The 288,358-nt window shown below is 36.7% G+C and overlaps 9 protein-coding genes across 19 annotated transcripts in view; 7 read left to right on the forward strand and 2 right to left on the reverse strand.

Moving 5' to 3' along the window:
• Positions 1-3,370: 3,370 nt before the first annotated feature.
• On the forward strand, positions 3,371-21,822 carry LOC121369200 (LHFPL tetraspan subfamily member 3 protein-like). 3 transcript variants are annotated; one of them, XM_041494122.1, is made up of 4 exons: positions 3,371-4,012; positions 9,452-9,682; positions 10,584-10,602; positions 16,512-16,648. In XM_041494122.1, the coding sequence occupies exons 1-3, from the start codon at positions 3,586-3,588 to the stop codon at positions 10,586-10,588; spliced, it is 663 nt and encodes a 220-aa protein (XP_041350056.1). In that variant the 5' UTR covers positions 3,371-3,585; the 3' UTR covers positions 10,589-10,602; positions 16,512-16,648. The 3 variants fall into 3 exon arrangements, 2 of the variants coding, with proteins under 2 accessions (XP_041350056.1, XP_041350055.1); XR_005957577.1 differs by lacking the exon at positions 10,584-10,602 and adding an exon at positions 19,987-21,822 and having other exon boundaries at positions 3,372-4,012; positions 16,512-17,728; XM_041494121.1 differs by lacking the exon at positions 10,584-10,602 and having other exon boundaries at positions 3,372-4,012; positions 16,512-19,563.
• Positions 21,823-31,245: 9,423 nt separating this feature from the next.
• Positions 31,246-71,860, reverse strand: LOC121369201 (centrosomal protein of 41 kDa-like). Its single transcript, XM_041494123.1, has 12 exons — positions 71,813-71,860; positions 65,515-65,578; positions 63,607-63,654; positions 48,790-48,851; positions 47,580-47,628; positions 39,723-39,870; positions 38,545-38,684; positions 36,388-36,455; positions 36,032-36,146; positions 34,930-35,115; positions 33,719-33,822; positions 31,246-33,237 (listed from the first exon to the last, which is right to left on the reverse strand). Exons 1-11 carry the CDS (start codon positions 71,849-71,851, stop codon positions 33,719-33,721), a joined length of 1,023 nt encoding a protein of 340 aa, XP_041350057.1. The 5' UTR covers positions 71,852-71,860; the 3' UTR covers positions 31,246-33,237.
• A 2,814-nt stretch (positions 71,861-74,674) lies between these two features.
• Positions 74,675-95,880, forward strand: LOC121369202. Of its 2 annotated transcripts, XM_041494125.1 has the most exons (4): positions 74,675-76,002; positions 82,394-82,501; positions 91,755-91,937; positions 94,262-95,880. In XM_041494125.1, exons 1-3 carry the CDS (start codon positions 74,919-74,921, stop codon positions 91,910-91,912), a joined length of 1,350 nt encoding a protein of 449 aa, XP_041350059.1. In that variant the 5' UTR covers positions 74,675-74,918; the 3' UTR covers positions 91,913-91,937; positions 94,262-95,880. The 2 variants fall into 2 exon arrangements, with proteins under 2 accessions (XP_041350059.1, XP_041350058.1); XM_041494124.1 differs by having other exon boundaries at positions 91,755-95,880.
• Positions 95,881-114,954: 19,074 nt separating this feature from the next.
• Positions 114,955-152,356, forward strand: LOC121369204 (gelsolin-like protein 2). Of its 2 annotated transcripts, XM_041494126.1 has the most exons (15): positions 114,955-115,132; positions 124,579-124,625; positions 126,595-126,675; positions 128,229-128,302; positions 128,647-128,721; positions 132,391-132,462; positions 136,410-136,537; positions 137,033-137,141; positions 139,310-139,420; positions 140,799-140,885; positions 142,347-142,361; positions 148,733-148,821; positions 149,659-149,737; positions 150,628-150,723; positions 151,283-152,356. In XM_041494126.1, the coding sequence occupies exons 2-15, from the start codon at positions 124,619-124,621 to the stop codon at positions 151,376-151,378; spliced, it is 1,119 nt and encodes a 372-aa protein (XP_041350060.1). In that variant the 5' UTR covers positions 114,955-115,132; positions 124,579-124,618; the 3' UTR covers positions 151,379-152,356. The 2 variants fall into 2 exon arrangements, with proteins under 2 accessions (XP_041350060.1, XP_041350061.1); XM_041494127.1 differs by lacking the exon at positions 142,347-142,361 and having other exon boundaries at positions 114,958-115,132.
• Positions 152,357-156,707: 4,351 nt separating this feature from the next.
• LOC121369205 (gelsolin-like protein 2) lies at positions 156,708-195,099 on the reverse strand. 2 transcript variants are annotated; one of them, XM_041494130.1, is made up of 14 exons: positions 194,971-195,099; positions 187,807-187,882; positions 185,578-185,658; positions 183,267-183,340; positions 181,927-182,001; positions 179,861-179,932; positions 173,902-174,032; positions 171,547-171,655; positions 170,990-171,100; positions 169,771-169,854; positions 168,876-168,961; positions 167,940-168,012; positions 167,257-167,352; positions 156,708-161,729 (listed from the first exon to the last, which is right to left on the reverse strand). In XM_041494130.1, exons 2-14 carry the CDS (start codon positions 187,814-187,816, stop codon positions 161,634-161,636), a joined length of 1,098 nt encoding a protein of 365 aa, XP_041350064.1. In that variant the 5' UTR covers positions 187,817-187,882; positions 194,971-195,099; the 3' UTR covers positions 156,708-161,633. The 2 variants fall into 2 exon arrangements, with proteins under 2 accessions (XP_041350064.1, XP_041350062.1); XM_041494128.1 differs by having other exon boundaries at positions 194,913-195,068.
• A 2,242-nt stretch (positions 195,100-197,341) lies between these two features.
• LOC121369207 lies at positions 197,342-236,935 on the forward strand. Of its 4 annotated transcripts, XR_005957578.1 has the most exons (7): positions 200,842-201,072; positions 209,585-209,658; positions 213,750-214,081; positions 218,167-218,233; positions 225,311-225,433; positions 228,182-228,233; positions 236,760-236,935. XR_005957578.1 is itself a non-coding variant. In XM_041494132.1 (6 exons), the coding sequence occupies exons 2-5, from the start codon at positions 209,589-209,591 to the stop codon at positions 225,421-225,423; spliced, it is 582 nt and encodes a 193-aa protein (XP_041350066.1). In that variant the 5' UTR covers positions 197,342-197,478; positions 209,585-209,588; the 3' UTR covers positions 225,424-225,433; positions 228,182-229,754. The 4 variants fall into 4 exon arrangements, 3 of the variants coding, with proteins under 3 accessions (XP_041350066.1, XP_041350067.1, XP_041350065.1); XM_041494132.1 differs by lacking the exons at positions 200,842-201,072; positions 236,760-236,935 and adding an exon at positions 197,342-197,478 and having other exon boundaries at positions 228,182-229,754; XM_041494133.1 differs by lacking the exon at positions 225,311-225,433.
• An 18,861-nt stretch (positions 236,936-255,796) lies between these two features.
• On the forward strand, positions 255,797-257,321 carry LOC121368896. Its single transcript, XM_041493654.1, has 3 exons — positions 255,797-255,859; positions 256,394-256,675; positions 256,900-257,321. The coding sequence occupies exons 1-3, from the start codon at positions 255,797-255,799 to the stop codon at positions 257,113-257,115; spliced, it is 561 nt and encodes a 186-aa protein (XP_041349588.1). The 3' UTR covers positions 257,116-257,321.
• Positions 257,322-257,868: 547 nt separating this feature from the next.
• Positions 257,869-271,718, forward strand: LOC121369208. The gene is made up of 6 exons (XM_041494134.1): positions 257,869-257,912; positions 259,116-259,201; positions 261,921-262,198; positions 263,713-263,779; positions 268,300-268,398; positions 269,902-271,718. Exons 2-5 carry the CDS (start codon positions 259,120-259,122, stop codon positions 268,386-268,388), a joined length of 516 nt encoding a protein of 171 aa, XP_041350068.1. The 5' UTR covers positions 257,869-257,912; positions 259,116-259,119; the 3' UTR covers positions 268,389-268,398; positions 269,902-271,718.
• Positions 271,719-283,430: 11,712 nt separating this feature from the next.
• Positions 283,431-288,358, forward strand: part of LOC121369209 — a 41,400-nt gene continuing 36,472 nt past the window's right edge. For all 3 annotated transcript variants that reach the window (XM_041494135.1, XM_041494136.1, XM_041494137.1), the window contains exon 1: positions 283,431-284,472. In XM_041494135.1, coding sequence (XP_041350069.1) covers positions 283,518-284,472 — 955 coding nt within the window. In that variant the 5' untranslated portion in view covers positions 283,431-283,517. The remainder of the gene's footprint in view (positions 284,473-288,358) is intronic.

The following is a 288,358-nucleotide window of genomic DNA, read 5'->3' on the forward strand; positions in this document are numbered from 1 at the left end:
TACATGTCTGGACTCTAAAATTTTAGCCAAAAATGGTTAAGACTGCTCGGCCGAAAAGTTTTAAGGTGATTTTGAGCAATTGAACGGGCGCCAAAGTAAAATGCGTTAGACTACTTATAAAAAAATAAACATAAGAATTTAGAACTGGTTCCAAAACGTTTAAAAGTCTAACTAGCCCAATAAAAAAATGTTGGTACTCACGGAGGTAAAGGTTAGTAGGAGGTTGGTATAACAGGACTCATGGTGAGGTGATGGACTGTCCAGGCCTGAAGTTGGGGAGTCCTTCAATCAAGACCTTGATATTCCTGTAGATGGCTGCCGGATATATATCTCTCAGTACTATCTTGAGGATACGATGGATCGTTGTGTTGGTCATATCCGGTATCAAGAGTCCTTGCCTGTACAGTCCGTCCTGTTTTGCAGTCACGTGGATCTGGTTGCCAGTTCCTGTTGAGTGCAGTTGGTATTTCCCAATTCCGTTGGGTAGGTTTCGCCAGTTGTTCTCATTCCAGAGTCCCTTTAGTTGGCTGGTGTCTGTGAAGTCGCCGTGGATACAACCCTGCCATTTGGATGGGATGTTTTCACATGCGATAGTCCATTTGGATTGGTCGAATGTCCCCGGTTCGGAAACCGTTGACATCTTCCTCCTCTTGGACTCCCCTCCGGCTGCAGGGTCGGCAACAACATCATCATCAGTGGAAGGCGCTTGTGGGCTCGCTGGGGGGGTCCGTCACGATGACGTGTCCAGTTTCCCTCTCAGCAGGTGGGTCGTCAGGAGGGATCGCCACTGTCAGTGGAGCTGACAGCTTTGGTCCCCCCTGTTCCGCTCCTGGCGAGTGCTTCCGGTCAGAAACTGGGAGCGGCTGCGCAGAATGAACCGCCCCCGGTGGTTTAGCCACCGGGTTTGGATCACCCTGTCTCGCTCCCGTTGGTCTGATCTTCCTCTTCGGGGCAGGTGGGACCGCTCCTGGCGGTTGAGCCGCCAGGTTTGGTCCCCCCTGCGAAGTCTTAGGTCGCCGCCTCCGGTTCCTCCTCTTCGATCCTGATGAGTTGGTAGCTCCGTAACTCAAGGTTACAACAGCACTGTCTCCATTGTGTTCAATGCGGTACTTGACTAGTGGGCCAAGTACACGCAACACAGCCCCCAGGGTGGGGGGGGAGAGAAATCACCACGTTCTCGCTAGACAACTTCATTGTCTGAAGGTCGAGGTAAGAGTGCGCAAGAATCGAATGAGAATCGAATGCAAGAATCGAATGCAACTGAGAATACAAGGTACCCCACGGCAATCACACTTCGCCTTTTATAACGTTATTTGGGAGCATACAAATTCTAAATATATCGGGCGAGTCTATTTTAGTGGCCGCAGTACAGCGAACCATACCAATACGTACGGGGTGGGTTATCAGGCTTCAATTTTACATTAAACATTATTTATTTATTTATAAAATTAAAAAAAACTAAATCAGTCTTCAGTTTTACATTACAAATTATTTATTTTATAAAATAAAACATGTTTTAAGGCATTCGTAATTCACACGAAACATGTATACCCTCAGGATAATTCGGAATGTTTTCAAATTATTTTTAAATCACTGGCAGGATTCTGCAAGTAAGGTTTTGATTGGTGGACATGAGCTCCAACTGGCTGTCTTTAGATCCACATGTAATAGTGGAGCTAATTTTAATTAGATTGATCCTAGACCGACCGCGCATCAAGCGAACGCTTTACAACTGGGCTACGTCCCGACCCTACACTAAAGCGATTCGAACCATGGACGCTCAGTATGAAAGTCCAGCACTCTACCAACTGAGTTAGTAAGAAAATTTCTGCTAGCTACTAGGCCCAAAGTCTTCATTTCATTTCATTTACAGTTAGTTTCGTGCATATTTCCAATTAAGGTTCAGGCATACTGTCCTGGGCACACATCTCAGCTTTTTGGGTCGTCTGTCCATGACAGTGGGTTAGTGATTAGTGAGAAAGAAGTCGACGTGGTAGCCTTATACGTACCCACTGAGTCGTTAAACTCGCTCTGGATGGTAGCCGGTACTGGGGTGCGAACCCAGTACTTGCCAGCCTTAAGTCCGATGGTTAAACTACTACATCGCCGACGCCAGTTCTAGCTACTGGCAGTTGGAGCATTTTATATCAACACTACTAAATACTCCTCCCTCACGTCCCGGAGCTGTGGGCCACGGCCAGTTAAACTGTTACAAGTATTCTTGTGCTCAGAACACATCCATTCCCTACGTGACATAGGTTCCAAATGTAACAAATAAAATATACCATCATCAAGGAGATTCGAACCACGGATCCCATGTGTGAGAGTCCAGCGCTCTAGAACGGACAGTTATTATCGCTCTGTTCAAACGTCCGTCTTGCTCTCAAACGGCAGAGTACTCGGGCTACCAGCTGAACCAATATAGATATTCCAACTAGATACTTTGTTTTGTGGGGTATGATCCTGGGAAAATTTGGAAATAAAGATGCCCAGAGATGCGTTTTCAGGGAAATTTAGTGTTGTATATTGCGGGTGAAGACTTGTTTTGTTTTGTTGAAAAGATAATTAAAGAAAACTTTAATTTGGTATCACCTTGTTTGACATCCAGTAGCCGCGGCGATGATTTATAAATCAACGAGCTCTAGTGTTGTTGTTAAACAAAAATATACTTTTACTTTTATGTCACTCTTGTTCTAGATAATTAAAATGTAATGGTGGCACTAGTTCATCAAGATAAACGCGTCGATCGCGAGCTTGAGTTGGACGTTTATCGTGATGACCGGCCTCGGTGGCGTCGTGGCAGGCCACCGGTCTACAGGCTGGTAGGTACTGGGTTCGGATCCCAGTCGAGGCATGGGATTTTTAATCCAGATACCGACTCCAAACCCTGAGTGAGTGCTCCGCAAGACTCAATGGGTAGGTGTAAACCACTTGCACCGACCAGTGATCCATAACTGGTTCAATAAAGGCCATGGTTTGTGCTATCCTGCCTGTGGGAAGCGCAAATAAAAGATCCCTTGCTGCTAATCGGAAGAGTAGCCCATGTAGTGTCGACAGCGGGTTTCCTCTCAAAATCTGTGTGGTCCTTAACCATATGTCTGACGCCATATAACCGTAAATAAAATGTGTTGAGTGCGTTGTTAAATAAAACATTTCTTTCTTTCTTTATCGTGATGAACTATGGTCATACAGGAATCACGAATTGAGTTATTAAAAACATCCCGCCAGATTGAGTACACGCTGTTTCCATTTGCGATGCCAGCTCCTGTCGCAAATATACGATATGCAAATTTACCTGAAGCCTCAGTATCGGGACGACACCTTCTATTGACAAACCAGTCGGACCGGTCCCGGCTATTCTTAGCGCAATAGCAGGCGAGAACTCACCGCGAACAGACGACAACGCATACAAATGTAAACTTTCATTTAGGCCTCACCCTGGAAAACTTGACTTTCGAGAAACATTTCTCTCTTTTTTTGGGGTGTATACAGGTAACCCACACCTGTATCAGGTAAGCTAATTTACCTGTGTGTTTTAACGACGATTGTCGTCACAAACTGTCAAAAAATCCACAAAAACAAAACATGGATCACGAGGTGGAATATTCAACCGAACTGACGAAGATCTACCACACCAACTACGTGCGAAATTCTCGAGCTGTTTGTGTGTTGTGGGCAGTCTTCACGATCTGTTTCGCTATTCTCAATATCGTTGCCTTTATCCAACCCCAATGGATTGGAGACACAGGGGAGAGCGACCGGCCTGGGTTTTTCGGACTCTACCAGTTCTGTGTGCTGGGAGCGGTCACCAGCGATTTCACGAGTGAGTTCACGTGCACCGGGGACTTCTTGGAGTTTAACCAGATTCTCAACACCTCGTTCCAGGCGGCGTCCTTCCTCGTGGGGGCATCGGCCCTGCTCTTCATCATCTGCTGCGTCTGCCTCATCCTCTTCCTCTTCCTCAACACCGCCACAGTCCTCCGCATCTGTGGATGGCTTCAGATACTCGGAGGTAATTACTATTGTTTATTAATCATATTCTTAAACATAACATTATTGGGGGTGTCGATGGGAGGCATCTGGGTTAAGACCTCAACACTGCTATAGATCCCAGGAGGTAATTACTAGAATATTAATCCAGTTTCCCAAAATAACCACATTGGGGGTGACCATGGGAGGCATCTGGGTTAGGACCTCAACACTGCTATTGATCCCAGGAGGTAATTACTATAATATTAATCCAGTTCCCCAAAATAACCACACTGAGGGTGACCATGAGAGGCATCTGGGTTAGGACCTCAACACTGCTATTGATCCCAGGAGATAATTACTATAATATTAATCCAGTTCCCCAAAATAACTACATTGAGGGTGACCATGGGAGGCATCTGGATTGGTACTTCCGTCTCTGGATTCAAATTCTTGGAGGTAATTATATTAATTTTAATCATATTCCATCAATAACCAGATTGGTGGTTGTGGTAAGGGGTGGGTGTGGATGACGATGGGAGGTACCTGGATTGATATATCTATGTCTAAATCCTCATTCTGTTCCTCAACACTACTGCAGTCCTCCGAATCTATGGACTGCTTCTGATCCTTGGAGGTAATTATATTAATTATATTTAAAAAGTAACCTTATTGGGTTGACGATGGAAGTTAGCTGGATTGATACATCAACACTGCTATAGTCCTTCGTATCTGTGGATTGATTCAGGTCCTTGGAGGTAATATTACTAGAATATTAACCCTATTTTAAAAAAATAACCTCATTGAAGTTGACCATAAGAGGCATCTGGATTGGTACCTCCATGTCTGAGGGATGGCTTTAAATTATTGGAGGTAATGTTATCAATTTTAATTCTCTTCCAAAAAAACCTGTATTTGGGGTAACGATGGAAGCTTTTAAGGGTATCTGTACTGGTATTTATATGTCTAAATCCAGTTCCTGTTCCTCAACATCACTACAGTCAATCGTGTCTGTGGATGGCTTCAGATCATTGAATGCACTTGTATTGATTTTATTCATATCCCAAATATAACCAAATTAGAGTCACAATGAGAGGTAGCCTATCTGTATTGGTGTTTCTATGTCTAAATCCTTTTTCTATCCTTCAAGACTGCACCAGTCCATCGTAGCTGTGACTGTTTTCAGATCATTTGAGATAATAGTGTTATGTTGTTATTATTAGGACTATTCCAAAAATTACCAAACCTATGTGGAGGTACCTATCTTCATTCTGTTCCCCAACACTGCTATAGTCTTGCTTATCTATGACTGACTTAAGATCCTTAGAGGTAAATACTATTTTTAATATACGTGATAATAATAGGGATATTTCACACACAAAAAACCTATTGAGTTGGAGGTACCTTGAGTGATATTTTTGTGTCTAAATCGTATTCACCAAAACCATTAACTTGTTTGAGCTAAAAATTACATTCGCCTTTCTTTTGGTGCTCAGTATATGTTAATTTCAGTATTTTCCCAGGAAAAACTACACTTGAGTGTCAGTGGAAGGTGAAGGTACCTGGATTGTTATATATATTACATCCATCTGCATTAATCCTGTAGCCCAGTGGCACATCGCTCGATCGATCCTCGTCAGTGGGCCCATTTGGGCTATTTCTCGTTCTTGCCAGTACACCACGACTGGTATATCAAAAGCTGTGGTATGTGCTATCCTGTCCGTGAGACGGTACATATAAAATATCCTATGCTACTAATGGAAAAATGTAGCGGGTTTCCTCTCTAAGACTATTTGTCAAAATTACCTAATGTTTGTCATCCAATAGCCAATGATTAAAAATCGATGTGCTCTAGTTGTGTCTTAAACAAAACAAAACTAACATTGGGGGTGACGATTGGAAGTACAATGTATTTGGATTACCTAAAGACCAAAAGGTGTATCAGTACAATGTAAAGAAAAGCTATCAGAATAAAATATTTACTTCACTTTTACTTCACTTTTACTATAAAACCTAATACCATAGCTACATAGCCCCCCGCCCTCCGCGCGCGCGCACGCACACGCACGCACACGCACGCACACACACACACACACACACACACACACACACACTCGGAATTACGTATCCGTATTTAGTATCTCTTGAATACTTGTAACTGGAAGTGGGACGTAATGATGTATGCCTAAACAATACGTGTTAAAAAACAACAGAAGCAGCTATTTTCATTTACGCACAGCTTAAATAGTTTGTTGAATTTCCCCTTAATTTGGGGTCTGTTTGTTTTTAGTTTCCATGGACTATAAGAGTAGAATGGCTCTTATTGTTTTCGAGATGTTTAAGGATTATCTTTTTCTGGCGCACTAGCAAACAAAAGCCATTATCTTAACGATGACGTTCTCTCATCAGACGTGAATCGTGTGCAAGTCTAAGGATCAGGTCAGGGTTTATAGCGCTGCACATATTTGACTGTCTATATATTTAAGTGTCTATATAAATTAATAAATACTACTATTAAAGGGACATTCCTGAGTTTGCTGCATTGTAAGATGTTTCTGACTAATAAAATATTTCTACGATTAAACTTACATATTAAATATATTTTCTGGTGTAGAATATCGGTGTCTGTATATTCAATGTGTTTCTGGTCGTCTTAATATTTGTAAAAAGCTCAAACTGGATTTTGTCTTATTTTTGGAAATAAAATGAAATTTAACCTTGTACAAATATTAGAACGATCAGAAACACGTTTAATATACAGCCACTAATATTTTATGCAGATATGTAATTACAATCGTAAAAAAAAAATCTTTATTAGTCAATAGCATCTTAAAAGTGCAGCAAACTCAGGAATGTCCCTTTAATGAAGAGGATAATGTAACTGTCACGAACAGCAAATGAGAATTATAAGGAATAAGTGTTTAGCTAGTGTTATCACTCAAAGACAGCAGTGCTGTGAGTCACAATCACAAACTAATGTAATTTCAATTCCATTTCCGTCCTTATATGTTTCCCTATTTGAATCAGTGCCCCGCGAATGATACATCAAAGGCCTTGGTATGTTCTGTCCTGTGTGAGATGGTGAATATAAAAGATACCTTGTTGCTTTATCGGTAGGAGTTGCCTGTGTACCGGCAGCGAATTTCCTCCTTTCATCGACCAAGTATCAAAATAACCATGGTAGACACCAAATGGTCGTAGTTTAAATTGTAGTGAGGTGCCGTTTTCTAGTTTGCTATACGACAGTAGACACTTTTTTCTTTCTTTTTTACCATTCCCTGTTACAAAGGCCTACCCCCTGCCCAAGGCGTAGACACACATTTGCTTATTGCATTGTTTCTGTCATCGGTGGCGACAGTAAATGCGAACTCATGGTTTGTTCCTTTTATTACACGTGTACTATATACTTTCGTAGTCACTTTGTCACCCTCCCCCCCCCCACCCCCCCCCCCCAATTCCATAAATGGATATAAATTGTAGTACGTCTGTTCGTTTGAATAATACAAAACATAGAAACAAATATTTAAAAAAAAATCCTATTTAATAATCCTCTTTGTTTATATATTGCCATTGTTGTTGTCGTTGTTAGCTTTCATCAGTTATATTTTCTTGTTTTTCAAAAGGATAGAAATTTTAACTTCTTGCTATTGACATTTTCTCCAAAAGTGGGCCCATATATACCGTTTATAAGCACAAAATCAGTGGTTTATCGACAAATATGTATCTAATATTGAACACAATTTTGCTGTGACGTATAAGCTGTTGTGATAGTTCTGATATCCCAATACATGTAATGCTGCTTTCGGCATATTGATCACACCCAATACAAATGGTGAAAACCAAAGAATCCTGTCACGGTGTTATCGACTAACTGATTTATTTCTACAGACGACCGAATCAAACAAATAAAACGTCGTAAATCTGAAGGATAAAAAACAAACTGTTGCAATAATCAAAAATGTATCTCTGCACAGGGCAGAGTTCAAGTAGTTTTCACAAGGTCGTAACTGCTACCATATCACATAAATTACTTCCATGTGCTTTGTACGTGGACTGACACTCCCTAGGACGATAATCACCCCATTAGGTTTCCTTTGCATTAAAAACAACAAGACTTTGAGCAATATATTATTAGTTGTATAGTAATGGGTGTTAAAGCCGTTTACCCTAGCTGTTAGGCAGTGTAAACTATTAAAGGTTTTTTTTGGGGTGGGGGGGGGGGGGGGGGGTGGGGGTCTCCAGTATAAACATATTACTTATTACTGAGTACTGAGCGACAAAACCGTAACACAAGATCAGGGCCATGAATCTCCATCCAGTGCCTCGTCTATACTAGGACAGTCACTCTTGAGAAAATTGCATCTTTCTTGCACTGCCACAAAGAGGATTGCCACTACCAGACTAGTTTACTAAATCAAACCCTGTACCGGATAGACTTATCAGAATAAGTATAGTTATGATGACACGCACTCATAAATCAGTGTCATAAGAGTGATGATATCGGGTGTTCACGAAAGGTGAGCATATCCTGCCCCACCAGTGACACCCGTCCTGAGTACTGCCACCACAGTTGTCAAGTCTGTCACTTCATCGAAAACGATAAAAAAAAAAAAAAAAAAAAAAAAGTGCAAAAGTTTGACCAAAGAGATAAAAAAAAAACATACATAAGTTCAAAATATAGAATAGCATCAACCATCATTTTGGTTAGTGATACATCATATTTAGTAGATTATAGCATCCAAACGTTTTGAATGCCCTCAGTTTTGGCAAACTTAGTCGTTTTGGTCATCAAGGTGTTTGTGATAGAGCTCTCAAAATTAATTTGAATAATTTTTAAAAAAAAGGAACGTATCTTTGAATCTAGGGTCATGATACCTGCAAGCTTGTTGTATGTAGTTTCTTATATTTATTTATGTTGCTACTTTTATTGACAGTTTAAAATAATCCATAACGTTTGTTGATGGGAAGAACATTGTTGTCTTTAAACAATTTAATATGGGTTGGTTAATACCAGTGTAGTACTGTATTATATTTCAAATTTCTTTAATGGCGATGATTTTTAACTTTCTTTGAGGTAAGTAATATTTAAAACGGTACAGTACAACGCAAAGAGCCTGTCCATCTCTCCCTTTGCACCCCGCTGTACAGTGCATTTAACATATCATTTAATAAACATTCATTTCCTTTCTTTCTTGCAGCTATATTCATGGCGATTGCGTGTATCGTCTACCCGAACGGCTGGGACGACCCCCAGGTGGTGTCCATCTGTAATAGCCAGACGTACATCCTGGTCATTTGACATATCGTTTAATAAACATTCCTTTCTTTTCTTTGTTCCAGCTATATTCATGGCGATTGCGTGTATCGTGTACTCGAACGGCTGGGACGACCCCCAGGTGGTGTCCATCTGTAATAGCCAGACGTACATCCTGGTCATTTGACATATCGTTTAATAAACATTCTTTTCTTTTCTTTGTTCCAGCTATATTCATGGCGATTGCGTGTATCGTGTACCCGAACGGCTGGGACGACCCCCAGGTGGTGTCCATCTGTAATAGCCAGACGTACGGCATTGGGTCGTGTGGAATACGCTGGGCCTACATCCTGGCCATCGTCCTTATCTTCGACGCCTTCATCCTAGCAACTCTCGCCTTCATCCTGGCAGCCAAACAGGCCAAGCTGCTGCCCGAGGTGTACGGCAAGAAGGAGAAATGTAAGAATTGAGAATTTGCTCTTCAGGTTTTTTTAATACATAGTGTATAAAAGGGTTTTGTCCTGTGTTTAAATCGCACCATAACACCATCATAAACACCACTGCTACACCATCATCGTCATCGTCATCATCATTGTCAGCAGCAGTAACATCACCACTATCACCATCATCAGCGTCATTATCATCACCATCATCATCACCATTATTATTAACACAATCATTATTATCATCATCATTATCACCAATATCACCATCATCATAAAGATTGTCGTCATCATTATCATCATCATTAAATTCTATACTATAAAACAAAATGTTAAAGCAATCTATACAAAATATTCAGATTTTTACAATGTTAGAACAGTCTAACACCTGTAGGTAAGGGAAGCATTTGACTATAATCTAGCTACAGTTATGTTTACTAGTCTTAGTTTACGTTAGTAAAGTCGTACGGCTAAAATTGTTAATTTATATATTTCGGGAGGTATTGTATGCTGTTTTGCCTCGGTGGCGTAGTGGTTAAGCCATCGGACTACAGGCTGGTAGGTACAGGTTCGCAGCCCGGTACCGGCTCCAACCCAGAGCGAGTTCTTAAGGGCTCAATGGGTAGGTGTAAGGCCACTACACCCTCTTCTCTCTCACTAACTACTAACCAACTAACAATTAACCTACTGTCCTGGACAGACAGCCCAGATAGCTGAGGTGTGTGCCCAGGACAGCGTGCTTGAACCTTAATTGGATATAAGCACGAAAATAAGTTGAAATGAATGAAATGTTGTACATTTTTCCAAGAACTAGTTCAAAGACTGATACCTCAAATGTATATTTATTGTTTTATTCAAGGTATTCTTTATGGCATGTACGTAGTTCATTTTCATTTATTGGTGTAATTATCTTTCAGCTTAACCGACCAACAGAAGGTATTTTGATGTGTAACAGTAGACTAACATATTTTTATTTACAATTTTTATTTATTTTAACGTAGAGTATACGGCGTTTGGGCGGATTGCAAAACAAGATAGTTGATGTTGGTAGGTTTTACTATGAACTAGATAAAGGAGCTAAATACAAACCAAACAAACGATACGTATCTTTAGAAATTGTGAATATTAAAACGATTTTTGTCTGTGGAAATATGTTCTGTACTGTATGATCATCAAATTCTGTATCGCGTACCTTAATTAGGAAGGTTATAAATAAATAAATTTGCTTTTGATAGACGTCGGAAGCAGGGTGGTGCGGGGTGGGGTGGGGTGGGGTAAGCAGGCAAAAGACAATGAACACAGTTTAAATGGGAATTGATATATAACTGCACTGTCATCGACCCCCAACTCTGCCAATTGCCGCCATCTTCTAATGACACGGCGGTTAAATATTATTTTTGAGCCGCGAATACTCCATACCGCTTCATTCTTTGTTATGAAACTTGGCTTGACATTAAATCCTAAAAAAAACCCAAATATTGTTGCCATGATATGTACCAAAATTGAGTCACTGTAACCTTCCTGAAAAACAATATTTATGCCATGATATGTACCAAAATTGAGTCACTGTAACCTTCCTGAAAAACAATATTTATGCCATGATATGTACCAAAATTGAGTCACTGTAACCTGGCTTTCACAATCTTGCAAAGCATGTGGATGTTGGTGGTATAGAGAGTATGACGTTAATCGATTAACTTATTATTATTTGCAATCCGACCATATCGTCGTTATAGTTTGAATTATCCTCTGCACTAAACTATCAGAGGGACATTTGATTGGTACGACAAAAGATTGCGTCCAGCCAATCATATGATTCTTTATCAGTTTTAGTCAACGGATATTCTGACAGCATAATGTTTTTGTTCTGTTTTTAATTAATGTTTTTGTTTCGTTCTCTAATTAATGTTTGTGTTTTCTACTTAAGTGTTCGTCTAACATACACTCTTTTTAATTGTTCTAATTAATAACAACCAAACTGTACTAATTTGCTTTAATTGTGTATATGTTTCATTAAGCTAATACTAAAACCTCTTTGTTTTCAGTTTTAACCGTGACCTGTATAACTTAGCTAAAACAAACACTATATAATTTAGCTTATATAGAGTACATGTGTATCCAATCGTGTATCATGTGTGTATCTTAAAACACTTTGTCTAATCTGTTGCTTTTTATGTTGTTTTGTTGCATATTGTTATTGTTTATGTCTAGGCTGCATTTTCGTAACAATTGGAATATATACCACAGTATATGGTTTAAAAAACACACTATTTTTCGTTGCATCTAAAATATTGTAGTAGCGTGTTTTTTGAAGGAATACAAAAAGCTGCTTTAGAGTTCAAACGTCAGTCGTTATTCATGACAACATTGTGGTATGATGGACGAAACGTCAGTCGTTATTCATGACAACATTGTGGTATGATGGACGAAACGTCAGTCGTTATTCATGACAACATTATGGTATGATGGACGAAACGGTTGCAGATACCCAATATGGGATCCGGGTTTACAATGTCTTCAAAATATAAAACAATATTCCAAAGTCACTTTTAAAACTAATTTAGACAACAGTCAAACACATCTGAAGTTAATCTAATTAAAATTAGCTCCACTGGTTAATTACTATTGGTAGCGCAAATTTTAATCAAATTGATCTGCTAACCCGCTGAAGACAAAAGAGAAAAAGTTTTGTTTTATTTAACGACGCCGCTAGAGCACATTGATTTTTTATCTTATCATCGGCTATTGGACGTCAAACATATGGTCATTCTGACACTGTTTTTAGAGGAAACCCGCTGTCGCCACATAGGCTACTCTTTTTACGACAGGCAGCAAGGGATCTTTTATTTGCGCTTCCCACAGGCAGGATAGCACAAACCATGGCCTTTGTTGAACCAGTTATGGATCACTGGTCGGTGCAAGTGGTTTACACCTACCCATTGAGCCTTGCGGAGCACTCACTCAGGGTTTGGAGTCGGTATCTCGATTAAAAATCCCATGCCTCGACTGGGATCCGAACCCAGTACCTACCAGCCTGTAGACCGATGGCCTGCCACGACGCCACCGAGGCCGGTACAAAAGAGAAAGATAGCTCATGACAAAATAAAGGGCGTGTGATCATGTGCAATGTGTGGTTTACTCATGCATGCTTGTGCTGTCATGACTTGCCTAAAATCGATTCAAATCAATGCTATTTAAAATACGTTAAAAAAAACTACTTTCTTAAAATTTTAATAATATATACAAAACACAAAACTAAAGCCTACCACTTTATTTTTATTATTACATTGTATTATTATTATTATTATTATTATTATTTAATTATCATACTTGTTTTCTTTTATTTGTACACGTATTTGCATTATCATGTTCTTACTTTTTTTTATTTGTACTTAGATTTTGGGATGGGGATATCGTTTTTAACAAGTTTAAATGTACTTGTTATGTTATACCACATACTTATTTTTAAATGCTATTAATGTGTGTTTCAAACCCCCATCTGTTTCCTCTTTGGTAAAGTATAATTGCAACAACACTGTCAACAGAACATGCATATGTATTTCGTTTCTACATTCTAAGTATTATACGTAATCACATTCACTCGCTACATAGCTGCACACAAATGGTAAACATGTTTAACAACTATACTGTTGGGCTTATTTCAAAACCGAAAATGAAATGTCATCTCAAACATTGTTATTTTGTTCTCCAAATTCTACGCGAAATCGCGTTTGAGATTATAAAAAAATAAATGTTTTCTGGGAATCACACATATACACACCCCTGCGCGTGCTGTAACCTCATCGTGGTGCAGGGGTGTAACATTCTCTTTGAGAATGGCCAATACAGCACAAATTGAAGTTTACAGTAAAATTCGGTGTCCGTAAAATTCTGTGATATTTGTATTTGTATTTTTGCACAGTTCTTTACACTGTTTTTGTTTAAACCTTGAATTTTTATATTGATGTTGATCATCACTTTATTTATTTGTATTACCATAGTTTGACACCCAATAGCCGATGTATTTTTCGTGCTGGGGTGTCGTTAAACATTCATTCATTCATTCATATACACACGCGCGCGTGCAAAATTATGTCTAGCGTGGGTGTCTTTTTTGTTTTTCTTTTTCTCACTTATCTCCATGTTTTGAAGATGACATGCGTATCACAGCTAGTGTATGTACAAAGAAGCTGCCAGGTTAGGCAGGACATTCTATTACTGGGACATTTCTCATTGGCATCCTCGTCATAACTGCGCTAAATCCTGCGTGTTTGAGCGAGACTCGCCACGTCAGGAGTGGCCACTGAGTCAACATGGAAAGGTTAGACAGACAAAAACACCACGTACCACAGCGACATGTATTCAGTTCAAACCCAAGTTCGTATACATCGTCTACTTTCAACACAGGGTCGTAACTATAGAACGATGGGGTCAGTCCCCCCACACTTAAATAAAAGTCTACAACTCCCCCCAAAATGCACCCCTCTAAAGAATAAAAAATAACAAAAGATGCCATTGTAGTTTAGAAGTGTCCTTTTATATCTAATATTGCCTGCATCACAAGGTCGTAACTATAGAGCGATACGGCCAGTTCTAAAAAAAAAAAAAAAAAACCCACAAAAAAAACCCCACCCCAAAAACAAACAAAATAATTACAACCCCAACCCCACTTTCCACTAAAACCCCCACAAACAAATAAACAAACAAAAATCACCAAAAAACAAACGATGCCATTTTAGTTTACAAGGTCCCTTTGAACTGAACAAATCCTTGTATTGCCAATGACTGATCCAGAAAATCCATTTAGGGGGTCCCAACGAAACGTTCCCGAAGGAATTTTTCGGATTCTCGAACGTAAAATCGCAAAATGTAGGCAGGAAGGGGCTGGGGTCCCCTTAGTCCCACCACTGATTGCTGTACCCCGATTCCTTTTTACACACCCTCCCATGTTTGTTTGTGGTTTGGGCTGGCTCTGTCACATGTTTTAATGCGCATTTAAGTTTGCATTGTCTTAGCTTAAAATGTAATTAGTCATCGACTTTCATCCTTTTATAGTTTTGAAACGAATATTAGAAAATGTTGCATGCTTTACAAATATACGTTAACAACACATTAAAGCAGATGGCTGTGCCCATAATCGTAAATTCCGTCAACTATTAATTTAAGTCTCAAACTAACATACATTAAATTAATCACATGACAGACAGTTATATTCTCCTCCATCTGTGTGCACCCATTATGAATTATTTCTGTAAGCCATCTTGTTACCCACCGCCCCAAGATTCACAGTTCCTTGAGATTCTGACTAAACATGTTTATGAATGAATATTTTATTTGTGTATGTAATAAACATTTTATTTAATGTTTTACATTAGAACATAAGTGAACTGTTATAACTAAATGTAGGGTTTAGACTGGGAAGAATTTTTGTTTTTGTCAATTGTCAGATATGTTGTTTATTTCTTAAAGTATTAAAAAAAGAGTCAATTTTAAACAAAATTGTATTAGTTAAATATTATATTAAATAGTCATTTTGTATTTAAAGAAAAATAACAAGTGGTTAATTTGGCATGGGCAGGGTCAGCTCTGAACATTAAATTAAATATATATTCGGACCACTATCAAACGAGTTCACAAACATCAAAGACTTACTGGGAGATTGTCATCTTGTTTCGTTGCTCGTGTTATGTCTGTTTGTATATTGGCTCGTTGGAATTTTAGCATGTATGTTTGAACAGGAATTTTTGTCCGTGCTAGTCATTCTTTTGCCTAAGAATGTTACACTGCGGTGTTAAGTTCCTGTGTAGTTTTTTTTTTATTCTGTACATTTTGGTGCACAAAGGGCGGATAGACAATTATGAGACATTTTGTAAAACACCAGACGCCACAATAACAGTTGGTGTTGTCGTACAAATGGATTTAACTAATTGGTATCCTTTCTTACTATCAATTTAAATTATTTAAATTATTACATGTATTCTATGTTATTCCTAGAATATTATGTTTAAAAAAGTAATAATATCTGTAATGCTAGGTCAAGACTACCAGATGTCACGACAAAGTTGGCCAATTTTCTGCTCTCACGACTTCTTCGACTGTCCAGTCTGAACGCTTTTACAACTCGGTCGTCGTATAATCAATCAGTTGTTAATCTGAGCGCACCCATTGTGCATCGGGAGTTGTGGCAATTACAGCCCAATCGTCGAGTAGGCCAACATCGTTGCGACAGTTGACAGTTTGAGGCTAGCATTACTAAAACATAATCGAGAAAGTGTAAAGTAATTTCCTTTAGTTGTACATTAGAACCAACTCTAAAAACCTGTCCTTTGTTTCATCATGTCTATGTTTATTTGTATGAGATGGAGATAACCATATCAATTGCTTGTTTGATATCTATGTAAAATTATACATGCATGTATAAGCCTAGTTGTTCTGCCAAAATCAATTAAAATATCCTTTATTATGGTTGACGTAACCCAGTCGTATGCATAAAGCATTATGGGCCGAATTTAGAAAGCCTTTTTTATTTATTTTTTAACACGCGAGTAACTACGTACGTTGATAATGCTTAAATATGGACAGCAAAACCGTATTGCAATAGCAAAATCGTATCTATGCGCAAGGCAGAGTCGAATAGTAAGGCAAAGTCGTGATTGCTCCCATGGTCCATGATCAGGCGCTCATTCTTGCCACTGTGTTAAACACCTGTGTTTCAGAAAAACAGACTTCATATATACGGCCCTGTCTGTTTTTTGTAGTCATCTCGTGGTGTTTAGTTTTATGAAAAAAAAACAAAAAACAAACAAACCCAACTCTTCAATTTTCTTTTTTCCTTCTTCTTTCAGCTGAACTGAACGGGTTTGCGAGCGACACGATGTCGAAGAGATCCGGGTACCCACTGTCTGATGATCGCTATTCGGAATATTCTCACAGATCGGAAAAATCAAAAAGATCCACCCATTCTCATTCCAGTAGAATCGCTTAGAACTCATTGTAAAAACATGAAAACAAATTACAATACATTATTTACACAGGCCAACACAAGTGATACTTCTAATGGAGTAACATACAATATGTTTTACAGGTAATGCTTGTACAGGTATTGTTGGTAAAATGTGTTAAGGTAATAGTTGAACAGGTTTTGAACGTAATTTACTTTTACAGGTATTGAAGGTAACCCGTGTACATGTGTCAAAGGTAATGGGTGTACACGTATTTCATGAACATGTAATACCGATAACATTTGTACAGGTAGGATTTGCGCAGATATCACAGGTAACTCCTTGTGCATACCAAATGTGATATTTTTACAGCTACCAATTTAATATTTACACAGGTATCATAATCCCTGATATCAAGGGTAATACTTGTACAGGCAGGCGGGGATGGGGCTGGGGTGGGGCTTGATAACTGAATAAAAACAATTATTGGTAGTAGATCTTAAGGGAGGGAACTGTATTTGAGGACATCTATATTTCAAAATTTTACGGTGGAGCATATCCCCGAACCCCCTAGAAACTTTGCTTTACGCCCTCGATCTTAGTCATCCCCCCTCCCCTCCCACAATGTCTACTTGCTTCCGCCGTGTCTGACGGTTATTAAATGCAATACATTTGCAAGTATCACAGGATAAAAAATGTTGTTAGAAAGTTTACACAGATTTGTATAAATTGTTTATTATTTTTGTATTATATTATATTAAAAGGCCTGGAATTAAAATGCGGTTACAATGTGTATTTATATATTTGGAAGGTTTGTTTTTATATATAAACAAAATGCACTACTAATATATCCAGTAATAACTTGGAGGGGGGGGGGGGGGATGTAAAAATAGTTCTGCTTCGCAATAATACATATTTTTTATAATGTGATAAGCCACCTTCATAGTTGCAACCAGAAATTTTGACAGTGCCTTAATACCATCAAATTACCAACATGTCTACAATATGGATACAGCATATACACTCACTAACTAAGAGTATTTATAATGAAAGATGATCAAAGCGGAATTATATATTTTGTGTCGAGTCGTCCTTTTGAAAATATTCGAAGTATAATTAAGGTTGAAATTTATTTCTTCATGTACGTAGAAAAGTTACGCTGCTAACCATCGATGTACCTGCTCTACAGGTAAGCCCATATTCCTTGGGGTTACCACACCTATAGCAGCTAGTTGTTTACCGTCTGGCGTTGGCGCCGAGTCATTGGTAAACATTGCACAGGTGAGCTAAGGTACAAATCGGTATTTTTTTTACCACTGTCGAAGTCTCATTTACCTCCTAGGTTATCTTTTCCATAGCGTTTACGGTTTACATATAAATCGTAATAAAAAAAAATTGAAAACATTAACATTTTCACGGTCTTCAAAATAATTATATTGCTGTGTAGATACGCATTTTAAAAAATACCTCAATAAGCCAGTCCTTTTTTTCACGGATAATAATTAAAGACTTAAGAAAGGATTTTTTTTAAATTGTAGATCCGATACGTTAATATTTGTTTTGTTACAGATTGTTTGTGGAAGCAAACTTGAGCATCTGTAATAACTACATATTATTAAAAAAAAAAAAAAATTCTAGTGACCATTTTTTTTTTTTACATCATTTTTCATTAAAAACATACTGCTGATATACTACAAATTAAATAATTAGTGATTTGTTTTAGATATTCAGACAACGTCTATACATAAACAAAGAAAAGATAGTTTAGTTTAAACAAGATTTTATTTCTGTTAATATTAACAGATGGGATTGGTCAACAGGCGTAGACAATATAAAGACCTTTCTCTACATTATACAATAGAAGTAATGTACAATTTGTTAACACGGACATCTACAAACATCTATTATGGGAAAAAAAATAAGAAAGGAAAAAAAATATTTGTCATGTTTACAGAAGCTGACAAAATTATTGCATTTTGTGTTGAAAAGATGAGGGAAATGGTTGTTCATTTTCTGTTATTTTTGTCATTTTATTGTTTGTTTTCAACTAAATTATCTGAAGCCCCGTTTTAATATTTGTATGTAGCGTTTTGTTGTGTGCTTTTCCATGTATTGTGTTTTAGACAAGACATAACAAAGGAAGAGTTTTGATGAAATGTCCATAAATGTATGATGCATGCTAGATACAAATACACATGTAGGTATACACATGTACAAATAATGTAATCCAGAATACAACAATTCAGCAGCTTCTTTTTTTTCAGTTTAACTCACTATTTCATGATCCAAAAAATCAGGATCCAACAAATCTTTTTTCTAGGCAGTAAGTTCTTTCTAGACGCCGCTTAATCATCATTTGTGATTGGTCTTTACGATTTTGAAAACGTTCTCGAAGCAACCAATCCGATTTATCCTTTTTGTCATGTTGTACATATGTATATATATATGAGTAGTTTCTTTATTTAGAACCACCAATATATGAACATATCATAATTCATATGGTTTGTATATATACATGTAGTTAATATTTTGTAGATAAATATAAATTCTTACTGTTGAGATATAGATGATTGCGACTGTAAATATTTTTTTTTTTTTTTCATATCTTAAAAATCGCTTTATTACAAATTATATTTCATTTTTATTTTAATTTCTTTAAATGACCCACAAGCCAATATTTTTGTTCGTGCTGTGGTGTTGTCAAATATCCTTCTTCTTTTTTTAAAGTAAAAAAGATAATATTCTTTAATTTTTATGTCATAACGATGACGTAAGATAAATATATAGTAATATAATAAATACAAAATGTCATGTTTGTAAATGACATTATGTATTGAAGTTTGCAATGGCGAATTTATGTGATGATACATTGTATATTATGGTTTATGGCACCAAAGGATGCGTTTTGATACATTTGTTTTGACTTCTCGCAAATAAATTCAACTGTTTAAAATAGCGTTGTTTTGTTTTGTATTTATTTATGCAAAGGTGATGTTTTACAATACTAAATATAACTCAACCCTATCAGAGGCGGATCTAGGTGGGGGGGGGGACATGGGTCCGAGGCCCCCCCCCCCCTAAGTTTTGCGATAGTTATAATTTTATTATATATTAGTTTTCATTATTTTACGATCCCCCTACAAACCTCCCCCAAAGTTCCTTTGGCATTCCACCTCATGTCACTGCCCCCCCCCCCCCCCCACCCCTAAATGGATTTTATGGATCCGCCACTGCCTATGTAAGTTGAACAAATGAAATATATATTGGATGTGTTGAATCAGGTATTTGCTTTTTATTTGAAACGTACGGTAGGAACCCGTCGTAAGTAGGCCCACAGCCAACATTTGCAAAATCTGTTTCCATCCTAAGTATAATTAAGGTTGAAATTTATTTCTTCATGTACGTAGAAAAGTTACGCTGCTAACCATCGATGTACCTGCTCTACAGGTAAGCCCATATTCCTTGGGGTTACCACACCTATAGCAGCTAGTTGTTTACCGTCTGGCGTTGGCGCCGAGTCATTGGTAAACATTGCACAGGTGAGCTAAGGTACAAATCGGTATTTTTTTTTACCACTGTCGAAGTCTCATTTACCTCCTAGGTTATCTTTTCCATAGCGTTTACGGTTTACATATAAATCGTAATAAAAAAAAATTGAAAACATTAACATTTTCACGGTCTTCAAAATAATTATATTGCTGTGTAGATACGCATTTTAAAAAATACCTCAATAAGCCAGTCCTTTTTTCACGGATAATAATTAAAGACTTAAGAAAGGATTTTTTTTAAATTGTAGATCCGATACGTTAATATTTGTTTTGTTACAGATTGTTTGTGGAAGCAAACTTGAGCATCTGTAATAACTACATATTATTAAAAAAAAAAAAAAATTCTAGTGACCATTTTTTTTTTTTACATCATTTTTCATTAAAAACATACTGCTGATATACTACAAATTAAATAATTAGTGATTTGTTTTAGATATTCAGACAACGTCTATACATAAACAAAGAAAAGATAGTTTAGTTTAAACAAGATTTTATTTCTGTTAATATTAACAGATGGGATTGGTCAACAGGCGTAGACAATATAAAGACCTTTCTCTACATTATACAATAGAAGTAATGTACAATTGTTAACACGGACATCTACAAACATCTATTATGGGAAAAAAAATAAGAAAGGAAAAAAAATATTTGTCATGTTTACAGAAGCTGACAAAATTATTGCATTTTGTGTTGAAAAGATGAGGGAAATGGTTGTTCATTTTCTGTTATTTTTGTCATTTTATTGTTTGTTTTCAACTAAATTATCTGAAGCCCCGTTTTAATATTTGTATGTAGCGTTTTGTTGTGTGCTTTTCCATGTATTGTGTTTTAGACAAGACATAACAAAGGAAGAGTTTTGATGAAATGTCCATAAATGTATGATGCATGCTAGATACAAATACACATGTAGGTATACACATGTACAAATAATGTAATCCAGAATACAACAATTCAGCAGCTTCTTTTTTTTCAGTTTAACTCACTATTTCATGATCCAAAAAATCAGGATCCAACAAATCTTTTTTCTAGGCAGTAAGTTCTTTCTAGACGCCGCTTAATCATCATTTGTGATTGGTCTTTACGATTTTGAAAACGTTCTCGAAGCAACCAATCCGATTTATCCTTTTTGTCATGTTGTACATATGTATATATATATGAGTAGTTTCTTTATTTAGAACCACCAATATATGAACATATCATAATTCATATGGTTTGTATATATACATGTAGTTAATATTTTGTAGATAAATATAAATTCTTACTGTTGAGATATAGATGATTGCGACTGTAAATATATTTTTTTTTTTTTTTCATATCTTAAAAATCGCTTTATTACAAATTATATTTCATTTTTATTTTAATTTCTTTAAATGACCCACAAGCCAATATTTTTGTTCGTGCTGTGGTGTTGTCAAATATCCTTCTTCTTTTTTTAAAGTAAAAAAGATAATATTCTTTAATTTTTATGTCATAACGATGACGTAAGATAAATATATAGTAATATAATAAATACAAAATGTCATGTTTGTAAATGACATTATGTATTGAAGTTTGCAATGGCGAATTTATGTGATGATACATTGTATATTATGGTTTATGGCACCAAAGGATGCGTTTTGATACATTTGTTTTGACTTCTCGCAAATAAATTCAACTGTTTAAAATAGCGTTGTTTTGTTTTGTATTTATTTATGCAAAGGTGATGTTTTACAATACTAAATATAACTCAACCCTATCAGAGGCGGATCTAGGTGGGGGGGGGGGACATGGGTCCGAGGCCCCCCCCCCCTAAGTTTTGCGATAGTTATAATTTTATTATATATTAGTTTTCATTATTTTACGATCCCCCTACAAACCTCCCCCAAAGTTCCTTTGGCATTCCACCTCATGTCACTGCCCCCCCCCCACCCCTAAATGGATTTTATGGATCCGCCACTGCCTATGTAAGTTGAACAAATGAAATATATATTGGATGTGTTGAATCAGGTATTTGCTTTTTATTTGAAACGTACGGTAGGAACCCGTCGTAAGTAGGCCCACAGCCAACATTTGCAAAATCTGTTTCCATCCTAAGTATAATTAAGGTTGAAATTTATTTCTTCATGTACGTAGAAAAGTTACGCTGCTAACCATCGATGTACCTGCTCTACAGGTAAGCCCATATTCCTTGGGGTTACCACACCTATAGCAGCTAGTTGTTTACCGTCTGGCGTTGGCGCCGAGTCATTGGTAAACATTGCACAGGTGAGCTAAGGTACAAATCGGTATTTTTTTTACCACTGTCGAAGTCTCATTTACCTCCTAGGTTATCTTTTCCATAGCGTTTACGGTTTACATATAAATCGTAATAAAAAAAAATTGAAAACATTAACATTTTCACGGTCTTCAAAATAATTATATTGCTGTGTAGATACGCATTTTAAAAAATACCTCAATAAGCCAGTCCTTTTTTTCACGGATAATAATTAAAGACTTAAGAAAGGATTTTTTTTAAATTGTAGATCCGATACGTTAATATTTGTTTTGTTACAGATTGTTTGTGGAAGCAAACTTGAGCATCTGTAATAACTACATATTATTAAAAAAAAAAAAAAATTCTAGTGACCATTTTTTTTTTTTACATCATTTTTCATTAAAAACATACTGCTGATATACTACAAATTAAATAATTAGTGATTTGTTTTAGATATTCAGACAACGTCTATACATAAACAAAGAAAAGATAGTTTAGTTTAAACAAGATTTTATTTCTGTTAATATTAACAGATGGGATTGGTCAACAGGCGTAGACAATATAAAGACCTTTCTCTACATTATACAATAGAAGTAATGTACAATTTGTTAACACGGACATCTACAAACATCTATTATGGGAAAAAAAATAAGAAAGGAAAAAAAATATTTGTCATGTTTACAGAAGCTGACAAAATTATTGCATTTGTGTTGAAAAGATGAGGGAAATGGTTGTTCATTTTCTGTTATTTTTGTCATTTTATTGTTTGTTTTCAACTAAATTATCTGAAGCCCCGTTTTAATATTTGTATGTAGCGTTTTGTTGTGTGCTTTTCCATGTATTGTGTTTTAGACAAGACATAACAAAGGAAGAGTTTTGATGAAATGTCCATAAATGTATGATGCATGCTAGATACAAATACACATGTAGGTATACACATGTACAAATAATGTAATCCAGAATACAACAATTCAGCAGCTTCTTTTTTTTCAGTTTAACTCACTATTTCATGATCCAAAAAATCAGGATCCAACAAATCTTTTTTCTAGGCAGTAAGTTCTTTCTAGACGCCGCTTAATCATCATTTGTGATTGGTCTTTACGATTTTGAAAACGTTCTCGAAGCAACCAATCCGATTTATCCTTTTTGTCATGTTGTACATATGTATATATATATGAGTAGTTTCTTTATTTAGAACCACCAATATATGAACATATCATAATTCATATGGTTTGTATATATACATGTAGTTAATATTTTGTAGATAAATATAAATTCTTACTGTTGAGATATAGATGATTGCGACTGTAAATATTTTTTTTTTTTTTTTCATATCTTAAAAATCGCTTTATTACAAATTATATTTCATTTTTATTTTAATTTCTTTAAATGACCCACAAGCCAATATTTTTGTTCGTGCTGTGGTGTTGTCAAATATCCTTCTTCTTTTTTTAAAGTAAAAAAGATAATATTCTTTAATTTTTATGTCATAACGATGACGTAAGATAAATATATAGTAATATAATAAATACAAAATGTCATGTTTGTAAATGACATTATGTATTGAAGTTTGCAATGGCGAATTTATGTGATGATACATTGTATATTATGGTTTATGGCACCAAAGGATGCGTTTTGATACATTTGTTTTGACTTCTCGCAAATAAATTCAACTGTTTAAAATAGCGTTGTTTTGTTTTGTATTTATTTATGCAAAGGTGATGTTTTACAATACTAAATATAACTCAACCCTATCAGAGGCGGATCTAGGTGGGGGGGGGGACATGGGTCCGAGGCCCCCCCCCCCCCTAAGTTTTGCGATAGTTATAATTTTATTATATATTAGTTTTCATTATTTTACGATCCCCCTACAAACCTCCCCCAAAGTTCCTTTGGCATTCCACCTCATGTCACTGCCCCCCCCCACCCCTAAATGGATTTTATGGATCCGCCACTGCCTATGTAAGTTGAACAAATGAAATATATATTGGATGTGTTGAATCAGGTATTTGCTTTTTATTTGAAACGTACGGTAGGAACCCGTCGTAAGTAGGCCCACAGCCAACATTTGCAAAATCTGTTTCCATCTACGGTAATAAGATGGGACAAATGCAACGGACAGTAGCGTGCTCGTGATGTCTACTTATACTTATTAGAGGGACTGGAGTTTCCTGCATTGTAAGATGTTTCCGACTAATAAAATCTTTTAACGTCTAAAAATACGCATTAAATATATTTTCTTGTTTAGAATATCAGTGTCTGTATATTCAATGTGTTTCTGGTCGTCTTAATATTTGAAAGAAGTCCAAACTGGATTTTGTCTTCAAATAATTATAAAATGAAATTTAACCTAGTACAAATACTAGAACGATCAGAAACACGTTTAATATACAGCCACTAATATTTTATGCAGAAAAATATATTTGATATGTAATTAGTCGTTAAAAAGTCTCTGTTAGTCGATAACAGCTTAAAACTCGACTGTCCCTTAAAGGCATTCTATCCGTTATATTCAATCCACAAAACTGTAATGACTTCATCTGATCATTCTAGGATAAAGGAGTATGTTCTTGACAAGTAGGCCTACGCGTCTTTTGTTTTTCGTGATCCAGAATAGCGATCGTTCTGTGATGTTGGGTAGCTGATAGTTTGAAAAGGCTTGGCTCGGAACTATTAGTATTACCTCAAAGGTTCCAGGCACGTCTGTCTTGTGTCCAAGATTCAAGAGGGATAAGGGGTTTCGTTCGTAATAACTCGATTTTTATTCTCATTTCCAATTATGGTTCAATCACGCTACCACACTGAACCAAGTAGTAGAAGTTAAAATTCCAAAAGTTGTTTGTTTTTGTTTAACGAAATCACTAGAGCCATTGATATTTAATAATCGGCTATTGGACGTCAAATATTCAATAATTTTCGACTCGTAGTTTTAGAGAAAATCTGTTACATTTTTCTATTAGTAGCAAAGAATATTTTATATACATCATTCCAAAAACACAGTCACATGATAGCACATACTACGGCCTTTGATATACCAGTCGTGATGCACTGGTTGGAACGAGAAATAGCCCAATTGGCCCACCGACGGGAATCGATCCCAGACAGACCACGTATCTTGCGACCAAATACCATTGGGCTACATCCCGCCCTTAGGAGTTAAAATACCAAAAGTTAAGTTTGTTTTTGTTTAATGATACAGTAGGCCTACCACTCGGTTTTGGGATGTCAAACATTTGTTAATTTTTGACTCGTCGTCTTAGATCAAACCCGCTAAAAAAAAATATATTAGCAGCAAAGGATTTGTATGTGTACTTTTCCACAGACAGAACAACACACTCACACTGCTGTAGTTTTCCATATACTTTATATAATATGGTGTTAATCTCAAGTGTTGCAATACATGCATGGACACTCATTTGCTAACAAAATCTAAATTTACTCTTGAGCAGTTGAAAAAAAACGACGAGAGATATTCACAAGCTGAAGTTTACACTGGTTTAGGAAGGATGAGGCAGAACACGGACATGTGTCTGTTTACATGCACAGCGTTTTCCGCATGTCTAACCCAGACGTACTGGGCAATAATTGAAGACAAACATGGCGGCGAGGCAAAGACACGTTTTGCTGCTTGTACAACCGATTTGGGACTCGCTGTCTTAAGCTGGTCTCGGCTCAGGTCCAAACTGGGCTGTCCACGCCGACAGCTGTTGTAGTCTCCAGATACAGTGACATATCGCATTCTTGGTGATATGTTTAAAAGCTAGCAATGTAACAATGATAGTGTAAAAAAACCCAAATGTTTTGTTTAACATCACTAGAGCACATTGATTTATTAATCATCAGCTATTGGATGTCAAATATTTGGTAATTTTGACATATAGTAATGTTAAGAGATGAAACCTGCTACATTTTTTCCATTAGTAGCAAGGGATATTTTATATGCACCATCCCACAGCCTTTGATATAAAAGTCGTGCTGCGCTGGCAGGAACGAGAAATTGCCCAAACCGAAACCGACCACAGGCATCGGGCCGACACATTACCACTGGGCTACGTCTCACCCCACACAATGTAAAGCAAATATATTACAGAACTTTCAGAAGGAACCTCTTATTGAAACACAAAATTAATACTTCAAACGGCCTCGCTGATGTAGTGCTTATTGGCTGGTAGATATTGGGTTCGAATTCCAATACTAGCCCCCTTCCCTCCCCTCCCAGAGCGGGTATGAATGGCTCAGTAGGAAGGTGAAAAGTCACTACACCCATTTCTCTCCGACTAAGCACTAGCAAGTAACCTTTAACCCAATGTCCTGGACAGATAGCCCAGAAAACTGCTGTATGTACTCAGGACAGCATGCTTCGAACCCAATTTGATGAAAGGAAACAAAAATCACCTATACTCAATAAACCATCTGATCTTTGGCCTCACATCTTCAGACAGACATTCACAACTACCAGAGACAAAAACTAACAAAATGTCAAATTTACGAGCATCTGTAAGAGTTTAATAATTAAACTTGCTTACACAACCTATTACTATACACATATCTTACTTAGCGTAGCCAAGAATTTATAGGGATGGGGGAGAGGGTCAAACACAATTTGTGAGTTGAGCTATGGGTGGCAAGCAATCATAATAGAGAGATGTGATGGTGGTGGTGGGAGTATGGCCCACATTGCTTATGTTAGAAACCCTTCTTTTACACAAGAAATTGGAACAAAGAGGTGTCTTTCCATATTGATCATATGCAGGGTTTTTAATCCATACATATATTACAATCCCCAATTCATTTTGCACAGTATATTGTGAATCTTGAAAACAGTTTTAATTTTAAATAATCATTGATCATCAACATTATAAAAAAAACCAACATCACCACTTTTTGAGTGACATCAATGCAACTAAACCACAACCCATACACAAATGTGACAGATTATTTTATTGCAATATTTAATGAAAATAACATTGGTGATACAAATGTTGAGCGCAACATTGACGTAAACAGTATTGTAGTGTACGGTTCATAAACCACTACACAAATAACAATACGCACCAACAGTATTGTAAAAATTGTACAGATTCACATGAAAAAACATGTATGCAGATAAAATATGGACTGGTTGATTTTGGTGACACTATGTGAAAATAATTACAATAATCTATTTTGAAAACGTGTTTCTTAGGAATTAAAAAAATTGGTCTATCTGCCAAGTACTTTATTTGGTCAATGAGTATATATATATATATATATATATATATATATATATATATATATATATATATATATATACTCAACACACACACAGTGAAACTCCTCTAAACTGGACACCCTCCTGACCAAGTAACAATTCTGGTTTTAAGAGGTATCCGGTTTACAGAAGTTCTCTTCTGCACAAATATTTAAAAAGGGACCATGAAAAACGTCCGGTGTTGAGAGAATTCCGGTTAACAGAGGGTCCAGTTTTGAGAGGTTTTACTGTGTATATATATATATATATATATATATATATATATATATATATATATATATATATAGATATATTTATTTTAATTTTTAACACCAAAAGGAACCATAATATAATATACAAAATTCAGTTAAGACAAAATCAAAATGACACAACATACCGAGACAGCACCAAGTCCACAATCCCCAATGAATGAGACAAACCCTGGTCTCATGCTTATAAAACTTTAAATTGTAGACTCAGGGACTTTTAATACTGTCTTGTCCAAACAAATAGCATGCACTCTAGGTCAGGAAACTTCTCTAAAGTCTCAAGTCTGAATGTTAAGTTTTATAAGCATGGAATCAGATCTCTTTGTCAAAATTTTAGTTTTAAAAAAATCATGTCAACATGTCAAATATAAATAATACATGTACCAGTACACAAAGACAATAAGGTCTAAACACAAATGTTATGCTTGTAATATGTTATTGCAAAAAGTGATGGGGAAGTAGCAGGTGTATGGCACAAGAGACAAGCACGTTTCAGTTGGAGAGACGAGGACTGGTTTGTGGAGATGGATAGCACAAGAAGTTGAAAGATAGATGTCAGACTGGGAAGAGATTACATGGAAATCAAAGAGTTTTGACCATGTTTCATATTAGGGTCTAGACTCCATAAAGATATACAAACTAAATGCTCAAGCTTTCTGCCAGAAAATAATTTAAGGGTAAGTAATATAATGTTTGTTTTCACACAATTAGAGGTAGATTGATAGCATTACTGGGCCTTCATGTGAATTAACAGTCCCAAGTGCTCCGATTTTATTTCATTTTAACTCTTTTGTTTTTTAAAAATTATTATATCTAATTAAGGTCAAAGCATGCTGTCCTAGGCACACACGGGGTTAATGGTTAGTGAAAGAGAAGGCAGTGTAGTGACTACAATTTTCTATTCCCAAGTGGAAGATGATGCACTGATGCAAACCAAGTACCTATCAATCATAAACAGGCCTCAGAGAATTACAAATCTGCGTAAACCATTTATGGGTTACGCAAAAAACAAACTCGGGCAACCCATCCCACCCTCATGCAACCCACCACAACCATTCAAATGATGCCACAAATTCAGTGCGCGAATAAAAAAACAGGTCATGCAAAACTATACCCATGCGAGCAATACGCGAACGAAACTATCGCTCTCGCAATTTGCAGAGGCCTAATATTGTTGACCCCCCCAAAATACATTATTCCAGACTTCCCCTGGCTATGAGTCTACTTCTGATGCCACAGTCCTTCCCTGAAATGACCAATGACTTCACATACATGCCATAGGTTCACAGTACCTTACTACCAAAACACCAATTTGTTTTTTTTACAAAAATAAACTTTGAGATAAAGTATTTTTAACAGTATTATGGCTTCATGTTTATGGGAAAGGGACGAGCATCAATAGTTTCAGTGAAAGGACACTTCGTGAATGAATCAACAAACAATGACAACAATAAAACAACAGATTTGTTTCATACCTGTTATGTTTCCTTCCAACACATCTATGTGACTTAACCAACAGCTGTTACATTATATCAATTAGTTTCCTTCACAATACAAGACAAGAAGGTAAAAAGGAAATGTGACAAAAGGTTAAAATACTAGACAAATATTTTAGAAGAGATTTTAATATTAACAGTCCATGTGTTCACCACCAAATCAAAACCCACAGATGGCAATTTAGTAACACGTGGCTAAAGCTGGAACATGCAATGCTTCAATCAACATATATACACCAGAGACATAAATACTACAACCCCTCAACCTTAAATCACAGAAAATTAAGTGTTTTCCTATTAGTTTTAGCTTTGAAAGAGAAATTGTCACAAAAATTGTCATATTAATTTGATTGGCATTCCACACACGTTTTAAGCACAACAGTACCTGGTATACTGGATATTAGTTCAAATTACTGGCCAGATCAAACAACATTTTACGACATGAAGTCCTGTCACATTTCTCACCAATGGCAGAAGAGGCAGTATTTAATGTTCTGCTTAAGATAAAGATTTGTAGTGTTTTAATGATGATGATGATAACTAGTTTAACGTGCCCATATACCACTAGGGTTTCGAACACGCCCATCCCGAGTCCGACCTCCGATAAGATCAGTGGCCTGACTCGGGATGGAGGGGGGGGGGGGGGGAAATGGGCAGAATTTTGAAAATAGCACTTAGTAAAAAAAGTTAATAAATTAAAGAAAAAAAAGAAAAAGGTTACAAGCCAAAAATAAAAAAGAATTGACTGCTCGGCCGAATATTTATATAATTTGGAGCATTTTAGAAGGACAGTCCAAAATTAAATAAGAGAAAGAAGAGAGGATCGGACTATTTAATAATATTACAAAAAAGAAGTAATTTCGACATAAAATTTTGAACGCAGATCTAAACGTTTAAAGTCCGACCGATATGTCCACGCGAGTGGCCTCGTTAAGGCCGTTTGGGTGCACAGCTTAAAGGGACGAGATGGGTTGCATCCCGTCAAGAAAACCCCTAGATTGACAGTCGATAGACGTTGAAGGTGTAGTGCTGTGCTGAAATACAGATCTTGAGAAGCCGGATCCATCTGAACGAGTAGAGTATCAGACTAGGGTATAGTCCAGTCGTCATGGGTTGGTATAGTGGTGCGGACGGGCCCGACTCCGGAGGATACGAGATGGTATCACTATAAAACAATGTAAAGTCTAGAAAAAGAGTAGTAGGGGCCGACCCCGCTTCCTATTTCTTCTTAGAGTGGGGCGGTCAATCTTCCAGTGCTGCTAGGACAGGCTCGGACATGTAGAGACTAAACACGAACAACCGTGGCGTTCTACAGAATGGCCGTCATACGAGTCACGAAAAAACAAGTCAACATAGTCAGACGGAGAAAAACGTGGAGGCGAGGAATCTCGCTGAAAAAGAATCCAACCTGGTGGTGCAGACTGTCGAAACGAGAAGCGTTCCAGCGTTCAATCAGTTCTAATGGCCGCATACATCTCAGTAGAAAACTTCATTTCGCTGACAAAAACAACGAAATGAAGGACCCCAAGTCGAGCACACGAAAGCACGTGCAGTGTGCACAAGCGAAACAAACACGTCTTACCGCGTGGAGCTCCAGACTGGGAATCGTGTTTTAATGAAATGCTACATGTGTTTGATATATTGCTACCTACAAGTGATCATAACAGTGGTGAGAACTAAACATTCAAGTCTGAATTTACAAAGCCTGTTTTTGTCTTGCACATGTAACTACGTACACTTAAAATGTTTAAACCCGTGTTTCAAAAACCCAAACAAACCAGACTTTGTGAATTCAGTCCATATATATTTTGATATTACAAACTGTTCTAGTTACCTGACAAAAGACAAATGTTTGACCGACACATAAAACACAAATATTTAATACTTTTGTAAAACATAAATATAATAAATAAACAACAATCTTAAGAGTGTTTTGTTAATGATAAGTTAAATTGTGAATAAAATTCTGTTTACAAACATAGTCAAATTCATGAAGATAGCACAGATAATAAGTGAAGTACAAATAAAGTCTTGGGTATTACTGTAATGACAAAACACTTCAGTGATAATGACAAACTATCATTAAAGACTGTGCCTATGTCTGCAAGTTACATACCTGGGGCCTAATTCACAAAGGTCTCTTAGGCTGTGCTAGACAACAAAGCATCCTCTTTGCAAGTATTTTAGCACTGCGCTGCGAGATCGCAAAGTTGCGAGAGTTTAGTGAATTAGGCCCCTGGGGCCCCAATTCATAAAGCTCTCTTAGGCTCTGCTAGACAAAGCATCCTCTTTGCAAGTCTTTTAGCATTGCGCTGCGAGATCGCAAAGTTGCGAGAGTTTAGTGAATTAGGCCTCAGGGCCCTGTTTTATGGAGCAATCTTAGCTACTGTATGTACCTAAGGTGATCTTAGCACTAAGATCGCTTCATAAAGCAGGACCCTGGTATAGATAATGATGGGTGGGAGACCCAAAAACAAACCTCAAATGCCTTTAAGTATATATACATCACCCTTTTAGGGAGATATAATCTACTCTAGACTAAAAATACTGTTAGCAATAGAAAAAATTGTGTTTCAAAATATATAGTTAAATAAAAAAAATTCTAAACCCCTTTAAAAAAAAAAGCCATAAAACTAGGGCTTATTAACCATGCTCATTCTTGAATAATTACCTTGCTGCTGCATTTGTAGTCAAATACATTTGCCAAATTCATTTTGTATGTTGTATTGTAACTTTTTACCTTAACAGCAATATTGCCAGTAAAAAAGAGAGAGAGAGAGAGAGAGGGGGGTAGAGACGGAGAGAGAGAGAGAGAGAGAGAGAGAGAGAGAGAGAGAGAGAGAGAGAGAGAGAGAGAGAGAGAGAGAGAGTGAGAGTGAGAGTACCTTTTAACATGCCCCCATACCACTAAGGTTTTGGGCACACCAGTAAGAAACATCAATAATAAAAAGAAAATCTCCATGGAAAAGGCAGTAATGTCACTTTACCAAATTATACTCAGATTCCTCCGCATATCACAATATCTTACTGAGAACTGGATAAACTCTATGTCTTTAAACATCCTGTCCTGTATGAGAAAATGGCTGCACAAAGATTTTCCATAAAACCGGAATTTTTTAACTTTACAAAAATTGTTGTTGAGGGGTAAGGTAGCAATGGAGTGATTGGACAGAAAAATTATTAACAAGAATAATATATTGTCATTTGTAAGCCATTTATGTCATCAGAGATATCAAAATTCTTCTTTAGTGGTCCTACTCCCTGCAAGCAACAACATATCCTTGAATTCACCTGAATTTTCCTGAATTTTAATATTTCCCCAGACAATTCAATATGTTAAAAAGAAACCCCCCACCCCCACCCCCCAAAAAAACCCCAACCAGTAATTGAGTATTGTACAATAATGACATATTTCTAGTGGAATTGGAAAGCTCTGTCATTACTGTACAATACCCTCAACTTTTGTTATATTTCTGGTTGAATTGGAAAGCTCTAACAAAAGTTGAGGGTCTTAAATAAATTCAACCCAAAATTCACTGACCACTACTTTCTCCTGACTAAAATTCTATTTACAAATTTACACAGTTTTTCAAAATTAGATTATATATAAATTTCTTCCACCTAAACCGAATAACAATTCATCTGGCACATATTGTGCATTAACAGTAATATCATTTAATTAGTTGTATTAACAACGTGAAATAGGACAGACATCTGATCTGGTATTATACTGCACAGCACAAAGTCCCCCAAATATAACTCTGGGCAAGTCAGGCATAGATGGATTGGGCTTGAGAAGAAATGGACGTCACATGTCAACAGGACGGAAACAGGATGAAGTTGTCAAGTAGGACCTAAAACAAGAAACACAATGTACAAAAGCTGGTTTACCTGTATTAGAAGCACAGAACATAGTCTATCATTTCAACAGAGAACTGGTGTATGAAAAAACCCTGGCATAAATGCAGTGGTTACCTAACATTTGAATGGAGGTCTTTCCATTAGTAAAATAGATATATCATACCATGCATTATAAAAGTGGTTACCTATCAGTAAAATATATGTCCTGGCATATGATATAAAAGTGGTTACTCAGCAGTTGAATAGAGATCTTCCTACCAATAAAATATATGCCATAGCACCGGTTATAAAAGTGATTACCTAGCATTGAAAGAACATCTTTATATGAGTAAAATGTATGTCGCAACACCTGTCTATCAGTAATATATAGCATCTGTTATAAAAGTGATTACCTAGCATTTGAACGGATGTCTTACAGTTTGAGGACAGGTGATATTGAAAAGAAATGTCATATCATGTTATAAAAGTGATTACCTAGCATTTGAACGGCGGTCTCTCTGTGACAGACATGTCTGATACGGAGGATTTCTGTGTTGTTACACTGCATGTCCGACTTGCTGTCTGTCGAGATAACCGACCTGCAACACAAACAGTGACACTCATCAATACAATACACACACAGATACGTGACTTGCAGTCTGTCGAGATAACCGACCTGCAATACAAACAGTGACATTCATCAAGCAGCTGAAAATAACTAATATAAAAACAGATCGGATCCATATTCAGTTCATTTAGCATTAATTATAAAGTAATCTTAATTCAAATCCAATTAATACAGGATCAAGAGGTAATCAAATAAAAGAGAAGTAATTCAATTTGTACACATGATACAGCTGAAAATAATGTCATAACAGGGAAAACATTTTTCGCGATTCGCTATGCAAGTTTCAGAGATCGCTACACAATTTTAAAACATTAAACAGTAGTAGTTGCTAATCAATTTTCAATTGACTAAAAATATGGTTAATCAACATTTTGAAAACAAAATGTTCCCTGCATAAAAAATACCAAACACACAGATATGTATTAAAATTTTATTTATATTTTTACAACATCAAGAGGGAATGAAATTAAAGGGAGATCATTCAATATGTTCTTGCAACAGGTGCATCAAGACACCAGTTACTGTGTGTCACCGAGAATGAGTGAAAATAAAGTCTGTTCCGACTAATTTGTCATTCTGCTCCTACCAAAAGGAAAGTGGTATAATGAATAGAACCAAAATATTCAGTAATACATTATAAGAATATGTTTTTCTTGCAATATTGAGTTTATTGATGTATAACAGTCTCAAATTTAGCACAAAAACGGTTTGCTATGCTACACACAAATATATATAAACCGGACCCTCTGTAAACTGGAACTCCCTCAAAACCGGATCTTTTTGAGTCCCTTTTTAAATATCAGTCCAGAAAATAACCTTTTTAGACTGGTTACCCCTTAAAAACAGGCTTTTCACTTGGTCCCATGGGTGTCTGCTTTACATGGGTTTCACTGTACAATTATATAAATTACCCCAAAATGAAATTATAAAAAAGAAAAAAGAAAAAAAAAAGCATTACTCATTCAGTGCTACCCTTATCTTTTATAAAAATAAAAAATAGCAATACTGGCAACTAACATTCTGCTTATCAAGTCAGCAGGGCATCATAAATCCAATAAAAGATATTATATATACTTACTTCCAATTCGATTGTCTTTCAGTGCGTTATCTAGATACATTTCTAAACCATCGTAATCTGACTGTTCAAAGTGTTTTTTATTTGCAGGCTCAATTTCTTTTGGTTTTTCCTTTTTCTCTGTCACTGACAAAGGAGGCATGCCGGTAATTAAACTTTCAGGAAATAATCGATAGGCAACTTTTAAACCTGGAAGAAAAATAAATTCATCAGTTATTTAATATTTAAAAAGGAGTACTGGTAAGGTACATGATATGCCAATCAAAAGTAGGTTGCTATCCCAAGTTGTACTTGCATGCAAGGTTTGATGATCCTATATGAATTGTCAATGACAAACGTATATACGGACGGACGTCATACCATAATATGACCGTCAAGTTGTTTACTAATTTGGGTTATGTGTTAAACACAAGAAATCTTGAATCAACCCTGCTCTAAAAAAACCCAGGAAAAACAAAGAACTTTATCATGATAGGGAAATTTTTACGCAAAATATGTTGCCATAACTGCTGCTATCGGAAAAGTAATACCTAAATCTCACCTTTTTACTTTGTAAAGGAGAAACAAACATTTTATGATCTATTCCAGATGGTTAAATAATACAAGTATATCAGATATTGCAGCTTTAACAGTAGAATTACTGTTAACTATAACTCAGTACAAACCTCCAGGCAGTAGAAATATGTTGTCGTACTCTCGCTTGTAAATAATACAAGTATATCAGAGATTGCAGCTTTAACAGTAGAATTACTGTGAACTATAACTCAGTACAAACCTCCAGACAGTAGAAATATGTTGTCGTACTCTCGCTTGTAAATAATACAAGTATATCAGATATTGCAGCTTTAACAGTAGAATTACTGTGAACTATAACTCAGTACAAACCTCCAGACAGTAGAAATATGTTGTCGTACTCTCGCTTGTAAATAATACAAGTATATCAGAGATTGCAGCTTTAACAGTAGAATTACTGTGAACTATAACTCAGTACAAACCTCCAGACAGTAGAAATATGTTGTCGTACTCTCGCTTGTAAATAATACAAGTATATCAGAGATTGCAGCTTTAACAGTAGAATTACTGTGAACTATAACTCAGTACAAACCTCCAGACAGTAGAAATATGTTGTCGTACTCTCGCTGTATCAGGGTGGTACACACTTTAGGTGCTATCTTTTCGTCTTCATCGTATATGAGTATTATCTTTCCTGGCTGATTTTTCTGAAGCCATCATTAAGGATGAAACAGTGAAAGTTAAATTTATAAACAAAGAGGCCATTAATTTGACGGAATAGACCAAACATGGCAATGATAATTTATAAAAGAACAAAGTGAATATTTTTCTTCAATAATCTGGCAGTATCAATATATTAATGTAGAAACAAAGTTAAATTAGGTAAAAGTCTTCACTTTTCCCACCACCATTTTAGAACTAAAACACCTCTCTTTGAATCAAGGATACATATGACAGCATATCTTTTGTTTCATAATTTACAGATCTGGCTAGCATGGCAGATGGGTAGACCTTTGCTGTAAAAGATAAAAAAAAAAAATATATATATACTCTTCAAAAGAAGAAACGCAAAACCACATTGTCGTAACATTTGGAGAATTGATTTAATTATTGAATGGCGAGTCCGATAATTACCAAATGTTGCAGGATTGTTCACAATTCACTCTAGTCCATTGTGAGTAAGTGATAGGACACACCACCAAGGTCAAGGTCATCTGGAGTCAATACCGGGTGTGGCCTCTGCATGTGTTGACAACTGCCTGGCACCGCCTGCCCATTGAAGCAACCAGAGTACGGATGACGTCCCGGGGGATGGTGGCCCACTCGGCCTGCAAGGCTGCTGCCAGCTCGGGCAGGGTCTGGGGCTGTGGTTGTCGCTGTTGGAGGCGTCGGTCCAACTCGTCCCATAGATGCTCAATTGGGTTCAAATCCGGTGATATCGATGGCCAAGGAAGGACATTAATGTTGTTGTTCTGTAGGAAAGCCGTTGTGAGACGTGCTGTGTGAGGCCTGGCGTTGTCATGTTGGAACACTGCGTTGGCGTTGGCCATAACTGGAACGATGTGTGGCCGGAGGATCTGGTCAATGTAGCCCTGTGCATTCAGGTTGCCCTGCACGTGGACCAGGTCAGTTCTGCCAGTGTGTGAGATGGCTGCCCACACCATGACACTACCCCCGCCGAATCTGTCCACTTCCTGCACGCAGTTTGCCGCATAACGTTCACCACGACGCCTATACACGCGACATCTTCCATCATGACGTCGGAGCAGAAATCGGGACTCGTCACTGAACCACACCTGTCTCCATCGCAGTTGAGGCCATTGTCGATGAATCTGGCACCACTGCAGTCGGAGTCGACGGTGTTGTGGTGTTAAGATGACACCTCGAACTGGACGTCTGGCACGAATTCCTACCTCACGTAGGCGGTTCCGTACGGTCTGGTCGGATATCCTGCGCAAACCTGGTATTGCTGCGGCTGTGGAGGTGGCAGTAGTCAATCGTTCCCGAAGGTGGCGTACCCGGATGTAGCGGTCCTGCCCGGGGGTAGTGACCCGTGGTCGACCGGATCTAGGGAGGTCACGTGTTGATCCATGTTGCTGGTAACGGTCCCACAGTCTGGAGATGGTGCTTGGGGACACATGGAATGCCCTGGCAACGGCCGTTCTGGATTCGCCTGCGTCTAGTCGGCCGATGGCATTGTTTCTCTGCGGTTCACTGAGACGTGGCATGTCCTGGATTGTCAACTGCCAGATACAGAGGCCAGGCAAGCGAACACCCTGCACTTTTATACTGTCGGTGTTCATGTTGCACGTGCAGACAACGCACGTGCAGTGGTGACATGGTTTGCACGTGGCTGCGTTTTTGCGAATATTCACATTTTGGAACTTTATTGTACAGTAGCTGCGTTTTATCGAATGTAACCGTGGGAATGTGTTTGGGACATGCAATGACCTTATATTCACAAAGCATGAACCGGTAGGAAACATAAAATCGGAGTTATAACCCATTTGTACCCTTTTGCGTTTCTTTTTTTGAAGAGTATATATATAAAAGATGGTATCAAAACAAAATTTCTTTGAAACAAAACATTGTGGAAGCATTATTTTAACTATGTACCTCATAAATATCACATATTTTATTGTAATTTCACTTCTGATCACTTCTGAAACTCCAGTGGTATAGGGGCATGTACAAAGATTCCTCTCTCTCTTTCTGATACACTTTTTGGTAAACAATACTCTTTTTTAAAATTACACCATATATTTTCAAACAGTTATATGCATGCATCTACAATCATTAAACAAATCCCTATAGAAAGTCTTTCAATATTTCAATGACAGAAGCATCATCAATGCATTATTGTTTAAGAACAAGCAATTTAATACTACATTTAATTCTTAACAAGTCATGAATGGACTAGTTTTATTTTATAAAACACCAAGCACCATTGTGTGTGGCTTTTTAGATTATATTTGTTAACTTACCCCATCCCCATCAAAATAATTATAATATGCACAATGAGCAGATAACATCATTTAATTTGAAACATACTGGCAATAATACAGCACTCAGTCTAAACCTTAGGATGATATTTTAACAACATACCAGTAATAATATGGCACTGATGGTATGCATCGTTGTCACGGACGTCAAGTAGCAGATACGGACATGTATCATCTACAAATGGCTGTGAGGGTGGGGGTGGGGGTGCATTCACGTCAATCTCGCCTACACCTCGTATAACACTGAAATTTCAACATCACATAGTAATAATTAAATTTCCATTATATTTATTACAACATAATGTCATCCCATTGGTCCAGACGTTGCAACAGAAGTTTGTTCAATTCTCGATGAATGTAAAAATTATGTCAGGGAATGTCATATCTAATGATGCCACTTTATATGAGCAAGTTGTCTTATTGAGCGTTAATGTTTATGAACCAAAAGTAATTCCAAATAAAGTATGAAGTTTTAGTGTTATCAGAAAGTATCATTCAAATTTAATTATAAGTATTGTCTGTCATTTCTTTTATGCTCATCTAGGTATGAACAAAAAAAAAATCTGCAAACTTATGTGAGAACGGCTTCGCCGATTCACAGTTTGCGAATGATATTTTTTGTTCATACCCCGATGAATGTAAAAGAAATAACAGACAATCCTTAAAATACATTCACCACAGTCAATGTAATAACAATAAAAGTTAATGTCATGTAATAATACTTTAATCACAGATAAAATGACAATTTTATATATAAATGTTTTTTAATTAAGTTATGATGTAACTTGAAAACATTGTGGCCAATAAAATCTGGGTTTTACTATCATGTTAGATTTTAGTCGAGGTCCTATCAGATTCATTGCTACAAATGAGTTGACTTAAAATAACAAACCAGAAGTAACCACTGAACACTCTGAAGTGGACAGACTATGCCCACAGCTAAAACTGATGGGAAATGGCAGGTGTCTGGCACGGATGGTCAGACAAGACAAACACCTGTCGTAGTTGGAGAGACAAGGACTAGGATGTGGAGATGGACAGCGGTAGAAGTTGAAAGATAGGAGGGGCTGCCAGGGCCCCGTTTCACAAGGCGATCTTAGCCCTAAGATCACCTTAAGTGCATAGCTACATTATGCACTTAGATGATTTTAGTCCTTTCGTTTCTTTGAATGGGGCCCAAATGGGCCAAGAAATAAGATGGAATTCAAAGGACAGAAATCAAAGGGGGTAGCAGGATAAAAGAAACAAAAAAGAGAGAAGAGGAAAAAAGGAATAAGAAACCTCTGCAGTGTGGATCTGCTTGACTCTGCCCCGTCTCTGTCCCCTGCTGATGTGGGTATGTCCATCGAATTATTTGTCTGAATCTTCTGCACCTCCCGGTCAGCTGTGTCCGGTCGGTCACCCGCGGCCAGATGGTGGTCAGGAGGATCTGGACGAACACAACAAACTTTGTTTTGACAATTGCGACAGCTGAACCATCAAAGTTAAAATTAAAGTCTGCTTTGTTTAACAACACCACTAGAGCATACTGATTTATTCATCATCAGCAATTACACGTCAAACATTTGGTAATTTTCACTCGGTCTTCAGAAGGAAATCCTTGTGCTACATTTTTCCATTAGCAGCAAGAGATCTTTGATATGCACTTTCCCACAACAGGACAGCACATACCATGGCCTTTGATACACCAGTCATGGGGCACTGGTTGTGCCAGAAAAACAAAACAATCAGAGAAGTGTCCACTGATGTGGTTTGATCCTATGACACAACCACCTCGGGTGAGTTGAACCGTGAGTCACATAGATTGCATACCTTGAACTTTACACTGTGCGTACATTCCTCTTCAGCTAACACTTGCTATCATTAGCCCTTCTAATATGACTAAACATTTTAAACTCCTAGCCTAGGGTAAGTTAAATAACAATGAAGTAATTTTTTTTCTTCAGATTTAGGGCGATTTAGCCATTATTCAAATAAATTCCAAAATATCAGTAATAAGTGGAATATGAAGACTTTGTAGCTGGTGAAATATAGACAATAATACACAAGCTACAAGTTATTACCAAATTTATGTCCCGAATGTAATAATATTTATTTATCCTGAGCTTTAGCAAAGTAAACAAAGAAAGAAATCTTTTATTTAATGATGCACTGATCACATTTTAATTATGTTTATATAACGTCAGAACATTATTTCATGAGGGACATAAATTTAACCCTTATCCTGCCGCATTCTTTTTGCTAAATTTAAAGAATATTCACCTGTTCTACATTTCTAGTAATTTTATTAAAATCCATGGGCATTTTAACATGAAATTACACCCATATATACCATAATGATCCACCTACGTAATGATAGCATTTTGTAGATGGTTATTTTATTTATGTTACCATGGCAACAGCTGCAAATTTTAATATACAATTTTTTCATTAATAATTAAGAAAACATGAATAACACTACTATTTTTCTTTTAATTTAAGTGTATGCTGTGATTTATTAAGCATAGTGATTGATTTAAAGAAAATATTAAGCAGACTGCCATTTTTTTCAGAATAATAGGGTGCAATGCACATACTATCATCAACGCTTTTTTGTAAATTATGAAGATAATGTCCAACATTAACTATTATACATTTTTAGTAATATTATTAAAATCAGTTGACATTTCAGCATGAAATTACACACATATATACTAAGAATATCCATCTACGTAACGCTAACATTTTATAGTCAGTTATATTATTTATGTTACCATGGCAACAGCTGCAAATTTCAATATACCATATTTTCATTAATAATTATGAAAACTTTAATTAAAAACTAATATTTTTCTTTCAATTTAAGTCTATGCTGTGATTTATTAACCATACTGCTTGATGTAAAGAAAAAATTAAGTCGACAACCGCGGTTTGTCTGAAAAATAGGGTCAGATGCGCATTTGGCTATCATCGCATTTTTGTAAATTATTAACATAATTTCCAACATTAACTATTATACATTTCTGGTAATATTATTAAAATCAGCTGACATTTCAGCATGAAATTACACACATATATACTAAGAATATCCACCTACATAACGCTATCATTTTATAGTCAGTTATATTATTTATGTTACCATGGCAACACCTGCAAATTTCAATATACCATATTTTCATTAATAATTATGAAAACTTTAATTAAAAACTCTTCTTTTTTTTAAAATTTAAGTCTATGCTGTGATTTATTAACCATACTGCTTGATGTAAAGAAAAAATTAAGTCGACAACCGCAGTTTGTCTGAAAAATAGGGTCAGATGCGTATTCGGCTATCATCGCATTTTTGTAAATTATGAACATAATTTCCAACATTAACTATTATACATTTCTGGTAATATTATTAAAATCAGTTGACATTTCAGCATGAAATTACACATATATATACTAAGAATATCCACCTACGTAACGCTAACATTTTATAGTGAGTTATATTATTTGTGTTACCATGGCAACACCTGCAAATTTCAATATGCCATATTTTCATTAATAAGTATGAAAACTTTAATTAAAAACTTTGTGTTTTTTTTAAATTTAAGTCTATGCTGTGATTTATTAACCATACTGCTTGATGTAAAGAAAAAATTAAGTCGACAACCGCGGTTTTTCTGAAAAATAGGCTCAGATATGCATTCGGCTATGAACGCATTTTTTGTAAATTATGAACATAATTTCCAACATTAACTATTATACATTTCTGGTAATATTATTAAAATCAGTTGACATTTCAGCATAAAATTATAAACATATATACTAAGAATATCCACCTACATAACACTAACATTTTATAGTCAGTTATATTATTTATGTTACCATGGCAACAGCTGCAACTTTCAATATACCATTTTTTATTAATGATTATGAAAACTTTAATTTAAAATTAATATTTTGCTTTTAATTTAAGTCTATGGTGTGATCTATTAACCATACTACTCGATTTAGAAAAAGAATTAAGTAGACAGCCAATTTTGTTTTTGAATAATAGGGTCAAATGCACATACTACCATCAACGCATTTTTGTAACTTGTGGACATTGTGTCCAACATTACATAGACACTAAAAATATGTATACTATCTCTATTACTTTATATAGCTTTGTCAAATGACACAAGATTTAAAAAAAGGTATATGCCCTTTCACTTCCTGTCATTTTCAAATGAACATTATTAATTCTGTTACCATGGTAACCAATGCAAAAATAGGAACCGTTTCCCATATGAAATGTTTTAAATGAATTTATTTGAATACAAATCACTGTATAATGATGTAATAATAAGCTCCCAGTTGTTTACAAGAGAAGTGTGAAAATTGTGAATTATGTTACCAAGGTAACCAATGCATAACAGAAAACAAATTTCTAACAAAATATAATTTTCAAGGACTGAGAAAAAACAACAATGTATAGTGACATACTTGTACTATGCCTGTAGAAAAGATATATGAAGCTTATTAATTCTGTTACCATGGTAACCAGTTCAAAACTATATGTTACCATGGTACCCAGATCGAAACTGTTACCATGGTAACCAATGCAAACTATTGTTACCATTGTACGGTATGTAAAACTGGAAACTATTTGCTGTGTGCATACAACTTTTGGGTCATAAGGTCAAAAGTAAAGGACACCAGTAATCAATAATTTGATGGTACTTGAAAACTCCAGATCATAACTGCCGCTACTAGGTGGCTATGGGGTTAGGAATCTTTTGAAATTGGACACTGCATTTCATGTACAAACTTTAAGCAGCAGCTATCTTACTATAATCATTCATACCCTCTGGCAGAAACCCTGAACATTGACATTAGAATAATAGAAATAGTAAAAAGTATTTTATGCATTTCAGTAATTTATTGTGACACAAGATACTTGCAATAGTGCTTCACATGGTCACAATTGTAAAAAAAAAGAAGTAAAATGTCCATTCACCTACAAAATGTTTTAAACCCAAAGAAACAAACATCAACATGTGAGCCCTAATTAAATATGTACGTATACATAATGTGTATCAAGTGTTGAACACTTATGCATGATACAAAATAGATCTAAATGGTCACCCGAGTAAATTGCTGACCACAACTACCAAACACATGGAGTGTGGGGCACCCATTTTCCTTGGGGGCTTAAAATGACCAAATTTATGGTTTTGGGTTTTCCAAATAAATTTGGTTGGAAATGGTCTAGTATTTCTGAAGACATAATAGTTTAAATGCATTTGTCTATATGATAGATGGTTTAATGAATTTGTCTCCTATCTGAGGGGAGGGGGGACAGGGACACGACATTAACGAAATTCGCAAAATTTATATTTTTATGGTATTCCTGGAGACGACAATTGGCTTAATTTTCCCCTACCTGTGCCCCACCTTTAGGAGAGGGTAGAATGACCAAATTCACAAGGAAATGGGTCACGGATATGCAATTTCTATATAACTATTGTGAACTCCATCCCCACCTAGGGGACATTCAAAAGTTATATACACTGGTCATCTATTTGCCTTTATATATTATTTGAATACTATCCAGGTATAGCATTTCGGGCAAATGAGCTGGCCTAAAACCTTTTCACGATGTATTTCCATCATTTTACTCCGACACAATATTAGTTGTAATCCATGTAAAAATATGTAGTGATTCATTTGCAACCCTATATAGCTGTTCAGGGCTGTAACTAGGATTTAAACAATGAACCAATGAGCATGGAAGGTGCAAGACACCATTTTGCGGTCATTTCTGGGAGGTTACATACTTAAAACATCAGTATCAATAAACTATTTTTCTATTATTTTAACAACACCCCCCCCCCCCCCCCCCCCCAATGCATTCCTCCCACACCAGGGGCGGGACGCAGCCCAGTGGTAAAGTGCAGTTGGTTTGGGATTGATTCCCATCGGCGGGCTCACTGGGCTATTTCTCGTTACAGCCAGTGCTCCATGACTGGTATATCAAAGGCTGTGGTATGTACTATCCTGTCTTTGGGATGGTGTATATAAAAGATGCCTTGCTACTAATGGAAAAATGTAGGGGGTTTTCTCTCTAAGACTACTAGTATGTCAAAATTACCAAATGTTTGACATCCAATAGCCGATGATTAATAAATCAGTGTGCTCTAGCGGTGTCGTTAAATACAAAATAAAACACATACACCATTGCCTCTACCCGTTAGCTGAGGCCCTGCTGTTTGGCAGTATTTAGCTAATATGAATAATTGTTGTTATCCAGATTCAGGGATTTTCGTTCAACTCTGGCAGAAATCTGCCTGCAACCCCAACAAAAATGAGAGCCCGTACGCTTAGGCCTATGCCCAGGGACGTAGCTAGGATTTTTTGTTTGGGGGGGTGGGGGGGGGGGGGGCAACTGAGTAGTTAATAGTCTAAAACTCCTTAAACGGTTAAGAAGAGAATTTTCTTTAAGTTTCTATAATGCTTTCTGGATTTTTTTGCCACCCACCCCCCTCCCCGCTAGCTACGGCCCTGATGCCACTTCACTTTTTTTTCATTTTGGGCCCTGTCGCTTAGGCCCTTGGAGAGGGAGGTTAGAATGTATTTATGTGTGGCACAAAATGTAGTTGCAACTGATTAAGAACTTTTTGAGAAGTCAAAAACATGAAACGTTTATGCGTGACGCACAGTAAGTAGTCCAAGCGGACGTAGAAAATGTGCTCCCTACCGAAATAGGTCACTTGAGATGTCACACAAGTAAATCTTGAAAACATTATTATCGGAATCATGAATTTATATTTGTGCAACTTCTTCTGACATGTTTATTGAGGGAGTGAAAGAAGAAGAAATCACTGGCAGTTGGTCCCGCGAAGTATTGTATTTGGGTCAAGCGTCAATAATATAGTTCAACTAAACTTTGATATTTTTTGCGATTTTTCTTTGATATTTTTATCAACAATATAGGATCGTTTTATGATTTGTGATTATTACATCCTGAATACAACATTTTATTTGCATTAAATAATTTGTTTAACGATTTTTGAGACAAAAACAATGTTTCGGGTTGTTGCCTACACAACAGTGTCAGCTCTGCTAAAGTACGTGGAATTTTTTTCTTTTTAATTGTTATTTAAAAAATAAAAATTATCACCATATTTTTTAAATAAAAAACGTGATTACTTACTCTGAATATATTGCAAACCATTATCCTACTGTAATTTTCACATTTTATATAGGTCCATATAGTTACCGCACGATTTTTTGGGGGTGTTGCGTAACACGAAAAAAGGACCGTGTCGATGTTCTAAAAAACGGTCGATAACTGTTGCATGGAAAAAAAATTGGACCTCGCGGTGAGGGTGTGTATACCCCCGATGCATCCACACCAATTGGTACCGTACAGGCCTGATGTACTAATCATAAGCGTACGAGATCCTGTTTTGTTTTGTAGGGGTGGGAGAGGGAGAAGGGCAGGCTAATTTGTCCCTGAATTAAACGAAAATACCACCAACTAAAAAACAACATTTAATAGTTTTAGCGTTACTGCCAACCAGCTATATATAATATAGGGTTTCAAACAAAGCACTACACACTAGTATTGTGAGAGAAATGTTGGAACTACTAGTACATGATGAAAAGATTTCAGGCCAGCTCAATTTGCCTGAATGTCTCTGTCGTATTCGCCCGAAATTTAGATTTTGGTACTAATAAATTTATCAAAATACAATAGATCCAACACAACTACAGTTTACCTCATGATGATTAATTTATCTTTATAACATTTGCAGATGTGTGTGCAGGGAATGGGTCACCTATCGTTTGTAATTAATTTAAAAAAAATGAAAACAAATATATATCCACTCAGTAGTGATTAATACCAATGTGAATGTAATGTCATGTTGAAAAGGAAAAAGGAAAAACTGGCAGAAAAACAACACACAACAAAACAACGATGAACACCGAGCACATGTACGTATTCGATCATATAGTCGACGTAACTGTTCAAGCAAACATACATGTAGCTAGTTAGAATATCGTCTGCTGTAGTATAAGTAACCACGTTGTAATTATTAATAAAAACAGTTAGCAGCACATGCAAGCAATGTATACTACTGCTGTCAAATTGTATGGCGGGAAATGTGCTGTCACATGACCTGTTGTTTATAAATAGAAATAGGGAAATGGCGCTTTTCGATGACTGTTTATGCCGTAGGATTACAACTATTTGATTGTGTTTGTAACTTTTTTTAGGCATTAAAAGTGATACTTGTTCTATTTTAATGCAACTGTCATAATGTAGTTCATATATAATAGTATATTATGACAACTTTGTAGAGATAAAAGAAACTGCTACCAAAAAACAAGAAACAATAACAAACAATAGCACGCGCAATTTGACGGGTATTTTTTGTTTAAAAAAAAAACATAAGATGTACAACAACAATTTAACAAATATTTGGATATGTCATTCTAAGACTATTTATTGACATTTTCTTACTTTGTTTTTGACAAAAATGTCAACAATTAATTTAGAAAACGATTTTTAAATGAAAACAATGCAAAGTGACGTCATTGTGATGACGCTTGATGTGTATACACGTCAACGGCAGGAAACGGGTTAATAACTCATATTGAGTTTGTTATTCTGTTTATTACCTCAGTCAGCTTTTTTTATTTCTCTAAAATCTTTTTATTTTCAATATGCATACATGTATACAAAAACAATGTAAATCAATTTACACATTTTCCCAAGTACTAATTGCTATTCATTTTCACAAATAATTTTCAATTTTTTTTTTTTTTAATTTGTTAAAAAAATTTCAATAATGAATTGATTTAGAATAACAATGGAATGCACTCTTTAAAGTACTTCGTCATGTATATTTGCAAAATTGTGATGATGAACTATTTGGCTTGTATTAAGTGTCAAACCATCCAATAATATTGCATATTACACCAGTGAGAAAAAAAGAAAACAAATGTCTCTGTTATGAGCAACCTATGGGACAATAAAGAAAAAAGTATATTTTTAAGGCAACAAAAATTCAGAATTTCTTTTTTGTTTTTGTTCAATTACAGACTTCAAAGGGACCACAGAATGATATTATGCAAAGAACAAAAGATTGGTTATATGATACCGAAAGAGCAATTAAATGTTTTTACCTTCTGATCTGCTTGTCTGTTGATATTCATACTCTGCAATCTGCAATACCTGCAAATATAGTATTTTATTATTTATTATAATATACCTTTCTGTTACTCCATTTAATTTCATATTTCTGTTTTCCCATCCCATAATTCTGTTATTCCATCCTGTTTTATGTTTATGTCATACAATGTCATACTTCTGCTATCTCATGCTACAGAATTGTACATTTGTTACTCCATTCCATTTAAAAAATTTATGATAGGCATACAAACTTCCATTTTTGTAGGGGGCGGGGTGGGGGATGGGCACAGACTGATTTTTGCCTGAATTAAATGGAAATGCCCGAATCTGGATAACAATATTTATTCATATATGCAATACTGTCAAAAAGTTAAATATGGTTGCAAATGAATCACTATACATTTTTACTTGGATTATAACTAATTGTGGGTAGAATGATGGAAATACATGCATTGGTCAAAAGCTTCCAGGTTTGCTTATTTTGCCTGAATATATCTACCTTTGCTGCCCAAATTTGAGGATTTACTTCAGCTGGGGGGGGGGGGGGGGGGGGGGGGGATAGGAGGGTGCAGTTTGTCTAGTATGCTTATGATTTCATTTTTCAGTTTTTATTTTTCTATTATCCCATATTATGTCATACTTAATTTAAGTTATTCCATCACATTTCATACATCAGTAATTTTTATACACCATCACTTTTCATACTTCAGATATTCCATCAATTATTCCATCCTATTGCATACGTCAGTTATTCAATAGCATTTGATACTTTTATTATCTACTAAGTTCAGCTACAAACTACAAGTCAGCACAAACAAACTGAAAAATTACACTTGCTGTCTCATTAACTGTCATCCATGCTGATGAATAAATCATGACATTCAGACAACTTAGCACTTCGGTATTTCACAGAGTGATGTCGACTGTGAACTAAATGCTGCAACACATCAATCGATAAATGATTTGATAAAGTCTCCATATCCTTATGACATAACAGCCAACTGTTTTAAATATTGTAGCTTACAAACTATAAATATTTTACTTGAATATAACATACATGTACTTATTTTTGCAATATAATGGATTTATATAGGCTTGTTGCTGAATATACTGCTATTCATCATGGTTTAGTGATAAAAAAAAATGAAAGGTACAACACAGTACATGTATATAGAATGATATTATTTCTTTCTTAATAATTACCAGCTGAACAAATGTTGTGACTTTCATTCTCTTGAATATTTCACCCTTTCTGATCTTATAATCTGAAAAGAGAAACAATAAACATACAGAAAGATCATAAAATACTAGCGTTCTTAACAGCCCATTATCATTTGTTAAAAAAAGAAAACCTAATTTTCTATACACGATAATTAAACACTTAACATTAAATAGGAACAACGAATCAGACTAATTGTTTATAAATACCAGTCAATGAGCACCTGACTACTGCATCTCAGATGAAAGACATAACCACTAACCTATATCTGTTATGTACTTGCCGATAATTTTACATCAAGGACTGTTCTACATCATGTGATTACAGTATCACAGTTCCACATGCTGCCATATCATATTTCATATATTTCAAATGAAAAACACTGTTTGCAACATAGGAAAAACGTATGGTAAATCAGCGTCACCATTATTATTTTATTTATATTTTTTAATGACTCCATGCATGCTTCCAGCAGCATATACTGCCCTTCCGGCAAGATTTGCTACACGTTGGAAGCCCCCTTTTTTTTAATCCAAATTTAAATCAGTGTCTCTCCACTATTGAACTGTCTAATAATTAACATCGCTGAAAGCCTCCCAAAAAATTAAAACTAATTTTGCACGTAGCATGCAAATACATGTAGTTAAAATTTTGAATCAGAGTGAACATATTAGTGAGGCAGGATACTGTCTAGTCATAGATCATTCACCCATTGTACAGATTGTCACAGGATCAAACCACTTCAACAGACCCTCTGGGTTATTTCCCATTCCAACCAGTGCTCCAAACAGGCACGCTTTGTAAATTAGGCCCAGGAAGTTTCAAGTAAGTTTATTAAATTTTTTATTGCAAGGTCGTCAAATTGTCACTCTCCTAAAACTTTCAAGGCGAGTGTGGATTACTAGCCTTCCCAAATGAACATCAAGAGGAGGCAGCCTGTATGGCAGTTACAGGTTTCTTATTTCATTCTGCAGAGGTTAATTGGAGGTTAATTATCAAATATTAAAACACCTATATGTAAGAGCCACTGAATAAACAATATGTTGACACACTGTGAAATAAACATTCGTTCCTTTTCAGTGATCAATGAACAGTAATTTATACCTGTATCAGGTGAACTTAGTAATGGAGAATTCCTATATAAAATCATGTCTTTTTTATTTTCAGAAGTGCAACAAGTTGGATGAATTTTATCGAGAATAACAGTGAGATGCTGTTTATCAGGGATGAAAGTGACTTTTCCCAAAAAGGGCTGAAATAATTTTACCAAATTATGGATATGTCTTTGGCCGAGGACGCGCTGGCGTAGACATGCTGGCTTTTACTTGCATGCTTTTTCAAGTGTGATTTGCCTTTTCCGCCGTATTTCACCCTGTCATTGCACCAAGCACAAACGGCAACACCAGGTTGACCGATTTTGCGAACCCACTCGCATTCGCAAACAATACCACCATTTTGTCCAACATGACGTGACCAATGTATACGATCTGCGCATTGGTCTCAGGGCAGATGATACTTCGCGAGACAAATCTGGCCAATGGCGAATAAACAAATATGGCGGCCACAATGGGCGCAGCCATGTTAGATCTAAAGTTGGATCTAAACTCCGGAAATTTTAGGCGGAACGAATGAAAGTTAAAAAGGGACGGTTTTTAAAAAAAACATTTGGCGCAACAAAAAGGCGTCATTCCGCCGAAAGGCGGCGAACTTTCATCCCTGGTTTATTGTCTAAACCACTTTAAATACCGTAATCTATTATTGACATTATAGGACTTATTTGCCTGGCAATCTATTATTTAAATAAACAGCACCTTCTACCATGACAACGTCATACATTATTTGTTTGCTATCAGTATCAGTCAATACCACAGATGAAATAATCAATGGATGATAAAAGCATGTTTGTGCACATATATGTTAAAAAATAAAGAGAATGGTTAGTGATTAAATGATTTCAAAATCATCTGATATAATTAGGACTTTTTCCAGCAGGTAAAATAGGTAAAAATGTGTACTGATGCGTATCCTGTTTTTTTTATAGATATAATTGTTTTTTAATGTCTATAAGTTGTTTAAATGTTCCTGTTTGACTTTAAACATAATTTTCGACAAAGACACAAAGAGCGTTACATCAAAGTATTAATTGTACTTTATATATATACATTATGGCATTGTTGAAATGATTTTTAAATGACCATAACTTTGACATGTGCACTGTTAGGCTTCATGGCCCTTTGAGGGCTTGCCCTAGAATAAATCTCTGGCAAAAACCCTGAATATGTATGAGGAGTTTGTTAAAAAAAATTAACAGTACATTGAGGTGTTTTTTTAAATCATCTGATAAGTATGAGGAGTATGTTAAAAAATTAAGTGAACAATGAGTGCTTTTAAAATACTGTTCAGTATATTTATATTTACGAGGTGTATGTTAAAAAATGAGGAAAACATTGAGGGCCAAATTTACGAAGCCTATTTTTCTTAAACATAGATTGTTATGCATTTTAAAAATATGTAGTTACATGCACTTAAATCGAAAATGGACAGTGTTTTCAAAATCGTTTGATACATTTGAGGTGCATGTTAAAAAAATGAAGAAAACAACTAGCATTTTAAAAATTATCTGAAATATACGAGCCGAGGGGTACATTAAAAATGAACAGAATGATGCAGAATGAGAAAGGAAAGAAATGCGTAATGACATGATAGCATATCGGTTAATTGATGCTGGGGTTGGGTTTTTTTTTTTACATCACAGCTGAATGCATACAACAATGATAAGACTACACTACCTGTCAGTTAAATAAAAAATACTGCTACACGCTCTAGTTACTTTACCAATACATGCACAAAATGATAATCATTACTACTGGTTATCAATATTATCATTTGTTTGCCAAAACAATTTTCTTTCTTTGTTAATGGTCACAGGTTAGTGAACAGTACTTCAAACTTCACCGAAGACCATCAATATGATCAATAAATGATACATCCGGTATTCAACAGAAGAGTTTTATTAATACCACACACATTTCTTTTCACGTACCATTTACCCAGTCCCTATAAACAACAATACGGTTTAGTTCTAAGAGCCATTATACCCACCTGTTTAACATCAGAAGATAAAAATTAAATAAAGAGACCATTATGATTTGTGGGAAATATACATGTACATATATCACAAACTTTGATATACAGTGAAACCTGTCTAAACCGGATCACGCCAGGGATCTAATATTTATCTGATTTAGACAGGATCCAGCCTTTAGAGGGTCACGTTTTAGAAATTAGAAAATTCGGGACCATGAACCTTCGACAGTTTTGACAGGGTTCCGGTTTGTTCAAGGTTTACTGTATTAGCAAAAGTGTCCTCAGAAAGATGTTTAGAAAGACGTTTTATTAGTCTATCTAGTTTCTCAAATATGTATGACCATAAGAAAAGGATAAAAATGGAAGATTCATTTAAATTAAATACAACATATTGCAAAACAACGGGGCAGTGTTCTAAGTGTTGAAGCAACACTTATATAATGCTCTTAATATATCAACAAGTTTAAAAAAATATATATATATATATATATCGTGAATCAATTTAAGCCTCAACTTTATTCCTGTAATTTTTTTTATTTAAAGTAACACCAGGAGTATGCAGGGCTTTATAGACTAATTTGGGCACAACACTTTTTTTGTCTGTTCTAGCTGAGCACTCTGAGATCTCATTTGTATAGTAATGTTATTAACGGCTGGTAAGGAGTTGTAGGTATTCAGAAATGCCTTTAAAGTTATTTTAATCTAATTACAGCTTAACATTTCAGTGGTTTTGAGGTGAAAAGTTTTGATGTCATACTTATTTTCGGCACAATGTTCATCGCCTTGACTTTGTTATGCCTACTAATGTTATCATGGCTTCACAGACACTAATGGGATTTATGGTAAGGAAAATGATGGTGGGTATACCATGATCTTACAGAATAATTAACAAACAAGGCAAAGTAAGTACATGTACTTAAGGATTGCCTGTTATTTTTTTTTACATTCATTGGGGTATGAACAAACAAAAAACTGTGTGATGATTTTTTTACCCAGATAAACGTAAAACAAATACCCGGTAACACACAATCCATATAATTAAATCTGAAAGACACTAAAAGCTCATATATTATTCTGAATATTTTTTTTGGTTCTGAACAATCACACTCATTAAGACAAGAAGGAAGGAAATGTTTTATTTAACAACGCACTGAACACATGTTTATAAACGGTTATATGGCATCAGACATATGGTTGAGGCTTCATGGGCTACTCTTTTCGATTAGCAGCAAGGGATCTTTTATATGCACCATCCCACAGACAAGATAGTACATACCACGGCCTTTGTTACACTAGTTGTGGAGCACTGGCTGGAACGAGAAATAGCCCAATGGGTCCACTGGCGGGGATCGACCCTAGACCGACCGTGCATCAAGTGAATGCTTTACCACTGGGCTACGTCTAGCCCCTCAATAAAACAAAGTACCAATATAAAGTGACATCACAAGATATGATGTTCCCCGACATCATTTTTACATTCATCAAGAAATTCACGTTGCTACGGCTGGACCAATGAGATGACATTAAACTCTAGTAAATGTAATAGTCCGGGAGCCCAGAGAGATTTAATTAGCATTGCGAGTACAAAAGGTCTGAGGCCTGGAATATGTAGGTGTGGGCTGTGGGACCCCCAAACGGCCATTCTTAAGTGTCATCTCCTGTACCAATCCGAGGGGCTGCCCCTCAAAATACCCCAAATTTAAAGTTTAATTAGCATGGTTGAGTACACCAATCAAACCTACACCAAAATGTTCTCTGTTGATGTACTAATTAAGATCCACCGTTCTTAAGTGTCAGCTCCTGTACTTAGTCCACTTAAGTACGCCCCTAATTAGCACTAATTAGATGTTTAATTAGCATGGTTGAGTACATCAATGAAACTGATGCCAAAATATTCTTTAGGGTACCATGACTAAGGATCAGTGATTCTTAAGTGTCAAAAGCTGTACCGAATCCACTTAAGAACAGGTCAAAGGTCACAATCCACCCAATTTCAGGTTAATTAGCACAATCGAGTACATCAACGAAACTAACGTTAACATTTTCTCTGTTGATGTACTAATTAAGATCTACCATTCTTAAGTGTCAACTCCTGTACTTAATCCACTTAAGACTGCCACTAATTAGCGCTAATTAGAAGATTAATTAGCATGACTGAGTACATCAATGAAACTGATGCCAAAATATTCCTTAGGGTACCCCCACTAAGGTTCAATGATTTTTAAATATCAACCCCTGTACTGTATTCACTTAAGGTCAAAGGTAACAATTTGCCCAATATTAGGTTTATTAGCATTCACGAGTACATCAAAACATTAATATGTTCTCTGTTGGTATGGTAAACAAGATCCGTCATTCTTAATGTCAACTCCTGTAGTTAGTCCACTTTAAATGCAATGAGCGTGAAATGAAAATGTATGATTAATATAACTAAATAGTTTTCTATTTGATTGTAATATTATATGAATATGATTATATGACTATGTCCACATTTGAACAATGAAAGATTACATTTACTTGATTTTCTCATTGCCTTTAATTCTCAGTGTGAGTGTTACAGCAGTGATACTTTTTGTATGAACTGTTGTAATAGTTATACGTACTTGTTCCATTGTTTTCACCAGTGTCTAGTGAAATTCTGAGTGTACTATTAGTTGAGCAGTGAAAAGCCTGGTATACCAAACTTAAGATACAAGCTAGTTCACAGGGCCCATAAGTGATGGTTCTGGGTGATGTAATGGCCACTCATTTGAATAATCAATTTTGGAGAATTCTGTCCAAGCTGCAAGCCACACGATATACTTTCGATTCTGTGCCAAAACATATGAAATAAAAATGGTATTTCTCCAAAACCACAGCATGAATAAAGAATGTGAGTATATGATTATACTAAATGCAGTCGAACTCCACAACTAGGTCAAAACGAAAAGTGTGTCCCTAAATCTAAACTAAGTTATTGATGTGATCAAAATTCAACTCAAAGTTCATTTTTCTGATTAGTCACCAGACAGAAAGAAAATTATTGATCAAAACAGAACTTGAGTTCCAGTCTGGTTCCATTTCATTGCCTGCCTAAACAACGTTCACCTTTCTTAATCTTCATCCTTAGAAAGGACTGCCTCATCTTCAGATGATACTGTCATGTCTTCCTCTTCAATGCTCTCATCACCAACAATCCCGTTTTCATCTGGATGAGGGTTTCTGGCAGTTGTGTTTCTTCATGGAATATTGGTTGATAATATCCATTGTAAAAATCCCAACCATTTGATGCATTTGGATCTTGTTGGATATCAGTGAGATCGGCATTCACCCACATTTGTGCAACAAAGGATGCATGTTTCATATGAATGTTTAGCTCTGCCTCACATGGTGGAATGGCACTAGCATTTATGCCCTTCAGCTTCTCCAACGGATTCTTTGTCATTGACTTTGGTCCATAACCCTTTTCAAATATCTTGTATCGAAAGGTATTGAGTGTTGTCTTGCTTGTATCCTTTGCTTCATAGATGCTAGCAGTAAATGTTTGCAGGGTATTTTGTGTGATATGACTGCTTCAATCGCCATATCTTCAAATGCTTTTTGTACCTTTGTATTATTTTCCAGATTAGCAGATGGTCTCAACTTTCCCTTGCGAACAAATGATTCAGTGTAGTCACTACCGGTGAATGCATGGAATCCTGGTAGTGCTGCACATATCTGAGGGCCAAGTATCAAACTCAAACTTTCTGCAGTGATACAACATGATGACTGCTTTGTCAGTACCTGACGCACGGATGACTATGTCTCCTTTTACCCCAGTCTTATGAGTGTCATCAACTGCTTTTGCATGAAGGCATATCTTGGTATCCGCCTCCTCGTGGTTATTTCTAAGGTCATCGACCACATCACACTTGAGAACTCCATCTACAACTTTGAAATGATGGCATTCCCCTGGAATATCAAGGTAGAGCTGGCGGCTTCCAATTATCTGTGCATATTGCTGATCCTGCCACTCCCTTGCCAGGAACTGTGAAAGTTGGGTTTTGAATGATCAAAAACTCTCTGTTATCTGCTCCTCTTCTGCCTCACTCCATATCTTTCAAAGATGGCTGTGGGTAGTTGTCAAAGACGAGGTGTATTTGAATGATAGACAATGCCATTGTTTGAATCAGAATGTCCTCCGTAAGTTGACGGTAGACAGTGAGGTAATGTATGAAGGAGAAATTGGCCGTCTACAATGCATACACGTGTGAATTCGGGGTGGCCTTTTCCGTCTTTCACCTCTGATTCCAATAAATGGAAGGGAGAGCTTTTTTCGGTTTTTGCCATTTTTCCATCTGTGCTGCACATTGACAATGGTACAGGTGTGAGTGAATATTCAAATATGAATGGCACATCCAGATTCCGTTTGGTTGCTAGTAACACCAGGTGAACCATAAGATATCTTGTACTCTTTAAGTTAAGCTATTCTGTGGTCTTTAGCTCTTTGATTCTTCACACAATCATTTGTAAAGGACTTTATCTTCTCTTCAGATCTGTTGAGATCACTAATGCAGGACTGTAGGAATTCTCGGTGGTGTGACTGTCCATTTTCTGGAACGCTGAGCAGACTTTCCCGAATCTTGTCACTGGCAGCCTTCCCTGTGCTTATGTTGAGCAGATAACAGGGAGTTTTTGATAACAGGACCCGAACAAAGGAGACCACAGGTCAATAGTGATGCCTTGAAATCGAGATCATTCAAAACCCAACTACCACAGTTCCTGGCAAAGTTGTAGATGGAGTTCTCAAGTGGGAAGTGGTCGATGACCTTAGACATAACCACAAGGAGGCAGATACCAAGATATGCCTTCATGCAAAAGCAGTTGATGACACTCACAAGACTGGGGTAAAAGGAGATACTGACATAGCAGTCATCATGCTGTATGACTGCAGAAAGTTTGAGTCGCCACTGTGGATTGATGTTGGTACAGCTGCCAAAAATAACCACAGATATACCAATATAATCACTATTTACCAGATACTTGGCCCTCAGATATGTACAGCACTACCAGGATTCCATGCATTCACCGGTAGTGACTACACTGGAGCATTTGTTCGCAAGGGAAAGTTGAGACCATCTGCTAAGCTGGAAAAGAATACCGAGGTACAAAAAGCATTTGAAGATATGGCGATTGATGCAGAACTCAGTCATATCATACAAAATACCCTGCAAACATTTACTGCTAGCATCTATGGAACAAAGGATACAAGCAAGACAACACTCAATGCCTTTCAATACAAGATATTTGAAAAGGGTTATGGACCAAAGTCAACGACAAAAAATTCGTTGGAGAAGCTGAAGGCCATAATTGCAAGTGCCATTCCACCATGTGAAGCAGAGCTAACCATGCATATGAAAATGCATCCTTTGTTTCACAAATGTGGGTGAATGCCGATCTCACTGATACAACTGCCAGAAACCCTCATTCCAGATGAAAACGGGAACGTTGATGATGACAGCATCGAAGAGGATGACATGACAGTATCATCTGATGATGAGGTAGTCCTTTTTGAGGATGAAGATTAAGGAAGGTGAAAGTTGTTTAGGTAGGCAATGAAATGGAACCAGACTGGAACTTAAGTTCTGTTTTGATCAATAATTTTCTTTCTGTCTGGTGACTAATCAGAAAAATGAACTTTGAGTTGAATTTTGATCACATCAATAACTTAGTTTAGATTTAGGGACACACTTTTCGTTTTGACCTAGTCGTGGAGTTCGACTGCATTTAGTATAATCATATACTCACATTCTTTATTCATGCTGTGGTTTTGGAGAAATCCCATTTTTATTTCATATGTTTTGGCACAGAATCGAAAGTATATCATGTGGCTTGCAGCTTGGACAGAATTCTCCAAAATTGATTATTCAAATGAGTGGCCATTACATCACCCAGAACCATCACTTATGGGCCCTGTGAACTAGCTTGTATCTTAAGTTTGGTATACCAGGCTTTTCACTGCTCAACTAATAGTACACTCAGAATTTCACTAGACACTGGTGAAAACAATGGAACAAGTACGTATAACTATTACAACAGTTCATACAAAAAGTATCACTGCTGTAACACTCACACTGAGAATTAAAGGCAATGAGAGAACAAAGAACATATTAATGTTTTGATGTACTCGTGAATGCTAATAAACCTAATATTGGGCAAATTGTTACCTTTGACCTTAAGTGAATTCAGTACAGGGGTTGATATTTAAAAATCATTGATCCTTATAGTGGGGGTACCCTAAGGAATATTTTGGCATCAGTTTCGTTGATGTACTCAGTCATGCTAATTAATCTTCTAATTAGCGCTAATTAGTGGCAGTCTTAAGTGGATTAAGTACAGGAGTTGACACTTAAGAATGGTGGAGGATCTTAATTTGTACATCAACAGAGAAAATTTTAACGTTAGTTTCGTTGATATACTCGATCGTGCTAATTAAACCTGAAATTGGATGGATTTTGACCTTTGACCCGTTCTTAAGTGGATTTAGTACAGGTTTTGACACTTAAGAATCACTGATCCTTAGTCAGGGTATCCTAAAGAATATTTTGGCATCAGTTTTGTTGATGTACTCAACCATGCTAATTAAACTTCTAATTAGTGCTAATTAGGGGCATTCTTAAGTGGACCAAGTACAGATGACACTTAAGAATGGTAGATCTTAATTAGTACATCAACAGAGAAAATTTTAACGTTAGTTTCGTTGATGTACTCGATCGTGCTAATTAACCTGAAATTGGGTGGATTGTGACCTTTGACCCATTCTTAAGTGGATTCGGTACAGGTTTTGACACTTAAGAATCACTGATCCTTAGTCGGGGTACCCTAAAGAATATTTTGGCATCAGTTTCGTTGATGTACTCAACCATGCTAATTAAACTTCTAATTAGTGCTACCGTATATCTTCGCCTATAAGTCGAGTCCCTAATTTCAAGCCCTGAAAACGTATTTTTTTTATTGACCCGTTTATAAGTCGACCCATGAAAAACTACTTATAAATATTGAAATATTTCTTATTTTCAGCACATGAGAACAATAATATTTGAACAAAAGAAAATTATTTTACAAACTTCGGTTTTGTCGTTAAACAAACATTCAATCACGTTTTGTACATCGCAATATGATCAAACTATTCCAATCAAACTATCATTATTACATAGCATCAAAACGAAATATTCCCTTAGTAGAGAGTGAAAGCTGTTTGACTGTTACTGTATAGTACTGTACAGATGGTTTTGTGCACAGACAACAACTTTATTTATAAACACTGACAACAGATCACTACGATAAAACTGAAAGTATCACGTTTTGCCGCCATATTAATACATGTAAGGAGGATAACTCTGGAAAGTACACTGGTTTTTGTACCAAATGATGTGTGTCCCTATTGCTCTAGATAAGTGAACTGCAGAGATCAGTCTATTTTAAGGGAAAGCTTAGTAATATTCATGAAGTTAATCACCGCCAAAACATTGTTTGAACAACCATTAATGCCAGTGACCAGATTTCAAAATAAACTCAGGCAACAGGTAGTTAGTATTGTTTACATTTTTACTATTAGTTATGACTGTTAATTTAACTAAGTGGACTGTTGTCTTGGCATGTGAGTGAGATCGTACGCCTTTTCGCATAACCAAAACCGTTCTAATGCCAAAAAAAAAAAGGTTATAAAAAATAAATGTGTCAAATTAACATATTTGAGTATAAATACATGGCATACTTCAACAATAAAACTTGTAAAATAATCCCCAAAACAGTAATATTTTTTGGTGAAATTTTTTTACCCTTTTATAAGTCGACCCCCCAAGTTATAAAATAATTTTTGGGTGAAAAAAATTCGACTTATAGGCGAAGATATACGGTAATTAGGGGCGTTCTTAAGTGGACTAAGTACAGGAGCTGACACTTAAGAATGGTGGATCTTAATTAGTACATCAACAGAGAACATTTTGGTGTAGGTTTGATTGGTGTACTCAACCATGCTAATTAAACTTAAAATTTGGGGTATTTTGAGGGGCGGCCCCTCGGATTGGTACAGGAGATGACACTTAAGAATGGCCGTTTGGGGGTCCCACAGCCCACACCTACATATTCCAGGCCTCAGACCTTTTGTACTCGCAATGCTAATTAAATCTCTCTGGGCTCCCGGTTTATAACAAATTTAATTATTACTTAATAATCAGTAATTTAATAAATTATAACTAGGACAATAGTGAGGTAGAGGATGGGGGCAACAGCTTCAAATAATATTGACCTGTTTCCTGGTTAGAAAATGATTAGGTTGTGAGGTAGGAGGGTGATTAATAATTAATTAATAAATCAATGTGCTCTAATGGTGTCATTAAAAAAATAACTTTTTTTGAGATTCAGAGGCCAACAGGATCACACACACACACCCCATAGACCCTTTGGGTTGTTTCCTTAACAAGTGACCAGAGTATCATTATCAAAGGCTGCAGTGAACTGTTTACACAAGACTGCTCATATACATGTAGTCAGGTCTACCTGTACCTGACAAAATGATTCCACAAAAAACTCACGGTTGTCATGACCTTGATCTAAAATCTGATCCATTTGTAACCGATCCTCCTTGAACAGCTTAGCCCGTAAGGAAGCCTTGCTTGGAGAAAAATAAGGACTCCAGTTGTGCGAATCTGGAACACTCTTCTTCGGCATTTTTAATATAACTAAGTTTTGTTCTTTTTCATCTACCAGATGTACTCAGATTCTTAATTTTAACTTTGAGGAAATGTACAAAAATGCCAACCATATATTCTGGCAAAATTGTTTGTTAATTCTTCCACAAATACACAGCAATGAAACAAGTCTTTGCCGAGGAACTGTAAAGCGATCTCAAATGAATAATGATACATGTACATTCTGCGCAAACACAAATCTTGATTTGTATGTATACAATCATAAAGCAATTTATTTCTGATAAGTACATGTACATGCGTATTTAATCAGCTCACTTATTTTCACGGTAACCACACTTTCTTGTACATCCTGCACTACATGTACCTATATAAAAGTGGGGAAACATTGATGTTAATTAGTCTGGATTGAAATACACATAAGGGTTTTACTGGTCAGCATGCAACTCCAGCCAGCACTGACTGACTCATGAAGACAACATTACATGTATTTCATGTCAGCAGCTTTCAGAGCATTAAAGTTTAACTGCCACTTGTCAAATACAAATTCAAGTTGAATTTTGTGAGTATTTTTCGTAATAAACTTTGCCAAGAAGACAATTCAAGAACAGCATGTTTAATGGGCCAACATTTCATCAACCAAAAGTTGTTCAACCAAAAGAAATTAACTTTTGATACACATTTTAAATTCTTTTTGTCATGTTAATATATACCTCCAAATATTTCCTCTGACAACAACCCATCATCTCTGTCCATGAAAGGAAACCAACCTGCACAGCCAGGATAGCATGTTTGGACCTCAGTTGGATGCGAGCATTAAAATAATGTAGCAGCAATTATTTCCTCTCTCACGTTTGTCCATGGAGTTGTTCTTATAGACTGCTCAAACAACAATACTAATTACTACTTATTTAGAATAGCGTGACTCAGGTGGATTATGACCAAGTGTCAAATATATTGGGACTAATGATCTAATATTAATATAGAAAATGCAGAAAAACTATGAAAACCCCCAAAAGCTACTTTCACATAAACTTACTCACATATACATACATTTATACTGTAATTCAGACATGAAATTATCGCGAGTCAGCTACCCCAGACAAAATCATGACATGAAAGTATTGCGAGTCAGCTACACCAGACAAAATCATGACATGAAAGTATTGCGAGTCAGCTACCCCAGATAAAATCATGACATGAAAGTATTGCGAGTCAGCTATCCCCGACAAAATCATGACATGAAAGTATTGCGAGTCAGCTACCCCAGACAAAATCATGACATGAAAGTATTGCGAGTCAGCTACCCCAGACAAAATCATGACATGAAATTATCGCGTGTCAGCTACCCCAGACAAAATCATGACATGAAATTATCACGAGTCAGCTACCCCAGACAAAATCATGACATGAAATTATTGCGTGTCAGCTACCCCAGACAAAATCATGACATGAAATTATCACGAGTCAGCTACCCCAGACAAAATCATGACATGAAAGTATTGCGAGTCAGCTACCCCAGACAAAATCATGACATGAAAGTATTGCGAGTCAGCTACCCCAGACAAAATCATGACATGAAAGTATAGCGAGTCAGCTACCCCAGACAAAATCATGACATGAAATTATCACGAGTCAGCTACCCCAGACAAAATCATGACATGAAAGTATCACGAGTCAGCTACCCCAGACAAAATCATGACATGAAAGTATTGCGAGTCAGCTACCCCAGACAAAATCATGACATGAAATTATCGCGTGTCAGCTATCCCAGACAAAATCATGACATGAAAGTATCGCGAGTCAGCTACCCCAGACAAAATCATGACATGAAAGTATAGCGAGTCAGCTACCCCAGACAAAATCATGACATGAAATTATCACGAGTCAGCTACCCCAGACAAAATCATGACATGAAATTATCGCGTGTCAGCTACCCCAGACAAAATCATGACATGAAATTATCATGAGTCAGCTATCCCAGACAAAATCATGACATGAAATTATCATGAGTCAGCTATCCCAGACAAAATCATGACATGAAATTATCATGAGTCAGCTACCCCAGACAAAATCATGACATGAAATTATCGCGTGTCAGCTATCCCAGACAAAATCATGACATGAAAGTATTGCGAGTCAGCTACCCCAGACAAAATCATGACATGAAAGTATAGCGAGTCAGCTACCCCAGACAAAATCATGACATGAAATTATCACGAGTCAGCTACCCCAGACAAAATCATGACATGAAATTATCGCGTGTCAGCTACCCCAGACAAAATCATGACATGAAATTATCATGAGTCAGCAAAACCAGAAAAAAATCATGATATGAAATGATCACAAGTCAGCAATTTACACCAGTCGTCCAACTTTTACTTATGACCACAGAACCCCATTTGACAAAGCAATCTTAACACCAAGATCATCTTAAGTGCATAACTACCATATGCACCATATGCACTTAAGATGATCTTAGCGATAAGATCACTTCGTAAAACGGGGCCCAGATGTGTTAAACATGCATTTTGAAATTCAGTTTGTCCCCACTGGTTGTACAGGCAAGGTACAGCCATTGGATCTAGCCATGAATGACACATTCAAGGCTGATGAAAGGACAATTTACTAACTGGTATGCTGAAGTGTCAGCCAGTTTTAACAAAGAAAAACTCATCCAAGATCAGTGTTATTAAACCAATCCATGCTCGATGGATTGTGTTGACCATTGATACTGTCGCAAAGAACAAAGAAAATCTGACACATGGCTGGCAAATTACAGGACATGTTTGTAGTAATTAAGAATGTATAAATGTCTTAGAGTGACATGTTTTTAATGTAAATTTATCTATTTTAATCTGTGTGCAGTTTACATATTTGTAAATGTGACATGATATATTCACGGCAGGATATTGTCACCAGCCATATTTAGACACGTTTTTCGAAATAATTTCCTGAATTACAGTATTCGGATCATGAAGCTGACTATGATTATACATGTATTAATCTAATTCCTAATCTAATCTAATGAAACTGTTGTCTTACCTCTTTTCAGTTGTTCAACTTTCTCTATATACCTGGTCAAACTGGAACCTACAAAATACAATCAACTTTGTTAAATGTAATAACGAACGTTGATCAATATATATTTCACTAAGTCAAAAGATAAAATGAGCTGCTAGAATGGGAAAAATTATATGAAACACTTAAAGCAGAGAACAAACCAACCTGTTGACCAATCATATCTATCAACAAGTTTGATAAAAATAAATACTGTTTAACCATTTAATGGTCCACACTTAAGGCACATTATTAATACACAATATATAAAAGAAATACAGTATTAAAAATAAAAAAACAAAAATACCATCCCAATTATTAATAAAGTGACTTTTGTAAAATGCTTGTGGAAAAAACCCACTGCTCAGTCGATCTGACCCGCATAAGACCTAGCATTTGACGGATTCCACTCATTCTGTTAGTAGGTCAACATGCCGACAGCAGCTGATACTTAATGGATGCTAGATTGGACATTTTGGTCTTATCACATTTGTACATCTACTTGAATGGTACCTCGATCGGTGAGGAAATGGTATACATGCATGTTAAACTAGTTACCTACCTACCTGTGAGAAGCAGGACACAAGTTCAGTCCCGACTTTTGAAAGTGGGATATTAAAAACATGTGTTAAAATCAGAACACATTTAAAACAACAAGCTATCTTGCTACCTACACCCATTACTATAGGTGTTGTTCATTGTTTATTAAGCCTTCAAAGAGCCGTGATTATTTCATAACACTTTTTGTGGTGTCCTAATTACTGGGGAACTGCCGTCATTGTTTAAAAGGTAACCACTGGCCGACAGCAGAGGTATGATCGCATGCCGGTGTAGACAGTAGAGGTATGATTGCATGCCGGTGTAGACAGTAAAGTAAGATCGCGCGCCAGTGTAGACAGAGCTAATTACTGTTCTTGAATTTGCATCCGAAGTCCGGATTTGTGCTGGGGTGTCGTTAAACATTCATTCATTCCAAAGTCCAGAATAGAAGGCATCCAGTGTAGACAAGACTTTTTTCCCTAATAAATTAACGGTAGCTGAAAGGGACTTTAAAACTGTGCCAGAGAAACATGATTGTCAGATCATTTTTAAATTAGATATTAGAATGATTGTAAAATTACCATGCTGAAAACCAACACAACAAGACATTCATTTCATGATGGATGAAAGTTTGTTCATACCAACTGTCTTCCGTTTAAACCATGGGTGCTTGACGGGTGGTGTCGTTTTAGAATTTGTCACTAAATACATGTAGAAAGGGCTATCTGGGAATGAAAAGTTGCTTAGTCGAAGCTGAGAATACAGTTTTATGTGACAGCGTTCATAATTTACAGCCCAAGCTTTTGGAGGTAGTAAACCAACATTTTGAGTGTTTTCACCAATGCTGGTTTATGAATGAAAAAGTAGTCCCAAAGAATTAGGTTAACCTCAGTCTGTGGACCAATCACATTACAGGATTATCTGTGAAAATGGTTTGTCACAAGGTGAAGAACGGAAATGTTATTACACTGTGATCTCTCTCAAAGGTGGGTGTTTAATAGAGGATATTTCATGTTTTTTGTCAAATATGATTTATATCTCATCTCGTGAAGTTTGCAATATCATATCTCACGAGTCATATTTGACAAAAAACATGAAATGTTCTATTTATTAAATAATTTTTGGCAATTTACCTTTATTTTTAAAATGCCAGCAGCAAAATAGTTCTGGCTTTTCTTACAGTGAAGATAACACTTTCTACAGTGACGATAACACATTTTAGAATGAAATAGTGCAATTTTCAATCTAAAATGTGTTATCGTCATTGAGTGACTGATAACACTTTTATTTCACTGATATTTTAAGATATTTCACTAAATGTTATATATACTGAGGTTATGAAATTTGACTTACCTGTATCTATTGTAGATCTTATATGGCTGTACTTAGGATTTTCTGGAATTTTCCGATCAAGAGGCTAAAACAAGATAAAAGCATATTAAATATGTGTAATATTAAAAATTCTATTATATACAAAAGCATGCAGAACAAATTTATTATTATTGTACCCAGAATACGCAAAACAATGTCATTTGATTAGTGACATCATTAGAACTTAAAAGTTAAAGTCAGGGTAACACAGTAATGCAGCATGGTCTTGTGTATTTGGCAGTTAATTGTCACCAGGAATGGTGATGTCAGTTGCCCCAACAGCCTACAGGGCAATTTATCCCATGTCAGACAGATATGTCAACAAATATATTTTCAAGATCTAACTTGTTAACTGATAGGAATGTTTTATTTAACCAAGCACTCAACATATTTTATTTACGTTTATATGGTGCCAGTGTTAACTGTTAGATTACATTATCCAAACTGCATTAAATAGGTCAAGCTGACTCGGACTCCAAGCTGTTATGAAAATACACTGTCTTCCCTGATTGCCAACATCATCCCTGTCACAAGTAAGTGAAGTATTAAAACAGAAGACAATAGGTAAATAAGACAAACAAAGTAATTCAAAGCATGACTGGGGTTGTACTTCAATTGTACTATCCTGTTAATTATTTCCCGACTTACAATTCACACCTAAAATGTCTGCCACGGGACTTGTACAACCAATCAAAACACGCATTTTATTGACCTTATTTCCTGTGTATAAAACTTGAAAGTAAAAACAAAACAAAGTCTGTAGGATGTGTATTATTGTAACTGACGATGTAGAGACTTTTTGTTACTGCATTTTATAGAAAGCTAGTTCAAGTTGAATACTAAAAATATATACTTATTGATTTCTTGATATTATGCGATGACCAATATCAGGATAACATTTATTAAACAAATGTCAGTGGAGGAAACAAATTATCGTGAGCTAGAATTTAAAAATTGTGTACTATTTTTTTTTTTTTAAATCCACTAGCCCATCGGGCTGTTGGGTTTGCATTTATCACAAGCCATGTGTTAAAAAGCACTAGCCATGGGCATCGGGCTAGCGATTTGTTGAACTCTTTGTTACCAAAGTTTGTTTTTCTTCAACAACACCACTAGAGCACATTGATTTATTAATCATAAGCCATTGGATGTCAAACATTTGGTAATTTTGACATAGTCTTAAAGAGGAAACCTGCTACATCTTTCCATTAATAGTAACAAAGGATCTTTTTATGCATCATCTCAGACAGGATAGCACATACCACAGCCTTTGATATATACCAATCATGGTGCACTGGTTGGTTTATGTCGCTCCCCTCATTAGAATTTAAGTTATGGGAAGTGACTTTTTAGATTACCTTCACCTTATAAAAATAACTGTACAAAATGTGGGAGAAATCTATTGATAAATAAAGGTAGGTGATTAATTTATCATAGTTGTTAACAATGTGGTTCGGACTATAAAGTCTGAACGACATTGTTAACAACTACAATAATTTACTCTCCTAGCCTGAATTACTGTAAAGTTTTTTCCACATTTTGTTCAGACATAAATCATGCAAAAACTATTACAATAACATAGATTTCACATGCTAGATTATAACCACGTCGCCTAATCAACTTTGCTAAATCTCCTAGGACAAAACAGTTATAATTTTTCACCATATAGGCAATTTTGCTTTTTTATGGAAAACTCTTCAAGGAGGGTGGAAGTCTGAAGTATGCGATGTAATTAATCTAACATGATATACCGTAGCACATGTCATGATATTATTGTCAAATCAATCCACCCCTCTTGAAGAGTATTCCATAAAAATGTAAAATGACAGCCAGGAAAACATTTCATGTTTTGTCCTAGGATATATATCAGTGATGTCAATTTAGTTGATGTAATTATTTAATGGAGCATGTGAAATCTGTGTCATTGTAATGGGTTTTTTTCACAATCTGTGTTTGGACAAAGTGTAGGGACAATATAACCGTAATTAACGGTAGGAGAGTAATTTATAGTAGTTTTTAACAATGTAGTTCTAGCTTCAGACTTTAGTTGTTAACAATGTGGTTCAGATTTTAAGTCTTTGGCAACAATTCAGCTTTTGCAAAATTGATTTGCAACGGTATTTCAATGTCGTCACAAATCTGAGAGTGGTGAAAAGTCTGTCTGTAGGCATTTTACTCTGAACTGTCAACACTTTGTCTGATTACAGATCCCACAAAAAAGCATTTATAATCGAGTGTGGGTGAATGTTTTCCATTTAATATAAATATGCTTATTCCAATATAGAAGCTTACGAAAGTAAAGTCTTGCGAGAACTACACTAAGGAAACGGTACTTCAAAATGAGCAGACAAAAAATGTGTTTGTTGATTTTTAATTCAATTTGTATTCACTGGCATCGATATGGGGCATGGGTGTTAAGAAAACAGTTGATGCGTGGAAACTTGGCTGTACTGTCTATGAATTGAATGAAAGTGGTGAGGAAGTAGTGAGTATATATTGCAAGGTTTGTAAAGACATACATGTATATGGTGATAAGTTGCGTTATCGATGGTCTCGGAGTCACAGAACTGTCGATGCCCATATGAAACACTGGATAACAGTAACTTTATATCAACCTATACGGTGTGAAAGTCTGTCATGGTAAAGCTTTAAGATTTAAAAAAAAAAAAAAATGCATTTTTTCCTGATATGTTGATGGGTCAACAATTTTTATTTATTTTACATTTCAAAATGGACAGCCTGACTTTTTTTGCTAAAACTTGATGGATCAACAGGATTGTTTTTTGGGTATTTTTTAAATTTATTTTAATTATTTACATAAATATTTCTTACACACGTACCAGTCTTGGTCACTCTTAAAAAAATTAAGATCAATGTACAGTGAAACCCCTCTAAACCGGACATCCATGGGACCAAGTAAAATGTCTGGTTTTCAGGGGTCTGCATTTACGTAACTACCTTCTCCATTAAATAGTTCAACACGGCGATGTTTAGCTGGACGTTAAATAAATATCAAAGCTGGCAATGGGTCTTTTAATTGTTTATTTGCCAACCTTCCCTACTTAGTAGTGTGTACTGGTGTTTACAATGATAACAGTGAACCTGAGCTTGCGCATATTACGTGTTTACAGACAGGTAATCCAGCCGGAGTGATATTAGGAGCATTGACTGGTATCAGTTTAATCGTCCGGTTTTCAGGGGGAAGATTTACACTAAATTGACACACTGGGACCGAATTGTTTGTCCGGTGTTCAGTTTAGAGGGGTACAATTTAGTGTTAAAAGTCGTGTAAATTCACGGGACCATGGAAAATGTCATTTTAAGGGGATTCCGGTTTAGAGGGGGCCCAGTGTTGAGGGGTTTCACTGTACATGGAGTTGCTTTATCCTGCTGTAGTAACAAGTTCTACAGGTAACACTACATGAATAGAAATTTTATATGTCACTGTCAGTCCAATCTTATGTTCAATAAAAACCCATTAATGAATTAACTTTCTGTTACAGTGCTGTCCGGTGTATCGGCGCACCTAAGCATTCAAGGACCATTTTCTATGTGAACACTGTGAAATACTTAATAAAACGTGTCTCTCACCAATGAAGCAGTGCATAATCTGAAATACACTACAAATTGTTTTATGTCTGTAGTAAATAAACATTTTAAAATGGTGCATAAATATAGGCACCCCCTTTTATCAAAACGATTTGCATGTCCGGTGATTCGGCGCAGTAGATGTGGATCATTGACCCCGCTATTTATAGACTGCCCATGACCTCACTTTTAGCCCATAAATGCTACACTATTGTTCCAGAATTATTTTAGTACTTTTTTGTTTTGTCTTGTTAAAAATATTACTATGAAAATGAACGATCACACATGACCCATCTTATGATCAGTTTCGGAATTGTTTTCTTGAGTGGCACAGTACTGCAGATGCATACATGTTCATTGTAATGCATGGCTAAGATGCATACATGGATTTTATTTTTCTCAGGTAGATTGTGCACACATGTGGATCTTATTTCGCTTTTATTTTTTATAACAATGTGACAATTGTGAACTGGAATGACTGTCAATTAAGGTGTAAAACTTTTGTTTTGTTTGCATTTGTCTGTGTTTCCCTTTTCACTTTAAATAAAAATAACCGAACGAAAATAATTTACATTTATACCGTTTACTATAATTTTAAAAATGCGGGAAAGGTGTTTTTAAACTGGTTTTAACATTCTTAATATCAATAAGGATGACCTACGTTTATATACCCGCGTTTACATACACAAAAACAGGTGAATGATTTATTTTGAAATTATAATATAATTATTGATAATTCCAATAAAAAATTTTATTGTACCCTTAACAATAAATATGTTGATACTTGATTAACCATTGAAAAAGGAATTGAACTTTAATTTGTTAAAAACACCGACAACATGACAACTTCTAGCCCGAGTACTCTGACTGTAAGAGAGCTAGACGGACATTTGGACATAAATACACTCTCATTGCACTCAGAGACCATTTTTTGGCAATTCCCGACAACCAAAAAGTTGGCAAAGATTTCCGCTCTAATACCACAACAATCCTATGTCTGACGTCAAATACCTTTACATCGATCATTTTCGAGTTAACCGATTAAAAAAAAATCCACATATTAATCACTAATACACATACATGTAGTACAGAAAGAAATCCGACAGCACCCACATTCAGCTACCGACGCGCCGATATACCGTACACGGTTGTATTGTACCGTCATATAAATTCGAACATCATGTTTTCGAACAGCTCATTTATACGCGATTTTCCATGTGTGTACTGAACGTGTGATGTCAACAAACATCGCAGATTGACAAGAAGAAGTTGTGCATTGTTCGCTACAAAAATGATGCGTATAAAACTTCCATGTGTAATTATGGCAATTAATTTATTGAAAAATAATGTTAATGAATCGCTGTCCAAGTTTTGGGTACATACCATCATGTAACTACAAACATAGCACTTTACTGCATCGGCTACATCTGTACTCGATGTGCCGTCTGCTTTGTTTATATAAATATTGAATACGTCATTCACTGTAAAGGGAAATAAATCTGATTCTTTTAGAAAAATATGGAAGCCTGGTTAGACCATTTCTTATTAACGTCTGTGAGACTTTACAATATTCCTTTTCTGAAGGTAAGAGTTCCTTTTTCTTTTTTAGACTACTTCTCGCACTGAGAGATCCAGATCATGTCAATACACCCAAGAACATCTTTCTAGGCATATTCTGCTGTAATAAACGATCGCGTAGACATCCGTAAGGCTGCCAAAAGGTTTTCAGTCCCAGTTACAACACTGTATGACCGCTGTAGAGGGAGATTGACGTGTCATGTAGCAAATCTGAACCTCAAACCTTTTTATCTAAAAATGAGGAAGCTAAACATCTTGGTCACAGTCAAGACATGGCATACCATATATACATATTCTTGTGCTGCTACGGAACATTGTTTATTTGTAGAAACTATCACGTGTTCGAAAACATATGACGTAACTTCCTCACAATATATCCAGACACGATGTCGGAAAAACATTTCTGCTGCAACCATTAATGTGTTTAACATCTATAATTATGTCTGTTTTGTGGATTATATTGCAATGAACAGTTAAGAAAGATTATTTAGCTTCTAATTCAGAATTCATTACAGAAATTTGCAATATTTGCTTATCTGTTTGAAAACATATTATGGGAGGATATATTGAATTTTTTTTTTCTTTCTATCCCATTTTTTTTTTTTTTTTTAGATGTCATATTTTAGCATATTGTTACTGCAGTTGATCATATATGAATAATTTTGACAGCATTCATCTTTTCTTTAAAACTGCTGCTGTAGTATCTTTGCAAAATGAATTTGGCACAGCACTTAATTGCTGTAGCAAAAATTGTTCCAACTTCAAGGGCTGATAATTTAAAAATAAAATGTTTATTCTTAAGATTTGTGCTACTCCAAACAGGAAAAGTATTTTCGAATAGAACGTATATTATGAAAATAATTGCGATAAATATATTTTTTTAAATTTACTTTTACCACAAACGGGTACGTTTTGGTAAGGTGCATTGTAATTTTGGTACCGTATCATCGTATGCGTTTTTTTGACACAAGTCCTCACTACCCGAATAACAAGCACCATTCGTACTCTTTGACAAACTAATTAAAATACATTTTGTTCGCTTATAAAGTCAGTCCAGTTATAACAGAAATATTACCAAAAATAGCATATAACAAAGTATAAAAACACAACGTACATTAATCCTCCTGCTCTTCGAAGCGCTGACAGCCGACATCTTGTTTTTATTTGTAACCTAGCAGAACGTTCGTAATATTCCGTATGTTTTCGTAAATTTAACGAGCGTAATCCAAGGATGGGCAAAGGATACGGCCTAAAAGTCGGATCCAATCCATCGCCAACTTCAATAAAGATTTGATGACTAATGAGTCCTCAACATTTTCTTCTGACAATAAAAACATGCAGTGTAAAGTGATTAGATAATACCAAAGATACCAGATTGATATGAGATCTATAGTCCGTCCTATCATCCTACAAAAATGGGTGGGTTTTTTTGTGGTTTTTTGTAAATAGTTCCAGTCTTGTTTGACGTAAGAAGAATAGTAAACGTGTTTTGGAAATGATTTTTAAAAATACGGTTCAGTACAGTTCAACTTATTTTCGTCCAATTAAGGTTCAAGCTGTCCTGGACACACACCTCAGCTATCTGGGCTGTCTGTCCAGGACAGTGGGTTAGTTGTTAATGGTTAGTGAGAGAGAAGAGGGTGTAGTGGTCTTACACCTACCCGCTGAGTTGTTAAACTCGCTCTGGGTGGGAGCCGATACCTGTCTGCGAACCCTGTACCTACCAGCCTTATGAGTGGACGGATGTTTCGGTCAACAACAAAAAAGAAGATAAAAATAATAATGAAATAAAATAAAATAATAATACTAAATACAATATTGTATTAAAATCCCAACTGTATTAATGTCACAACAAAACCATTCGGAATATGGAGAAAAAAAAAATCATCTGTAGCAAACTATCAACAGACGTTCATCAGCATCAGGGCCCCGTTCCACAAAGCGATCTTAGCGCTAAGATCACCCTAAGTGCATATGTCAGCTGTGCAGTTACGGTGATCACAGGGCTAAGATCGCTTCGTGAAACGCGGCCCAGGACCATTATCGTACAGTATAGATGTAACATGACGCTCACCTAATGTCATTGTCCATTCGTCAGTTACAACCTTACAGTGTCTGAGGATCATGGGGTCGATGTAGGACACGTGTCCTCGGCACACACTTGCGGGTTTCAGCACTTGGTAGTCGTGCCTTTACTTTATTTTGAACGTCAGCATTTGCAAAGGTGCATATCTGTTTTGGCTTATCCATTGGTGTAGTTGCTTTACGTGTCATATGATGTCTGGTCCTGGAGGTGAGTATGGTTTTTAAAGATTTGTGGATTTTCTAGATTCTATTATTAGTCATTAAAATCGCTGGACATCTAATCGGAGGATCACGTAAAACACAACGACACGAACCGTCATTTTGTTTCGATATGTTCTTCTTGGTGTACATAGATCCATCTAGTAATATGTTTTGACCGCCTCTTTTACTAGTAATAATTTCCATGGTGTTGATATGACAAACTGTCCGATAAATTAAATGTTTCTCTATTTATATATTCTTCTTGTTTTTTATGAGTATGGCTTCACTGACAATGGATTAACTTTTGGCATCACTGTTTCCCTTGTGTACATATACTCAATCCTTGTCTTTTGTTATAAAGTTCTATGGCTCCATTGGTCTAATGGATAATGCTGATGCTTATTGTCTGACTATTCTTAGAAGTTAATTACTAATCATTTACAGCGTGGGATTAACTATTGGTATCAATGGGCTCTTGTCTACTTAACTAATCTTCGATTAAAACAACATATGCAACAGTTACGTTTTATGACAGCTGTTATTACAAGGTATTTTCATCAGCGAAGCCCCTGGACAGAATCTGTGATGTTATGACTGTTTTCTTTATATTCAGTTGTAGGTTTTCGGCCGATTTTGCCCTGGTTTAATAACAACACCAATAATAGTAATACTAATGATAGCAGTGATATTTTGCCCACAGTAAGCGTGTTAGAACCACCAGAATATAAGCATGTTAATACCAACCTACCAAACAAACAGTATGTCAAATTTAAGGGAATAAAGTACTGTGCAACATACATTTAAATAATAAAAAAATAAAATGAGGCCAAAACATCCTAGACTTGGACCTATCCTCGGACCGAAACGTCTACGGCCAAAACGCCCGGGCCGAAACACCCACGGCCGACATTCTACATTCGCCTTATATCCGATGGTTTAACCACTGATTTTGTGTCCAGTTTAGAAAACAATCGGCTCAGAAGTAAATAAATTCCGTAGCATGTAATGATTAATATTTTGTTGAATATATTGGTCTGTTTCTGCAATTTTGGCGTTTAGAAGATAATTTGGCAAAACTTTCAACATAGCCAGAGCTAGCCCTGTTACTGGCACCTATCAGTATGTTTTTTTTTAACAACCCTCCAGACACGATTTATAGGTTTACTGATTAAATGGGTTAAGTATGATCCTTATATGTTGAAAAGATGCATTCCCAAGCCCGTAGTAACAGTATCTCACGTGGAAGACACGAGCTCTAGATAGTGGGTGCGCACAAGCCAGCAAATCTTAACACGCTTTCTTACTTTTTGACTTCTTTAAAATAATTTTAAATAGTTCTTGAAACATTAAACATTGTTACATTATAGTTACAATTTCAAGTATATTAATTTACCAATATAATTACTACTAACAATATAAATAATTCTTATAAAAAAAGTCACAAAATACACAGAGTTTTCGTTTATCGCGCTGCAGCTCAATAAAAAGTAGACGAAGTTACTAGGGGACGAATCCACTTAGGACGAAATAGACAGTGGACGAAATGATATGATAAATCATAAAACATCGGTCATATTCGGTTCATACGCAGAATACTCTTGAGAAGTATTCGGGTGTTTCCGATTGCTTCGTGCATTTTCGGTTGTGTCATAAATATACATGAGTGACTTGAACAGGTGGCTAACATCGTTTTAGCTTTTACTACGATAATTGTACACATTTATTTTCCTGTCATCGTGGCCACGTCGACGTTGTTCAAGAAAAGAAGAAAGGAACATTCTAGAGATTAAAATACACGTACAAGTTGCTTATGTACGTACATGTCTTGTTAAAAAGAAAAGTTTGACATTTCGGATTTTATCTTGATTTTAGGTAGAACCTTGATCCAAAAGAACATACGGCTTTTATATAAATATAGTTAGTATACGTTCATCATGGCTTGTAACAGTATGTTACTTCTATGTGTCATGCTCATGGTTTGTATTACAGTGTCCCTTGGTTTGGAGAAGTACCCATTGTTTCCTGATAGATCTAAACCCCCAGGGTTAAACAACCCACAAAAATTATGGTGGGCAAAAGAGTTAACCCCAGATTTACACGTCGCAGGTCGGTTATCAGAACGTCAAATGAAGTATACCATGGAGTCGGGGTTTAAGAGTATTTTATCACTGTTCTTCTATGGCGACAATGAAGTTGGTGATTTCGGAGGAGAAAAATTACCAATCACGAAGCAGCAGCAAGATATTGCGAAATCGATAGGAATTAATTTCACGTTCGCTCTTGGACCAGATGATGACTGGTGCAGTGTTAAAGCAGTCGAAAAATTTGCACAAGTTTTGTCAACGCTGGAACATCCTGTTCTGCTGCACTGCGATCGAGGTTACACAATTACATTCGTTGCATTGATGCATTTGGCTAATTTAACTCGTCACGACAAAAATTTTGAACCAAAAATAAACAGCCAGCGATTTTACGACATATGTGCTGCTATGGGTCTGAATTTTACTCAGGATTTTATGAAAGACGTGGTTGCAGAAATAACCGGGGAACCGGTTGTCGAAAATCCAACAGCTCCTGATGCCATTCCTCCAGAATGGTTAGACTACTGGCTCGGTCATCCCGTATACAAGAACTGGTATTCCTCAGGTCAGGTTACGCCATCTCAAATTAAAGTTTTAGAATTCATCGGAATTAAGTCTATAATAAATATGCGGGCAGGTGTGAAGTTTGGCGACAAGCCCACCCAGGAAGAAGTGGCTCTTCTCAATATCAAGGCCGAGACGGGAACTTACGGAGATGAGACTCATCCGCCCCGACAGACGGTACAGAGACTGGAAGAAACGAGAATTGACCCGAGTCGTCCCAACACCTACATAGGGGAGTCATCTCCGGTGAATTATGAAGCTAAAAATCCTGAGGAGTTTGGAGATGAAATTGGTTACAACGAGGGCTTGGAACGAGAAGCTTTCAAGAAATCACCCATCAAGTACCATCACATTCCCTGGCCTTCACATCTTAGTAAGTACTTAGTTTGTGTGTATGTTTTTATTCATACATCCATCATTTCAGGGACGGAACGTAGCCCAGTGGTAAAATGCTCCAAATCCACTGAACCATCCATAAGTCAAGACACTCATTTACCATGGAGTTAATTTTAAACATTTCTTACTGTTCAAACCATATTCTGAATCTCTGAATTTCGGAATCACTGAATCACCAGTTCTTAGCTAGATTATCTGTATTTGTTTGTCAATCAGATTACTATTTACTCATCTGTCCATTCATGCATCCATCAGTTTATCCATCCATCAGGTCATTCATCAAACAAGTCATCCAGTTATCCATCCATTAGATATCTCTCCATTTATCCAGGTGTCTGTCAATCTTCCTATTTCATTCATCCATCATATCCCATCCACCCATCAGATTATCCTATCGATCCATGGATCCTTCTGATCATTCTATTAATACATCCTGATCCATCTGACATTTCTTAATCAATCCAACCTTCTGATCATTCTTCTATCCTTCAGTTCATCCAATCATCTTTACATCAATTCATCCTTCTGATCATCCATCCGATCATCCTTACATCAGTCCATCTTTCTGATCATCCTTTTATCCATCAATCCATCTGATTATCTTTACATCAATCCTTCCTTCTAATCATCCTAGCCATCAATCCATCCGATCGTCTTTACATCAATCCATCCTTGTAATCATCCTATTCATCCATCATTCTAATCATCCTTCTATTCATCCGATCATCTTTACATCAATCCATCCTTCTAATCATCCTAGCCATCAATCCATCCGATCATCTTTACATCAATCCATCCTTGTAATCATCCTATTCATCCATCATTCTAATCATCCTTCTATTCATCCGATCATCTTTACATCAATCCATCCTTGTAATCATCCTATTCATCCATCATTCTAATCATCCTTCTATTCATCCGATCATCTTTACATCAATCCATCCTTGTAATCATCCTATTCATCCATCATTCTAATCATCCTATTCATCCGATCATCTTTACATCAATCCATCCTTGTAATCATCCTATTCATCCATCATTCTAATCATCCTTCTATACATCCGATTATCTTTACATCAATCCATCATTCTAATCATCCTGCTATCCATCCATCCTTCTAATCATCCTATCCATCCGATCATCCTATCCATCCGATCATCCTTACATCAATCCATCTTTCTAATAATCCTATCCATCCATCCTTCTGATCATCCATCAATCGATGCGATCATCCTTACATCAATCCACCCATCCATCAATCCACCCATCCATCCATCCTTCTGATCATCCTTACATCAATCCATGCGGCCATCCTTACATCGATCCATCCTTCCGATCCCATCCTATCCATCAATCCATCCGATCATCCTTACATCAATCCATCTTTCCGATCATCCTTCTGTCCATCAATCCATCCGATCATCCTTACATCAATCCATCCTTCCGATCATCCTTCTGTCCATCAATCCATCCGATCATCCTTACATCAGTCCATCTTTCCGATCATCCTTCTGTCCATCAATCCATCCGATCATCCTTACATCAGTCCATAAGAAGGAATGTAGTATGTACAGTGGTATCTAATGTGCTTGCCAAATGTTGGATGTGTCGAGTTCAAAAGAGTCATAGTTTAAGATGTGCAGAAGTATTTTTATTCCTTTCCTTTCCTTTCCTCCCTCCTGCATCCCTCCCTTCTGCATCCCTCCCTCCAACCATCTGCCATTAATTGTTTCTTTCTTTAACTTATTTTCATGCTTATATCCAATTAAAATTCAAGCACGTTGTCCTGGGCACACCTCAGCTATCTGGGCTGTCTGTCCAGGACAGTGAGTTGTTAGTGGTTAGTGAAAGAGAAGAGTGTGTAGTGGCCTTACACCTACCCATTGAGTCGTTAAAACTCGCTCTGGGTGGGAGTTGCGAACTTTGTACCTACCAGCCTTATGTCCGATGACATAACCACGACACCACCAAAGCCGGTCTTTTAACCCTTAATTGGGATGGACGTAACTCACTGGTAAAGTGCTCACTTGATGCACAGTTGGTTTGGGATCGATCCCCATCGGTGGGCCCATTGGGCTATTTCTTGTTCCAGCCAGTGCACCACGACTGTTACATCAAAGGCTGTGGTATGTGTTATCCTGTCTTATGGGATAGTGCATATAGAAGATCCCTTGCTGCTAATCGAAAAGAGGAGCCCATGAAGTGGCGACAGCGGGTTTCCTTCCTCAATATCTGTGTGGTCCTTAACCAAATGTGTTGAGTTCGTTGTTAAATAAACCATTGCCTTCTTTTTTTAACCATTAATCCACCTGTCCACATAAAATCTCTTCATCAGATTGTTCAGTATACTGAGCCATTATTAGTGCTCATCCATCCATTTAAACATTGAATAGTCTTTTATGCAAGAGAGCTGCATGCATGCATGTAACTGATCTACATATATATAATATTATTATACACTTACATAAGTTCTTGTGACATGACATAAAGTACATTGTGACCTACATGCAGTTTTAAATCAGAGTATAGGTACCCTGAAGGCTGATCTACGACACCAAATCTAATCTCTGTCAAATACAAGTTTCAGCAGATACAAGTCACTGGCGGAGGAAGCATATGCCTCCCCCCCCCCTTTTTAACAGTAGTGATGGTTTTTATATATTTATATATGAGTATATATATATATATATATATATATATATATATATATATATATATATACTTTCCCTCCCTCCTTCCCTTTTGACACCTTTGGACCCTGGGCATTGGAGGCTCACAGAAATTAAAAATATAAGTGTTTCTTTGTGTGTTTTTGTTCTACTATGTTTCACATTAACAGTTCTGTTGAAGCTGCAATCTCCTCTCCCACCCCCCACCCCACTAAATATATTATAACATTTTCCTTTTAGTAATACAAATAACAAGCATACATAGTGTAACAATATACAATGTTAAACTTCATGGTAATAATCTAATCTTTGGTACTGTAGGTTTGGATTTCATCAATTTGATACTCAATATTTGGATTCCAGGGCTTCTAGATATTTTTTTTAATCCACTAACCATGGGATCAGTGATTTTGAAACTTTACTAGCCACGAATAAAAATTCAATAGCCCTACTTTACTTTTAAGTTAAAACAATTAGACTAAATACTAGTAATAATCAGATATGTCACCTAAAGAGGGAGATAGAGCTTATAAACACTAACACTGGCGTGGGGTCAGGATACTTATACATATATATGTATTTACAAAATAGACGTAACTGCAACATTTGACACAAAAAAGTCACTAGCAGTCTGGCATGGCAATAGTAGTTATTTACTAGCTCAACAATGAATATCACTAGTCATAGGAGTAGGGCTACCATAATCTAGAAGCCCTGGGATTCTGTCCTGTTGGAAAGTTTGTTTTGTATCGATTATGAATTCCTTTCACTAAAATGCAGCAACATACATTTTTCAAGGAGACTACTGAACTGGAAAGAATATAGATATACATGTACTTATATTTTCACAACATCCGAAATTTTCAAAAAAAGAAAGAAGAAAAAAGTTTTGTTTAATGACACCACTAGAGCACATTGATTAGCACATTGATTTATTAATCGACGGCTATTGAACGTCAAACATTTGGTAATTTTAATAATATTGTCTTAGAGGGAAAACTACATTTTCCCATTAGTAGCAAGGGATCTTTTATATGCACCATCCCACAGACAGGATAGCACATACCACAGCCTTTGATATACCAGTTGTCCGAAGTGTTTTAAATGTCAATATACCGGTTTTACTGTGTAAACGTTCGAGGGTACAGTGGTGCAGCGCTCGCCTACTGCGCGATCAATCTAGGATCGATCCCTGTGGGTGGACCTATTGGGCTATTTCTTGTTTCAGCCAGTGCTCCACAACTGGTGTAACAAAGGTATGTACTATCCTGTCTGTGGGATGGTACATATAAAAGATCCCTTGCTGCTAATCGAAAAAAGTAGCCCATGAAGTGGTGAGTGCACTGTTAAATAAAGCATTTCCTTCCTTCCTTTCTGTAAATTTTCTGTATGATAGTATTGATACATGTAGCTATAAGTAACAAGTATATCCCTGTTAATTGAAACAACATATGTTGCACACAGTTTGTAAGCATTCAATTCAATGCTGAAACAAACAACAAATTGCATTTGGAGTAAGTTAATTGTTTTTGTTATCTTTTGAGTAACAGCTGACATCACAATATATTTGAAATATGCCACAGCTGACATAACAATACTTTCTACATGCAGTTTGGGCTACTGTTGGAATCTCACAATACATAATGGTAAATACACTATATACCTGTGATTATTTTTAAAACTTGCAGCTACTTTTAAAATGAACATCAGTTGATGATAAAAAGAGATTATTATTATACAAGCTTGTGTGTCGTACTGATGTTACGAAACAAGTGTCAGGAATTTTGTATTGCCTGAGCGAGAGCGAGGGTAATAGGTTACATGAATCCTGACATGAGTTTCGTAAAATGTTGCTCCTCAAAATTACGTCATCACACTTGTTATAATAACAATAATAATATTACACGTATGCTTCACATGATTATTATTAACTCAGTTATGTTGAACCATGTGGATAATAATAAAAATTTATAACAGTGTGATAAAACAGTCGTTAAACATTCATTCATTCATGCAATAGATTCTGTATCAGTTGTAATATTTCAAGAAAGGAATCTGTATTTCAAGAAAGGAATCTGTATAAATAAAACTAAAGTCATCAGTAATCTGTAAATTTCCATTCATAATGCAATATATGTTGGTTACATTGATATTTTAGCTCTGGATGTGTTCTTATTTTGTTTGATGGCCATTTTTGCAGAAAAATAGCTATTGTTGCATTTCTTTGAGAAAACAGTAATTCATGCAGACCATAAAACACCAAACATGTTAACTTAAACAAAGCATCTTAAATAACATAAAATGTGTTCTCAGGGCTAGCTCTGGAACTTGCCAAATTCACCAATTGACTAATTTTATTTTAATTTGGAGAATAAATATTATGTAATAATTTTTATTTTAATAGAAACCAACTTGGTTTTTGCAACTTTTGAAGTTTAAATAGATGATTTGGCAAATATGCTTATGCTCACCCAGAGCTTGCCCTGGTTCTATTAACTAAAGAAATCTTTGAGGAAGTATTTGGAATAATTTGGGCCTTTGTATTATTGATAATACTTATATACAAAAGGTGATTCCCCACTCACTGGTGTGGTCTCTTTTGACTGAAGGAATAAAATACATAATTAATGCAAAACAAACTTCTAGAGCGGATGGAATCCAAACATTGAGTATCAAAGTTCAAACGGACGGAATCCAAATGTACCAGCACCAACAATTACCACCGTGAAGTTTTGTGCTCTTGTTATCAATATACAAGTATAAGTATGGCTAACTACTTTAATACATGACAAATGAAACCAGTGCTACAAATGTACACGTAGCAGGTGAAGGGGCAGTTGCACTCCCAGAAACAAAAATGTCTTAATTAGTTCAAAAGTGCCTTTTCGGTCTGCCTGGAGCAGACGTTCTGTTCCTGTATTTATGGCCGTGTTGGGGTGGGGTTTTTTTTAAAGCCACTAGCCCATCGGGCTACTGGTTTTGTATTTGTCACTAGCCCTGTGTTAAAAAGCACTAGCCCTGGGCATCAGGCTAGCAGATTTGTCGAACTGTTTATGCCCTGGTTACAGATTTTCAAAACTATATAAGTGCTAAACTATTGTAAAATCGCTGTAGGCTATGATATCACTACGACACTGGTCATAGGCTACAACAATAATTTTGTGATATCATAGTGCTAAGATAGCTTTAAAAATATGGGCCAGGGCTGTATATTTTTATACTGATACCTTACATATTTTAGGCTAGGTGCGTGTACATTATCATGTCAGTTAGATTATAGTGACTGTATGAACATGATACTGGAAAATGGCATGTCACAGAATAAAAACTAACATATGGACGATATATTCTAGGTGGTTATATCATAAAAATATACCATACTCAAGATAGCATATAAAATTATTATTATTTTACGTCTTTTCTTCTTTTTTCTTTTCTTAATGCTCTTTTGCAGTTCAGTATGCCTGTATCTTGTAGCCGAACCTTACAGTTCATTATCTACAAGTTGGCACCATTGTTCTTTGTAGTTTTTGGAGAGAATCAATTGAAAAATCTGAGAGCTGTGAACTTGGCATTCAGGGACATTTTGAAATATTAGTATTATCACATATATGTGTCAGTTTGTTAAAGATTTACTAATTTTGTAGCACATGGCAACAATGTGATTTTGACTTACTGTTTCTTGTTTTATCAAACCAGTGAAGGACGAGAGAGCGATAACGTTCTTTGAGGAGAACCTGAGTGAGATTGCTAAAATAGGAAAACACGGACCAGTGTTGATTCAGTGCAGAACTGGAAAACGAGCAGGTTAGTATTTTGTCTGGAATAATTCATTTTATTACATACCTATTCGATCATACTATAGTGATAAAAATATTTTGAAACTGTGTGATAAATTTATTTTATATCACACATACATGTATGTGCGAAATGGACCGGAACTTTTAAATGTGGAATTCCCGTTTTCTTTTTATTGTAGTTAGTGCCTTTTATTTACTGACGTCATATAGAAGTTACAAATGACGTCACATCGTACTTGAAACAGAGTATGATTCTTAACATTAAGTAAATCCATGAAAGGAATTTTGATCATATATTTAATAAAGTGTTGTTATGACGTTAAAAGAAGGTATGTAATAAATACAGAACTTCACATACATTGTTTTCGCTTCCTATTTATTGCACTCGTTTATTTTGCGAAAGAACATACCACCCCTTGACCACTATGCTGTCTCGTGGTATATATTCTTCCGCAAAATAAACTCATGCAATAAATAAGAAGCGAAAACAATGTATGTGAAGTTCTGTATATATTTATAAATACATCTAGATATATCTGCCCCAATCAAGTTGCTTCTTTTACACCATGAGACCAAACAGTAATTCCCAGTCTTGTACACAAAAAACCCAGCTGGCTCTGGCACTTGTCAAATGACTTGACAATGATAAAGTTTTAAAACAATTGGCCAATTTTATTTTAATGTGGTGAAATACTTTCATGTAATATTTTGTTAGAAAGCAACTGGAATTAAGCAATTTTTGAAGTTTAATTTAGTTAATTTGGCGGAATTTTCTTATCATCCAGTCCTAGTCCTGAAAGCAATATTGAACTTTGGATGCACTTTGGTTTTCCCCATGGCAGGTGGCCTCAGATTACAGTTATCTTCCCATTTGGTTGTCCAAAATCCGGAAGTTTGACCGCGCAAGTAGTCTGCTGTTTGACTGTGATTATTTCATGGCAGACAGCTATGAAGTGGCAACTGTTTGACTGAAGTGACAGGGGATAGCATGTAGTTTGTAAACATGTGTAACTTGTTGACATTGAAGACTTGTTTGTGGTAATTCCGGCCCATGCAAAAGTAGTGCTTTTTGTGTAAAATGGGTGTACTCCGGCCTGGTTTAGAGGGTGTGTCTGTTTAAACCAATATGCTGGGAGAAAGAGCTGGACAACAGGGGTTGTCCTTTTCAGGGTATGTGTCCCCCATGCAGGCAAATGTACATACAAAACTTCATGGGCCTGCTGATATTAATAAAAAATGTTATAGCCACTAAGGCTATATAGAAACATATAGCGAAATTAATTGTGGTCTGAGGCCTGATATAGTTCACACATTACACCGGTTAAATGCTTGATTCTGATGAAAGTATTATAACCAGAGAGGTGAAATTACACAGACTGATTGTGCATACCACAAGGAATATGAAAACTAATTTATTTATTTTCTAAATATTTTATTAAATTAAAAAACATTTTTTTTGAATTTATTAAAAATTAAAATTAAAATTTTCAACTTTTAAATTTCAGTATCCTCCAAAATAGCATAAAATGACCTCTGATGTTATTACAGGTTGTTGCAATATTTTTTAACAGTTTTGAGCTAATAATTTGGTAAAAAAGAGCAAAAGTTGGATTTTGTTAGTCAATATTGAGATTTTAATTTTTTTTACATATTGAATTTTAATGAGTTTTCTCAATTATTGCAATTGGACAGAAGATCTAAAATATAATGAATATATCACTACTAAATGTAATTAAACACTTTAAATAAATAGTATACAGTTTCTAACAAGATTAAGTACTCTAATAATACATTTCACCTACATTTATGTAAATTACACACTTCAGTCATTTTTCAAAAATGGTCTTTTATCCTTAGAAAATCTAATAGGCTGATATTCTATGCTGTCTGAATGTATTTATTGTGTTCAGTAATCAGATGCTGGTATACTTGTCAAGTTTATTGCAGAAAATGTGCCAAAAAGGTTAACATTGGCTTGTAATACATATGGCAGAATAATCCATAATGCATATTCAGTGGTCATTACTACAAACATCCTTCCAATCAAGAAATACTACACTGAGGTATCCCAGACACTGGCACATGACTACACTTGTTAACAGTTATCACTGGAAACTGAAAAATATGGTGCAAGTACCTCTTGGTAGGATTTATATCAGCATTTTGTGACAAAATCTTCATTTTCAAAGTTGTCGTTAACAAAAAAAATATTATGGTGTATACCTAAGTAATATCTGTAGGGCATATTCATATTAATATGCATTTATATGGACTGTTTTGCCTTTTACAAAGTGGCTACATGTCTAATACAGTAAATGAAGTAGATTAAGTAAATACAGCAGGTCAAAATTGAATATGAGGCCTATCATGTCTAATTTTCCCTGAAATTAGTGTGTAAACATTTGTTGCAAATGGCCCCAATTTTGTGACTTTCACCATCCCTCTGACACATTTCTAATAATGTATCATGAATTCAGTCACCATATCTTTACTAAGCCTCCACTTATCATACCTAAAATGCAAAATTTTACAGTTTTAGATTTTTTTGTTTTTCAAAAATTTAAATTTAAGTTTAATATTTCATTAACAATGAAGTAAAATCTAATGATTGATATCTTTTCCTTTAAATATTTCAAAATCTTTCCAAGACAACACTGTGCAGATAGAACATATGTAGAAGAAAAATAGCTGCTCATTGTATGAAGAAATTCCAAAATTTGATAAAGTTATTACATTTTGAAGTTGGTGTCCCTCAAGTTTCCATTGCTAAAATTGGCCATGGCAAGGCACTGTGGTAGGTGTTTTAACACAGCCTCTGTATACTCTCAGTTTAAAGGTGACATACCGATACTTACCGAGCATTGCTTTAATATGTATATCATTGGAATGCATTAGTGTGGGCCAGTTTTTAGGGGAAAAAATGGACTGATAGGCCTCAGATTACAGTTATCTTCCCATTTGGTTGTCCAAAATCCGGAAGTTTGACCGCGCAAGTAGTCTGCTGTTTGACTGTGATTATTTCATGGCAGACAGCTATGAAGTGGCAACTGTTTGACTGAAGTGACAGGGGATAGCATGTAGTTTGTAAACATGTGTAACTTGTTGACATTGAAGACTTGTTTGTGGTAATTCCGGCCCATGCAAAAGTAGTGCTTTTTGTGTAAAATGGGTGTACTCCGGCCTGGTTTAGAGGGTGTGTCTGTTTAAACCAATATGCTGGGAGAAAGAGCTGGACAACAGGGGTTGTCCTTTTCAGGGTATGTGTCCCCCATGCAGGCAAATGTACATACAAAACTTCATGGGCCTGCTGATATTAATAAAAATGTTATAGCCACTAAGGCTATATAGAAACATATAGCGAAATTAATTGTGGTCTGAGGCCAGGTACATGAGAGGCCATGGTATGTACTAGCTGTCTGTGGAGAAATGAATATAAAAGAGTCCTGGTTTGGAAGCAGGAACCTCATTGAGTTATTTTCTGCCCCACCCATTTCTCCATAACTGGTGAGGCATAGCCCAGTGGTAAAGCACTCGCTTGATGTGCAGTCAGTTTGGGATCGATCCCCGTCAGTGGGCCCATTGGGCTATTTCTCACTCCAGCCAGTGCACCACGACTGATACATCAAGGCTGTGGTGTGTGCTATCTAGTCTTTGGGATGGTGTATATAAAAGATCCCTTGCTGTTAATCGAAAAGAGTAGTCCATGAAGTGCCGACAGCGGGTTTCCTCCCTCAATATCTGTGTGGTCCTTAACCATATATCCAATGCTATATAACCGTAAATAAAATGTGTCTTCCCCTCTCTCTCTCTCTCTCTGTCTCTCTGTCTCTGTCTCTGTCTCTCTGTCTCTCTGTCTCTGTCTCTGTTTCTGTCTGTGTTGCTGGACCAAGTATCAAAATAGCCAAATCATCAGTTTTAAATGTGCTGAGGTATCATTGAACAAATATTCCTTTCCTTTCTTGCTAATCTCAGTAATTTATTTCTGTTTGTTTGAAACACAAAAGTCAATACACCGCTGATAAGGTCAGAGCTCAATGCACGTTTGTAAATATGCACTTGTTGATCATAAGTCAATAAATGTTGGCTATGATGCATTAGAAAGACACTGATACCTTGTCTTAGAGCAACTGTATGCAGTTTGGTGGTTACAGTCAGGGGTGGGATATAGCTCAGTGGTACAATGCTCGCTTGCTGCGCGGTCGGTCTGGGATCGATCCCCATCTGTGGGCCCATTGGGCTATTTCTCGTTCAAGCCAGTACACCACGACTGGTATATCAAAGGCCGTGGTATGTGTTATCCTTTCTGTGGCATGTGTTATCCTTTCTGTGGGATGGTGCATATAAAAGATCCCTTGCTGCTAATCGAAAAGAGTAGCCCTTGAAGTGGTGACAGCGGGTTTCCACTCAATATCTGTGTGGTCCTTAACCATATTCTGACGCCATATAACCGTAAATAACCGGAAAAAGCATTTCCTTATGATACAGTCACTACTCTGTAATAGACTACCTTGAACAAAGATTTATAGGATATTAAACAAGCTTCCATTGCGTATCATGTTTATGTCCCAAGTGAAATAATTTTTAGTAACTGAGTTGTCATGAGCTTTTGCGAGTAACAATGAAAACTATTTCACGAGGACATAAACATGATACGAAATGGTTTAATATCCTATTTATTACCCATAATCAATATTAATTTATATAACTCAATTTGTTACTGTACGGTTGTAATGCGCCAATTGACGTTCTAGTGGGACGTATCACTTAATTTGATATGTACCAAAATATGTTTAACCATATGGGTAATATGTATTGTAACCTAACAGACTCATAAAAATATGAATATGTCATCTTTTTTTAGGCATAAATATTTTTTATTATTTATATAAAAAAGAAGCTACCAATTTATTTATTTTAACCCTGAAGAGCTGAAAATTGGCTAGAAACCTCATATTGACACCAATATGAGGAAAAGAAAGATATGTTTTATTTAATTGTGCACTCAACACACTTTTATCTATGGTTTTATGGCATCAAACATATGGTCAATGACCACTCAGGTAATGAGAGAGGAAACCTGCCATTGCTCCAAGGAATACTACTTTTTGTGTGTTTCAGTAGCAGCAAGGGGTCTTTTATTTGCACTATTCCACAGACAGGATAGTACATGCCATGGCCTATTTTTACACCGGTTGTGGAATTGATCCCATGCCAATTGCGCACGAGGCAACCACTTCACCATAATACTACTATAGCCCCATTTTGTGCCTTCTTTTGCACATCAGTAATTGCATGCATTGCAGACACTGGGGAAGTGGGAACTCTATTAACGTGCCCATATCCAAAAGGTTCAGGCACACCCACCCCGGACTTGGCCTCTGACTTCGCCAGTGATCAATTCCAGGGCAGGAGGATACACTGGAGTTTTGTCAGCTCTAAGTTGATATTATACTGTAATGTTTTACAAGTATGAGTCAGCTCTAAGTTGATATGATACTGTACTGTTTTACAAGTACAAGTCAGCTCTAAGTTGATATTATACTGTAATGTTTTACAAGTATGAGTCGGCTCTAAGTTGATATTATACTGTAATGTTTTACAAGTACGAGTCAGCTCTAAGTTGATATTATACTGTACTGTTTTACAAGTACTTGTATTATGTCCCTACTTTGATGCCTCACTGACATTGAAAAAAACCCTCAGTTTAGGTCTGGCAGTCAAAAATAGTTTGTCCTCTGGGTCACGAAATGTGAGAGGATAGGTCACCCACAGGCAGGACCTACTATATTTGAGTGTGCTAGAATTTGCACTATGTGACCATGTATGTATTGGATGAAACAATAAAAAGTATTTTGGTATAAGTGGCGGTAATAGAGGTGTGTACGTTTGTTGTCCTGTCAGTGGAGTAACTATATAAACAAATATATTACCGATGTCTGAAAGGAGTAGCTGGTGTGATGGCTATCTAGTAATGATCATGTTTCACATTAAAGGGGCATACCCTAGTTTTTAAACACTAAGGCATATCTTTACTATTAGTGCCCATTTTTGATAACTGAAATCATACTTTACTTAGTTTTTATTGTTTAGATTATCCATTTCCATACATTTGAAGTGTTTTTGGTCATCCTGGTGTTTTTAATATCACAAAATACATTTCTCATATTTTTAAAAACGCACGTGCGTCTGAGAAGTAACAGTTATGGAGTCGAGTTTTTGTCTATTTTCACAGGGTATTTCACCATTTCAAAGTCATAGACTCATGTTTCACTCAATTGTAACTTTATCCAAATGTGTTACAAGTTTGTAGACTAACTAAACTTAGTGTTAATTTTCACGGGTTGAAACCTAGGGTATGTCCCTTTAAAAAGAAAGAAAAGGAATGCTGGCACATTTTAAACTATACTCAACAACAAGTGAAATGCAAATATACTACTCAAAAGAATTTAAGGGTCAAAAATTTATAACCAAATAAGTTTCAGAGTATATTAGATTGATGATGTAAACTACACCAAAAATTTAATTTATTGTTCCACATTTACAAAAACCCACAAATAAACGTCACTGTATACAAGAAAGTCACATGACATGCTGTCAAAGTTGAAGGTTGTCAAACATGGATTTTACACATTAGAACATTCGTTTAATAGTGTGTGAATCCACCCCTGACGCGAATACACTCGACACATCGTTGCCTCATGCTGTTGATCAGACGTCTGAAGAACTCTTGGGGAATGGCCTGCCACTCTGCCATAAGAAGTTGACCCAGATCATGAAGGTTGGCCGGAGGGGCATGGTTATCCCGAACTCTCCTGCCTAATTCGTCCCAGGCGTGCTCTATTGGGGCCAAGTCAGGCGAATATGCTGGCCAATCCATCCTGGCGATACCTTGTTGTCTGAGAAAGTCCGTTACCACCCTGGCGCGGTGGGGTCTGGCATTGTCATCCTGCAGAATTGCCCCGCTGCCAATCTGCTGAAGGCCTGGGAGAACCAACGGCCGGATAATCTCATTCAGATAGCGGATTCCATTCAGATTGCCATCCACCACATAGAGGGGGGTCCTGTGGTGGATAGAGATGCCGCCCCACACCACGACACTGTCACCACCGAACCGGTGACGTTGTCTAACGTTAACGTCAGCGAAGCGCTCCCCAGGACGTCTGTAGACACGAACCCGACCGTCGTTGAACTGGAGACTAAACCTGGACTCATCAGTGAACATCACTCGACCCCACTGAACACGTTGCCACCGCAGATGAAGCGTGCACCAGTGACATCTGGCCGTTCTGTGACGTGGTAGGAGTGGTGGTCGAACAGCCTGGCGACGGCAGCGTAGATTATTGGCTCTCAGACGATTGCGTATGGTTTGATCAGACACTCGAGTTCCAGCCGCAGTCCGCAGATTGTCACGTAATCGGCGTGCAGTGGTTGTGCGTTGATGTAGAGCCATATTGGTGATGTAGTGGTCCTCTCTATTTGTAGTGCTTCGGGGTCTTCCCGAACGTGGACGATTTCGAACAGAATTCGTTGCTTGGTACCGTTGCCACAGTCGGCCAACGACACTCTGACTGACACCAAGTCTCAGAGCAACATTTCTTTGCGTATTGCCATCCTGAAGCCAAGCAATAGCCCTTCCTCGATCTTCGATAGTCAGTTGCCGTCGTACCATTGTCGAATTTGGAGTGTGCACCGTACACGAACGCAAGCTCCAATTATACGGAAATTCAGCATTGGGAACATGGAATACACATGCAAAGCGTGCAAATGAAGCGCTTTGTGAAAAAGCAAGTTATGGGCACTTAGCAGACCTTTCGCTTTCGCCCTAATTTACGTGCAAATGTAAGCATGTTTTAGCCATTAGAACTAGTCGACAGTGTCAATGACAGTGGATTTTAATTCATTTATGGGTTGCTTAGACCCACTTTCGTCAAAATGGAACAATACCATGCGTGACATTATGGTCTAGCTAATATAATTGACATTCAGAAAATAATGTCGAAAATATCGTCTGACCCTTAAATTCTTTTGAGTAGTATATAGTTTAATTTATGTATTTTTCATGATAAAATTAGTTCGGTAAACTGACTGTGAAAATAGGCCAAAAATGTCGACAAGACTTATACATTTAACAGACACAAACACTGATGGGATTGAAAATGAATAGTTTAAAATAAATTAGAGAAAACTAAAATAATGTTTTGTGTTACGTTTTGTTATTCAGTTTGTTACATGTGGAGGCAGGACATAGCCCAGTGGTAAAGCACTCGCTTGATGCACGGTCGGTGTTGGATCGATACCCATTGGTGGGCCAATTGGGCTATTACTCGTTCCAGCCAGTACACCACAACTGGCATATCAAAGGCTGTGGTATGTACTACCCTGTCTGTGGGATGGTGCATATAAAAGATTCCTTGCTGCTAATCGAAAAAAAGAGTAGCCCATGAAGTGGAGACAGCAGGGTTCCTCTCTCAATATCTGTGTGGTCCTTAACCATATGTCTGATGCCATATAACTTTAAATAAAATGTGTTGAGTACGTCGTTAAATAAAACATTTCTTTCTTTCCATTGAAAATGCACCACCCAATGTTCAGTTATTAATGTAGCACATGATAGCCCTAACCCTTGTGTTAAATTTTAGGGGTATTAATTTATTGCTTAATAGAAAGTAAAGTTTGTTTTGTTTAACAAATCCACTAGAGCACATTGATTTATTAATCATCGGCTACTGGATGTCAAACATTTGGTAATTCTGACTCGTAGTCAATAGAGAAAACCCGCGACATTTTCTTAATGTAGCAAGGGATCTTTTATATGCACTTTCCCACAGACAGGAAAGCACATACCACGGCCACATTCGATCCTGCGACACAACCACCTCCAGCGAGTGCTCAACCGACTGAGCTAAATCCCGCCCCCTTATTGCTCACTAGAATACAATCAGGTATACAAAATCAGTTAAATGCACTTCAAAATGAGCAGGTGGGTAGAACGGTGACACCCCTCTGGAATGCTTTCCTTTCCTCATTACATTATTCCTACCATTGTTACATAAAGCTAGTCTATATATGTCACTGGCGTAGGATGCAGGGGGAGGGGCAGATATGTTTTTTTATATATATTTATACATGGATTTATGTGCCTCCCGTCCCCTCACTTTTTGGCACCTTCCTACACCTGTGTATGTACATATACCTAGTTTAAAACATGCTTGACAGTGTTTAAAATGTATTTATAATGATTTGTTTAATTTCCTTGACAGCGTATTTTGCTGTGGCGGCAGCTGCTGTGCAGTACAACAAGACTCTGGACTGGGCGCTGACGAGGTTGCGAGAACTTGGATTCACAGTGTCCGCGAAGAAAGAGCCGTTTATCTACCAGAGTTATGTGAAAGTGCTCTCCAACCATGACGAACTGTAAAAAGCAAACACAGTCAGACCTGTTGGTAAAGGACAGCTAATTAATGGTTTACTAAAAGTGTGTGAACTAGTCCATGTTATAAGGGAAATACCGTAGATTCTTAAATAGAGGCCACGTTTCAGAGTGTCTTGAAAAAAATAGAGGTGTGAATTTTAATTTAGTTTTTGAAAAATTTATTTAAAATAATTAATTTTGAATCCAATTAATTTTAGTGTTAAAATTATCATTCGTGAACATTTTAGGCCCTTTTTGGCCTTTTTCTGCTTACTGAATGAATTTTATCATGAAAAAAAAGAAAGAAAAGAAATCAGTTTTTTTGGTTGGTACATAATGTGTTGTATATTCAAAATATTTAAACAGTTATTGTGTTACAGTGGCTTTTATTATAAAGCATTCAGTGTATGCGGTAAAATACATACATTTTTATATGGAAGGAATATATATATATAATTACATCTCAGTACTAATCAAGGTTACTTTTATTTATAATCCTTGGTAGACCTGGGGTTGCGAACAGATTTGTAAACTTTTCCGTGGGAATATGTCTTTAAGACATGGAATCATGAAATTTACCATTAGTCTGTCATCTTGTGTAAACCTGAATTACATTTTCAAATTGTAGGGAGAGGCCTTAATATAGCCATTTTGCCTGTTGGCCAATCCCCAACCAGCATTATAAATGGGAATAAATATTGTTTAAACCATATATAATTACATATCTGAAATGCCTTTGCTAGCCAGGTGATTGTTATCAAGAGAGTCCTTTATTCTAAAACTTTTTACTAATGTCAAAATATGTACGGGTAGGCTTTTTACTAAAAAAATCTTTATTTCCCCAGAGTGTTTTGTTAATCTTAAAATTGATGGTGGGTGTGAGGTTTGTACTAACATGTTTCAAGGGAGAGGGCAGGTTTTTTTTACGGTACTGTATACTTTTACACAACTCACCATTTTTCTTCACAGGCTCAAAGCAACAACGCCAGTCCAATAGATTTGCAACCATTAAATTTTGCTCAAAACACGGTTCTTTTTTATCTGCTAAAAATGAGTCAAACGTGGCTTGGTATTCCAGTTCACAACATTTATTTCTTGCCTAAAGCATGACTGAATATTAATCCACTGATTTTACTGATAACAAATAAACACCACAGATATCAGTGGCAGATCCAGAAAATCCATTGAGGTGGGGGTGGGGCTGCCCCAGTGACATGAGGCAGAATGCCAAGGGAACTTTTGGGGAGGTTTGGAAGGTGATCGTAAATATTTTTAAAAAATTAATACTGTATATAATAAAATTATAACTGTCACAAAATTTAGGGGGGACCTGGGCCCCTGGGGCACCCAATAGATCTGCCTCTGGATATGTGGCTACATGTATATATTCATACCATTAAAGAGAAGATCGTGTCACAATTTCTGTATTGACCGCAGACTCAAAACCATATCCAACTTTGTCTTCCTTATTAAGTCCTGTTAAAGAGGTGTGCCAAATAGCCATTGAATAATGGAGTTCAGTTCATTCAGTCGTGCAGATGATGTCACTATTAAAAAAACGTGAATACTGATAAAGTATATGTCTCACATTTAATGGCAGGATGTCACTGGGTTGACGGGAAGGGATTGTTGTTTCATATCATTATACTTAATTTTTAACATTGTTTACAGGTAGTTCAACATTATGGACATATATATACATATACATATACATATACATACACATACACATACACATACACATACACATACACATACACATATACATATCTTAAGCATATGGAGAAACATTTTAGATGGCCACAACATTTTATCTTCTATTCAGCAATTATTTTTAATACTTGTAATGTATATTTTACCACCCTTTGGTTGTTTTCCTATTGACAAAAGTGTGTGGTAAATCTGTATTACTGCACACTTTTTAAACCCCACCTCTCAATAAGCCAAACTTCTTATCGCGCCATACAACGTCACTTAGGGGCAGGGCACATGTCTTGTTTCCTCTTAAACTAACTCGTTGTTTTGCATTGTTATATACACACTTTCAATGTTGTGATTGACAGGAGATAAATGTTTGTGCTGTGCATTCAGAACGCTCAGCTGTCAATCAAAAGATTATAAAAGTGTACAAATAACCATGCACACAAGTCAAAAGTTTATCAAGTAACTTTAACTTGTACAGCTCTGGGTGAGATGGGGGTGGGGTGGGGGGGAGGGTGCTATTTTTAGAACATGATTTTTAGTCCAGCTTTACGGACCTGTTATTATGTGCATGGGTTCCAAATACCAGACAATATTTTTGATTGACTGTATATTTTTATTATTCCATTTGACAATTCATGCTTTCACTTTCAGATTGTTTCTGAATGTTACACAATCACACGGATGGAGGGGAGTACCTAATTGTTGAGTGTTATTTTATTCAGAATAGGTTTTAGTACACATTCTTAGTTAAAAATGAAAGAAAATGTTGAATGTTCCTACCATTTTGATAAAATTGTTCCACTTGGCAGTTCTAGAGTTTATTTTCCGAGATGTTTTATAAATGTTATGTAGATTGTTTTAACAGCATTACCATATTTACAATTTATGCAAACATTTTTATTATTCAATTTCTTCAACTTACAACTGACCTTTTATGATGTCCATTAAACACTAATTGTTAAGGCTGTTTTTTTATGTGTGCAGTTTTTGGCATGATAGGGGTCATGAAATGCAGAAAATGGATGGATCCAAAAAACTTAATTCTGTAGTTATAAGTTGCAGTGATTGTTTACTGTGAATCCATTTTACACATCCATTTTCTGCATTTCACGTTTACAAACTTTTAACTTAATGTGGTTTCTGTGTAAACAATCGTTAAAGTTTTATACTATTATAAATTTTTGGAAATCATTTAGTAACTCAGAATCAGTGTTATGATGAAGAAAAAATATATATTCAGTCAGACCTCATTACAACGACTGTCGTTACTATATTTTTTCAACATCCAACTACTAGTTGTTTTAAATAAATGTACAGCAAATTTATTCTGTACATACACTAGAATTCACACTTTCCAACAGAGTAAATTAGGAACAAACGTACATCAGACTTCTGAGAAATTCAGAAATTTCTCTTTTCAAGATCATTACATAATCAAAAATATCTAACAGATTAAATGGAGTACCTGTTCCTGTCCCAGGACTGTTCACTGGCGAAGTCAGAGCCCAAACCTGGGATAGGCGTGCCTGAACCTTTTGGATATAGGCACGTTAATAGAGTTCCTGCTTCTTACTGTCGGTGATCAAAATTAGCAGAACACATGCAGGCATCTTAATGGCAAGGGAGATAACTCATGCCATATTTGCTATAAAGGCATATCAGTTATATGAATGCACATAGTTGTTGTAACGACGTCTGACTATACCTTTGGTCAGTAACTTTAACCATACAGTAACTGACACCATATAACCATAACTAAAATGTGTTGAGTGCATCGTTAAATAAAACATTTCCTTTCCTTAACCATACAGTGATATATCATTTTACCATTCCATACCTCACATCCTCATTTTAGATTTTAAAGGTGTGTTTATGAATATACATATAAATTACTGTAAACAGGCTTTTCTAGTAAACAGTATTGGTGTATAAATTTATATATATTAAGTAATATGATTGTGTTCATATTGTAAGTTTTTGTGTGTTCATATTTTTAAGAGTTTGATTTATTTACACATGGCCACAAAAGAAGATTGTTTTATGGTGTTAAGTATAAATGTAGATTTATTTTATTTTTCTCTGTATAGAAGAAACAAAATATTTGTCCAAATGCAATGGATATAGAGGATATATCATATTTGACAACAAACATGACATTTTCTATTTATTATATAACTTTTGGCAATTTACCTTTGTTTTAAAATGCCAGCACAAAATAGTTCCGGCTTTCTTACAGTGAAGATAAAACCTTTTACAGTAACGATAACACATTTTAGAATGAAATAGTGAAATTTTCACTCTGAAATGTGTTATCATCACTGAGCGACTGATAACACTTTTATTTCACTGATATTTTAAGATATTTTACTAAATGTTATATAATAAGAAGGTTTATTGGATTAAATATTCCCAAATTTTAAAAATATTTGTCAGATTTCTATTACATGTTTTAAATAATATTTGGATTTTTAGGCAGCTGATAGGGACGGGGAGGGGAGGGGGGTGTCCCTTGTTCCCCTATCATTAATGCCTTGTAACTATCTAATCATTCATCATACATTATTAAATCTTCCTTGCTGCAAATGGTTCACTTACTGCTGAGTACAGTCTAGATGATGTTTACAACTTGTGTCTTGAATTGCATATCTTAATTGTTACTTCTTGCTGCCCTATTGTTATTCTCTCTCCCAGAGAAAATGTTAACTGCTGTTCTGAGTACATGAACATTTACTTAATAGTACCCTACCGGAGGAGACTATATTTTTCGTCTTTGTCCTGTCTGTCTGTCTTTTTGTCTGGCCCTTATATACCTGTAGTCTTCCAGACTTTTTTGTTTCATACTGCCTCAAGATATTAAGCTGAAATTTTGTATTTAGCTTTATTATGTACTGTTACTAATTGATGGTGATGTACTCAATTTCCACAGTGTTACAGGCCTTGACCTTAATGAGATACGAAAAAAATTTGGGCCCGATATGGGACATGTATTGCTTTAGTAGTACTTTTAGAATGCTTGTTAAAGATTTTTTTAATTGTTATGGTTATTATCCAAATTGATTTTATGCAGGAAAAGGTTTTACATTATGATGTTTGAATGCTAGTTTTTTTGTTTTTACTGTATTATGCTCATAGTTAAACTGTGTTTGGTATTCTAATACAACCTACAATTTTGATTTTTTGGAAAATGGTTGATCAGTCCATTTAAAACAAACAAGTTTTTTTTTTACAACTGAAAACTTATTATTATTACATGTATTATTACTATTTATCATAATTATTATAATTATTCTTATTGTAAAAGAAGCCATACATATACAAGTACTACTAATAAGAAGCTGATTTAGTACAACAATGTACAGAGCCATTTGAATCACAGAGATTGTGTGTGGGTGGGTGGGGGGTGGGATGTTTCCACTCTTGGGTGTTACAGAGATGAAAACATCTAACTTTAAAATGTCCAACAATGCTTATTACAACATCTACAATTTAAAAACTTAACAGGACAGCATGCCACCTGCTTCAGTCACAGGGGTATAAATTAAGAAATATTTTTGTTCTGTCCTGTCAAACATAAAAAGCCCTTGTAATGGCTATGAAAAACAAACAGCACTTGTATGCACCAAACATACCATCTGCCCCCCTCCCCCATCTAAAACTGTTTCCAGATGTGCTAGGTGGCATGTTTGCACAAAGTTGTGCAGGGGAGGAGGTCTAGTTTATGGTAAGTACAGTTTTTAGGTGGGGAGTTGGATCATGTTTGCCCGGAAAATACACTAATAAAGAGAAAATTTGCTAGCAGTTGGGAGGGTTTGACCCTCCGAACCCCCTCCCCCACCACCACCACGTCATACACATCTGACCAGCTGTTAGCAGTCATTTAATATTATTCAAGATTTGTTTGTAACTAGGCTTATTCAGTATTCACTACTATATTGTTTATAGTTTTTTTAATTTACATTCACATGCAGTGCATTTAGTTCAGACATGCACCCATCTAATCCAGAAAATATTATAAATCCACATTTATTTCAGTCCCAGTTTCATAAATCCTTAAAGCAGCATCTCTGTATGGTAAAATTCTGTTCCAGTTTGACTTTCAGCTTGTTAAAGCCACATACATGTACTTTATTAGATCATAGGTCCCAGTTTTAACCATAGGTCCCAGTTTTAACCACAACTTGTAAACCAGCATATCTTTTCTATCCAAATTCAGAACTAGTTTTAACAACAATTTTTAAACCCATCATATTTTTTTCAATGAAACATGAATTTGCAATGTATATTCAGTTCCAATTTTGACCACAACTGCCTTTAACAAGTGTATTTTGTCAGTCCAGATTTAATCCCAATTTTGACAACAATTCTTAAACCAGCATATTTTGTCAGTCCAGCATAAAGGTTCAAAAATGGACAGGAAACAGATAGCAAATATCACTCAAAAATGCACAATATGCTTTTTAATAATTAATTTCACAAGCAGCTTTTGCTTACCATCCGCTTTTGACAATATTCCAGATATAACCAGAAGTCCCCGTTTTCACAAGTGATAATATAAATTATAATAGATGTGTTTGTCTCAAGTTTTCCACATACTGTTTTTAAAAAGTTACATTATAAATCTACATCAGTAGGCTCATTGAGCGGGCTCATTGGGCTATTTCAAAGGTCATGGTATGTACTACCCTGTCTGTGGGATGGTGTATATAAACAATCCCTTGCTGCTAATTTAAAAAAAGTAGCCCATGAAGTGGCGACAGCGGGTTTCCTATCTCAATATCTGTGTAGTCCTTAACCATATGTCTGACTCCATATAAGTGTAAATAAAATGTGCTGAGTGTGTCGTTAAATAAAACATTTGCTTCTTTCTTTTTTTTTGCTTCTCACTTTCAAAGATATTTGCTTCCAGATTAAAATTTGAGAAGCAAATATTTCTTGCCATTCCACAAAATTAATTTCAAGCCTTGATCATGGATTTAAATGTCATATAAATACACTTACCATATTTGCCTTCAGAAATTATTTTATTTAACTATTTTAATAATTAAAACTGGTAGATTCAGTTTTGATATTTTCCTCTTTTATCATATCTATTGGTTTGAGGTTGTGAAATTTAAAACAAAGGTCGGCTGATGAAGTCTGTTGAAATTCTATATATATATATATCTTTGTGCTATATTAATATATTTTGTGTGTTTCTAATTGTCAGGTGTTCTATTTACTGAAAAGTGCTTATGTGTATACCTCCAGTATTTGCAGTTGCTTCTTTAATCACAGGCATATCTGTATGTTTTATTTACCCTAATTACAACTGTGAATATAGTGAAACCCCTCTATATCGGACACCCTAGGGACCAAGACAAATATCCAGTTTCAAGAGGAATCCGGTTTAGAGAGGTTAAGTTCTGTCATGGTTTTTAGAAAGAAACTATGTAAGACATCTTATTTTGAGGGAATTCCGGTTTACAGAGGGTCCGGTCTTGAGAGGTTTCACTGTATATTTAAATAAAGTTTTGCATAAACCGAATTACGGTTGTGTTTTCTTCTGAAGTTAGGAAGAATTCATATTGTCCAAGACTTCATGGGTTTAGATTTCATGATGACTGGGGTGGGACGCAGCTCAGTGGTAAAGCGCTCACTTGATGTATGGTCAGTCTGGGATCGATCCCCATCAGTGGGCCCATTGGACTATTTCTCATTCCAGCCAGTGCACAACAACTGGTACACCAAAGGTTGTGGTATGTGTTATTCTGTCTATGGGACTATCCTACTAATGGAAAAAATGTAGCAGGTTTCCTCTCCAGGACTAAATGTAAAAATAACCACTGCCATTTATTTATAGTCTGTCCCACAGGGGATTCCGTTTTTTCACACTATGGAATTTACTACAAGCGATTTATTTCTGAGCTGACTGTTTTCTAAATTACACATAAAAACAGTATTTTTTGTTTATTTCCAAAACAATTTTACTTTTCTTCTTCTGCACCAAACCAAACTGAAATTATTTATAAAAAAAAAATTTGTAGGACTATAAAAATTGTGTCATAATGAAAGATAATCTGAACCTTGTCATCACTGCTAACAATATTAATATTTTTAAAATAAACAATAAATCGGTGATGGTAACAAAATGCATTTAATTTTTCATCCAAAAAGGTTTTTAAATGTGCTCCATGAAAACCGCCAATTTACGTTTGATGACTAATTAATTACAGAACTGAAATGTCCAGTATTTAATACTGCACAGGTGTTGGAAGTTGACAGAACTGGGAGGACATCTGTGTATTAATTTGATAGGAAAGTGAAAGTTTGTCTTGTTTAACGACACCACTTGAGCATATTTATTTTCTAATCACCGGCTATTGGATGTCATATATTTGGTAATTTTGACATATATAGTCTTAGAGAAGAAACCTTGCTACATTTTTCTATTAATAGCAAAGGATCTTTTATATGTACCATCCCCCAGACATAATAACACCATCCCACAGACAGGATAGCACACACCATGGCCTTTGATATACTAGTCGTGGTGCACTCACTAGAATGAGAAATAACCCAATGGGCCCACCAAAGGGGATTGATCCCAAACCGACTGCGCATCAAGCAAGCGCTTTACCACTGGGCTATGTCCCGCCGCTAATTTGATTGCAAGACAATGCATCATCTTCAGAATGGTCCTCGGGTGGAGGGTGGGGAGGCACAAGCTCTCCTCCCCGGTTCCTACCTTATGCACTTGAGGTTATCTCAGCTCTAAGATCGCTTCGTGGAACGGGGTCCATATGTATGTATGTATATATATATATACTCTTCAAAAAAAGAAACGCAAAAGGGTACAAATGAGTTATAACTCCGATTTTATGTTTCCTACCGGTTCATGCTTTGTGAATATAAGGTCATTGCGTGTCCCAAACACATTCCCACGGTTACATTCGATAAAACGCAGCTACTGTACAATAAAGTTCCAAAATGTGAATATTCGCAAAAACGCAGCCACGTGCAAACCATGTCACCACTGCACGTGCGTTGTCTGCACGTGCAACATGAACACCGACAGTATAAAAGTGCAGGGTGTTCGCTTGCCTGGCCTCTGTATCTGGCCGACAGTTGACAATCCAGGACATGCCACGTCTCAGTGAACCGCAGAGAAACAATGCCATCGGCCGACTAGACGCAGGCGAATCCAGAACGGCCGTTGCCAGGGCATTCCATGTGTCCCCAAGCACCATCTCCAGACTGTGGGACCGTTACCAGCAACATTGATCAACACGTGACCTCCCTAGATCCGGTCGACCACGGGTCACTACCCCCGGGCAGGACCGCTACATCCGGGTACGCCACCTTCGGGAACGATTGACTACTGCCACCTCCACAGCCGCAGCAATACCAGGTTTGCGCAGGATATCCGACCAGACCGTACGGAACCGCCTACGTGAGGTAGGAATTCGTGCCAGACGTCCAGTTCGAGGTGTCATCTTAACACCACAACACCGTCGACTCCGACTGCAGTGGTGCCAGATTCATCGACAATGGCCTCAACTGCGATGGAGACAGGTGTGTTTCAGTGACGAGTCCCGATTTCTGCTCCGACGCCATGATGGAAGATGTCGCGTGTATAGGCGTCGTGGTGAACGTTATGCGGCAAACTGCGTGCAGGAAGTGGACAGATTCGGCGGGGGTAGTGTCATGGTGTGGGCAGCCATCTCACACACTGGCAGAACTGACCTGGTCCACGTGCAGGGCAACCTAAATGCACAGGGCTACATTGACCAGATCCTCCGGCCACACATCGTTCCAGTTATGGCCAACGCCAACGCAGTGTTCCAACATGACAACGTCAGGCCTCACACAGCACGTCTCACAACGGCTTTCCTACAGAACAACAACATTAATGTCCTTCCTTGGCCATCGATATCACCGGATTTGAACCCAATTGAGCATCTATGGGACGAGTTGGACCGACGCCTCCGACAGCGACAACCACAGCCCCAGACCCTGCCCGAGCTGGCAGCAGCCTTGCAGGCCGAGTGGGCCACCATCCCCCGGGACGTCATCCGTACTCTGGTTGCTTCAATGGGCAGGCGGTGCCAGGCAGTTGTCAACACACGCGGAGGCCACACCCGGTATTGACTCCAGATGACCTTGACCTTGGTGGTGTGTCCTATCACTTACTCACAATGGACTAGAGTGCATTGTGAACAATCCTGCAACATTTGGTAATTATCGGACTCACCATTCAATAATTAAATCAATTCTCCAAATGTTACGACAATGTGGTTTTGCGTTTCTTCTTTTGAAGAGTATATATCTGTCTGGAACGGGGCTCAGGTTATCAGTGCAGTATCAAAGTCTTGAATAGTACTATTGTAATAGCCATGTATCATTTTAGATTTTAACGCTGCTTTCTTTTTCTTTCTTTTTTTCAATCTAAATAACCATAAACATCTATTTTATCCCATACTAGGTCCTCGTGTCACGTCACTACGTTGGCTTTGAAGGCCATATCCTCTTTCTACACTGAATGAGCCATAAGTGCGTTATTTCACGACCGAGTGAACAACTTGCGAACTCTTTTCTTAAATTTATTATTATTCACTCCACGATAACTTGGGTCACCAGTCAGCAGCTGATACTAGGATGTAATATCACTTCACACGATCCTGAGCAATCACAGGTAGACTGGAGTGTTGAGTTTCTTCTTCTTGTGTGTAAACTGACGACCAATATATGTCAAATAAAGACTTATTAACACGGTAAATACAAGATCATACACATACACTATGATGCATTAGCGTATGAGACAGGCGACAGGGGGTGGGAAGGGGTGGGGTCAGCTGCCCAGCTAGTACTGCAGCAAAACCTCAAATTCGGACAAAAATTATGGAGATATTCGGGTAAACTGTGCTAAACTGATCCACCTTTTACTGGCTATCTAGAGACCTGACCCGGGACAGACATGCTCGAAACTCTAGTGGTATATGAGCATGTAAATAAAGATTGGATTGGACACCTTTCACTACAAAAATGGGAGCCCGTACGCCTATGCTATAATGTTTAGGCACGTCAGAGAACTATATGGACATTTTCTTTCATTCTTTTCTTTTTTCTTCATTTTTTTTTAAAAAGCAAACAAGCAAACAAACAAACAAGACAAGACAAGACAAAACAAAAACAACCAACAATACATTTATCCAATAAAATAAGTGGATTGGGAATGGGCATGTGAACTCTATTAACGTGCCCATATCCTTGACGGTTCAGGCACGCCGACCACGGATCCAGCCTCTGACATAGCCAGTGGGTGGTTCCGGGGCAGGAGGGTAAGTGGATTGTGTACCATTCCAGGCAGTATACGCTTATATAAACATTTAAGATTGGAGCAGGATGTCCCTTTCCTGGCCGGAAGAGCTGGCGATAGTCGGAACGTGCGCTCATGACTGGCATGCGCTGTAACAGCTTGTTCTGAATGTGCACGTATTAAACACCCTGAAGTGAACTAAGGAGGATGTAAATAAGATTATCTTTATAACAAGAAGTTGCAAAGCAATAATTCCTCCTAGGCTTTTGAATTAAGATGTTCTCTTGAACATTTTGTGATATGTTATATTTAATTTATTTTTATTACCTAAAAATAGAAGTAGACGATGGTTAACTGCAAGGGATACCGATTCAACCGTCAACCATTTACTGGCTTCCGTGTTCCTGGTGTTCATAAGCGTACGAGACTGGCGGGGGTGGGGGGGGGGGGGGGCAAATGCTCCCCCAGTCCTGGAGAAAATCCTCAAATTCGGGCAAAAATAATAGAGAAATTCGGCCAAAATTAGCTGGCCTGAACACTTTTCACCATGTATTTTCATTATTCTACCCAAAATATTAGTTGTAATCCATGTAAAAATGCGTGGCGATTCGTTTGCAACCCTGTATAGCTGTTTGGCAGTAATGCTAATATGAATAAACGTGGTAATCCAGATTCGGTCACTTTTGTTTCATTCCGGCAAAAAAAAACCCAGCCTGTCCCCTTCAAAAATGAGAGCCCGTACGCCTTTGCTGGTGTTCGCCAGTTTTAACAATTAATCCATCAATTTTTTTTATTTGAAACAAATGTGTAAGAGATTCATAAATGTCATGACAGAAATTGGCCATTGTCAATCTCTGTTTAATCATTCTTGTCTTACCAAGAGCTATATTTTGTCCGACAATATGAATTAAAACCAGACTGCCATTGCAAACCAAAGATATACCACCACCACCACTCAATTTTGCAATTTAGACGGGACAAGGCTATATGTAGACTTACGACATCGAAATATTTTGTTTTTAAATGATGAACTTTTCAAGAATTTAATGAAAAAGATACTATTGAATTAAATATTAGTATCATGCAATAATGAAGATATTGGCGAAGTCTAATCGGAAGATGCCAGCAACTAGGGGTGACGAGTATTAGTTTTTCACATGTGGGTCATTTCATATTCTGACGCCACCGTAACTTCAGAGCTGGGAGGTTGCGGTGTCCTCCCATTTTGCCTACACTCAGTTTGCCTACAGTATGAAAAGGTGACATCCCCAATTAAACGTGGAACATTCCACGTATGGTCCCTATGTATAAGACATAACACGACAAAATAATATGACTGACACATATTTTATTATATAAAACCGATTAAAATGATTAAATTAAGCAAATATTTCGTACAAAGTGTTCACTGCCTTTTTAGCCAGTGGCTGGCAGCGTCTAAAAACTAAATGAGTTTTGCGGCGTTGCTGAAGCTGGTCCTTCAACCTCACACGGCGTGTATCAGTATCACAATACATCCTTTTGCGTGATACTGGAGCAGCTCAGTAGTCAAATTGGACCAGTGTTCTTCTGTTTTTCTCTTCAATAGCCTTCAGTTTATGAACTCATAAATGTTAGGGTGAGCTTTCCGCGATTATCCCCTTACCACCCCCAGCCCGTGTACCCGTCAAGTCGTGTACTATGTTCTGTTCTGTTCTGTTCTGTTACTAAAACAAATGGCTCCAAACACTTCAAGTGTTTAAAAATATTACAACCGGTATTACGTGTACAGGTCTGCTCAACGAACCCATTAAATACCACTAAGCGGTAAGCCTTTACGGAACTTTGTACCCCTGGTCCCCGTTCCACGAAGCGATCTTAGCAAGTAGTTAAGATAACCTTAGTGCATAAGGTAGCTATGCACTTATGGCGATCTTAGGGCTAAGATCGCTTTGTGGAATAGAGCCCAGAACTTTATTCGACATAAGCGTACAAGACCCGGGGGGGGGGGGGGGGGGGGGGGGACAACTGCCTGCCCCAGTGCTGGAGCAAATCCTCGACTTCTGGCAAAACGATAAACATATTCGGGTAACATGAACTAGCCTGAAACCTTTTCATCATCTATTTCCATCATTCTACTCAACATATTAGATGTAATCTATGTGAAAAATGCATTTTTACTTCGATTTCAACTCCATATAGCTGTTTTGCATATGCTAATATGAATAAATGTTACTATCTAGATTTGGGCTTTTTTTTTTAATTTGGACATAAAAAGAGTCTCTCCCCCCCCCCCCCCCCACCTCCCCTCCCCACCCACCCAAAAACAAATGGGAGACCGTACGCCTCGTGTGGTATTCTCTCTCTCTATATATACTCTTCAAAAAAAGAAACGCAAAAGGGTACAAATGGGTTATAACTCCGATTTTATGTTTCCTACCGGTTCATGCTTTGTGAATATAAGGTCATTGCATGTCCCAAACACATTCCCACGGTTACATTCAATAAAACGCAGCTACTGTACAATAAAGTTCCAAAATGTGAATATTCGCAAAAACGCAGCCACGTGCAAACCATGTCACCACTGCACGTGCGTTGTCTGCACGTGCAACATGAACACCGACAGTATAAAAGTGCAGGGTGTTCGCTTGCCTGGCCTCTGTATCTGGCCGACAGTTGACAATCCAGGACATGCCACGTCTCAGTGAACCGCAGAGAAACAATGCCATCGGCCGACTAGACACAGGCGAATCCAGAACGGCCGTTGCCAGGGCATTCCATGTGTCCCCAAGCACCATCTCCAGACTGTGGGACCGTTACCAGCAACATGGATCAACACGTGACCTCCCTAGATCCGGTCGACCACGGGTCACTACCCCCGGGCAGGACCGCTACATCCGGGTACGCCACCTTCGGGAACGATTGACTACTGCCACCTCCACAGCCGCAGCAATACCAGGTTTGCGCAGGATATCCGACCAGACCGTACGGAACCGCCTACGTGAGGTAGGAATTCGTGCCAGACGTCCAGTTCGAGGTGTCATCTTAACACGACAACACCGTCGACTCCGACTGCAGTGGTGCCAGATTCATCGACAATGGCCTCAACTGCGATGGAGACAGGTGTGGTTCAGTGACGAGTCCCGATTTCTGCTCCGACGTCATGATGGAAGATGTCGCGTGTATAGGCGTCGTGGTGAACGTTATGCGGCAAACTGCGTGCAGGAAGTGGACAGATTCGGCGGGGGTAGTGTCATGGTGTGGGCAGCCATCTCACACACTGGCAGAACTGACCTGGTCCACGTGCAGGGCAACCTGAATGCACAGGGCTACATTGACCAGATCCTCCGGCCACACATCGTTCCAGTTATGGCCAACGCCAACGCAGTGTTCCAACATGACAACGCCAGGCCTCACACAGCACGTCTCACAACGGCTTTCCTACAGAACAACAAAATTAATGTCCTTCCTTGGCCATCGATATCACCGGATTTGAACCCAATTGAGCATCTATGGGACGAGTTGGACCGACGCCTCCGACAGCGACAACCACAGCCCCAGACCCTGCCCGAGCTGGCAGCAGCCTTGCAGGCCGAGTGGGCCACCACCCCCCGGGACGTCATCCGTACTCTGGTTGCTTCAATGGGCAGGCGGTGCCAGGCAGTTGTCAACACACGCGGAGGCCACACCCGGTATTGACTCCAGATGACCTTGACCTTGGTGGTGTGTCCTATCACTTACTCACAATGGACTAGAGTGAATTGTGAACAATCCTGCAAAATTTGGTAATTATCGGACTCACCATTCAATAATTAAATCAATTCTTCAAATGTTACGACAATGTGGTTTTGCGTTTCTTCTTTTGAAGAGTATATATACTTTGTCAAAAAAGAAACACATAGGTGATAGGGAAAGAAGAAAAGTGTTTGATTCTACAAAATATCGGGTGGTTTTTTTGTACAATGTTGCTGAATGACCATGTTTGTTAATGTTCCTGGAATGGGACAGCATGCCCAAATGCACCCTAAAACAAATGTAACGCACGTTGTGCGACAATTACAGGAAATCGGCGTAAAATGGTCAGATTTGGGCGAAAGAAACAAAGAAATGTTTTATTTAACGACGCACTCAACACATTTTATTTATGGTTATATGGCGTCAGACATATGATTAAGGACCACACAGATTTTGAGAGGAAACCCGCTGTCGACACTACATGGGCTACTCTTTCCGATTAGCAGCAAGGGATCTTTTATTTGCGCTTCCCACAGACAGGATAGCACAAACCATGGTCTTTGTTGAACCAGTTATGGATCACTGGTCGGTGCAAGTGGTTTACATCTACTCATTGAGCCTTGCGGAGCACTCACTCAGGGTTTGGAGTCGGTATCTGGATTAAAAATCCCATGCCTCGACTGGGATCCGAACCCAGTACCTACCAGCCTGTAGACCGATGGCCTAACCACGACGACACCGAGGCCGGTAGATTTTGGCGAATGCACGTGAAACTCGGGGAAAATATTGGGGTAGTGATGGGTATTTATAGCTGCAATGCTCGCAATGATGCCTCATTTCCATTTCGACGTAGACGATTTACAAGATGCCAAGACTAAGCCTGCCGAATCGAAACATTGCAATAGGCCGCCTCCAGTTAGGTAAATCGCAGTCAGCAGTCGCACGCCACATGAACGTCCATCAGAGCACCATTTCACGTCTCTGGGACAGGTACCAGCAGTTTCAATCAGCTGAAGACCGGCCCAGAAGTTGAAGACCTCGCATAACTGCAGCACAAGATCACTACATCCAGGTTCTGCATTTGTGTCACCGAACTGCCACAGCAACGAACATTACTAGACGCATACCTGGTTTGAGAAGGGTGTCTGCACAAACCATTCGGAACCGACTTCGAGAAGCTGGTTTACGGGCTAAGCGAGAAGCTGGTTTACGGGCTAGGAGATTGTATGTTGGCCCCGTCCTGCGACGTCAACATCGACATTTACGTGTTCGCTGGTGCATGAATGTACAGGGGTGGAACTTGGGAAACTGGCAGCGAGTATGGTTCAGCGACGAGTCACGTCTCCTTCTACAGCGACGTGATGGACGACAACGTGTTTACAGACGCCGCAATGAACGTTTTGCCAACAACTGCGTCTCCCAAGTTGACAGATTGGTGGAGGGAGTGTCATGATGTGGGGAGCCATCTCATACACCGGCAGAAGTGAACTTGTGTTCGTACAAGGCAACCTCACAGCTGTACGCTACCGGGATGAAATTCTTCGCCGTCACATGCTTCCCATTTTAGATCGACAGAGAGAACTCTTTCAGCAGGACAATGCCAGGCCGCATACGGCACGTGTAACAATGGAGTTCCTACAGAATGAGAACATTAATGTGCTGCCATGACCATCAAGATCGCTGGATCTCAACCCCATTGAACATCTATGAGACGAACTGGACAGACGTATACGCCTCAGACGTTTCCGCAACTGTCACATGCACTGCAGGAAGAATGGGCTAGGATTCCACGTGCCCGAATTCAGAGACTCATTCAGTTTATGCCAAGCAGATGTCGCGCAGTGATTGCTGCAGCTGGTGGCCACAGAAGGTACTGATTTCAGCGCCCTCGTGCGACGCTGTTTGGTGACGAAAACGCCTCCACTGCCGTCAGTCCATAGCAAAAACATTGTCACATACTCATGTCAAATTTTACTATGATACGATTATAAATAACGAAATTATGCCACTTTGTATTAAAGAGATAATTCCATGAATATTTCGCCTATGCGTTTCTTTTTTGACAGAGTATATATATATATATATATATATATATATATATATATATATATATATATATATATTATACTACTCAAAAGAATTTAAGGGTCAAAAATTTATAACCAAATAAGTTTCAGAGTGTATTAGATTGATGATGTAAACTACACCAAAAATTTAATTTATTGTTCCATATTTACAAAAAACCCACAAATAAACGTCACTGTATACAAGAAAGTCACATGACATGCTGTCAAAGTTGAAGGTTGTCAAACATGGATTTTACACATTAGAACATTCGTTTAATAGTGTGTGAATCCACCCCTGGCGCTAATACACTCGACACATCGTTGCCTCATGCTGTTGATCAGACGTCTGAAGAACTCTTGGGGAGTGGCCTGCCACTCTGCCATAAGAAGTTGACCCAGATCATGAAGGTTGGCCGGAGGGGCATGGTTATCCCGAACTCTCCTGCCTAATTCGTCCCAGGCGACTCTATTGGGGCCAAGTCAGGCGAATATGCTGGCCAATCCATCCTGGCGATACCTTGTTGTCTGAGAAAGTCCGTTACCACCCTGGCGCGGTGGGGTCTGGCATTGTCATCCTGCAGAACTGCCCCGCCGCCAATCTGCTGAAGGCCTGGGAGAACCAACGGCCGGATAATCTCATTCAGATAGCGGATTTCATTCAGATTGCCATCCACCACATAGAGGGGGGTCCTGTGGTGGATAGAGATGCCGCCCCACACCACGACGCTGCCACCACCGAACCGGTGACGTTGTCTAACGTTAACGTCAGCGAAGCGCTCCCCAGGACGTCTGTAGACACGAACCCGACCGTCGTTGAACTGGAGACTAAACCTGGACTCATCAGTGAACATCACTCGACCCCACTGAACACGTTGCCACCGCAGATGAAGCGTGCACCAGTGAAGTCTGGCCGTTCTGTGACGTGGTAGGAGTGGTGGTCGAACAGCCTGGCGACGGCAGCGTAGATTATTGGCTCTCAGACGATTGCGTATGGTTTGATCAGACACTCGAGTTCCAGTCGCAGTCCGCAGATTGTCACGTAATCGGCGTGCAGTGGTTGTGCGTTGACGTAGAGCCATATTGGTGATGTAGCGGTCCTCTCTATTTGTAGTGCTTCGGAGTCTTCCCGAACGTGGACGATTTCGAACAGAATTCGTTGCTTGGTACCGTTGCCACAGTCGGCCAACGACACTCTGACTGACACCAAGTCTCAGAGCAACATTTCTTTGCGTATTGCCATCCTGAAGCCAAGCAATAGCCCTTCCTCGATCTTCGATAGTCAGTTGACGTCGTACCATTGTCGAATTTGGAGTGTGCACCGTACACGAACGCAAGCTCCAATTATACGGAAATTCAGCATTGGGAACATGGAATACACATGCAAAGCGTGCAAATGAAGCGCTTTGTGAAAAAGCAAGTTATGGGCACTTAGCAGACCTTTCGCTTTCGCCCTAATTTACGTGCAAATGTAAGCATGTTTTCGCCATTAGAACTAGTCGACAGTGTCAATGACAGTGGATTTTAATTCATTTATGGGTTGCTTAGACCCACTTTCGTCAAAATGGAACAATACCATGCGTGACATTATGGTCTAGCTAATATAATTGACATTCAGAAAATAATGTCGAAAATATCGTCTGACCCTTAAATTCTTTTGAGTAGTATATATATATATTGAGAAACGTTACGCCAAATTCGCAGACAACCGAACATTGTCTATAACACAACACGAGTTACTTCCCTTGCGTAATGCCTCGTTAAAACGAGGTAATTTCTGAAATATTAAATTAGGTGTGCTACAATAGCTTGATCTGAATGTGCACGTTAAACCCTATGACCTGACCTATGATCGCTTATGGAGGAAAGGGATGGGGGAGGGGCCGACTACTCTTTTGTGGAACGAAGGGTATTCCAAGACCAAGAGGACAGGTTTAGTGAGCCAATTTACTAGTAAATTATTATAAGCGTCTGAAATTACTTAAAGGAGGGGGCAATTAAGGCATTTGGCCTGGTATACATGTTCAACGATATATAATGCACATTATTGCTTAATATCAACAAGTATAATCGTATAGTTACTTAATAAAACGGTTAAATGTGACGGCTATTATATATAACGGGCGCAGCCATTGTGTACCATCCCGGTGTTTACGTAATACCTAACGTGCCACGTCAGGAATTAGTCTTCGAACTGAAGAAACAAAACATACCTGATTTTTGCGAATGCATCGCACTGTTCTGTAATAATAGCCATCCAGCAACAATTATATATTATTTTTCAATACAAAATAAACCACCATTGTCAAAATGTTGAAATAACTGTATTATGTTTTGTACATAAATTAATCCATGTACTGAAATAATAATCGGAGTGTTTTCTTGGTTAATTGGTCTTTTCTTTCCGTGGCCTGTACCTGTGGTTCCTGATTGGCAGATGTATATTTAGACGGTCCCCAGACACTGTGTCTAGACACACTAAAAGGACGTGCCTCTTTTATTAAGATCACGGGGTATTGTATGGTAACCGCACGGATACCCCTCAAATCGTAATGGGCATTATCAGCCGTCCTGCTTTATTACTGTAAGTAATTCTGTAAAACCCTTGATAGTAGACTTTCCCATCTAAAATCACAAAACTTACCAATTACGTCGTCCCAAAGAAAAGAAAAGTATCACTTGGGCAGTGTTCTAGCTAGGATTTTAATGGGGCAGGGCGCTAATTTAATTGTAGGACATTTTTAACGCGAAAATCTGGATATGATCGAATTTTTTATTCATAAATATCATATATGTAGGAATATCTATGCTGGTTTTAATTTACCAAACGTTTTTGGAGGGAGAGGGACAGTCAATTTCTAAACCCAAATTTATTATTCTTAAATTTGGATGTTTGATGAAAGAGTACATTCATCGCCGTATGCAATATTATTGTACTAATGTACTAAATATAGACACTATTAAAAATAATCTCGTTCCAGCCAGTGCAACACGACTGGTTTGTGCAGTTGTATGCGCTATCCTGTCTGTGGGATGGTGTATATAAACGATCCCTTGCTACTAATGGAAAACAGTAGCAGGTTTTCCTCTGAGACTAAATTTAAAAATTACTAAATGTTTGACATCCAATAGCCGATTATCGATAAATCAATATGCTCTAGTGGTGCCGTTAAATAAAATCAAACTTTAACTATTAAAATGTTTTGCAAAAGGTTAGATTACCTAAAAATCATATTCTTTTTTCTATTATATATAGTATTTATACCATTTAATATCATGCCCAAATGTAATTTAAAATAAATAAATTAAATAATTAAAAGAAATCAAGAAATGAAAAAAAAAAGAGAATGATTAGAAATAAATAAAAAGAAATAAAGAAATAAAAGAACAAACAAATTTAAAAAATGGCATAAGGATATATTTGTAACAAGTTGCTCACTGCATTTAAAAACGGCTATTATTGCATGTCACGGTCTAGATAGATTTCATTAAATAGCTTTTGCAGACATGCTTTTAACAAAACACAGTTATGCCTTCATATACCAAATAACCAGTGTTGCTAGTTTACTCTGTGCCATATTATAAAGATGCAATCAATATGTCATTGATAAGGACTACTGACATCAGTTAAAACTATATATGTATCTTGGTCTGGGTATTTGCAAAGGCAAAAATTACTTTCAAAAATTTACTTATCAAAATAAATTTCGCATTTGACGTTCTGTCAAAGTTTATCATGATGGTCTACTTTCAACTAAGTGTTTACTAGGTGGTGTGTGGTTACGTGCGTGACGGTGTGAGGATTACTTCGCATTCAAGCTTTGTAAGACTGCCTGTCCGCTCGTCTGCAGTCATATCGACTAACAATAGAAAAACAAAACTACAACATACCACGTTACTGCTGTCGGCTTTCACAACTGTGGCTAAACAATGTATTGTCAAACGTTTTTTAGTTGGGAATTCAGACTCGTAACAACACTGTACACGCTTTGATGGGAAAACAAGATTTTGTATTTTTGTTTGACAATGAATTAGGGCAGGGTGGCGATAATCAGGGGCGGTGTCGATACAAACACGGCAGGGCGGCAAAAAACGGGGGCAGGGCGCAGCGCCCCTCTATTTATTGCTAGCTAGAACACTGCTTGGGTATCGTGAATGGTCGTTTTTGCTCGAACGTACCCTACAAATAGGCCTAATAATATGCTTTTTTTCTTTGGTTTTAAAAAAAAGAAAAATACTATAATTCCGTTTCGTTCTATTGAAAGGAAATGCTTTATTTAACGACGCACTCAACACATTTTATTTACGGTTATATGGCGTCAGACATATGGTTAAGGATTTCGAGCACTATACCTTCTGCTTCAGCTTTTTGTGTCTACATAATTATTATCACGACTTCTAAGATACGTTAGGGCATGTTCTTTGTATGCATAGTTCAAACAACTCCATGTCATTCTGGCACAGAAGTTGTTCCACCAGGGTTATGGTGTCCAGGGGCTCAAGTATCTACTCGTGTTGAAAACTGACCAAAATGTCCGTCTAGCTCTCTTATTGTCAGAGTATTATTGCCAGCATGGAATCAACCACTATATTGCCAAATGCCCCTTCGACTCTGCATTGTGCGGAGATACGGCCCTGATCAAGTATTGCGGTTTTGTCGTTCACGTTCAGCCAGACAGAGCAGAATACGTTCGCTAGACTCGTGTATGTGCTTCACGTTAAACTAAATGACGACATCAGGGACCAACTACAAATAGTTCGCGAACGTTAGCGTCGCTTGCTGTCACTGAACCCGGGGCTGGATACATGCTTACATTGGATTTGATTAGACTATTAACGTTGAGCTCCAAGGCGCAAGAGCAGTAAGATCATTATCACACCATATAGGGCCTAAATATAACATACGTTTGTTATAAAAAATACGAATGAAAATGTTATTTTAGCATGTATTATTGCAAATTCATAATCTTGTTTTCGAGTTTACTGATACAAGCCTAAGACAACCGCATTTGTCGCTGGATTTAATGTCAAAATTTTACACGATTAATTCGACTGCTGTCATGAGATAAAAAAAAACGAAAAAAACACGAGAATATGTGAATGCAGTGTAAATATACCAGGTCAGCTCTGTTTAACTACGAGCTGAAGGTATTTAAACACTTGGCGTTGCTAAACCAGGTAACACTAGAACTGATACCACAATTCTAGCTCACTCTGACGCCGGTAAGCGGCTATACGTCTACTGTATATATACTGTCAACTGAATATACCAATTAGGCCTAGTCACAGGCGTCGGAAACAGATTGGGGACCACTAGCTGTCACTTTCACTCTGAAGCTGAGTCACCCTGTGTTACGACATCCACTTCCACATTACTGACATTCAATAGTAATCCAACATTGCCCACACTACATCTTTGTATAGTATACAGACATTATGATGCTAACTGTGAATTAAATTGGGTCTATAATACTAAGTGCCCTTCCTCCCTCCTTCCCTCTCTCTCTCTCTCTCTCTCTCTCTCTCTCTCTCTCTCTCTCTCTCTCTCTCTCTCTCTCTCTGTGTGTGTGTGTGTGTCTCTCTCTCTGTCTCTTTTTGTTTCTCCCTCCCTTCCCTCCCCCCCACCCCCGATATTTTGCATCATAGTCCTTCACATATATGCATGTATATCAACATTTCCCTCATAAATTAATAATTTATACAATCTGTGGCGGATCCAGAAAATCCATTTATGGGGGCCGCAATGACATGAGGCGGAATGCCAAGGGAACTTTGGGGGAGGTTTGGAGGGGGATCATAAACAAATAATAATTAATATATAATAAAATTATAACTGTCGCAACACACACACACACACACACACACACACACAGAGCTGGTTCTGCTCCCTCCACATTTTCATGTTCAGCCCCCCCCCCCACCACGCCCCCCATCCCCCGCTCTTTCACATCATCTCTTGTATCCGCCCATGCCAGTAGCACACACTATACTATTGATTAGTAATATTTACAGCGGATTTGCACAATCAATACCCATGTGTCCCAGAACTACTATTTACTGATAAGGAAAAAACGAATGTCCATCGACGTACAAATTACATCCACCCACAACGTTTAGTTTGTCATTGAATACACTGGCGACAACACTAATAGTTACAGCAAGTGACTTTCAGTTTCCTGGTTCTCAGTTTTTTAAGATGCATGTCCTAGTTATTTTTATTTTCTATCTTCCTGCTTTTATTTGCTTTGTTGACCCTGTGTATGGAGCGACACTCGATAGTTGATACTCCGATTTTGTTAGTCAGTAGCGTGTGATTGTGTTAGTCACTGGAGTGTGGCAACAATTCGTGACGTTGGTTATAGCTATTTCAAGGCTTCAACCAGGATACGTATTCTAATATAAACTTTCAGACGAAACATCAGTTCAGTAGAAGACAGAACACGCTGAGAGGTAAGTTGTGGTTTATATTCTGTCCGGTCAGTTACTAACTATAGAACGAGAGGGAGGTAGAACCTGTTGGTGTCACCATGGAGAATGCAAATTGCTATCACCAGAACAAGATACGAGTTTTAACAGCAGTGTTTGCTTAATTTTCTGGTTGAATGGGTTGCGGCCTGTTGGTGAACTATATTGTCATTCATATAGGGCAAGTTTTGTTTTGACCATAGTTACACACATATACATTGAAGGTTTTTACAAAAACGTGTTAATGTATTTGGATGGTTGTTTTCACTTTTTAGCCAGTGATGCCATATAGTATATGTCGCGATATAGACAAACCTTTGGATTTGCTCCTCCTGGCAACTGTTTTAAAGACAAATGTATAAACTATAGTGTTGATGCTGAAGTTTCACATCCACACTCGTTAAGTTTAAAACACTCTAGTTTGCGGTGGGCCCATTGGGCTATTTCTCGCTCCAACCAGTGCACCACGACTGGTATATCAAAGGCCGTGATATGTGTTATCCTGTCTGTGGGATGATGCATATAAAAGATCCCTTGCTGCTAATCGAAAAGAGTAGCCCATGAAGTGTCGACAGCGGATTTCCTCTCTCAATATCTGTATGGTCCTTAACCATATGTCCGACGCCATATAACCGTAAATAAAATGTGTTGAGTGCGTCGTTAAATAAAATACTTCCATTCTAATTTGCCTTAAAGTAGCCCACGTCATGCCATGATTCCTTGGTGTTGGAGCAACTTCATTTCTTAGTGTTGTTAGAAACTGTATGAATAATTGAATTAATTATATGGGTTGTCGTTGAAATTCATTGATTGATTCATTGACTGATTTATTGATTCAGTCATTCAAATATATTATCTACAGGATGCCAAACAAAAGTAAGTATACACAAATTCTAAAAGTACCAACTGACGCAAATATCTATTGTTGTTTTTTTGTTCTACTCTTTATAAGTAAAGATAAAAATATGGCTTGTGACCCTCCCCATTAGAAGCTGTCACCGTCATTAGAGGTTGTGACCCTGCTCCACCCTACCCCACCACTTCCGCTCTAGATGTCGTTCCTATGGGCCTGGATGAGTATATTTGTGTGTGTGTGTGTGTGTGTGTGTGTGTGTGTGTGTGTGTGTGTGTGTGTGTGTGTGATAATCAACAACGCCATCTAAACTTGATGACCGTTTCCGTTTATACTTGGACATGTAGGACCTGTGGATCTGTGTACATGTGAACTCGCTGTACACATTATATACACATGTACGTATATAACCAGAGGCGGATCGGGGGGGGGGGGCAGGGGGCCTGCTTTCAACTTATTTTCGTGCTTATATCCTTATATCCAATTAAGGTTTAAGCACGCTGTCCTGGGCACACACCTGAGCTGTCTGTCCAGAACAGTGGCTTAGTTATTAGTTGGTTAGTGGTTAGTGAGAGCAAAGAGGGTGTAGTGGTCTTACACCTACCCATTGAGTCGTTAAAACTCGCTTTGGGTTGGAGCCGGTACCAGGCTTCGTACCCAGTACCTACCAGCCTTATGTCCGATGGCTAGAGGACGGACTTGGAAGGGGCGGGGGTGGGGGTGGGGGGCTGCTGTGTGCTATGTTAGCAATATACAGTTAACTCCCTTGTTCGCTGGTTGGTTTTAATAAGATCCATGTTTCAAGGCTAATTATTTGGAATAGGAAGTAAATTCTTAAGCTTAGTGATAGCCAAGAAGTTATTTTTAAAAATGGCAATTATGTTTTCACCAGCAGTGCAAAAGGTTTAGCTGTAATGAGGCTTGGTATTCATACACCGGGGTTTTTTCCTTGTGCCAAAAGTGGGGCGTGATCAATTTTGGTAATTTTCAAAAAGCTGAGGTCAGGTCATAGGGTTTTACGTACACATTCAGAACAAGCTGTTGTAGCGCACGCCTGTCGTGGGCACAAGAGCCGGCCTTAGCCGGCGCCTCCGTCCATGACAGGAAAGGTGGGGGGAGGGGAGAGGAGGGACCGCCTGCACTGGCAGGTGCAAGGGAGCACTAGCAGCCCGATCAAATCGGTAGCAGGCGGGTGGGGGTGGTGGTGAATTTACCTTTATAAACAGGTTTGACTGTAAGGTACCTCTAAATTAAGACCATCTCATTACAAAGACCAGGTTTTCAGTTATATTTTAGGTTTAGCTATGTCATCGTGTACATAACGTCCGAAGTCTTGTTACACTGTGTTGTAATTTTAATGACATGTGTCGTAATGTTATTGACGGGTTGCCCAGAGCTATATTAGTACCACAACTGACGTAAATACATATCTACATTATCATTCTAACCACGACACTGCTCATAAACAGCACCAAAACTGTTGCGTAGAAACAGTGACGGATATTTATTTTAAAATCTGCAGTATTATTTTAAATACTTCATTGGTTATACACATACAAAACAGAATCAAAACGTTTAGCATTGTGAAGATGCTGTGGTGTCTTCCTAGGTTGCCCATAGGGCCCTTATAAAGGCCTGACCGCTTCTGGTCGTGGCATGACAACCCAGTGTCACCAAGTACAAGTTATCACCAGCAGCAAGTATTGGGGGTTTGGGTGGGGGAGGCCGATATTCTTTTGTTCAGCTTCCCCCGGGTGCATTGCAATTGTGTACTCGGAACCGGTATTCTTTTGTCCGGTTCCTTATTAGAGCACGTGCTGGGCCATTAAATGGGGGCGGGTGCATTGTTATCATTAGTCAATGCACCCTGTGTACTGATGCAGTGAGCGTGTAGTCTGTGTGTGAATCCTAGTTTTGTGTTAAGGTTGTACCTATTGTCTTAAGTCCCTATTCTAGTGAGTTCAAGCTGATTTTGTGAAATATTTAATAGCTAAACCTTTATTCAAATGAGGGGTTTTGTTTGGTTTGATAAGTGTTCAGAAATATATGTGTGATATCCGCCAACTCCCGCTTGGGTCTTGTTTGTATGGGTCTGAACATTGTCAAAAATGTACCCAAAATCATGCAGTTTGAGCACATTATGATGAAAGTAACACAAACATTTTACTAAAAATATTTTAAATGAGTCCTCTTTATAATTATAACCATTTATGTAATTTCCTTGAGACTAAAAATACCTGTATCTTTCTTTGTTTTTAAACCATAGATGAGCATTTAGGATGCCATGGGCTGGTATGCATAAATCTCAGCTGAAGATTCACAAATAACTGTGGTCTTCTACCTATAAATGTTTTAACCATAATTGAAATTATGCAGTCTTTAAAAAAAATTAGTGAACGTACTAGTAAATGTTCGACAAAAAAAAAAAAAAAAAAAAAAAAATGAAAATGAAAAAAAAGTGTGTGTGTGTGTGTGGGGGGGGGACTTCAGGCCCTTTTGCACACAAATGGATGTATAATACCTCCATTTCATGTTAGCAGACGCCAAGGTTCGTTTTATAGACATATTTGACTATTTCGCCTTTTTATTAAGGCCACCTCGCACGACAGGCTATGCTTTGTTTTTTAGACAGGTTTGACTAATTTCACCTTTTCATTAAGGCCACCTCGCCACAGAGGCTGTACTTTATCTTTTAAATATCTTTAACTGTATTTCACTTATTATTTAGGCCACCTGACCATAAATGACATGCTTCATATGTCTCTTAATGTACCTTTATAAACAGGTTTGACTGTAAGGTACCTCTAAATTAAGACCATCTCATTACAAAGACCAGGTTTTCAGTTATATTTTAGGTTTAGCTATGTCATCGTGTACGTAACGTCCGAAGTCTTGTTACACTGTGTTGTAATTTTAATGGCATGTGTCGTAATGTTATTGACGGGTTGTTTGCCCAGAGCTATATTAGTAACACAACTGACGTAAATACATATCTACATTATCATTCTAACCACGACACTGCTCATAAACAGCACCAAAACTGTTTCGTAGAAACAGTGACGGATATTTATTTTAAAATCTGCAGTATTATTTTAAATACTTCATTGGTTATACACATACAAAACAGAATCAAAACGTTTAGCATTGTGAAGACTGGCGGATATTTTTAAAAAATGAATTCAACTATCTGCATTAACAAAACTGACATTCGGAACACTTCTTTGGTTATAGACATACAAAACAGAACCAAAACGTTTAGCGTTGTGAACTGTGAAGGATATTTTTAAAAGCTGAATTCATATATTTGCATTAACAACACTGATATTCTGAACACTTCATTGGTTTTAGGCCTACACGTATAAAACAGAACCAAAACGTTTAGCGTTGTGAACTCTGAAGGATATTTTTAAAATCTGAATTCAAATATCTGTATTGGCATTATGAACACTTCATTGGTTCTACACATACAAAACAGCACCAAAATGTTTAGCATTGTGAAGACTGGTAGATATTTTAAAAGCTGAATTCAGATGCAGTCAAACCTGTCCTAGCGGTCACCTGTAATCAGCAGTCACCTGCCTTAAGCGGCCACTTTTTTCCCTCCCAAACAATTTATAATGTAAATGCACCTGTGATAAGCGGTCACCTGTCTAACGCGGCCAGCGGCCACCTAAATCGGATCCCAAATCGCTAAAATACCTGTAGTAAGCGGCCACAGTAAATGTTTACTATTATATACTGTGTATCAATTAAGAAAGTATGACTCTGGAATGCATCTAATTGCCTCTGGGCAGGCTACGCTTGACATTTACATAGATTCACTTAATATGACAATACACCGCGTGAAGTAGGAATTAAATAATTAAATGGAAAAAGAAAATAAACTTGTTGAGAACGGTTAATTTAATGCATTCCATTTGCATTATTTCTGAAGGAGACGACATGTCATAAGTTGATTTATAGTCAACTGTGAAGCACACATCCGTTGATTAGCAGTACAGACGGTAAAACAAGAAACAACAACAAATGTTTTAAAGACTATATATGTGGCAACCTGTAATCAGCGGTCACTTGCATTAAGCGGCCACTTTTATTTACTCCCTTGTGTGTCCGCTTAAGACAGGTTTGACTGTGTCTGCAGTGACATTCAGAACATTCTATTGGTTACACGCATACAAAACTGCACCAAAAACTAGTATTGTGAAATACATTGTATCTGAAGTATGCTTCTGAACCCTTCACCGCTCATAGACAGAATATTTTTAATCTGTATTCTCCAGAACGAGCTCATTTCTACAACAATCATATACACGTGCACATATTTTTTAATTATAAAATAACATTATTTTTGGACAATTCCTATCTGACAAGCAACTGTGTGCGTCAAACTATTGTCGTTGCACACGTGGTCTAAAAGAGAATAAAGTTTGTTTAAAGTTGTGTAAAGTTTGTTTTGTTTAACGATACCACTAGAGCACATTGATTTATTAATCATCGGCTATTGGATGTCAAATATTTGGTAATTTTGACATATAGTCTTAGATAGGAAACCCGCTACATTTTTCCATTAGCAGCAAGGGATCTTCTATATGCACCATCCCACAGACAGGGTTAGGGCGCACATACCACGGCCTTTGATATACCAGTCGTGGTGCACTGGGTGGAACGAGAAATAACCTGATTAAGAGAGAATAAATGTACTACCAACAATGTAAGCTATATAATTTGCCACTAGCAGTACCTCCACCACACCCCGAATGTTCGTCTTTTGCCTTTTCACACTGACATTTTGAAATCGACTCGACATATTAAAACACATTCATTTGCATACTTAGAAATCTCGAATAGCATATTAATGATGATTTGACTGTAAAACGTCGATTTTATAACCAAAACACCCCTGGCGAGCGTTAGTTACCAACTGAGCGAGATCATGCCCCACAAATCTACGTCGATGGCTAAATGTTAGTGTTTAATCAGGTATAAAAATAGCAACAGACAGTGTATTGTAGTCTATGCATGTCTGACGACACAGGTTTAGTCAGCTAAAACTACAATGACATCATGAATAGCCGTTTTTGTGTGTTAACCATTCCCACTTTTCAACAGGACGTTCGGTAACTAAACAATATTGTTTAAACGATATTGATACAAGTTAAAAAGACCTACATTCTGTTACTTTCATCCAAAGAAATAATGAATGAATGAATGAATGAATGAATGTTTAACGACACCCTAGCCCGAGTACTCTGACTGTAAGAGAGCTAGACGGACATTTGGACATAAACACGCTCTAATGAGAGCGTGTTTATGTCCAAATGTCCGTCTAGCTCTCTTACAGTCAGAGTACTCGGGCTAACGACACCCCAGCACGAAAAATACATCGGCTATTGGGTGTCAAACTATGGTAATGCAAACAAATAAAGTGATGATCAACATCAATATAAAAATTCAAGATTTAAACAAAAACACAGTGTAAAGAAGTGTGCAAAAACACAAATATCACAGATAGATACTGACTTTTACTCAAAACCACGGTGAGGTTACAGCACGCACACGGGCCAAAGAAATAAAGTGTCATACTAAACTATTCATAACGTATCCGGGTCAATTTATTAACGGTTTGTCGGGGAGAACAAACGATTTTGAAATTCAGTTTGGTACAAACCCGGATGTATTGTTTCATGTCAGAATGTGCCGACCTTTTTTTATAAATGAAAAAAATCCCGAAAAAAACTTTGTTTTTGTTTAACGACACCTCTAGAGCACATTGATTTATTAATAATCGGCTATTGGGTGTCAAACATTTGGTAATTTTGACATATAGTCTTAGAGAGGAAACCCGCTACATTTTTCTATCAGTAAAAAGGGATATTTTATATGCACCATCTCACAGACAAGATAGCACATACCATGGGCTTTGATAAAATAGCCAAATGGATCGGCTGACGGGATAAATCCCAGACTAACCGCGCATCAGGCGAGCACTTTACCGGTGCGTTACGTCCCACTCAGAAGAAAAGTGCCAATGATAGCCGAGTTTGAAATGTAATCAGCATACACCAGGATGTATTGTTTCATACGACAGTACTTGTGTTTCATTTGATCCCGGACAAGAACCTGGTAGGCCTAGCTAAGTTTCAAATGAAGTTAAAGTTTGTTTTGTTTAACGACACCACCAGTGCACACTGATTAAAAACAAATCTGCTAATGGGTGCCAAACATTTAGTACTTCTGACACGTAATCTGCTACATTGTTCTATTGTTCTATGACTAGCAAGGGATCTTTATATATATATATATATATATATATATATATATATATATATATATATATACTGTATATATACTTTACCACAGACAAGGATATTACACACCACGACTTTTGATATACCAGTCGTGGTGCACTTGTTGGGTCAAATGTAATCTGCATAAACCCGGTTTCACTGTTTCATACTTTCATACAACCACTATTTTGCCAAATGCCCATTCGACTCTGCAATGAGCATAGATACGATTTTGATGACGGTTTTGTCGCTCAAATTCGTACAGGACAATCTTTAATACACACCACTATGGCTGAACATATCCAGTCGTCATCTTTAATGATGTGTGCTATTCATGGGAGAATATATTGATGTAGACCCGAAGTGGGGTGTGTGGGTGGGCATTAGTGACCACGCCAATGTTAGTGGCCCCCTCCCAAATATAAAATCCTGGCTACGCCAATGGAAAAATATAATGAATCTTAAAGACACAACCATATTCCATTATCAAAATCGTATCTCTGCAAAAGGCAGTCGAAGATATATTAGGCAAAGTCGTCATTGGTTCCATGATACACTATCAGCATGTCGTCCTTAAGAGGACCGCCACTCTCCTAGGCGATCCGTAACAGGATGTTTCATCCCTCCTGAACCGCCTGTAGGAGGACTACCACTCCCAAAATAGAACTCGGTGACATACATATACAAAGTAGCTAACTGAAAAAAAGAACTAATATAGATTTAATTAAGCAAGCAACAAAAAATACAAAAAGTGTCGTTATAGTTTAAAAGTACCTTCAACTGTCTCCTCGGAAAAGACCCTTTATTGCAGTGCCCTGTTGTTTTGTTCTGGGTGGAAACAGGATTTTGTAAACGGAGGTGGGTCACAAATTCTAAAAAGGCAAGTGTGAGTTTGTTGAAGGCAAATTAGCCTAGCTCCAAAAGGGAATGAGATCTGCAGTTAAATCAAAGTTTGTTTTGTTTAACGACTACACTAGAGCACATTGATATTTTAATCATTGGCTATTGGATGTGAAACATTTGGTAATTCTGATTCGTAGTTAACAGAGGAAACCCGCGACATTTTTTTAATGCAGCAAGAGATCTGTTATGTGCACTTTACCACAGACAGGAAAGCACATACCACGGCCTTTAACCAGATGTGATGCGCTGGTTGGAACGAGAAAAACCCCTGTCAGTTGAATGCATCCACTGAGGTGGTTCGATCCTGCAAAGAACACGAACAAAATATTTTATCATGGAAACTACACGAATGTCATTTGAAATAAATTGGCAAAATTAACAGTCATAGGAGTTTCAAGAGACCCATTGGACCATTTCCTGTTTTGTTTAGCGACACCACTAGAAAACCCTAATTAATTTATATTCGGCTAACATTTGGTAGTAATTCTGACACGTAGTTTTTAGAGCAAACCAGAGCTACAATTTTTCATTAATAGCAAGTGTTTGTTTAAATACACTAAGACCATATGTTTGATATCCAATAGCCGATGATTAATAAATCAACGTGGTCTAGTGGTGTCGTTAAAGAAAACAAACTTTAACTTTGCTGACATAAAGCACACGTGTACACTATTGTGTGCTTTGTAGGTGGACTTCCACTCTTTTCTATTGACACACACACACACACAAACACACACACACACACCACACACACAGACACACAGACACACACGCCACACACACACGCCACACACACACACACACACACACATTAAGTGTTTACAGAATTCATTTTAAAACTTACGAGATATACTGGTTATAACGGATTTGACGTATTCGCCACCGTCGTTTATAAAAAAAAACACGAAAATGTTGCCACCCTTGCATCAAAGTGAGGAACACATTCTTACACCCGAGATGTAACTAAGCCAGGGCTTATATTGGGGTGCGCTGGGGGTGGGGTGCTATCCACATTGGGAGGGGAAAAACACAATGTCTATGTCGTGTAATTGGGCAACAATGGGGGTGGGGGGTGGGGGGTGGGGGGGGGTAGAAAAACAAATGATTGGGGTAGGCATGGCCCCATGACCCCCTCTCCGGATATGCCAGTGCCTGATAATCGCTAATCTAATTAAGCAATGTGCTGGGGTGTTATAAACAAACATTCCTTTTCTTTTTGTACTGCACATCCAGTTTATGGACCTGTCAACAGCTAGCGGTCGCAACAGCTGTCGTTTGTTTGATTTCGCCATCCTATTCTGTCGACGTCGGTAAAGCATTAATTATTACTATATGGTAGCAGTTCTGAGTTGGATACATTTTGTTACACATATTTTATTATTTTGTAGATAAAACAGCCTGAATCGCAGCAAACACACACAGAGGATAATGGCAGGTAAGTGTAGTGGATAGCTTTTTATATAGAAGACGTTTATATATGAACAGTTAATTCCGTTATGTTGCTGTGACAAATTGTAATTACTAATGTGTTGGGTACACAAGAAATGTGTACTGTGGTTATTGGAAGATGGTGAAGGGTACACCATGACAGGGAGTACATAAAGATAATGTGTTTGCCCATTGGGTCCAATGCCAAATTAACTTTCAGGATTCGTAGTAGACAACAGCACCCCCCCCCCCCCCCATATATATATATATATATATATATATATATATATAAAATAAATAAATACATTAAATAAATAAATACTGTCATGTCAATCATAAATTACTTCTTTCTTTTTGTGTTTGGCTTATATCCCCAGGCCACTATAGAGATTGTGGCACCCCCACCGCCACTCCTTCTTCAGACATTGTTCCTGCGGGTCTCGGATGCACATATGGTTGACCACCAGAATTTAAGTACATTTTTTAACAATCCCGAGAAAGTATGGTACGAAGAAAGTATGGCACATCTACCAAATGTATACTGTTATTTATTACCCCCAGCAGGCATTAATAACGGGGGAATAAAAATCACACTGAGAAATTATCATGCTAGTCTAACACACAATATTATCCTTTAGATAATCACCCAAAATTAATGTACGGTTTATTATGCTCTATATCATAATCATCCAAAATTAACGTACAGTTTATTATGCTATATATTATAATCACACAAAAGGACCATGCCCCCGATCACTCCAGAATTGACGTAAGCGGTTACCAAGGATGTTGCGCATGGCATTGCTACCAGTTTATGTAACCGTCAAAAACGCATCGACAAAATAGGCAGTTTTTTTAAGAGCTTCGATTTTTTTTTTTTTTGCTGTTGCGTCAGTTAAGATTTACTTTTAATTTTAATGCATTTAAAAATGTATATATCTTTACACCACATTTTATGAATGCTGTAAATTGTGACGATAGAAAACATGCAATATTCTTTTTAACTGATCACCATCGAACATGAAATTTTATCTCGATGTAAAATATTTATTGATCGTGACTATGGTTATACAATATAAACCAATGTTAATTCAGCTTAAATTATATTTTAATCCTGAAACTTACATGTACATATTTTGCCTTTTGTGAGTTGCTATTGAGTTTCCTAGTATTTGTTTTTTGTCAAATAAAAAGCAAAATAAATAATTTAGTATTTAATATATAACTATTTATTTCACATATTACACAACAGCTTTTCTTGTTTATTTCTTTTTAACATAAAAAAACATGTACTTCATTCATTTTTTAAATTTACTAGGTCGTTCGTTCATTCATTATTAAGAAAAAAAAGCAGTCAAAGTTAAGAGTTCAGCTGAAGTTAAACGTTTAATAAATGTCCTACATACTAATTCCGATTGTTTGCTATTCATATTGGCAATTGTAATTATAACAAATTATTTTTGATTGGATCGTAGACACCCCCCCCCCCCCTCACCCCCTACAGTGGTTCATTGTAAGTAATTATTTCCTTTGATCCCACAATTTGGTACTTGACTGTGTTTATATATATTCAGCGTATATACCACATGTACACATGCATACAAATGTTATACATGCATTTAATAAGTGTTGCATTTATCAGCATTTGTAATGATAAATTGTATTTGTAGAATACAAAAATATATTTTAGAACATCTAGTTTTAAATTGTTTCTGAGAAAGTATTTGAAAACTTCGCGCCCTTAGTCCTAGTGACTCCATACCCTGCTCCCCCAAATGTTCACTTAATTGCACTGTGCCTGCATATACTATACCTATACTTTATTATGTTTTATCCCCCCACCCCACCCACACCACACCCGTTAAAAAATGTCTGTGGCCGCCCATGTGGTTACATAATGATGTATAGAGGAAATTAATACATTAAAATAATTAATAGCATAAATAATAATCAACTGGAGTTTGTTTTGTATTTAGGTTTAATTAAAGCTAAAGAGTATGACTGGAAAGACAGTAACCTTGAAATGTTCGGGTCTGACCTTGACAGAAATGTGAAAAGTGAGTATGAACGTTCATTCGTCTTATCTTCTTGTTCAGTGCTTCCAGGGCAAGGGAAATGTTTTTTATTTTCCATTGTTTGATAATACCATCGCAAAGAAATAGGTCTTAAAAATTATTATTATAACCCATCACTCAGCACACACACACACACACACACACACACACACACACACACACACACACACACACATACAGAGATACACACATACAGAGATACACACATACAGAGATACACACGCACACACACAGATACACAGACAATGTACACACATGCATGTACTTTCAGGTACAATCCTTACAACTTCATTAAAAAAATCTTAAAAATAAATCATTTTGTGCCTACTGTAGCCACCTGGTCTTACCTCATACACGTATTATATTGTACTGTACTGTACTGTACTGTACTGTACTGTACTGTACTGTATTGTACTGTACTGTACTGTACTGTACTGTACTGTACTATATATCTGTATATATATATATATATATATATATATATATATATATATATATATATATATATATATACACACACACACACACAACAAACACACGCACGCACACATGCACGTACACACACATATATACAGTCAAACCTCGTTACAACGACCATCGTTACTACGACATTTACACCATCTGACCACAAATTGTCGAGAACGAACGTACACCAATGTTATTCTGTTCATTACACTGGAATTCACACCTTCCGACACCGACAGAGCAAATTAAGAACAAACCTGCACCCAACGTCTAAAAACACCTCTTTACAACGACATTACATAATCACAGATGCCGTAGTACGTTGGCAGTAGCCTACACACAGCCATTTGGCATCCTTGATCTTGTCGCGAGCCGACAGTGTCACATAATGTCTTGAGTTACTGATGTCGGCTAACTCTGTAGACGTGTATTACTTTTGAACATCAGCCTTTCGTCATTCAATTAAAGGATTAACATCGAGCAATCAAGTCTACTAGTTTTATAACATTTTGTAAACGAAGTAGGTACCAATCGATTAGACTGACTGTGAATGTGCTTTGATTAATAATAATATACATGTACTTAGTATTTAATAATGATCTGTGATCCATCCCCGTCGGTGTGACCATTGGGCACTTTCTCATTCCAGCCAGTGCACCACGACTGGTATATTAAATGCCTTTGTATGTGTTATCATGTCTGTGGGATGGTGCATATAAATGATCACTTGCTACTATTGACACCCATTAGACGTTGATTAATAAATCGATATAACGATAATTTCGATATAACGACAAAGTGACCCAGGGACGAACGTGGTCGTTGTAACGAGGTCTGACTGTATATGGATAACAGTCACCCGTGACCTATCTGTATATAATATACTCTCACTTTATCCATTTATCCTATATCACATCCATATCAAAACCAATTTTTTAACAAAGGTCATGCTTTGTTAATAAATATATTGGATGACCTTAATTGTAGACATACATTGTACAATAAACTGGCCAATGAAACTTTCAATGTTTAAAACAAATGTTGTATATTAAGTAATGGTTTGATTTCAGAGGATTCCGCCAAAACAGAACCAGCCTGGAAACATGCTGGAGAGAAACCTGGAATCCAGGTCTGGAGAATTGTGGTAGGTATTTCTTTTTCTTTCTTTTTAATTTAAAAAAAAAAAAATTAAATTTAAATTAAAATTAAAATGAAATTAAATTAAATTAAATTAAATTAAATTAAATTAAATCAATTAAATTAAATTCAATTAAAGTCAGTTAATATAATTTTTAAAATCTAAACAAAATAAAAATAAAAAATCAATTAAATGAATTGAAATGAATTGACTATTGAATTAATTTAATGGTAAAAATCTAGATACTGGTATATCTTCTAAACGCTGAGAACATTCGTGGAATAACTTTAATACATTTTCTAAATTAAATTCACTATTTAAGATAGCATTATAATGATTTTTTTTCTCAGAAATTTAAAGTTAGAGACTGGCCTCAGCAGGATTATGGGAAGTTTTTCAATGGAGATTCATACATTGTGTTGAACGTGAGTATTTAATTTTATTATATAGTCTACATAAATGTAACGATGTACCGGTACTAGTCTCTGATTAAGGTATATGCAACAAGTCTGTAACAATCTACCTGTAACAAAAATATTACTGTATGTGCTAGTTTTGGAGTGGCAGTCCTCTTTATGCTGGTGAATTGTTCAGTAGGATCTCATTAGAGTGACTGTCCTATGGAAGAGACGCTGGATAGATTAATGGAATCAATCACCATTTTCTAAAAGGCCACTCAACAGAGATGCGGTTTTGATCACAGAAAACATGATCTTTTATGTTCCATCCATCAGTACATACCACAGCCTTTGTTACACCAGTTGTGGAGCATTGGCTGGAACAAGAAATAGCCCAATGGGTGGATCCACTGACGGGGATCAATCCCAGACTGGCTATGTCCCACCTATTGTACAAATGCGGAGCGGAATGGATAATTTTGTCATGCTCGTATACCACAAAAGTTTCGAGCATGTCTGTCCCGGGTCCCATCTCTGGATAGCCAGGTGCCAGACCCGGGACAGAAGTGTACAAATGCACATTATCATTGCAAAAAATAAACAAGGCAAGAAAATGGCTATTCACTTTTGGAAATCAGGGCTTCCCTACAGATATTGTTTTCACGTTCTGAAGTGGCATCAGCTGCACACTGGGGCTAGGTGAGAGAGGATAGCTGGATTATCATTAGCCCGAGGATTCTGACTGTAAGAGAGCTAGACGGACGTTTAGACGGTTAGTAGCCATTACTATGAACCGTCCAAATGTCCGTCTGGCTCTCTTACAGTCTGAATACTCGAGCTAGATTATCATATGCATATGCTGTAATAGATACCCAAGATGTACTGTGAACTTGTGAAATGTGTCTGCATACATAATAACTGCACTGGCAGATGCAACTGCTGTAGATGAATTTAATAATTGTTATGCACACAGCTGTGCTCACTTAACAGGCAGTGTGCGTCACTGTCTGGAGAAATTCATACTTTGATTTAGCATAATAACTCCGTGGAGTGAGATATAAATTGATATATTAAAAATATCCACATGACATTTTTGTTTTTTCCTGCAATTTATTGAATATAAGTTATTATAACTGGGTGCCATTTATACATACAGTGTTTTGGCATATATTTTTTTTCTCAATAATTTTAAAAGAGTACATAGTTTTTGTTATTAAATTGTACCATCCAAATGATTGCCATAAACTCATCTGAAGTATAATGTGCACTGTTAATATATTTTATTGTATTTTTCTTCAGTATAGCATCTCTTAAAGGAGTGGACAATTTAGGCATTTGGCCTGATATGCATATTCAACGATATATAATGCACATTATTGCTTAATATCAACAAGTATAATCGTATAGTTAATTAATAAAACAGTTAAATGTGTCGGCTATTATATATAACGGGCACGGCATTTTGTACCATCCTAGTGAATAGGCCCTCTGGCGAGCTGGTGGTTACTTAATACCTAACGTGTCACATCAGGAATTAGTCTTCGAACTGAAGAAACAAAACATACCTGATTTTTGCGAATGCATCGCAATGTTCTGTAATAATAGCCATTCCAGTAAGCCAGCAACAATTATATATTTTTCAATACAAAATAAACCACCATTGTCAAAGTGTTGAAATAACTGTATTATGGTTTTACATAAATTAATCCATGTACTGAAATACTAATCGGAGTGTTTTCTTGGTTAATTGTCTTTCTGTGGCCTGTACCTGTGGTTCCTGATTGGCAGGTGTATATTTAGATGGTCCCCAGACACTGTGTCTAGACACACTAAAAAGACATGCCTCTTTTATTAAGATCACAGGGTATTGTGTGGTAACCGCACAGATACCCCTCCACTCGCAATGGACATTATCAGCCGCCTGCTTTATTACTGTAAGTAATTCTGTAAAACCCTTGTTTAAGTAGACTTTCCCATCTAAAATCACAAAACTGAACAATTATGTTGTCCCAAAGAAAAGAAAAGTATCACTTGGGTATTGTGAGTGGTCGTTTTTGCTTGAATGTACCCTACCAATAGGCCTAATAATATGCATTTTTCTTTGGATTTAAAAAGAAAAGAAAAATACTGTAACTCCATTTTGTTCTATTGATGCAATGTACTAGTATCTATAACAAAGATATTACTTTACTGTAACAATGTACTAGTATCTATAACAAAGATATTACTTTACTGTAACAATGTATTAGTTAAGTATCTAACAAAGATATTACTTTACTGTAACAATGTATTAGTTAAGTATCTAACAAAGATATTACTTTTACTGTAACAATGTATTAGTTAAGTATCTAACAAAGATATTACTTTTACTGTAACAATGTACTAGTATCTATAACAAAGATATTACTTTACTGTAACAATGTACTAGTATCTATAACAAAGATATTACTTTACTGTAACAATGTACTAGTATCTATAACAAAGATATTACTTTACTGTAACAATGTATTAGTTAAGTATCTAACAAAGATATTACTTGTCTAATTGAGACAAAATTGCAATAGCAATGACTTGAGGATTTCTCTAATTTGGACTATATCTTACAAACAACATATTTCCTTTTGTGCATATTTTGACCAGAAATAACATTCACCTTTAATATTTTGAAAATTGATCAATCTACTTGCGTCTAATACACCTTTGTAATATATTGGAAAAGGGCATACCATTACACATTAAAGGTTCAATATTTAGAAAATTATGCATAATCTTGTAGTCATGGTAATAAACTACAAACTTTTAGACAAAAATTAGATGGGACATACAGGGAAGTATTATAATGTGTATGTGTGTGTATATATCTTTTTTAAATCTTCCATAAAAAATATTTTACAGATGATCATATGTATAAATAGCAATGTTTAATTATGATGAATTGTTTGTAATTCAAGATAAAACTGCGGTACTGTAGACAATGGTTGAATTTTAAACCAACATCCCAGCGTTCACAGCTAACTAGTATTTGCACTGCTGCTATTAAATTATACTGTTGTATTGATTTTGTAATCTGTATACATGTACGCCAGGTGTGACAAACAATACAACATATGTTTAACATTTTACTAACACTGCTTATGGTGTCATGTTATAAAATACATGTCCACGTTAACAGGGCCAGATACCGTAATGGCATGATTTTCTGGAACATGAGTTACCTGGAACTTTAAGTGTTTTTTTCTTTTCTAATACATGTAATTTTGGGCCAAACAGAAGTTACTAGGTAAATAGTATGAACTTTTAATGTTGTGTGGCTTTTCCACATTTCTGACAGACAGAATAGCACATACCATGATCTTTGATATACCAGTTGTGGTGCACTGGCTGAAATATGGGCCCACTGATGGAAATTGATCCTAGACCAACTGCACATCAGGCGAATGCTTTACCATTGGCTACATTTTTTTCTCTCATTCCAACCAATGGACAAAGGCTGTGGTATGTGCTTTCCTGTCTGTGGGAAAGTGCATATAAAAGATCCCTTTCTGCATTAGGAACAAATGCAGCGGGTTTATTCTGATGACTATGAGTCAGAAATGTTTGACATCCAATGGCCGATGATTAATTAATCAATGTGCTCCAGTGGTGTTGTTAAATAAAACAAACTTTAGTACATCAAGTTTTAATCTTCCTTTGCAGACATACAAGGAGGAAGGCACCGAACAGCTCCTGTATGATGTGCATTTCTGGATCGGCAAACACAGCACTCAGGTGAGTACCCATATCTTATTGTCTGGCTTAAATCCATAACCTGAATCACCTAGCTCACAAGAACGTTAAAAAGGCAGGGTTTTAGGGGCCAATTGATTAGGGTCTCCACGAGTACTCGAGTACTCAGGCATGAGACGAGTCTACCAAGACTGGAGTACGCTCACAGGACTCGAGTATCCGTACAAGGAAGAGGTCTCTCATTTAATTATATTTTGTACGTCATTTTGCCATATATTTTGCTCCAGCTACATTATAGGGCAATAAGACATGGAGAGAAAAGAAGATTCGAATATGTGGAATGGAATCCATGTCCAGTGCTGGAATTAAGTTGCATAATGCTAGTTTACTTTATTCCTTAGTTTGACCAACATGTACTCGAGTCCAATATTTTGGATTCGTGGAGGCCTTACAGTTGATCCACTAATTTAGTATATTGAAACACAAACTTGTTCAAACACTTATATTCCCTCTGTCCAAAACTTCCTCTCCCCCCAAAATTATGATCGACCTGAATATAAGTTTTAATTGCAATTGCAATGACACAGATGTCTGTTCTTCTTCAATTTATATGACCGGCCTCGGTGGCGTCGTGGTTAGGCCATCGGTCTACAGGCTGGTAGGTAATGGGTTCAGATCCCAGTCGAGGCATGGGATTTTTAATCCAGATACCAACTCCAAACCCTGAGTGAGTGCTCCGCAAGGCTCAATGGGTAGGTGTAAACCACTTGCACCGACCAGTGATCCATAACTGGTTCAGCAAAGGCCATGGTTTATGCTATCCTGCCAATGGGAAGCGCAAATAAAAGGTCCCTTGCTGCTAATCAGAATGAGTAGCCCATGTAGTGGCAACAGCGGGTTTCCTCTCAAAATCTGTGTGGTCCGTAACCATATGTCTGACGCCATATAACCGTAAATAAAATGTGTTGAGTGTGTCGTTAAATAAAACATTTCTTTCTTTCTTCAATTTATGGTACTACCATTTTGGGATGTTTTGGCATAGGCATGTACAACATGTATGTATGACATATTACTGATATTGTTAAAATAATTTGACATACAACTGGAAAGATTATTTATGAAAATAATCTTAAGTTGCTTATTATTTTAGGTGGGGGTGGTGGGTGGGTGAGGAGTGTATATTCATGTACAGTAGATTCTGTCTAAACTGGATTCTACTAGGGCAACTGATAAAATGTGCTGGTATATTAGAAGGCTGGTTTGGACACATTTCTTCCAAGCTGTTGTCAAATACATGTATACAGAATATTTATATTTATTAGTAAGGACTGAACTGACAATCTTCAGTGATAAGCAAATACGGATCTATTGATACAGGCATACAGCTTGGTTGGTATTTAGCCTAATCTTCAGCAGCTGTTACAGTGTCATCCAGTAATGTTCGATAATATAGAAGAGTATTATGAATGGATGTTGTTATATTTCCATTTTAAAACTGTTCATTCACCCTTCTTTAAGGAACATAGCATTGTAAAATAACTTTGTATGATAAAACTTTGTATAGTATTTTTGGTTAAAATGTACCATTCTTTTGTTTAGAATATACATAATAGATAGAGTATTCATCTCTTAGTGTATTCATCTTTATGTTCATCTTAAAACATTCATCTCTGTGTATGTGATTCAACTTGTTTCTGGTTGATACTTACTGTGGCCTACTTATACATCTTAGAATATTCATCCCTTAGAATATTCATCTTTCAGAATACAGTATTCATCTTAGAATTTATATATATATTCATCTTAGAATATTCATCTTAAAATATTCATCTTAGAATATTCATCCCTTAGAATATTCATCTTTCAGAATACAGTATTCATCTTAGAATTTACATATATATTCATCTTAGAATATTCATCTTAAAATATTCATCTTAGAATATTCATCCCTTAGAATATTCATCTTTCAGAATACAGTATTCATCTTAGAATTTATATATATATTCATCTAAAAATATTAATCTCTTAGAATATGCATCCCTTAAAATATTCATCTTCAAATATTTATCTCTTAGAATATTCATCTTCGAATATTATCTCTTAAAATATTAATCTCTTAAAATATTCATCTTCGAATATTATCTCTTTGAATATTCATTTCTTAGAATATTCATCTCTTAGAATATTAACTTAGAACATTCATATCTGTGTATGGGATTCAAAGTTACTGTTAATGGTTGCATGAAACTTAAACCTTTCTGTTTAGAATATTCACATGTTAGGATATTCATAACTATGCACCCAATGTATGCCTTCTTGGTTGCTCAGTAGTCAAGAAGATGTCTTATGTGCCAAATTAATATACATATGATTATACACTAGATGGCTAGATATGAAAAAAAACCCTATTCTTTTGAGCATGGAACAAAGTTTTAAACAGAAATATACTACAGTGTGTTAGAGGACCAAACCTCTTTAACCAGGGTTTAAGCTAACAGATTTTATTGTTCAGCTTCATTAAAACCTGCCCCAACAGAAGTTCTACATTTAAAGATGTTATATATATACAAAAAACAACAACTATAGGATTTTTTCTAGGGAGAGTATTCCAAATTGCATTTTATAGAGTTTCCATTGTACATTGAAGTTCAGGGGGATGGGTATGCACCTCCAGCATCCTCCCCCCTCTGGATCTGCAGCTGTAACAATGTGTTTTATGCATATTGATTTTGTTTTTCAAATATATTTTATTCAGCTGTCATATATCTTTCAAATACAGTTATGTTTTATGGCAATAAATCAATATATAACCATATAACCTCACAATTTACTATGTAAATAGTGTAAAGTACCAGCTTATTTGAATACTGTTCAAACAAATTTAATGACTATGTATTTTGAATGAGTATTTTTGTGCCATTATTTTTTAACCATAAATATATTTTGTTGTTTGGACATACTGCTAAATAATAGTACTAGCAAGTGTGTGTATTCCACAAAATGAAAGCTGTCATGAAACATAAAATAAGACTAATTTGGAACTTCCAGTTTTCTGCTAACACTGATATTTAAGGCACATTTATCAATAGTATATATTATATATGGGTGATATTTATCTTTAAAGGGGTGGGACCTAAACCAGTGATAAAACACACTGCTGAGGTGAAATCAATCTAGGATCAATATCCTTGTTGTTGGGCCCATTGTACTATTTCTTGCTTCAGTCAGTGTTTCATGTCTGGTGTATTAAAGGCCACAGTAAGTCAAAAACCTTTTCCTTGAGCAAATTTGCTTCTCTTTTTGTTAGTACATTTTTTAGAGGAGTATGTCTCGACCCCCCCCCCCCCCCATAAACTTTCCTTGCCAAAGTCTAGACCCCTAGCTGTTACAATTCCTGTATACATGTCTGGTGGTATGTACTATCCTGTCTGTGGGATGGTGTAGATAAAAGATGCCTTGATGCTAACTGAAAAGAGTACTCCATTGTGTACTCCATTGTGAGGTGACAGCAGGTTTCCTCTCTCATTATCTGTGTAGTGCTTTACCATATGTATGAGACCATGGGTCTAATTCACAAAGCTCTCTTAGGCTCTGCTAGACAACAAAGCATCATCTTTGCAAGTTTTTTAGCATTGCACTGCGATATCGCAAAGTTGTGAGAGTTTGGTGAATTAGGTCCTATATAACCATAATATAAAATGTGTTGAATACTTCCTTAAATAAACCTTTTTCTTTCTTTTTTTCTTTCAGTCTTCCTTTCTTTTTCTTTATTCATTATTTCTTTTCTTGTTTTCTTTCCTTTATTCATTCATTCATTAATTTATTCATTAATTTATTCATTCATTTTTTCTTTCTTTCTTTCTTTCTTTCTTGTCTTTGTAATATCTGTAAATATTCTTCTTTTTTAAATGCATAAAAATGCTTCTGAATGTGCTGCAGTTTTATGTTTTTATTATTTTATTTAAACTACATGTATTTGTCAACTGCAGGATGAATATGGAACAGCAGCATATAAGACGGTGGAACTAGATACATTGCTTGACGATGTCCCCGTTCAACACCGTGAAGTTCAAGGTCACGAATCAGCTCTTTTCAAGAGTTACTTTCCTACAATCACGTAAGACAAACTAAACATTTATTGTCTGAATATTTGTGGGAAAAAACCAACAAAGAACTGAAGATATATATAATTGATATAGGTTTTTACTCTTTTGCTTTTGGGGAAGGATTTAGGTTTATGGTGGAGTTCTCAAATAAAGTGTAATGTATCACTGCTTCTTGAACTCTTTCAGTGTGCCTCTATCCTGTTAAGGGTCAGGCACGTCTCTCCTGCACCCAATCTCTGGCATGGCCAGTGGTTGGGTGTATCATGGAGTTGAACTGGCTAATTAAATAGAAAATGTTTTTCTTTTAATATATGGTAATTAATCTTTAAATTAATTATTATAGATACTTAGTAAGTAACACCTGGTCACATGAACAATGAACAATATTAGCATTGTGGATTTTGCCACCAAAAGTAGGTGCCAGGTTAAAATTAAGTCTGAGCTGGTACCGTCCTATATATGCACCCTTATACTGAACTGTTATAGATTTTGAAATCTGTATCTAGAATTTTGGAAGGAGGAGCAGATAGCGGATTCCGACATGTAAAACCAGAGGAGTACAAACCAAGACTCTTTCATTTCCATGGCGACAGGAAACACGTGGATGTCAAAGAGGTGAGATATTATTAGTGATATACTAGCTACAGAAGTAATGAGGCCCGTGCTTATACAACTTTTAGAGTCCACACTCAATCTTTAATGACGTCAACCACATACAGTTTGTATGGCGTTGTCATGACATTACTGTCTCAGACTGTATTAAAGTCTCGAGTCAGACTCTAAAAGCTTTAATGACGTCGACCACATACAGTTTGTATGGCGTTGTCATGACATTAGTGTCTCAGACTGTATTAAAGTCTCGAGTCAGACTCTAAAAGCTTTAATGACGTCGACCACATACAGTTTGTATGGCGTTGTCATGACATTACTGTCTCAGACTGTATTAAAGTCTCGAGTCAGACTCTAAAAGCTTTAATGACGTCGACCACATACAGTTTGTATGGCGTTGTCATTACATTACTGTCTCAGACTGTATTAAAGTCTCGAGTCAAAAGCTTTAATGACGTCGACCACACACAGTTTGTATGGCGTTGTCATGACATTACTGTCTCAGACTGTATTAAAGTCTCGAGTCTAGACTCTAAAAGCTTTAAAGACGTCGACCACATACAGTTTGTATGGCGTTTTCATGACATTACTGTCTCAGACTGTATTAAAGTCTCGAATCAGACTCTAAAAGCTTTAATGACGTCGACCACATACAGTTTGTATGGCGTTGTCATGACATTACTGTCTCAGACTGTATTAGAGTCTCGAGTCAGACTCTAAAAGCTTTAATGACGTCGACCACATACAGTTTGTATGGCGTTGTCATGACATTACTGTCTCAGACTGTATTAGAGTCTCGAGTCTGACTCTAAAAGCTTTAATGACGTCGACCACATACAGTTTGTATGGCGTTGTCATGACATTAGTGTCTCAGACTGTATTAGAGTCTCGAGTCAGACTCTAAAAGCTTTAATGACGTCGACCACATACAGTTTGTATGGCGTTGTCATGACATTAGTGTCTCTTTGTATTAAAGTCTCGAGTCAGACTCTAAAAGCTTTAATGACGTCGACCACACACAGTTTGTATGGCGTTGTCATGACATTACTGTCTCAGACTGTATTAAAGTCTCGAGTCAGACTCTAAAAGCTTTAATGACGTCGACCACATACAGTTTGTATGAAACATTGTCATGACATTACTGTCTCAGACTGTATTAAAGTCTCGAGTCAGACTCTAAAAGCTTTAATGACGTCGACCACATACAGTTTGTATGGCGTTGTCATGACATTACTGTCTCAGACTGTATTAAAGTCTCAAGTCAGACTCTAAAAGCTTTAATGACGTCGACCACATACAGTTTGTATGGCGTTGTCATGACATTACTGTCTCAGACTGTATTAATGTCTCGAGTTCAGACTCTAAAAGCTTTAAAAGCACCAGGCCAGATTTACATATTGGTTTATTTTTAACAATTGAAAAATCTTTACAACTTTAGTTTTTTAACTTTGCCAAAAAAAATTTGCATTTAGACTCTGAGTTTAAAAATGAAGTGAGATTTTGATTACGAAAAAGAGGAATAAGACAAAAATTACTTGTTTGGAATTATATTTATTTCACTTTTAACGTTGTTTGACACCCAATAGTTGATCTCCATTTTTGTACTATGGTGTCATTAAACATCCATTCATTGATCATTATTACACTTTCAGTGCGAATAAACATAAATATAATCTTTTCCACATGAAACTAAAACTAATTACATGTATACAGTTTGGCAAATACATCTGCACTTTTATCATATTCTGCGTAAAACATAATGGAGATTAAACAGGGAGGCCACTCCAAGTATATTTAACTTTAAGGAAATAGACTTAAACAAAATTAAAAGCCCATGGGTCTGAAAATGGATACATTTAAATATGGGAAATTGTGGTAAATGTCTTCCATTGTTGAAACAAGTAAACTTAAAATGGATACATTTAAATATGGGAAATTGTGGTAAATGTCTTCCATTGTTGAAACAAGTAAACTTAAAATGAACATGGATAACAAACCAGGGATGTAATTCACAAAAACCCTTAGGCTGTCTTAAGCCAAACTGATTCATTCTTGCAAGTCTTTCTGGGGTCTCAAAATTGTGAGAACTTGGGGAATTAAGCTCTGAATATTTTTTTTATAAACTTGGAATGGTCTTTAGACAGAACATCTCTTCATCTTTGTCGTGTTTGCAGGTACCACGAGCCAAAAGCCGGCTAGACAAAACTGACGTGTTTATCCTGGATCTTGGTCTGAGGATAATCCAGTGGAATGGAAGTGGTTCAAACAAGGATGAGAGATTCAGGGTAGGTTTCTCAAGGATGATTTGTAGAATTCGGTCATTGCTGACTTGTAGAGTACATTCAACATTATTATTTATATGGTGTTCAAACAAGGATGAGAGATTCAGGGTAGGTTTCTTAAGGATGATTTGTAGAATTCAGTCATTACTGACTTGTAGAGTACATTCAACATTATTATTTATATGGTGTTCAAACAAGGATGAGAGATTCAAGGTAGATTTCTCTCACTACTGACTTGTAGAGTAGACTTTTTCATTCAATTTCTCATTTATTGGGTGTTTCATACTAGGTTCATAAAGTTGATTTCACTCGATACAGGAATTTAGCTTACTGAGAGGTGGAGTTTAAAACCTGTGTGGTTAAAGTTTTACTACACACTTTTGTCAATGAGGAAAACAACAATACATTCAACATTATTACTACATATTTTGTCAATGAGGAAAACAAAGTGTGGTACTAATGATTTGAATCAATAATAAATAATCACTATATCTGCAAAGAGATTGCATGTTGTAATAATGGGAATTCTAAACTTGATATTTGATTGAAACATATTTTATTGCTTTTTAAAAAACCCAAATGGATTTGGCATGCGTTATACAGCTCACTGGCCCCTCTCTATTAATAGTTATGGTATTTCAAAAACAAAACAAAATACCCACCCCATCCAAATATATAGACAATAACTTACGAGTTACGAGGAATTACGGATTATCTGTCCTGAGTGAAACTAATGTTGTCACTCACAAGCTTTAGCGAGTGACTGACAACATTAATTTCATGAGGGACAGATAATCCGTAATTCCGAGTATCGAGTGGGTTATTGTGTTTATTACCCAAAGTGAAAATAGTTTAGAAACCTAAACTTTAAACTTCTTACATGACACAAACTATATAATAAACAAGACGTGAAAGTCTGAGGAAACTGATGACGTCACGAAAGAAAAGCAATGACATCAAAAGCTGTCTTTAAGTACACAAATCAAATGTAAGCAAGAGAGGTCACATTCGTAATGAACTGATGTTTCTAGTGGGAAGTGAATGAACTACAAAGAAATTACTTTAGAGCATGTTTAATTGTTAACAAAAACAAATTGCTTAAATGATTTCAACATAAACTGAACAGTCGAGGAACCTGATGACGTCACCAAACTAACATCATGACGTCAGCAGGGAATGATAGCTTCTATCTTTCCCTAGAGAAAGATAGAAAATATATTCACCCGCATTTCACTGTCCATATGGGTAATAAAATAATGTCTTGCAGTGAAACAAATATTTATTTATATGTATTTTTAGGAGATTTATGCAATATGTATCTACCATTACATCAGATTTATAAAATGGCACAATGAATTCCATTGTTGTTGTTTTAATGCAGGCCTCTCAGTATATGCGTGGTCTGGCTGATGAAAGAAATGGTCGCGCCAAGACTGAGGTGGTAGATGAAGATGGAACAGACTCGGATGTAAGTAACAAACAAGAAATCAAAACTAATACTACAATGGATTCAGTCTAAACCAGAGTTACTGTAAGTGGGATTGATGAAATATGCTGGTATACACAAAGTGCTGGATTACACAGATGTCACCCAAGCTTTCCAATGCAACATAAATGTAATTTAAATGTGTTTAAAACATTCCTTCCTTCCTTCCTTCCTTCCTTCCTTCCTTCCATCTTTCCTTCCTTCCTTCCCAAGCTGTTGGCACTGAATGGGACTGAAGATCTTGCTGGTTTACACAGAAATCTGAATTAAACAGCTGCTGGTTTAGACAGTCCACTGTATTTGTTGTTGTAGTATTTTGTACTGTCAAACCTGTCTAAAAAGACCACCTAAATACTCTGTGGTGTGTAATGGTAACCACAACCTTTTTGTGCATGTGGTCTTTATACAGAAGTAAAAAAATCCATACCACTTTGTTCAGAACTAATACACATGAAATGTCCTTTCTAGACAGGTGGTTCTTATATAAGGTGAACATTGATTATTAATCAGGTTTGACTGTACCTGTGTGTAAGTAAAACATATTATTCAATGTTGTATATTCTTTTTTGTGTGTGACTTATTTGTTTCTATATATTTTTTATCGCTGATAACATAATTACATATTCAGAATCCTATTCAGGAATATACATGCAGAATTAAAATTATGACAATGTAAGATGGGAATAAAAAGTTAAAATTTAATTTAATATTATTAAATATCTATTCCTAAGTGAAGATATATATAGTATCTAGACTGTTAAAAGAATTACAATTCCCTGGTGAAGATAGCTGGGTTGAAATTATAACAAAACTGATGAAATGTTAACATTCCTCAATTTGGGATATATATATATATATATATATATATATATATATATATATATATATATATATATATATATATATATATATATATGTATACGAATAGAAAATCCTTCTGTGTTGCTGGCACCTCTCCTCTAAAGTAGCAAGGGGGCTTGAGATAATATATTTTATATAGAGAAAAATTCATTCAATTCATGTTTTCATGCAGGATAGTTTGACTTCTTTTAACTTAGTTTAAAAATTTCCCTGATGAAGCCTGAACAGGTGAAAATTTGAATTAAAGAGGGGGATATATATATTAGGATTAAAGGCTTTGGCATAGCCTAAGTGGGAGGGAGTATTGGGGCCATGGTATATTACAACTCATAGACAGGGTGGTTAGCCCCCCTCAAATGCGGGTGCCCCTGCAGAATAAAATCCTGATTAGAGTTGTAAATGAAAAAACCCATTGAGATCAGTAACTGATTTTGAAATAGGTACAAATAATATTAAGAAAAACATCAAGATTTATTGATTTTTGTTTGAAAGAAATGTAGGCCAACTTAAAATATTTTAAAAAAATTTACATTATCATATTCTTTATAAAAGTATACATAATTAAAATAATTCTACCCACAGACAAGACGGATGAAGGTAAATAATTTTAATTATGTCTTAAATTCTAGTTTGGTTGCTGTTTTATATTTTTATTTGAATTTCCATCTCTCTTGCTTGTTTGTTTTGATTTGCATTGGATCCTTTTTAAACTGAGTACATGCATGCAAGTTCAGATGCAAGCAGCAAAGTTCCAATGAATATTTTGCATTTTAAGAAGAATCGGTTTTGTCAGGATTGGTTCTTTAATGTATTGTTATGCTTGCCAGTATTAGAAGGAATTATTGTGGATGTAGGCCTGTTTGAAGTTGGAAGCTTTGATTTTGAGTTTTTATGGTTCAGAAGGAGGGGAGGGGAGGAGAAGGAAGGAGGGGATGGGAGAGAGAGAGAGAGAGAGAGAGAGAGAGAGAGAGAGAGAGAGAGAGAGAGAGAGAGAGAGAGAGAGAGAGAGAGACAGACAGACAGACAGACAGACAGACATAGAGAGAGACAGAGACAGAAAGAGAGAGAGAGACAAAGAGAGAGAGGAAGGGAGGGAGGGAAGGAGGGAGAGAGAGAGAAGTACATGAGTGATGAGTGTATATACCATGTGAAATTCAGTCACATACATCAATATGATAAATTGTAAACAAAACTTCTATATAAATAATACAATTAAAATACACAACAAAACAAAATTGAACATTATATATTTATTTGGCCATATAACATGTTAAAGTGCTAGGCTAAACATTACTGCAGAATACATGAGATACAGAATAACCAATGACTGTTTAATTAAAAAGCTCAAGACAATAAAGCAAACTAACTGCTGATGTTAACAAGTGTAACATGTATTAATTAAAATGTAACAAGCAAGTTTGTATAAGCACAATGATTACTTTGAGTGCAGGTCATCTGCAGATGTATGCGAAAACCATGTTAAATGCAGTTCTATCTAGCTTATAACCCTCCAGTAATAAAGTATATACGTATATATATATATATATATATATATATATATATATATATGTGTATGTATTATGCAAGATAAAATAAAATTTTAAATGTAATTAAATTGTAAGGGCTGGGTGGGTGGGAAACAATGTGACCTAGAATACTAAGACAAAGGAATGATGTAGAGTGGGAAGACTACAGACTCCTGTGCACATGTATGGAAACTTGATCCCTACCCCTGGAGCCGATGTGTAGAGCCCAACTAAACTAGCCTCCTAATAGCCTGCCCTAATTTGTCATGGACTGTTGGACATAACACGCTTAACTGGTAGACTATATATACGTGTAATACTACCAATTAACAAGGCCGGCTCTTGTGCCCACGACAGGTGTGCACTACAACAGCTTGTTCTGAATGTGCACGTAAAACCCTATGACCTGACCTGACCAATTAACAAAAACATATACATTGTAACCTACCTACGCATACTAAACTAAGATTATATTCTATGACAACATGTAATTAATCTGTTATCACAAACACATGAAAAAGCTTTCAACCTATCAATGATGTGCATTTTAATTAACCATTTTCAGCCAGTGTACAGAAAATGACCAAATGCAACAGAGTATATACCACTTGTAATGTTTTTGGCATGTTATACGCAATATTTCACTACATTTTAGTTATACATACCGGTACATACTAGTAAATATTCACTCCCCTGCTCCCTTTTAGCCTCAACATTTTAGGTACTTTCTACACATTTGCCTGAACCAGTTGCCCGAGTTAAAGCCTGATAACTCCTGATGATCACATTATATCTACTCATTGACCTACTTCCTCCATCTTTGATCTTCTTTCAAATATCTCTAGTATGATCTGATGCATTTTCTTTTGCACTAAACCTGAAAAAGCTGATTTTGAAATAATATTTCAAATTTGTTATAGAATGTGAACATTTTTTAATAAACCTCTTTAGTCTTAGTCAGGGGGCATATCTTGGCAGTCATATCCTCCCTCAAGAAAGGATATGAACGACAGACTCAGTATGAGAGATCAGTGCTGTACTGAGTTAACAGGGAAATCCCCACTCACTACTGCAAGTAGGAGCACTTTATAACAACATTACTGCACAGTAACACACTGACATTTGGTAAAGTTAAACTTTACTTTATTTGATTTACAACACCACAAGAGCACATTAATTTATTAATCATCAGCTGTTGTATGTCAAACATTTGATAATTGTGATATATTGGTGAGTGTTCTACCAACTGAGAAAAATCCCACCCTCTGACATTTTAAAGTTTTCCTCTCTCATGTTAACACTGGCAAGCTTTAATTTACCGCACCACAACTGGACAAGAAGAAGAAGAAGGAAATGTTTTATTTAATGACACACTCAATGCATTTTATTTACGGTTATATGACGTTGGACATATGGTTAAGGACCACACAGATATTGAGGGAGGAAACCTGCTGTCGCCACTTAATGGGCTACTCTTTTCAATTGGCAGCAAGGGATCTTAAATTTATATGCACCATTCCATAGACAGGATAGCACATACCATGGTCTTTGATGTACCAGTCGTGGTGCACTGGCTGGAGTGAGAAATAGCCTAATGAGCCCACCGATAGGGATCGATCCCAAATTGACCGTGTATCAAGCGAGCACTTTACCACTGGGCACAACTGGACAAAGGCTGTGGTATGTGCTTTCCTGTCTGTGGGAAAGTGCATATAAAAGATCCCTTGCAGCATTAGAAAAATTGTAGCAGGTTTCCTCTGATGACTACGTGTCAGAATTATCAAATGTTTCACATCCAATAGCCGATGATTAATTAATCAATGTGCTCTAGTGGAGTCATTAAACAAAAGAAACTTTAAGTGTTAATTACTAGGGTTAGTCATCGACTGATGTTAGGTAGGCTCCTTTTTAGAATTCTTGTCCTCCCCATCTGAAATCTTAGATCTGCCCTTGTTAATATCCTGATAGAGGAGAATATAGTTAATGATTTTAAAACTATTTCTTAATATTTCACTCATCATGGTAGTGGTACTGATCTGAAAAGTGACGTGCAGGTTGGTTTTGTATTTTACTCATCATGGTAGTGGTAGTGATCTGAAAAGTGACGTGCAGGTTGGTTTTGTATTTGTACCGGTACATGTAGGGGGTGGGATGTGGCCCAGTGATAGAGCACTCGCTTGATGTACGGTTGGTTTGGGATTGATACCCATCGGTAGGTCCATTGGGCTATTTCTAGTTCCAGCCAGTGCACCACAAGTGGTATATCAAAGACAGTGGTATGTGCTATCATGTCTGTACATATAAAATATTGCTTTGCTATTAATGTGAAAATGGTTTCTTCTCTAAGACTATATGTCAAAATTACCAAATGTTTGACATTCAGTAGCTGATGATTAATAAATCAATGTGCTCTAGTGGTGTTGTTAAATAAAATAACTTTAACTTTAACCTTAAGATTAAGAGTCAGAATTAATATAGATTCAAGTTTTTACATCTTTTCTCACAGTTCATTTTCATATATATAAATATATATATATATATATATATATATATATATATATATATATATATATATATATATATATATATACACAATACAGTATTCATCCTGGTGTGGCTGGTATAGTGCTCTACCTCTTGGGGAGCCTGATGATCGCTTATAGTGTGAAACTTTGTAACAAAAGGTGTCACGGTATATACTTCCAAGAAATGGCTTGTTTGAAGTGAATATTACAATATTGTTGAACAATGATGTATTTTTTCTATAGGCTGGTGAACTAGTAGAAATTCTGCCAGGCTAGTAAATTTTAGTTGGTTCTGGTCATTTTCCAGTCATTTATGTAGTACATAACATTTTTATTTCATGGGAAATACACTCTAGTCTTTAGCTACAAGATTTTAAGATCAATTCCATACATACTAGACTGAATGAATTAATACGTTCAGAATATCATGAAAAACAGCTGGAAAGCTCTCACTTTTGTCACTGTTATCGTTTACATGTTTGACAATTGTTTTGCTTATCATAAATCTATGTTGGATATGCCTCAGTATTCTTGTAAAGTTTCCCCCCAATATTCCTGTATTTTGCATTTTTGCAGGATAACCCTCTAAATCTGTATTATAGGATATCACCCAGTTTTCCTGTAGGCTATCTCTCAATCTTCCTGTACAGTATTCCCCAGTATCCAGACCTCACTGCTAAAGGATTGCTATCTCTCAATCTTCCTGTACAGTATTTCCCAGTATCCAGACCTCACTGCTAAAGGATTGCTATCTCTCAATCTTCCTGTACAGTATTTCCCAGTATCCAGACCTCACTGCTAAAGGATTGCTATCTCTCAATCTTCCTGTACAGTATTTCCCAGTATCCAGACCTCACTGCTAAAGGATTGCTATCTCTCAATCTTCCTGTACAGTATTTCCCAGTATCCAGACCTCACTGCTAAAGGATTGCTATCTCTCAATCTTCCTGATTGCTATCTCTCAATCTTCCTGTACAGTATTCCCCAGTATCCAGACCTCACTGCTAAAGGATTGCTATCTCTCAATCCTCAAAGGATGCAGTATTCCCCAGTATCCAGACCTCACTGCTAAAGGATTGCTATCTCTCAATCTTCCTGTACAGTATTCCCCAGTATCCAGACCTCACTGCTAAAGGATTGCTATCTCTCAATCTTCCTGTACAGTATTCCCCAGTATCCAGACCTCACTGCTAAAGGATTGCTATCTCTCAATCTTCCTGTACAGTATTCCCCAGTATCCAGACCTCACTGCTAAAGGATTGCTATCTCTCAATCTTCCTGTACAGTATTTCCCAGTATCCAGACCTCACTGCTAAAGGATTGCTATCTCTCAATCTTCCTGTACAGTATTTCCCAGTATCCAGACCTCACTGCTAAAGGATTGCTATCTCTCAATCTTCCTGTACAGTATTCCCCAGTATCCAGACCTCACTGCTAAAGGATGCTAAAGGATTGCCTCACTGCTAAAGGATCTATCTCTCAATCTTCCTGTACAGTATTTCCCAGTATCCAGACCTCACTGCTAAAGGATTGCTATCTCTCAATCTTCCTGTACAGTATTCCCCAGTATCCAGACCTCACTGCTAAAGGATTGCTATCACTCTATCTTCCTGTACAGTATTCCCCAGTATCCAGACCTCACTGCTAAAGGATTGCTATCACTCAATCTTCCTGTACAGTATTCCCCAGTATCCAGACCTCACTGCTAAAGGATTGCTATCTCTCAATCTTCCTGTACAGTATTCCCTTAGTATCCAGACCTCACTGCTAAAGGATTGCTATCTCTCAATCTTCCTGTACAGTATTCCCCAGTATCCAGACCTCACTGCTAAAGGATTGCTATCTCTCAATCTTCCTGTACAGTATTCCCCAGTATCCAGACCTCACTGCTAAAGGATTGCTATCTCTCAATCTTCCTGTACAGTATTCCCCAGTATCCAGACCTCACTGCTAAAGGATTGCTATCTCTCAATCTTCCTGTACAGTATTCCCCAGTATCCAGACCTCACTGCTAAAGGATTGCTATCACTCTTGCTCCCCACTGCTACCCTGAGACTAGCTCCCCAGAATTTATATGGTATAAATACGGTAATATTTTACATACATGTAGCTCCCCATTATGTAAGTTAGGGTAGCAATTAATCACTCACCTCAATTGTTTTCATGGCGAGGTCTTAGTATTCTAGCATAACATCCTTGGTATCCCTGTAGGATATCTCTCAGTATTCCTTTAGAGTATCCCTCAGTATCCTTGTATATCATTTGAAGTATCCTTGTAGGATATCCCTCAATATTCCTGTATGGTGTCCTTCAGTATCCTTGTATAACATTTGAAGTATCCTTGTAGGATATCCCTCCATATTCCTGTATGGTGTCCTTCATTATCCTTGTATAACATTTGAAGTATCCTTGTAGGATATCCCTCAATATTCCTGTATGGTGTCCTTCAGTATTCTTTTATAATATTCCATATAGCTTGTAGGATATCCCTAATCTAAATCAGTAACCTAGTATATCCAGTATTCTTTTATGATATTCCTCAGTATTCATGTAGGTTCTACCACAGCTTTCTTGTGTGTATCCAATATCAATGTAAGATATCCCCCAATATTCGTGTAGGATATCCCTTATTGATAGTCCTTTTCATGCTGGGGTGTTATTAAACATTCATTCATTCATTCATTCATTCGTTCATTCGTTCATTCGTTCACTCATTTTGTTGATAGTCCCATTGGATTACTGCCCATTCCAAAACAGTGTCCGGTCCCAAAGGTGTCCGGTTTACAAGGCTTTCACTGTAAGTTAATGAGGTATTATGCTCACTGTAGATAAGGAAGAGTGTACAAGGTGGATTTTAAAGCTGCTATATTGAGTGCATTGTCCTCTGACTGACAAAGTGTTTTGTGTTTTGTTGCAGGCCGAATTCTGTAAGTTCCTCACAGAGGAGGACCGTGAAGACACGGACAAGCAGTACGAAGCGGCTGATTTGTCAAAACAGCTTTTCAGGTGAGCCAATCATAAATCACTGGGTTTTCTTAAAGGGACACACCCTTTCACTTTTTCACTATTAGAACGGTTTTTGATAATTGAAATTAGACGTTACATAGATTTTATTGTTTACATTATCCATTTTCATATATTTGAAGAGTTTGTAGTTATCCTGGTGTTTCTAATACCACAAAATATATTTTTCATATTTTAAAACATCACAAATTATTTTTCACTATTAATTTTTTTGTTTGATAATTGAAATCAGGCATTGCTAGATTTTACTGTCCAGATTATCTATTTCCATAAATCCAAAGTGTTTCTGGTCATCTTAGTGTTTTTAATACCACCAAAAATGCATTTAAAAAAACAAACCCAAAACAACAAACAACATATCCATGTTCCTCTGAGAAGTAATGGTTATGTAGACAAGTTCTAAGTCTATTTTTAAGGCTATTTTCCCTTTCAGTATCATAGACTCTTGTTTCACTCTATTTTAACCTTATCCAAAGGTACGGTATTACTCATTTGTAGATTAATCAAATGTTGTGTCCATTTTCACAGGTTAAAATTAGGGTATGTGACTTTAATTGTTCTCACAGATAAATATTTTGTAAGACCATCCTTGAAAATATGGGCTTGCTGTAGTGGTTTAAGCAGTGAGTTAGTCAGTGGTCTTAGTAAATAAATAAATACATAAATAAATAAATACATAAATACATAAATACATAAATAAATACATAAATAAATAAATAGATTAATAAATAAATATACATTTACATACTGGTTTATTTATACATTTACACACTGGTCTTGCATGTAGTTAAACATTTATTTCGGTATATAATTCTATAGATTGTCTGATGAAAGTGGCAAATTGCAGTTTTTTTTGGAGAAGGAAGGCTCAGTTACAAAAGGCGACTTTGACAGCAAGGTAAGAATACTATTGTTAATTTGTAGAACAAATTTAGAAAATAATAACAATGCATATGAAATATTTATCATCAAACAGGCCCGTAGCATGGTGGACATTATTTGGGGTGGGGGGGGGGGGGGCCAAATGAAGGAGCTCCGAAGGCACAAGTTATTTGGGGGGTGTAGAGGCATGATTCAAAGGTTATTTGGGGGGTGTAGAGGCATGATTCAAAGGTTATTTGGGGGGAGTAGAGGCATGATTCAAAGGTTATTTGCCCATTACTGTAACTCTTGCCGTTATCTTGATCCACTAGTCTCACTACAACTTTTACTTTGACATTCAGTCAACATGTAAAGGTTATTAAAAAAACCACCAAAACAGCCAAAATTATTGGGGGGGACCCCTGGCCATCCCCCCCCCCCCCCGCTACAGACCTGTCAAACATTTTTTATTTTTATAAAATAGTTTTAATAATGACATGTATTTCACAAATGTAAAATGTATGGAGTATGAATGCATGCACAGTCATGTGTGTATATGTGTGTCTGCATGGGCGTACATAGGGGGGGGGTTCGATGGGTTCGACTGAACCCCCCCCCCCCTGAAATTGCTTTTTTATAATTTAATATATCTGACATTGATATCTGACATTATTATATTTACTCAACATAGAAATATATGCCCAATATCTCTGCAATCTATTATGGAACCCCCCTTTTCAAAACTCACCATAGAAATATATGCCCAATATCTCTGCAATCTATTTTGGAACCCCCCTTTTCAAAATCCTATGTACGCCCATGGTCTGTCTGTGTATGCATATGTGCACGACTGTGTGTGAAAATGGTAAGTAAGCAACACAGAATTTGTTTTTTAATTAATATATTTAAATCATGCTTCTTCACCAGGATGTCTTCATATATGACACAAAACAAGAGTTGTTTGTCTGGATCGGCAAACAGACGAGCTCCACAGAAAAGAAGAACGCAATGGCCTATGCTCACGTATGTCTCTTGTTTCCTTGTCGCCTTGTTTCCTTTTTTTATTAATGTTAATTTATAGTTTGAAATGATTTCTATTTCTAATTATTCACAAATCTCCATATAAAACATCAATAAAAGTCAAAATAAATGTTTTGTTTAGGATTGCTGACTCTAATTCCATATAAAAAATATTAGGTAAAAACGTTCACTCTATAAATCACAACAATTTTACCAACATTTCATCAATACATTTATATTGCTGACATCAGAAGACCAAAATCTATAAAAAAATGTATTGATATTCATGGATTTATGAAGCAACATTGTTTAAAATCATGTAAAATTATTTCATCAGAGACATAAACAAAATGGAAGCTCATTAAATTTACATCAATCTGATCAAAAACATTACTTAAAAAAAATATATATATAAAGTTGTATATTAGATGTGAATGTACTTTAAAATAATTAGAATTTTTGTTGGTGAGCAGAGGGGGTCCATATCTCCTGGATCCGCACCTGACTATGCTGTTTTGTTATGTAAATAAGAGTTTTATATTATGATTAATTTTCAATTCAGAAATACCTGATGAAGTCCGATCATCCCCTCGTTCCAGTCAGTTGTTTGAAGGAAGACAGACCGTCACGGGAATTTATTTCTGCCCTGGCTGCCTAAACTTCTTCACTGTGAACAAGAACCAGAAACTGTTTTTTGTAATACTAATACACCATTGTGTTTGATAATAACCGTAACAAAAAATATATAATGTATTTCTGCCCTGGTCGCCTAAACTTCTTCACTGTGAACAAGAACTAGAGACTGTTTTCTGTAATACTGATATACCATTGTGTTTGATAACAACCTTAACAAAAAATATATAGGCCCTAATGTATTTCTGCCCTGGCAGCTTAAACTTCTTCACTTTGAACAAGAACTAGAGACTGTTTTCTATAATACTGATTCACTATTGTGTTTGAAAACCCCCCCAAAAAACAAGATCATCATAGCTGTGATGTTGCAAAGAGTTCAATGCCAAACTGTGATATATGCCAATTTCTAGATTTTGGAGTTAGCAGTGAAGGTGTGCTGGGCTACGTCAGAAACCAGTCAAATAGCTTGTGAACGTTAGCCAAACGCTTGCTGGCTGAACTTAGGACTGATGTTGGTACAACTCAACAATATAGCAATAAAGATTCTGTCAAAACGCGATCTATGCCCATTAAACAGGACCTTAAATGATGGTTCATGTGAAAAATTGTACATCAAACATGTCCATGTATGTTGCAGAACAATCATGTTTTCTCAAAATGACATAAATGGATATACATGTATTACAGTTAGGGAAATGAACTCTTCATGTTTTGGTGTTTTTTTTATCATATATATATACATGTATACATTTTGCTTTCATAGCTATCATAACGTTAACTAGTGTTGCATGTCAATTAACTTTCAGTCAAATTGAATAGTGCTGAATTGTGCTTTAAACTGTATTAACAGAACGTGTAGTACTGCAGTGAAACCCCTCAAAATCGGACCCTCTATAAACTGGAATTTGTTACAAACCGAACATCTTTTACAATCCCTTTTTAAAATAACGGTATACAACACAACCTCTCTAAACTGAACACCTATTAAAATCAGACTTTTTACTTACCGTATATCTTCGCCTATAAGTCGAATTTTTTTCACCCAAAAATTATTTTATAACTTGGGGGGTCGACTTATAAGAGGGTAAAAAAATTTCACCAAAAAATATTAGTTTTGGGGATTATTTTACAAGTTTTATTGTTGAAGTATGCCATGTATTTATACTCAAATATGTTAATTTGACACATTTATTTTTAATAACCTTTTTTTTTTTGGCATTAGAACGGTTTTGGTTATGCTAAAAGGCGTACGATCTCACTCACATGCCAAGACAACAGTCCACTTAGTTAAATTAACAGTCATCACTAATAGTAAAAATGTAAACAATACTAACTACCTGTTGCCTGAGTTTATTTTGAAATCTGGTCACTGGCATTAATGGTTGTTCAAACAATGTTTTGGCGGTGATTAACTTCATGAATATTACTGAGCTTTCCCTTAAAATAGACTGATCTCTGCAGTTCACTATCTAGAGCAATAGGGACACACATCATTTGGTACAAAAACCAGTGTACTTTCCAGAGTTATCCTCCTTACATGTATTAATATGGCGGAAAAACGTGATACTTTCAGTTTTATCGTAGTGATCTGTTGGCAGTGTTTATAAATAAAGTTGTTGTCTGTGCACAAAACCATCTGTACAGTACCATACAGTAACAGTCAAACAGCTTTCACTCTCTACTAAGGGAATATTTCGTTTTGATGCTATGTAATAATGATAGTTTGATTGGAATAGTCTGATTATATTGCGATGTACAAAACGTGAAAACCAAAGTTTGTAAAATAATTTTCTTTTGTTCAAATATTGTACATTATTGTTCTCATGTGCTGAAAATAAGAAATATTTCAATATTTATAAGTTGTTTTTCATGGGTCGACTTATAAACGGGTCAATAAAAAAATAAGTTTTCAGGGCTTGAAATTAGGGACTCGACTTATAGCCGAGATCGACTTACAGGCGAAGATATACGGTAGTCCCATGGGTTTCCAGTTTAGAGGGGTTTCACTGTACTATAGTATTCTAATGAATCTAATGTTTGTGTCTGTTAGACCTATTTTTGTATTACTTGGCTTACAGATTCTATCCATTATAAAAATATAATTGATTGACTGAAAAAGCAGCAACAAATTATTTTTAAAATGTCTTTTGTCAATATATTCTAATAATAGTAGGAAGGAAGGAACATTGGCTTCAGTGATGTAGTTGTTAGGCAAGTAGCTTTAAGTCTGATAGATACTGGGTTCACATCCTGGTGTCGGCTCCCACCCAGAATGAGTTTTAACAGCTCAATCTGGGGTGTAGCCAGAGAGGAAAAAAAAACACTGAGGCAAACCCAGACCTGTAAAATAATATCAGTGTCATGGGGAAAATAACATATACACATATACACAGGTGGTTGATATGCAAGGTGTCCTGTGTAAACGTGTGACTAGCATTTTATAAATAATATAACATGAACAGACACTATTATTTTGTGAAAGTGCTCATCCATTTTAGTTTTAGAAGGAAATTCATATATTTGTTTTTTTACATTGTTTATTTTTAAAATTATTTTAACCATTTTATGTGATCTAAAAAATTGTTTTTACCAAGGCTGTCTCAGCATGCATATTTAGCTATATATAATTATATAATCATAAATACATGATTATCTTTACAATTATAATCAGCATTAATTAAAATCACTGTTGTATGTCTTTGGAATATATACATTTAGGGTTTTAGCTGCATTTTTGTATTGGTTCATTCTAAGTCAAGGAATGTCAAAGTACAATACATGTTTTAAAAACCCTCAACAAATGATTGTGTCCAGTTTATTAAATTTCCTTTTGGTGAATTAATAAACAGGATTTTTTTTCTTTCAGTTTTAATGCAACTACTTTTTATTTTATAATAATATCACAAATTTCAGTATAGATTGTTTAATTTAAAGTGTCAGACCTTAGTTTTTAAGCAATACGGCATATTTTTCACTATTAAAGCCATTTTTAATAATTATAAACTAAAAACTGATATCAAATTATTACTTGTATAAAACTTAAAACACAGCCAATCAAATACATAAAGTTGACATAAATAGCCAGCTGAAAATGTGCTGAGGTGTCGTTAAACAAACATTCCTCGCTTTCCTATATTGTTTGTATCTTACTGTTCTAAACATCTACATAGATCTTTATGTATACTCCATTTTTGTTTATAGAACTATGAAAACTTATAAGAGCATAGTCATATCATCATATCAATATAGTCCAGACTGTTCAACACTATAATTATTTTGTCTTCAATTCCTTATTACACATACATTAATTTGGTATACTGGTATGTGTTTACGTTTACTCAAATAAATGTTATTTGTTGCTGAAACATGCTTCTTGTTGTTTGTGAAATTTTGTAAAATTTTGTTATTGTTTGTGGAAGTTCTTATTTTGTTATTGTTTATGGAAGTTTTCATATTTTGTCATCTAAAAAGGAACTCTATGGTAGATTGCCTGCTCGAGATTTGACGAGTTGCAGAATTGACTGCCCTTGACCGACTCGATATTTTTGTTTTCCTATCCTGACCCGTGTCTCATGACTGGTACATCAACGGCTGTTTGCTGGGTCCAGTTGTTCAAACATGATTAGATTAACCCTGGGTTAGTCTTATATTTTTCTTTTTAATTATATTTGCACAAATATTAATTATTTTTTTAGATTTGATTATGAATGGATACCTTTAATTGGTGTTCTAAATCCAGTTTAACCTCGACAGTATGTTTCCAGTTATTATTTGTATTGATTCCATCCTTCAGTTTCAAGGGGTAGGACATAGCCCAGTGGTATAATGTTCGCCTGATCGGTCAGTCTGGGATCGATCCCCGTCAATGGACCCATTGGGCTATTTCTCGTACCAACTGGTGTAACAAAGGCCGTGGTATGTACTATCTTGTCTGTGGGATAGTGCATATAAAAGATCCCCTGCTAATCGAAAAGAGTAGCACATGAAGTGGCAACAGTGGGTTTCCTCTCTCAATGTCTGTGTGGGTCTCAACCATGTCGGACACCATATAACTGTAAATAAAATGTGTTGAGTGTGTCATTAAATAAAACATTTCCTTCCTTCCTTTGTATTCAAAATTTCTGTTCATCACTAGTTAAGCTAACAAACGTCTGAACAGCTGGCCCTTAGGTTTTCGGTAGACGTGGCCTGTCTGGTGACAAGTTTCATCCCTCTTTAACCCCCCCCCAAAAAAAAAACCCCACAACAAACCCACCACACCTACCAACCCAAAAATGACAAGCAAAACTGTACGTCTTTCTACTAATAAAGTGTCAATTTGAAAATAACCAGGTTTGATTCTAAATAGCTGTACCCAGTAGTTTCAAATATACCGAGATGGCTTTAAATATTTATTTCTTTTCTTAATAATACAGAATACATTCTATGATGATGCTTGGTGTGTTGCCAATGAGATTTTAGTACAGCAAATATCTTCATATGGTAAGAGGAAGGAGAACACTTGGTGTAATATAACATATTCAGAAGTTTGCATGTTAAACAGCATACCTATATTTCACACAACAGGAAAACAACATCCAGCAAAATATCTGCCATTCTCCTCCATTTAGAGCTTGTGTCCTTGTGCCACCGCTAGGATGCAACCAACCAAAGACTAATCTGCTTTTATGGTGCTCACTCTCCCTCTGTTTTTACTTCGTCCTCATACATCTTGCTAAACCTCTACATCATGTTAGTTGTCATCAGATTTGGGAATTGGTTTGCCGGTGGGACTTTTCCTAGTCTCTCACACTTAAAGGCTTTCATGAATCTAAAGGTGGCAGTATCTCTGGGAGCTACCTTATATTAGCATATACTATGGGAAGCTGGGTTGTTACATCCCATGTTTAGGTAACTGTGACCCAGTTTTATGCACATATTTGTATAGCCACATCCTGCCAATCTCTTTGACAGAGTATTACTTGTGAATATGAGCTTAAAAATTAAAATATTTTACCATGATGGTAAAAAATAATTCCTAATTACATAAACTCCCAAAATACAACATCCTATACTGTTCAGGACCCGAGCTTATAAAACCTTTAGAGTCCAGACTCAATCTCTAATGATGTCACATGCATACAATTTGTATGGCATTGTCATGACTCTTAAAATGTTATAAGCACCAGGCCTGGGCAAAGACTTCCAGCCATGTCCGATGTCATGCCCAGGATGTAAGTGTCTGAACTTTCAATGAAATGAGGCCTCTTATTAAATAGTTTCTTTCCTTCTGTCAGTGATTAGTAGTAGCTCGATCGGATCTGAAGGGTGCATATGATTTGTATTCTATGCAGTAGAAAAAAGCAACAACTGTAATGATATGTAAACTTTATTGGTTCTTGACAAAAAGTATTTTAAAAGTTCATGCAGTGTAAGGCAGTCATGCAGTGATCTCTGAAAAAAAAGAGCTAAAAATGCTAGCACAAAAAAAGAAAAAGAAATATAAAACATCACCGTATAAACTACAGCTTTGTATGTGATATTTCAACAGTAAGCCTGAAGTATAACAAGTACGTATGTTAAATATATATCGGACCCATTACTGGTATTTCAGATTGTACAACTTCCATTTCATTGACTTTAAAAAAAGAAAAAATCAGTCACATGTTCAGTCATCATTACAAAAATAATCTTTGCCATCCCAAATCTCAATTTGTGAAAAAACCTTGTGCCAAAAGAATATTTTGTTTAAATATTCAGTATCAAGACTTTTTCACCAACAGACTTTTGTTTTACTGAAATTTCAATTTGGACCGACAGAGAATGTCATTTTCTTACCATGCTCCAAGTTATTTATTTCTGAGCTGATTGTTTTCTAAATTGCACACAAAAATAGTATTTTTATTTTATTAATTCCAAAATACTTTTTCTTTTCTTCTTATGTCAAAACAAACTGAAATTATTTACAAAAAACATTTTTGTAGTAGTTTTAGAATATAAAATATTCCACCTGGTTTAAATTCTAACAATTTTATCTAATTTAACCATCAGTGACACAATATTCAATGTACATTTTATTACACTTGACATCTTCTCTTTTTTTTGACATAGTTAGGATTTAATAAATTTAATTTTGACTAGAATATCAACCTATTCACACTATATATAATCTGCAAAATTAACAAATCATTGCTAAATAAATATGGTATACATCTATTAAAATATTATTCAAGGAAGATATGTTTGGAGATGATTTCTGTGAATTATAAATGTATCATCATCCACTACAACAAGACTAAACTTTGAAAAAAGTTGGAAACTGAGATTCTTCATCCAAAATCATGTTTTAAAAAACAATATTATGCCTATTTGGGAAAACATTACAAGTACTATCTTGAATTTCTCTTTTTTAGTTTATCATTTTACTGTAAAATATTCAGTTTTCTTTTTCAAAATAAAAATACTTCTTATACAATGTAATGGAATCATTTAAATATAAAATGTTATTTCCAACAAAGTGTTATCTACAGCATTAGAAAAAGACAAACTTTATTAAAATAAAAAAGACAGGATGGTGGAAATTAACAAGATATCTCTTTGTTTCTACACATATAACAAAACAAAGATTGCAAAGTCAATGGAACAAAAATGTCAACTGGCTTTATTAAGACACGGCCAGTGTAAAACTTGGACCTTAAAAAACCTATCTAAACTTCTTAACCATTTTATACTGCAACAAACATTAATGTTACCAGAACAATAAATGTATAATAATATAAATTTAACAAATTATCATAAGTGGAGCATGTAAAAAAATATTTATACTGCATAGCTTGAAAAATACATATATGTACATTGAAATTATGCTGTATAAAAGATATAATATATATAATAATATGTTAAATATTGCATAAAATGTAACAGGTTTAAGAGCACCCGATTTTTGTTGTACTGTAAATCAAGAAATGTTGGCGAGCTTAAAATAATAGCAAACTTAGTGAGTCCATACAAAACACTAATATTTCATGACACTAAATTTAAAGAAATCTACAAGAGACTGTTCTGAAAAAAGTTTGTGTATTTTTTTGTGTGTGATTAACTGAACAAACAATGGTTATATGCTATTAATGATAACAATAGTTAGTTAGCATGCATATTACTGATTTTTATTTTACTAAATTTAATTGTCTGTAAGCATCTTAACATTAAGATATATCAAAAGTTCTTTGAGCCGATCCTACAAATCAAATTTTTTTTTTTTTTTAAATGACCGATAATACATTTGTATCTACCTCGCTAAAGTTTTATGTTGCATATATGTCACTTGTTTGGATTTCGCAATATTTTAAGATCGCTAATATGTTATGATTTACAGTATATTAATTTAAAAAACCTGCAATATTTTTATATGTAACATCAAAAGTTTGATCATAAGACTGTCAAAATGAAGAAAAGGAAACAACAAAAGAACTGTTTACAAAATACAACTCAAGAAATGTCAATACAAAAATTTTAAAATTAAAATCAAAACATAGAGAGAAATTCTGTCAAAAGAATAAAAGAGATTTATCTTAAGAGTAACATAACACAAACTGAACAGAATAACAGTTGTATAATGTCTGACATGCATTCAACCAAAAACAAATTACAATAAATTTTTTACTAAAATCCAAAGGCACCTACAGATATATATTTTGTTCCAAATTAGAAGAACATACATTACATTATGTATTGAAAACAAAACAACTTAAATGTATTTTATAGATAAACTTTGTAATTTTATAAAATATCAACTAGTTTTCTTTATAAACAGAAAAATAATTATTCTGACAATAAAATGTTTTTTAAATGTAAAAAAAACCCCAAAACAAACTTTTTAAGAGAAAATTGTAACAAAGATTACATTTAATCTACAACAATAAAATTGAAAGCACTATAGTGAGGGTGTTTAAAAAGTTAAAAAACCACTAAAGACACAGGAATTAATACAAACGTCTTTCAGAAGGCATCTGATAAAACTAGAACACATTTCATTTTAAATATAGTTGTTAGCCTAAAAATGTTACTCCTCTAGTACAAAGAATTGTACAAAATCAACATCCATTCACCAAAAATGACTAATTCAGAAACCTAAAATATCCAAGGGAGATAACTGGACAAGCATCTTTCTTAACCCGAGACATATTCATGTATTATGTATAAAAAACTATTATATAAATTACCAAAACTGATAAATATAGCATACAAAAATTAATTGCTACAAACTCTACATGTATATAAAGTAAGATTATAACCACATTTATTTCAACAAAACAATGCTGACCATAATATAAAAAACTGAAATCGATTGTCTTGGTAAAAAAATCCCATAAAAAAATACAAAAAAAACAATCCAGCTTTTTAAAACTTAAATGAGCTTAGAATCATGACTCAAACTGATCATAGTTTTTAAATTGGCATTCATGTGGTTTGATTTTAAGTCTTAACTTCTGTAGCTGGATAACAATATCAAAATGTAGTTTTTAACAAAAATGTGTACATGAAGCATATGAAACAAAAACCGTAACTGCAATACAAACAGATTCTTAGTAACATAACTACCAAATTTTGCAACAAGAATAGCACTGAATAATGAAAATATATCAACCTCAATAAAAACTAGACAGTTTATATACAAGCAGAATTTTAAAAGTTTTTTTCGTACACTTAATTAAATTTATAAAATCTTATAATACTTGTGGAAGAACTCACTACTGAGTGAATTATAATCTTAATTACATAGGGTATGTATGGTAACAACAAATGTGGTTCAACGTGCAAAAAACACAGTTAATGTTGTTACTCTATTAGTACACAGGTACATATTATGGGTAGTAAATACCATGACAGTTCATTATTTAATACCCCAACAGATACATGCAATTTACATTTAATTAATTTAACATAACATAGGCACTAGTAACGCTAACAGCACTGATGTATAAAGCACCAGGGGCCTAATTCACAAAGCTCTCTTAGGCTCTGCTAGACAACAAAGCATCTTTTCTGTGCAAGTCTTTTAGCATTGCACTGCGAGATCGCAAAGTTGTGAGAGTTTAGTGAATTAGGCCCCAGATGTGATAACTATAGTACACAGTATATTAACTAAGCTTAAACAGCTGAATATTAGTTCATCAGTTCTAAAACATTTGTCCAGTACTCAAACATTAGATTTTGTTTCAAACTGACGTATAAAGCACCAGACACGTGACAATACTTAGCAGATTATCTAAGCTTAACAGCTGAATATTAGTTCAGTTCTGAAAAATTGTCCAGCACACCACACAATTTTTTGTTAAATTCCAACTAAACATAACCCATCTCCAATGAACAAAATATACCGAAGCAGGCTCTGGGTCTTTTAAGTATGGTACCAATCGAAAATGAAACACTGAATCGAATATGACAAAACACCATGTGTCAGACGACACAGAACGTACTGTCACACTGCCAGAGCGGTAGCTGCACAATATTTGAGCCTTACTTTTTCATTTCTCTTAATAAACAGGAAAAGTATTTTATATTAATCATTGTGAAAATGTTCATAATTACTGTTGGTATTTTTATAAGAAAATGTACCTAAAAACAAAGTTAGAGTTTTTGAAATTCATATAGCACACCTCAGAATTGACACAGTTAATTAATATATATTGGTAACAGGTAACAGTTACAAACTAAGATATCTAGATAACTAGACATGGGTGTTTGCCAGACCCAGTTTCAGTGTACTTTGGGCCTAATTTTGTTAGAGGTTGCTAAGAGACACTTGAAAGAATACACCTGTAAAATGTCTAACTGGTGTGGTTATAACCTTTGAAATATGATCATAATTATTTCTGCATTACCTGACCACCGATACTTACTTATTTAAAAAATACACTATCCAATACTTCTCAACTTGTAGTACTAACTACAAATTAATCAATAAAAACATAAAAATTGTCCATATGGTCATTTAATAATCTAAAAATTAATTTAAATAGTCATTTTGAAAGCCACAAAAAACAAAAACATTGCACAATCTACTTGATTCTCAACTTGTAGTGCTAGCTATAAATACAAAAATAAAAACATAAAAATTGCTCATATATTCTGATACTTTTTTTTTTTAAATTCATAAAAATAGTCCATATCTTTATAAAATTCACTGCACTGTACATGGGTTGGTAACATTCGTGTCAGAACTGTGAACTGAAATTCAGCTGTGTAGGAGAGTGTAAGCCTCGTCAGGCTGGGTGTGGTTCGAGTTCAGGATAACTTGGTTAGGCAGACGCTGCTGCAGCGAAGGATGACGAGGTCTGTCCTTCTTTGATCACCGTGATGGGACGCCAGGCCTTCGGTTCACCCTGCAGGTATTTCTGTTCAAAACAAAACAAACCAGGTAAAAGTCGTTGGCCCAACTTTTCAATGGATTTACATTTTTTGGTTTCACATAAAATCCATTTTGATTTTGCTACACATAATGACCAGAAACACATTTGGGAAAAAACAGAAAGAAAAAAAGAAAGAAAAAGTCTTGATTTGTTTATAAGGACTGCCCTGAGTTAGCTGTCATTGTAAAATGTTTCTGACTAATAATTAAAACCATTTGTAACCCATAGGCTATTCTTTTTGATTAGCAGCAAGGGATCTTTTATATGCACCATCCCACAGACAGGGTAGTACATACCATGGCCTTTGATATACCAGTCGTCGTGCACTGGCTGGAATGAGAAATAGTCCAATGGGCCCACCAACGGGGATTGATCCCAGACCGACTGCACATCAAGCGAGTTCTTTACCACTGGGCTACGTCCCAACCAGAAAGACTGTGGCTATATTCTAAAGATGATGTATTTAATGTGTCATTTTAATCATTAGAAATCTCCATTAGTTGAAATGGGGCAGGTTGTAGCCCAGTGGTAAAGCGCTCGCTTGATGCGTGACTGGTTTGAAAGATGATGTATTTAATGTGTCATTTTAATCATTAGAAATCTCCATTAGTTGAAATGGGGCAGGTTGTAGCCCAGTGGTAAAGCGCTCGCTTGATGCGTGACTGGTTTGAAAGATGATGTATTTAATGTGTCATTTTAATCATTAGAAATCTCCATTAGTTGAAATGGGGCAGGTTGTAGCCCAGTGGTAAAGCGCTCGCTTGATGCGTGACTGGCGTGACTGGTTTGAAAGATGATGTATTTAATGTGTCATTTTAATCATTAGAAATCTCCATTAGTTGAAATGGGGCAGGTTGTAGCCCAGTGGTAAAGCGCTCGCTTGATGCGTGACTGGTTTGAAAGATGATGTATTTAATGTGTCATTTTAATCATTAGAAATCTCCATTAGTTGAAATGGGGCAGGTTGTAGCCCAGTGGTAAAGCGCTCGCTTGATGCGTGACTGGCGTGACTGGTTTGAAAGATGATGTATTTAATGTGTCATTTTAATCATTAGAAATCTCCATTAGTTGAAATGGGGCAGGTTGTAGCCCAGTGGTAAAGCGCTCGCTTGATGCGTGACTGGTTTGAAAGATGATGTATTTAATGTGTCATTTTAATCATTAGAAATCTCCATTAGTTGAAATGGGGCAGGTTGTAGCCCAGTGGTAAAGCGCTCGCTTGATGCGTGACTGGCGTGACTGGTTTGAAAGATGATGTATTTAATGTGTCATTTTAATCATTAGAAATCTCCATTAGTTGAAATGGGGCAGGTTGTAGCCCAGTGGTAAAGCGCTCGCTTGATGCGTGACTGGCGTGACTGGTTTGAAAGATGATGTATTTAATGTGTCATTTTAATCATTAGAAATCTCCATTAGTTGAAATGGGGCAGGTTGTAGCCCAGTGGTAAAGCGCTCGCTTGATGCGTGACTGGTTTGAAAGATGATGTATTTAATGTGTCATTTTAATCATTAGAAATCTCCATTAGTTGAAATGGGGCAGGTTGCAGCCCAGTGGTAAAGCGCTCGCTTGATGCGTGACTGGTTTGAAAGATGATGTATTTAATGTGTCATTTTAATCATTAGAAATCTCCATTAGTTGAAATGGGGCAGGTTGTAGCCCAGTGGTAAAGCGCTCGCTTGATGCGTGACTGGCGTGACTGGTTTGAAAGATGATGTATTTAATGTGTCATTTTAATCATTAGAAATCTCCATTAGTTGAAATGGGGCAGGTTGTAGCCCAGTGGTAAAGCGCTCGCTTGATGCGTGACTGGCGTGACTGGTTTGAAAGATGATGTATTTAATGTGTCATTTTAATCATTAGAAATCTCCATTAGTTGAAATGGGGCAAGTTGTAGCCCAGTGGTAAAGCGCTCGCTTGATGCGTGACTGGCGTGACTGGTTTGAAAGATGATGTATTTAATGTGTCATTTTAATCATTAGAAATCTCCATTAGTTGAAATGGGGCAGGTTGCAGCCCAGTGGTAAAGCGCTCGCTTGATGCGTGACTGGTTTGAAAGATGATGTATTTAATGTGTCATTTTAATCATTAGAAATCTCCATTAGTTGAAATGGGGCAGGTTGTAGCCCAGTGGTAAAGCGCTCGCTTGATGCGTGACTGGTTTGAAAGATGATGTATTTAATGTGTCATTTTAATCATTAGAAATCTCCATTAGTTGAAATGGGGCAGGTTGTAGCCCAGTGGTAAAGCGCTCGCTTGATGCGTGACTGGCGTGACTGGTTTGAAAGATGATGTATTTAATGTGTCATTTTAATCATTAGAAATCTCCATTAGTTGAAATGGGGCAGGTTGTAGCCCAGTGGTAAAGCGCTCGCTTGATGCGTGACTGGTTTGAAAGATGATGTATTTAATGTGTCATTTTAATCATTAGAAATCTCCATTAGTTGAAATGGGGCAGGTTGTAGCCCAGTGGTAAAGCGCTCGCTTGATGCGTGACTGGCGTGACTGGTTTGAAAGATGATGTATTTAATGTGTCATTTTAATCATTAGAAATCTCCATTAGTTGAAATGGGGCAGGTTGTAGCCCAGTGGTAAAGCGCTCGCTTGATGCGTGACTGGCGTGACTGGTTTGAAAGATGATGTATTTAATGTGTCATTTTAATCATTAGAAATCTCCATTAGTTGAAATGGGGCAGGTTGTAGCCCAGTGGTAAAGCGCTCGCTTGATGCGTGACTGGTTTGAAAGATGATGTATTTAATGTGTCATTTTAATCATTAGAAATCTCCATTAGTTGAAATGGGGCAGGTTGCAGCCCAGTGGTAAAGCGCTCGCTTGATGCGTGACTGGTTTGAAAGATGATGTATTTAATGTGTCATTTTAATCATTAGAAATCTCCATTAGTTGAAATGGGGCAGGTTGTAGCCCAGTGGTAAAGCGCTCGCTTGATGCGTGACTGGCGTGACTGGTTTGAAAGATGATGTATTTAATGTGTCATTTTAATCATTAGAAATCTCCATTAGTTGAAATGGGGCAGGTTGTAGCCCAGTGGTAAAGCGCTCGCTTGATGCGTGACTGGCGTGACTGGTTTGAAAGATGATGTATTTAATGTGTCATTTTAATCATTAGAAATCTCCATTAGTTGAAATGGGGCAAGTTGTAGCCCAGTGGTAAAGCGCTCGCTTGATGCGTGACTGGCGTGACTGGTTTGAAAGATGATGTATTTAATGTGTCATTTTAATCATTAGAAATCTCCATTAGTTGAAATGGGGCAGGTTGCAGCCCAGTGGTAAAGCGCTCGCTTGATGCGTGACTGGTTTGAAAGATGATGTATTTAATGTGTCATTTTAATCATTAGAAATCTCCATTAGTTGAAATGGGGCAGGTTGTAGCCCAATGGTAAAGCGCTCACTTCATGCGTGACTGGTTTGGGATTGATCCTCATCTGTGGGCCTGTTGGGCTGTTTCTCGTTCCAGCCAGTGCACCATGACTGGTATATCAAAGGCCGTGGTATGTGTCATCCTGTCTGTGGGATGGTCCCTTTAACAACACTACTAGAGCACACTGATGTCAAACATTGGATCATTCTGACACAGTCCCATTAAAAACACTACTAGAGCACACTGATGTCAAACATTGGATCATTCTGACACAGTCCCATTAAAAACACTACTAGAGCACACTGATGTCAAACATTGGATCATTCTGACACAGTCCCATTAAAAACACTACTAGAGCACACTGATGTCAAACATTGGATCATTCTGACAGACGGTCCCATTAACAACACTACTGGAGCAGATTGATGTCAAACATTGGATCATTATGACAGACGGTCCCATTAAAAACACTACTAGAGCACACTGATGTCAAACATTGGATCATTATGACAGACAGTCCCATTAAAAACACTACTAGAGTACACTGATGTCAAACATTGTATCATTCTGACAGACGGTCCCAGATGTCAAACAATGGATCATTCTGACACAGTCCCATTAAAAACACTACTAGAGCACACTAATGTCAAACATTGGATCATTATGACAGACAGTCCCATTAACAACACTACTAGAGCACACTGATGTCAAACATTGGATCATTATGACAGACAGTCCCATTAACAACACTACTAGAGCACACTGATGTCAAACATTGGATCATTATGACAGACAGTCCCATTAACAACACTACTAGAGCACACTGATGTCAAACATTGAATCATTCTGACAGACGGTCCCAGATGTCAAACAATGGACCATTCTGACACAGTCCCATTAAAAATACTACTAGAGCACACTGATGTTAAACACTAGATCATTCTGACAGTCCCATTAACAACACTACTAGAGCACACTGATGTCAAACATTGGATCATTCTGACACAGTCCCATTAAAAACACTACTAGAGCACACTGATGTCAAACATTGGATCATTCTGACAGACAGTGCCATTAAAAACACTACTAGAGCACACTGATGTCAAACATTGGATCATTATGACAGACAGTTCCATTAGCAACACTACTAGAGCACACTGATGTCAAACATTGGATCATTATGACAGACGGTCCCATTAGCAACACTACTAGAGCACACTGATGTCAAACAATGGATCATTCTGACAGACAGTCCCATTAACAACACTACTAGAGCACATAAATATGTCAAACATTGGATCATTCTGACAGACGGTCCCATTAACAACACTACTAGAGCACACTGATGTCAAACATTGGATCATTATGACAGACGGTCCCATTAACAACACTACTGGAGCACATAAATATGTCAAACATTGGATCATTATGACATACGGTCCCATAACACACTACTGGAGCACATAAATATGTCAAACATTGGATCATTCTGACAGACGGTCCCATTAACAACACTACTAGAGCACACTGATGTCAAACATTGGATCATTATGACAGATGGTCCCATTAACAACACTACTAGAGCACACTGATGTCAAACATTGGATCATTATGACAGACGGTCCCATTAACAACACTACTAGAGCACATAAATATGTCAAACATTGGATCATTATGACAGACGGTCCCATTAAAAACACTACTGGAGCACATAAATATGTCAAACATTGGATCATTATGACAGACAGTCCCATAACACACTACTGGAGCACATAAATATGTCAAACATTGGATCATTATGACAGACGGTCCCATTAACAACACTACTGGAGCACATAAATATGTCAAACATTGGATCATTCTGACAGACGGTCCCATTAAAAACACTACTAGAGCACACGATGTCAAACATTGGATCATTCTGACATGTAGTCTTTAGAAGAAAAACATTTTCATTAATAGTAAGAGGATTCAAGGACTTATGGTAAATATGACATTGTAAGTAAAGTAAGTTAAATAAGAAGTTAAGTTTAATTTAAAGGTTAAAAATGCTGTATTAGATGAACATGTTTTACACTTCCCAGCATCTAAGGTCAGTTTTACAGCAGTTCACAAAGAATAAAAACATAACTTACGTGAGCCCGTGGTATTCCGTTGTTTTTCTCCGATGGAGACGCACCACTGCCAACCCAGACAAACACCTCCCACTCGGTGTCCAGAAGAAACACATCCTGCAAAATAAACCCAACCCAACATGAAACATTTTAAAAATCAATCTTCAAAACTACATTTTAAAAGGAAGAAAGAAATGTTTTATTTAACGACGCACTCAACACATTTTATTTACGGTTATATGGTGTTAGACATATGGGTAAGGACCACATAGATATTGAGAGAGGAAACCCGCTGTCGCCACTTCATGGGCTACTCTTTTCGATTAGCAGCAAGGGATCTTTCATATGCACCATCCCACAGACAGGATAGTACATACCATGGCCTTTGTTACACCAGTTGTGACATTTTAAAAGGATATCAATGTCAACTGTTTAAGAATAGAAACAACAATTATTCATTGCTGTAAATGTGAACAATTTGGACTTCCAACCAAACCTGTGTTTAAAGATTGATGGAAATTACTCAATTTACGATATTTTAGAATAAAGACAAGGTCCGAGAGGTTAATTTTGGATAGCAAAAACAATTAAAAGATGTTAACAGAATGAGTGAAAAAGGATTAACTTCAAAGGAGAGAAAGGAAAAAGGCAGCAGGGTGAAAATATAAGATTAAAACAAATAAATGTAATTGTAAAGAGCAGACCTCTGGGGCGAAGTCATCCATGGTGATGTCCGAGTCTTTCACCGTCTCAAAGCTGTCGGAATCAGCACTGTACCTGCAATTGGTGTCAAAATAAAACAGTCATCATTGCCTCTGGCATTAGAGCAGGGTTGGAAATTAAAAATGTGTTACCTCCGGCAATTTTGAAATGTTTTTGCCATAGACAATATTGAGTCTACCTTCATCTATTTTAAATCAGTAATCTTTGTAACAAATATAAAAACCAAAAATGATCCCTTCAACTTATTCAATGGCAAAAAACCCCAACTGCTATCTGTAAAGCACCCAAGTTATGACAATTCATAACAGAATGACGGCAATTGTTTTTGGTGCCATCGTTAAGTTCGAGCCCAATGAAAGGGAAAGGCACATTTATTTAATGACATCTCAGCACAGTATAAATATCGACAGTGGCCATCTTGGAAAATGTCTGCCATAGCCACTACAATGCATATTGAGAATACGTCAAATCTTTAAAATGTTCTCTATGATGTCTAGTACGAGTGTGCAAAGTCTCATGCTTTTATCAAAAAATGCATGATTCGGTCATTTTTGTGCACATATCCTCTGGACTAAAAGTATGGCTACATGGTGTCTGCCATACAGCTATTTCAACTCTTGATCCAGATTATAACAAAGGAAACCCACTTCTATCACATGCACTACTCTGACCGAATAGCAGCTAGGCATCTTTTATATGCAGTGGAAGTTGGATAGGAAAGCACATACCATGGCCTTTGGTATGCCAGTGAGAACATCAATTTAACCAGTGAGAACATCAATTTAACCAGTGAGAACATCAATTTAACCAATGACAACATCAATTTAACCAGTGAGAACATCAATTTAACCAATGACAACATCAATTTAACCAGTGAGAACATCAATTCAACCAGTGAGAATGTAATCTTATTTTACTTGAGAAGCTTCTTGGAGTCACCATCATCTTCATCGTCACTTTCATCTTCCTCAGCTTCTTCATCGAGGGCAGCATAAAACTTGTGCTGTGTAAAACAAAACATGACACTGAACAAAATATAGATTAATGTATCAGCCACAATTGATACAGGTTAGATTTCTCAAATATCTTTTTTTTTTTTTTTTTTAATGCATACTCAAAAAAATTTAGCAACTCAGCGTTTCATTCATTCATGAATAATAACAATTACAGCTAATAATGTATACCAATATTTGACAGAATTACAAACCAGACTTATTGAAAATGAAGTGCGAGACGAAGTGCTATTCTCATATAGATTTACTAAAGATGAAGTGCTACTCAGATACCGACTTACTAAAGATGAAGTGCTACTCAGATACCGACTTACTAAAGATGAAGTGCTACTCAGATATATACTTACTGAAGATGAAGTGCTACTCAGATACCGACCTATGAAGTGCTACTCTCATATAGACTTACTGAAGATGAAGTGCTACTCTCATATAGACTTACTGAAGATGAAGTGCTATGCTCATATAGACTTACTGAAGATGAAGTGCTATGCTCATATAGACTTACTTAAGATGAAGTGCTACTCTCCTATAGACTTACTGAAGATGAAGTGCTACTCTCATATAGACTTACTGAAGATGAAGTGCTATGCTCATACAGACTTACTGAAGATGAAGTGCTACTCTCATATAGACTTTAAGATGAAGTGCTACTATCATACAGACTTACTGAAGATGAAGTGCTACTCTCATATAGACTTACTGAAGATGAAGTGCTATGCTCATACAGACTTACTGAAGATGAAGTGCTACTCTCATATAGACTTACTGAAGATGAAGTGCTATGCTCATACAGACTTACTGAAGATGAAGTGCTATCTTCATCAAGTGTTTCTGAATCAGCAGAACCTCTCTTGCCTTTGAGATCCACCAAATACTGCATAGCCTGTTCACATAAACAGATCAGTATTAGATATATCCTCACATTTAGCCTGTTCACATAAACAGATCAGTATTAGATATACCCTCACATTTAGCCTGTTCACATAAAGAGATCAGTATTAGATATACCCTCACATTTAGCCTGTTCACATAAACAGATCAGTATTAGATATACCCTCACATTTAGCCTGTTCACATAAAGAGATCAGTATTATACCCTCACATTTAGCAGTATTAGATATACCCTCACATTTAGCCTGTTCACATAAAGAGATCAGTATTAGATATACCCTCACATTTAGCCTGTTCACATAAAGAGATCAGTATTAGATATACCCTCACATTTAGCCTAGAGATCAGTATTAGATATACCCTCACATTTAGTGTTCACATAAACAGATCAGTATTAGATATACCCTCACATTTAACATAAAGAGATCAGTATTAGATATACCCTCACATTTAGCCTGTTCACATAAAGAGATCAGTATTAGATATACCCTCACATTTAGCCTGTTCACATAAAGAGATCAGTATTAGATATACCCTCACATTTAGCCTGTTCACATAAACAGATCAGTATTAGATATACCCTCAGTACATAAATAGATATTACCCCTCACATGTAGCCTGTTCTTATAAATAATTCAGTATTAGATATACCCACACATGTAATCTGTTCACATAAACAGATCAGTATTAGATACACCCTCACATGTAGCCTGTTCATATATATAATTCAGTATTAGATACACCCTCACATGTAGCCTGTTTATATATATAATTCAGTATTAGATACACCCTCACATGTAGCCTGTTTATATATATAATTCAGTATTACATACACCCTCACATGTAGCCTGTTCTCATATATAATTCAGTATTAGATACACCCTCACATGTAGCCTGTTTATATATATAATTCAGTATTAGATACACCCTCACATGTAGCCTGTTCTCATATATAATTCAGTATTACATACACCCTCACTTGTAGCCTGTTTACATATATAATTCAGTATTAGATATACCCTCACATGTAGCCTGTTTACATAAATAATTCAGTATTAGATACACCCTCACATGCAGCCTGTTCTCATATATAATTCAGTGTTAAAATGTAAAAATGAGCACTCCACCTTGAACTTTTCATCCTTGTTGCATTCAGAACCGTTCCACTGGTAGATCATATCTCCGAGATCAAGAATGTAAACATCACAGGACTTCACCAGGCTTCGGGCTCGTGGGATCTAAAATAAAATATTTAAAAATTCTGGTTTGGAGCAGAAAATTGCTTTGTGATGGAGCACTTGCCTGAGGATTATGGAGGGAGCAAAAGAAAAAGAGAGAGAGAGAAAGAAAGAGAGAGAGAGAGAGAGAGAGAGAGAGAGAGAGAGAGAGAGAGAGAGAGAGAGAGAGAGAGAGAGAGCGAGAATGAGAGAGAGAGAGAGAGAGAGAGAGTGTATGTGTGTGTGTGAGTCTGTGTGTGTCTGTGTGTGTGTCTGTGTGTGTCTGTGCGTGTCTATGTGACTGTTGCCTTACGGTTGAACAATCACCTCAGGTTTAATGAGAGAGGGGGTGAGGATGGAAATGGATCAGACAGTTCTTAAGCTAACACCGATTTTCTTTTTACAGAATAATTTAAAAACTAAAAAATTGCCAGAATATTTTCTGGTCTCCGACATTATATAGATACCTCTCTAACAGCAATATCCTTCTTCTGACCCTTGAATCTCAGCAGTCTAGCTTCATATTCCTCAGGAGTAACGTGACGGAACCCAGAGTCAGCCCCTCCCTGCATAGTGCTGCAATGTAAAGTAACCAGTTATTGTTGTTTTTAAACTCCCTGCATACAGTTATGTAATGTAAATAACCAGTTTTAATTTCTTTCTTCTTTCTTTCAACTCCCTGCATAGTGCTGCAATGTAAAGTAACCAGTTATTGTTTTCTTTCAACTCCCTGCATAGTCATGTAATGTAAATAACCTTTTCTTTCCTTCTTTCTTTCAACTCCCTGCATAGTGCTGCAATGTAAAGTAACCAGTTATTGTTTTCTTTCAACTCCCTGCATAGTCATGCAATGTAAATAACCTTTTCTTTCCTTCTTTCTTTCAACTCCCTGCATAGTGCTGCAATGTAAATAACCATTTTAAAAAAAATTTCCTGCTTTCTTTCAACTCCCTGCATAGTGCTGCAATGTAATGTAACCAGTTATTGTTTTTCATGAAATTCCTGCATGTAGCTAAATGTAATGTAACCAGTTATTACAGGGTTGAAAATTAACATGAAAACCATGGCCGCCAGCAGGGCCAGTTGAAGAAAAATCTTACTGGCCCTTCTCAAATTCTACTAGCCCTCCAATTTTCACATTCAAATTTAACTGCACAGCCAAATTCAAAACTAGAATGTTCTTTGTTGAATAATAATCATGTGTTCATATACAGACCATTTGCTTCAAAAGAAAACCAATGAATTGACATGTAACATCATAATGAATAAAGTTAAAATTCATATAAAAACATGTTTAAAAGTTTTAAACCCACAACTCAAATAATGCTTTTTGAAAAAAGAACATTAGTATAAATAAAAGTGTTTCTTTAGAAATTACCATTAAATTATACATATTAAATCTCATTTTAATACAGGGGTGAAGACAAAATGCTAGAACAGCCAAGGTATGCAGCTTGACCTGCATTGTCTCTGAAGTAAAAAATAAAAAATAAATAATGCTGTACAGTGATGATAAAGGTAGAACTACGCATGCTTTAGTATATAAACTTGTATGGGGTGGCAGTCCTCTTTGTGGCAATGCCAGAGGGATGAAATAAATTTTGTGGCGATACAGGAGAGGGATAACATTTCCTCTGCAGTGGCTGTCCTCCTACAAATGAAGCATGCACGCATTTAATTTGGATACTGTGAATGCTAGTAGGCTACTAATAAAATAAATATCGAAAGAAAAATAAATCTGTGAAAAAACCAGCCTCCCCAAAAAAACATTTAAAAAATATACGATGTATCATATTACAAAGCATAAAAACATACTTATTGTTTATTACAGTAATATTTGGACAGTTATATGATTCCCTTTTACCATAACATTGAATAACAATTGTCAAATAGTAGCTCTACTAGATAATTATGGCGTATCCAGTCCATTACAATAAACCGACGACTTCCAGATTAAAAAACAAATATATGCTATGTTCTCGATTCGTTTTGAGCTTTTATTTTCAGAAAGACCCAGCCCAAAGCCACAGCAGCTGAGACTGGCATTGTCAAAATATAGAACATGTTTTATGTCTTCTGCTTTTGTAGTTCACGCTAACACAGAGGCGGTGTGTTTTGTTACATTCGATTCAGTTTCAGTGTCTTTTCTTTTTTAACTGATACCATACTCGCCAGACCCTAAAATCGATGGTCGCCCAAAGGACTACCTTTCTCAAATTCTTTGTTGCCCTTAGCCAATAAAGGTTGCCACGGGCGACCGGGCGACTGCTAATTTTCAACTCTGTTATTGTTTTCTTTAATTCCCTGCACAGTGCTGCAATGTAATGTATTGTTTTAAACTTTAAAGCATAGTGCTGCACTTGTAATGTAACCAATTATTGTTTTTCTCAGTTCTCTGCATGATAATGCAAAGTAAAGTAACAAGTTACTGTTTTTCAGAAGAAATATGCTTCTCATAAAAGTCAGTAATTTATAAAATGAAAATTGAATTATCTGCATACTATATTTTTCTATTTTAAGGTAACTTAGTTAACATAACTATGTTAAACAAATATCATTTTACAAAAGAATAATGTTTCTTCAATTCAAACAAAATATAAAATACTTAACAAACCCGCTTGTACCTCACACAACACTACAATAAAGAGAAGTATATGCTCGTACCTCATACAACGCTACAATAAATAGAAGTATATGCTCATACCTCATACAACGCTACAATAAATAGAAGTATATGCTCGTACCTCACACAACGCTACAATAAACAGAAGTATATGCTCGTACCTCACACAACGCTACAATAAAGAGAAGTATATGCTCACGTGATGCCACCACTGAAGTAGGATTTAAACAAGGAAGATTCATGACCTTGAACTTCACGGTGCTGAATGGCAGCATCGTCAAGGAATGTATCCAACTCGACAGTCTTGTAAGCAACCGTTCCATATTCATCCTGCAAATCATAGGCACATGAGATGAAAATATTTAATCATGAACCATTAGAAAACATAAAGAATGTCCTGTACACATTATATTTCATTACATGACAAAATAAAGCATAATTATGTATAATTAAGGAAGATCCACACATATTATGTAGTGTTATTAAAGTTATATTCAAGTACAGTACAGAGGACTGTCCAAAGCGGATTTCTGTGTAAACCGGCAGTTTAAAGTCCCGTCCAGCTACCGTTAATTCATTAGAAAAAAAAGTTTGCCTCTATTCTGGACTTTGGATGCAAATTCATTAACAAAAGAACAATTTATGAAATCAAAGTCCCCCCTCAAAGCAGGCTAAGGCTAACAGAATATAACATTGTAACACTGTCAATTTCACACTGGCTGTTTCTTTGATGTACAGAACAGATTAGAACAGACATGGTTTGTGTCTCTTTGATTAACAAATTGCAGTGAGGCTGTTAAAGGGACACACCCTAGTTACATTTATTTGTTAACCATTACGGCGTTGTTTTCGCTATTAAACCCCATTTTTCACAAATAAAATTGCACTTTACTTACATTTTATTATTTAGAATACACATTTCCATTCACCTGAAGTGCTTTTTGGTAATCCTGATGTTTGTAAAACCACGAAATGCATTTTTTTGCATTTTTTCACAAAACGTGTTGTCGAGAGAAAAAAAATTAAGCAAGCGAGGTCCAATCTATTTTTAATGTCACAGACGTTGGTATATCACGTGACTGTTATCATTTTGGTTCGGTTTGTTTTCTCGTGCACGGTTCGCGCAATTAACATCCGATTTGTTGTTGTTCATTTGTGAGATTTTTCTTCACAGTTCGTGAACATTTTCAGTAACAATAAAGTTCAGACAAGTAAGTGTCTCAATACAAAATGTTACAAACCCTTAAAACCAATAATTTTGCTAAGTCTTACGATATCTGGAGAGGGGATACAACCAGGACAGAACAGTTGGAACATGTCCAGGAGAGGTGAAACGAATGCACCCCAAGTCTGTGAAATTTGTCGTGACGTAGGCATTGTTGTGCTTCTACCGGTGACATCAGAATACTAACTTTCAAAATTATTTCAAGCAATTGGGACATGGGGATTCCCATGGTATTTATCGATATAAAACCTGCTTTTTCACCCCATTTGATAAAAACGTGATCTAAGTGTGTTACAGGTTTGTAGATTAACCAAATTATAATTTATTTTCGCTGGATGGAACTAGGGTGTGCAGCTTTAATTACAGTTTTTGTAAGTTTTCAAGTTATATTTGGACATAAATAATAGCAGTGATAAATAGTGTTAACTTAAAATACAGTGGTCTGAATGGGATATGGAAAATACAGTAAAAATGAATTTAATTGAATTATGTTTATTAAATTTATTCTGAGACGTAATTGCCTAGTCTATCTTGTCAGTTTTGTCATAGCAAAGGCTAACACTAATGCATGCGCACATATAAAACAACAATGGACTATTCCACTGGTGCATGGAAATATACTAAAGCCTTTAGTATATTTCCATGCACCAGTGGAATAGTAAAGGTGTTTGATAAACTAATTGATTTCCATTGTCAGTATTGTTTCAAGTGATTTTGTAAGAAAGGACAAATAACATCTGAAATTCTGACATCAAGACTTAAATGATGGAATAATGGTCCCCGGAATACTGCAATAAACATCAATACATTGCTATAAACACTACGATGGCGAGTTTTCATGCGTGAGCATTTGTAGTTTATCAACAATTGACTCGAGCCACATCCAGCCCTACCCCTTACTGCTGTGGATATATCAATATCAATAAAGGGTATATATAGGGCTGGAGGTGACTTGAGCTAATCAGCAATGTACATTGCATGCTTTAATAAAGGTGTTTTAACATGTTTGTGTTTTTCCTTCAATATTTGTTATTTTAATATCATTTAAAAATATTAAAATATTTTTAAGTAATAAAAATTATTGATAAATAAAATATTCATCTTGAGGTCATATGGTGCGCACATTAGTTTTTATTCAACACAGAACATTCAGCTTTGTTTTCCATGCAATTATAATTGTTTCTGGTAAAATATTAAAGACTTGTGGAACATTTTATGATAAAAAGGTTTTTTTGGTGTGTTTTCTTATGTAAATAACCAATATATCACACACACACACACACACACACACACACACACACATATATTTATCATATAATATCTTACATTTTCAGTGCAATCAAAGTATGTGATCTTTTTCAGATCACATACTTCAAGAATTTGATAACTTTGCAAATTAGATGTAAATTAGTCTAGGTCTCGGCACTAGGTTTATTGACATTTAAGCAAACGTACTTGGGTGACACTCCATGATTGACGTATGCATTCATGTCATCAAATAAAAACATTTCAATGGCAATTTGACACTGAAAGCTGTCCAGCGTTCAGAAAACAAAAAACGTTAGGCATAACTTTATTTTGACGTCATTTCCATTCAAAAATACACCGCGCCACATATTCTTACGTCATTTCAATATCTAGTAATGGCGGACTGGAATTAAAGTTGCGTGTACAGTTTATAAAAACACGTTGTATTAAGCTTGAGCTTATATGATAAAGAGAGTATTACCCTTGTGTATTTCGGTATAGTCAATATCATATATTAGGAATAAAAATCTATATCTATATCTATATATATCTATATCTATATCTATCTATATTATATATACAGTGGACTCTGTCTAAACCGGATTCTGTGTAATCCGGATCTCTGTATAAACCGGTCCATTTCTAAAGCCCCGTCCAGCTACCTCTTAGGTATAAATCTCTGCCTAATCCGTATTCTGTCTACTCCTGACTCTGGATCAAAAATCAAGAACGAAAGAACCGTTCAAGCATTAATTACCTCTGTCTACACCGGATTTGACTGAATGACGGGCTGCTTAATTAGTTGAACAATGATCGACAATTGCCAAGTAATCAGGATGCCGTCGCAAATCAAATACAAAATATAATCGCACTCGTGTGAAGTTTACTCTTACCTAACTGATTTCACGATTTCTTGTTTAGAATATCAGTGTCTGTATATTCAAGGTTTTTCTGGTTGTCTTAATAATTATAAGAAGCCCAAACTAGTAAAATATTAGAACGAACAAAAATACGTTTAATATGCAGCCACTAATATTTTATGCAGAAAACTATTTTTGTTATGTAATTACAATCGTTACAATGGCTTGTATGACTATTTCCCAACCATCCATGGATTCAAATGTCATTGTTGATCGCGAGTTGTCGATAATTCAAGAACCATAACTCTGGATGAACTCTGTCTAAACCGGTGTCCTCTATGCAAACCGGACTCACTTCGTACCGTCGTATAGTCCGGTTTACATAGCGTCCACTGTATATATATATATATATATATATATATATATATAATCAGGACGACGTCGCAAATCAAATACAAAATGTAATCACACTCGTGTGAAGTTTACTCTTACCTTATATATATATCTATATGTTTATAAAGCTATTTGATTATGCAATATAATTTGTATTGGTTTAATGCAAAACGGTTCTATGCAACATAATAATATTCAAATAACCAATGTATGCTATAAACCAATATGCAATTAAAAGTGGATGCGACTGTATTTTTTTTTTATCACTATATTGCAAGAACTTAACTCTAGACAAACTATGTCCACACCGGCACTGTCTAAACCAGCATATTTCATCAGTCCCAAGAGAAACCACTGTACATACAATGTGATGTTTTGAACTAAGATTACCCTTAATTATAAAGTACATTTTTTTAAAATTAACTGAAAGACATTTCATTTCAACTTATTTTCCTGCTTATATCCAATTAAGGTTCAAGCATGCTGTCATGGGCACACACCTCAGCTATCTGGGCTGTTTGTCCAGGGCAGTGGTTTAGTTGTTAGTTGGTTAGTGGTTAGTGAGAGAGAAGAGGATGTAGTGGCCTTACATTGAGCCCTTAAGAACTCGCTCTGGGTTGGAGCCAGTACCGGGCTGCGAACCATGTACCTACCAGCCTGTAGTCCGATGGCGTAACCACTGCGCCAACGAGGCCAGTACTGAAAGACAGCGTTTAATTTGTCACTATTGCAAGAAAGTAGTCCAAACAGCCTCATACTGTCGTAATGATAATTTTGAGCTACTGAAGGGTTTTTGACCCTTTCACAAATCAACCCAATTCTTGAAATCCTAGGCACATATTGGAGGAAAGGACGATTGAAATGCGAGGAAACACAATGTTCCATGAGAGGAATACTGCGGATCAGAGGAGAATTCCCACCCCTGATTATATCATCAAAGATCTGAAGTTCTTTTGTCTGTGTGTATGCATATGTGTGTGTGTGTGTGTGTCTGTCTGTGTGTATGTAGTGTGTGTCGGTCTGTGTGTGTGCGCGTTTGTGTCTGTGTGGTGTGTGTCTGTCTCTGTGTGTGTATGTGTGTGTGTGTAGTGCATGTGTGTGTGGGTATGTGTGTGTGTGTGTAGTGTTTGTGTGTGTCTGTATAGTGTGTGGTGTGTGTGTGTAGTGTGTGTGTGTAGTGTGTGTGTGTGTGTCTGTATAGTGTGTGTGTAGTGTGTGTATCTGTGTGTAGTGTGTGTGTGTCTGTGTGTGCAGTGTGTGTGTAGTGTGTGTGGTGTGTGTGTGTGTGTGTGTGCAGTGTGTGTGTCTGTGTGTGTGTAGTGTGTGTGTGCAGTGTGTGTCTGTGTGTAGTGTGTGTGTGGTGTGTGTGTGTCTGTGTGTGCAGTGTGTGTGTAGTGTGTCTGTGTGGTGTGTGTGTGTGTGTTGTGTGTGTGCAGTGTGTGTGTCTGTGTGTGTAGTGTGTGTGTAGTGTGTGTATGTAGTGTGTGTCTGTGTGTGTATGTGTGTGTGTATGTAGTGTGTGTGTGTAGTGTGTATGTAGTGTGTGTGTGTAGTGTGTGTGTAGTGTGTGTGTGTAGTGTGTGTGTGTAGTGTGTGTGTGTAGTGTGTGTGTGTCTGTGTGTGCAGTGTGTGTATGTAGTGTATGTGTGGTGTGTATGTGTGTTGTGTGTGTGTGCAGTGTGTGTAGTGTGTGTGTAGTGTGTGTGTAGTGTGTGTGTGTGTAGTGTGTGTGTGTAGTGTGTGTGTATGTGTGTGCAGTGTGTGTATGTAGTGTCTGTGTGGTGTGTGTGTCTGTGTGTGGAGGGGAACTGGTGATAATTAGGACATGACCAATCAGTAGAGTTTTCTCTTAGAGATGATATCATCTATTTGATTATTAATAGTTATTGAGCAACAGCAGGTAAATGGTCAATCAATGTGCTTCAAAAAGTTTGTTTTGTTTAACACCACCACTAGAGCACATTGATTAATTAATCATCGGTTATTGAATGTAAAACATTTGGTAATTCTGACATGAAGTCATCAGAGGAAACCCGGTACATTTTTCCTAATGCTGCAAGGGATCTTTTATATGTACTGGCAAGCACTCAACTGACAGCTAAATCTCGCCCCATTGTAAACCAAGACCGATTTAGGTGGTGTGGTGGCCAAGCCATCAACCTTAAGGCTGGTAGGTACAGAGTTCACATCCTAGTACTGCCTCTCACCCCAGAGCATGTTTTAACAGCTTAGTGTGGATGTTTAAAGATGTTACATTGACTTCTCATTTACTAACCACCAACCAACACAACCCAGTTAGCTGGTAATATTTTGTGAAAGTCCACATGTGAGTGAGACCAGACCCTCCCCTAGAACTCACCTGCTTGCTGTTCTTGTGTAATATTTGTGAAATTCCATGTGTGGGTGAGACCAGACCCTCCCCTAGAACTCACCTGAGTGCTGTTCTTGCCAATCCAGAAGTGAGCGTCATAAAGAAGCTTATCAGAATCTGCGTCTTTTGTTGTCTGTGAAATATAATATCAAATGTTAACATGTTAACTTATGTTAATACATATTTATTAAAAAGGTTTAGCTATCAAACTGACTGGACAGGAGGGTGGGTGGGAGGCAGGGGGAGAAGGATGACTTCGAAATATGAGGCAATCAAACTCATTTTAGAAATTAAATTATTTTTAAAAAAAACTTTACATTTTTTTTTTTTAATTAACTTATTTTGAATAATTAAATATCAAACTAACTAATGCATCTATAAATTTACATATTAGTAATAACAAATGTTTTTAGAATTCATTGCCTGAGATGGAGCAAGTCATATATTAAATGTTTTTGACTGGCACAGATCATAATCAGACCTGTCAACCCTCCCGGATTCCGCGGGAGTCTCCCGGTATTTGATCAAATCTCCTTGCTCCTGTGCGGGAGACAGTTTCTCCTGTTAAATGACATTTTTGTAAGCATAAAAAAAAAATCAATCCTCTTTTGTCAAAATAACATAAGGGAAGTAACTCTACCTTTTTTTTCTCATTCGGAAAATGTCGACTACTTTCGGTTTCTGAGAATGTAACAGGCCGAATTGTCCCGACTGTTTAACCTTTGCCGAAGTGAGAATTGTGGGATAGCCTATTTAAATTGTTAAAAAAGCACATGGAGTTTATAAAATGACGTGTTATTATAATGTTTGTTGTCATCGTAATGGCTACGAAGCGTGTTGCCGCTAATTCAACAGGCTGTGTATTGACATTCAGTGTTGCATATATATATATAAAAAACTATCCAATTTAGTTCTAATAACACCTCTGAATTGTAAAATGTCTTCCCACTGGATTACATAATGCAACTATGATGAATCTGAACTGCCAGACTCCGAGTTAACAGCGATACACACGATGCATGTTAAAATCACATGTCACAGCAAGACAACGAAAAGACCAATTAGCTGTATAAACATACTTGTGTCAGTGAATTTTGTATGTTTGTGCAGTAAAATGTTGGTTATACGGGTACTCTTCAAGAAATTATTTTTGTACAATTAAAAAATGTTGTGTCTGACATCGACATAAAATTACTCACGGAAATGGGTATAATTCCGGTATATTTCACGCGATGTCCGTAATGAGGTTTTACTTATGATTAATGAAAATACAATGTTTATTGCATCATTATAATGATTTTAAATAAGTACCACGCCACCGTTCCTCATTATAGTAACAACTGAATATTAATTTATAAGATTTATATAAATTTGTCTTTGGTACACTAACCACAAATAATGTAACGCAACCTGTAACTGTAAGGCTGTAAGTGTAATACCGTAAATGTACTAATTAAATTTTTTATTTCTTGTTCATGTCCTTAACATTTTTGGATAAAATATGATAATTTTTTGAAATATGTATTAAATCATAATAATATTTAAACTTTAAAAAAAAAAAAAGTTTTTAATTTTTTTTTTTTTTTTTTTTTTTTAAAGCCAAGATCTAAGGTTAAGAAGTATATATGACATTATATAGTATTCATATAACTTATTGTAATAATGTTTTTTTTAAATCTTGCGATTTTGGGTTAAATTGTGTGAATTAAAAAAATCTCCTGCTTTTTGACAAAATCTCCTGCTTTTTCAACACACACCTCCTGCTTTCTCTTGACTAAAGGTTGACAGGTCTGATCATAATTTATTTATCATTGTTATGCTTAGATAGATAGATAGAGAGAGAGAGAGAGAGAGAGAGAGAGAGAGAGAGAGAGAGAGAGAGAGAGAGAGAGAGAGAGAGAGAGAGAGAGAGAGAGAGAGAGACTGACCTTAAAAACCATACAAGTACATGTAAATGAATGCACATATATGCACATAAGCATGCACACCCCAAAGAGAGAGAGAGAGAGATTGAGAGAGAGAGAGAGAGAGACTGACCTTAAAAACCATACAAGTACATGTAAATGAATGCACATATATGCACATAAGCATGCACACCCCAAAACTCGCATGGACATGACGACAAACCTTCAAAACAATGTAGGAATCTCCATTGTAGAATTCACCATACTCCTCCTCAGGCCAATCTACCACTTCAAAATTCTAAAAATAGATTTTAATAGTGTGCAACAAATACTATTTTTCTTTGAATACTAGTACCTAACTGTAACACTCAAATAAAACCAACATACTACTGAAATTATTAATTACGATAGTTTGCTGCTTGCCAATGTTTAATTATGTCAGTTGTTCCTTTAGATGATATCAGAGATAAAAAGGTGGCATCTTTAGACAAGCAGCTGTTAAACAAAGGTGGTCTGTTGATTAAGTTTTAACTGTACTTCAACATGTCATTTGCCAAATTTGAATTTGGTAAATATATTTTATCCTTAATTAATTCACCAAAAAGTTAATTTACATGAAAACTGCATTCCATTTGTAGATCTACTTCCATAAAGGTTTTGGGGCGAGATGTAGCCCAGTGGTAAAGCGTTCGGTTGATGCGTGGTTGGTCTAGGATCGATCCCCGTCAGTGAACCCATTGGGCTACTTCTCGTTCCAGCCAGTGCTCCACAGCTGGTGTAACAAAGGCAGTGGTATGTACTATCCTGTCTTGTGGATGGTGCATATAAAAGATCTCTTGCTGCTAACTGAAAAGAGTAGCCCATGAAGTGGCGACAGTGGGTTTCCTCTCTCAATATTTGTGTGGTCCGTTAACCATATGTCTCATGCCATATAACCGTCAATAGAATGTGTTGAGTGCGTCGTTAAATAAAACATTTCCTTCCTTCCTAATTAGAACATGAATTTGGCTACAGATATTATGATCAAATTGACCTAATAATTTTGGTGGACTAGCATAACTTCACATAATGTTTTCACTTCCTATTTATTGCACAAGTTTATTTTTTGTTAGAATATATACCACAAGACTTCATAGCGGTCGAGTGGTATGTTCTTGCACAAAATAAACGAGTGCTATAAATAGGAAGATCTGTATTTATTACATACATGTGTACATATACCTTCTTTATTTTTTACTGAAACGGTTTTTAATCTGACATCACAACTAAACTTTCTACAATCTATGATCAATACTCCTTTCATGGATTTATGTAATGTAAAGAATCACACTCTGTGGCAATCTTGTGTAATGTTTCAAATTCGATGTGATGTAATTTGTAAATCATATATGACTTAAGTAACAAAGAGGTGTTAACTCCAGTAAAAAAATAAAGTTTTGTGCTTATTTAAAAATTCAGGTCCAGATCGCCAATAAACATGTATGTGATACAAGATAAATTTATCACATGGTTTGAAAATGTCTTTATCACTATAGTAAGATTGACTAGGTATGTAATACATACAACAATGCGCCAAATCTTGATCCCCGGCTCTTGTCCCACACCCTGCCACGCTGGCTCAGCCTCAGCCGATTCCTCTGGAGAGAAAAAAAAAAATTCAAATCATCACAAAACAGCTAACAGAGGAAATACAGTACGTTAGAAATACGGCAGAAATTTCATAATCAGTCATCATTCATAATCAGTTTAGAAAATTAAGAGGAAGATATTTTAAATACTGGCTTAATTTTCTCCTTTTGCACCCGACTCTGAAGCCCCTGGGGAGTTAGAATGACACAAAATGCACAAAAAAAAAATTGTCTATGAGCTAAGGAAGCTTCCTACGAATGTTTGTTGGAATTGGTCAAGTAGTTTTGAAGAAGAAGTCCACGATATTAAAGTTTAAATGCATTTATCTATTATCTTCACACCCTCTCCAGGAACAATTGGGAATACCCAACATTAATGATATTAAAAAATTAGATCATCTATTTGGTAATAGCATGTCTGCAAGTAGAGAACATTTTTTTTTTTAAAACAATGGCTTAATTTTCCCCCTTTTGAGTGAAGCACCTTGACAGGCCTCTAGGGAACCAGAATGACCAAATTTACAAATTTATTTCTTCATGTGCAAAGAAAGGTTCCTATGAAGTTTAGCAGGAATTAGTCAAGTAGTTTTGGATAAGAAGTAAAAACTGTGAAAGGTTTAGATACGATGAATGACGCATGACAACAGGCAAAAACAGATCACAACATTGTTCTGTGAACATTTTGTTCAGTATCACATTGCAATTTGCCACACAAGTTTCAGAGATCGCTATGCAATTTTAAAACATTAAACTAATTGGTAATCAATTTTTATTTGACTAGAAATATTGCTAATCGAGATTTTGAGAACAAAATGTTCCCTGAACAGGTTACCGGCCTCTGTGGCATCGTGGTTAGGCCATCGGTCTACAGGCTGGTAGGTACTGGGTTCGGATCCCAGTCGAGGCATGGGATTTTTAATCCAGATACCGACTCCAAACCCTGAGTGAGTGCTCCGCAAGGCTCAATGGGTAGGTGTAAACCACTTGCACCGACCAGTGATCCATAACTGGTTCAACAAAGGCCATGGTTTGTGCTATCCTGCCTGTAGAAAGCACAAATAAAAGATCCCTTGCTGCTAATCGGAAAGAGTAGCCCATGTAGTGGCGACAGCGGGTTTCCTCTCAAAATCTGTGTGGTCCTTAACCATGTCTGACGCCATATAACCGTAAATAAAATGTGTTGAGTGCGTCGTTAAATAAAACATTTCTTTCTTTCTTTCTGAACAGGTCACTTGAACCATTGGCCTAGGTGACTTAAAAAGACATTTCAATTACTCAAGTCTTGTGATCTTTGTAAATAAAAAGATATTTCAACGACATTTCCGACATTGTAAATTAAAACAGATGGCCGATTCAAGTATGATGGACTCTGTCTATGCAGATTCAAAGGGCACAGAAGATATGCGCTGATATACATAGAGTGTTGGATTAGACAGATGTCTCCCAAGCTATTGTCACTGAATTGTGCCGGTTTACACAGAAATCCAGATTACATAAATACCGAATGAACAGTCCATTGTACTTGTTTAAAATACAAAACAAATGAACAGTCTATTCAGTATTGTACTTGTTTAAAATACAAAACAGATGAACAGTCCGTACTTGTTTAAAATACAAAACAAATGAACAGTGCATTGTACTTGTTTAAAATACAAAACAAATGAATAGTCCATTGTACTTGTTTAAAATACAAAACAAATGAACAGTGCATTGTACTTGTTTAAAATACAAAACAAATGAACAGTCCATTGTACTTGACATATCTCAATGTGAAACAAATTGAAGGGAGTGACTAATTGCTCCCCTAGCTTAGACTATGGGAAGACCTTCAAGATATTACCACATTGAGCATTGATATTTAATCCCTTTCTAGTACTATTTGTTATAAATTCACATAAGGGGAAGATAAAAATGACCCTCCTTTAAATTAGTTTCTGGGAAGTGATAGGGAGCAAGAGTGATAGCTCCCCTTAAATGGTGAGGTCAGGTCAGGTCAGAGTGTTTAACATGCACGTTCAGAGCAAACTGTTGTAGCGCACACCTGTCCTGGGCACAGGTGTCGGCTCCTCTGTCCTGTCCAGGACAGGAAAGGGGTAGGGTGGGTTGATGGGTGTTCCATCTGTACTGGCAGGTGCAAGCTAGGGAGCACCAGCAGTCCGACAGGGGCCGGTAACAGGCTGAGGGTGGTGAGGTCTCAAAGCATCTACTGTACAATACACATATATACACAAATATGAATCAATTACTTTTAACTTGTTTCTCAGTGTCCGAACCAAACAAGGCAAGGTTGGAATCCTTCCAGTCATACTTCTTGGCTTTCACTAAACCTGAAAACCAAAATATTGTAATCAACATTTTAATTCTTACAGAATCTAACTAATCTGTAAATACATATAATATACAAGGAAACACATGGTATTTGTGATCAAATGTAATTCCCTAAATTCGAACTTAAAAATAATTGCTGAATTTTATTTTACTGGTAATTTGGCAAAATAATTTCATGTAATACAGGGCTTCTAGAATTTTGTAAAACCCACTAGCCATGGGATCAGTAATTCTAAAAATGTACTAGCCACGATTAAAAATTCACTAGCCCTACTTTTCTTTAAGTTCATACAAGTTTACTAAATAATAGTAATAATGAGATATGTCACCTAAAGAGGGAGAGAGAGAGCATAAAAACACTGACAATGGGGGTTGGAGTGGGGGCAGGATATTCATATTTACAAAATAGACTTAACTGCAACATTTGAAAAAGAATTTCCACTAGCCATCTGGCATGGCAATGCAATAGTAGTTATTTACTTGCCCAACATTGAATATCACTAGCCATGGGAGTGGGGCTACCGTAATCTAGAAACCCTGTAATAATTGATATTTTGTGAGAAAGTAATTTGGCAACATTTTCTGCTGACCCAGATCTACAATGTAGCCCTGAAACAGGTTATCATGACATATACTATTCCCGTTAAATTGGAATAACAACTGAGGATATTTTAGTTAATTTTATTAGTACCTTGCAAAAATGGAATATATTTCAGATTAATTTATAATACTACTACAGGGTTGAAAATTAACATGCAAACCATGGTCGACAGCAGGGCCAGTTGAAGAAAAATCTTACTAGCCCTTCTCAAATTCAACTAGCCCTCCAATTATCACATTGAAATTTAACTGCACAGCCAAAATCAGAACTAGAATGTTCTTTACAAGTTGAATAATAACCATGTGCTCACTGTATATAGTCTGTTTGCTTCAAAAGAAAAATGATGAATTGGCATTTAACTTCATAATAAATAAAGTTAAAATTCATATAAAAACATGTTAAGTTTTAAACCCATACCAACTCAAATAAAACAAATTGAAAAAGAAATCCAGTATAAATAAAAATGTTTCTTTACAAATTACCATCAAATTATACAGATTAAATCTCATTTTTAGAACTGCCAAGGTATGCAGCTTGACGTTCATTGTCTCTCAACTAAAAATAATGCAGTACAAAGATACTAAAGGTAGAACTGCGCATGCTTTAGTAAACTAGTCTGAGAGTGACAGTCCTCTTTCTGGCGATGCAAGAGGGAAGGAATAAACTTTGTCGCGATGCAAGAGGGGTAAAATCCCCAGTAAATGATTTCCTCGGGAGTGGCTGTTCTCCTATAGACAAGGCACTACTAGACAGAGATCCATGGAATCATCCACTATTTTGTCAAATGCCCATTCGACTCTGCTTTGTGCAGAGATATGGCCCTGATCATGAATTACGGTTTTGCCATTCAGATTACCTTGGATGTGCCATCAATTGCCTTAAAACCTGTATCAGAAAAAGAGTTAACCTATGCAGTTTGATGGTAATTTGTAAAGAAGTTTCGTTTTAATTTACACTGAAGTTTTACCCCCAATAAAATGTTATTTGAGATTGTATGGGTTAATAAATTAAAATATTTTTATATGAATTTTATTTTCATTAATTATTTTAGCAGGCAAAATATAGAACATGTTCTATGTCTTCTGCTGACAGATCTGTACTTCGCACCAACACAGACATGCGACCGGGCAACTGCTAATTTTCAACCCTGATACTATTGCTCCTGTGTCTCAATTTATCCTCAAACAAGTATACATTGTTTATAAAATCTACCAAGTCTTGTTTCAATGAAAGGTCCAGGAAATATTTTAGTAACAACCTTTAAATTCCTATTTGAACATTCATTTCAGCTGTAACAGTCCTTTTGGAGAACATAATTCTAAGATGCTCATTCTGTTTAGGTTAACAATATTTTTATTTTATTTTAGAGGAGTTCAGTTTTAATTAAATTTGTTTATTAATGTACATTTTTTTTAGCAGATCGTATAAGCAGACACCTTTAAATTGGTCTTTATAAACTATCTATGTAATTGTCTGTCTATAATGTGTGGATGTGCCCCACATATTCTGGTGTTCTGAAACAATTAGCTAACATTAAAATACTTACCTCTAGGCATGATGACTAATGGGGATCTGCGATGATTGTCACGGATTGGAAAATGTATTTATAGAAATATCTGAAACTAAAGAGAAAATACATGTACAGTAATTGTCTGTATATATATATATATATATATATATATATATATATATATATATATATATATACATATACATACATACATACATACATACATATATATATATATATATACATATATATATATATATATATATATATATATACATATATATATATATATATATATATATATATATATACACACATATATACATACATATACACATACACATACACATACACATACACATATACACATATACATATATATATTTATGTGTGTTACGAGACCATAGACATACAAGCTCCCATTTGGGGGAGGGGGGGGGGGGAGGCTGATGTTTGCCTGAGTTCAATGAAAATGTCTCAATATGAATAACAACATTTACTCATGACATATTCACATTACTGCCAAACAGCTACATGTATATAGGGTTGCAAATAAATCACTACACATTTTCACATGGATTACAACTTTTTTTTTTTTTACAATTAATATTGTTGAGTAGAATGATATAAACACAGTGAAAAGGTTTCAGGCTAGCTCATTTTGCCCGCAAATCTCTAACGTTTTTGCCTGAATTTGAGAATTTTCTCCAGTACTGGGGATGGGGGGGGGGGGGGGGGGAGGGTTTCCCCCACTGCCCTCCACCCCTTTCTTATGAGACATGAAAATTATGTAACCCTTTTAACCATCATCTAATGAAGTCTCACGAAAAGTCGAAGAGTGCAAAATGATGTTCTGCATAAACTTGGCAACACTTAAAAGCAATGGCATCCAGGCAGCATGTACACTGTACACATGATACACCTTATCATGCTGGATGATAGCCGCCAGTCAAATCTTGCTGATACAAAACCCAGCAGAACCAGAAGGGTTTTGGAAAAGAAAGAAAGAAATGTTTTATATAATGATGCACTCCAACACATTTTATTTACGGTTATATGGCGTCAGACATATTGTTAAGGACCACACAGATTTTGAGAGGAAACCCGCTGTCGCAACCATATGGGCTACTCTTCCGATTAGCAGCAAGGGATCTTTTATTTGTGCTTCCCACAGGCAGGATAGCACAAACCATGGTCTTTGTTGAACCAGTTATGGATCACTGGTCGGTGCAAGTGGTTTACACCTACCCATTGAGCCTTGCGGAGCACTCACTCAGGGTTTGGAGTCGGTATCTGGATTAAAAATCCCATGCCTCGACTGGGATCCGAACCCAGTACCTACCAGCCTGTAGACCGATGGCCTAACCACGACGCCACCGAGGCCGGTCAGAAGGGTTTTGGATAATGGCCTCATACATACCCAACTGCCATATATATAATTCCCTTTTCTTTGTTTTGTACACAGTGGACTCTTGTCAGGATCTCGGTGCAGGACATAGCCCAATGGTAAAGCGCTCGCTTGATGTGCGGTCAGTCTTGGATCGATCCCCATCAGTGGGCCCATTGGGCAATTTTTCGTTCCACCCAGTGCACCATGACTGGTATATCAAAGACCGTAGTATATGATATCCTGTCTGTGGGATGGTGCTTATAAAAGATCCCTTGCTACTAATGGAAAAATGTAGCGGGTTTCCTCTCTAAGACTATATATATCAAAATTACCAAATGTTTGAGATTCAATACTATTATTTGTCAGAATCTAGCTCGATTGTTAAAGATCTTGCCTGAGGTGCTTTAGCCACAGAATCGAATCCTCTAAATGAATAAAAGTTAAAAGTTTGTTTTGTTTAACAACACCACTAGAGCACATTGATTAATTAATCATCGGCTATTGGATGTCAAACATTAGTAATTATGACTATACATGTATATTTCCATTAGCAGCAAGGGATCTTTTATATGCTTTTTCCCACAGACAGGATAGCAGATACCATGGCCTTGATCAGTTGTTATGTACTGATTGGAACAAGCAAAAACCCAATCAGTTGAATGGATCCATCAGGGTGGTTTGATCCTTCGACGCAAGCACCTCAGGCAAGAGCTTAACTGACTGAGCTAAATCCTGCCCCCTCTCAGTGAATGAATGACACCCTAGCATGAAAAATACATCAGCTATCGGGTGTCGGACTAAGGGAAATGTGTAAATCAAGTGATAATTAATAGGAATATAAAACTCAATATTTTTTGTTTAATTCTAACCAGTGCCCCACAGCTGGTATACCAAAGGCTGTGGTGTGTACTGTCCTGTCTGTGGGAAAGTGTATATAGAAGATCCCTTGCTACTAATGGGAAAATGTAGAGGGTTTCCTCTCTAAGACTATTTATCAGAATTACCAAATGATTCATATGCAATACCTGCGCCCATATTTTCAAAGCAATCTTAGCACTAGAAAATTGTAAAAACATCGTAGGATATGATGTGACAACAGCACACGCCATAGTGATGTCATAGCTTGCAATGATTTTATGATTTCGTAGAACTAAGATTGCTTTGAAAATATGGGCCTGGGCCCCGTTCCACAAAGCGATCTTAGCCCTAAGATCACCTTAAGTGCATAGCTACCTTATGCACTAAGGTGATCTTAGTGCTAAGATCGCTTTGTGGAACGGGACCCTGATGATTAATAAATCAATGCACTCTAGTGGTGTCATTATACAAAACAAGCTTTTACCGTCTAAAACAGATTCAAGTGGTAATTGTGATGACATGTGCTGGTATACACATGGTGCTGGATTTGACAGATGTCTCCCAAGATAACTCTGTGATCATGTTACTTTACACAGACAGAAATGCTGATTACACAGATGCCGGTATAAACAATTCACTGTATTTTATTTATTTATTATTATTATTCAAATTTTGTTTTATTTTTGTTTGGGAAGGATCAATATTATGATTGCACTCGTCTTTTTATTAATTTCAACTTATTTTCATGCTTATAACCAATTAAGGTTCAAGCATGCTGTCCTGGGCACACTTCAGCTATCTGGGCTATCTGTCCAGGACAGTGGGTTAGTTGTTAGTGGTTAGTGAGAGAGAAGAGGGTGTAGTGGTCTTACACCTACCCATTGAGTCGTTAAAACGTGCACTGAGTGGGAGCCGTTATCGGGCTGCGAACCCTGTATCTACCAGCCGTATGTCCAATGGCCAGGGTTCATACACCTTGGAACCCAAAAAATTCCAGACCTTTTGCAGACTTTTTCCCTAGACAAAAAAATATTTTTCAAGACTCATGTTGCTCAAAATGGACAATCTTTTTGTCATATGCATTCCGCAAGTGCATACTTCAAATCTTTGTTAATTGTTCGGTAATAATTGTCTCGATTTCCCAAATGTATGTTAGTGTCGAGATCATGAGTCCTAAAGACGAATTTCCATACTTTTTCCAAAGCCACTCGCAAAAAAAAGGTATTTTTCCAGGTCTGGAAAATGGATTTTAAAAATTACTTTTCAAGGTTTTCCAGACTGTATGAACCCTGAATGGCTTAACCATGATACCACTGAGGTCAGTACGCTTACCTTGCTCGTCCGGTGCCGATGCAATTAGTGCTCTACAACTGGTACATCAAAAGCCATGGTATGTGATGTCCTTACAATGTGAAAAAATACTTTGGTGTGCAACTAATTCACATGGCGGTGAATATGATACTGGGTACATATCACGTATATGAGCACGGTTTCTACCAGAGGGTAAAACGGGTATGGTGCCATACCCAATTATTTTTGCAGATTTTATTGTCTTGACAAAATTAATTACTCCTATCATTATTGGATGATTTTCTTAACCCTAACCCTAAACTTAATCCATTTTCTTTCTGTTGACTGTTGACTGTGGTATACCCAAAAAGCTCTTTCTGGCAGACAAATTTATGAGGTAATAAATATGAATATGTATTCATGTCCATGAATACAAAAGTGAAAAGGTTTTGCAAAAAGGAAAAACAGTATTTAAAAACAAAACAAATTATTGGTGTTTTTTAGACAAGCGAAATCATGGTACACGAAGGGTACCAGTCCAATACGTTGAATAAAAAAAGATTGGTCTATGCTATTGATTAACTACAAAACCGGTCAAAGACATTATCAAAACAATCGAATCGGTATTGTGTTTTGGTTAGTGTGAATTAGAAACATGCATATGAATATGTGTATTCGGTTCAGCTACTGATGAATATGAATGCAACTACGATATATATCCATGTTCAGAGTGCCAAATATTCAAGTACATCATTACACCTCTACAAAATACATGGACTAAGTAGTAAATGATATTTTTAAATACCACTAGTTACATTGATAATTTTCGAGTTCATTGATAACAAATATTTCATATGTTAAAACACATTACAGTAAGAAACCTAACAGCACCCCATTTCAACAATTTTCTTGTTAAATACGTATGTGCTGACGGGTTCTTTCCCATAATGTGTACATGTATTAGTTAATGTAAAATAGTTCTTATTGACGAAACTTGAAAATTATCAACGTAATGGTATATATAAAGATTATTATACAAGCTTGTGTGTTGTACTGATTTTACGAAATAAGTGTCAGGATTTTTGTATTACACGAGCAAGACTGAGGGTAATACATGAATCCTGACATGAGTTTCGTAAAATCAGTACAAGTCGCAAGCGAGTGTAATAATTTCTTTATTATCCATATTATTATTGTTGTTTTCTTTACAAATAACAAGACCCAACTCAACATGTTTCAGCCACAACTAGAAGGAGACGATGAAATGACATCATATTTCAAATGCACAGTCTGAGCTAGGACTGGAGAAGCAATGTCATGTTATGACTTCGCTTCCCAAAATTACATCATTAAACTTGTTATTACACGAGTGCTTCAGCCACAACTAGAAGGAGACGACGTCATAGTTCAAATGCACAGTCTGAGCTAGGACTGGAGAAGCAACGTTGTGTTATGACTTCGCTTCTAAAAATTACATCATTACACTTGTTATTACACGAGTGCTTCAGCCACAACTAGAAGGAGACGACGTCATAGTTCAAATGCACAGTCTGAGCTAGGACTGGAGAAGCAACGTTGTGTTATGACTTCGCTTCCCACAATTACATCATTAAACTTGTTATTACACGAGTGCTTCAGCCACAACTAGAAGGAGACGACGTCATAGTTCAAATACACAGTCTGAGCTAGGACTGGAGAAGCAACGTTGTGTTATGACTTCGCTTCCCAAAATTACGTCATTACACTTGTTATTACACGTGAGCTTCATATGATTTTTATTAACTCGGTTCTGTTACACCATATGGATAATAAATAAATATATATATAATAGTCTCCACGAGTCCAATATTGGATTTGAGTACTTAAGGGTGAAACTCGACCCGGACCCGAGTACCCGACACCTAGATGATAATGAGACTAAGGAATAAAGTAAACTATAGCATTTGCATCTTAATTCCAATGCTAACATGGATGCCAAATCATTCCATTGTATTGCATTCCATACATTCGACTTTTGGTTTCGCTGCACGTCTCATAGCCCTATAATGTAACCGGTGGCAACCAAATGGCAAAATGACGTAAACAAATACTAGTATAATTAAATGAAAGTCTTTCCCTTGTACGGGTACTTGAGTACTTGTGGAAAAAAGAAAGAAATGTTTTATTTAATGACGCACTCAACACATTTTATTTGCGGTTATATGGCGTCAAACATATGGTTAAGGACCACAGATTGAGAGAGGAAACCCGCTATCACTACTTCATGGGCTACTCTTTTCGATTAGCAGCAAGGGATCTTTTATATGCACTACCCCACAGATAGGGTAGTACATACCATGGCCTTTGATGTACCAGTCATGGTACACTGGCTGCAGCGAGAAATAACACAATGGGCCCACCGACGGGGATCGATCCCAGACCGACCGCGCATCGAGTGAGCGCTTTACCACTGGGCTACGTCCTGCCCCTGAGTACTTGTGGATACCCCAGGCCTATGAGAATTTATGGGTTATGCAAATCTTTTTCAAGTAACCCATTCAATATTCGAAATAAGCATTTATCCGTTTGTCCCGACAAGTGAAAATTTTGTTGGACAACCAAAATGTGCCTTGGTGGTTGTCCAGTGGACAAGTAAAAAATTTCAGTGCAGTTTCATTTTGATCAATCACAAACATCCTGGTACTTGAATAAAAAATCCATTGATTTGGACAAGTGAAAATATTGGCGGACAAATACTCTTAGATGTATTTGTCCGGTGGACTAGTAAATGTTTTTGCTTACTTCTGTCACTGCCATTTCATTTTGCATAACACGTTACAAATATATCATTATGTGAACAGTGACAAATGATAGTGTAAACTAATTTTAATGTCTTTATTTTTTGGGGGGCCAGAAAGAAAAATGGGTTACACAAAACTAGACTTGCGTGAACGACGCGTGAGCAAAATGATTGTTCGGGCAATTTTCAGAGGTCTGTACCCTAGTATATGATGTCAATCATAGGGTTATTGTTGTATTACAGCAGGAATTGTTGACTACCTGGTGGTAGGCAGACATTCTGGTTGTTGTTTTATTATATAGAGTCATCTCTCACTGAGAGAACATCATAAGCTTTTTTTTTTCATTCCGATTCTATGGAATTTACTACTAGCTATTTATTTCTCAGTGTAGTTTTTTTCTAAATTGCACATACTTTTTTGTTGTTGATGTTATTGTTTCCAAAACACTTTTACTTTTCTTCTCACCTCAAACCAAACTAAAATTAGGCTATTTTAAGTATTTACAAACAACATTTTTGTAAGAGGATGGGAGGATTATGCTCTCAAATAAAAAAACATGATGCGAGTTTCCTCTTTAAGACTGTAAAAATTACCCAAATTGTTGATATCCGATAGCCGATGATTAATAAATCAATGTTCTATTGGTGTCGTTAAACAAAACAAACTTTAACTTTAGTCGTAGCCCTATTAAATTGAATGTTTTCCGAAGGCGTGGCACTTCGTCATCAGTCATGCGTAACGTCAAACAAAACAACGCTTCGTGTTCTTCTGGAATAATTACAACAGCTACTGAGCTAGCTAGTACACAAAGTTTTAATACTTACATATAACGTCGTGTGTATTATAAGCAGTGCGTTTGTCGAGTAACCAAAAAGATCGTACCCAATATAAAACAAACAACTCCCAAGGAAGAAAATGCAGAATACTGTCCGAAGTGTTGAAGAGCTTCCGGATTCCCCAACTTTTTACCTAGCATCACCTTATTTGGAAAGTCTCGTAAACATTCGTGCCTATTCGTCACTCGCTCGACAGCCAAACACATTATTTTATCTGCATGAAAATGTCACGCTAGTGTGTCAGTTGCAAATCCGGGAAGGGTAACAGAGGGTGTTTGGTGGCGAACTCTCAGTCAGTTTAGAATGCAGGAAATGTACAAATAAATCAAAATAGTACGTACACAGGGCCGTACCCTGATCAAAATCCTGGGGGTGAGGGTGGGGGCATTACTTTTTATAAAGAAATGAAACTCTGAGATGTGTATGATATTTCTGGAGTTAAAAAAAAAGGTGTGGTTCTCAGGGGTGCCGGGTGGGGTGGGGGGGGGGACGACTGGTTCACCCCCAAGTCAGTTTGAACATGGTCGATTCGTACCTCTAACCGAGTCGTTTCGCCCTAATTTTAATGAGCAATTCTACAGAAAGTGTAACTTTTATGTCCCTGCACAATTTTTTATTTTTCATTTATGTATAGAAAACTAACTTTGTTGTCTTTAACGATACCTTATTAATAATAGCATTTTGTCATAGCATTTTTTTTCTCTCTGGTAATCAGCTTTGATAGAGATTTTTATTCAAATCAACAAATCAGATAATTTATTTACATGTATATATATGAATCATATAAAAATTACATGGTCAGGGCTCCTAGAATTTTTATAAAATCCACTAGCCATGTGATCAGTAATTTTTAAAATGTACTAGCCATGATTAAAAATCCTCTAGCCCTATATTACTTTAAAGTACATGTAAATACAATTTTACTAATAGTAATAATCAGATATGTCACCTAAAGAGGGAGAAAGAGTCAGGATGACCAACCTAATGGAAATATTTGTGTGATATTTTCATTTTTCTGCGCGCGAACGTCCTTTTTCAAAACAATAATTTAAAGCATGCGAAAACATCATTTTCATAAAAGTAATTTTAAATAGTGCAAAAAATGTCATGTTTGACATATATTTGAAAATTGACAATACATACGAGTATATCATTATTTATATGTGAATTGGAACTTCCTCATAAAAAGACCCCCCCCCATACCTACACACCAAATATCATCAACAAGTTCACACACACACACACACACACACACACACACACACACACACACTTTATTAGCAAATATGCTATTACAGTTTTTAAGACTCCCACCTACAGATTATCAATAAAGTGACAAACAAACTTGGGACCAATGTTATTTTTATGTAGATACATTGCCACATATGCACGATTTCATCATATGCATGTAGTGAGGTCGAACTGATTTGTGGCGAACTGGTTCGAGGACGAAACGTCTGCTACCTACATTAAGACTGGCTGCCGTTTTTTGCATTACGCTTACTTTACAAGTACAGTAACACTTTTGGGGAGCCAGTGTACAGAAAAAAAAATTGCGTTATTATTTAACTTCAATAAAATAATATCGGTAGGTATATTAATGTCATGAATGCGTCATATAATAGATTAGTAGTGGCCAAATATTATGGAAAGAAGACAATTGTCGGTTTGGGTATTTTCATTGTTTTTGTACGATATCGTAGCGTTCTTCTGTTATAATATTGATGCTTTCATCGGGTTATAGCTAAAACGGAACCAAGCGAAAACGGAACCAAATTGGACAAAACGGAACCTGCGTTGGTTAAAACGGCACCGGCGAAAACGGAACCTACGATGGCTAAAACGGCACCATAATTGAATTTTATTTGAAGAATAGTAAATAAGACAAAAAAACCCCAACAAAACAACTTAACTCAAATGAAAAGTTATTTATTAAAAGAAAAAATAAATGTTTTCGTGTCACTTCTGATAGTTGCACAAACAATCTTCAGGTCAGGTAAATTTATTTACGTGCTTCCATCAGATAACTGTTCAAGCACGCTCCCATTGGGAGCCGCCTCTGACAAAAGCCAGACGCCAATCTTGCTGAGGAGAGCTCTTGTGAACTTTTATTTTTCTCAATAAAATAAGTCAAAACAAAGAGACCACCGGAAGTTGGAAGAAAACGTGAGCTGTGTATGCATTTATGATCGGTCACTGATCGGCAGATGACGCAATTAAGCAGGAGTAGACAGTGGTTTTTGGATGGTACTTTCAAGATTGTGAAAGAGCCATTCCATCAGCTACTGCCAATTCATGCTTTTGTGCGACACCCCCCCCCCCCCCAAAAAAAAAAACACCATATTCATCGCTCTGAACCCTAACCCTAATCCTGAAATTAAAAATAAGATAAGTTATATATATTTATATATGGTGCCGTTTTAGCCATGATAGGTTCCGTTTTCGCCAACAAAAATGGTTCCGTTTTGGCACCCCTTTCATCCACGGTGGCAAAATTGTATACATCGTATGATGATCGTGGATAAAAAGACTTTTTCTAAACAATCAAAAATGGGTAAATTTATTTAAATCTACCACAAATCTTACTACTAGAGATATAATTCATGGAGACTAATTTATTACATTAAAAAACAAAAATATACAAAATCGCTTTTGGAAAGACGTACTATCTAGTTGGGTGTTAATACAGCAAAACCAAAACCTTGAAAATAATGAAGATATTCAAGGATTGAATATTTGGTACAATACTAAAATATTGAAACATAATAAACCATTTCTGTATAACAACTACATAAAGAAAGGTATTGTTTTCATAAATGATTTACTTGATAATGAAGGAAATATTTTTGATTTTGCAACTTTTAAAAACACATGATCTAAAGACAGACTTTTTAAATTACGCATCACTAGTTTATGCGGTAAAATCATTCTTATCCTCATTAAACAATATTAACAGTACAACATTTATTCTTAGTAAAATACCTATATTGCCATTTAAAATGAAAGTAATGCTAAATGAGAATATTAGAAGTAAAGATATATATACAATATTTTGAATAATAATCATGTAATACCAAAGGCACACAAAAAAATGCATCTAAGGGTTTAGCATTTGATTGTTATATGTGGAAACAATTCTGTGTTATACCCTTTAGATGTACAAAAGATACTACCTTGCAATGGTTTCAATACCGATTGCTCCATAGAATCCTAGCTACTAATACCTTTCTGCATATGATTCATTATGTAGATTCAAATAAATGTAGTTTTTGTAAAAATGTTCCTGAAACCTTGCAACATTTGTTTTATGATTGTAATAAAGTAAAACATATGTGGAAAAAGTTGGAGAAGTGGATATTTAACAAAACTGAAGTCAGACTTCCACTTAATAAACATATAGTTATGTTTGGTATGATAAATGGTGAGTTTAGTAATGTAGTTAACTGGATTTTAATCAATATAAAATATATTTATAGTATGAAAATACTTAACAAGTCTTCATATTAATGTTATAAAAAACATATTGCAAAATAAATTCAAATAGAAAGATACATTTATTTTAAAAACTGTGAACATGACAAATTTCATGAATGCTGGGGAAAGTGGTTTAACCTTTTCAGTATTGACGAATAACATCAAAAACATCATCTTCTTTATATATATAGGTTAGGACCCTTTCCTTTGGTTTCTTTGCTTATTGCTTTTTATTTACAAAAATACCTTAACTTGTTTGGAAATACAATTCTAGATTTATCTTTTTTTATGAATCTTACATCCACCATATCTACTCGTAACTGCTTCTTCTCTATATGACATGAAGTGTGGATATTAACTGGTAGACACTAGTTTGCTTTGGTTATTAAATTTTATTGTTTGTTTTTTTAATTAGCCTGAACCCCATAAACAAATTGTTTTTTTCTCCCCTCTGTCTTTTCTGTCTTTCTTTCCTTTTCTTCCCTATTTCTCTTTTCTTTTTTTTTCTTTGACTCTCAGATCAAAATCATTTCAGATAATTATGGGTGTACATATACATTAATAGGGTATGACTATGTTTTGAAAGTATATATGAAGTATTGGTATATGTTATATGAATGTACATATGTATGCATGTATGTATGTATGTATGCACTACGTATGTATAACTATATGTAAATATTATGAAATGTAAGACAATGATTCAAGGCACCCCAACCTTGACATTGCCAGTGATCTGGGGACAATAAATAATAAAACAAAAAAAATTGTATACATCGCCATAGAACTGATGCCTGCACCGTAGGAACATAAGTCTATGATTTTTAAAATATCTTTAAAATGAATACATAAACTATTCGAGTATAAAAAATAACAAAGAAAATTTGCATATGCTTGTTTACTCGACAATTTCCTTGGTCGGCTGTTGACAATAGACACGCCCGCGGCCTTGGTAATGGCACAAAACTAGACAAAACGGAGCTCAGGTTGAAATGAGTGATAAAGATATTTAAATCTAAGAATGTACACTGGCGTAGGAAACGGGGAGGGGGGGGGGCAAGGGGGCATGTGCCCCCCACTTTTCAGATATTTTGCTTCTATATAGCCTTAGTGGCTATAACATTTTTATTAATATCAGCAGGCCCGTGAAGTTTTGTATGTACTTTTGCCTGCATGGGGGGGGGGGGGGGGGGGGGGGGTGCATACACCCTGAAAAGGACAACCCCTGTTGTCCAGCTCTTTCTCCCAGCATATTGGTTTAAACAGACACACCCTCTAAACCAGGCCGGAGTACACCCATTTTACAAAAAAATCACTACTTCTGCATGGGCCGGAATTACCACAAACAAGTCTTCAATGTCAACAAGTTGCACATGTTTACAAACTGCATGCTATCCCCTGTCACTTCAGTCAAACAGTTGCCACTTCATAGCTGTCTGCCATGAAATAATCACAATCAAACCGCAGACTACTTGCGCGGTCAAATTTCCGGATTTTCGACAACCAAATGGAAAGATAACTGTAATCTGAGGCCATAACACAAACGCACATGTGACGTAACATGGCATCATGATGGCGATTCCCTGGCTGGGATAATTGGCTTACGGCATTTACAAGTTTATTGTCATCAACAAAAATCGCTATTGTTTTGGAATAAAGGCAAATTTTGTTAAAATTCTTCAAAATTACACATATTGCAGATGTTAAGTATTAAAATATACAATGTCGTTCTTCAGAATTACACCATGTGTTTAGGGAAGTGACGTCACGTATCAGCATGTGCGCGCATCTGGTAGGCAGAAGTTTATCATAATGGCCATTAGTAACAAAGCAAAACTTAACAAAAAAAATAACCCATCAATTCCACACACCCAACAATTTCATAATTTGGGCCATGTTGTTGCTGTTGATTTCAGCGTCATGTTAAATGCTTCTTGTGATTTCTGCTTGTAAAATACCTAAGCTAAGAATGCTGACGTCACAGTATATTCATTTATAACAAAAAGAAAAAAAAGGTAATCAAATAAAATGTTACGGTCTTTTTAAAATCCAGCTAACTTATTAAATGTCACCTCACAGTTTTACAAATATATATCTAGCATTATCTAACAAATATGATTATTGTAAACTAATTCAGTGTACGTGTAACTGCAATTTGTATAAATACTGCATGTTCATTTCCCGCGATCACGATCTGCATGCGTGCTCACGACCATAGGTACAAAATTAACAAAGACAAAGGAAATAACCGAAACTGCAGTTAGGTATTCATTGATTCATTGCTTTTCTACAAATTTACATCAAGATTTACTTCTGTGTAACTGTACTGTTTAATGTCCGCAACGATGTCTCTTGACACGTGGGTGTCAGCTGACTGAAGCGTGACGTATATTACGCCAAGAGCTTTCCTCAGTTCAGCCAACGAACGTTCTTCCTAATGTTCGCGAACTATTTGATTGGTGTCTGTCGTGTCCATTTGGTTTAACGTGAAGCACACAAATCAGTGTAGCGAACGTTTTGTTTTCGCTCGGTCTGGCTGAACTCAGCCCTTGGGATAACCTGTACCACATGACCAGCACAAGCCCGCCGACAATTAAAACGGTGCGATCAATGGACCTCAAAGTGAACATCTAAAGAATTGCAGAGATACCAAATGGAAGTGTGATAATGTGTGGTGAATGACGTTACGGATCACAGCTCCATTGTTTTGTATACATGTTACAAATTAAGCCGACACGGTCCTGCAGTTAAGGCGCTTACCAGACATGAAGGCGCTTACTTGGCTGGCTAAGGGAGCACGGGCCATGTCGGCTTATCGCTCTAGGGAAACCCCTGCATTTGATCATTGGTTTATAATGATAATAGAAAAAGAAAATAATAAATATGTGTTGTCTATTGTTTATCGATATAATTTTATTGATTTTGTAAAGTCTGTTTTTATTAGAAAATAGATATCCTGGTAAAAAAAAGATTAAATCCAAGTGTTATCAATGTCATCATCACATACTGAATAGCCCCAATAATATTGCATATATTGGTAGTTTGGAAAGTCAGTGAAAAAAGTTCTGGTATCCTTCTTATGCACAGAAACATGAGATACTGTAGAAAAGAATCGCTGAATCTGATACCAGTGTTCTCCTTAGCATCCCTTAATTCACCATAAAACTTAAACGCCCTTAATTCATCGTGAAAGGCCCATTTTTCATCCAAGAGTTGCCGGTTCTCTTTTTGTCCATAAACTGGGATCACTGATACCTAGAAAAAAATATGAAAATTGGTAAATTTCTATGATATATAAGTATGAAAGTTTTATATTGTGTACATATTAGTACTAGTAACTATAGCATTTTTTGACTGTATCATGTAAGCCCAAGATGTTGGTCAAGGACATATATATTGAATATTATTGAAATATTTGAATACACATAAATGTATTTGTGAAGACATATTGACATCTGTCACTGATGACAATAATACTTATAAATACAATCGGCTCCCCTTTTCTTTCTTTATTTACTGCAAACAAATTCAGATAACTTATATAATAAATGCATGTAACATAATTTATGTTTTTAATAAAATATGGTGGCTATCACCAACTTGTGGATCAATATCCAGTTTTATTATTATTATTATTATTATTTATTTATTTTTAATCCCAAACAAATGATTTAATACATCTGATATCCCACCCTGAAATGTTTATACCTTTTATTTTATTATTAAAAAATCAACTTACACATTACAAATACACCTGTGGATCACTTCTTCAATAAAAAAAGTAAAACATTATAATTAACATAAAATATAATTAATAAATGGAAATATTTCAGAACCATTTTCATATGAAACAATATATATATGCTTGATTGCACACACACACACAGCTCCCTGTTATTTAATTAAAAATATAAATACTCCCAGCCACCTACATATTTTATGGCATAATACAATATAAAATATATTCAGATTTTTGTTTTACCTGCTATAATGGATCTGTCAATACAAACAAAAAGTTACATAAAACGTTGTTTGTTGATTGACTGGGTAGGCCTACTGTTCACAGGGTATCTTTGTTTCCATGTCAGTTTGGTGGGGGCTTTTATTATTATTTTTTTTAATTTTATTATCTTTTCGATTTTTCATTTCAATAAATACTGACGTGTATTAGTATTACGAATGAATAACATACAACAAACCTTGTATAAAATGACGATCTCCGTTGTGGGATGGGCAAAGTTGATTGTTGTCAGCTTTAACTGTTCAACGTTTCGCTTCCACTGTATTTGATGAAACTAATTTCATAATCCTTACTACAGGACTTGTGCATCTAACAACAACGTATGAAATTACCATGACAAAATACCATTCATCAAAACTAGTCTACACTGATTTAATTGACGGAAAAACATTCGATTGTTCATTACTACTAATACCAGTATTGTCAACTGGTTTCTTGCCTACCAGCGCTCACGCGGTACCATGTGATCAAAACGTGACGTAACCGTGGCTTCTCCTATTCATAGGCTATTGAACATACTTTATCAAGTTTTAGATGTAACATTTACTTTTAAAACTTTCAGTACGAGCCAGGATGTGACTTTTTGTCCAGTTCACTTATATAACTAATAAATGATATATATATCAAATACTACTAATGAAAAACTGTTAATTTATGAAATCAATGATATTTACTTGTTTTAAGTGTTTTTATCATCAAAATAAGTGCATAAAATCCAGATTAATTGAACTGTCGTGCCAAAAAAACCCCGTTCTCATACAATATTAATATAATATACTTTTATAACCAGTAACCATACTGTCAACAGCATTATTTATCATCATGATGTTAAGTTTGGTGATTTTTGTCTTACCTTTACATTGCAATACATGTACACACTAAAAAGATGAAGTATAGGTATAAGGTTTTTGATGGCTGTGGCATCAACTTTTGCATTTAGATCAACATTGATTGTACAAATGTAGCTACATTTCTCAAATTACATGTCCTGCATCAGTAAAGCTTCATTTATTAAATAAGAGTAATTTCTTTTAGGTACATGTGCATTATCTAGTCAGTTTTGCCAATTTCTCTATATAGAGAGATTTAATACATTTTTAATCTTTACTCAGTTTAACATGCCATCTTGAATGTCACGTCCTGGCTCAATGTCACGTCCTGGCTCAAAGTTTGAGGTGGTTATTTTAATCATTTAATACAACTAGTCATCATTATACCTTTTATTTTTACTTGGAACATTGAGAAGAAGGAGAATTAAAAAGGATTTTTATTTCTGAAAAATAGTTTTAAAATAAAACTAACTTTTGTATGTCAAATCAGCCAGGACGTGACATTATATATTTTGAAAAATAATTTAATATACTAATTATGATATGAAAGAAGGGAAAGTAGTATTTTCATATGCAGTATATTTTAGATATGATGTCCTGATACCTAATTTTTAAATTTGACATAACAGTAATGAAATATTACCAAAAAACAAATGTCACGTCCTGGCTTACAAAAATTATTTTTTCAAATAAAACTGTCATTAAAACCCATAAAACACAAGTAAATTGGCAATAAAAGTATATTTGTATGTGCTTAAAGGTATAATAAAAACTTTGTTTAACAGATAATTTTGAAATTTTCACACCCATGGACCAAATACCACGGAATGGCCAATTTCTTAAAAACGCATGCACGTCTGAGAAAAAACCGTTAATCAGACAAGGTCTAATCTATTTTTAGAGGGGATCTTTCCGTTTGGTATACACACTGTCCAGGACTTACTCTGCCTGTGCCAGTCGCTGACGTGGTGCAGCCAGAAATTACTAATTAGCTAGCCGAATGCGAGTAAAACTAGTTAAACAATATAACCACCAGTCCAACAGGCAACATCATTGTTCTGATTGACTGTAGTCTGCAAAATAAAGCATTTATTTTATGTTGAATACTTGAAACGAATGCGTAACAACACACAGTGACGTTTCGCTGTGGAACCTGTAACAATTGTGCTTCAAAGTTAGACACAAAAATGGTTCCAATTTGTTGTCGTCTGCTTTGTGAGGTCCCATCCTCCTACACAACTGTTTTTGTAAATAATTCCTGTTTGGTTTTCTGTAAGAAGAAAAGTAAAAGTATTTTTGGATATAACAATATCATCAACGTCCCTAAATGCGTTATGCTTCCAACTCCGTTCGGTTTGTTTTCTCGTACACGGTTCGCACAATCAACACCCGATTTGTTGTCGTTTGCTTGTCGTTCATTTGTGAGGGTTTTTTTTTGTGAGTCTTAACAGGATGACTGTTCCGATGTCCCAGTTCCTGCTTCATTGCACAACTGGTTCATGCATGTAGTGCCATTGCAAGATGTCTTCCTTATGCAGTTTCTCCAGTATCTCGATTGGGATTTGGGCCTTGTTCTGGTTCCTCTTGACCGATGGGCGAAGATTCACTTGATGATCACCAGGTCTTTGTCATCTCCGATGTCTCCAACGCAGGACTTGCAGTTCTTCAGAGCCCGTCTGTGACCAGATCTTGGCCTGGTTCAGGTCCCCGTCGATCGTTGAATGAAGATACAGTTATTGATCACCAGAGCATTGGCGTGTCAGATGTCTTTCCAAGAGTGGCAGAGTCTTTTGGGTCTCTTGATGTCAGTGCACGACTTGACGCTCAGAGGTTGACTCCAGTTGTGCTGAATCCTGGTTTCCTTCCATCCGCTACAACAATCCACACTTGAAGCTTTGTCTGCCAGTCGATCTGCAGCCCAGTCTCTGTTGGTGGCAATGCCGATCGAATGTCTTAGACGGAGCCTCTTTGCGGCCCTTCCAAGTGACTTACCATCTCTTCACAGATGCGTCTTAGAAGGTTGGGAAGCTCATCTTAGCGACCAGATGCTGTCCGGGCTGTGGTCTCCAAAAGAAGCCGATTTACACATCATTCTACTGAAGATGTTAGCCGTTTTCAGTGCAATCCTCCACTGGCGTCCGAGGTTGATTGGAGCGTCTCTGATGGTGGCTACCGACAGTGTTACCGTGGCGACTTACATCAATCGCCAGGGCGGTACTCACTCCAGCAGTCTTCTGCAGATAACATTTTGCCTGTATGACCTGGTGGACAGCATTCCACTGCAGATCTGTGCTCGACACATTCCGGGGGTGTCCATTGTCCTGGCAGACAGTCTGTCCCGTCCATCATCTCCACAGTCAACCGAATGGATGTTTCATCTGGAGGCCTTTTCAATGAGTTTGCAACTGTCTTTGAACACCAAACATCGATTTGTTTACAACACTGTTCAACCATCGGCTTTGAGTCTACATGTCACCAGTCCCAGATCCAAACGTCATAGATCTAGATGCCTTGGCCATCAGCTGGAATCAGATGGATGCTTACGCATTTCCACCTCCAATCATGCTGCCCAAGGTGTTGCAGAGATTTCAGCAATTCCACTGTCGTCTTCTCTTGATCGTCCAATGTGGCCAACGAGAATGTGGTTTCCAGACCTCATCAGGCTCGCCGACCCACATCCTCTTCCTCTACCAGATTGGGATCGTCTGCTGTGGCATCCCACATCAAGGTTACACCATCCGCAGCCTTCCTTTTTCCGGTTACACGTGTGGACATTATCACCAAAGGCTTAAAGAAGAAGGGGTTTTCTTCCAAGACTTCTGCGGCTATTTTGAAGGCTCATTGCTCATCTATTCCTGCTGCATATATTGTACGATGGCTGTGTTTCCACTGATGGTGCATCCAGCAGAAACTACGACCTCAGTCTATTACGGTGCCTCGTCTTGCAGATTTCCTGCTGTATCTTCGTATGTCTCTGAAGCTCAAAGGGTCGACCATTGCAGAGTACGTGTCTGTGATTGCTACGGTTCGTCATCCAGCCATTACTACGAAGCTGTCTACCATCCCTGAGATACACAAGATGATCAAGGGGTTTAAGCTGGAAGATCAAGTCCTTCACTTTCATCCACCGAAGTGGGATTTAACTGTGGTCTTGCGGTCCTTGACGTCGGCACCATAAGAGCCTCTATAAAGTGTTAACACGGTAGACTGTCTTCTTGCTGGATTTCGCTACAACTGCACGGGTTTCCGAGATTCTTGCCTTAGATGTGGACCTGGTCCGGTTTCACCGTGAGCACAATTCTATTACCTTGGGGCTCCTTATGAGCTTCGTGGCCAAGAATCAGCTGCCTGATCCAGCGCCTCGATCATATGTGGTTCAAGCTTTGTCTATTGTGGGTCCGGACGATGTGGAAGATTTATCCTTGTGTCCGATGAGAGCTTTGCATCACTACATAGAGAGGACTCGCTCGTTCTGTCAACGCCGTTCGAGATTGTTCCTCTCCTGTCACCAAAGTCACCTGAAAGATATTACCAAGAATACTGTGTCTACTTGGATCAGTAGGAAGGTTTGCCTGACAGACTCCATCTTCGCTAACTACTACTTGCGGGATGTCTCTACCGAAGATATTGAGGGCTTCCATCATCTGGGACCTGTGGTGGCTGTGCAGACTTTGGTGAATACTAGCCGTCCTCGTCGTCGTTGAGCTGCTGTTGACTTCTAGACTGCACACCGAGATGTCTATCGAATCAACAGGTGATGACTTGCTAAAACTTTTGTTCTTTGCACTTTTAACATGCACTGGTGCTGGAACATTTGCCTTGCACGGCACTCAGCCATATGTTTCCTAACTGGACTAACATTTCTTTGGTGTACTGGACAGAAAACACTCAGGAGATTGTTCAGATCAGTGTTCTGATGGATGTACCCATACTATGTTGTTGCTTGTTTTTACTAAAACACTCCAATACATTGGAAGGTTACCTAAAACCTGCATCCCTGGTGGCTACGTCTTCCCACCCTGTCAGAACCAGCATGAGATGTGGCTTTCTGCCTCCTGGTCCATGTGTTTCTAGGAGCCGTACCTGCCACTGTTGATGGATGCCGCCTTTTCTGGTTGTTGTTACTAACATCACCTGCTTTGGTTTGTGATGGCCATTCCTTGGAGGAGGGCTTTCCATGATTGGCCTAAGTCTTCCACTTGTCAGACTCCATCCGGTCTTGGGGAGATAACAGATGCATCTGCAGATCTCATTACCCACCGCCATCTGTTGAATGCTGCACTTGTTGAGGACAGGTAATGTTGAAAAGAAATGGAGAAAACTTGGAGTGTTTTCTCTTTTATAGATACATTACCTGTCCTCAATGATTTATTCCGCCCAAGCCTCCCCTCTTCCTGTTCTCCGTTGATGCGCTCATGGAAAAGAAGGAAGTTGAAGTCACATGACTGGAACTATAGGGAGCATACTGTGAAGAATTTTAGGCCATCCCATTGGCTGTTGGGATGTTCGGACCAGACCACTTGCATGGGGGAGAGGTGCACATGTTGAGGACAGATAATGTTTCTATAAAAGAGAAGGCTGGCTATATACACAGCAAAAATGTAAATACGTATTTGATTAATCCATATTACCGAACCATCTGCAACAGGAGGAATACATACTAAGTACTGTACAAACAATGCGTGGTCCGAACAGGGATGGGGGGATTGTATATGAATCTAGCGAACCCTTTTGTGTACGTTTTCCAGAGACATGAATAGCGTAATATTGCCCCAGTTGCACTAAAAAAAAGAGAGGGGGTTGTTTAGGCTTATGGTAAGGCTCAAAGTGTCTCACACGAGGGTGCGAAGCACCCGAGTTGCTTAGGTGGGTCCGGGGGCATATTGAAAAAAAAATGTCCCCGATAGAGGGGGTGTCGATCGACCCCCCAATTGGCTATGGTCCTCAATAAATAAATGAAAATAAAAATTACAAACTGCAAACTATCAGCTGCTGAGGTAGGTTATCTAAAAGAGAAACTAACTAAGAGAGTACACAAACGAAAAACAGGTTTTGAACTTAATAATTTTTTACCGATTGCAATTTTGAGGCTGCTTAGGTAAACAAAAATTAAAGTTAATTTTACGGAAAATAAACATGACTCACTAAGCTACGTCTGTGTGCTCACAGACTGGAAATTGAGACTGGACATTATAAGAATATCAACTGAAATGAGCGTATCTGCCGGCTTAGTTCACCACGGTAAACATCTACGGTCTATTTTTTAAAAACATTTTTAGGTTTATTGGACATCCTAACGGCACAACAATAAACATCACAATAATAAATATCATGCCGGAGACATTTATCTTGATGAACTACATGACTTTTCTGTTTTTAGAACCCTGGAAAAATTCCAAAGGAAAATTGCTGTTGATTTAAAGTGAAATTACGGTGATATATGTTATTTTTATTGTGTATGAAGCCAAAACAAGGGTGCAAAAAGTGACTGTTGTCGACTATAATTGTATACATGTTTGTGAAAAATAAAATCGGAAAAACATTATTTGACAAAAAGTCACACCGGTCGGGTTTGTAGAAACGCTGACTTGAGCATCTTTATCGTCATATTTCGTTTGCTCCCGTTTGGCGATCCGAGAAATATTTTGTTCACCAGATGATAGTTCCATTAGCCCATGGCAAATTGGCAAACGGTCTGTAAAACAACCAAAACATTACCTAAGGTCGACGACAGTCACTTTTTGCACCCTTGTTTTGACTTAATACACAGTAAATAAAACATATCCAACGGTAATTTCTTGATATTATATATTTGACAAAAGGTACTTTTTCTTTGTTTCATCTTTTGAAACTAAAAATTAATATTTTGTCCAGAATTATGAAAAATAAAAAATACCAACCTGTAAACAGTGTTTTCTGCTTGTTATAGAAATTTGACAGCGGTCAAGGTTAGCAGACCAGTTTTTATTTTAATGTGGCGAAGCATGGTAATACCATACTAGTAGCTAATTGTGAATTTAAATGACGTCAGTATTCCAATGACGTCACTTTGAATCTCCTTACAATAACCATACACTGGGTCCATGATATTTCCGTTTTAAGAATGCTGGGAAAATTCCAATGCAAATTTCCTATTGAATTATTTGTGTGTGAACATTACTAATACTAATGTGTTTGAAGAAAATCTTGTGATTTAAAAAATTGTACCTTTTACGAAATATGGATTTCAAGTGAAATTACGGTAAGATATGCTATATTTATTGTGTACAAACCCAAAATAAGGGTGCAAAAAGTGATTGACGTTGACCTTAGGTAATGTTTTGGTTGCTTTACAGACTGATGATGGATGGACAGAACAGTTCTGATGAAGAACAGGAGGTGGATGATTATCCTGGCGTGCAGGAAACAGGTTTGCATAATTTATTGAGAAACATTACATAAAGTATACAACATTGACGGCCATTAATGATTAGATACTGTTTATCTTACAACGAGGTGTTTAAAAAGGTATCCAACAAGCAAAAGGAGTTGGATACCTTTTAAAAAAAGTAGTTGTAAGATAAATGGTATCAAATGGGACACAAATGTAGTATTCTATTTCTTGCTTATCTTCAGAAAACAATTTTAAAATAAATTTAAACTCCTTTTCCAACTAAAACCTATGTACAACTAAAATCCTTTTCCAACTAAAACCTATGTCGGGGCCCTAGCGTCTATAGTTAACTTGTGCGTCAGACAAGTCAATTTCAGGTTAACAGAGTGATCGATTTGACCGTGCTTTTTTTTTCTTCATTGGATGGTATGGCATTGGTGACCTGGTCAGCACCTTGGAGCAGCCAGTCGTATGTCTTTAAAATGCTATTGCACGTGTGTGTGTTATCGAAAATAACAAATGATGTTCTCACCAGCGGGTGTGTAAGATAGACAGTTCACTAAAATGGCTGCAGGTAATAGCTGAACAGTTAAATGAAACTGGTTGTTGTCCAAGGAATTGTTAGGGGAGGTTATGGTTGTAGGCATAGTACCTCCACTTTTGCTTACTTCAGTACTAGTGATAAAAAAAGTAAAACTTTTAAACGGCCTAGAATATTTGTCAGGACATTTCATTCAAAAGGGCAGCCTTACACCTACATACACATGTATGAAGACATGTAACTTAAAGGGAGTATCACACCTAATTTTAGAGTTAATAAAAAAATGTGATTATTCCTGCGAACTGGGAGCAGCCATTTTATTTCGTTTTTGTGATGTCCGATGGTATAGTTTGGGGTGAAGTGTAAACAAACGCTCTAATTTACGACAAGGCCCTTCGCTTTCATCAACCTGACTTGTAAAACAACATAAATGACTTGATAGTATAATAAACTATTTAACTAAATATATTTCAATTTGCATCAATAGAACGAAATGGAGTTATAGTATTTTACTCTTATAAAAAATCCAAAGAATAAAATGCATATTATTAGGCCTATTGGTAGTGTACGTTCGAGCAAAAACGACCACTCACGATACCCAAATGATAATTTTCTTTTCTTTGGGACTATGTAATTGATCAGTTTTGTGATTTTAGATGGGAAAGTCTACTTAATCAAGGGTTTTACAGAATTACTTACAGTAATAAAGCAGGATGGCTGATAATGTCCATTACGATTTGAGGGGTGTCTGCGCAGTTATTACACAATACCCTGTTATCTTAATAAAAGAGGCACGTCTTTTTTTGGTGTCTAAACAGTGTCTGGGGACCGTCTAAATATACACCTGCCAATCAGGAACCACAGGTACAGGCCACGGAAAGAAAGACCAATTAACCAAGAAAACACTGATTATTATTTCAGTACGTGGGTTAATTTATGTACAAAACATAAGACAGTTATTTCAACACTTTGACAATTAATGGTGGTTTATTTTGTGTTGAAAACTAATATATACTTGGTGCTGGGTTACTGGGATGGATATTATTACAGAACATTGCGATGCATCTGCAAAAATCAGGTATGTTTTGTTTCTTCAGTTCGAAGACTAATTCCCGACATGACACGTTAGGTATTATGTAACCACCAGCTCGCCAGAGGGCGTATTCACTGGGATAGTACAAAATTGTTACACCCGTTATATATAATAGCCGTCACATTTAAGCGTTTTATTAATTAACTATACGATTATACTTGTTGATATTTAGGAGATAACCATATGGAGTTTTTAGATTTGCGGGTGTTATTGTCTATTTGATCAAATAGACAGCAACACCCGCAAATATAAAAACTCAACATGGTTATGTCTGTTATAAACTGGATTGTTTTTCAATGGAACTAACTGTATATTTGGTATTTCTTGAAAAAAATACCTGGCTACAATCTAACTGTAGACCCTTGAATCGTCAACTTCGCCTGGTCCTATTGCTAATGACGTCACTTTCTCATGACGTCTGTCGTCATTAGCTTTCCGCGTGTTATTGTCTATTTGATCCCGGAAAAAGAATGTAATTAACCAATCACAATACAGAACATACTGGCCATCAGTTTACAATAAGCAATAATGTGCATTATATATTGTTGACTATAAGCATTATTTTATATTGATGCTGTCCATATAATGTGTTGAAAAAGAAGTAAAAGGTACAATTTTCAAAGAAAGACACTTATACATGCACATGTATGTAGGATAGAATATGTAATGAAAAAGTCTGTCAACAGACACCATTCTAGGTTTGCATTGGTGCTTTATTTATCTTGCACATTCTTTTTACAAATTGCACATGAATATCGAAAATCTTTAAAAATTACAAAACACTTTTCCTTTTTCTTTTTACGTCATATCAAACTGAAGTTACTGACCCTGCTGCCAATATATATACTAAACAAAATAAGAAACTTCCGCTAACTTTGCTTGAACATAAGTTGATGAAAACAAACCGGGGGAATAATTGTTATATATGCGTTTAAAGAGTGTTCCATGATGCATCGTTTGGTGCAAAAATCATGGCCATAGGTTAACAGAAACTGGGAGAAATTTTGACCAAGTGTGGTAGGGGTTAAAAATAAAAACACCCACTTAATAATGGGTATGTCCACCTCTTGAATTGACCACTGCAGTGCACCGCAGGCGCATAGAATTGACTAAAGTGTTGATTTCTGCCTGTGGAATATTGTTCCATTCCTGAATGAGCGCTTGACGAAGTTCGTTGACGTTAGCGGGTGGGTTGGGACGACGCCTCAATCGTCTATCCAGACTATCCCAGACATGCTCGATGGGGTTGAAATCAGGACTTTTAACGGGCCAGTCATCAATGAAATCAATGTTATTTGTCCTAAGAAAATTTACAGTGTCTCTAGCTGTGTGAGAGGTGGCATTAGCATGCTGAAAAATCGAGATGTTGGCATTGTTATGGAACAGAGGAATGACGTGATGAGCGAGAATGTCATCGCGGTAACGTTGAGCATTTAAATTTCCATCAATGACGACTAGTGGTGAACGATAACCATGGGCTGCCCAGACCATGACAGAACCCCCACCCCCGAAACGATCTCGTTCAAGAACACAACAGTCAGCATAGTGTTCATTTCTCCTACGGTAGACGCGCACCCTGCCATCACCACATTGTAAAGAAAATCTGGATTCATCCGAAAAAAGAACGGTATTCCAGCGTCACCATATCCAACGAGTGTGTACACGTGCCCAATTAAGACGATTTAGACGATGACGTTGCGTTAAAACGCATCCGACGTAAGGACGTCGTGCATGTAAACCGTTCTCCCGCAGATGATTACGAACAGTTTTGCCCACTGATTTGTTTTCCAGATTTGGAAGCAGGTTATTTGAAACAGTTTGCCCACTGATTGATTTATGAAGCCCAGGTCTTAGCAGCAGTAGCAGTGGCAGTTTGGAATCGATTGCGCAAATGCGTGTTCATGATATAGCGGTCTTGACCACGCGTTGTAACATGCGGACGTCCACGACGTGGCAAGTCGTTGGTGCTTACTGTCGTTCGAAATCTTACGCGAAGATTTCGTATCGCTCTACTAGAACTCCCAACATGCCTTGCAACGTCTTCTGTCGACATGCCAGCATCAAGCATGCCAATCGCCCGTTCGCGTAAATTATTGGGTATTCTTGGCATACTAAAAATGCTACAATGTAAAAAACTTTAATTTGTTTACAAATTTTGAAGCGTTTTCGTTCACTTGACAACATTGTCAGTAAGACAAGTAAAACAAATTGACCGAATACTACACGGGACATGTCGAACCATGCATGCACGTGCAAATTGAATTTCACGTTGTTGACGATTAAAAGTGCAAAAATAATCGATAAAATTCATGAATCCTGATAATACAGCTCAAGGCTAATACTACCTATATAATTTCATTACAAAATTAATTCTTTAACACAACAAATACTATATGTACAAATCGGAAGTTTCTTTTTTTGTTCAGTATGTATATATAGGGTACAAATATAAATACATTAATTTTACTACTTTTGTTTTGTTTTCTCTAACAGGAATTCCTGCCCAAAACTACCTTGATGCTTTATGGCAGCAAGGTGGACTTGAAGATCGACCCGTTGGTATTTTTTACCGACTTCATCATGACTCCTCTAACATTAATCTCCATGATGAAGTAGATTTACATGAAAGTCATCAACGAAGATGGACCGAGACACAGGAGCCTGCAATGGAGATAAGTCTTCGTCAACAGAGGAGGTTACAACTGGAAGAAGAGACCTCTCCAAAAAGTCTCCAGCAGGTGTCACAGGTGGAGTTGACACGTGTCAATGTGGACCGTCCACCTCCGGCCCAGTCATCACTGAGACAACGAGAACCCGGAGACCAGGTACGGATGAATCAGTCTCAGAGTTCTAATTCATGAGCGGAGTCCCATTTTAAGAAGCTACTGTAGTGTTAAAATCACCTTAAGTGTACATGTAGTGACTAACATTTATAAAAGTTAACCTTAAAAGTTGTAGCCAAGCACACTTATTGGATTACAGCTTTTTACACCTTAGCCCGAGTACTTGACTGTAAGAGAGCTAGACAATCTGTCAATCGCTGCCCACCAAAAAGTAGTCAAAGATTCCTGCTCTAATACCACAACAATCCTATGTTTGATGTCAAATACATTTACATCGATAATTTTCGAGTTCCTTAATTAAAACAAATTCAAATATTAATCACTAATGCACACACTACAGACAGAAACCCGACAGCACCCACATTCATCTAAGCTTTGGCAAACTCCGAACAGCAGAATTCTAAGTTCGCCGACCTATATCGTGACATTTTGTCACATGATCGCCCACTCAGCCATTCTGTCTTCCAGGGGCCGTCTCATACAATAATACGACAAGTGACAATAACCCCCCCAAAAAGAGTTTGTTTTGTTCAACGACACCACTAGAGCACATTGATTCATTAATTATCGGCTACTGGATGTCAAATATTTGTTAATTTTATCATTGTAGCACTTCAGTCGAAAGACAGAAAGAATAGTTTTATTTAATGACACACTCAACACATTTCATTTATGGTTATATGGCGTCAGACATATGGTTATGGACCACACAGATATTGAGAGAGGAAACCCACTGTCCCCATTTCATGGGCTACTCTTTTCGATTAGCAGCAAGGGATCTTTTATATGCACCATCCCACAGACAGGGTAGTACATACCACAGCCTTTAATATGCCAGTCGTGGTGCACTGGCTGGAACGAGAAATAGCCCAATGAGCCCACCGATGAAAATGTACCGGGTTTCCTCTCTAACACTATGATAAAATTACCAAATATTTGACATCCAATAGCTGATAATTAATGAATCAATGTGCTCTAGGGGCGGGACTTAGCCCAATGGTACAGCGTTCCCTTGATGTGTGGTTGGTGTGGGATCGATCCCTGTCGGTGGGTCCATTGGGCTATTTCTCCAGTGCACCATGACTGGTATATCACAGACCATGGTATGTAGTACCCTGTCTATGGGATAGTGAATATAAAAGATCCCTTGCTACTAAGTAGCCCATGAAGGTTTCCTCTCAATATCTGTGTGGTCCATGACCATATGTCTGATGCCATATAACCTTAAATAAAATGTGTTGAGTGTGTCGTTAAATAAAACATGTCTTTCAATGTGCTCTAGTGGTGTTGTTAAACAAGACAAACTCTTATTTGTTTTGGTGATTGTCGGGCACTTGTATTAGTGTATGAGACAGCCCCTGGAAGACGGAATGGCAGAATGGGCGATCATGTGACGCAATGTCGCGATATAGGTCGGCGAACTTAGAATTCTGCTGTCCAGAATTTGCCGAAGCTTAGCTGAATATGGGTGCTGTCGGGTTTCTTTCCTCAGTAGGTGTATTGGTGATTAATATCTGAATTTTTTAATCAAGGAACTCGAAAATGATCGATGTTAATGTATTTGACGTGAAACATAGGATTGTTGTGGTATTAGGGCGGGAATCTTTGACTACTTTTTGGTGGGCAGCAATTGGCAGAAAATTACATAGCTTGGTCTCTGACTGTGACGAGAGCTTATATAACTGTTAAAATGTCCGTCTAGCTTTCTTACAGTCAGAGTACTCGGGCTATTTACACCTGTGAAATTTCTGCTTCCCTCATACTTTTGAAATAGTCTGCAATATACAGACAAAAATTATTTTTAACTTTGTTGCGTTTTTTAAAATGTGATGGTTTTAAGACAAACACTTTGGTTTTAAATATTTAATTTTTATATCAGTCATATATGTAAAATATGATGGAAATGACAAAATATGTGGGACAACTTACTAATTAATCATAGGTATTTGTTTGTGGATGGATTTAAAATTTTAGAGAGAAAAAAATTAAGACCAGTGATAGTTTACCCTTACTATGCTTTTAAGTGTCCTTGGCTATAGATTGATTTGAATTGATTTACATAAAAAAATAAGGAGAACAACAGAGTATGTATAGGAAATTCCTCATTTCTCTCTTCATGCAGTAGAACTGAAATCGGTTGAGGTACTATGATAACAACTGTTTTGTTTCTTTAATCATCTTGCAGAATAATAAATTGAGTCAAATTAACTTGAAAATGATGCCTACACGGTCCAGTAATCCAGATAATACATGTATAAGATGCTCCTTAAATTGATGTTTTGTCTGGTTTACTCAGGGCTCGAACTTAAGAATTTCTCTCTAAACAAAATTGCCGTTGGTGAAAGCCCACGGACAGCAATTTAAAACCTGCCCACGGTAAATGGAAAAAAAAGAAGACTTTTAGGGCAAATAAATAAAGACTGAAAGGTTATTTTGCTGAATGTAGACATATTATAGATCTACTAATGTTATATTCTGGCAGATAATTTACACCAGATGTAAACATTTTACCATCCAGCGTATAATCTAGACAATTTTTTAAGGGTCCCTTTTTGGTCAATTGGAAAAAAAAAAACGTTTCAAATACAAAAAAGGGAATTTTGAAGAATAATCAATACCAATACATTGATCAAATTAGTGTTCCCATTTTATATATATATGTCTTCATCATATAAAGCATTAAAAACTATACAAAAACAATTTTTTTATTTATTTTCACAAGTTTCTCAATATCAGTGTTCTCGCTGCTCCATTGAAGCGGGGCGGCCCGTCCCGCTATTGCATTTTGCCGCCCTCCTTTATTTTTCTGCACCCCTCTTTATTTTCCAGCACGATACTATATTTTACAGCACCTATCTCCACTATTTCCAAATGCACATTTTTTTCTACACATAAAAACACACAACGATCAGTCTGCACACTGGACATCAAAGGAAACGAGCCGTGTTGTGTACGAAAAAACAATTGACAAAACATTTACGACAGTTAAGGTAACGTAATTTAACAGTATTTTTAACAGCCTATATTTTGTATCCATATGCCTGTATCCATTTGTATGTTTAATACACACAATAAAAGTTATATTTTATTTGAGCAATGAAAACATTTTAATTTTTTACTGATTCGGCCATCTCCGATTGAAAACCCACTTATTTGGCGCCAAATTTGTCACGTGATCAGAACGGACATTCTGTCTTTTTGCTTCCACTAACTATCGTCTGATATTTTGTCCGCAATTGCAGATATAATTGGTTGTAACCGAAGATTTTTACTTTCTGTCAGTTCTGTCATTCTGTTTATTCAGCAGTTCATTATAAAATATTGTAAACTTTTCATTTTGGAGGGATATCACCGCTTATAAAAACAACGGAAGTGGTAGCGTTTATCATTACAATCATTTATCATGGGTGCCAAATAATATATACACTGCAATTTTTTTATCAGCTGGCGATTTTATCACACGGATCGATTCATTCGATGAAGATGGAAATAACAAAAAATGTATCCGACATTAGGGGATCACTTTACAAACATCTTTATTGTTTTTCGTATATCTTAAAATCTTTATTAAAATAATAATATTAAAACTTTGATTGGTTCAGCAAAACAGGAACTGCCCGGGGAATGTCAGACCGATAACATCTTCGGTTCAATTAAAATATGTGTATTTCGTATAAACATTTTTGCACTTTTTTGTATGTCTTTCCACAAAGTCTACCAACACGCAACAGTATGTTAACCAAGCTCCTCCCCTATTTTTGTTTTGTTTTTGTTTTTTTGTTTGTTTTTTTTTTTTTTTTTTTTAAGTGTGTGGTGCCACATGGCCGCTCTCCTTTAATTTTCACCCAGCGAGAAAACACTGCATATACTGGCAGATAATTTACACCAGGTGTAAACATTTTACCATCATTGAGGAGCTTTACCAATGGGACTTTTGTGCATCAGTGATGGTTCCGACCTACGGCAATTTATACTTCAACAACGGCAATTGCTGTCAGTGCCATCGTTAAGTTTGAGCCCTGTTTACTGCATGAAATTAAGATATATATATGTTTTATTGTTTACAGGATGAATCTTCAGGCTATGCGACAGGTGGTATATCCAGTGCAGAGATAAACAATGTAGATCTACAAGGTAACTATTTTCAGTATGGGTATACGTGCACAGAATGGACATGCTTTCTTTAATTCTTGGTAATGCAAGTTTCTAATTAGGCATTTCATTTATACTTGGGGTGGGATTTAGCTCAGTTGTTTGAGTGCTCCCTTGATATGCTTCCGTCTAAGGGTCAAAATACCTCAGTCCATCCATTCAGCTGATTGGATTTTTTCTCATTCCAACCAGTGCACCATAACTGGTCAAAAGCCACTGTATGTGCATATAAGTGCATATAAAAGATCCCTTGCTGCATTAAGAAAAATGTAGATTGTAGCAGGTTTTCTCTTATGACGACGTGTCAGAATTACTAAATGTTTGACATCCAATAGACAGTGATTAATAGTCAATGAACTCTAGTGGTGTCGTTAAAACGAAACAGACAGACATATTTAATAATGACAATAACAAAACCCTCCCCAAATAGTTATAGTTTTGTACCATTTAACACATTTCACAGTTCGCCATCACTGTTCCTCATAATCACTGTCGTTGTCACCTTTTCCGTCATGTTCACCACTGACCACAATCAACATCGGCATCATTTGTCATCATTATAGTATCCGTTGATCACCATAAACATCATCATCAGCTGTCACCACTATTCACTGATCACCATAACCATCACCATCCACCAGTTATCACTGTCGCCTAAAATCATTCACAGATCACATTCCGGTCAACACCATTCAGGGCTGGCCATATCCTAAAATTTTCAATTGCCCACCGGGCAAGTAACTCTCAAATTTGACTTGCCCACAAAAAAATTAACTTGTCCCAAAATGTAAGCAGTTTAAATCAAAATTTAAACAGTATTTGTCAAACAATTTCACATCATACAAAACATTTGTAAGCCTTGTATTACTAACTATGTTTATTTACCTTATTTTAGAATCATCATCAAAAATATGCTACTTTGATTTATTATTAGTAGTATTATTAGTATTATTATTTTATTTTTTTTTGGTTGGGGAGGTCATAATGAATGAGTGTACCAAAGAGATCTTTTGTTTTTAAATATTAAAAAAAAAAATTATGATGAATTTTACTTGTAGAATACAGGACATTGCAATTCAGGTTTTCCTTAGAAACTCTGGCGCACATTAGCAAATTTAAAATGGCGGGGCAATTTTTTATGTTGGAAGATTTATTTTGTTAATAATGATGAAGAACCAGTTTCTACGTCCCTTTGGACTATGGCGTTTGGTGCTCTTGATGTGAGTGCGCCTACTCACTGTTCTTAACGTTTAGTCAATTAAATGTTACTTACATGTACATTTATATACTGAACAAAACAAGAAACTTCCGATTTGTACATATAGTATTATATGAAATTATATAGGTATTAGCCTTGAGCTGTATTATCAGGATTCATGAATTTTATCTATTATTTTTGCACTGTTAATCGTCGACAACGTGAAATTCAGTTTGCATGTGCATGCATGGTTCGACATGTCCCGTGTAGTATTCGGTCAATTTGTTTTACTTGTCTTACTGACATTGTTGTTAAGTGAACGAAAACGCTTCAAAATGTGTAAAAAAAAATTAAGTTTTTTACATTGTAGCATTTTTAGTATGCCAAGAATACCCAATCATTTATGCGAACGGGCGATTGGCATGCTTGATGCTGGCATGTCGACAGAAGACGTTGCAAGGCATGTTGGGAGTTCTAGTCGAGCGATACGAAATCTTCGAACGACAGGAAGCACCAACGACTTGCCACGTCGTGGACGTCTGCGTGTTATAACGTGTGGTCAAGACCGCTATATCATGAACACGATTCCAAACTGCCACTGCTATTGCTGCTAAGACACCTGGGCTTCATAATAACCGAATCAGTGGGCAAACTGTTCTTAATCGTCTGCGGGAGAACGGTTTACATGCACGACGTCCTTACGTCAGATGCGTTTTAACGCAATGTCATCGACTAAATCATATTAATTGGGCACGTGTACACACTCGTTGGATATGGCGAGGCTGGAATACCATTCTTTTTTTGGATGTATCCAGATTTTTTTTACAACGTGGTGATGGCAGGGTGCGCGTCTACTGTAGGAGAAATGAACGCTATGCTGACGGTTGTGTTCTTGAACGAGATCGTTTTGGGGGTGGGGGTTGTGTCATGGTCTGGGCAGCCATTGCCCACGGCTATCGTTCACCACTAGTCGTCATTGATGGCAATTTAAATGTTCAACGTCACTGCGATGACATTCTCGCTCATCACGTCATTCCTCTGTTCCATAACAACGCCAACATCTCGATTTTTCAGCATGATAATGCCACCTCTCATACAGCTAGAGACACTGTAAATTTTCTTACGACAAATAGCATTGATTTCATTGATGACTGCGATGCACTGCAGTGGTCAATTCAAGAGGTGGTCATACCTGTTATTAAGTGGGTGTTTTTATTTTTAACCCCTACCACACTTGGTCAAAATTTCTCCCAGTTTCTGTTAACCTATGATCATGATTTTTGCACCAAACGATGCATCATGGAACACTCTTTAAACGCATATATAACAATTATTCCCCCGGTTTGTTTTCATCAAGTATTGTTCAAGCAAAGTTAGCGGAAGTTTCTTATTTTGTTCAGTATACATCAGTTTAATTGGGAAACAAATGCAAAAATTTGCAGATGGACAACCTAATTTCATAATACAAAACACTTCTACATTGTGGGAATTTCCTGACCTATTTTTACGTCACAAGTGTGTTGCACGACTCAAATAGATGAATCATAAAGCAAAAACTAACTTTACAAAGAGTCTACTTATATCCATTTTATTAACATGCTATATCGTAACGTTCTAAACAGCTTTTTCTTGATACTTCAACGTTTCCTTCATGGACACCGGCATTAAATACCATGATTTATGAATAAAGACCTAATTTCTTAAATGCCCTCAAAAAGCAGGGGCGCTTATTCAAAGACATGGGCCTACTTCCTGTCAAATACAGCCCCAAGTTCAGCCAGCAAACATATTGCTAACGTTCGCAAACTAATTGATTGGTTCCCAACGTGGGCATTTTGTTTACTGTGAAGCGCGTAAACCAGTCTAGCGGACGATTTTCTGCTCGTTCTGGCTGAACGCGGCTCGGTACTCGATATAATAATTATGTGAAACAAAAGTTTGGTTTCATGATTTTACCGACACGCTATCGACACGGTACCAAATATTGAGTGAGATGTAAGTTTTTTTACTTGCACAACCAACCAAAGTCTGAACGACCTTGCGCTCTTGGCCAAGCTTTGAAATGGTAGACGACGTTGGCTGCAGACTATGGAATTACAAAAATGGCAAGTGTAGGCTACAAAAGAGATAAAGAGGCAGCTTGTGTTCAGAAATTTTGGTTGCCCGGGGCGAATGGACGAGTACGTTTGGCCATCCCTGCCATTACTGGTCACTGAACATCATCACCATCCCAGAATCATCGCTGTCACTATGACCAATCACTGATCACATCTCCATCATCACCATTACTGAACTAAACATCATGATCACCATCGTTCACGAATTGCCATCATGGTCATGATCATTCACTGATCACTTCGTTCTTCACCATGAACATAATCCAACTACTTATAAACTGAAAAACTGAAATCAATCTACAGTCGCATCTTATCCACGTCAATATTTGACATGTTGTAAAATTATTCCCATTAAACAATGTTCATATTACACAAATAACACAATCTTCAAATACACCACTATTCATTTAACATTCTTTAAACAGTGACATTCACATAAAACTACTAATGCATTCATACAGCACTATAAATTACAACACAAATTCAATAAACTACAAATATATTCTACTTAGTTGTCACCAACCGAGAATGACACATTTCAAAATATTTAACAATATGTCCACAATGTTTCTTTCACAAGAAATTTAATGTGTGTGTCCAAAACCAAAGTCAATTCTCTGCCAGCTTACACCAAAAACTAAAGTGCTGACCAACGTAAGCCAGAAGCCGAAATTCTGGACTGGCAATCAAAGTATAACACACAGTTTGTCGTGGCAAGCTATGACTCATAGCTGCACTTATACTTTATAATTACCAAAGTATTTACAATAAATAGCTGCAATTTATACTTTCAGTTACCAATGAAAGTATTTACAATAAATAGCAGCAATTTATACTTTAATTACGAAAGTATTTACGATAAATAGCTGCATTTTATACTTTTGATTACCAATGAAAGTATTTACAATAAATAGCTACAATTCATACTTTTAATTACCAAAGTATTTACAATAAATGTTCTAAAATAAACTTAGTTGTGAAAAGATTATCCTTGACTTGTGATACATGTATATCCCATGTATTAAAAAAAAATCATATTTGTAGATAAATCGGACATTTACAGGGCACAATATTTGACGCGAACCGCCGTTCTATTCGTGTGTCGGTTACACAAAATTAAATTTACACGAACCGCAAACTGGTTACATCATGACCTGTAAATGTTCAGAAATTAAAACTTGCAAACTTCACGATTACAGAAAGTTTATTCACGCAGACAATGACATACTACTAGTATTACGACAGATGTTTTAGGCTGAATTTTAGATACTTGATGTGCAGCAAACCAGTAAACAATGTTATATTGCAACGGTTGTAACTTGCGACCAGTCTAAACTTTTCAAAAAGTTTTAAAGAAATGTGCTCGGACCGCTGGAGACGGCTAAATTATCTGCTGCTATTTTATCTCTAAAGGGATTGGCTATAATTTTGCATATGTTAAAAACAGTTTTAACGTAAACAGGAATCCAAAAGTGTCACAAAAATTGAAAAATACTGACATCGCATAATGAGCTTTAAAAAAACAAACATTTGGAACGTCACTGTAGTATATAAGTACCATTGATAAAGTGAAAGTAGCATAGCCACCGCAAAACGCAAAAAGGCATCCCTCCAAATGATTATATATATATTTCAAAGGTGTAGCGCCCATTACGCACAGTACGCATGTGCGTAATGCAAAAACAAACTCTGGGAATAGGTCGAGGCTGTTTGTAATTGTTCTATAAAATATTCTCTTAAAATTGACTAGAAAAAAGATTTAAAAAAAAAAAAAAAAAAAATGCTTCCGAATCCCCCTGCTTGTAATGCTAAGAACATTTCTGGCTACACCCCTGTATTTTGTTTCAATACTGGGGATAATATTCAGTTCTTTTTTAATATTGTTAACTTTAGCAAGCATTAAAGACATTTTTTTATTTTTTTTTAAATGTTTTCTTTTGTATTTGTTTTATCTTTATGTTTGAGCTAAAAACTATGTATTTAAAATATAATTTCAACGTAATTTTGAGGTAACCGATCAGATAACCCACGGGTTACGCAAATATACTTCACGTAACTGAACAATTGGTTACCTAGGTAAAAACCACGTGAACCGACTTCCGGTTACCTCAGATTTCAAAATATTGTCCTCTAATTTAGGATTATAATCTGCGACAAAAGTGTTTGTTTGTTTTGTATAACACCACCACTAGAGCACATTGATTTATAAATATTCGGCTATAGGATGTCAAACATATGGTAATTTTGACAGTCATAGAGCGGAAACCCATTACCTTTTTCTATTAGTAGCAAGGGATCTTTTATATGCACCATCCCACAGACAGGGTAGCATATACCACAGCCTTTGATATACCAGTCACGGTGCACTGGCTGGAACGAGAAATAGCCCAATGGGTCCACTGACAGGGATCGATCCTAGACCAACCACGTATCAGGCATGTGCTTTACCACTGGGCTACATCCTGCGCTGTGTCAAAGGAGAATCGATGAATTGGCATATAACTCTACACGGACTAAAGTTAAATTCATATAAAAACATGGTATGAAGTTTTAAACCCATGCCAACTCAAAAAAACATTTTTGAAAAAAAAAATCAATGTAAATAAAAACAAGTTTCTTTACAAATTACCATCAAATTGCATACCCGGTAGGTTAAATCTTCTTTTTTGATATAGGGATAACAGCAATTGATGAAACAGCCATGGTACTGCATTATTGATTGCTTTGATCAGTTATAATACAGGTGAAGCTGCATACCATGGCTGTTCTAGCATTTTGTCTTCACCCCTGTTTAAAAAAAGATTTAATCAATTTAATTTGATGGTAATTTGTAACTTTTTTTTATTGACATAGAACATGTTTGTAAACATTTTAAAATGTTTCAAGAGTTGGTATGGGTTTAAAATTTAGTAATATGCTGTTATGTAATTTTTAACATTATTTAGTATATTATACATGCAGTTACATGCCAATTGATAAGTTCTCTTTAGATGCAAACCAATTATAACGTTCAGTTAACTTGCCCCATTTCATGCACTTTGAACTTGCTGTCAATTCTACAATGTATAACATAGATGTACATGCATGACAGCTGACAAAATTTCATTTTAGTTCCAATTCATTTAGCCCTGGGGTAGCATACAGAATAACAAATAGAAACATGTTAAGCATCGGTCTCGTTTATTTTAAATCGGGGCTGTAATGTTAACACTTGTTCCCTTGTCCAGGATGAATGGTTTTGGGGTAGAACAAGTAAATTATTCTACCAACTTGTCTTACCAGACAAGCCAATAAAAAATTTAAAAATATTTACAAAACTATAATTTATTCATGAATTTAATACACGTGACAGTTTTGTTTTGATCAAGCAGATGTTTATGCTGCCCGTAACATTTGGGTGGGACAAAGCTAATTCATATAGGACAAGTAAAAATGTAGATCCACTTGGCCTTTAGGATTAACTGATTTTTTCCTGTTTAGGACAAGTCTTCCCCTGCCCCTTGATCATCGGCACATTGATTATTTGAGGAATTTAAAAATAATTTTGTCATTGACGTGCTGTAGAAAAATTCACGGTTGAACCTTGTTATTAAGTATACAATTGTGAAATGCTAGAACAAAGCATAAGAAGTGTGTCACCCTGTGTATAATCGATATTACATGAAATATTTCACCTCTTAGGAGCATATGCAGCATATTAGCTAAATATACATATAGATTAATTGGCATGCAATTGCTTTTCAGAGGTGCAGACACTGAGAAAACTGTCTGAACATGAGGACTCTGAAGAGATTATGGACAGCAACAGTGATTCTAATGATAGAAACAGTGATTCTGATGATAAAGAAGAGAGTTAAGAAGGATCAGGTAACTATTCCATGCATGCTGAATATCTGCTGACAACACAAGGCAGAATTGTTACGAATTATTTACTTAAAAACATTATTTACTTACTATAAAATAAGAAGAAACTACATGCATATGTATAAATTTCATGTCATTCGAGCCCAACTTTGAAATTTATCAATCGAATTAAAATTAGCTCCACTATTACATGTGGATCTAGCAGCAGCTCGTTGGAGCTCATGTCCAGTTGACCTTTCATTCGACCAATCAAAACCTTACTTGCAAAATCATGCCAGTGATTTGAAAAGAATTTAAAAACATTCGGGATTATGCTGAGGGTATACGAAATGATTCGGATGAATTACAAAGTATGCCAGAAACTAATTGCAATATAAAATTTTATATAAAATTTGTTTCATGACGAAAAAAACACCCTGTGATGGTATAGTCATAAAATTTGTTTATACTAGTATACAATCCAGAGTGTATTACTGTACTTTTCCCCCTGTTTTTTCAATGTTGAAATAGACCAACAAGTTTGCCTATTGCATAAATAGTCTCACCCGATATTTTTAGAATTTGTATGCTCATGAATAACGCTATAAAAGGCAATGTGTAATTAGTCAATATTTAAATTGTTATTTATAGATGAAATGTCACCTGGACATGGGAGTCCACGCAATGCTGTTAAATCTACTGGTAGACCCAGTAGAGCTAATTTTAATCAGATTGGAACTTCACATACTTTGTTTTCGCTTCCTGTTTATTCAATCTGATTAAAATTAGCTCTACTGGTCTTGTATACACCTACCCATTTAGTCGTTAAAACACACACTGAGTGGGAGCCGGTACTGGGCTGTGAACCCTGTACCTATCAGCCTTATGTCTAATGGCTTAACCACGACACCACCAAGGCCGTCCTAATTTAAGCTACTGAGTATGGTCAGATTTTAAAATAGGGTTATAATGAAAGGTTTTATCTCCCATCTTGCTGCAGGAATAGGTTTTCACATTTAAAATAACATTTAGGGCAATAACAATAATCATCCGTTGATGACAATTGATCTTACAACTCATCACACCTCAGGCGAGCACTCCAGATACCACTGAGATACCTTTTTTATCTGTAATTTTTGGTATTATTTGTATCTAACAGACACGAATGTATTATTCTATTTCTTACGTATCCCCAAAAGCCAGGTTTTAAGCAAATGTTTGACTAAAAGTTATTTACAGCCATTGCACTTGTAGCTAACTTATGCGTCACAGACCCATGATTGTCAGGTTAACTATACATCACAATATAAGCAATTTCCATCGTGTAGTTTTTCATTGGATGTATGGCAGTGGTGACCTGGTCATCACCTAGAAGCAGCCAGTCATATGTCTTGAAATTATTAACATACATACATGTGTTAACAATCAGGTGTAACCAAAAATAACACATGATGTTCTCACCGATGGGTGTGTAAGAAAAAAGAAAACAACCAACAATGGCAAACGATCATTTGAAAAATCAAAGCATCAAAAATAATAATGCAAATTGTTTATTTTGTATACCAGTATTCATCCCACCCCCAACCCTCATTTAACATATTTTTTTTATTGTTTTAAATACTCCATAAATGCTGAAAACATATTTCAGAAAATAGGCCAACTTATCCTCTGACAATGTTTACGTTTTTGTGGATAAAGTCACATGACAGAATAGGATTTCCCTCCACACTTTTTTTTTAAAGTTATAATTAAACGGATCATTTGGGTAATCCTCTTATATCATTATATTTGTTGGAGAAAAAGTTATAATTGTGGTGGGTTGTTTTGGGGTTAAATGTAGAATTTACAACAAATATAACATAAAGATTAACATTAAACACTCCAAATGATTTGGTTTGAACATTTATTTATTGAATTATTTTTATTTCAAATAATTTAACACAGAACATTTTAGCCTTTTTCCTAAAGCTTTGACTGGATTGTTCTGAAACTTGATACACAGATTCTCTTGGTAGTCTCCACGTATATGTAATAAGTCTTAATCTCTCTCCACCAAAGTTGGGTTTAACGACACCATTAAAAAGTTGAGGTTTCTTTTGTTGAACAACACCACTAGAACACATTGATTTTGTGGTAAATGACCAATTTAACAAAATCACAGTTAAAAGTTGTTTTCTGGTTAAGTCGACTTCTTAAATAAAACTGCCTTGGTGCCCTCTGAAAATGTATGAAAGTAGCCTTTGTGCCTTTTAGGTTAGCCTTGGTGCCCTCTGAAAATGTATGAAAGTAGTCTTTGTGCCTTTTAGGTTAGCCTTGGTGCCCTTTGAAAATGTATGAAAGTAGTCTTTTTGCCTTTTAGGTTAGCCTTGGTGCCCTTCATTTCCTAGATTTTTAAAGGCTATCATAGCCTGCCCTTCTAACACTGAATTTCGAGGCCTGATGGATGAGCCGGCATAAGTCGACACACATGCCCATGACAGGCGTATGCTTCAACAGCTTGCTCTGAATATGCACGATAAAACCTATGATCTGACCTAACTGAAAAATGTAGCGGGGTTTTCTATATGTCACAATTACCAAATGTCAAACAAAACTAACTTTTTGTAATTTGACCTAGATAATGTGAATGAGCAAGCATAGCGAAACGATAGCGATGTAGTGAGCCTTATATGTTCCAAAATAGAACTGGATCATCTATTCCAAATGTTTATATAATATAAATATTCTAGGACCTGCAGCTTTGATTGAACAAGTCTTTTTCTCTATTCCTAGTGACAGCCAGGCACCAGTGGGACAAGTCGACACGACCTCCAGGAACCTCCAGGTGATCTTTATTAAGCTTGGTGTACATTCAGTGGCATGTGCTGTCCATGTGATCTTTATTAAGCTCGGTGTACATTCAGTGGCATGTGCTGTCCAGGTGATCTTTATCAAGCTCGCTGTACATTCAGTGGCATGTGCTGGTGTTTTGGCTTGTGAATGCACGTCTCACTGCTTGGCTGACACATGGTTTTTTAACTCTTGATTGATGGTTAAGTTGCAGAATTTGACATTTATTTTTCCTTATACATGTACTTAAAGGATTTGGTGGAATCAGATAACTGCAAAGGTGCATTATTGAGAAAATAAAACTATGCACAGTGTGTTATAAAGATGATGTAAGAGGAGTTCCATGAACAGACACTTTTTATATGTACAAGGTATCATTAAAAAAAATCCCAGATAATTCTGCTGAAAATATTTTACAGTTGTATCAATTGGAATCAAACTGAATGACCTCTTTAATCGCAAAAAAAGATTTCGTGAATTTGTTAGTATTATAAAGAGCAGTGTCTCCTGTTCAGTTTGATTTTATATTATTTTAAAACCTGTTCCTATTTGTTTATACATGTACATGTTTTTGCAACCTTGATGTATGTTTTATATATATACTCAACAAATTAAGAAAGTATAGGGGCCTACATGTAATAATACTCTGTTTATTTCAGTATTACAAACTTCATGGATGAAATTTAAAAAAAAGATCAATGCACCATGATGTAGCGTTCCTGGTTTTCTGTCGATCTATCATTTCATATTTCCTTGGTTATTATTTTTATTTGGTTCTTCTTGTTATTCTTCTTCTTATTAATTATATTAATCTCTAATATTAACCTTGCTAATAAGGGAATGCCAGGAACGTTACGTTGTGCATGTTATAAAGTATGGTATGAGACCAGTCTAATTTATATTGTGGTGGAAAATTACTCGAGGGTTGTCGGTAGGTTACGGGCTTTGTTATTATCTGACCAATCGGGTTTAAGGGTTATGAAAGTCCGTGCAGATCGTGCCGAGGCATTATCCTTTACTTGGTTTTTGGGTTTGAAACAAGTAAGTCTTGTTTTGTTCTGTAGGATGTTTTTTTGATTGAATTTGTGCTTGCTTCCAAATCATTAGAACATATTTAAATATTATTATGGGTGGGGAAGAGATTAATTAATTAAATGGTTGTATTTGGCTAAAGGAAATTCCTTTGCCAACGATGACGCTAGCACATTTTGAGTGGGTTGGGAGTTTATCCGTCTAGGGCAGCGTGTCAAGGAATCTGCTTTCCGAATTAGCAAAACGGAGCTAACGAAAAGGGTGCTGTTAGACTATAATAGGGAGTGGTTTTGAGAAGAGCTAGCGGATATCTCAATCTCATTTAGTATTGGTGAACGTTGTTGTGATGGGGAGGTGTTAATTAAAAGGGAACTTAGATTTATTTGTAAATAACTATTAAAATTTAAATGTCAACTGTCTTCGTATTGCGAAATGTTGAGAACTGTTTTCTGTGTTGACCCCCTTGAATAAATATATAATCTGTTCTATTGTTATGTAGTCTGTCTGATACTAGTATTTAGTACCGTCAAGGCCGCCTATTTAGTGTTAATTACATTGAAGTCTACAACTGAAAGGGGTAGCTGGACCCAGGTAAAATTTCAAGTTGCATGATTTCGTTTCATACTTGAGTACGAAATTCATTACAATGACACAGGAGGTTTGTGTAATTAAATGCATCATTGCGTGTCTATACTGACCTCACAAAGAACTAGAGCTGGGCAGTATTGAAATTTCAGGTTTGGTAACAGTATTTTTGGAATGATTTACCTCGGTATCAGTATGGTATTCGGTATTGATACAATACTGATACTAATATTGATCAGTATTTTTGATATACTTGGCTTTTAAACGTATGCCCGAGTTAAGTGTCACCCACTAATTTGACCTAAATAAAATTAACTTCCATACAGCTATTTTGTGTTCGTCAGATATATTGTTAGTGCTTTACTAAACGGCGGATAACATTTTTCAGTACCAAAATTTCAGTATTTTGAAATTTGCTCGGTACAATAAATCGGTATTAACATAATATTGATACCAAACAGTATATGCACGGTATACCGCCCAGCTCTACCTCACGACTCCCAAAATGTTAAATGTCCCAACAAGTTAGGTGTGGCCACAGTGGGCGTCAATGCAGGCTTGACAACATCGCCTCATAGACTCGGTAAGTCGGTTAACGAGCATAGCTGACGTCATTGTGCCACTCCTGTACACGAGCATGTGACACTGCTGGCCAGGGCAATACTTCCACAAGAATTTTGATTCAGAAAGTCAGTACACTCTCGGGCAACGTGCGAATGTGCGTTGTCATGTTGAAAGGTCATATGGGGATGTTGTGCAAGATATGGAACAACAATAGGAGCAAGGATTTCCTCTCTGTAACGAACACCCGTTAGGTTTCCATGAACAACATGAAGGTCAGTTCGACCTGTCCCAGAAATCCCAGCACAAACCTCCACCAAACCTGTAGATTCTCGTAACACAACAATTCTAGTATCTCGCACCTCTTCTGGGGTACACCACGATACGCCTGTCCGCAACTTGTAAGTTGAATATTGATTTGTCATTAAAAAGGATATTTCTTCAATGAATTCTGGTCCATCGGATATGATGTCTCAACCACTGCACCACAGTGACATTGTTGGAATGGGGCATGTCACTGGCCGTTGTGCACGGATATTGTATGCTCTCAGTCGGTTTCTTACAGTTTGGGCAGTGATGTGCGACTGCTGGGCACTAATGGTGGCTGGTTGAAATCAGTTTTGGAGGGTCGTGGTTTGGATATACGGACCCTGCACAGCCGAAATAACTCGTGGCCTACCACTATGAAGACGGTCATTGGTGGACCCAGTGACGTTTGGTCGATTGACAAGTCTGTGTACTGTCACTTTAAAACGTTTGGTAACGTCACCGATACTGGTGCCTGCTTAAAACATTCCTACTGCTCTCTTGTGGTCCTTTGGGGTCAACTGTGGCATGGTTAAAAGGGATGTTTTAGACGTAATTTGTTGTTTTTAAACAGTATTGAACCTCTGGGTATTTGATTTAAACATTGGGAGCCATTTAGATGCAGAAAAATTTGGAAATTGTGCATTTGTTCTGCCTGTGAATCCATGATGTCATCAACAGCATTCCAACACAGCATGCACGTGCAAAACATGTTAAGCGAGGACGAAACCTCGCAGCTGTTCTATTGCGTTACAGTACAACAATATTTAGAAATACATTTCTCCAATATGTATACTTTTTTTTGTTGAGTATGTATAGAATAACCGCTTAAGGGCATAGGCTATTAACTTAGGGCCTGGCAAGAAGGACAATAACAATGATATCAGCAATAGTGTATTGTGTAATTTGTACTGACTGCAGCTTCATCCTGTGAAGTTCAGAAGAAACCTAGCAACCTCAGTGGTGTAGTGGTTAAGCCAACAGACAGGTACTGGGATCGTGTCCCACCTGAGGTAATGGGGATTTTTCACTCGGCACTAATCCAACCCAACTGCTAGACTCAATGGGGAGGTGTACGTAAGACCACATACATTGATTTTCACCTACATGTACTTCATGGGTGCAGTTGTGTGTGTGTGTGTCTCCCGTGTATATGACCCCACATGGGGGATGATAACCCAACAGACACTGCAGGTTCTGTGTACCGAAAGAAAGTCTATAACTAAAATTAATACCAAAACAGCAAGCGTGGAGCACGCGACCTTGTCAAGCATACTGAAATACTGTGTAGTGACCATTCATCTCATCCATATACCGGCATATGTATGTGATATCCAAAAACTAACATTGTGTCATTGACTCCATGTTACATGTTTGTTTAAAAAAAAAAAAATAGAATGGGGAACTTCAGAAGGCTTTTATTATTTGGCTAGCTGCTTTGTTTGTTTTTATGTTGATGATTGTTTAGATACATGTATGGAACTGTAATGTTTTGTTTGGTGTTATTATCAGGAGTGCAACTGGTTGTTTGTCTGCTTTTAGCAAATGGCGAGACCTGTCACAATAGTATAAACTGAACTTCCAAAATGTATATTTGGGAAAATGTACAACAAAAACATTTTGCAGATTTACAGAAAATGTATATTTCCATTGGATACTGTTAAAACATAAATTAAAAGTACTTTATTTAACACAGTTGCATGTTGTTATATTTTGTTTGCATTTTTGTTAGAGCTAGGCGGTATTGAAATTTGAGGTTCGGTATCAGTATCAGTATTTTTTGGGTGATTTAACACCGTATTGGTACGGTATTTGGTATTGACACAATACCAATACCGATATCGTGCGGTATTTTTGGTATACTCGGCTTTAAATGCATGCCTGAGTTTAGTCTCACCCGCTAATTTCATGTAAATAAAATAAAATTCCATACACAAGGCCCTCGTCTGATTTATACCCAACCCATTTTGCGTTTGTTAGATATATTGTTAGTGCTTTACTAAATGATGGGGGATATGATACAGATACCAAACGGTATCTACGGTATACGTTCCAGCTCTAATTTTTGTTAATGTCACAAACATTTTGTCAGTATGAAAAGTTGGACCAAATAAGTTACGACTTATAAAAACCTTTTTTTTTTATCTTTTTTTTTTACATTTTACACATGGGTTTACCTTCTTTCCGACCTTACTTTGGCAAGTTACCAATTTGTTGTGTAATAATATGCAATAATAACATGCAAAAGTATTTTTAAAAGATCTTCCACACTTTATAGGATAACTCTTATCAACTTTCTTCAGTAATAAGTGTAGCAGAGTTGTCTACCCTTATCTATAATTGAACACCATAGATTTATTCCTTTTTAAAAAAACCAAAAAACACCCATTAGTAATACACAAATGTTCCAGAAGAGGATGACATTCATCAATATGTCACATAGTTTATTAAACTTGTGTTTAAATATACTGAAAGGAAATTTATCTGTACTGAAAGGAAATTTATCTGAACGTATCGCAGTGTAGCACAATTTAGATATTAGAGATACAGGTTGTTATGTTGTTGAATGGGACATATATTTGTACAATATTCTGTACAATACGAAACTATGACCTTTATTATAAGCAGACTTTCTGTCTAGCCCACTAAATAAAAACTTGGACGGGTTCATGGAGGGAATTACAAGTGTGAAATTCTGTTAACATACATAATACTGGAATTGGTAAATATTGCCCGTTTGTTGCATGTTGGTTTACCTTTGTATTTGAATGTTTGTATATATTTGAATAATTAGGCAGTTATGTATACTCCTTTGAACTTAGGAGATATGAACATTTGTTTTCTGAACTTTTTTTGGTGTGTATTGCTTATTGTCTCAAGCTCTTGACTTATGCCGAGTGCTTGACTTATTATCTCGATTTCTCAACTTATTATGTCAGGCTTTCAACTTGTTATCTCAAGCTCATGACATTTTATCTTGAGCTATAGACTTATAGTACTGAGCGCTCATCACATTCATATTTTTCACTTGCAATTCTCTTTTTGTCAATATATGTCTCGATACAGAAATCAAGATAATAGATTGAGAACTTGACATAATAAGACAAGAGACTGACATAATGGGTGGTATATACAGTTATTTCTTTCTTATTTTAAAGATTTCGATCTCTTATTATTATCTTGAGATCTTGACTTATGTCGACTGCTTGTTAGGCCCGCTTTCCAGTAACTTGATTCCATGTGCGAGTTTATTGACACAGTGCATATATACGTTTCTGTGAATGGGCATTCAGCACGTTAAATATTTCTTTTCAACATTACCTGTCCTCAAACAAGTGCACTCGCCCCCTATGACTAGTAGTCTGGTCCAAACATCCCAACAGCCAATGGGATGGCCTAAATTCTTCTATTGGATGCTCCCTCTAATACCAATCACGTGACTAACTTTCTTCTTGTTTTCTTCGCTTTTCGGTTCGGACGTCTTTTACTTTGGCTCTGATTTACTCGGCGTCATCGGTCAGGGTTTTTTTCTACTCTTTTTTTTTTGCTTGCTTTATGTGTAGACTTTATTTCTACATATTACTTAAACATCATTGTGTTGTATTTTGGAGTAATTCACTTGGATTAAATGTGAAATTTTCTAATTTTTAATTGTTGTGTATGCCGGTCAACGTGGTGTGGCCGCCATTTTTAAAATAGCGGTTCCTTGTTTACCAGACTTGTACAGACTTATGTTGTTTTCTTTATCATTACAGATTAGTTAACAATGTCAGATGTTAGTACTTCTCGTGTTGTGCGATCTTGCTCAGCTGCTAGAAGTTAAGACGAGTTTCGACCTCCATGACATCTGTCCGGGCTGTCGATCGCTGTGCGACATAAATGGGAGATGTGTTCTCTCTTTTTGCCTTTGGGATTGACGGAGTTCAACGCGTATCTCCGTGTCCTAGCCCTGCGAGCTAAGAAGGCCGAGTCTACAATGACTCCAGCTCTGCCATGCGGCCTTCTATTGTTGATTCGTGTCTGGCTTCTTGAAGCAGATACTATTGATTATGCTTCAAGGTACTTTCCCGATGTTGAATGCCGCTACAAGTGCCAGTCATCGGCTTCCGCTGACCAGCTGCTTCGGTTCCTTCCGCAGACCTCCAATGGTCCTTACTGCAACTGTGCCGATGGGCGATACAGTACCCGTGACCCACGGGATTCTGCGACATCGAGACTCGTCACACTTATCTCGATAGACGAGCCAGCTGTCCGCTACTCATCGGAGTCATGATCACAGCGGTCCCCGCGGCTTTCCAGTGAATCATATGGGGTAGACACCAGCTCCGCAGTCTACATCAAGCTTCACAGGTGGCTGACGGGTTCCGATGGGACCGTACACATTCCGGATCGCCACGGCCTTCCAGCGCAACCGATCAGAATGCCTGTACACGGTTTTCCACAGGCCGCTTAGGGAGACACATCATTCATGCAGTCGTGAGAATTAGACTTCACGGGGAGCTTACACCTGGCTTCTGAGGGTTGCCTTCTGACGTTTCAACCACCGTTCATCGAGGTCACTTATTCCTGCATACCTTTTTGGCTATCAATGCTGAGAAGTCGATGGTTCTCAGCTCCTCATACTACAGAACGTAGCCGGTCCCCATGGGCCATTCTGACAGACAGCGTCGATTCGGCCAGCCAGCTTTTATGGGTTCTGACAGGACCATTCATGGTCCTGTTCGACACAGGTAGCCGCTCTCCGAGGTCTTCCTTTTGTCAGTCTTCCATGACGACACAGTGCTTCTGACCAGATGTTATGGTTCCGACGGAACCATCCATGGTCTGGTTCACCACGGGTAGCCGCTCTCCACGTTCTTCCATGGGTCGGTCTTCAGTGACGACACAGTGCTTCCAACTTCCTTTCAGTCTTCCAGCTGCAGTTGCAGTTAAAGCTTCCGTATAGATTACGATAACAACTCGTTGAGTTGAAGTAAACCTCGCTACACGGTCTTCGCCACGCATCCAGTTGCGGGAAGTCATCATGTGGGTTTCACTTGATGCCACCGGTTCGAAGTTACAAGCGTTCCGGTTTGGTGCTGAAGACAGTCTGGACCAGTCAACTGTGTTGGGACCCCCGTGCATCGGTCCGTCTGTTGCTCGATGAAGTTATCGAGATATTTGGCGGGTCGATCACTACATCTGTTGGTGCTGCAAGTCATTCGCTACTTCCGCTGGCTCCGGAAGTTATCCAGTTGCCATCACGCGGTTCGGGTTTTTTTTTAATGGCTTGGCTATAGAAATGTCCATTATTGTTACATCTTAAGTGCCACGCCCAAATTCTAATACTTACATTAATTCAGTCTATTCCTTTATCAAAGTAAATATTAATTGAAGTAGTTATTTGTTTAAACCTTATTTGTAATTTATAAACTGTACTTTATGTATGTTAGTAAAATAGTGAAGTGAATTAGAAAAGTAGAAATATAACTCATCAATTATCCCAGTATAGGTTATATGCAGATTGAGAGTGGCTAGCTTGTGCAGATCGTGACATATCAAAGAATGTCAGGTCAGTGACAATGAATAGCCACCAACTGGGTCAACACAGCTGGCCAATCTATTGGTTGATCGTCACTGTCCCTGGTCAGAGGTCAGATGTTTATACAGGTAAATGCATGTCCCTACAGCTCCTAGCCAAAGGTTTAGGTGCATGTGTTTTGTGCATACTAAAATCATTAAAACAATAAAACCCACATGGTTACATTAAATTATTAGTATTTTGGTGTTATGGCTAGTTTGACACTTGCTCTTGATTGTGAAACTTGTTCAGGCCGTCTTCTTCTGTTGTGGTTGTGATTCATACAGCTGCTCCAATTCCCAATCGATAGGTAAACACGCTGGCTAATTACAACATTTAAAAAAAAGAGTAATAAAGACAGAAGTGCGGATATGAAACCTATAGTCACCTCCGGTTGGACAGGTAGGGGACTAAAAATAATTTTTTGTTATAGCCCTTGAAAAATGTTGCACATATCCTTACCATGTACTGTTACAGATCAACAACATGATGGCAAATGAATGGGACGGTGCGATTGCAAACAAGCTTCATGATATCAAGCCAGTCTTGAGAGAGGGGCAGTCCTCCTATAGACAGTGCAGGAAGGATGAAATAGTCTTGTCTCATGCTCGCATCTGCCATACTTACTTGACCCAATTCATTTATCTTTAAGAAAGATCCTCCACATCAGTGTAAGCACTGTCAGTGTACTCTGACGGTACGCCACATTTTGGTGGAGTGTAAGTATCTGAAAACAACTCAAAAAGATATATTTGGTCAAAGAAATGTGATAGAATCCTTTCAATTCCATCCAGAACTTCTATATTACAGCTTCAATGTGATACTGACTTTTATTCTAAATTTTAATTTTATCTATCTGTGATATTTGTATTGTTACAGTTCTTTACATGTGTTTTTATTTAACTTTTGAATTTTTATATGGATGCCATTACCATACCATGCTTCTTTTAAAATAATTTGTATGTCAGAAATAAATATAATAAAATATTGTTCGTTTGTCATTTATTGTGTACAAGTTATTTGAATAAGAGAATTATGAAGAAAGTCTATAGCTAATATATATATTAATACCATATTAATACCAGAACCATGAGTCCTGAATGTCAGAGCTGTGCCTTCCACCAGTACCAGGAAACAAGAACCTTGCTCAGTTGTGTCCAATAATCGCACGCACTCCAGTTTTAAAATAACCCAACCCCCCACCCCCCACCCCCCACCCCCCACCCCATTTATTTCAACTTTTGTGCTTATATCCAATTAAGATTTAAGTATGCTGTCCTGTGCAAACACCTGAGCCGTCGTCTGTCCAGGACAGTGGGTTAGTGGTTAGTTGTTATACAAACACCTGAGCCGTCTGTCCAGGACAGTGGGTTAGTGGTTAGTTGTTATACAAACACCTGACCCGTCTGTCCAGGACAGTGGGTTAGTGGTTAGTTGTTATACAAACACCTGAGCCGTCTGTCCAGGACAGTGGGTTAGTGGTTAGTTGTTATACAAACCCCAAGACCACCCCCCACCCCCCACAAACAACAACGTCTACGATAAACTTAAGTGTACACTAGATGGTTCATTGGAGAAGTATAAGGCTGTCCCCATTAACTACTGTTCTGCATTGCTTAGGTGTGTGACAAGATCAGCATGCTTGAACGCAAATTGAATATGAGTAGCAAGATAAAGGGTGTTAAAAGAAATACGTTTTTGGTGGCTTCGGATTTCATGTACTGCTTTGTTTATACTTAATTTTGTGCTTATATCCAATTAAGGTTCAAGCACGCTGTCCTGGGTACTCATCTCGGCTAACTGGGCTGTCTGATCAGAACTGTGGGTTAGTGGTTAGTGAGAGAGAAGTCGGTGAACCCAGTACCTTCGAGATTCAAGTCCGCCGATGGCTTAACCAATACACCAACAAGGCTGGTATATAATAGTAGTTTATGCCATAAAGATTAATCATTATTAATGTATGCCCCCTTCCCAACAACTCTCAAAATATTTTAATTACAGTTATATGGTGTCGGATATATGGTTAAGGACTAAACAGATATTAATAAGAGAAGAAACCTGGTTGGTGGCAGTCCATGGACTACTCTCTTCCATTAACAGTAAGGGATATGTTATATGCACCATCCCACAGACAGGATAGTACATACCATGACCTTTGTTACACCAGTTGTGGAACACTGGCTGGAATGACAAATGGCCTAATGGGCCCACTAGTGGGAATCGATCTTGCAAGAGCTTTACCACTGGTGTAACAAAGGCCATGCCATGTATTATCCTGTCTGTGGGATGGTGCATATATAAAACACCCCACAGACAGGTTAGTACATATCATGACCTTTGTTACAGAAGTTGTGGAACACTGGCTGGAATAAGAAATAACTCGGCGAGTCCAGCAGTGGGGATTGATCAACTGGACCACATTTCGCCTCTGCATCAGTTGAAAAAGCTTAACAAAAGTGCCAGGTTCCAGCATTCGTCTGAGGTGCAATGTGTTGTAATACATTAATCATTCTCAAAGTCGCATAACTGCTATATCAAAGACTGTGGTATGTGCTGTCCTGCCTATGGAAAAAAATGTTGATGCTATATATAGGAGTAGCATTTGACGACTGGGTATCTCTCTCTCTCTCTCTCTCTCTCTCTCCCCCCCCCCCCCCCTCGTTTTAAAGAATAAAGAAAATGGTCCAGGAATGGAATGCAGCGTTATAGGCGTCAGAAGATGACAGCATCTATGGGTGGGTTTGAATGTTTAGTACTTACTAATTTACTAAATGTAAGTCTTAATTTTTCTTTTGGGCATTCAGTCGCATATGTCTTGCTTTGACTTCTTGTTCAGTGTTTTGTTGGATTATGAAGTGCTTCATCACACTGACAATATTGTGCATTGACTTTTTAGGACATTGGTGTATGGTGGAAGAGAGAGCCTGAGTGAATTGGTTAATAAACCACCTGTTCGAACCGGTACTACAGCCATATGCGGTCATATAGCAAAAAACTGAGAAGGAAAATGTTCTCTATTTTGGAGTGAAAATAAATGCTCATATAATGTATGTTCGCAATGGTGTATGTTGTTAGGGACCATCTCAAAATTCATATGACGCCAAAAAAGAAGAAACAGTTTAGTCTCTCTTGAGACCCCCTTCCCCCCCCCCCCCCCCCCCCAATAAATAAGAAGAAGACTAAATAAGATTATGTTTTGGCATCATCATTTATTTCAGATGGAAACGTCACTACTTGTACATTATGTATTTATACAGAAATGCGGAATACATGTAGGGCATACTAGTAATAAAATGTTTCTATTTCATGTATTTGTTTCTTGTTTGCCTCATTTGTCATAAAGTTGTCAATTTTAACCCTAGACATATAAAACAAGGTTTGTTCATTTAGCATGAAATTATTCACAAAGGCCTGATGTGTCATATTCGATACGGAACAGGCATGCCCTCTATCGTGTTTAAAAAAATTAGTGTCTACAGATAGCTGTAATGGTGGATGAAGATGTGCATATTCGAACAAAAATTTGATGAAGAAATGTTACGCACAGGTAAGTGGGACTGGTTTTTCACCCCCTTACCTCTCCCATTTTGTTCGCTAGCTTCCTAGTTTTGTTCGCTGGGTTAAAATTAATAGATATAGATAGAAAACAATTATTGCAATATTAATTTGTCATCACTTTAAGTATTTTAAATAATTGTGCTTGAGAATTTGTTCATTGCATTGTTTACTACTTAATATAATATTGTTGTTTTTGTTAAATTAAATTGTATCTAATCATAATATTTGTGTTTTTTTCAAACCTACCAACATGTTCAGTCCCGCTGTTGCGAGGAAATTTATGGGGGTTTTCAGATAACAGCCAATCTTTCTCCCGATTGATCCCCTCAGTATCGACAGATACAGAGGCCTACCCGGTTTACTGCTAGTCCAAGGAATCAACTTCAGCAGGCTCAGCCCTTCAGGTTACTTAGAAGCTATCTCTAGTCTATGAAACAGAAATGTGTACTGTATTGTCTTTTTCATCAGGTATTGCATGGTATGACATAAATCCCTGTGCATGGCACATCCCCTATTATAGAATAGAGTTCGGAACTATATAGCCATTTTAATCATAAAAATCTGTTTTAAGGACAATAAGGGTGACTATTTGGTTTATATGGGTACCTGTGAAAATTAGTTGTTGCCTAACTTCGGGCTCCATTTACAGAAAGAACTAAATGATGTGACATGAATCCCTTTGTGTGCCTGATACCCTATTATAGAGTAGAGTTAGGAACTACATAGCCATTTTCATCATGGCAGATGGGGTGGGTATTGGGGTTGTATGGGTGCCCTTGAAAATGAGTTGCCAATTTTCAGGCTCCATTTACAGACAGAACTAAATGATGTGACAGGAATCCCTGTGCATGGCTGATACCCTATTATAGGGTAGAGCTAGGAACTACATAGCCATTTCTGTCATGGAAATCAGTTTAAGGGCAGATGGGGTGGGTATTGGGGTTGTATCGTTACCTGTGAAAATGAGTCGTTACCTATTTTCAGGCTTCATTTCCAGACAGAACTAAATGATGTGACAGGAATCCCTATGTGTGGCTGATACCCTATTATAGAGTAAAGTTAGGAACTACATAACCATTTTCGTCACGAAAATCGGTTTAAGGGCAGATGGGGTGGGTATTGGGGTTGTATCATTTACAGTTAGTCATAGCCTATTTTCAGGCTCCATTTACAGACAGAACTAAATGATGTGACATAAATCACTATGCATGGCTGACACCCTATTATAAGGTAGAGTTAGGAACTATATAGCCAATATCATCACGAAAATCGGTTAAAGGGCAGTAAGGGTTGGTATTGGGGTTGTATGGGTCCCCATTACAATTAGTCGTTACCTATTTTCAGGCTCCATTTACAGACAGAATTAAAGGATTTGACATTAATCACTATGTGTGCCTGATACCCTATTATAAGGTAGAGTTAGGAACTATATAGCCAATATCTTCACGAAAATCTGTTTAAGGGCAGATGGCTGGGGTGGGTATTGGGTTGTATGGGTCCATGTGAAAATTATGCGTTGCCTAACTTTAGGCTCCATTTACAAACAGAACTAAATGATATGACATAAATCTCAATGTGTGCCTGATACCCTATTATAGGGTACAGTTAGGAACTACATAGCCATTTACATCACGAAAATGCGTTTAAGGGCAGATGGGGTGGGTTTTGAGGTTGTATGGGTCCCCTTAAAAATTACTCATTACTCGTGACTTCGGGCACATTTACAGACAGAACAAAATGATGTGACAGTATGGGTGGGTATTGGGACTAGGGGTGCTGAGAAAATTGGTCTTTGTCTAATTTTAAGCTCCAGTTACAGATAGAACTAAATAATGTGACATAAATCCCAGTGTGTGGCTGATACCCTATTATAGTGTAGAGTTAGGAACTACATGGTCATCTTCATCACAAAAATCGGTTTAAGGGCAGTTGGGTTGGGTATTGAGCGTTTTAGGAGTCCCTGTGAACTTCAGGTTCCATTTACAGACAGAACTAAATATGTGACATGAATCAAAATGTATGGTGATACCCTATTATAGAGTAGAGTTAAGAACTATATAGCCATTTTCATCACAAAAATCCATGTAAGGGCAGATGGGGTGGGTATTAAGGTTGTATGGGTACCCGTGAAAATTAGTATTTGCCTAATTTCAGGCTCCATTTACAGAAATAACTAAATGATTTGGTGTTTCATTTAAATAACACAAATTATTCTGAACATTGGCACATAGTAATGTATGAGTTGAGTCTAGCTGGGTTACAGTGACCCCAAGATGATCAGCCTTTTTAGAAAAGTGTTTATTTAGTAGCTACCATACGATTATAAATCATAAACATTTGGCATTCTATCATGAAGATGGTTAAAGATAAGTTGATAAAATATATTGAGTAAATTTTGTTTCTTCTGATTTTGTTGATACAGTATAATTATGTTGGTGTATAAGTTGGTTGCTTTATACTTTTTATTTTTATACACAACACATTCTGAACATAGACACATGCATAAATAATATGTCGTGTCTAACACATGCCATATATGCTTTTCTATTTTCATAATTCAGTTATAACACGTCGTATTTCCATGTGAAGATAGGTTGACAATGTATCTGGGTTATAGCAACACAGCTTTGTCAACCACAGGTTGAATTAAATACAAGGACTAAAATCTTCTTCTTCTCTTTTAAAGTTTACAATCACCTCTATCATGTTAAAGACGATGGATGGTGTTCTCTTTTTGAAGTCAAGCAACATCAAGTTCTTAAGTAGTTGAAGATACACAGTCGAACTTGGTCTAATGGCCACCTGCCAATAACGGCCACCCTGAAATCCCCCCAACACATTTCTTTCTTTATTTGACCTCTATAGAACGGCCACCTGTCCAACGCGACCAGCGGCCACTATTTGTCAGCAAAAATAAGGTCAGAACCTGCATTAGCGGCCAAAATATTTTTTTTAAATCAAATTCTTCCCACCACATTTGATCGTACAGCATTTAGTTCCTAGTAAATCCCATTGTTTTCTTGAATGCCGCCATTGTTGTGTCACGTGACCAGAAAGTTTGGCAATTTGATTGACTCGACAAAAAAACTACTTTTTGTGATGTTATCATATGATGTTATTGTCGTAAACAAATATACGTTTACTAATACTAAGCATTATTTTAATCCTTTTGTTAATTTGGTAAATGTCAACAGCTGTTCGGTTCCGGCGGTTGTATAATTTGCATTCGAATCAGCTCGAATCGTTACTCAATAACAAGGCAACTTTTCATTGGCTGTAGCCTATGAAAGCAGAATGTAATACGGTATCTGATTGTTGCGGTATTACCAAAGGCAATTATAACCAAGGTGCCCGAGTAGTCCCCACTGTCAATCACCATGATTGTTGTTCACAAGCAGTTTGCACCAAGCGGCAAACATTAATGAATTTAGTGAAGCTGGTATCATGGTATGCTTGGGTAAATCGCGACCTTTGTTTACCAAAATTGTTTTGTTTGCAGTTCGTGGCGTAATCTCAATTCAAGTACCATACCAATGGATTAGCGGCAACATAAAACTAATAATGAGTTAAACATGTCACCTGAGTAATAAATCCCAATTTCAGTTTTGTGTTAGTTATTTATGAACCAACTGTCGAGCAAAATGCCACCGACAAATTGTAGAGTAGAAGTTGTCAGGAAGTCAGAGAAAGAACGTTTAAGTGCTTGAAAGTATTGGGGTATTGGAATTAACAAAGGAAATCAAAACTGTTACAACAGTTAATAATGAGATTTTATAGTGAAATATGTTAGGGTCTCGATTGAATATTTTGGGACCTCCATATAAAGGCCACCTGTCCCTAACAGCCACTTTCTTTTGGTCCATTGAGTGGTTGTTATATACAAGTTCGACTGTATACACATTTTGTTCTCATACCCTGACTGATGACCAGCAATGGTTTTATGTACAAATTTTTAAAGTACATGAAAGGCCTATTGAGAACAAAATTACATTTTAACAGTGAGGCCGAAACCTTTGTGGTGACATCTTTTTTTCTGCCCGTCTTTCTTGATTTCTGAACAATGCACAGTTTCTGATAATGTGTATCCACTACTTATTTATTATGAAGGAAACCACCACTTGATAAGTATTGTAGTAACAATACCATTTATGAAATTTTCTAGATACATAAAGCTCAGTATGTACAGTAAACGTAAGTCACCACAAAGGTATCAGGGTTGATGTATTTTAGTAATTTAATTTTTTTAAAGTTGAATGAATGTATGATGCAAATTACTAGTATGGTTTGAATAAAAAGCAGGTAAGTTAAAAATGTTTTCACTCTATATATTTAGATGGTGGAGGTGGGGTATGTTGGAAGAGTAAGAGTTATAGTAATTTAATTGTGATGTTACATGAATGGATTGGTGGTTTTTAATTTATTCCATTTAATTTCTTGAAACACAAAATACTATAGTTGAATGTATATTGGAATGCACTATCTGTGATTGCGTTTTGATGTAGTTGAGACTACTCGTGTGCAGGACTTCTTTCGGTAGCCGCTACAAGGGATGTCATGACACACCAACCTCAATATACATAGTTATTACACCACAATACCCGATTCACAGTATTTTCTGAGTAAATATTATTGACATAAGCATGCATATACATGTTCTCTTTCCACTTCACTGTTTTTCTTTAAATGCAATAATACCTGGATATAAATTCATACAAATTTTGTAAATTGATGCATAGTTAAAAGTAGGAATCAATACATGGTCAAAATATGAATCGATACACGAGCAATGGTATCGAGTATTTTGTAGTCAGCAGTACTATCATGATGTATCTGTGTCACCCGTTAATGATTTGTACATGTAGTTAGTAGTATGTAATATAATAACGTTTAGAGGCTTCCGGATTTTTAAATATAGTTGTGTTGAGAATTGGTGAGTTAATGGTGGCATTTTGTCATGTGTGGTTACTGTCCATTTTTAAATATTATAATTTTAAATAATTAATGTTGAATATTGTTGGAAAACAATTATATTTCTCATATACATGTATTTGTCTGCATTTTTGGTAATTGAAATTTCTGCATTATATTTTTATCACACCAAATTCACATCATATATGTTGGGGACAACATCCAAAGATGTGTTAAATACATTAGATTCATTTGTATATATAAACATCAGCCTTTGTTTATTTGAGTAATTAAAATGTATGCTATTGCTTATGTTTTGGTTTTCATTTAAAAGTTTATTATAATGTTGAGTAAATGAAATGGATTTACTGACTACATTAATTTTACATCCATCTTTTTTTTTCCACACATTAAATAAAGTTTGTTTTATTTAACGATACCACTAGAGCACATTGATTTTTTATCTTATCATCAGCTATTGGATGTCAAACATATGGTCATTCTCACACTGTTTTTTAGAGGAAACCTGCTGTCGCCACATAGGCTACTCGTTTATGACAGACAGCAAGGGATCTTTTATTTGTGCTTCCCACAGGCAGGATAGCACAAACCATGGCCTTTGTTGAACCAGTTATGGATCACTGGTCAGTGCAAGTGGTTTACACCACACATTAAATGCCCAAACATACCCTGTAATGCTCTGTAATGCTAGAACATACCCCTCCCCTCTAAAAAAAACCCAAAATAAATAATAATATTACATGTATAATAATACAATAAAATAATAATGTATGCATCACTTAAACACCCGCTACCACATTCACAAACAAGTCATGTGATATATATAATTTAATTTTAAAGTATTGTTTGATGACCTGGGAAAGCCCATTTCAGCCACATAATCATTGGATGTACATACATATACCTACAAAATCAAACAAAAAGCTCCCCCACCCCCACCACCCTACTATCCAATCCAGAACAAACCAACAAAATGCAAACCATTTAAGTAATAAAGAATTGTGCTGTGTAACACAGTTAAAGACAACCCCACATACAGCAAGTACATTTGAACACATACCAACTCCCTTGGTCATTAAATACTATTTGAATGGTCCCCAAATCACAATTGTTAAGGGGGAAAAAAGTAATACCTTAAAACAAACATTCATTTCATGGTAGAAAGTTTTACATACATTGCATATGATAATTTTCTCATTTCTTTTTCAGGTTATTGTACCTATATTGAAAAGAACACATTTTGTGCAACTGATTACGTATCCTTGTTTTAAAATACAAATGTATACATATACATTTTGTTCACTACATTTATTGATGAACATCATGTTAATTAACATTCCTTCAAAAGATCCCTGCTGTTTTGCTGTTTTACTAGTTGACAGCAGGGGAATGTGTCTGATGGATGAGCATAAGGAATTGTGATTGCTTGTAGTGTTCCTTTGTGAATAAGGTGCTCGTAATGCAGTACTTTTTAATATTTTTAAAAGCAGGTTGTCTGAAATTTAAAAAAAACCCAGCATGGTAAACCACTGGTTATCTAGGTCTGGTCAGGTACCTGCGACATTACCAAAGTCTTTTGGAAGGAAACATATATTACATTGAGAGATACAACCACTCAAATAGTTGAAGACATTGTCATCATTTACAGGCAGTTAATGGCCTTTGTCTTACATTCGGGTGGGAAAGTTAGGTTTGTTGGTACAACATTCCGCTCAGCTTTTGACTGGAATCACAAATCAAAGAACAAGTGGATTCACTAAACAAACTGATTGACGATTTGAACAGTGATCTTGGTCTCAGTAGGGGCCTACCTTAAAATTTAATTGTGATCTTTGTCGTACTCGAACATCCCGGTGAATATTTAATCGAACATTGCTAAAAGATGGTGTGCACCCATTTCGAATACTTGCCCAAAAGTGGTTATTGCATATAATAGGGTATCGGCCACACATAGGGATCATGTCACATCATTTAGTTCTGTCTGTAAATGAAGCCTAAAATTAGGCAATGACTAATTTTCACGGGTACCCATACAATCCCAGTACCCTCCTCATCTGCCCTTAAACCAATTTTTGTGATGAAAATGGCTATAAAGATCCTAACTCTATCCAACAATAGTGTATCAGACACACATATATAAATGATATGACATAAATTCATGTCTGTAAATGAAGCCTGAAAATAGGCAACGTCTAATTTTCACGGGTACCCATACAACCCCAATACTCTCCCCATCTGCTCTTAAATGGATTTTCGAGATGAAAATAGCTATATATACTGATGGAAAGAAATAAAGGATCACCCAGATAGCAACAACAAATAATGACTGCATCAAAAATCAATTCATATTGTCAGAAGTTGACTGGGAACATATAGGCAGCTCATTCAACACTACAGACATTCAGTACCACATTACAACTTGGTATGAAATACAGACATTACTACGCTAGTTGTGACTTAAATTTGGTCTACAATTTGATGTGTTCCTTTATTTCTTTCCATCAGTATATAGTTCCTAACTCTACGCTATTATAGGGTGTCAGCCATCTACTGGGATTCATGTCACATCATTTAGTTCTGTCTGTAAATGGAGCCTGAAATTAGACAACAACTGATTTTCACGGGGACCTATACAACCCCAAAACCCACCTCTACTGCCCTTAAACCAATGTTTTGTGATGAAAATGGCTATGTAGTTCCTAACTCTACCCTATAATAGGGTATTAACCACACATAGGGATTTATGTCACATCATTTAGTTATGTCTGTAAATGGAGCCTGAAATTAGACAAAGACCACTTTTTTCGGGCACCTCTTGTCCCAATACCCACCCATACTGCCCCGTAAATGGATTTTCGTGATGAAAATGGCTATATCATTTAGTTCTGTCTGTGAATGGAGCCTGAAAATAGGCAACAACTCATTTTCATGGGGACCCATACAACCCCAATACCCACCTCATCTGCCCTTAAACAGATTTTCGTGATAAAAATGGTTATTTAGTTCCTAATTTTACCCTATAATGGGATATGAGCCACTCAGCTGTTTACTGGAACACATCAAAAGGTTATACAGCATCTGATTCACAAATCAAGGAACATGTGGATTCACTGAACAAAGCAATTGAAGATTTGAACAGTGATCTTGGTCGCAGTACCTTAAAATTTAATAGCAACCTTTGTCATACTCGAACAGGCAGCAAATGTTTACTTTAACATTGCTAAAAGATGGTGTGCACTGAATACTTGCCCAAAATTGGCTATTGTGACTGCATTTGGACATAGTTAAGGAATATTTTAAAATTAAATGCACTGTTTTTAGTCCAGAACTGGAATTGCATGTTGATCGGCAAGAAGTGCTTGCCCTACTGTGTACATAATATCTTTGTTTTTGTGAATCTGGTACATGGGTTAGGTATGATGTATTTAGTGCTGTTGCAGAAAATGTTACTTCACATTACCACTGGTCACATCTACCATATACCTGTACCGGTATATTTAGGTTGCTTTGTACAATTGGTAGAATGGAATTCATAAATTGTATTTCCTAGACAGAACAGCACAGCCATATCTACCACAAATTACATTGGTAAACAAATATGGGTGCACCAGTACACTTGAGGTAGGTACTCTACTACTGAGATAATATCTTTTATATTATACAGTTTTGGGGTCGTATATGAATAATGGGTTTTAAAGATTTATATACCTAAGATAAGTTCATAATGTAAATGATGGTTAAATCAGAAACTTTAGCTTACCAGTAGCCTTTAATATTGTACATATTTATAACCTCTATAATGTTGAAAAACAGGTTTATGTATACATGTCTCATTTCAGATATTACTACTTGTATCTAATAATATAAACTTAAAGAAAGAAAGAAGTGTTTTATTTAACGACGCACTCAACACTTTTCATTTATGGTTATATGGCGTCAGACATATGGTTCAGGAACACACAGATTTTGAGAGGAAACCCGCTGTCGCCACTACATGGGCTACTCTTCCGATAGGCAGCAAGGGATCTTTTATTTGCACTTCCCACAGGCAGGATAGCACAAACCATGGCCTTTGTTGAACCAGTTATGGATCACTGGTCGGTGCAAGTGGTTTACACCTACCCATTGAGCCTTGCGGAGCACTCACTCAGGGTTTGGAGTCGGTATCTGGATTAAAAATCCCATGCCTCGACTGGGATCCGAACCCAGTACCTACCAGCCTGTAGACCGATGGCCTGCCACGACGCCACCGAGGCCGGTAATATAAACTTAATGACAGCACCAACTACAATTGCTGTACTTGCAATATGAATTGCAAATGGCAGGGTTTTATGTTACCAGTGGATATAAAATTACAGTAGGCAAAACATTTCAAAATTGCTGTAGGTGTCTCATACACATACCATGACAAATTATAAAGTTTTGTAGTTCAGGACATTGGTTAGAACTATAAAGTGAACATGGTAGCATAAGTTGCACATATTGTTATTCAAAGCAAGAGGGAGAATTTTAGCTGAGCGCTAAACACCTGAGAACTGAAAGGACTGTCATACCCATGGATTCATCACATTATTCATTATTTGAGTTAAAATGTATATTCATACAAGGATACATATCTAACTGATAACAAGGATGTGCTCAATTATTTAAATATTAAAATCAAATGTTCATACAACCACCTACAAATACTTTATATATTTGCAAACATTACATTTCATTTTCATATAATTTGACGTCTATATATAACAAACAGTGTACATGTGTATATGTGAAAAAATAGTTTTACTTATTTTTGTATGGATAATTAAATGGTTATTTTTTAATGTAATGGTTGATAATCTAGCTGGTTTATAGCGATCCTAGGATGATCGACTACATTTTAATACCATTGGAAAACTATGGGTGTAACTACTTTCAGGTAACACTAAGTTTCTCCGTGGTCTAGTGGATAAGCTGCTGGACAATCAAGCTGACAACAGTGGTTTAAATCCCGTCAAAGCTGGCTCACACATTCATTTATCTTTCTCATCTATTACCCTCTGCCCATCATTCTCATTATCTTAACATTAAAAACTTTCCAATTTCTCCCACGATTTCAATCTGTTTTGACTCTTTCTGTCAATTTCCTCTGACGCTGTCTTCTGAGCTGTCTGCACCACTGCCTAACTTTCCCAACTTCTTCCACAGTTGCAGTCTCTGTGTATTTCCCTGCACCCACCTGGCTTCCTCGTCCTCTGCCACTAATAAAGCTGGTCTGACCCACGACACTAACTGACGACCGCCGGTAGTAGGGGTGCATTGCAGGTGGTTCCAAGTGCCTCTTAACAATGCCAGAAGTAACTACAGAACACTCCCTGAAGTGGTCAGACTAAGCCCACAGCTAAAAGCTGATGGGGAATGGCAGGTGTGTGGCACAGATAGCCACAAGAGACGAGCACCTGTTGTGGTTGGAGGGACAAGGACTGGGATATGGAGGTGGACAGCGAAAGAAGTTGAAAGATAGGAGGAGTTGCCAGATCGGGAAGAAATTAGATGGAAATCAAAGGAGAGAAAGGAACGGGGTTAGTGGGATTAAAAAAACAAAACAAAACAATGTTAAGTTTCTATTAGTTGTTGATAGTTAGAAAAACCTTTTTGTTTTCATACCTTGACTGATGACCAGTTATGGTTTCATGTATAAAATTACATGATGGGGAACAGGTGTGTGACACAGATAGCCACAAGAGACAAGCACCTGTCGCGGTTGGAGAGACAAGGACTGGGATGTGGAGGTGGACAGGGAAAGAAGTTGAAAGATAGGAGGAGTTGCCAGATCGGGAAGAAATGAGATGGAATTCAAAGGAGAGAAAGGAAAGGGGGCATGAAACGCCTATTGAGAACAACAATTATTTTAGAAATGCTGACAATTAGGCTGAAACCTTTGGGGTGACACTATTTTAAATGTGTAGGTAATATTTTTACTTTTAAAAAATAAATTTGTTTTAAAATTAAAAAATGCCTTAAATTATTCATTTGCATCTTGTTTTATTTTCAATTAAAGTAAGTTAATACTGGTCACAAATATTGTACTTTTCAAGTTAGTGTGTATGTACACTTAACTTATGTCACCACAAAGGTATCAGGGTTGATGCATTAAAAAAGAAATTGGTAAGGAAAAGTTGAGTACGGTACACGGTACATGGATACAGATGCAGAAGGTGAGTTCCCGAACTTGCCACCCCCCTGCCAAAAACAAAATAATAATATAAAAAACCCAATCCCAACAACAAAAAACCAAAACAAACAACAAACATACAAAACAAGCATTCAAAACAACCAGAGGTTATAAATTAAAACAAATAACATTTATGTATTATTGTTAGAAAGCAAGACATTAGATGATTTATTTCCAGAGAAAGGAAAAATAGTAATTTTATTTGATATGAAAAACTAAAATAAATTAATAAACATTTGAAATAAATAAACATTATGTATAGTAAGTTATGTTCATATACAACGGGTTCTGTTTATATTATTTGTACGATATACTGTTAATCAGCTAATTCTTTGGATTATAACAATGTCGATACATTTAAAGCTGGTGCTCCAATTAAAACAAACAAATTTACCAAAGAAATAAAGAGTTGTCTCCCTTGACATTCTCTTTTGTGTTATACCAATCGATAGCTTCCGGTATAACGTTTGCTACAAAAGTTCGGTAGAAGGCCTCAGACCACAATTAATTTCGCTATATGTTTCTATATAGCCTTAGTGGCTATAACATTTTTATTAATATCAGCAGGCCCGTGAAGTTTTGTATGTACGTTTGCCTGCATGGGGGACACATACCCTGAAAAGGACAACCCCTGTTGTCCAGCTCTTTCTCCCAGCATATTGGTTTAAACAGACACACCCTCTAAACCAGGCCGGAGTACACCCATTTTACACAAAAAGCACTACTTTTGCATGGGCCGGAATTACCACAAACAAGTCTTCAATGTCAACAAGTTACACATGTTTACAAACTACATGCTGTCCCCTGTCACTTCAGTCAAACAGTTGCCACTTCATAGCTGTCTGCCATGAAATAATCACAGTCAAACAGCAGACTACTTGCGCGGTGAAACTTCCGGATTTTCGACAACCAAATGGGAAGATAACTGTAATCTGAGGCCAGAATCATTCATATTAGCGAAAATGTGTCATCTTCAAACATCTAATCCTGGAAAGGTTACCAAAGGTATTGTAATTAATATTTTAGTCTAAAATTTATTAAAATATGTTGTTGTATGTGTTGAGGCTCTTAAATAAAGCACATATGTCTGATTTTATTAAATCGTGATTGCAAATGGAAAATTCTATCCAAATTCCAATGGATAAACGTTACGGCACAGCAATAAACATCACAATAATAAATATCGTGCTGGAGACGTTTATCTTGATGAACTAGTGGCAAAAGTACCGTATTTCCCCCCCTCTATTTTAAAGAAATATTTCTTGGAATTAGTTTAACGTTAGGGTTAGCGATAGTTATATACAATATATTTTAAAACAATTTGTTCTGTAAAACCAACATGAAGTTTATATTTCGTAATCCAGTATCGCTATGTTTTGCCTTTGAAAAATTAGACATTTTGACTATTCTGTATAAAATTTCTTCCACACGGGTGCTTTTGATGGTGCTTTTGGAAGAAATATAGCACAGAAGACAGAATGAGGCATCATGGGACTAAATCTTCGTTTTATTCCGTACACGTTCGGTTCATTCCGTCAAAATACACCCTATGAGATTTATAAGTATTAAAATGCAGTTTCACTTGTTGATCCACTGCATGGTCGAGTGGATACAGTGGTCGGCTACAGTCCTGATGGTCTGGAGTTCGAATCCAGGCCTAATACTACATCGTTTGTAGTGTTTAATGCAATACCCAGTTCATATGGTTAATTCAATACCCCAATAGTGGGGGAAAATACGGTACTCTTTCCGCCTGTTGGCGAGAAGTTCCGAATGATCGCAAATCCGCGATATCTTTCTGGAAATTACCAACTTTAAACGATTAAGCGCAGCAAAGGATAAAAACACAGTGTTCCCAGAGATTAAAACTTTTTGTTTTCGAGATGGGGAATCCCCATTTGAATAAGCAGTTTATAGGTAGAACAGAAATAGTGTGTTACACAGAATGATCGATCTTTGATAGTGGACAGGGTTACTGAAAATGTCAGATATTTTATGCGTCCCACGGGACGCAGTATCTCTATTTTTGCGGGTCCAGTTAAGTTTTAGTGCATCCTATACGCAAGTTTTATGCGTCCGGTAAATCCCTGCTTAAAGGGGAGGGGTTGTTGTCCTTCCACAATTTTTTTCAGATGTAATTAAATGTAGGGTGCCGAATAAGCATAGACGCCGACATTTTTTCACAAATTCACAAACCACATCATCAACATTTATTAAAAATGCCAGATATGATCTGTTTTAAGAAGAAAGAAATAAAACAATGGTTAATCAGCTACATAACCTTGATGCTGATTATGCATCTTCAGCTAACACCTAAGAGGGCTTTGAACAGCAATTCGATATGGCCTCTTCTGGTGAGCATTATTCTAACTGAGGGATTATTGCAGGGGTTCTTTTGGCCACTAATTAGTAACCATGAACATCAAAAAAGATGATCATCTTCTAAAAACACTATGACTGATTACAGTTAACAGGTTAACATGTGATAATGGCCATAAAAGCGCATACGACCAGCCTGGTCTGGCATTCGTATTCAACTTTTCAATAATCATGTCGGATAACTGTATTACTTGCAAAAGTGTAGTGCGACCACGCCAGGAGGCTCTTCAGTGTGACACATGCAATAGATGGAATCATCGTGTATGCAACACGGGTAAGTCTTTAACAAATTTATTTATGTGCCCCCTTCTGCTTAAATCAATATACTTTATTGATTTATTTATTTATTCATGCACAAGATATTTAGTTATTCAATTATTGGTATCGCCTTTTTTTGGGGGGGGGGGTTGCCATTATTATTCACGCTCAGTATATATTATTATCGCTATTTACGTTCAGTATATGAAATACATTAAGAAATATTATTGCATTAACCTTTCAGTTTTCAAACTTACTCAAATTAGCATAAATATGTACAATTGGCACCCTATAACTTGCATGGGTAAATTTTATATAAATTATAAATAATATTTTTGGTCAAGAGGTTTTCGAGACAGCATTACAGAGAAGTAGTTCGAGGAGAACGTAGAATCAACTGGTGTTGCAATGATTGTGGCATTACTGATGCATATCAAAGTGATGAAGAACCCTTGTGGATGGACCACAGAACCGACATCCCGGACATATCGTACTCCGTGCCAGAATCGGTAATCGAAAAGTAAGTGTACGTATATAAATTGTGACTGTTTGTTATTTACATAATGGTAAATATCTTGAATTATTTTTAAATTACATATCATTATAGTTCTCTTGATTTAAAAATATTTTGGTCTATTAATTCTACATTTTACATAACGAATTTGTAAATTCTCTGTATTTCTTTTTTTTTGGGGGGTAAATGTTTATAATTTAATGGCATAATGCCACATGTGTTAAATTTCTATTTTTAAAGTGTGTTCGTGCCACCCTGGTTCACAGTATTAATTTTTTTGGCAGCTCCATAGACGAAGATCGCTTGATACACATGGATTACATGGATACTCGCAATGAAGATGAAGTAGAATTCCAAGTCATCACCTGTGGTACCAAAAGGAACAGGAAGAAATTAACCGATTCTTTTGGATACAGTTATAACATCAAGGTATATACATTTAGTACATACTGTGTTTATTTATTTAAAAATGAGACAGTTGTTATGTTACATTATGAAGATGTTAAGTACAGAAATGATGGGGTCGTACTGATGCCTTTGTGTTTCCTTAAATGCCTGTAGTTTGCATTATTTTGCTTTAGTAGACATGCAATTCATTCTGTGGGTAATTTCTTATGTTTAGCGAACAAGAAAAAACAAGATCGACTGGCAATGCACAGTAAGAAGTAAAGCAACAAGATGTTCTGCAACAGTGGTGCAGTCCGGCGATACTTTCACCCAGGGACCGTCTAGACACTGCCACCCTGCAGCACCCGGATTGGACACAGCCATCAAGATCACTGCACAGGTCACTATTTATATCACACTCATATAACTTAATTTAATTTAAATCTATCTAATTAATATAATATTTGTAGTTATCTTTTAGTTTAATATCAATTTAATAACTATGTATGGTTAATATAAAATATCACATCTATAATCATAAAATACTTCACAATCATCTTAAATATTAATGTTGTAAAAAGGATTTTTAATACATATAATCATTCTCAGGTCATATTTATAGGATAGTGCATGAAGACAAAAAAAAATTAATTTTAAATATTTCCATGTTTTAAATTTCAGATAAGACAGAATGCGACTTGCATTGTATTCACGCCAGCATGCTGACAACCAAGCACCAGAAAGCAGTCGACCTAATCAGAATAATCTAATGAGGATGGTCAATCGGACAAGACAACGTTTGCGTCCTAACAACCCAAAAGATCTGAAGTTTGAAGTAAGCATTCGTTTACCAGCTTTATCTATTACAAGCACCACCTACAAATTATACTCTACTAACAATTACAAAACACTATACAAATTCTATTATGAATTAATATTTAAAACTGCCCTGACATATTGCAAAACAGTTTTCAAACAAGAAACCCGGATGGATTATTGCCAATATTTCGGCTTTACATATAAAGTTTCATCCATTCATTATATTCTTATATTTCTTTTTGTGTATTTACAGTTGGACCATACCTTTATACCAGAGGGTTTTTTGAAGTCAGACGTTGATGTTGATGGCCAGAGACACCTCATATTTGCAACAGACCGACAGCTTGAGTTGCTAGCTAACGCCAAGACCTGGTACCTTGACGGAACATTCTAGGTAGCCAGGAAACCATTCTACCAACTGTCAGCGTGCATGCTTTCATCAGACAAGGGGACAGCATGAAACAAGTACCTCTGGCTTTCTGTTTGATGTCAAAAAGACGCAAAATTGACTATAAGAAGGTACACACTTAATTTGTATATTATTAAGTTGGTTTACCTATACCTGCATTGATATATATTTATTTGTAATGTTTATTATGAATTTCAAATTACGCATTTGTATTATGAAATCATTGTACACTTTCTAAAACCTATTGCAAAAATGATCAAACACATGATATATTAAATTTATGTTTCTTGTTCTTGCAGGTCTTGAAAATACTGAAACGGCACTTGCCACATGCACCTAAACTTGAAGTCGTCACAGATTTTGAAAGTGCTATTTGGCAGTCTGTGTCTTTCCAGATGTGGAGGTGCGTGGATGCGGATTTCACTAGGCCTAGGCAGTGAATCGGAAAGTTGGCGAATTGGGGTTGCAGGTAAATATATCATAATCATTGTACATGTGTGTGTGAATCAGCGAAACAAACTGTATATGTGTTTGCTTTTTTTTGTTCTTACACCGTTCTACTAGAATGACTGATTGCAATCTAATCGAAAGTAATATGTATGAAACACAATATTTATTGTTATTATTATTATTTTTTAATTTAGACAGCCTACCGAAATGACGACATAGTGCATACATTGATCAGGCAGGCCCTGGCATTGAATTTTCTGCCGGCGGAGCACATCAGACCTGCCTTAAAGAAACTCCAAGAAAGAGTTACCTGTGCACCAGCGTTGGTCGAACTCCTAGAATACATAGAGCGGACCTGGTTGAATAACGATACCTGGACACCTCCAACATGGAGCGTTTTCAAACAGGCAATCCGAACCAACAACGATGTGGAAGGATGGCATAGAAGGCTCAATGTAAAGGCAGTGGAATCAAAGGTAATTATAGATTTAGTATTTGCTGACGTCATTGGAAAATCCAGCATGTTAAATGACATTAAGGTTAATACATTTAATGTAAATAATAAGATACAGTGTGTGTTTTTATTTTGGGGCATCTATGTGGGTTCGATTACATTAATAATGGTTTGGTAGATATTAAAGTGCTCATTTAAATAATGAGATGTTAAACCCCATAATTATGTAGGGGTTTGTTTTTTCAGCCATCCATGTACATCTTGATCAAGATGCTACATAAAGAAGCATCTCTTGTGCCAATACAGTGTAAAATGGTTTCTGAGGGAAAACTGAGAAGGCGTTGCCGAAAGAAGACTGGCACACTACAGGCGAAGTTGTTCATTTTGTGGGATAAATATGAAGCAGGGGAATTGACAGTGAGCCGCCTCATGAAAGAATGTGCCAAACTTTATGGACTTTAGATGCAATGAACTTAAGTGCCAATATAATGTTCTGGAAATTATAAATATTTATTTTGTTACAATATATTGAATATAGTTAATGTAGAGAAGTATGCAGTTTGTTATCCGTCGAACATATTTACACATGTACGTGTTTGTATTAATTAATTCAATAAAAAAAATCACTGCAGCTTATAATGAAAGAAATAAAATGAGTTATTAAACATATATATGCTTTGATAGTCTTCCACCCGTGTTGTTCGCTGTAGTTGTATTTGTCCGCATTTATATGTAATACTTACCGGTACTTACCATATGTGTATAACGTTTTTGTAATTGTCTTTTAATGTTCAGAGTACAATTTGTTTATATACTTATATATTGTTATGTATTTGGTATGCATATTTATATTCTTTGTATATGTGCTATATATATATATATATATATGTGTGTGTGTGTGCTACATATATTTATATATAAAGAATAAGCTGCCTCCCAAAAGCAAAACGTAATTACTTGATTTGTATTATTATCACATGGTAGTGATTTGTAACTATTCAACACAGAGTGGAGGTGAGAAAAAAAGAAAGATTTATTTTTTTGTTACACACGAAAAAATTAAATACCGGTACTCCATTTCACATGGTCACATCAGCGCATGCGCGACATAAAGTAACAAGCTGTTGTAGTGCACACCTTGGGGGGGGGGGGGGGGGGGGGGGGGGGGAGCACCAGCAGCCCGATCAAGTTGGTAACAGGCGGTAGAAAGGGCCTGACCGCTTCCGCTTTCAGTCGTGGCATGACAACCCAGGGACAGCGTAATAAACTGGTTGATTCTTTTATGAAGGAGTGTTTTGTAGTAACCCTTATGTTGATAGAAAACCGGTAACACAGAACAAACACGTATGGATATATCAGAACACAACTTTATTACACTCCAGACCTGGAACATGACCCGAACTGACATGGGGGCGAACTGGTACCTGTGTGGGGGAGAACTGGCTGGGGGGACGATACGTCTGGTACCCCATTTTCATGCTGTTGTTGGCCTCAGTGGTGTTGTGGTTAGGCCATCGGTCAACAGGCTGGTAGGTACTGGGTTCGGATCCCAGTCAAGACATGGGATTTTTAATCCAGATACCGACTCCAAACCCTGAGTGAGTGCTCCGCAAGGCTCAGTGGGTAGGTGTAAACCACTTGCACCGACCAGTGATCCATAACTGGTTAAACAAAGGCCATGGTTTGTGCTATCCTGCCTGTGGGAAGCGCAAATAAAAGATCCCTTGCTGCTAATCGGAAGAGTAGCCCATGTAGTGGGGACAGCGGGTTTCCTCTCAAAATCTGTGTGGTCCTTAACCATATGTCTGACGCCATATAACCGTAAATAAAATGTGTTGAGTGCATCGTTAAATAAAACATTTCTTTCTTTGATCTCCATACAGTGCTATATGGTAATTCTGGACCTTAATGTACATATAGCAGAATCTATTCATAACTTTTTCGAATTGTCAAAACGCAACCATTTATCCTACATCACATTGTCACTTGCAAGTTTGGCTGCTGTACTGTGGGAGGTGGGCGAGAATCACTGATGTAGTTAATCTTAGGAAATCGGGTATATTTATGTATGTGGGTATGTGTACGCAGGGACAAGTATATTAATTTCATGGTCTTTTAGACTTGTTTTTATGACTGAGTGCAAATTATGTAATTCTTTTTAATTCTTTGAAGAACTTGTCAACTGATATATGTGTATATTATAAATTGTATGTAACAAAGTATGTGTGGAGAAGCATTAATACAGGCCAATGGCCTATTTGCCAATCCATTTCTTTTGTGAAATAAATATTGTTTAAACCACATACGGGGGGGGGGGGGGAACGCCATGTTGACTATCACATGATCACTGCTAGACTAAAATTGCTGGTTGTTGCACTTGTGTGCAGATAGTGCAACGAAGAAAAAGTTGCTTAGGCAAAGGTCTGTGGTGGATGTTGGGTAATGTTTTGGTTGTTTTACAGACTGATGTATGAACGTGACAGTGATGATGAAGAATGGGAGGCAGATGATGTTCCTGCCAGTTCGTATGCTGGTGTTCAAGAAACTGGTTTGTATAATTGATTGAGAAACATTTCATAGAGAATACCACATGAACGGCCATTAGATATTGTTTATCTTACAAGGTTTTTAAAAATGTATCCATCAAGCGAAAGGAGTTGGATACCTTTTTAAAGTTACATTCTCTGGTTACCATATTATAACATGCACAAATATGAAATACAAGCTCAAATGCACTTTTAAAAAAACAAACGACAGCCTGTTGTCAGTTTCAGTTAACAGGTGCGTTTGCCGATTTCAAATTGTAGGGTTCGTCTCAAAAAATTAAAAGAGAAATCTTGCACTGTATGAAGAATATTCGGTTGAGGATACGGTACTAGAGTCTTTCGTTAAAACCGGTTTGATCTTGGCAACGTATTATCGACAGTCGTACCTTCCTATTTCAGAATTAATATTTTATAAAGTGTTAGTAGAACTTTCAAAGTTCAGTTTGTATAGTAGTAATACATTAATCATGTATATATTTTTTAATAAAATATACTAAAGTAGACAATGAATGTTTTCACTTCTTAATTTTACGTGTTAAAATCAACAAATTCAAATAAATATTCTTTCGTTTGGAAAGGGTAAAGTTAGGGGGGTGGGGGTTTAACAACATCAAAGTTAGAGCATATTGATTTAATAATCATTCGACGCCATACAACCGTAAATAAAATGTGTTGAGTGTGTCGTTAAATAAAACCTATCCTATCCTTCCTTCCATCTGCTGTTGGATGTCTAACATTTGGTAAATTTGACATATAATCTTAGAGAGGAATCGGGTGCATGTGCAGGGGGAGGGTATTGGAGGTCAAAACCCTTACTTGCCCAAGCTTAAAAAAATGTATGTTCTGGGGGTGCATGGCCCCATATAAACTTCGCTCAACACAGTCTATAAGCCCAAGCATTTATAGTTAACTTTTGTGTCAGACAAGTCATTTTCAGGTTAACGAGAGTGATTGATTCGACCGTGCTCTTTTTTTTTCATTGGATGGTATGTCATTAGTGACCTGGTCATCACCTAGGAGCAGCCAGTTGTATGTCTTTAAAATGCTATTGCACATATGTTTGTTAACACTATATGTGTTATTGAAAATAACAAATGATGTTCTCACCAGCAGGTGTGTAAGATAAACAATTCACTAAAATGGCTGCAGGTAATAGCTGAACAGTTAAATGAAACTGGGTGTTGTCCAAGGAATTGTTGGGTGAAGGTTATGGTTGTAGGCAATAGCTGAACAGTTAAATGAAACTGGGTGTTGTCCAAGGAATTGTTGGGGGAAGGTTATGGCTGCAGGCAATAGCTGAACATAGTTAAATGAAACTGGTTGTTGTCCAAGGAATTGTTGGGTGAAGGTTATGGTTGTAGGCAATAGCTGAACAGTTAAATGAAACTGGGTGTTGTCCAAGGAATTGTTGGGTGAAGATTATGGTTGTAGGCAATAGCTGAACAGTTAAATGAAACTGGGTGTTGCCCAAGGAATTGTTGGGGGAAGGTTATGGCTGCAGGCAATAGCTGAACATAGTTAAATGAAACTGGTTGTTGTCCAAGGAATTGTTGGGGGAGGTTATGGTTGTAGGCATAGTACCTCCACTTTTGCTTACTTCAGTACTAGTGATAAAAAAAGTAAAACTGAGAAACGGCCTAGAATATTTGTCAGGACATTTCATTCAAAAGGGCAGCCTTACACCTACATATGAAGACCTGTAACTTAAAGGGAAGATCAAAACAAATATGAGCCTGATGTGTTGGAAAGATGCATACCTGGACAACCAACACATACTGACACTGAATGAAAAACACATTATTTTAGAGTTAATAAAAAAACCGTGATTATTCCTGCTAACTGGGGGCAACGATTTTGTTTCGTTTTTGTGATGTCTGGTGGTATAGCTTGGGGCGGCAGCTCCGTCCAATGCCTCTATGCAGTGTAAACAAACACTCTAATTTACGACAAGGCGCTTCACTTTCATCAACCTGGCTTGTAAAACAACAAAAATGACTTGATAGTATAATAAACTGTTTAACTAAATATATTTCAGTTTGCATCGAAAGAAAAAAATGTATATTATTACGCCTATTGGTAGGGTACGTTCAAGCAAAAACGAGCACTCGCGATACCCAAATGCTAATTTTCTTTTCTTTGGGACTACATAATGATCAGTTTTGTGATTTTAGATGGGAAAGTCTACTTAATCAAGGTTTTACAGAATTACTTACAGTAATAAAGCAGGATGGCTGATAATGTCAGTTATGATTTGAGGGTTGTCTGTGTGAGGTTATCACACAATACCCTGTGATCTTAATAAAAGAGGCATGTCTCTTTAGTGTGTCTAGACACAGTGTCCCCTCCTTTAAGGTATGGTCTTCCGATTTTTAGTATAAGCAATAGTTTGTATTGATGCTGCCCATGTAATGTGTTGAAGAAGAAGTAAAAGATACAATTTTCAAAGAAAGACACTTATACATGCACATGTATGTAGAGTAGAATATGTAATTAAAAAGTCTTGTCAACAGACACCATTCTAGGTTTGCATTGGTGCTTTATTTATCTTGCATATTGTTTTTACAAATTGCACATGAATATCGAAAATCTTTAAAAATTACAAAACACTTTCTTTTTACGTCAAATCAAGCTGAAATTACTGACCCTGGTGCCAGTATATATATATAGGGTATAAATATAAATACATTGATTTTACTACATTTTTTTTGTTTTCTCTAACAGGAATTCCTGCCGAAAACTACCTTGATGCTTTATGGCAGCAAGGTGGACTTGAAGATCGACCCTTTGGTATTTTTTACCAACTACACAGTGACTCCACTAGCATTAATCTCCATGATGCAGTGGAGATAAGTCTTCGTCAGCAGAGGAGGTTACAACTGGAAGAAGAGACCTCACCAAAAGGTGTAGAGCAGGTGTCACAGGTGGAGTTGACACGTTTCAATGTGGACCGTCCTCCTCCGGCCCAGACATCACTGAGACAACAAGAACCCGAAGACCAGGTACGGATGAGCCAGTCTCAAAGTTCTAATTCATGAGCGGAGTCCCATTTTAAGAAGCTACTTTAGTGTTAAAAAGTGTACATGTAGTGACTAACATTTATAAAAGTTAACCTTAAAAGTTGTAGCCAAGCGCACTTATTGGATTACAGCTTTTTACAACTTAGTCCGAGTACTTGACTGTAAGAGAGCTAGACGGACATTTGGACAGTTATATATGCTTTCATTACAGTCGGAGACCAAGCTATGTAATTTTCTGTCAATCGCTGCCCACCAAAAAGTAGTCAAAGATTCTTGCTTTAATACCACAACAATCCTATATTTGATGTCAAATACATTTTTATCGATAATCGAGTTCCTTGATTAAAAAAATTCAGATATTAATCACTAATGCACACACTACAGAAAGAAACCCGACAGCACCGACATTCAGCTAAGCTTTAGCAAACTCTGGACAGCAGAATTCTAAGTTTGCTGACCTATATTGCGATGTTGTGTCACATGAACTCAAAAATTATTGATGTAAATGTATTTGACGTGAAACATAGGATTGTTGTGGTATTAGAGCGGGAATCTTTGACTACTTTTTGGTGGGCAGCAATTGACAGAAAATTACATAGCTTGGTCTCTGACTGTAACGAGAGTGTATATAACTGTTCAAATGTCTGTCTAGCTCTCTTACAGTCAGAGTACTTGGGCTATTTACACCTGTGAAATTTCTGCTTCCCTCATACTTTTGAAATAGTCTGCAATATACAGACAAAAATTATTTTTAACTTTTTTTTTTTTTTTTAAATGTGATGATTTTAAGATAAGCACACTTGTTTTAAATATTTAATTTTTATATCGGTCATATATGTAAAATATGATGGAAATGACAAAATATGTGGGACAATTTACTAATTAATCGTAGGTATTTGTTTTGTGGATGGATTTCAAATTTTAGAGAAAAAAATTAAAGACCCCTGATAGTTTACCCTTACTATGCTTTTAAGTGTCCCTGGCTATAGATTGATTTGAATTGATTTACATAAATAGATAAGGAGAACAACAGAGTATGTATAGGAAATTCCTCATTTCTCTCTGCATGCAGTAGAACTGAAATCGGTTGAGGTACTCCGATAACTACTGTTTTGTTTCTTTAATCATCTTGCAGAATAATAAATGGAGTCAAATTAACTTGAAAATGATGCCTATACGGTCCAGTAATCCAGATAATACATGTATAAGATGCTCCTTAAATTGATGTTTTGTCTGGTTTACTCACGGCTCGGACTTAAGAATTTGTCTCCCACAGCAATTTAAAACAAAATTGCCGTTGGTGAATCAGCCCACCGACAGCAATTTAAAGCCTGCTCATGGCAAATGGAAACCAATGGGACTTTTGTGCCGTCGGTGATGGTTCCGACCTAAGGCAATTTATATTTCAACGACGGCAATTGCTGTCAGTGCCATCGTTAAGTTTGAGCCCTGTTTACTGCATGAAATTAAGATATATATATGTTTATTGTTTACAGGATGAATCTTCGGGCTATGCGACAGGTGGTATATCCAGTGCACAGATACACAGTGTAGATTTACAAGGTAACTATTTTCAGTATGGGTATACGTGCACGGAATGGACATGCTTTTTTTATTTCGGGTGCAAATGCTTGGTAATGCAAGTTATAGAATTAGGCATTTCATTTATACTTAGCGTGGAATTTAGCTCAGTTGGTTGAGTGTTCGCTTGATATACTTCAGTCTAAGGGTCGAACCACCTCGGCCCATCCATTCAACTGATTGGATTTTTTCTCATAACAGCCAGTGCACTACAACTGGTCAAAGGCCACTGTATGTGCATATAAGTGCATATAAAAGATCCCTTGCTGCATTAAGAAAAATGTACATTGTAGCGGGTTTTCTCTTATGACGACGTGTCAGAATTACCAAATGTTTGACATCCAGTAGACAGTGATTAATAGTCAATGAACTCTAGTGGTGTCGTTAAAACAAAACAGACAGACATATTTAATAATGACAATAACAAAACCCTCCCCAAATTGATTCATTAATATGTTATAGTTTTGTACCATTTAACACATTTCACAGTTCGCCATCACCGTTCCTCATAATCACCGTCGTCGTCACCTTTTCCGTCACTGTTCACCAATTACCACAATCAACATCGGCATCACCGTTCCTCATAATCACCGTCGTTATCACCTTTTCCGTCATGTTCACCAATGACCACAATCAACATTGGCATCATTTGTCATCACTATAGTATTCGTTGATCACCATAAACATCATCAGCTGTCACCACTATTCGCTAATCACCATAACCATCACCATCCACCAGTTATCAGTGTTCGAGATTAAAAATTTGGGGCAATATCCCAGTTGAATACTAACATTTCAAAATCTGGTATCACACTTGAGAATTTAGTATCCCACTTAAATGAAATTCATAAATAACATCGTAGCAAACTTGGACGACACTGTTACTTAACTTCACCAGTAAATGACGACTTTCATTGTTTCAGCAAAAAATTAAAAATGCAGGATTTAAAAAAAATCAACAACATTATATGGTATACCGGTGGGATACTGGGTTATTGAAGTCTGGTATCCAAAATTAAATTCTGGTATCCCCGGGATATCGGGATACCATTAATCTCGAACACTGGTTATCACTTTTGCCTAAGATCATTCACAGATCACATTGCGGTCAACACCATTCAGGGCTGGCCATATCCTGACATTTTCAATTGCCCACCGGACAAGTAACTCCAATTTCACTTGCTCACAAAAAAATTAACTCGTCCCAAAATGTAAACAGTTAAGTCAAAATTTAAACTGTATTTGTCAACCAATTTCACATCATACAAAACACTTGTAAGTCCTGTATTACTAAATATGTTGAAATACCTTATTTTAGAATCATCATCAAAAATATGCTACTTTTTTTTCTTTTCTTTTTTTTTTTGGGGGGTGGGGGTCATAATGAACCAGTGTACCAAAGAAATCCTTTGTTTTTAAATGTTTAAAAAAAATTCATAGAATTCAGGACATTGCATTTCAGGTTTTCCTTAGAAATTCTGGAGTTTGTAATGCAGGGTGTGCATTATTTTTTTTATGTTGTTAATATTTTGTTAATAATGATGAAAGTACTTCAATCGTGATTTAGTGAGTATGGTAAGTTATACATTTTTTGTTTGTATGTCCATTTGTTGCACTATTTCAGTTGAGAAACGGTTGAAACATGGTTTTGAATACCAGCTATATATACATGTAGGGTATGTAACAATATTCAGACATAGAAACTACCACACTTTGTATGTCTCTTCGAACTACGGCATTTGGCACTCTCGATGCGTCCGACACACAGACTCAGTCGGAGACTGCTTAGATCCCGTTACAAATTTTTCTGCATGCGCCTACTCACTGTTCTTTAACATTTAGTCAATTAAATGTTAATTAAATGTAAATTTATACATCAGTTTAATTGGGAAACAAATAGGAAAATTTGCAGATGGACAACCTAATTTTTTGTAATACGAAACACTGTTACATTAGTGAAAAAAACGACTGTGCTGTGGTAATTCCCTGGCCTATTTGTATGTCACACGTGTGTTGCGCGAGCTCACATAGATAAAGCAAAAACTAACTTTACAAAGAGTCTACTTACCCATTTTAGTAACGTGCAGGATTGTAACGTTCTAAACAGCTTTTTCTCAATCCTTCAGCATTTTTGGCAATTTACTTTATGGACACCGACATTAAATACCATGATTTACGAATAAAAACCTAATTTCTTAAATGCCCTCAAAAAGCAGGGGCGCTTATTCAAAGACGTGGGCCTACTTCCTGTCAAATACAGCCCCAAGTTCAGCCAGCAAACATATTGCTAACGTTTGCGAACTAATTGATTGGTTCCCAACATGGCTATTTGGTTAACTGTGAAGCGCATAAACCAGTTTAGCGGACGTTTTTCCGCTCAGTCTGGCTGAACGCAGATCAGTACTCGATATAATAATTATGGGGAGCGAAAGTTTTGTTTCGTGATTTTATAGTGAGATATAAGTTTTTTTTAACTTGCACAACCAATCAAAGTCTGTGAACGGACGCGTGGTCTTGGCCAAGCTTTGAAATGGTGGACGATGTTGGCTGCAGACTACGGAATTACAAAAATGACAGGTGTAGGCTACAAATGGGATAAAGAGGCAATTTGTATTCAGAAATTTTGGTTGCCTGACGGACGACTGAATCATGATATTTACTCGTCTGAGCAAATTTTTAGTAGTCTGGTGCGAGCGGACGAGTACTTTTGGCCATCCCTGCCATTACTGATCACTGAACATCATCACCATCCCAGAATCATCGCTGTCACTGTGATCAATCACTGATCACATCTTCATCATCACCATTACTGAACTGAACATCAAGATCACCATTGTTCACGAATCACAATCATGTCATGATCATTCACTGATAACTTTGTTCTTCACCATGAACATAATCCTTATCGCCAGCTACTTATAAACTGAAATACAATATACCATAAACAATCTACGGTCGCATGTTATCCACGTCAATATTTCACATGTTGTAAAATTATTCCCATTAAACAATATTCATATTACACAAATAACACAATCTTCAAATACACCACTATTCATTTAACATTTTTTAAACAGTGACATTTACATAAAACTACTAATGCATTCATACAACACTATAAATTGCAACCCAAATTCATTAAACTAAAATATATTCTACTTAAGGTTGTCACCAACCAAGAATTACACAGTTCGAAATATTTAACAATATGTCCACAATGTTTCTTTCACAAGAAATTTTATGTGTGTGTCCAAAACCAAAGTCAATTCTCTACTTTATCCCCACTCTGCCAGCTTACACCAAAAACTAAAGTGTTGACCAACGTAAGCCAGAAGCCCAAATTCCTTACAAAAATCTGTACTGGCAATCAAAGTATAACACACAATTTCTCTTGGCAAGCTATGACTCATAGCTACACTTTATACTTTTAATTACCAATGAAAGTATTTACAATAAATAGCTGCATTTTATACTTTTAATTACCAATAAAAGTATTTAGATGCAAACCAATTATAATGTTCAGTTAACTTGCCCCATTTCCTGCACTTTGAACTTGCTGTCAATTCTACAGTGTATAACATAGATGTACATGCATGACAGCTGACAAAATTTCTTTTTTGTTCAGTTCATTTAGCCCTGGGGTAGCATTCAGAATAACAAATAGAAACATGTTAAGCATCGGTCTGGTTTATTTAAATCAGGGCTGTAATGTTAACACTTGTTCCCCTGTCCTGGACAAATGGTTTTCAGGGTTAGCCCTGGGGTAGCATTCAGAATAACAAATAGAAACATGTTAAGCATCGGTCTGGTTTATTTAAATCAGGGCTGTAATGTTAACACTTGTTCCCCTGTCCTGGACAAATGGTTTTCAGGGTTAGCCCTGGGGTAGCATTCAGAATAACAAATAGAAACATGTTAAACATCGGTCTGGTTTATTTAAATCAGGGCTGTAATGTTAACACTTGTTCCCTTGTCCTGGACAAATGGTTTTCAGGGCTAGCTCTGGGTCAGCAGAACATTTCGCCAAATTATCTGTTAAACTTCAAAAACTGAAAAAACCCCAGTTATTTTGTATTAAAATATCAATTATTACATAAAATTATTTTGCCAAATTAAAATAAAATTTGCCAATTGTTTTTGAAATTTGTAATTGGCGAATTTGGCGAGTGCCATAGCCAGCCCTGGTTTTGGGGTAGAACATGTAAATTATTCTACCAACTTGTAGAAAGAGTAGCCCATGATGTGGCGACAGCGGGTTTCCTCTCAAAATCTGTGTGGTCCTTAACCATATGTCTGATGCCATATAACCATAAATAAAATTTCTTTCGTTTTTTTACTTTCTTGTTATTAAGTATACAATTGTGAAATGCTGGAACAAAGCATAAGAAGTGTGTCACCCTGTGTATAATCGATATTACATGTAATATTTCGTCTCTTAGGAGCATATGCAGCATATTAGCTAAATATGCATATAGATTAATTGGCATGCAATTACTTTTCAGAGGCAGAGACACTGAGAAAACTGTCTGATTCCGAAGACATTATGGACAGTGACAGTGACTGTGATTCTGATGATAGAGAAGAGAGTTAAGAAGGATCAGGTAACAATATGCCATGCATGCTGAATATCAGCAGAGAACACAAGGCAAAATTGTTATGAATTATTTACTTAAACACTGGGAAAAAATTATTTACTTACCGGTACTATAAAACAAGAAGAAACTACATGCATATGTATAAATTTCATGTCATTCGAGCCCAACCTCAGAATTTATATGCCAGGATTATTTTACGGGTGTACTTGAGATACCAATAGCTGTTTGTAAAATCATGAACATGCACTCAGGTGTCTATTCACAAAACACAAAACATGTTAAAGTATTAATTAATCCAGTTTATACAGTCATTAAAGTGGGAGCTTAGATATATCATGAATTTGTTTGTTACAAACATTAACAAGAGCTTTTGACTGAAAACGTTCACTCTCATCTCTCGTGCTGCTGTATAATCATACACTAAAAAGATATATTAAGATGCAACATAATATTTTTTTAAATCACACTTCAACATTTCTTATTCCCCTAAAAACCTTTAATCAAACTTGTTTAAACATACCTGTACATAGATACAGCTGCTAAAATACAAACTGGCAATTGACAATTGATGTAAACATGTTTATTTGTGTGACTACAGTTTCTGGAAGTAATCATGTACATTTTTACTTTTTTTTTCTTTTTTTTTGTTGGTGCTTATATCCAATTAAGGTTCAAGTACACTGTCCTGGATATACACCTCAGCTATCTGGGCTGTCCAGGACATTGGGTTAGTTGTTAGTGATAGGGCCTCCATGAGTCCAAAATTATGGACTCTAGTACTCGAGGGTCAAACTCAACCCAGACCTGAATACCCGACACTTAAACTAGATGATAATGAGACTGAATAATAAAGTAAAATATATACAGCTTAATTCCAGCGCTGAACATGAATCCGAAATCATGCCATTGAATTAATTAATGCTCTGCGTTGTCTCACTTGTATGGACTTGAGTCTTGCTAGACTCAGCTCGTACTCGAGTACTCGTGGAGACCCCAAGTTAGTGAGAGAGAAGAGAGTGTGGTGGTCTTGTATACACCTACCCATTTAGTCGTTAAAACTTACGGTGAGTGGGATCCTGTACCGGGCTGTAAACCCTGTACCTATCAGCCTATGTCCGATGGCTTAACCACGACACAACCAAGGCCGTCCTAATTTAAGCTACTGAGTATGGTTAGATTTTAAAATAGGGTTATAAAGAAAGGTTTTATCTTCCATCTCAAGGTTTTCACATTTAAAATGATGGCATGCATGAAAAGATGAGTGGTTTAAATTGTCTCATTCAAAACACTGGGACCATGTTTGTCTTGACTTATATTACTTTTTTCGTGGGGTTAGGGCATTAGTTGTAATAAATAAAATAAAAATGTCCATTGAGGACTATAGATTCTACAACTCATCGCACATCAGGCGAGCACTCCAGATACCACTGAGATGCCTTTTTTATCTGTAATGTTTTAATTATTTTTAATCTTTTTAAATTTTTTATTTTTTATTTTTATTTTTTTCAGAAAAAAAGAAACCCCCCAAAACTAATGCATAGAAAAAACACCTCAGAACTTCAGAAGACTTTTAGTATTTAGCTAGCTGCTTTATTGTTTGTTTTTATGTTGGTGGTGGTATAAATACATGTATAGAACTGTAATGTTTTGTCTGATGTTATTACTAGGAGCGCAATTGGTTGTTTGCCTGCTTTTAGCAAGTACCATACTCACTGATTCAGTATCAGTGTGTTTCTTTTTTAACAAGTACCATACTCACCAGACCCTAAAATCGATGGTGGCCCAATGGACTACCTTTGTAACATTCTTAGTCGCCCTTGACCAATAAACGTCATCATGGGCGATCAGGCGACTGCTAATTTTCAACACTGCTTAATCAAAATAGAGTTGGACTTTCATGGTTATTTACCCATTTTTGAGTTATGGCCCTTGAACGTAGGAGATATGAACATTTGTTTTCCAAACTTTTTTGTGTGTATTGCTTATTATCTGAAGCACTTGACTTATTATCTCGAATTCTCAACTTATTATGTCAGGCTTTCAATTTATTATCTCAAGCTCATGACATATCATCTTTTTCATTTGCAATTTTTCTTTTTATCCATGTCTTGATTCAGAACTTGACATAATAAGACAAGAGATTGACATAATGTATGATATATAGAGTTATTTCTTTCTTATTTTAAAGATCTTGATCTCTTATTATTATCTTGAGATCTTGACTTATGTCGACTGCTCAACTTATTAGGTCCACTTACCATTAATATGATTCCATGTGCAAGTTTATTGATATAGTGCCTATACACGTTTCTGCGAGTGTGCATTCAGTGTGTGGAATAGTTTATTGATGAGCTGTGACGTCATAATGCGAAGTGTTACTAGCACTGTAGCTGCTTAAAAGTACACTTTGGTGACGTCAAAGTATCCCACTTGTGAACACTGATATGGAAACCCACATTTCCGTGTGTGATAACAGGCATGATAAATTGTGTGTGGAATCCCATTAATGGAAAGCGGGCTTTCTGTTGAAATATCTACCTATTATTTCAAGCTCTTGAATTATTATGTCAATAGGTGGATTTATTATCTCATGCTATCATGTATGGTGGCATATAAGTCAAAAGCTTGAGGTATATATAATATGTTGATAGCATGACATAACAAGTCGAATGTTGAGATAAAATGTCAGTATTTCAACATAATAAGTTGAATACTCGACATAACAAGTAGAGATTTCGAGATAATAAATTGAAAGTTTGAGATCTTTAAAAGTAAGTAAGAAATAAGTGTGTCCTAAAAATATCACCGAAGTACAGTGCATCTATATTATATTTTTTTTAGATTGGAGAAAGTTTCGAGGCTTTAGTACATATTAAATTATGGGTATTTTGGCATTTTACAAAATTATGGCTAGTTTGACACTTGCTCTTGATGGTGAAATTTAAAATTAAAAAAAGTGAGAAAAAAAAGTTAAGTAATAAAACGGAAGTACAGATACAAAACCTATAGTCTCCTCTGGTTGGACTGGAAGGTGACTAAAAATAATTTTTTGTACATTGCCTCGAGATGATTTTGTGTATAGCTTTATCAGGTACTCTTACAGATCAAGTTTGACTTTCATGGTGATATACCCATTTTTGACAGAGTTATGGCCCTTGAAAAATGTGGCACATATCCTTACTGTTAGAGATCAAGTTTGAATTTTATGTCAATATCCTCTTTTTGGCAAAGTTGGGCCTGGTAGGGAACATGTGTTGTTTTAGCAGTACTTTCTAAATGCTTGTTTTAAAATCATTTGTATGTCAGAAATAAATATAATAATTTTTTGTTTGTTTGTCATTTATTGTGTACACGTTATTTGAACGAGAATTATGAAGGTCTATAACTAAAATTAATACCAGAACCTTGAATCCTGAATGTCAGAGCTGTGCCTTCTACCAGTACCTGTTGGCCTGGAGTGGAATAATTATCAGTGGTTATAGAAATGATCTCATATCACCAAGGCAACAAGAAATTTTCCTGATCTTGAGTAGGATGTCACCTTGCTGAAGTTGTGTCCAATAATCGCGTCCACTCCATTTTTAAAATGACCCACCCCCCATTTATTTCAACTTATTTTCGTGCTTATATTCAATTAAGGTTCAAGAACGCTGTTCTAGGCACACATCTCAGCTATCTGTCCAAGACGGTGGGTTAGTGGTTAGTAGTTGCACAACCTCCCAATACCCCTACAAACAACAACATCCACGATAAACTGTCTCATTGGAGAGGTATACGGCTGTCCCCATTAACTCGTGTTCAGAGCCCCGTTCCACGAAGCGATCTTAGCACTAAGATCACTTTAGTGCTTAAGGTAGCTATGCACTTAGGTGATCTTAGGGCTAAGATCGCTTTGTAGAACGAGGCCCTGGGTTGCTTAGGTGGGTCATTCTACAGAAAGCGTCACTTTTCAAAATACAAATTCAAGATAAAACAGTTAAAAGATAAATTTTTATTGTTAACTTTTGGAAACTAGATGAACAAAGTTACATTCTCTGGTTACCATATAACATGATGTACACTACAAGCTCTGAACGGAGGTTGAGGATACGGTACTAGTCTTTAGTTAAAACCGGTTTGATCTTGACAACGTATTATCGACAGTCGTACCTTCCTATTTCTGAATTGATATTTTATAAAGTGTTAGTAGAACTTTCAAAGTTTAGTTTGTATACTAGTAACACATTAATTATGTATATATTTTAAAAATAAAATATACTAAAGTAGAAAATGAACGTTTTCACTTCTTAATTTTACGTGTTAAAATCGACAAATTCAAATCAATATTATTTCGTTTGGAAAGGGTAAAGTTGGGGGGGGGGGGGGTTAACGACATCAAAGATAAAGCATACTGATTTAATAATCATAATCATCCGACCCCATACAACCGTAAATAAAATGTGTTGAGTGCGTCGTTAAATAAATCATATCCTATCCTTCCTTCCATCTGCTGTTGGATGTCTTAACAGTTGGTAATTTTGACATATAATCTTAGAGGAATCGGGTGCATGTGCAGGGGGAGGGTATTGGAGGTCGAAACCCTTACTTGCCCAAGCTTAAAAAAATTTGAAATGTATTTTTGGGGTGAGCATGGCCCATATAAACTTCGCTTAACACAGTCTATAACCCCAACCCCGCTGAAATCCCTGCACACGCCTTGGAAACCCGCTACATTTTTTTTTTAGCAAGGGATTGTTTATATGTACCATCCCACAGACAGGATATCACATACCATGGTATTTTTGTATACCCGCCGATGGGGATCGATCCTAGACTACCGCGCATTTCCAAAAAACACCTTTTTAGGTCTAAGTAATGAATAAAAATAACATATAGTCTTGAAAATTTTTACGTAAATCGAACACAGTACCCTCTTCCTCTACCCCTAGAGCGTTACGTAATTAGTAACACCCCCTTACATGTAACGCGTATGCCAACAGCTGGCCACTGTCAAAATTTCAAGGCAAATCCCCCACCCACCGACCCCTGGAAAGGCGTTGTACCATACCTCAATGGATATAAATATGTTTTGGAGATATGAGACAAAAATTGCGAAATATCACGTGATCTCTTGTTTGGGAATTCCACACTTGTGATAAGCCAATGAAAACCGAGATCGGTAGGAGCCCGTCAAAAGTGTTCCACTTTCAAAATCATGGCTTTGTTTTGACCTGGATAAGCTAGCGTAGTGAAACCAATGCGGAGTGCGGCGTCATATATGCACCAAATGTAATTGGATTTTCTGTTCTATATGCTTAAATAATACAAATATTCCAGGGAATGTAGTTTTAAAATTATATCTGGTCACGCAGAACTGTAATCGGCCTGCACGTGCAGACACATGTTACTCTATGAACAAGCTCATTATGTCACTGGTGTTGCCGCACAAGTGGGATAGTTCAGCAATGTGATCCAGTTGGTTTATAGTGATCAAGAGCACATGGATGTGTTATTTGGGTGTTCCTAATAACACATATGGAATAACTTTAGAATTAAAAACTACCCAAGGGTGTAATTGTGCATTTCCACACGGATATTATGTATGTGACTTAAATTATACACTGTGACAGTTTTAATTATTTAAAAATATGGAGTCCTTCAAAATAAATTTCATCAAAGTCATAAAGGTAGAAGGTATGCTTTCCTAAATAAACAATTTAAATTTCAAAAATAAAGTTTCTTGAGAAATGACAGCTAAAATATTCTTGCGTAACACCAATGACAAAAAAGTAACACCAATGACAATGTGTAAAACACCAATGACATTAAAAAAAAGAAGAGAAAGAAATGTTTTATTTAACGATGCACTCAACACATTTTATTTACGGTTATATGCGTCAGACATATGGTTATGGACCACAGATTTTGAGAGGAAACTCGCTGTCGCCACTACATGGGCTACTCTTTCCGATTAGCAGCAAGGGATCTTTTATTTGCGCTTCCCACAGGCAGGATAGCACAAACCATGGCCTTTGTTGAACCAGTTATGGATCACTGGTCGGTGCCAATGACATTCAAGACTATCATTGAAACACTATTATTCTTGAGACTACCACTACTTGTTAGCAACAGTATATAATTAATATTTCCTTAAATATTGTTTTCTGTTTTTCTTTTTCTTCAACCTACAACTATTAAAGGCATAATTAGAATAATTGTGTGTTTCTGTATTGATAAGATACAAGTCAGACAGTTTTAAAAAATATACTAAATTAAATATGAGGGTCAAACCCGACCTGGACCCGAGTTCCCGACACTTACACTTGATGAGAATGAGACTAAGAAATAAAATAAAATAGCATAATGCATCTTAATTCCAGCGCTGAACATGGATGCCTGATTATGCCATTGTATTGCGTGTCACATATTCGACTTTTATTTTCCCTCCATGTCTCATATCCCTATAACGTAACCGGCGCCAAGCATAATATGGCAAAGTGAAGTAAAAAATATATAATTAAATGAGAGTGCTCTTCCTTGTACGGGTACTCAAGTCTTGTAAACGGACTCGAGTTTTGCCAGACACGGCCTGTGCCCGAGTACTCCTGGAGACCCTAAAATTAAGACAATGAATTTTAATTTTGTATCAATATTAAATTAAAGATTTATTCATTCATTAATTCATGTATTTATTTGCGTGCTAATATTAAGGCTCAAAATCTATTTTACTGCATAGGGGCCTACTTGTATTCCCAATAACGAGTGAAAAGTTGTAATCCTACTTTTGCTTTTACGCAAGCGCTGGTTCATGTTCCAAATATTTTCAGAAAACGAGAACGCCTTATACATACGTGATGTCATTCTAATGTTTTCAGTACAAATACTATACAGCAAACCAAACAAATTGTGTCACTATTCAAGAAATAAATCATACGAACTGCGTCATTATTAAACAGAGTTAACTCTTTCCTTTTAACTAAAAAGCTATTTTAATGCAGGATTTTCAATATTTTTAAAAATAAAATTGACATAGCCTTTATTGAAAATGAAAACATACGTAACGTAGTTTTCCGATATTTGACTAATACTTGGTAATACCTTTTTGGTATGATTTTAACTTTTCTTTATGATAAAGTTAAAATCTTAAGCTACGATTCCATTAATGCGTTTGCAGTATGCGTTAGCATTTGCGTTAAAATTAGAACAGGTTGAAATATATATGATTGTTTCCATTAATGCGTTTGCGGTAGCGTTGCGTTATGCAGTTGCGTTAGTTTTCAATCGTTCCATGTAGCGATTGAGAACGCAAACGCATTGAAACGGACGGAGGAAGTGATGTCAGGAAGATGGTATTTCCTGGGTATTCCCCTGTTTACTACACGTGCTTTGGTGTTGGCAAAATGCCTCGAGGAACAAAACAATTTTCTGTCACCGAAACAGAAAAACTAACTGAACTTGTGAGGCAACATGATTATCTTTATTTCCTTGACAGTCTTCCCCTCGAATCACGCATGATCTTATAGCAAACTAGGATATTTAGTAGCAAATAATCCTGTTCATGTCAATACCTTTGTATCTTTGATGCACTGGGGGCCATCTTTCCTGTCCTGTTCCAGCGGCGGTAAAGACAATACCCTGCTTCAAATGGATATTATTGAAACAGGATTGTCAGGGCGTTTATATATATATATATATATATATATATATATATATATATATATATATATATATCTCGAATGCATACTGCAAACGCACTAATGGAATCGTAGTTTGACAAAAAAAAAACTTAACGCGAACGCATACTGCAAACGCTTTAAATTTAAAGGGACATTCCCGAGTTTGCTGCATTGTAAGATGTTTCCGACTAATAAAATATTTCTACGATTAAACTTACATATTAAATATATTTTCTTGTTTAAAATATCAGTGTCTGTATATTCAATGTGTTTCTGGTCGTCTCAATATTTGTCAGAAGCTCAAACTGGATTTTGTCTTAAAATAATTTCGTACATGTACGATTTTTTTTTTTTTTAGGAAATAAAGTGAAATTTAACCTAGTACAAATAATAGAACGATCAGAAACACGTTTAATATACAGCCACTAATATTTTATGCAGAAAAATATATTTAATATGTAATTACAGTCGTTAAAAAGTCGCGGTTAGTCGATAACATCTTAAAAATTGCAGCAAACTCAGGAATGTCCCTTTAATGGAATCCTAGCTTTAAACCGGAAAGGTTAGTAGTTTCTAACTGCGTTTAGCATTTGGAAAAATAACATTTCCGCGCATGCGCGGTTCGATATTTTCAATTTTTAAAAACAACTACATGATAAAATATATATTTCTGAACTATGCACAGTGGATGAACACTTTGTTTAATATATTTTTTTTAAGAAAAAAAAAGCAGTTTGTCCAGCTTTCCGGTCCAGTCCGGGTTTTACCAACACCCTTCGCTAAAACTTGATGTCAGTACCGATAGGCATTACATTCAGACCAGTGAATAGATTGTAAAATATAAATTTTCTAATGAGTTGATTCTTAATTAACAGAATTTATACAATTATTTACAATTGTTACGAATGGATTATTTGTCTATTATTCACTACAGTCAAGTCACAAAAATGTAGCATACCTTTTGCAGTTCCAATATATAATAATTGCAAACAATTTTTTACAATAGGGGGCCTTGTTGATCTGGCACGTATGAGGTCATGTGACACGCACTGAATGTTAATCATCTTCCTCCATTGTAAGTCAATTTCTACGAGTCAAGTGGGTCCGATATCGGTAATTTTAAGGAAGAAAAAAAAAAAGAAAAAAAAAAAAAAGTAAAGTAAAGTTTGTTTTATTTAACAACGCCACTAGAGCACATTGATTTTTAAAAATCTTATCATCGGTTATTGGACGTCAAACATATGGTCATTCTGACACTGTTGGTTTTTTTTAGAGGAAACCCGCTGTCGCCACATAGGCTACTCTTTTACGACAGGCAGCAAGGGATATTTTATTTGCGCTTCCGAATAAACAAAAACGACCCTTAGTCGGTTACAAGGGAACTCCTTTTTCCATGCTATGAAATTTACTACATGTTATTTATTTCTGAGCGGACTGGACCCAGAAATAGCATTTATTTTCAAAACACTTTTACATGTCTCCTTACGTCATCAAACCAAACTGAAATTATTAAAGTGGCAGTATCCGGAATATTTGTATTATTTAAGCATATAGAACAGAAAATCCAATTACGTTTGGTGCATATATGACGCCGCATTCCGCATTGGTTTCACTACGCTGGTTTATCCAGGTCAAAAACAATGCCAGTATTTTGCTAAAAAAATAAATGTAGCGGGTTTTCCAAGGCGCGTGTGCAGGGATTTCAGCGGGGTTGGGGTTATAGACTGTGTTGAGCGAAGTTTATATGGGGCAATGCTCCCCCAGAAAATACATTTCAATTTGTTTTAAGCTTTGGCAAGTAAGGGTTTCGACCTCCAATACCCTCCCCCTGCACATGCACCCGATTCCTCTGTAAGATTATATGTCAAAATTACCAAATAGGTTTTATTTAACGACGCACTCAACACATTTTATTTACGGTTGTATGGCGTCTGATGATTATTAAATCAATATGCTCTAACGTTGATGTCGTTAAACACATACACCCCCCCCCCCCTAACTTTACCCTTTCCAAACGAAAGATAATTATTTGAATTTGTCGATTTTAACACGTAAAATTAAGAAGTGAAAACGTTCATTGTCTACTTTAGTATATTTTATTTAAAAAATATATACATGATTAATGTGTTACTAGTATACAAACTAAACTTTGAAAGTTCTACTAACACTTTATAAAATATTAATTCTGAAATAGGAAGGTACAATTGTCGATAATACGTTGTCAAGATCAAGCCGGTTTTAACGAAAGACTCTAGTACCGTATCCTCAACCGAACGTTCTTCGTACAGCGCAAGATTTCTTTTTTAATTTTTTGAGACGAACCCTACAATTTGAAATCGGCAAACGCACGTGTTAACTGAAATTGACAACAGGCTGTTTTTTGTGCTTTGCCGAGCTATGGCGGCACAGGCGACGAATCAAGCGTATACTTTTGGCGATCTCCGTTCATAGCGAACACACACGAGTTTTTTTAAAAAGTGCATTTGAGCTTGTATTTCATATTTGTACATGATGTTATAATATGGTAACCAGAGAATGTAACTTTAACAAAAAAACACTTTTGTAGAAAAATGGGAAAGATTATAATAAACTTAATGGTTTTAGGGGTTTGTAAAGTTTTGTATTTCGATACTTACTTGTTGAAACTTTATTGTTAATGGAAATCTTCACTAACTGTAAAGAAAAACCTCAAAAATGAACGACAAGCAGACGACAACAAATCGAATGTTAACTGCGCGAACCAAGCATAACGCAGTTAGGGACGTTGAATGTATACTCTTTACATTCCAACATTTTTTTTTTTTTTTACCCAAAGTGCCATTATGCAACTGTGATGCTGCACAAGTCCCTTCAATTTTCAAATCATCTTCAAAAAGTATGCAAAGCGAGGAAAACGGCATCTTATTCAAACGCATTGTCATTGTTGTTACTAATAGTCCTTGGTGTTACTCAGTACCTGATTAACACCAATGACAGGTAACACCAGTGACATATTATATGTGCATAATTAATTCATGCTCTCTAAAGAAACTGTTGAGAAAACTGATAAGTGCATGTTGTAGCAGACATACGATGTCTACAATAACATACAAAAAGGTTCTTAAAATTATTAACCATTACATAAATACGATTATCTCGCCTTCATGTAAAATTGTTTGCCGTTGGACAAATCCCTTATACACCTGTGGGCGGAGCCAAATTCTCTTATACCACGTCTGTAATTTCCAACAGTTTCCAGCCACCCCAGTTAATGCTAAAGCAATAATTAGATTGTAAATAACATTGATCAAGTATACATAATTAATTTTATTTTTACTATAAAATACATTATTTCAATACTTTTAAAAGCTGCAATGTTGAACTCGGCCACCTAATTACGGTCGTGGTGTTATTGTATTAATGCGCGATTAGCAACAGTTGGTTTTTTTTTACTACATACATTTCAGATAAAAAAAAATTTTTTATTTTTTTTATTAATATCTGTTTCAGACAATTTCGTATTACAAACATTTGAAATTAAAAACTCGTTTATCGATGGAACTATTTTTTGTCACTGGCAAGCGGTTTCGTTCGCGTCCGCGTGGTACGGCTCCGTTAATAAATTGTTAACAATTATTGTCTGGCGTTATTTTGATTATTTGGCTATATGGTTTAACATGTCGGCAAGATAAATTCGTTGTAGAAGTATCTCTCGGGGTATATGGCTTTTTATGTACCCTCTGTGTGCTCTTTTACCCCCTCGCCTTCGGCTCGGGGTAAAAGAACACACAGAGGGTACATAAAAAGCCATATAACCCTCGTGATGCTTCTACAACTTATACTGTAACACCAATGACAGTGAATAAACATACTTTTATATTTTGACAACACATTCATGGCATTTAAAGAAAACTATTCAAAACTGTTCATATGTCTGATGTTTTTGACAAATTCGTTTGATGACCGATATATACCGGTGGAATGTTCCATCCAGAGAGCATTTAGTTTTGTTTTGTTATATACAGTAACACCAATGACATACAACTCCAGAGACAAGCTTATATTGCCCACCACCTTTTGAATACGGAAAATATTTACAAGATTCCTTCTTTAGTGAGTAAGTCAGCCATCAGTACGTATTACATTAAAGGTATTCAGTGTTACATATCTTAACAGTGCACGTTATGTATAGTGTTGTGCTTGGGACAGGTAACACCAATGACATTTTACACTAATCTCCAATAAAATCGTTATTAAAGCTGACTACCAGAGAGAAAAAAATGTTATGACAGGATGATATTAATAAGGTATCGTTAAAGACAATAAATTTAGTTTTCTATATATAAATAAAAAAGAAATTGTGCAGGGACATGAAAATGACACTTTCTGTAGAATGACCCAAGTGTGTGCCAAGATCAGCATGCTTGAACGCAAATTCGATATGAGCATGAATAGCAAGTTAAAGGGTGTTAAAAGAAATACGTTTTTGGTGGCTTCGGATTTCATGTACTGCTTTGTACATGTTGTTTGTTTATACTTAATTTTGTGCTTATATCCAATTAAGGTTCAAGCACGCTGTCCTGGGTACACATCTCGGCTATCTGACCAGGACCGTGGGTTAGTGGTTAGTGAGAGAGAAGTCGGTGTAGTGGCCTTACACCTACCCACTGAATCATTAAACTCAGTCTGGATGGGAGCCGGTACTGGGATATGAACCCCGTACCTTCAAGTCCGCCGATGGCTTAACCAATTTTTCAGTCTTATATATTAATTATGAAAATCCCTGGAATAAAAACCATAAAAATGTGTCAGTATTATCATGACCTGTTATGGTATTCAAACAACCGGTAGAAAAAATAACAACAAATGACCTGTTATAGATAAAAATATGAGATTTATTTACAAGTTTACTGCAAAACATATGTAATTTGGAACAGACTATAACACCCAGGTTTATATTGATTACTTGACAGGTGAAATCACAAGTACTAAGCTAAACAGATAAGTGGTCTCAGGTGTGTTCAATATCAAACTTGGTGTTATAGTCTGTTTCATATTACATATGTTTTGCAGTAAAATTGTAAATAAATCTCATATTTCTATCTATAACAGGTCATTTATTGTCATTTTAGGTACCGGTTGTTTGAATACCATAACAGGTCATGATAATACTGACACATTTTTATGGTTTTTATTCCAGAGATTTTCATAAATAATATATAAGACTGGAAAATCACCTGGGTATAATTTTGATTAGTAGTTTATGCCATAAAGATTAATTATTATTTATGTATGCCCCCTTCCCAACAACTCTCAAAATATTTTAATTACAGTTATATGGTGTTGGATATATGGTTAAGGACTAAACAGATATTAATAAGAGAGGAAACCTGCTTGCTGTCAGTCTATGGACTACTATCTTCTATTAGCAAGGAATATTTTATATGCACCATCTCACAGACATAATAGTATATACCATGGCCTTTGTTACAGAAGTTTTGGAACACTGGCTGGAATAAGAAATAGCTCGGCGAGTCCAGCAGTGAGGATTGATCAACTGAGCCACATTTCGCCTCTGCATCAGTTCAAAAAGCTTACCAAAAGTGCCAGGTTCCAGCATTCACCTGAGGTGCAATGTGTTGTAATACATTAATCATTCTCAGTCGCGTAACTGGTATATCAAAGACTGTGGTATCTGCTGTCCTGCCTATGGAAAAATATATTGATGCTATATATAGTAGCATTTGACGAGTGGGTTTCCTCCCTCTCTCTTTCTCTCCCCCACCCCCTCTCGTTTTAAAGAATAAAGTAAATGGTCCAGGAATGGAATGCAACGTTATAAGCGTCAGAAGATGACAGCATCTATGGGTGGGGTGGGGTGTTTACTAAATTTAAGTCTTACTTTTTCTTTTAGGCGTTCAGTCGCAGATGTCTTGCTTTGACTTCTTGTTCGGTGTTTTGTTGGATTATGAAGTCCTTCATCACACTGACAATATTGTGCATTGGCTTTTTAGGACATTGGTGTATGGTGGAAGAGACAGCCTGAGTGAATTGGTTAATAAACCACCTGTTCGAACCGGTATTACAGAAGGAAAATGTTCTCAATTTTGGATTGAAAATAAATGCAGTTATTTTGTAATACTGTGCGTTTTCCTTTTGGGACATGGGTGTATAGTACAGGGAGCCGGAGTGAATCGGTTAATGAGCCACCTGTTCAGACCGCTACTACAGCCATATGCGGTCATATAGCAACAAAAAAACCCCCAAAAAACTGAGACGGAAATGTTCTCAATTTTGGAGTGAAAATATATGCTTATATAATGTATGTTCGCAATGGTGTATGTTGTTAGTGCCAACGAGAACCCATTCTATTGGCAATCTTCATTTTCAGTTGGGCAATTTAACATGGATTTCAATGGCAGATGACATTTGCTTAGTGAGACAGGGTCATAGACAGTGTGGGTGACTCCCCCTTGTAAAATCCTGGCTATGTCAATGGCATTATGCCTCATTTAATTTTTGGACTTAATTCTATAGGCACGGCGGAGTAGATGGTGGGGTTGGCTGAATAAAAACAATATTATTGGTAGTAAATCTTAAGGCAGAGAAGAATTTTACTTGTATAATACAGGGAATTGCATTTCAGGACATCTAGTTTTCAAAATTTACGGGGGTACATACGGTATACCCCCGAACCCCCAAGAAACTTTGCTTTGCGACATCTCAGTCGGGGCAAGACGTAGCCCAGTGGTAAAGCGCTCGCTTGATGCACGGTCGGTTTGGGATCGATCTCCGTCGGTGGGCCCATTGGGCTATTTCTCGTTCCAGCCAGTGCACCACGACTGGCACATCAAAGGCCGTGGTATGTGTTATCCTGTCTTTGGGATGGTGCATACAAAAGATCCCTTGCTGCTAATCGAAAAGAGTAGTCCATGAAGTGGCGACAGCGGGTTTCCTCCCTCAATATCTGTATGGTCCTTAACCAAATGTGTTGAGTGCGTCGTTAAATTTCCTTCCTTCAATCTCTCAGCTTCCCCAATGTCTACTTGCTTCCGCCGTACCTGGTACTATGGGACAGTTTCAAAATAGCACTACAAACACCTCTCCCGCTACCGGCCTTGGCAGACTGCTTGTGCTCTCTTGCACTTGCACAGCGCTGACGATCCCCTCTCCCCCCGTCCTCCAACCCCTTTTCCTGCGCCCATGACAGGCGTGTGCTACAACAACTTGCTTTGAATGTGCGCGATGAAACCTATGACCTGATGTGAGCACTCACAAGTTCACAACACCAACTCAACTAGCGGTCTACAACAGTCACTCCTGCGATGGATATCCGATTCAAAGCCGAGATGGCGCCAATAATGCAATGACGTAACAATCGCCTTGTCCCTTACGTAACAATGATCTCGTTCAGGGCAATGTAGTACATGTTATGAGTTTGCATATTTGATAATTTTAGACTTTTTCTTAACACGTTTTGCTCTGTTAAAGATGCCGGTGTCATATTTTTTAAAGAAGCCCTTTTTCTGTGCAATTTACAAGGATCGTATGGACCCCCAAGCTGAATGGGAAGCAAAGCATGGTAAACCGAAGAAAAAAAAGCAGAATGCCACAAAGACTGGGGTTGAAAAAACCACGGATGTATCTCGGTTCGATTCAGAAACAGAATTAGTGACAACACCAGCATCTTTTCCAGAACCCGATGAAGTTAGTGCAAACGAGCCCACGGAAGACCAAAACGTATACGGTTCGACGCCGTTCATAAACGCCGATAGATTGTCTCCTCTGTCGGAACAGTGCAAACCATCCCCCACCACTGGAAAAAGACTAATGCGATGTTCCAGGGCTTCGCAACTACCAGAAAATGCCAATAAAGCAGACATCCATCTATGCAAAAACAACAGCGGCCATTTTTCCTCAATTGCACAAACCGATGAATACAAAAAGCTTTTTGAAGGAAACAACAACAACCAATATGGCTACGACTTGCAAAAGCCTGAACGTGGTCTGGACACCTTTCTTCCGAATCCGAAAAACAACAAATATTCTCCTAACTTACCACTACATGAGAGCGATTCGGATATACGGATGATTATAAATAGCTACGCCCGACCTCCTATCGTTTCGGATAGTTCGGAAGCCGATATGTCCAAGACTGAATGTTTTTCGTGTTTTTCTAAAAAGTTTAGGTCCAAGCATCGCCAAGACAAACCGCGCCCACGGGACGTGGATGCAGACGTCGAAGACAGCGTATACCGGGCAACTCGAGACTGTGAGTACGAAGCCAGCGAGATGGAGACGAAACAAGCGAATAATTGTAGCAGAAATATGATGGCCGCCCAGTCTCCGAGTGATCACGATCTGTCGTCGTCGAGCTCGTTCGTCACGGAATCTTCCAGCTGCGATATAGTTTCCGTCCACACTGCCAGTCTCGCTTTCAATGAAAGTAGGACGAGATCATTGCTATTATTTTGTTAAATATGACTGTTCTTCAGAAATGATCATATAGGGGAGTTATTTTTAACGAGGGGCACCCCCTCCCTCTGCTCGTGGTGTGACGTAGCCCAGTAGTAAAGCGCTGTTGGTCTAGGATCGATCCCCGTCGATGGACCAATGAGGCTATTTGTAGGCTATTGATGCTCCACGACTGATATATCAAATGCCTTCCTATCTGTGGGATAGAAGGAAGGAAGGCAATGTTTTATTTAAAGAAGCACTCAACACATTTTATATCTGTGGGACAGTGCGTATAAAGGATTCCTTAGATCTATCATTAAGCAATACACAGATAATGAGAGAAACCCGCTGCTGCCACGAAATGGGCTATTCTTTCCGATTAGCAGCAATTGATCGTTTATATGTAGCATCCTACAGACAGGGTAGTACATGCCACGGCCTTTGTTACACTACAAATAGCCCAATGAGCCTAATGACGGGAACCGGTCCTACACTGACCACGCATCAAGCGAGCACTTTACTACTGGGTATGTCCTTCCTCCCCTCTGACTCAATGAATGATATAAAGTTTGTTATGTTTGACGACACTACTAGAGCACATTGATTTATTGATTGGATGTCAAACATTTGGTAATTCTGACATATATTCTTAGAGAAAACCCGCTACATGTTTCCATTAGTAGCAAGGGATCTTTTATATGGAGAATCCCACAGACAGGATAACACATACCATGGCCTTTGATATACCAGTCGTGGTGCACTCGCTGAAACGAGAAATAGTCCAATGCGCCCACCGACGGGGGTCGTTCCTAGATGAATGAAAAGTAGAACTTATTGATGGGGAAGACAAATTCAAGCTCGAACTGTAATATACCTTAACCATATGTCTCACGCCATATAACCGTAAATAAAATGTGTTAAGTGCGTCGTTAAATGAAACATTTCCTTCCTTCCTTGAGGCGGAATTTTAATGCATGTAACTAGGCATACCGGAGTGCTCGCCTGGGGTACTTGCATCTAGTCGAACCACCTCAGTGGATCCATTCTATGATTGTTCCCCTCTCCCCACCCCCGTCATAACCAGTGACACACGACTGGTATATCAAAGGCTGTGTCCTGTCGGTGGGAAAGTGCGTATAAAAGATCCCTTAATAGCGTCCTGCTAGAGGATCCATTCTATGATTGTTCCCCTCTCCCCAGCCCCGTCATAACCAGTGACACACGACTGGTATAAAGGCTGTGTCCTGTCGGTGGGAAAGTGCGTATAAAAGATCCCTTAATAGCGTCCTGCTAGAGGATCCATTCTATGATTGTTCCCCTCTCCCCACCCCCGTCATAACCAGTGACACACGACTGGTATAAACGCTGTGTCCTGTCGGTGGAAAAGTGTGTATAAAAGATCCCTTAATAGCTTCCTGCTAGAGGATCCATTCTATGATTGTTCCCCTCTCCCCACCCCCGTCATAACCAGTGACACACGACTGGTATAAACGCTGTGTCCTGTCGGTGGAAAAGTGCGTATAAAAGATCCCTTAATAGCTTCCTGCTAGAGGATCCATTCTATGATTGTTCCCCTCTCCCCACCCCCGTCATAACCAGTGACACACGACTGGTATATCAAAGGCTGTGTCCTGTCGGTGGGAAAGTGCGTATAAAAGATCCCTTAATAGCTTCCTGCTAGAGGATCCATTCTATGATTGTTCCCCTCTCCCCACCCCCGTCATAACCAGTGACACACGACTGGTATAAACGCTGTGTCCTGTCGGTGGAAAAGTGCGTATAAAAGATCCCTTAATAGCTTCCTGCTAGAGGGGAAATGCAGCGGATTTCCTCTAAGACCACTATAGGCCTATCATGGGAAGACACTTTACTGAATATGGATGTTGATAGGAACTGGACCTCAAACAGTCCAAGTTATTCTTTAATTCAGCATAAACACTGTATATAGGCCTAGAATACATATAAAACACAAATGGTACAAATCAACCACGCATAAAGTAATCCTATGACGTTTATGGGTCTGATATATTAAAAATATGATACAGTGCCTAGAATGAGCTTCTTAATCTTATATATAAGTTTTCGTGGCTGTAGTTTTGTCTATATATCCCACAGGCGTAATTTCTCAAATTACAAGTTTTCGCGAACAAATGTTCATGAACACATTTGGTAAATACATTTTAAAACGTGTTTCTGTTTTCAAATTTCGTGGGAATATCTCAAATGAGTACATATGCGTATTGGTAGTTAATAAATAAAATAAAATAAAATAATAATAATAATATATATTTTTTTATGATAACGATTCCTATCAAAATGTATAGTATACGTCAAAAACCCACCAACACCCATTAGCGTTATATGTTTTCATATGCAAAAAAACAAAAAGAAAGACAAAAAAAAGTAATAAAAATATATTAAGGTCTCACAACACAGATGTCATCTGCCATTGAAACCCATGTTAAATTACCCAACTTCAAACGAACGGGTTCTCATTGGCAATAGCAACATACACCATTGCAAACATACATTATAAGGAACTATAGTGGACCGTCATCAATGAACTTTCACCCGGAAGTGATCTGTGTAGTGAGACCTTAAAGTCTAGTGACAGATTTTGGGTCTTTTACACCATGAAAAGCTATATTAGACCAGTGTAACTGAAGTCTAAACAATACACCAAAAGATAGATGCACCATACCATCCAATAAAACTTTATATCACATTGTTACTCCTTGGTCATCCACACAATAGATGGCCATCAAACAAACAGCCACTATATGGCAATGTATGACCTTGTTGGTAGTTATGATATAGGGAACATACAAAGAAGCTAATTATCTAGTTAGTTCATTAAAAATGTTAGTTTTCATGAATTGTAGCTATGGGCAATATTTGTTTCATAGTGAAGTGTTGAAATCCTGGGGGGTTTCCTGTATATTTTAGCATAAAGATCCACACATTATTAATGGCAGATACACATTCTACTTTTATAGTAGAATACTATGTTATATATTCACAATACCATCAAAACTGTTTGTCACTATGACTGTACATTCGAAAAAAATCATTATGCACAAAATTACAGACATTAGGGTGAATTTGGATATCGACCATGTGACCTTGAATTTTGACCTTTTACAATGAGTAACTCCGTGTTAGACAGATCAATTTATATATTACATGTAAGAACACTAGAATATAGATTCTGACACACACACACACACCCCTAAAAATAAAAAAAATAAAAAAATTGACATAAACTTGGCTCAAATCCACATCGATGAAATTGCCTTTTATAAGGATGCTACACTAGTACATTTTCATTTTGGCTTGCTAAACCTATTTTTGGGGGGATAAACAGTAATTTCATGTTTTACATTATGGTCTCACTACACAGATGTCATCTGCCATTGAAACCCATGTTAAATTGCCCAACTTCAAACGGAGATTGCCAGTAGAACGGGTTCTCGTTGGCACTAACAACATAAACCATTGTGAACATACATTATATAAGCATTTATTTTCACTCCAAAATTAAGAACATTTCCGTCTCAGTTTTTTGCTATATGACCGCATCTGGCTGTAGTACCGGTTCGAACAAGTGGTTCATTAACCGATTCACACCGGCTGTCTCTTGCGCTGTACACCCATGTCCCAAAAGGTCGATGCATAATATTACAAAATAACATGGGTAAAATATAGCCAGAAGGCTTACCATTAAACATACATATTGTTTTAATTCTTCACCATTTCCTAGAATTGAATATGTGAACCATAACAGGTGTCACAATTAGGAACTATAGTGGATCATCAATGAACTCTCACCCGGAAGTGATCTGTGTAATGAGACCTAAACAAAAATAATATAATAA

Source organism: Gigantopelta aegis, chromosome 3 (genome assembly GCF_016097555.1).
Source record: "Gigantopelta aegis isolate Gae_Host chromosome 3, Gae_host_genome, whole genome shotgun sequence".
Classification (NCBI taxonomy): Eukaryota; Metazoa; Mollusca; class Gastropoda; order Neomphalida; family Peltospiridae; genus Gigantopelta; species Gigantopelta aegis.

Coding starts and splice junctions, on each gene's coding strand:
- LOC121369200 (XM_041494121.1), top strand. CDS start 3,586: ATGGATCACGAGGTGGAATATTCAACCGAACTGACGAAGATCTACCAC. Junction 4,013..9,451: donor ATGGCTTCAGATACTCGGAG/GTAATTACTATT, acceptor TCTTTGTTCCAG/CTATATTCATGGCGATTGCG. Junction 9,683..16,511: donor GTACGGCAAGAAGGAGAAAT/GTAAGAATTGAG, acceptor TTCTTCTTTCAG/CTGAACTGAACGGGTTTGCG.
- LOC121369201 (XM_041494123.1), bottom strand. CDS start 71,851: ATGTCGGCTGTCAGCGCTTCGAAGAGCAGGAGGATTAAT. Junction 63,655..65,514: donor AAGATCTACAATAGATACAG/GTAAGTCAAATT, acceptor TGTATTTTGTAG/GTTCCAGTTTGACCAGGTAT. Junction 47,629..48,789: donor TCACAACATTTGTTCAGCTG/GTAATTATTAAG, acceptor CTATATTTGCAG/GTATTGCAGATTGCAGAGTA.
- LOC121369202 (XM_041494124.1), top strand. CDS start 74,919: ATGGCTTGTAACAGTATGTTACTTCTATGTGTCATGCTCATGGTTTGT. Junction 76,003..82,393: donor TCCCTGGCCTTCACATCTTA/GTAAGTACTTAG, acceptor TTATCAAACCAG/TGAAGGACGAGAGAGCGATA. Junction 82,502..91,754: donor CAGAACTGGAAAACGAGCAG/GTTAGTATTTTG, acceptor TTTCCTTGACAG/CGTATTTTGCTGTGGCGGCA.
- LOC121369204 (XM_041494126.1), top strand. Junction 126,676..128,228: donor CCTTGACAGAAATGTGAAAA/GTGAGTATGAAC, acceptor GTTTGATTTCAG/AGGATTCCGCCAAAACAGAA. Junction 149,738..150,627: donor AAGGCGACTTTGACAGCAAG/GTAAGAATACTA, acceptor CTTCTTCACCAG/GATGTCTTCATATATGACAC.
- LOC121369205 (XM_041494130.1), bottom strand. Junction 179,933..181,926: donor ATTCCTACATTGTTTTGAAG/GTTTGTCGTCAT, acceptor TATATTTCACAG/ACAACAAAAGACGCAGATTC. Junction 171,656..173,901: donor TACTTCAGTGGTGGCATCAC/GTGAGCATATAC, acceptor TTTACATTGCAG/CACTATGCAGGGAGGGGCTG.
- LOC121369207 (XM_041494132.1), top strand. CDS start 209,589: ATGATGGATGGACAGAACAGTTCTGATGAAGAACAGGAGGTGGATGAT. Junction 209,659..213,749: donor TCCTGGCGTGCAGGAAACAG/GTTTGCATAATT, acceptor TTTCTCTAACAG/GAATTCCTGCCCAAAACTAC. Junction 214,082..218,166: donor AACGAGAACCCGGAGACCAG/GTACGGATGAAT, acceptor TATTGTTTACAG/GATGAATCTTCAGGCTATGC.
- LOC121368896 (XM_041493654.1), top strand. CDS start 255,797: ATGAAACAAGTACCTCTGGCTTTCTGTTTGATGTCAAAAAGACGCAAA. Junction 255,860..256,393: donor GCAAAATTGACTATAAGAAG/GTACACACTTAA, acceptor TTTTTAATTTAG/ACAGCCTACCGAAATGACGA. Junction 256,676..256,899: donor TAAAGGCAGTGGAATCAAAG/GTAATTATAGAT, acceptor TTGTTTTTTCAG/CCATCCATGTACATCTTGAT.
- LOC121369208 (XM_041494134.1), top strand. CDS start 259,120: ATGTATGAACGTGACAGTGATGATGAAGAATGGGAGGCAGATGATGTT. Junction 262,199..263,712: donor AACAAGAACCCGAAGACCAG/GTACGGATGAGC, acceptor TATTGTTTACAG/GATGAATCTTCGGGCTATGC. Junction 263,780..268,299: donor ACACAGTGTAGATTTACAAG/GTAACTATTTTC, acceptor ATTACTTTTCAG/AGGCAGAGACACTGAGAAAA.